Source organism: Crotalus tigris, unplaced genomic scaffold (genome assembly GCF_016545835.1).
Source record: "Crotalus tigris isolate CLP2741 ecotype Arizona unplaced genomic scaffold, ASM1654583v1 scf7180000019068.10715455, whole genome shotgun sequence".
Classification (NCBI taxonomy): domain Eukaryota; kingdom Metazoa; phylum Chordata; class Lepidosauria; order Squamata; family Viperidae; genus Crotalus; species Crotalus tigris.
Genome location: NW_024097358.1, coordinates 1 through 218,832, shown reverse-complemented (window position 1 = coordinate 218,832; position 218,832 = coordinate 1). Strand labels below are relative to the sequence as shown.

At 43.3% G+C, this 218,832-nt stretch overlaps 11 protein-coding genes and 1 long non-coding RNA gene across 25 annotated transcripts; 6 read left to right on the top strand and 6 right to left on the bottom strand.

Moving 5' to 3' along the window:
* The first annotated feature begins 2,315 nt into the window (after positions 1 to 2,315).
* CLPX (caseinolytic mitochondrial matrix peptidase chaperone subunit X) lies at positions 2,316 to 24,648 on the top strand. Of its 4 annotated transcripts, XM_039358844.1 has the most exons (15): positions 2,316 to 2,572; positions 4,528 to 4,554; positions 6,923 to 7,083; positions 8,837 to 8,954; positions 11,692 to 11,846; positions 12,855 to 13,014; positions 14,695 to 14,736; positions 16,721 to 16,897; positions 17,876 to 18,040; positions 18,292 to 18,380; positions 19,008 to 19,172; positions 20,163 to 20,462; positions 21,237 to 21,329; positions 22,318 to 22,424; positions 23,145 to 24,648. In XM_039358844.1, exons 1-15 carry the CDS (start codon positions 2,500 to 2,502, stop codon positions 23,233 to 23,235), a joined length of 1,923 nt encoding a protein of 640 aa, XP_039214778.1. In that variant the 5' UTR covers positions 2,316 to 2,499; the 3' UTR covers positions 23,236 to 24,648. The 4 variants fall into 4 exon arrangements, with proteins under 4 accessions (XP_039214778.1, XP_039214779.1, XP_039214781.1 ...); XM_039358845.1 differs by lacking the exon at positions 4,528 to 4,554; XM_039358846.1 differs by lacking the exon at positions 14,695 to 14,736 and having other exon boundaries at positions 2,317 to 2,572.
* A 1,270-nt stretch (positions 24,649 to 25,918) lies between these two features.
* PDCD7 (programmed cell death 7) lies at positions 25,919 to 31,898 on the top strand. The gene is made up of 5 exons (XM_039358944.1): positions 25,919 to 26,817; positions 27,616 to 27,754; positions 28,106 to 28,342; positions 28,665 to 28,752; positions 29,843 to 31,898. Exons 1-5 carry the CDS (start codon positions 26,035 to 26,037, stop codon positions 29,958 to 29,960), a joined length of 1,365 nt encoding a protein of 454 aa, XP_039214878.1. The 5' UTR covers positions 25,919 to 26,034; the 3' UTR covers positions 29,961 to 31,898.
* UBAP1L (ubiquitin associated protein 1 like) lies at positions 29,844 to 49,102 on the top strand. 3 transcript variants are annotated; one of them, XM_039358942.1, is made up of 6 exons: positions 29,844 to 29,956; positions 34,396 to 34,549; positions 35,643 to 36,431; positions 42,579 to 42,788; positions 45,723 to 45,824; positions 46,733 to 47,179. In XM_039358942.1, exons 2-6 carry the CDS (start codon positions 34,418 to 34,420, stop codon positions 46,865 to 46,867), a joined length of 1,368 nt encoding a protein of 455 aa, XP_039214876.1. In that variant the 5' UTR covers positions 29,844 to 29,956; positions 34,396 to 34,417; the 3' UTR covers positions 46,868 to 47,179. The 3 variants fall into 3 exon arrangements, with proteins under 3 accessions (XP_039214876.1, XP_039214877.1, XP_039214874.1); XM_039358943.1 differs by lacking the exons at positions 29,844 to 29,956; positions 46,733 to 47,179 and adding exons at positions 32,043 to 32,305; positions 48,543 to 49,102; XM_039358940.1 differs by lacking the exon at positions 29,844 to 29,956 and adding an exon at positions 32,043 to 32,305.
* KBTBD13 (kelch repeat and BTB domain containing 13) lies at positions 49,088 to 51,108 on the bottom strand. Its single transcript, XM_039358945.1, has one exon. It carries the CDS (start codon positions 50,485 to 50,487, stop codon positions 49,126 to 49,128), a length of 1,362 nt encoding a protein of 453 aa, XP_039214879.1. The 5' UTR covers positions 50,488 to 51,108; the 3' UTR covers positions 49,088 to 49,125.
* Positions 51,109 to 55,123: 4,015 nt separating this feature from the next.
* Positions 55,124 to 69,959, top strand: RASL12 (RAS like family 12). Its single transcript, XM_039359156.1, has 6 exons — positions 55,124 to 55,533; positions 60,692 to 60,818; positions 61,432 to 61,488; positions 65,566 to 65,639; positions 67,133 to 67,323; positions 68,218 to 69,959. The coding sequence occupies exons 2-6, from the start codon at positions 60,701 to 60,703 to the stop codon at positions 68,579 to 68,581; spliced, it is 804 nt and encodes a 267-aa protein (XP_039215090.1). The 5' UTR covers positions 55,124 to 55,533; positions 60,692 to 60,700; the 3' UTR covers positions 68,582 to 69,959.
* On the bottom strand, positions 69,549 to 78,673 carry SLC51B (solute carrier family 51 subunit beta). The gene is made up of 5 exons (XM_039359157.1): positions 78,474 to 78,673; positions 76,348 to 76,446; positions 73,499 to 73,639; positions 72,354 to 72,444; positions 69,549 to 71,054 (listed from the first exon to the last, which is right to left on the bottom strand). Exons 2-5 carry the CDS (start codon positions 76,385 to 76,387, stop codon positions 70,835 to 70,837), a joined length of 492 nt encoding a protein of 163 aa, XP_039215091.1. The 5' UTR covers positions 76,388 to 76,446; positions 78,474 to 78,673; the 3' UTR covers positions 69,549 to 70,834.
* LOC120315194 lies at positions 71,559 to 74,496 on the top strand. The gene is made up of 2 exons (XR_005558620.1): positions 71,559 to 72,080; positions 73,944 to 74,496. It is a non-coding gene; the product is annotated as an uncharacterized LOC120315194 (long non-coding RNA).
* A 3,140-nt stretch (positions 78,674 to 81,813) lies between the features above and the next one.
* Positions 81,814 to 123,317, top strand: MTFMT (mitochondrial methionyl-tRNA formyltransferase). 7 transcript variants are annotated; one of them, XM_039358873.1, is made up of 9 exons: positions 81,814 to 81,988; positions 82,919 to 83,131; positions 84,288 to 84,410; positions 84,790 to 84,892; positions 85,458 to 85,533; positions 85,877 to 85,968; positions 86,699 to 86,780; positions 87,456 to 87,538; positions 119,380 to 123,317. In XM_039358873.1, the coding sequence occupies exons 1-9, from the start codon at positions 81,816 to 81,818 to the stop codon at positions 119,491 to 119,493; spliced, it is 1,059 nt and encodes a 352-aa protein (XP_039214807.1). In that variant the 5' UTR covers positions 81,814 to 81,815; the 3' UTR covers positions 119,494 to 123,317. The 7 variants fall into 7 exon arrangements, with proteins under 7 accessions (XP_039214807.1, XP_039214805.1, XP_039214803.1 ...); XM_039358871.1 differs by lacking the exon at positions 119,380 to 123,317 and adding an exon at positions 109,976 to 110,157; XM_039358869.1 differs by lacking the exon at positions 119,380 to 123,317 and adding an exon at positions 108,880 to 109,968.
* Positions 89,888 to 101,276, bottom strand: LOC120315104 (cartilage intermediate layer protein). Its single transcript, XM_039358866.1, has 9 exons — positions 101,111 to 101,276; positions 100,195 to 100,374; positions 99,279 to 99,362; positions 97,168 to 97,437; positions 96,562 to 96,747; positions 95,780 to 96,094; positions 94,508 to 94,616; positions 93,117 to 93,274; positions 89,888 to 92,697 (listed from the first exon to the last, which is right to left on the bottom strand). The coding sequence occupies exons 2-9, from the start codon at positions 100,256 to 100,258 to the stop codon at positions 90,380 to 90,382; spliced, it is 3,504 nt and encodes a 1,167-aa protein (XP_039214800.1). The 5' UTR covers positions 100,259 to 100,374; positions 101,111 to 101,276; the 3' UTR covers positions 89,888 to 90,379.
* Positions 110,165 to 115,891, bottom strand: PARP16 (poly(ADP-ribose) polymerase family member 16). 2 transcript variants are annotated; one of them, XM_039358877.1, is made up of 7 exons: positions 115,671 to 115,891; positions 114,528 to 114,737; positions 114,150 to 114,287; positions 113,385 to 113,591; positions 111,770 to 111,941; positions 110,823 to 110,964; positions 110,165 to 110,327 (listed from the first exon to the last, which is right to left on the bottom strand). In XM_039358877.1, exons 2-7 carry the CDS (start codon positions 114,720 to 114,722, stop codon positions 110,186 to 110,188), a joined length of 996 nt encoding a protein of 331 aa, XP_039214811.1. In that variant the 5' UTR covers positions 114,723 to 114,737; positions 115,671 to 115,891; the 3' UTR covers positions 110,165 to 110,185. The 2 variants fall into 2 exon arrangements, with proteins under 2 accessions (XP_039214811.1, XP_039214812.1); XM_039358878.1 differs by having other exon boundaries at positions 114,528 to 114,734; positions 115,671 to 115,890.
* Positions 123,318 to 123,410: 93 nt separating the features above from the next.
* Positions 123,411 to 182,760, bottom strand: IGDCC3 (immunoglobulin superfamily DCC subclass member 3). 2 transcript variants are annotated; one of them, XM_039358867.1, is made up of 14 exons: positions 182,660 to 182,760; positions 172,288 to 172,593; positions 148,491 to 148,635; positions 146,834 to 146,964; positions 146,110 to 146,247; positions 142,890 to 143,048; positions 137,942 to 138,107; positions 131,268 to 131,515; positions 130,291 to 130,455; positions 129,441 to 129,629; positions 128,756 to 128,860; positions 127,565 to 127,703; positions 126,676 to 126,880; positions 123,411 to 125,013 (listed from the first exon to the last, which is right to left on the bottom strand). In XM_039358867.1, exons 1-14 carry the CDS (start codon positions 182,742 to 182,744, stop codon positions 124,822 to 124,824), a joined length of 2,373 nt encoding a protein of 790 aa, XP_039214801.1. In that variant the 5' UTR covers positions 182,745 to 182,760; the 3' UTR covers positions 123,411 to 124,821. The 2 variants fall into 2 exon arrangements, with proteins under 2 accessions (XP_039214801.1, XP_039214802.1); XM_039358868.1 differs by lacking the exon at positions 182,660 to 182,760 and having other exon boundaries at positions 126,676 to 126,883; positions 172,288 to 172,397.
* Positions 182,761 to 187,939: 5,179 nt separating this feature from the next.
* On the bottom strand, positions 187,940 to 214,631 carry IGDCC4 (immunoglobulin superfamily DCC subclass member 4). Its single transcript, XM_039359192.1, has 18 exons — positions 214,292 to 214,631; positions 213,462 to 213,595; positions 210,195 to 210,332; positions 209,323 to 209,478; positions 208,232 to 208,642; positions 205,516 to 205,680; positions 204,568 to 204,705; positions 203,645 to 203,815; positions 203,317 to 203,550; positions 199,941 to 200,048; positions 198,923 to 199,106; positions 197,997 to 198,124; positions 197,431 to 197,601; positions 196,697 to 196,834; positions 196,239 to 196,335; positions 195,778 to 196,018; positions 194,007 to 194,168; positions 187,940 to 192,961 (listed from the first exon to the last, which is right to left on the bottom strand). The coding sequence occupies exons 1-18, from the start codon at positions 214,507 to 214,509 to the stop codon at positions 192,446 to 192,448; spliced, it is 3,510 nt and encodes a 1,169-aa protein (XP_039215126.1). The 5' UTR covers positions 214,510 to 214,631; the 3' UTR covers positions 187,940 to 192,445.
* Between the last annotated feature and the right edge of the window lie 4,201 nt (positions 214,632 to 218,832).

Below are 218,832 nucleotides of genomic sequence, written 5' to 3'. Positions count from 1 at the left end.
GGGATTGTGGGAATTAGCTGCAGTCTTTTGCATCCGAAGATCACTAGATTGGGAATGGCCACTGCTAAGAACCAAGGTCCTCGTCATCAGTAAACAACCCGTTAATTTACCACCAATAAATTCAGAAGGAATACCACTAGAAAAAGTTGAAAGGATCACGCACCTCGGTTCCAATATACAGGAAAGCTGGGACATGACCACTGAAGTAAAGACAAGGATAGAGAAAGCTCGAACAGCGGTCACGACATAAGCCTAAGACTGAAAATCAGGCTTGTCAGATGCTATATTTTTTCTATCCTGCTCTATGGAGTAGAGAGTTGGTCTCTGACAGACAGCCACCTGGGTTGACAAGATCAGAAATGAGGAGGTGATAAGCCGCCTGGGAAAGCCAAAGGAAATCATCAAAACAATTAAAAAACAAAAATTAGAATATTTTGGACATGTGATGTGACATGGCATACTCCATTTAATCCTCCAGGGAAAGATTGAAGGCAAACGAGGTCCAGGCAGAAGAAGAACGTCGTGGCTTCAAAATCTAAGGGACTGGTTTGGACAAAACTCAGCAGCACTTTTTCGGGCGGCTGCTGATAAAAACAGGATCACCAACATGATCGCCAACATCCGATAATGGATATAGCACTAGAAGAAGAAAGAATTTCAGCCCAGTGCTGAAGGGTGTATATTTGCTGACATTAGGACTGAACAAGGAGGCTTTAAGGATTTGCTTAGAGATAAGAGATAAGGAAGAAGGGATCGCTTGTTGTATTTTAAGAGATGGTATTAAGTTACTAAAATTGTTTATACTTCTTGTGATGACAGTGGGATGTCGCTTCTTTATGCATTTCTCTCTTTTTACTTTTTCTTTTCTATTTTTTTATCTACATTCTATTTTTTTTAATCCTTTTTTTAGTTTGCATTAATTTGTACTGTAGTAAATGGTAACCTTTAATAAAATTACTTATAAAAAATACAGGTGTGCTTGTTAAGCTACTTGTTTCAAAACTGCTCTCGTACCAAAGAAACCTGTTGGTTTTACTGCTGGAATTTTACAGAATGTACCATGCTGAAATTCACTGGATTGAAATTTGTTCTTCCAATATATTTCATTGTTTTCCCCCCCTGAAACCTGGACGTTGCCTGCCACCCAGAGGTGAAGGTTAGTATTTATTGACAGAGATATAAACTGCTTTTTATATATGTCAGAAATAAATTAATTCTATCCTATTTGAATTCCACTTAGGAATAAAGGAGAACAATCTCCATTATACTTAAAATAGTGATGCAGATGTCATTCTACAGGACCCTTTCTCCTGTAGGAGAAAAGGCAATAACCTAAGGTAAATTCAGTCATTTTAAGTAGAAATTATCAGATGAGTCAGTTGCTAAAAGAAAGATTCGAGTGTCTGACTGAAATTCTAAAGAGCTTCTAACTGTCAGCACAATCAACAAGAGATCAATAGACCAAGGTTTAGTATATTGGCAATTCCGACTGGAAGCCTCAAACAAACATCAAATAGCTATTATTACAATAATGCAAGAACATACATTCTCTTTACAATTATGAAGGGATTGATATCAAATGTGAACAATATTAATTACAACATGCATTGAAGATCCCATGTTGGAGAAGGAGAATTGTTGCAGAATATAGCCTGGATTACACAATTTAACAAAGCTAAAATAGTTTGGTCACTTGGTGGTTTAACGCTTTGTGGGGAAGAAGCCACAAACTTTGCATATTGTTTGAACCAGACCATCCCCTACTTTTTGAAATACAACCATTGGCCATTCCCAAATCCTGCATCTGGCCTTTAATCATCATTTGGGATCGGAAGCTCAGCTGGCTTGAACCTGGTGACTAAATGGATAAAGTCCCAAAGATGCTTTTTCAGGAAGCCAAATGGACTTTCTTGTTTCTCTTTGAAGACATCTCGCTCCCCATCCAAGAGGCTTCTTCAGCTCTGAATGGATGGTGGGGAATGGAAGGGCCACTAGGGCAGGGCTCTTCAAACTTGGCCCTTTGATGACGTAGACTTCCAGAATTCTTCAGCCAGGTAGGCAGGCTGGCATGCTGGCTGAGGAATTCTGGGAGTTGAAGTCCACATGTCATAAAGGCCAAGTTCGAAGAACCCTGCACTAGCAAATCGCAGCCACCCGCTTCCTATTTCCACTCTGTCTTCCCGTCTTCTCCTCTCGCGAGATTTCCTTTCCCCCCCCCGCGCGCGCGCGAGCCGAAAGGCCGCTCCCAGCAGGCGGCGCGCGCTCCCCTCCGCTCGGTCGCTCGGAAAGGCGCGCGCGGTGCCTGCCGGGAGGCGTAGTTCGCCGCCTTCTTCCGGCGGGTCTGAGGGGCGAAGGCCCGTGACGCCACACAAGCCGTCGAGCGCTGGCGAGGCTGCATCGTCGGCGGGTAGGCCGAGCGGCGGAGCTGTCTCTTGCTCGCTCACTCGCTCTCTCTCTCTCTTCCGGCCGGAGGGAAGCGGAGCGGAGCGGAGCGCGGACATGGCCGGTTGCAGCACCTGCGCCGCCGCCGCCGCGCGACTCGTCAGCTCCTCGCTGCCGTCGGCCTGCCGAGGTAACCTCCCGGCGGACCCTCCCCCTCAGCCGCCGTGCCCCCTCCCTCCCTTCCTTCCTCAGCAGGCCCGGCCGAGGCCGCCCCCCGCCTCGTTTACTCTCTCTGAGGCGGGGGACTACAACACCCATCAGCCACAGCCGCGCCCCTGGAGGGCCCGGGGTGGGAAGGAGGCCCTAAGCTGGGCCCTTTTCTTGCGGGGGGGGGAGTGGCAGGAGGGGGCTCAAACCCCGCAGCCGTCAGATTAGAAGAAGCACCTGGGGGGGGAGGAGGGGGGATAGGTGTGCCTTGCACGCCCACCCACCTTTGCGCGTGCAAATCCCCCTCGCTTCGGAGCGAAGGTCTGGGCCGTCTGCTTCTCTGCCTGGCGAGCATTTGTTTGCTTTCTGGCGGTGGTTTGGCCTTCTTTGCCAGACGTGGGAGGCCAGCCAGGGAAAGGAAAGGAAATGAAAACAAACAGCTTGAAAAGTGGGGTCTGCCTGAGAAAGGTGGGGGTGCCTGCCCTGGGTTGATGAGGCCTCCAGCCGGAGCATCTCGCCCAGACAGGAAGTCCTCCGCTTACGGAACCCAAAACTGATGTCGCTAAGTGAGAAATGCGTTAAGCTGAGCTTGGCCCCGTTGTATGACTTTTCTTGCCACCGTTGTTAAGTGGGTCACTGCGGTTCTTAAACTGGTAGCGCCATTGTTAAGTGAATCCGGTTTCCCCCATTGACTTTGCTGGTCAGAAGGTCGCAAAAGGGAATCGTGTGACCCCAGAACGCCGCAACTATCATAAATGTGAGTCAGTTGTCAAGCAGCTGAATGTAAAGCAGCCTGGGGAGGCTGCAACAGGCATAAATGTGAAAAATGGTTACAAGTTACTTTTGCCAGTACTGTCGTAACTACGAACAGTCACTAAGCGAACTGTTGTAAATTGAGGAGTGCCTGTATACTTGTACCAGGATAATATTGCATTGTCTTAGCCTTTCCCCCCCAGTATCCAGGCAAGTGGAGTTCCATTATGATATATATATAGGTCATTCTCAGTTTGCAACTATTTATTTAGTGACAGTTGGAAGTGACAACAGCACTGCAAACCTTGATTTATGACTGGTCCTTCCACTTAACAACCACTAAAGCATCCCCATAGTAATGCAATCAAAATTGGGGCACTTGCAACTGGGCGTGTATTTTATGATGGATCGTGTGATTGTTGTTTGCAAGTTTCACAGCCAGCCAGGAAACTCAATGGGGGAAAGCTGGATTCGTTTAACAAACACATGATTCACTTTGTTGCAGTGATTCACTTAACAGCCTTGGCAAAAAAAGGCTGAAAAATTAGGCATAACTCACTTAACAACTTCCTTACTTAGCAATGATGTGGAGAGACCTAGTTTGTACAATTGCCAAGGGTCTGACATGACTGAAGGAATAACATCACTTAGCCACAGGAATCCTGGTCCCAGTTGTCATAAGTCAAGGACTGTCTATATTTAGGTTTGAGTTTTCTTGAGCCCCTCTTAAACCCAGTGAGAACTTGCAATTCCATAGACATGCCTAGATTTGCACAGTCTGGTTTCTGAGAAGCCCTTTTTTTCGTGACTTTCTTTTTGTTTACAATATTCTGTTTTGTTAGATTGTTGCTGAGTTTTGTTAAGATCTTGTTTGCTTATGTGCAGCTGTTGTCCTTTTTGTTATCATAAAACTGATAATTGGACCCTGGAAGGCTGTTAAATCTATGATAAGATTCTTTAGTGTTTTTTACACATAAAGCTATATAAATTATCTGATTGGCAATTTCAGATATTTCAAATTTGGATTAATGAGCAAACAATATTAAAAGGAAGGTCACTCATCAGCCAAGCAAAGTTTTACTTGCTTCAGATCCTCGTAGAGTTTTTTTTTTAAAGAACTGATACCATAAATATCATTCTGCTTGTTTATTTGTATATTTTCTCTTCTCAACTTTATTCTGACAGGACAGATCTATGCATATCTTCCCAGAAGTAAGTCCCATTGATGTTTCCATTAGACTTAATCTTGGATAAGTATATACCAATTTACCCTTAACAATGTTTATGTCTTAAATAGTCTTGCCAGAATATCATGTGTGGAGAAGAGAACTTTGTAATGTTGCTTCAGATTGATCAGGGTTCATGCTCACTGCAAAATAAGGCCCAATCAGTATCCTGAGATCATGAACTGTTGTGTAAGCTCTTTGCTCCGTTGTGCTGATGAAAGATTTTTCTAGGATTTAGTGTTGAGGCATTGTTTGACAAGCATTGCTTGAACAGTGCTGTGATCTGGGTGAGATGAACATATTTTGTTTGGCCTGTGATATCTCTCTTTTTTTTAAAAAAAAATGAATAAATATTCTGCTTCTGTATGGTTGAGTTACCATATCTGTAAAGTGTTCTGTGTATTTCTACTTTCATGTTCTTTGCACCGTCAACCAACATATTGACTGGTTCACATATTTTACACGGCCATTGTTTTTTTTCTGTCTGAAAAAGCCACAGTGGCTTACTGTATGTGTGCAAAAAAATAACATGAGTACAGTATTTGTTTTTAAGTGCTTTTGATTAGTTCCTACCAAAACACACCAGCACAATGAACATTCTAACATCCATCATTGGTAATTGCTCTGTTACAGAGAAGCAACTTATTGTCTTGAATTATTGTCCTGAGTATTTAACACCAAAGCTGAAAATAAATATTGTTTTCTATCACTATATCTCAATCTTTTATTTTGCCTTCAAGCATTGTTCTCAGGTTCCCTCTCTGTCTTTTTCTACCACATTCCACTGGGCCTTGAATTAACCTTTCTTAGTTTGAGCATATCATTATCTGATCTTTTAATTATATACCAGTATTAGGCAAATCATAATTATACACTTGAAATATTCAAATATACTTCAGGTATTAGTATAAGAACAGTACAAATGTAAATAAGTAGTTGCAAATTTAGCAGTGATGCTTTCTGCTAAAATGGAAAGGTGAAAGTTTTTTAAAAATAGAAGTTGAAATGTCTTCTTCAGTAATCTCTTTTTGAGAATTGCAGATATTGGACCAGTTCAGTTATACTACTTTGCCTTTATATTCAAAGCATAATTGGATATGTACCAGTACAGTACTCTAAAATTCAGAACTGGTTGTTAAGTATAGAAAACAGGCGCAATCTGTTCTTATACAGATGTCTCTGCAAAGCTTAATTTGTAAGAGCCAAAGCAGCAAATTAAATCTGAACTTGCAAAAGAAGAATGTTGCATAATGACATTCTGTAGTTTGGCAGTAGCCATAATCTGAATTAATAGGTACTTTCACATAGACAGACAGGCTTCTGAAATTAATTTATGCAAAGGAGAACAAGTTCATCAGAGTCAAAAGACATAAACAGAGCAGCATTCATGAAGAAAACAGAAATTTAACTTATTATTCTGCAAAGACAGCCATTGTGTGATTGATGAGTTACGCTGTAACTCAAATAATTTGAATGCTAATGTTATACAGTTCCAGTTAACAAGCAGTAATTTGTGGTAAATAAATTTTGGAATGCTGTCTAAATTCTGCTAGGCAAAAGATTTTCAACATCCTTGATGTTTCACTGTTGTCCTTTTAGAAAGGTCAAGGGTATACTCCCTGGCAATTTCTTTTCTTTTTTTTAAAGTATTTATGTTGTTATTCTTGTTTGCTTTGGGACTGTTGGTCATCTTAAAATTTTCCAAAATAAAAGAAGAAGAAAATATCTTTTACAGGGAAATAATCCTTGGGGCTTAATCTATAACAGATGCTATTCCTCATGTCTATGGAGATTTTCAGCCCTCCTGATCACAGTTGTCCCAAAGGTGTTTTTTCAAAAGGCAACTGGACTTTGTTTTTCCAAAAACAAAAAACAAAGTCCAGTTGCCTTTTGAAAAAGCACCTTCAGGATGCCATTCCTCAGCAGAAATTACCTTGTGAAAGTATCCCCCATTATGTGTTGTATAAACCAGTCTGCATTTGGAGCATATTGCACCCTAGTCCTAAAAAGAGTATTCGTCTAGAGAGGAAACTATTTGCCGTAGAAGAGAAGGACTTGCTTATGGAATTCGATTGTACATCTTAATGCAAGGTTTTCCAACCTTGGCAAATTTAAAAAGGTTGGATTTCAGCTCTTTTACTCATGATCCAAGAGGGGTTGGCTGGGGACTTCTGGGAGTTGAAATCCATGTGTCTAAATTTGCCAAGGTTGAGAAAGTCTCTTAAGGGAATGAGATTCCATGATCTCTTGGGTTCAAGGTTCAACAAGTAGACTCATCAAAGTGGGGGATAAGTTACTGAAAAGGTACACAGAATAATCAAAAATCTTTTGTTTCTTTTTTTTCCCTTTTTCAGGAATTTCATGTGGCCGTTCCTGCTTCCCTGCTTTAGGAATAATTGGGACTTGTGAAACTCCGTCTCTAAGAACTATTCCTTTTAGAACGTTTGCTGAAACACCAGCATACTTCGCTTCTAAAGATGGTGCCAGTAAAGATGGTTCGGGAGATAGCAGTAAGGTACACACCTTTTGTGCTTCAAAAACCATACCTCTATCCCACATACCACAGTGGGTAGTCTTCAACCTATGACCGCAACTGAGTCTGGAATTATTGTCGTATGTCATGCCAGTTGTGAAGTGGGTCATCACATGACTGAGCCAGGTTTACAGCTGTCAGAACTTTGAATCATCAGGAACATAAGTATCTTTCTGGGGGGGTGGGGCCCGTTGTAATTTTGAATGGTTGCTAAATGACCAGTCTTAAGTTGAGGATTACCTTTAAAGGTAAAAAAATGTACAAGTTTTGAGTGACATCTTGAATCATGTCATCAACCATCCAAATTAGTACAGACAGTTAGAGACAGGGACCAGGTCAGAGGTCACAGACTAAGTCACTGATAAAAAAAACAAAAACAAAACCCTGTGACTTGGAATGCAGTTGTCTGAATTTAAGCAACGTGTTCATGCTGTCAGAGGACTTTTGATCTTATAAAGCTAAGTAAATGAAAAACTAAACACAGACAAATTACTTTAAACCCAAGCTTGCTGTCTGGAATTTGTAGAAGTACAGATCATGATTTGGAGCATAAATTATGCTGAAGTATTGGATGTAATGGTTAAGCTGAGCGATACATGTTCGTGTTTAGAAATCGGTGCCTTTTAAAATTCAGCGTAGGTAGTTTTCGGATTAAATGCTTGATATATTCTGCATGGAGATTATCTTTGGCTTGCAAATATGGCTGGCCTGCAGAAGAAGCAACAACATCCAGCATCTGCTGCAGCTGGCACCCTTCACTTGAGCTTTCTGCCAACGATGAGAGTTTCCTGGCCCCGCTTCCCTTTGCTGTGTACTGAAAAGAAAATGGAGAAGTGTTCTCCGCTTGTTCCGTGCCCTCTTTTTGACAGCCTGAGGACTGACTTGAGGAAGTAAATGAGTAGCTTTAACAGTGGGAAAAGGAAACTGAAGGTTTATAAGGAAAGGTTTATTGCTAAAAATATATATATCCTGCAATTTGAAGTTGCTTATGTTTACAGAACATGAATTGTTGAATTTTTTGGCAGGCTTAGCAACTTTTTTTTTTCTTGATCCATTTGAATCCGAAACATCTTCAAGTGAATGAGACAATTAAACGTTCACTAAGGATGCCAATTTCAGTCACATGCAGAGGTATCTTCACTGAAGAACATTTGGTTGTGGTGTTTGGATTTTAAACAACGCAACAACACAGTTTGGGAGAGAAATGGAGGGCAAGGTTACAAGTGGAGACCCCAGTTCTGTGTGGAGGGGAGGGTGGCTGCTGATCTCAAAGGAGCAAAAGATGTACGGGTAGTCCACGACTGATCACTCATTTAGTGACCGAAGTTGCAGCAGCACTGAAAAGGACTTATGACCATTTTTCACACTTAGCATCCCCATGGCCATAGGATCAAAATTTGGATGCTTGGCAACTGGTTCATATTTATGATGCTTATGTGTCCCGGGTTCATGTGATCCCCCCTTTGGCGACCTTCTGACGAGCAAAGTCAAGGGGGGGGGACTCAGATTCTCTTTACATCCGTGTTATTGAACAACTGCACTGATTCACTTAACAACTGTGGCAAGTAAGGTCGTAAAATAGGGCAAAGCTCACTTAACTGTCTCAGCACCAGATATTTTGGGCTCAGTTGAGGTCATCAGTCGAAGGCTACCTGGTAGCTAATTATAAAGCTATTATCTGACTGTCAAGATCCTGTTTCTTTCTTTCTTTCTTTTTTTTTTTCCTTTTAATTAGAAAACTGCTGGGGAAGGTAGTGGTAAAAAGTCAAGTTCCGGAAGCTCTGGCAAAGGTGGAAGCCAGCTGCGATGCCCAAAGTGCGGTGATTTATGCACACACGTGGAGACTTTTGTCTGTAAGTTCTGGAAGACACATATTCTGACTCTCTCCGTTTCTGTAAAAAATCGCATTATTTCTTCAAGTTGCTCCACTTAATTCGTCCCGAAGGCCAGTCATTTTGCAAATGAGTTTAGACATTGATTCTTGAATGCTGTGGAAATAAGTACCACACCTCAACATCCAGAGTTTGGAATAACAAGTACTGACAACACAGCTTCAGATTACCGTTGGCACAGACCATGTCCTTGTGCTGTTTTGGCCCTTCTCTTTTATTTGCTGATTCAGCCAGGTTCTAATCAAAGAGTTTAATGGTGGGTAAATACTAAAGCTTGTTTCTCAGCTCTATAATCACCAGCCATCTGATCTTCTTGGAGTTGTCAATGCAACCTGCATCAGAAGCCCTGATGTTGGGTAATCTTTACAATATGCTTAAATCTTGATCTTTGAAATCATCTTTCTCGTTAACGTCAGAGGGATCTATATGCAGTATATCAGCTTTGTGTGGAGTTGTGTTTATTAGCCCTAATTACTGATGTCTTTGCATTAATTGATAAATGGCAGTTTCCCTCCACCCAAGGGGTGGGGCATGTATTGCATGTCCCAAAATTGTGCTTTATCACCGTAAATGCTTACTCAATAATCAATCTTTCAACATGGCCAGAAAACAATCTTTACGCGATTTTCCAGTATTTCAAGTGGCTTCATAAATCTCAGTTATCTTTTCCAGCATCTCAAGTGACATCATAAATTTAGGTTTATGTCGTCCTGATAGTTAAGATTGCTGGAAATAGATAAGTTCAAGTTTTAGAAACTGTCTGCAAGAATGATTTTTTTTAATAGGGAACTTAATACTATATTTCCGTGAAATACGTTTTAATGTTTTTATATAGTTATATTCCTCACAGGAATTCAGGATGACAAAGTTTATCTCACGGCCACTTTCTAAAACATGCCTTTCAGTGATTAGTGTCTGAATAAGGCAGCACTTTTGTTAAGTCCTCTAAGAGATTAATATGGCATATTATAAATGTTAAGACATACCAGGTTTTCTTCAAAGCGTGTCATAAATATTAATATTCATACAAGCAGCAAAAAAGAAAGAAACTGCTAAATCATAGTTACCTAAATGGCTTGGGTAGAAAGCTATCATAGCCTCTTGTCAGGAAGCAAATAATAAAGAACATTTTTATGACGGGTTTTGTACCTGAATGAGATCTACTGATGCATATCAGCAGTAACCTAAACTCTATATTAGTTGGTCACTACCACTGAAAGGCATGATTTTGGGATTAATGAGCATTGTGGTGTAATACACAGTTTGCAGCAGAGAACTCTGGCCAGTTTTTTGCCAGTCTTTTTTGGAATAAGATTCGATAAATTCATTTGGACATTCAGTGCGTTTGATTGGAAGATAAATCCCATACACATGGTTAAATGAATAAATAAAATTAAATTCACTTAGAAAGTAAAATAGATTTGGTGTTCTCTATTATGATTTGACTTCACAGAGTTGTCTAAATTACCTCAGAACAGTTTACTTATATCCCTCTCATTTACAGGAAGAATCTGGTATGCAAAATTAATTATTTAACCGTACAATGTACTATATCAGTAATCAGTAATCATGTAAGATACTTTATAAACAAGAAACATAAAGGCAAGTGAAGAATTTCAAAAGGAACACCAAGATTCCATTGATGTTTAAAATAAACTGAAATAGTCTTCCAAATGTGTTAAATGTAGGTTTGGCCAGTTTCCAGTAGGAAACTTTTTTTTTCTTTTTTAAATTCAGTCTCCAGATGAGCTGGTAAGAAAAATCCTTGAAACCCTAGGTGGGCTTATATGGGAATAAATTGACCAAGACCCCAAATATTTAAAGCTTTAAAAGTTAGGTTCAGGTCTTGAACTTAAAAGCCTTTAGGAAGCTAGTGGAAATTCTAGGCGGTCAAGAGTTAAATGTTCTGATTTATAAGCACCAGGAAAAAAAAGTCTGGTTGCCTCATTTGGTCCAACTGAAAGTTTTTGTTTAAAGTATTTGGAAATCATACTTCAAGATAACTTTAAACAATGGGAAATGGAATTATTTACTTGCTGTCTCAGCCACCACTCGGAACAATGGCCGTTGATCCTGAAAATTCCTGTACACTAGTTTTTAAGTCTGGGTGACATATGATGTCATCCCTTTGTCTAAGAATGTGCATGGCACAGTAGGAATAAATAACACCGCAGTCAAAAAGTATGTAGTTTTTCAAGTAGATGAAAAGACCATTTTTCTGGGTGGGTTATTTTCAAAACTCTTTTGAAAGTACCAAGATATCAAACCGTAGTTTTCATGTGACTAATCTCTTATGTGCAGAAAGTCAGGCAGTGCTACATGGCCTGGGGCTTTTCAGGAGAAACTGGAATTGGGACTTGCATGGCTGGAACTTAGTCTTTGTGCATGATTAGAAGTTTGTGAAATTGGCTACAGGAAGTTTTTTTTTAAAAAAAAAAAGTTTGAAAAAGGGGAAGGGGCCTCCTACTACCAAAAACCAGTGCTTTGGACATCAAAACTGTCAAATGAGTTTTGAGGGGCCACCTGTAGACTAAAGCCTATCCCTCCCCCCCCCCCGACACACACACACTTCCTACCCTTATTGTAAAGGGACTTGTTGACTCATTTTGTATGTGCTGTATTTCAAACTGACCGTTTAATTTGTCTGATTGGAAAAACAGCTCTTGCCAAGCAGGTTCTGATTCTATTGCTTTTGCAGCTTCCACCCGCTTTGTGAAATGTGAAAAATGCCACCACTTCTTCGTTGTGTTGTCAGAAGCCGACTCCAAGAAAAGCATCCTTAAAGAACCAGAGACAGCAGCAGAAGCTGTAAAATTGGCCTTCCAACAGAAGCCACCCCCTCCGCCCAAGAAGGTACAGCCGATTGACCTTAGCTGAGGGGACATCATATTGTATGCTTTTTAAAAATTTAAATGGAAGAGCTAAATTACCCTAGCCTCATTAGTTGGGCCCTTAATCTACCATCTCTTGTGAAATCACAAGAGATTAGGGGACTGGAGGCTAAAACACGAAGAATGATTGCAGGAATTGGTTATGTCTAGTTTAATGAAGAGAAGGACTAGGGGAGTTACATGAGAGCAGTCTTCCAGTATCTAATATAAAGCAGCTGAAGGCAGGACAAGATGCAACAACAGATGGAAACTAATCAAGGAGAGAAGCAACCTAGAACTAAGGAGAAACTTCCTGACAGTGAGGACAATTAACCAGTGGAACAGCTTGCCACCAGATGTTCTGGGTGCTCCATCACTGGAGGCTTTTAAGAAGAGACTGAACAGCCATTTGTCTGGAATGGTATAGGCAGGGTCTCCTGCTCGAGCAGGGGGTTGGACTAGAAGACCTCCAGGGTCCCTTCAAACTCTTGTTATTCTGTCCTATTCTGTTATGGATTATGTGATGCTTCACGTCCATCCCAAAGTTTGTCCCAATTCCAAGACCTTTTAAAGTACTGGTACCATCTCACTGCTTCTCAGTTGTTCCAAGAGTTACCCTTAAAGAAGAAGAAAAGCCTCTTACTTTCCAAAAATGCCTTCTGGCTTTCATCGTTTTGTAGGCCTTCCCTGAAATATTTGAAGCTCTATAGGTTTGACAAGCTTTAGAAAAGGAGCCTTAGACGCAGTTTCCATCTGAGAGCCTTCCCATCATTTTTTTTTTTTAACTCTGTATTGTCAACTCCTCCAAGCAAACCACCACATGCTGGAGATAAGGAATCTTAAAAGCTCACAGTATAAAAACAGTGGTGGGGAAAGGAGACTGTTGAATCTTAACAGAAGCTGAATGGTAAATACAGCTGGATTTTTTTTATTGTGTATCTCTACCAATGAAGCATTCTGATGTTGAGGATCTGTCGGCTTTTTCTGCTAGATTTACAACTACCTCGACAAATACGTTGTTGGTCAGTGTTTCGCAAAGAAGGTGCTTTCAGTTGCTGTGTACAATCACTACAAGAGAATCTACAACAACATCCCGGCCAATCTGAGGCAACAAGCTGAAGTTGAAAAACAAGCCTCTCTAACTCCAAGAGGTTGGTAGAGCATTTTATGTTGCCTTGAGGGACAGTTTGGCACAATCTTTCCTCCTGTTGTCCTCGTGCAAATGGCCATTGGTATTAATAGCTTACTTACACAGGAAGCAGATAGCCGGTACTCCTTTTCTTTTTTTAATTTCGCAAGTTAGCACTTAAGGCTCGTTTGTTAAAACTGTTGTCCCCCGGATGAGTCTGAAGGCTTCCTTAATAACTTTTTAAAAAAGCAGAAAATAAAACAAAGCAGACAAACATAGAAAACATATATCTAAAAGAGGCAACAGAAAAAATGATTTTTTAAAAAAAAAATCAAATTGAAATACAGATTTTTTGAGGTTAAAAAATAAATCTTTATATGGAGGAATGGAACGAGAGCAGTTCTATGTTTTTATTGCCTTCCTCTTGCAATTTTTCTTTCCCATTACTTTAAAATATTTTAAAAGCTGTTTTAAATATCAGTACTAGTTTCATGTTCTCTGTACTTTCAATACATAGGAACTAACAGCTGGAATTCCTTCAGGTGTTTGTGAATAAACTCACATAAGGAATTTATGGATAATGAACGTGGAATAGGATACTATTTGATCTTTGATTCTGCTATAAGCAGTAATAAAAAGTGTGTGTATGGCCAAAGCCAACACAGCTATTTTTGGTGTGGCACATACACTATTATAAGCAAACTAAAGAGCAGATTAATACAAATCATCTTTCCAGCCACAAGGAGGGATAAAAAAACAACAACAATAGTATTATCATTTTAAAAATGCATAGAATTGTTGCAGCCACCGTGGGAGTGGGTGGTTTTATTTATTCAAGGGTGTAGTTTAATCAAAGCATTTGATTTCCTCTAATGATTTGTTACAATATAGAAGTAGTACTACTAAGTTCTTTAGACTTCAGTATGAAGGCTTCTTTGGGATGGCACTATCTAATGCCACTATAACAGTAATATTTTCCCATTTTTATCCCACCCGGCAGAGTGCAGTCTTGGGAGGAAATCCTATTCAATTCAGCAGAACTTACTTTCCGGGTAGATGTTTATTGAAGGTAGTTCTCAACTTGTGACCACAACTGAACCCAAAATTTCCTATTGCTAAGCAAGACAGTTGTTAAGCGAGTTTTGCCTCATTTTACAACCTTTCTTGCCATGGTGGTTAAGTGAATCTGGCTTCCCTGCTGACTTTGCTTGTCTGAAGGTCACAAAAGGCCACGGGACACTTCAACCATCATGAATAGGAACCATTGGCCAAGCATCCGAATTTTGATCACCTGGCCCTGGAGGTGCCACAACCGTCGTAAGCGTGCAAAACAGTCATAAGTCACTTTTTTTCAGTGACATTGTAACTTTGAATGGTCACCCAATGAAGGTTATAAATTGAGGACTACCTACACAGTAAAGTGCTATAGAATTTGCTTTTTTTTACTCCAATTGCCTCGGCCAAACTGTAGACGCTTGTATTAGCAAGCCTTCTGTGTCGTTATCAGCTGCATTATAAAATTATAAACATTTCACCAGTGAGTGTTTATGTGTGTGGGTGCGTGCATGTTCTCCTTGCTGTCAGTGAAGTCCATTGCTCCATAAACCTGTGTTCGGAAGAGGGCAAGAGGTGAAGAAAATGTAGTGCTTTTTAATATATATCTCTGTCTCCATCATATTACTATTTTCATCCTGTCTCTTAGAATTAGAGATACGAAGACGGGAGGATGAGTACAGATTTACAAGTAAGTGGTCTCTCCTCATGGCCTCCTCTGCAGTATCTCTTCCTCCCTCCCCTCCCCCTTATCTTAATCACGAGTAGCATTTGAACTGTATCTGTTAAGAAAGATTTAGAACAGACATGTCAAACTCGCGGTGTCGGGCGATGTAGCGGAGCTTTTTCTCCATTACCGGCAAGGGGGTCGCTGTGGTTTCCTGGTGACGTGTCTGGCTCGCAGGCCGGCAGTTTGACACCCCCCCCCCCCCGATTTAGAACATCATCATGTGTTCATTTTGCAACCAGACACCTGAGCCTCATTTTCATGGTGAAGGTGAATTTGTGTCTCAGCCTTGCCACTTTTAACCCACAGGTGATGAAAGGGCATTGAGGTGAGGAATGCTTCCTCCGGATTCATACACAGGTAGTCCTCGACTTACGATTGAGCCCCACATTTCTGTTGCTAAGCGGGACAGTTGTTGTTAAATGAATTTTGCACCATTTTACGACCTTTCTTGCCGCAGTTGTTAAGGGAATCGTTACGCTTGTTAAGTTGGTAACAACAGTTGTGAAGTGAGTCGGGCTTCCCCATTGAGTTTGCTCGTCAGAAGGTCGCAAAAGGAGATCACGTGACCCCGGGACACTGCATAACCGTCGTAAATAGGAGTCAGTTGACTGAATTTGGATCACGTGACCCCCGTGGGGGCTGCTGCAACGGTGGTGTAAAAAACGGTCATAAGTCACTTTTTTCAGGGCTGTTGTAACTTTGAATGGTTACTAAGTGAAATGTTGTAAGTCGAGGACTAACTGTATAGAAAGAGACCAGATTATGTATTTACCAGATTGCTTAGTTTCTGTGTACAAAGACACACTTATTGGCTAGAATAGCATTTAATGGGGAACTTTTGTCTGCAGACTGCTGTGGTGCTATTCAGACTTACGTTACCCCCTTCAGGGATGATTAGAGAGCTCTGTGTCTTTTAAATGCTTCTCAGTGTAATCCGCACCTGGCCTCTTCACCCTGCTGTAGTAAACGTTTATTTGGAATAAATAAATACATAGTAAATAACAAGGGGAGATAAAACGAATAGTTCCTCAGGTTTCTACTGATACTAATGATAGCTGAAATCCGTAAGCATTCTATTTTTTTAGTGTTTGAAATCTATTATACTGTTGTTGCTGTTTTCTCATTTTACATTAATGATGCCCAATCAGGAGCGAGAGGACAGTCCAGGGAGCTGTGATGGATGAATGGAAGGGCACAAAGTTCTAAATTAATCTCTTTAAAAAAGAGATGCAATATTACATTTAGATGGTTGCCATGAATAGGTCCTGAAGCATGGCTATATACATATAGACAACAAAAAAAGTCTCTAGAAAAAAAGACTTTGTTCCTTAATTAGCCTAAATAAAAAAGGGGGAATATTGTTGTTGTTATGGTTACTAAACTATTTTGAGATCGTTGGTCTAATTATTTGACTTTTTAAAATGTTCCCCCTAACTTTATTGTGAAAGATTTATACGACTTGAAGAGAAATCGGAGATGTGTTTTCATTACTTGCAGAGTAAATATTTCAGTATACTTCGCCATGCATAATGCAGAGCAGTCATTTTTGTGGAAATTTGAATTATTTATTCCGTTTAAATAGAATATCCTTGTGTTGCTCAATCCGTTTCTCCCTTGTCCCGAACCAAGCGTTTGTTTGTTTGTCTGTCTGTGAGTTAGCGTGTTTTTGCAAGTGCAGCTGTTGTGATTTATAAACCACGGTTAATGATGTGGTGTTGTATGTGAGTTGCACTGTTGCCTCTAATTCGAACAGTCCAAGTTAAAGCAATCCATAATTTTGGGAGGTGTGTCCACCAAGCTCTTGTGCTGCAAGACCGTCTTCTAACGTTCTTCTCTCTGATAACTTTCAGGCAAGTGGAAGAATGCGTGGCATTGCGAATGTGCACACTGTGTGGACTATCAAGTCACTTCATTTCTCAGTTTATGGAATGCTTGTGTATTTCAGAACTTCTCCAGATTGCTGGCATTAGTCCGCACGGCAATGCTTTAGGGGCATCCATGCAGCAGCAGGTGAATCAACAGATGCCTCCGGAAAAACGTGGAGGTGAAGTATTAGATTCTACCCACGATGACATCAAGCTCGAAAAAAGCAATATTTTGCTGCTTGGACCAACCGGCTCAGGTGCGCAAGTCCTGTAAATAAAATTCAGAAAGTATTATACACAATACAGCAGGTGAAAAATATGATAAGTTATATAGAGGCACTAGAAATATATAGGTGTTAGATAAACGGTTGCATTATTTATGCATAATTTTATAGAGAATTGTAAATATTGATTGTTAAATTTTTCCTTTATATATTTTTTTTCATCTTCATTTAAAGTTGTGGGGTTTTTTTTCTTCTGTTGCACAATGTATATGTTTTTCATTTGTTCTGTCTTCTTGGTCACTCTTTTTAAAGCAATAAAAGAACGAATTAAAATAGAAAGTCTAAGGCACATTTAATTGAAAGCACAGAAAGCCAATACAGTTGAATAAACTGGCAGAAAGGATCTATTCCATATCACGAGTGGGTCAACTGGCCCTAATGCTACTCAGCTGGCCTTATTGATATTTGGCAGCAGGTTCTCTGTTTTGTTTTTTTAAAGTTTATTTTTAAGCCTTGGAAAGTTTCATGCATCCCTGTCTCTCTGCTTCCGGGCAACGTCTGTCCCAAACGCAAGAAAGAATCGGAAAATTTCAGCCCACTATACCTACAATGATATTGTTAGCCCACGCAATCATAACATTTTTTTTAATACTTTGCAGGCCCCCTATGATGACGGGGGTCCACAGACCACAGGTTGAGAACCCGTTTTAATACATTGGTTTTTTTTTTTTCATCTAGAACGGGTAGGCCACCTTGGCTCTTTTATGACTCATGGACTTCAACTCCCAGAATTCCTGAGCCAGCCATGCTGAGGGGAAAGGGAGAGATTTCCAAGCTGAGCCGTGCTGGCTCAGGAATTCTGGGAGTTGAAGTCCACCAGTCATAAAAGAGCCAAGGTGGCCTACCCCTGAGCTAGAACAATCGCACCCCCCAACTGGTAATCATTTTCCATGGCAAAATAAAATGCTTTTGAAACGCCTGCGATTTTATTTTATTTTTAATAATGAATAGGTAAAACTCTGCTAGCCCAGACTTTGGCTAAATGCCTGGATGTCTCTTTTGCAATCTGTGATTGTACCACTTTGACTCAAGCTGGTTACGTCGGAGAAGATATTGAGTCTGTCATTGCAAAGCTGCTGCAGGACGCAAATTACAACGTCGAAAAGGCTCAACAAGGTAAAATCCTTTCCCGTGCCCTTCCTTTTTAGAAGCACAGCTGCAGGTGGCTGCTTAGAACTTTGCTTTTTATTGAACCAGAATTTTTTTAACAGGTTTTTCGTTATCTTTGACCACCCCTTTTGATTTCAAGCCTACGTCCCAGGGTGCATTTTCTACCCAATCACTGCCATCCTAGAACAAAACGGGGTTCCCTGTGTGCCAATTGTACTTGTGTAATTCAGCTCACTTCAACTGCCTCTAATCTGCAGGTATTGTTTTCCTGGATGAAGTGGATAAGATTGGCAGCGTTCCCGGCATTCACCAGTTACGGGATGTGGGAGGAGAAGGGGTTCAGCAGGTAAGTACGGAGAGCTTTGCTTCTCCCAGTGAAGTAATTCCAGTTATTATCAAATTCCGGCCCTGACTTGAGAGAAGAACCAGTTTTCTCTCCCTGGGAGGTGCAAGGCTGAGGCAGAAGTTACTTTCTCAGCTACCTATCAGGTTTTTCCTTCTTAACACTTTCGTGGGAGTGAACCCTAAAAGATGGAAAACTTGCATTGATGATGCTTATGGAAGCTCATCACTCCCATTCTTAACAGATTTATGTACCTTTTGGTAGGCGAAAACCACACCCTTGCCAAAATTGGCAGGGCAAGCTTATGTACCTAAACACACACGCACACTGAAGGTACTACCTAGTTTGGTAATAAAATGTCTGCAAACTAGCTCAGAGAGCACAAAAGGCTTCACAGTTCAGCCGTGAGCTACGTACATTTTCTGCCGTTGGAACTCTCTGATTTGTCTCTCAAGACCTGTTGCAGGTAACAGAAGGACGGTTGTGTAACTTACATTCATTCAGTGCCTGCTTGACAGGTTCCTATAGGCCCCATTTAGTCACTGTCACAAACTACCTGGATTTGTAAGGTGTTCGGTGCATGTTTTTAAGAATGAATGCATTGCTTAGGCCTCTCCTGTTTCTTCCTAGGGGTTGTTAAAATTACTGGAAGGTACCATTGTGAATGTTCCAGAGAAGAATTCCCGCAAGTTACGTGGTGAAACAGTGCAGGTTGATACAACCAACATCCTTTTCGTAGCTTCTGGTGCATTTAATGGTCTGGATCGAATCATCAGCCGGAGGAAAAATGAAAAAGTAAGGAAATTGCACGTTTTAGCTGTGTAAAGAATAGAACTCTGCTAAATATCTTCAGTGGTCACCATTAAAAGGGGAAAAAAATATCATTCAGTTCAGCTTACATGGAAAAAATGTGTCCGAAGACTTTGAAGTTCCTGTTTGGCTAGATGTCTAGGCAAGGTAAAGGAGAGGCAAGTGGCTGATGGCTTAAAACAGACAATTTGAATTTAATAACAGAGTAATTTTACATTGGCAGCACTTAACGTAACCACTTTTGTGGACACTTAACTGTTCTGCATTTAATGGTAACTTTGAATGACTTGTAACTTTGTGAACTGTAAAAGGAGAGCCATGTTAATCTATGATAACGAATAATCAGAAAGGTCTGCCGGTGCCTTTTCTAATTAGCAATTTTTATTCAAAAAAAGTTTTCGTGAACTGAACCTCACTTCACCAGCTGCATGGAGACTAGATTTACTTTCCTTTCTCTCCCCTCCTCCTTGCCTTCAGAAATCCTGGGTGCTCCATCACTACTGTGAATTTTCTGGACAAGCTATATCCAATTTAGACTCATTTGTTGATTTTGTTGAAACATCACTCTAAACTTCTCATGAAAAAAGAGAGATGACAATAATTAAGCTCCAGCTTTACAAACCAAATAGGGGAAAACATTGTATATTACATCTGAATTTCTGCGTATCCAAATTTACTGATTCTATAAAATGTACAAACATCCAGTCTAATTTATAAAGCAATGGGTTTTACGGTTCACTAAAGCATATTGACTTCATGTTCTTTTGGTTGCATTCAAAATCTACTGAAGCGAGAAATCATACAGTAGAGGTTTTTCTCTATGCTATCAGTTTTGGAAAAGACCCAGTTTTGGAAAAATGACGATTCCTACCGTGTGCACTTTGTCTCTGTATAATTTCTTGCCGTGCATTTTCACGCGCAAAACAAAAACATTAGCTTGTTTTGCTATTAAAGGCAGAATGTTTTGCCTTGCAGTATCTCGGCTTTGGCGCCTCGTCAAATCTGGGGAAAGGCAGAAGAGCTGCGGCAGCCGCCGACTTGGCGAACCAGGGCAGTGAGTCCAGTTCTGAGCAAGAGATGGAAGAGAAAGACCGCTTGCTTCGGCACGTGGAAGCCCGAGATCTGATCGAATTCGGCATGATCCCTGAATTTGTGGGACGCTTGCCAGTGGTCGTCCCCCTGCACAGCCTGGATGAAAAAACGCTTGTGCGGATCCTTACGGAGCCCCGGAATGCGGTCATTCCCCAGTACCAGGCGTTATTCAGCATGGACAAGGTTCGACTTCCGTTTTGACTCTTTTTACGACGGCATGTTATCTCCTACGGATCAAACGTGTGTATGCTCGAAGAGTGGATTGATTTTGAGTGATGTTGAAGGGTAATCTCTTTTTAAAGATGCAAAGATAAAAAAAATGTAAACACGATTTAGATTATGGCTATTTTCTGTGGTTTTTGACTTATCCACGGCCGATGGACACCCCCTTTTTCAGGACAGCTTGTCAGTATCTGTTTTCTTTTGAGTTCTTAGGAACTTGTTCTTGTGTCATTACAGGTAGTCCTTGACTTACTACATATTGTTTAGTGGCCTTTTCAAAGTTAAAACAGCCCTGAAAAGAGGGGCTTATGACTGTTTTCCACACTTAGGACCGTAGCAGCAGCATCCTGGTCACGTGGTCAAAATTTGAATGCCTGGCAACTGGCATGTACTTGTGACGGTTGCAGTGTCCTTGAGACGTGGTCCCCTTTTGTGGCTTTCTGAGAAGCCAAGTCAATGGGGAAGCCAGATTCACTTAGCATCCATAGAATACAGTGATTCACTTAACAACAGTGGCAGGAAAGATCATAAAATGGGGCAAAATTCATTTAGCTACTCTTGCTTAGCAACAGACCTCAATTGTCATAACTCGAGGACCACCCGTAGTGACAGTATCTGTTTTGCCTTTAAGTCCATTACACTTCTGTAAACAGAACCATAATTCTCATGGGGGGGGGGAAATCAAGTATTCGAAAATGTAGCATTCTGAAATGTCTATAATATTATGTCTTACAGTGTGAATTAACTGTCACAGAGGATGCTTTAAAGGCAATAGCCAGGTTGGCTCTGGACCGCAAGACTGGAGCTAGAGGACTTCGATCTATAATGGTAAGAGTGGGACTTTTTCCCGATTGCTGCAGCCATTAATCCTCCATATAATAATTTTAAGTGTCTGACTGCAGAATGTCTTGCACTCTCTTCCCTGTTCTGTTTGTCTGTGTATAAAATCTCTGGAAGTAATGGGTTGAGTCAGGGAAGGGACCACATTTTTTTAAAAAAAAAAAAACAGCCTTCTTGATAGGAGACAATTCTGTGGTAATGCGGTTTTTCAGTTTCTTCCCTGTGAACTGAAATATATCTGTAATAGGAAGAGAGTCCATATTTGGCGATTTATCGTCTTAGGTAAAACGATGTAAAAATCTGGCTTAGGAAAAAAATATATTGATACTTGCGTGACTTCAGTAAATGGGAGGTGTGTAAGGCAACTGCTACCTTTTGTGTACTCATCCTCTCCATTTGAGGAGGGGTGCCTGCCGTGAATCAGATAAATTTGTCTTTCAGTTGGTGCCCTCCATCCTCATTTCCACAACTTCTAAGAGCTGTCTCACTTGGCCTTGCAGTAACGGCACTGCTTTTGGGATTGCAAGGCAGGATTAGGAGGGAATGGGTTTCATTCATAATCATGAAACTAGGGAGTAGCGTTTTGGTATGTCTCCTTGGAAGTCCCAAAGGTGCTTTTTCAAGAGGCAACTGGAGTTTCTTGTTTTTCTTAGAAGATGTTTCGCTTCTCATCCAAGAAGCTTCTTCGGCTTCTTGGATGAGAAGCGAAATGTTTTCAAAAAAAAACAAGAAACTCCAGTTGCCTCTTGAAAAAGCACCTTTGGGACAACCATGGCCTGGATGACCGAGAAACTCCGTAGACTCCTCGGCAAGTGCATATCTTGTGCAGAATCACAGTTTTTGCACTTTTGTTCAGATCCAGAAATAGGCCAAACAACTGCCTGTTAGATGGTTGTTAAAACAGAAATTGTGCACAATGATTTTTTTTTTTAAACAACAACAACCTTGAACTGTTCTATTCATCTCCCAACTTTAGGAAAAGTTACTGCTGGAACCAATGTTTGAAGTGCCCAACTCTGACATAGTATGTGTGGAGGTGGACAAAGATGTTGTGGAAGGGAAGAAAGAACCAGGATACATCAGGTAAAGTTGAGTTTCAAAGATTGGGTTGGTTGCTGGCTTATCTTCTCAAGAACCTTTCAGACAATTTTCTAGGTAAGTGATCATTCTGTAATTAGGTCTGTAGTTGCTAATGGCAATTTAGATTAACTGTGGAGATTATCGTTAAATGTTCAGAATTCAGCTGTATCAACGTATAAAGAAAAAATGTAGTTTGGTGTGATAGACTTGAATCCTTGCTTCTTGTCTTGCCTTCTGGTGCTTTGGAAAATAGGTTGACCCCTTCGCCTTTGTGGCAGCCCTTCAAATATTAGAACATTGCTATCATGTCGCCCTTGATCCTTCTGCACAAACGTATCTTTATGTCTCGTAGAAGTCCTTCAACATTTGCTGAGGTTTAGTTCCTGGTCATGATTAATGGGGAAGGGCTCCATTAACATCCAATAGCATCATGAGGGGTATTGGCTCCTTTCTCCTAAACTTCCTCCCCTCTTCAGCAATGGTAGCAATATATTACTAAACAAAAAGGCTTTGAAGATCACAGCAAATTATATGCATATCTAATCTATCGAGCACAAAAAGCACTTTGTGTGAGTTTAAACCCCTCTTTTGTTCCAGGCTACATACTTGCAAGTTTGTATTTCGGTATTAATAAGAGCTCAGCTTGCTTTCTTTATGTTTTCTGATAAGAGCTCTGTTTTAATTATTTCAGACATTTGACTTTACTTCTGGTTTCAATTACAGGACTCCAACTAAAGATTCCTCAGAGGAAGAATACGACTCGGGAGTAGAAGAAGAAAGTTGGGCCCGCCAAGCAGACGCCGCAAATCATTAAACAGTCAGAAATGTTCTTCAGCAAAAGCACTCAGTGTGTCTGTCTTTGTTTGAGAGCATGTGTGGCTCTGCAACCTGTTGCTAACATTGGATTCCTCCTGACTGTAGGACACCCGGTTGAAAACTTTGGCTTCTCTAATGGGGGAAATCAGATCATGAGTTTCTGTAACATCATGCTGGTCTGTTCAGTGGAACACTTGGACTAAAAATGATGTAATGTTGAGGAAGTGAATTGTCTATTAAGTTTTGTTCAATTAAAAAAAAACACAAAAATGTGCTTTTTAAAATGGCTGAAGAGGAATGGTAACACAAAGGCATTCCCCCCCCCTTTGCCCCCATTCCCACATCGAAGCCCTGTCGAGTTCAGGACCTTAACATATACATGAAATATCTTAGACAGCCTGCAGTCTTTCCTAAAACGAAGATTAAGTGACATCAGCAATTCCCCTCTGAGGTTAAAGAACACATTCAAAAATAACTAACTGCTACAAACAAATACTGATGTCTGGTTTGTCACTATCGTAGAAAAAGATTTGAATGGTCATTGGGCAAAGTCAAAAGTTTCTAAGATCTGGTTAATTTTGCTCAGAAATTAAAATGCGTATATAGCTAATATTTTTGCAAGGAAACTGAAAAATTGTGTAGGGAAATTATTTTATATATGAATACACAATTTTGATTATCTTGTTTTGAAGCTCATTCAGCTTGGGTTAATAGTTCTCCTGTTTTAAATGCAGTAGGAGCTGGAGTTTCTTGTTACATTTATTTTGGAGACCACCATTAAAAATGGGATATCGAAGCTTAAAAGGCTGTATTTTTACCCCCAAATTTATTGTCAAGCATCCAGATTGCTCTAGAGTAAACAGACTGTACAATGGCCATATTTTAGAGTATTGCAGTCTTGTTTTCCTAAAACCATAATGCAATGCATTAAATAATTATGTGTAATACCAAAGGTTTTTAATATTTAAATATATATGTCACTTAGGAAAAAAAATATAAGAACAGGTAAAGTAGGTCCCAACCCTTCATGAGGAGAATAAAGGTTTACCGAAACAGTCCAATACAACATTGAAAATGTTATGCCAACTTTTTAATATTGTACATTAATTGAACCTACTGAAACCATCAAGCATCAGTTTTTTTGGTGCCAACTATTTTTCCCAGACTACCTTATACCACGAAGAGACACCAGAACATAACAAAATTGTATATTTTTCATGTGATCAGTAGGCACTGTTTGCACAAAATTCTTATTTAAATTATAAGCTCAAATGCTGATACGGCATCCTGTTACTTTTAAATTTTGTTTTTCAGCTAACTCGATCCTTTAGTATTTGTAAAAGCACAGAAAAAGGACAGCTAATGTTCTTGATTCATTTCTGAAAATTAAAGTCTCTGCCTACAAATCTGATGTCTTTCCTCTGTGTCGAGATGTAAATCTGTTACTGAATTATACCTCTGTTTAAGTACATAATTAAACCGGTTATTTCAAGCACTTAGTTTAAACCAGGGGTCTTCAAACTTGGCCCTTTTATGACTTGTGGCTGAGGAATTCTGGAAGTTGAAGTCCAAAAGTCATAAAAGAGCCAAGTTTGAAGACCCCTGGTTTAAACCGATGGGAATCTCCATCATAACCAGTAATGGCTGATGGTGGATGAGGGATAACTCAAATAACTTTTAAGGTTCCTCAACCTGTTTTGGGGTACCTGTCATCAGTGGTGGGAATGAGTCTGAAAGAATTGATTTTCTGTGCTCTGCAGATTCATTTTGCACAGCTCCTCAGTTTTTAGTATGACAGTGTAAAAGACGAAATACTGTTGGTTCACAGGATTGCCAGCTTCCTAAGTCTATTGCTTTCTGTAGATTTCTGACCACATCTTCCTGGTCCAATGTACAATAACGAAATTATGATAGCGAGGCTATTTGTAAAAGATACTACTGTATTTTTTTAGATATTCTGTAGGCTTCCAATAGGGGAATATGGCTTTACATTTCAGATAACACGGTGCATTAATGGCCATCAGTGCAGAATGCTAATTATCCTACAAATACGGTATTTAGAAGATTGGCCACATCTGAATTTGCAGTTAGTGATTACCCAAGCTGGCCGTGCCTGTGTCAAAGAAATGCAGCAGAGGTTTTAAAAAGTGAAATCTCTTCCTGCAAGAAAGCTGCTTACCCTGCCCTGCTAATTCTGCAATTTGGGAAGATGTGCAGGATTCAGCTCTACCAAAAGCTGGACTCCCTAGCTTTAAATCCCTGCCTTGCTGAAGGTGCAAATGGCAGGGAAAGAATTCCTTTCTCTTTACCAATCACCCGTTACTTTTTTCCCGATCTTAAATATTCTGCTTGAGGAACCAATGGGAAACACTTTGGCGATCCATCTTTTCAAAAAATCACCCAAATCCCAACTCACGAGTTTGAACCTGGGCAGGTCACAATTAATCCAAGAGGTTTTATACCTGTTCTAGTGGCCATATGCAAGAATGCAACCTGGAGGCTAACAATGGGGGGGGGTCTTACTTTGCCCTGCTTTCCTTTCGACCCCACCCACCCACTCCACCCTACCCCGCATACTCAAAGGTGCTTCTTTCTCAAAAGGCAGCCTCTTTGCCTTGAAGAGGTTTCGCTTCTTCATCCACGAAGCTTTCTTCAGTTCTGGCGCAAAGCATCTCCAGCACCGAAAAGCTCCTCCTCCTCGTGCTGACGCTCCTCCCAGACTGCAGGGAGCGCTGCTCTTGCCCCAGCCAGGAAAAGACCTTGTCCAGAGGAAGCTCCTGCGCGGCCTGTTCTGATTATGGCTCAGCCGCCACCGCCTCCCTTCGGCTCGCGCTTCGCGGGGCCGCCCCAGCGCGCCGCCTTCCCCCCGCCCGCGCTTCCCCCGCCGGGGCCTTTCCGGGGACCGCCGCCTCAGCCCTTCCCGCGGGCCCTCTACCCGCCGTTCCCAGCCGGGGGCCTCCCGCCTCCCGCAGGCCCGCCTTTCCTGCCGCCGCCGCCGCCGCCGCCGCCTCAGTGGCCACCGGCCCCGCCGCAGCTGCCGGAGCGGCCGCCGTTGCCATGGAGACCGGAGGGCCCGCCGAGGCCGGCGCCCGAGGCCTCAGACGTGCCGGGCGACGAGGCCTGTGACCGCGACGAGGCCTGGCTGAGCCGCTTCGCGGCGCGCCGCCGACCGTCCGCCGCCGCCGCCGCCGCCTCTGGGTCTCCCCGTCAGGAGCGCGGCCTGACGGCGGGCGAGGCGGCGCGGGCGGCGGGCGAGGCGCTGCGGGCGTTGGCGCGCGTGGCGGGGCTGTGCGCGGCGTGGCGGCGGCGGGGCGATGAGGCGGCGCCGGGCGAGGTGGCGGCGGCCGAGGCCGGCCTGGAGGAGCTGCGCGCGCTGGTGCGGCCGTTGCGCGATCCCGGCGCCCTGCAGCTGCTGCGGGCCCGGCTGGAGCGGGGCCGGCGGAAGAGGCTGCGGCGGAGGCGGCAGAGGCAGGAGGCCCGCGCCGCCCGGCAAGAGGAGGCGGCCCGCCGCGCCGAACGGGAGGCTCGCGTCAACCTCTGGAGGGCCCGGCGGGCCCAGGAGGCGGAGGACCGGCACCGGGTGGGTCTGGGGGGCCGACGGGGAAGAAAGGTCACCGGGAGATGGGAAGTGGATGGCAGAGGCCTTCTCGATGCTCTGCTTCTTTTGGTGCGTGGATGCAGAGGAAATACAGGTGGTCCTCGACTTACAACCGTTCGTTTAGTGACTGTTCGAAGTTACAACAGCACTGAAGGAAGTGACTTATGCCCATTTTTCACACATACAACCTTTGCAACATGGTCACGTGATTTTCATTCTGCTGTTTGACAGCTGGCTCACATTTATGACGGTGGCAGTATCCCAGGGGGTAACGGGATCCCCTTCGGACAAGCAAAGTCAGTGGGGAAGCCAGTTTCGCTTAACAACCTTGTTATTAACTTAATAACTGTAGTGATTCACTTAACAACTGTGGTAAGAAAGGTTGTACAATAGGCCAACTCTCGCTTAGCAGTGGAAATTTTGGGCCCGGTTGTGTTGTAAGTCAAGGACTATCTGTATTTACTTATTTTATAAGTTTTCTTGTAAGTATCTCTTATAGGAGACAAAATAAACAACTGAAATGTTTTTTTTATTTCTGTGCTATTGAGTTGTCCTTTTGGGATGAAGGTAGCATGTCTCAGAGAGGGCTCAGCCATCTGTTCATTTCTTTGCTCATATATTATCTTGAACTTCATACGGTGTTGCTGAGCAAGAAGGTTTTCGACAAAGATTCCCCTTTCTTTGCATTTTTGCACCCAACAGGCCCAGTTTTACCTGCTGTTTCCAAGGTTCTTCTGATTCTCCCTGCTCTGTTTTCTAATTTACATTCTTGTCATTTAGGAACAAGAACTTAAAGCTGCTGCCGATAGTGTGTTATCAGAAGTGAGAAAAAAGCAAGCAGACACAAAGCGGATGGCCGAAATTCTGCGTGGCTTAGAAAAGCTTAGGAAACTAAGAAAAGAAGCAGCAGCAAGGAAAGGTAAATTCTCTGGATTTTTATTATTGTTCATAATTGTGACTGGGCACGTTGGCTGAGGAATTCTGGGAGTTGAAGTCCACAAGTCATAAAAGGGCCAAGTTTGAAGGCCCCTGATTTAAATCAAACTCAGAAAGCTAGATGGGAAACAAAGTATGTTATTGAAATAAAATCTATTGCAAATGAGAAAAGACCCCTAAATCATAGAAATGTCCTTAGAAAGAATTGACTCCCCCCCCCCTTTCATGGTGAGGCCTAGCTTGATGGGGATTTTAGCTTGGAAAGATTGAGAACTACTGACCTAGGGATTCTTGTGAAACAAAGAAGAAAATAGCTTGTGTGTGTTTGGTGCAGGGGTTTGCCCGCCACCAGCTGCAGATGAAGCCTTTGAAAGTGAAATTCAGAATTTAAGAGCATCAATTAAAAAACGCACTGAACTCTATGAAGCTGAAGAACGAGCTCTCCGAGTCATGCTGGAAGGCGAACAGGAAGAAGAAAGGAAACGGGAAATGGAGAAAAAGCAGAAGAAAGAAAGAGAAAAGCTCCTGCAGCAGAAGCGTGAAATGGATTCCAAACTGTTTGGGGATCCAGGTAATTTTCAGAATGTTCATGCTTACGCTTTGGGAGAAGGTGATTTACCCTTGAAATCCAGGAATGTTCTGTTTCATTTACGTAGCTACTTTGGGGTGGGAATAGTTACATTAAAAGTGTTTATTTTTATTTCAGTTGCAAACAGTAAAAAAAAAATTACTATTTCCCAAAATGTTTGTTTATGTAGTTCTTCTATGTCAACACAAGAACTGACTTAACTGAATGTAAAATAAAATTTTAAAGGAGATCTATTCTTACAATTAGTGGAGGCTTTTATTTCTCTGACTGTGAAGATAACCTTACTTATTATTTATATTTTTAGAAGAATTTCCACTTGCCCATTTCTTGGAGCCATTCACACAATACTATTTGCAAGCTGAATGTTCCTTGCCAGCTCTCATCCAGATCAGGTAAGAGTCATTTGTTAGTAAATAAAACAAATTAAGTTGTTGGAGTATGTTGTTTTACATAAAAACCTGGGAATTCTCAGCTGTCTTGAATTCAGGCTGCTGTATGAATCCTTCTTTAATCCATTTGTTATAGATGTTAATGTCCAGTTGCAACTGTTAACTCTGCATAACTCAGATTGTATAACTGTCAGTAGTTGTGTAAAGCATGTTTTATTGTCCTATAAAGCTTTGCAACAAAGTTGTCTGTTGGGGATGCTGTAATGAGAAATAGTAAATTGTCAGAATGATTTATAGTCCTGTTTAATAAAGCCTATTGAGGTTTTAACTAGACCCAGAATCTGGAATGAATGGAGGGAAAAGACAATTGTTATGTGACTTCCTTCCCACCCAATTTCCTTGTGTGCTTCCTTTATTTCCCCTTAAATTCAGAGAGGTAATTAATTTTTGTGATATATAAGCATTGCTCTAATGAAAGATATAAACCCTGTCTCTAGCATGATTCAGCCTCTTTGGCTATAGTAGAACTGGTATTGGTATCATCACAGATTATAATCTTGAGATTTTGATTCAGCCCACCACTCAGGCTCAGCAGATTCCCCCCAAAACAGTGTTGCATTTATACCATATACTGAACTAAATTATTTATAAACCTAACAGCTGTAGTTGCACAACAACTAAGTTTGGCTAGTCCTTCATGACTTGTTATACAAATGCCAGCCGTTTAATTTATAGTGCAAATCCATAAAGCAAGTTAATTCAGTAATAGGGTAAAAACCTCCTGTGTGAATCTCTTTTAATTAATCTACCTCCCACAAAATATTTGTGAGGATAAAATTGGAGTGGATCTAATCTATACCATTGCATGCTCTCAAAAGAAAGATGGAACATTAATAGAATAGCTTTTTTTAAGGGTCCCTTGAGTAGCCACAGTTCCTTCAAATCGCCTGTGACCAAGTTCCTACAATATTTTGCACCTGTTTATGAACTCTATATTCAGCTGCAGTTCCCCGCATACATGCTTTGGGTGAAATAATTTAGACAAGGAATAGATAACAGTGCTCAGTGTGTTGTCTGACTTTTTCCATTAAAGGCACGAATGGGATCAGTACTTGGTGCCTGCAGGTCACCCTGAAGGAGATTTCATCCCACCAGGATGGGTCCTTCCAAGTCCTCCCTCCAGTGACACGTGGGCCACTGCTGTCAGGTGAGAACTTTGAAGCACCGTTGAAGACGAACACATAGCATAATTTGCCAGTTTGGGAAGGCTGAAGTAACAATGTATGATTGATAACTCACATTAGAACGAGTTCTTTTGAGAAGACCAGTATTGTCTTTAAAAATGCTGTTAAAAGTATGGCATTGATACTTATTATAGTGCTTGTAAGTCCTCTCTAGCATCTGGTTATACTTTAGTATCCCAGGATTTTGATCACGAAAGAAGTATCAATGAATCACTGCTGTGCATGTATTGGAGTTTGGGATAGGTCTATACTGGGGTAGGCAACCGTGGCTCAGGAATTCTGGGAGTTGAAGTCCACGAGTCATAAAAGAGCCAAGGTTGCCTACCCCTGGTCTATACTTTAAAATGATTTTCGTCAGAAATTTATCCGAGTTTACCTTAAATGGGATGTAAGTGCTATCAAACCAGTAGTGTAATCTCAGAGATAGAGAAATAAATTTGCCATGGATCTGCAGGGCGACATTGGCAGATAGAGGCCAGATATGAAGCTCAGCTTATCTATGGAGCTTATATAGTTCAGAGACCACTGAATTAATGCATCAGCTAAATATTATTGTATGTGTTCTTAATGTAAAGTAAACTGTGGGAACTCAGAATTCACTGCCCCGGGCAACATCGAAGGTGATTCCTTTGGAACAGTATCCAGATGTTCAAATATCCAGCTCTCTTCCCAAACACCTCTGTGGTTATCTTGGCCTTACAAGGCAGGAATTAAATGAATTGACAGATGGGGCCGATAGTGGTTTCCTTTGAAGTTTTGAGTTCTTGGCTTTCAAAAATGGCGGCGCTCAATTGGAGTTGTATGGCGTGAATTAACAGTAGCATTTCCATGTTGCCACAAAAAGTGCCTTTCATTTATACACACATACGTTACACATACTTAGGGAAGCATTTGTTTTGTTTTGTTTTTCTCTTAAAGTAGGATAATTAGAATAGGAATATAAGCTAAAGGGTTTTTGCCTCTTTATATTTTTGTTATACCATCAAAGCACAGTTTGGCGTTCAGGGAAGGAATCTTGAATTACTGTGTAATCCTGCTCTCCTTTCTGTGTTTTAATAAACGATCCCTTGCCAGCCTAGTTTGCAACCCTAATCGAAGGGCACATTTTCAGTTTAAATAAATGGCAAACTGTAGTTTGTACAGAAGCATACATCATTCCTTGAAGTGAAAGAATATAAAGAAGCAGACGGATTTTCTTGCCTGTGAATTACTAGCTTTCAGGAAATCTATATGTGCTTATATAGATTTTCTGTATAAAGTTGTTGAAAACAATACACATTCTGCATATATTCTGTGATTCATAAACTGCAAAAAACGAGAAATTACTATTAATGTGTTCATACCAAATATTTCTCCACTGCTCAGCAAATGTCGGCTGTATTATGCTCTTTCAGATCTGTTTACTTCTGAAACAAAGTCCTAAGCATTTAATACCAGTTGCTTTAGTTCAGCATTATTTTTACTGGAAATACAACGTTCTCCAATCTCATACTTTTTCCTGTATTTCTTTAAGAAAAACTATACTATTATTATTTTAGTTTAAGACATTTTATTTGTATAAGTAAACCAACAAACCCTGCTGATCACCTTCTCTCCGACCTAAGAAAAATTGAAACCTGAGGCATGGCTGTTAATGGCATAAAAGAGCATGCTGTACCCAAATTGCTAATACAAACCATAGCTTTTGTCTGGTACATATATGCAATAGCTAGGCTTGTTCAACTTTTGTTGCAAGATAATTGTCAAATAATCTGCAAAGCATGGTTTATTGTCTTGTAAAGCTTTGCGACAAAGTATTGGGGATGCTGTAATGAGAAACTGTAAATTGTCAGAGTGACTTATAATCCTGTTTAATAAAAGTATGTTGCCTTTTGTTTATACTTAATAAATTATTAGCATTTCATACTTGTATCTGGCTTTTTTTTTTCTTCCTTTGTGGCACGTGGGCATACACAGAACTTTCTTAAGCAAAAGGCCACCAGATGCAGCAGTGGCTGCTGTTGGAAACAGAATTGTTGTGAATTTTTCTTCATAATATTACTGAAAATACAGACCCCAAAAGCATCTTCTCGGTTCCAGAGGTTTTCAGTTGAGACAGTCCTGGTTATATGTTTTACTGGGCAGAGCGACCTATATATGGATTCTAGAGCAGATTAGGCTGCTTACCCCATTGGAAAACCTGACGACAGGCGCTTACTCAAGCGGCTCTAATCACTAGACTTGGCCAGGCCTCTCTTCAACTGTGGAGGTCACAGCCAGCAAGACGCCTCTCCGTCTTCAACTGACAAATGCCTTCCTAATTCCTTGCTAAGGTGAGTTTTTCCTTTACCTAAGAAATAAAACGTGTGTAACATGGAAAGTTGAGCGTTAAGCTGAAGAAATAGATTGGGGTTCGTAGGCAGGTTCTCTTGTGTACAGACAGAGATGATAACATTTCTTTAAAGAATAAGTTTTTTAGCTCAAGGATTCCAATACTTACAAAATAATTTAATGTACTTCTTTATTATCAGTAGTTCCCCAATGATATACTGGCTAGACGATTCTGGTATGTTCATGAAATAAATTGCTAAAATAGATTTTCATCTTATATTTTTTCATCTTAATTCAAAGTGGCAGAATAAAAGGATTCTATTGCCTCTGTAATTTTAATTGGCACTTTTAAATCTATCCATGTTCAGCTGTCAATCTCAAAATTACTTTAGGGTAGCTTTTTCTTAACTTGATGCCTTTCACTCTTCTTAGGTGTTATGGGAACTGTTGTGCTGAGTTTGGAGGAAATAAGACTGACTAATTCTGTTCTATGTTGCTTTACAGATAGGATGTGAAAATACTACTTGTTAAATGTTTTACAAATATTGTAAAGCAATTAACAATATTTAATAGATACCCGGAAACAGATTTTTGGAAATTGACAATTTTGTTTCATTGAATCTTGAATCTTCTATAACTTCCATCTGAAGTCATTAATTATCTTAACTGATTTTAATGTCTAATGGTTCCTTAAGATGACAGTTGATTAACTCAAGATTGATTTTGTGTATGATGTGCATCTGAGTTAGGTTAATATATGGAATTCTTTGGACTTAAGGAGAACAAGTTCTCATGTTTTAGTTTCTTCTTATGTTGCAGAAATAACTGCAGACCGTGGCACATTAGCTTCTCTACTCTGAAATAACTGGAAATTGTATGCCATGTCAGGAGCCTAGAATGTGGGAATATCTAATCCTGGCTTGTTGACAAATACAGAGAAGTTGCAGATCGGAAGGAGCTGTATACAACTTTTCCTTTTGCAACATCTGTTTTTATATACCAAATTGAGTATGTAGAAACATAAGTACAGATGATCTGCAATGCAGACTTAGTTGCAATTTCAGTCTTTATTTGTCATTTCAATCCCATAATTCTGGTGGGAAATAGAGCCCAGTACCATAGGTGAAATACATATTTTTAATTTCACTTCTAAATTGAAATTTACAGTTAAACTCCTGACCAGAGCAAATAGATTGATGGAGGCTGTCATTCCTTAGCTGACTCTTAAGACGGGGCAAAATAAGAACGTGATTCATCACTTCCTGCTTAAGTTTATTCAGTCCCTCACCTTCACATGACACTTGGCTTAATAAGTCTTTTGTGTTAGAGCAACAGATGGCTTATGTTCTGAGCATGCATGCAACAGTGCCACATGTGGAGTGAATTAACAAAAGTATACGTGTAGCACGCTAAAGCTGGCTGTGGTCCCTCTAGCTTCCATGTTAGCACGAAGTGATTCAATCTCCGCATTAAACATCTGGCAGTAAGTCTCTATGGAGATTCTCAGTCATCCAGGTCATGGTTGTCCCAAAGATGCTTTTTCAGAAGGCAACTGGACTTCCTTCTTTTTCTTTGAAGACGTTTCACTTCTCATCCAAGAAGCTTCTTCAGCTCTGACTGGAGGGTGGGGAATGGAAGGATTTATACTCCTTGCAGACAGCTGGTCCTTTGCCTTCTTTGCAACCATTTGCACTTCAATTGGAGATGTAGACGACGCAGACTCATCCCCAACTGCCTGCGCCTGTCTTTGACAGTGAAGAGACACAGGGCAGCTAAGGAGGCTCCGCACACATTTGCACTATTCAGGTGACCCTGAGGACACAGGTAAACCTCCAAATGGCCTCAACGACTCTCTAAGAAGAGGCAAATGACCAGCGGTCTGCAAGGAACATAAATCCTTCCATTCTCCACTCTCCAGTCAGAGCTGAAGAAGCTTCTGGGATGAGAAGCGAAACGTCTTCCAAGAAAAATAAAGTCCAGTTGCCTCCTGAAAAAATCCCGTTTGGGACTGGCAGTAAGTCCTTCAATATAACCACTATCAATTAAATGGGTCTTAAAGTGCTAAGTACGCCTTTTGATTTCTTTTTATTAGAATAACATAGTTCAGGGACGTAATGAGCTGCTTGGAAGATGTACCTTTCAGAGTGACCGTAAGCTTTGTGGATGATCCTGTGGGAGATGCCAGCTTTGCTGACCAGCCCGAGATTGAGCTGCCCACGTGTGCAGAGGTCTTATCATGCACAATGGTAAACAGATTGACTGCTATAATTCCTTTCAATTACTACCCTGAAAACAATGACAAAGAGTATAGAATAAATACTATGTTTACCGGAAAAGAAGATAATCAAAGTATAATAGGAGGAAAAAATGTGTAAGCACATTTGTCATACCAAGTTTCCCTTTCTTGTAAGTTTGGTTGACAACTCTTGCTGAAGCCAATCCTTTTCCCCGATAAATATGTGTATGTATATGTTAATCAGAATCCATGTTTCCCCATGGATCAAAACAATTCATTTAACAAAAGTGTTAACTGAATTAATAATTATTGTTTGCAAGAGAAAATATCTATAGCAAAAGCACTTAGCACTTGTACTTATATGCCGTTTCATAGTCCTTTACAGCCTTCTTGAACCATCTAGTCCCCAACAATCTGGGGTCCTCATTTTACTAACCTCGGAAGGATAGAAGGCTGAGTCAACCTTGAACCGGTTAGGACCAAACTGCTGGCAGTCGGCAGAATTAGCCTGCAATACTGCATTCTCACCACTGCGCCACCACGGCTCCTATAGAGAGAATCTTCAGTAACTTAGAACAGGGTCTTTAAACTTGGCCCTTTTATGATTTGTGGACTTCAACTCCCAGAATTCCTCAGCCAGCGTGTCTGGCTGAGGAATTCTGGGAGTTGAAATCCACAAGTCATAAAAGGGCCAAGTTTGAAGACCCGTGACTTAGAACTTTGGGCTTGAACATTTCAATATGTTTCTTTTTCCTATGGTGTTGTTTAGTCACGGCATTCCCACCAATAGAGGGCACCATTGCATTTTTGGAACAAGACTTCAGAAATCATTTTAACATCCTTTTTGCTATTAAATTGTAATGTAAATTTTCAGAAACAATCTCCCCCCCCCTTTTTTTTAAAAAAAAATCAAAGTCATATTTTCAAGGTGACCTCCAATGGGTTTGATGGACATAGATAGTTTAGGATTTGGCTCAAGGAAAGAGAAGCTCCAGATGTTGTGACATTGGATCTGGAATTACATCATATATTCCGTCTCATTTTCTTTACGTGTTTAGCTTGGCTGGGAAGGTGCTAACATTTAATCTTCTTGCCTTTCACAGCATGATTTTTCACTGGAGAAAAAGGTCCTCTACTGGCTTGACTCTGCCTCACGGCAGGAGATTCCCTGGTTTAATGTAACTGCGAATACGTATCCCACAGCCCCTCCGTGCTGGCTCCTGTTGGTGGACCCTAAAGAAAACGTGGCCGGCAGCCACAAGGCAACAGGTTGCAAATCCAAGGAAATGACACGTGTCCAAAGCTGTATGAATCTGGGCACTGAGTTTGAGATGCTCCACCGCGCTGGGAGCGGAGAGGAGGTGACTGAAAGGGGGAATTTAGATCAGGGTCCTGAGGACCAGAAAAGTTCAGAAGGCACAGAGTCTTCCTCAGCCACCTCTGAAGAACACGACAGTGGAGAACATTTAGCGTCAATGCCCGGTGCTCTACCTCAGCTTTTCGATCTTCCCCAAAGCAGACCGAAGACATCACCAGGGCATCTAAGTGCTGCCTCAGACAGCAGTTGCCCGAGGCCACTTTTGGGCAAACAGAGGCAATCCACGTATTTTTTAAGCAATGTGAAGAATGAGTTGGAAGGCGCCAAGAAGAAGCTGATGGCCATCATGCATCCCTTAAACCAAACTGCCACAGACTCTGCCTTGGTTTCGAAGGCTTTCTCTCTCCACCAGCACTCCAGAAACAGCAGGAGCTTCAGATTCGGACCCGGTTCCCCTCCTCGCTTCACACAGACTTTAAACCCCACCCCACCAGCCACTTCCAGTCGTAAGCCGAGTCGGCTTCATTCAGCAGGGCTTATCCGTCCCATCCAACACCATAAACCTACCGTGGCCGTAAGTATCTTTCCTGTCTTTTGTCTTACCCTCCTTCCTGAGTCCTGGAAGGATCTGGGAGCTGAGCATCTGTCCATCTTCACCTTCCCCTCACTTTATGCTTTTCATAAACCATGCATTTAAAATGGCCTGATTTGCAAAGAGGCTTGCGGGCCCAGCTACGTACAAGTAGCCCTTGACTTACAACCATTTCTTTAAATGACTGGTCAAAGTTACAACGGCAGTGAAAAAAGTGTCTTATGACCGTTTTTCACAATTAACGACCATTGCAGCATCCCCAGGATCACATGATCCAAATTCAGACACTTAGCAACTGACTCATATTTATGACGGTTGCAGGGTGCCAGATCATGGGATCCCCTTTTGCGACCTTCCGATAAACAAAACCAATGGGGAAGCCAGATTCACGTAATAACTGTGGCAAGAAAAGTCGTAAAATGGGGCAAAATGTACTTGACAACCATCTCACTTAGCAGTAGAAATTTTGGGCACAATTGTAGTCGTAAGATGAGGACTTAGCTGTATTCCAGCCTCTGGTGCAATTCAGATGCAGCAGTTTTAGCGGGAAGTCCAGCTACACAAAACAAGCAATGCAGCACACGTTATTGCAGTCGTTAATCAATTAAAAAGAAAAGAAATTCTGAGATGGCAATGTAAGAATCTTAATAAAACTTAATCAGAAAACCAATCTGGGCAAAGTGCAACATGTTTTACAAACAGTGAAGGAAAACGTAACCGTGTTCAGAGAAATAAAATTGCATTGATAGTCAATGGCCACTGAATGAAATGAATCCAGGGGGCCTGCAAGTCTGGCTAGAGGAGGAGTTATTAGCAGCAATCAGTCCTTATAATAAGGACAACATAGCAAAACACGGCTTAACCTTTTAGCAATCCCTCCACCACAGGAGCTCGGTTTTTATTCCAGTATACGTTGTGATTTCTGTGAAGGACAGCGTAAAATAAACAAATCTGTACAAATTCGCAAGAATAAAGCCTAGTTACAAATATGGACATCAATTGTTTGATTTCTCAAGCCTGCTGAATATTAGCCACATGCATTAATGTTACAAAATGCTTTAAAGACAGTGTAAGAGAAACGTATAGGGCATTCTGGATTGCATGCCCTTGTCAAACAGTGTTGATAAACACGTGTGCGTGAACGAGCCAGCTCATAATTCAGATACTAAGTTGAGATTGTGGCTAAATCACAGCCCGATCCAGCATCGCTCCTATTATGCAAATGCATGGTTAACTGGAATCAAAATGTCTGTTTGTACTGAAAGGGGATCTGCTTAAAGCTGAAAGTGGCAATGTGAAACCAGTGATTCCCAGGGTGAAAGGATCATTGTTTAAACATCTCAGCTGCCCAAGGGAGATACCAAATATCCATGAACTTGACAACACAGGAGGGAGAAACTTAAAAGCTGCAGGATAGACATACAAAAATTCTGGTCTCTTTGCACCAATATGGGCAGTCAGCCACTATGTTATGGCTTCGTTCTTCTCTGCAATATAATTTTTTTAAAAGTGATCTATGGAAGCTTTTTGAAAAGTCTAGCCAAGAGCTGACTAAGGATTAAGTGTCTGGAGATCTATAGTTTACTGCCTAGCCTGGATATGGAATCTGAGTATTGTATTAAAAAGGTTGAGTGTTACTGACTTGGACATAACCTAAAGGCAGAGATGGGCAACCTTTGTGGGCAAATAGGGTATTTCAACCATTTAGCAAAAACTTACCGGTGAAGCTGCTCTCTGCAAAATCTTCTAGCTCTTCAAATATATAACATTGCTTTGTTTTTTGAGCTAAGGGTCACTTTTTATGGCATTTGTTTAAATGGGCGAGTGGCTGAATAGCTTAGCGGTTACATTATTGTCCTTGGTCTAGGAGACCAGGGTTCAAATCCCAGCTGTTCTTTTTCTCTGGAGGTTTTTAAAAAGAGACTGGAGAGCCACTTGTCCGGAATGGAGTAGGATCTCCTACCATGGGCAGTGGGTTGGACTAGAAGATCTCCAAAGTCCCTCCCAACCCTGTTCTTCTATGTTCTAAATATAAACGTTGTTTGAAAATGGCTTCTTTCTTTCCCGCATTCCAAGTTCCCGGTTTATTTATTTATTTTACTTAAAACAAATGAAAAGAAATTTAAAGTCAGCTCCCAAATGAGCACCACTGGTGATTGTGGACAGCTGGCCTAGGGAATGACTTCAATGCAAAATTCAGACTGCTTCATTTTGTACGCTGCCTTATTACATAGGCAGATTGTGGATTGATTATCACACGATAGGGAAGGATGAGAATTTGTAATATATCCCATCTAGTCCCGATGAATGCCATTCAAGAAGAAACATTGTCTTTTGGTCTTTTCCTTCCTGTTTTTTTAAGCCATTAATGAGGAGTGGATTCTGCCATGAATGAGCTGCTCTTGAATCACCTTTATCCCTGAGCCTTCATCCTTCTCAGATTCCAAAAATCCACAAACAAGATAAGCTTCAAAAGAGGCTTTGCGTCTGGATGACTTTTTCGGCCTCTTGAAAAAGAAAAAAAAAATGAAGACCTGATTCAGCAACTGCTTCCTTTTCCTTAAGATGGTCTTGATTTTAGTTCTATCCAAATTAACATCCATATAATATTTGAGACTTTCCCTTCACAGTGCTGAAAACTCTCTGTATATGCTAAAAATTCTGTTGGAACATAGAACATCATAGAATAATGACAGGGTTGGAAGACATCTTGGAGGTCTTACCCTATACTAGTGGTCCCCAAACATTATGGTGTGGCGACCCGGGGAGGGGGGGGGGAGAAGTGAACCGGACTGCCACTTGTGCAAGTCAAGTTACACGCATGTGCTCTGGCCCACTGCTCACACATACCAAGCTCCATGCCTGCACCAACCAGCCGCTCACGTGGCCTGGTTCCAAACAAGCCAGGGCACGGTAATGGACCGCAGCCCAGGAGTTGGGGACCCCTGTCCTATACCATTACAGACAAATGGCTGTCCAATCTCTTCTTGGAAACCTCAAGTGACAAAGCACCCACAACGTCCACTGATTAATTGTGGTCACCATCAGGAAATTTCTCCTTAATTCTAGATTGGATCTCTCTTTAATGATCTTCCACTCGTTACTTCTTGTCCTGCCCTCAGATGTTCTCAGAGAATAAGTCACACACACTCTCTCTTCTCTCTGACAGCCCTTCACGTACTGGAAAGAGTACTATCATATCACCCCTAGTCCTTCTCTTCATTAAATTGGACATACCTAGTTTCCTATTATCTTCTCATATTATTATGACATTTAACATCCCCAAGGGAAGCAGCTTAATTCTCTGTAGGTTAGTTAGAGACAGGCAAGAGTTAAACTAGGGTGGCTTAAGGTAATATAAACATCATTTGCATGGTGCCATAAACTATATGATGAAACCCTTTTGGACTCTTATCAGTTTAGCAGGAAGAATGAGTGGAATGGAATATTTTAATTCTATGTAAGTCCCATCTTTCAGAAATTTTTGTTTTCATGTGGTTTTGTTTGATGAATATCTGGCTGCATTGCTTATTGTTAATATGAACAAGGAGCTGTTAAGATTTACAGAAGAGTCCTACATAATTTGGGATGTGACTGCCAAGCTTCAATAAACACAAACAAATTAATGTTTCAGTCCTATAATATAAATAATATATATGAGGTGTATTTGAGAGAGAGGGAGGGAGGGAATCTAAACACGTGTAGAGTTTGCATTTTAAGATTTGATTTGTGTGAAAGTCCCTGGCTTGCTTTCTTGAAAGAACACAGTTTTGCAAATGTCGCTCTCTGTAAAATTCTTCCTCTGTTTCTCCCTAGTGTGTATTAGAAATTGGAAAGATGTTATCAAGATAATCCATTTGTCTATGTGTGTTTCCACCACCCAGAAACAGATCATATAGACAGAAAGGGGGGAAAGCTTAGAAATTTATCTCATCCACAAAACTAATCTTAGATGTTGGTTGAATTGTTTATTCCTCTTTCTTGCCCCTTTTCACACAAAACTCAAAAGTCCTCTAACTCAAATGCACATATCAGCAATCCATTGCTGCAAGCTAGGTATATATTTGTCCTTCCAATGTTGGATAATAATTATTTTGGCTGTCTCCAATGCAGCAAAGAGCCAAAGTTCTTGATGTCTTGATAGATTCCAAATGCTGGGGATATAGCCCAGCAAAACATCACCATTTTTTAACCAACCAAGATCGATCTAAATTCTTGTTAGCAATCCTGTGGATTTCTGCCCAAAATGTAACAACAGTCAGACATATAAGTTAATGTGCCAATGTCTCGATTGCAATTCCAGCAACAACTCTTAAACGTTTTTAGAGGTATCCATAACAAATGAAATAGAAATGTATATTATATTCCCCCCATGTTTCATAACCCTGGCTGTATAAATTCAGCCATGATGGAACCTAAATGTGTACTTTGGGCTCCAGCCAAGTCAATTTGGTAGGTTTAGGAGCATGTGAGAAGTGTCCCTAAACAGAGATTGGATGGGATGAAATTAGATTAATGGGTAGAATTGATTAATGAATAATTAGTGGGTGGAAGCTTGTTAAAGCATTGGTTCTCAACCTGTGGGTCGGGACCCCATTTGGGGTCGAACGACCATTTCACGGGGGTTGTCAAACAACGCAGTCCGCCATTTTTTTCCCCCTTTTCCTTAGCTGTGCTACTCCCTTTTATTCTATTGGCTTTTGAAAGCCAATAGAATAGACTCTCTGAATAGAGTCTAATTCTATTGGCTTTCAAAAGCCAATAGGAATTGTCCAGGCTGTCTCTGCCCTGCTGAGCCCGCCAAAAGTCCCATTCTGCAAACGGTGCTGCACCAGTTGAGTAGTCCTTGACTTACGACCGGTTGGGGGTCGCGGCATTAAAAAGGTTGAGAACCACTGTGTTAAAGGGAGATCCAACCTAGAAGTAAGGAGAAATTATCTGGCAGTGAAAGCAATTACAGGTGGTTCTCAACTTACAACAGTTCATTTAGTGACCAATTTTCACAGTGATGATCTCTGAAGAACCCCCAAGATCACGTGATCAAAATTCAGATGCTTGGCAATTGGCTCATACTTACAACCATTGCTGTGCCCCACGGTCACGTGATCCTCTTTTGCAACCCTTTTGACAAGCAAAGTCAATGGGAAAATCAGGTTCACTTAACAACTGTGGCAAGAAAGGTCGTAAAACAGGGAAAAACTCACTTAACACATGTATCACTCAACAACATAAATTTTGGATTCAGTTATGGTTGTAAGTCAAGGACTACCTGCAACCCACAAAACAGCTTGCGTCCAGAGGTTGTGAGTGCTCCCATCACTGGAGGTTTTCGAAAATAGACTGGACAACCATTGGGCGGGATGGTTTAAGGCTCCTTATCGAGCAGGGGGCTGGACTACAAGACCTCTTGAGTTCCTTTCCATCCCTATCACTCTCTGTTCTGTGTAGATGTCCACCAGATAGTCCACACACAGACCAAGAGCAGAATCGCCCTCCCATTTTTATAAATACATATATATACACGCAGGCCAAGTGCATCAACTGCTGGGAACAATATACCATGACTATCCTAGCCAGAGATTGCCTAAGAGGGTTTGAATGATGATGAGAGAAAAACAGACATGGAAGGACTTGACCACCAGCTGAAAGGGAAAAGTTTCCCAACACCACATCAAGCATATCTTTGAATGATATATAAAGATGTCATTGTTAAGTTCAAAGTGTCCACGTTTTATTTCCCAGGACCCAGCTTTCTTGTCTTCATTATTGTTTTGCCAGCCTTTGTCATCTCCTTGGAAACATAATAATTTTTATTCCAAATCAGGATGGTTCTGAATCAGCTTCAGAAAAACAGAAATGAAAACAGGATGTTAATAGGGGGTGGGGGTGGGGGTGGGGGAAGAGTGTTCTGACGATGGGAATTTTCCTGGCTCGCTTTATGCCTGGCCTAATTTAATTTTAACATGACAAAAGACTTGAAGCGCGCTGCCTTGGCATACCCACAATGCTTGCACATATTCCAGAGGAGAACAAAATCCTTCTGAAAAGCCTCACAAAAGAGCAGATGGCTAATAAAGATTTCTCCAAGTTAACTGACATTAAATGGCTCTATTTTATTTTATTTTTCAGGCTCTCAGCCCGTATTCCTGCCTCCCACCCGCTCCAGGGACCCAGCAACCTCTTAGTCCCCACAGATCTCACCCTGACTCCACCGCCGATCTGCTCTCGGTGCTGAGCCAAGAGGAACGCGAATTGATTGAACCGGTTGTAGCCTTGGGCTATCCGATCCGCCGAGCGATCCTCGCTCTGCAGAAGACGGGGAGACGAAACTTAGGCCAGGTCAGACAGAGCTAGGACCGGTTCTCTTCCCAAACGGGGGACACGTGTCCTCTCCAGGTGGTGCAACACTATTTTCCAGAAGGCTGTCGTGGGGGCACCTGATTGTCAAAAGTGGAAGGAATGAAGCTCTGCAGAGGCTTTGGGGGTTCAGTTTCCCTTCTCCAAATAAGACGGGGCAAAATTGCCCCCCTCAACGCTGGGGAAGGTGCTTTCAAAGTGTCCACGTCTAGGAGAAGACTTTCCTCAGAAAGAATGACTACATTAAGTGCTGGTAGGGTGGGAGCATCCCTTTCACGTAACTCTCTCTCTGGTGCTCCCTTCCTTGCCCACCCAGATTTTGGAGAGGCAGATCCTTCTCTCTTTTTTTGCTGGTGTTTTGTTACAGATATTTGAAATTGGGCTGAGGTTTGCATATGGCTTTAGGGCAGAGTGAAGAATGTTTTTTTCTATGGTGCCATAGCTTGGGGAGAGGGCTCTGAGGTCCCATGGGGGCATGGCCTCTGAGGTGATAACCCTGGAGACACGGGACAGTGTTGCTGGCTCTTTCTTGAAAGATTTGATGGCGCAGTTCTTAGCCACGGAAACCTACTTGGGGTAGTCCGTTTTCTTCAGCCTTGGGGTAAGATACCATCTGAGCTGCTTCAAAATAACAACAACAACAGCAACACTCCAACCATATTAGAGATGTAATGCAACCAGGGGTGGGGAGGGTAGTCAACAAAGATGGCAACTTTGACTACACAAGGGAGCAGCTTTTATTTACAAAAATACTTACAAAACAAATACTTGCATATAAACCTGCATTCAAAGTCAACATCCCCAAATCTTGCCTTTACCAGGATCATTGTTGTGATTACACGATTTACATTTATGCTTATTATTTATATTAACGACTTCTAGAAGTGCAGAAATTTCACCCAGTTTCATTTTTCGTTCTGCTGCCATGCCACAAAAGGAAAATGGTTCAAAGTCAGAAGATTTTGACCCTATTATCATTTGCATGCCCCTCAAAGCGATACCCATCCCTCTTATCAAAAAGAAATATGAAAACAATATTGCAATTAAATGGATGAAAACTAAGCTAACTGAACAACTGTACACTTTGGCTGTATTAAAATTTCTCCTTGGCCTTCGAATAATTATTCCTCTCTAATATCAACATCGTTTATTTTCCATAGTTCATATTTGGAGGCTATTTATTTTTATTAACTTCCATTTGAACTCCAGGTTTATCTCCCTCTGACAGCCACTGAGTTTAAGGCTGATTTTTAATCCCCAATTGCCAAAAGGAGACACTTGTGCGCTTGCTCACAACTTTTTCACCAATTTTGGGAGTGAGTCAGAGGGCCTATGGCTGGGTCCCTTCACTAGCTGTCCCCATTTCAGACCTGGAAAAACGTACTGTTTCCACGAAAATGGGTTTTTAAAAATAGGATGGAGACTCTGGCTCACCAATCACAGATTCCCAAGGGACCAATGGATGCCGTGGTATTTAAAGGAGAATGCTATGCAGTCAGTTCTCTAAGAGTAAAGTCAAAAATAATTCTAGTTTGTCTTTTCCATGACAAGAGTCCCTTTCTCAGAGTCATAAGAAGGGGACTTTCGTCTGGCCCCCGTCTCCTCTCCCAAGGTGCTGAGTTAGGTTTTCCTGGATCTAGAGAGTCATCTAATCAACCAAGCATCCTTAGTATTTTTCTGAGATCTTTGCGCTGAGAAGCTGAACGAAATCTGTAAAGAGTTTGCGTGTGCCTTAACAGGAAGCAGTGATTAGATTTATATAAGTGAATGTGCCGGTCTTCAGATTCCTCACACATCAGCAGACATATTTTAGACCTTAGTCCATGTGGGTGGACCCTGCCAAACGTGGCTTATTCAACAACTGAAGATTAATTTGACAGATGAGTACAGCCTGTAATGTATGAATAGCCAAACTCTTTCAGGTATTGTGGTATTACTGCCCCACTTTAAAAGCTTCTGCAAGCTTCTCCCTAGTGTTGCTTCAGTCTTTTCCCCCACCTGTTAAAATTTTTACATGAAAGTCAAATGTTTACGTGACCCCAGTGGTGAAATCCTGGAGCTTTTCTTCAGAAATTCAAGGCTTAAAAATTGTTTCTCCATTGCCAGCCACGAATTGTGTAACCCTGAGTCTCCTGGTTCTGATATTCTGCGTTCAAGATATATAATATTTCAAAGACATAATGCACTTCATATATTTTTTTCTGCCAAAACAAGATGAAAGAGACTGATAACACCTTGAGGTCTAGAAAGAAATGTATTAGTTGACAGTTGCAATCATATGTGTGAAGTTTTGTTCTACGTCTTGTTTCAAGTTATTCTCTTACTCTTAGCTCAGGGTAACTCACTTTCAAAATTATTGCCAAGGAATTGACCATAGTTAAGTTGCAGTTCAGAAGACAAGGGTCAACAGAAAACAAGAGGGCTGGGAGTTAGACCATTTCTAGGAACGTAACAACTCTGGGCTGTTGACTCATTTAACTTCATTCCCCATCACCCCCAGCTCTTGTCTGCTGTTCTACAGGAAAGCTGCCATTACTAATTTGCTCGCATGGGTCAGTTTGCCCTTTGCAAGTGATGATCCCAGGGTTCTAGATCATCAGCCCCCAATCTTTTGGCCACGGGGACCAGTTCCGTGGAGAGAGGTTTTTCCACAGACTGGAGGGGACGTGGTTTCGTGTGCCGTCTGCATGTCATGGATGGAGCTTCACTTCTTTGCACGGCCCGGTTGCTTTCATGCCATGGACCAATGCCAGCCCACAGACGGGGGTTGGGGACCCTGTTCCAGATCATATTACTGATTCTACAAAGTATGGGAAGGGTTGTGTTCCTAGTTTAGGAAGTGGATTGATGTCTTTTAGCTGAAATAGTGCTCGGTTAATTAACAGCCCTTCAATTTCTTCTGCTTTCCCATAACAGTTTCTCAGTTATCTGAGTGCCTGTGACAGACTTCTGAAACAGGGTTATGAAGAGGGCCAGGTTATAGAGGCAATGGAAATGTTCCAGAACTCAGAGAAAAAGGTGAGAGCCCAATTTTTGTTGAAAAGTTGATCAAATTCCTTTGCTTACAATGGGGTATCAGTCGAATGATAAAAATGGCTGTCTCCACCAGCATGGAGTTTTTTTTTCTATGTGTGTGAATGTCATTAGCAGTTGATAGCGCAAAAACTAACACAAAGTAATATGGAGGGGGAAAGGAAGGAAGGAAGGAAGGAAGGAAGGAAGGAAGGAAGGAAGGAAGGAAGGAAGGAAGGAAAAGAAAGAAAAAGAGAAAGAAAAAAGAAAGAAAGGAAAAGAAAGAAAGAAAGGAAAGAAAGAAAGAAAGAAGGGAGGAAGGGAGGATCTGCATAGTTTTGAATTCTGTTCTGACAATGATGTCCAAAATGACTCACAATAAGAGTGATGACAAAACAAAGCTAAAAAAGCAAGGAAAGAAAAACAGAACACAACCAAGTTTGAACATGCAAGAAAATCAGCCTGACTAGAGTTGGGAAGAATTTGAAATCAAAGTTTTTAGAAGAAATGGCCTTTGCCTTAAGGTTAGAAAGCAATGAAGCAGTTTTTCTAGCTCCTTGGCAAAAGAGAGAGGGAAAACCCGGCACAACTTGCTAAAAGCCAGTTGCCAGCATCACTTTCTTTTAGCCATGATGTGGGCTTAACGTTTTTCCATGTTTGCTTATTGATAATTCACTGACATTAACAGATCAGTTCCCTGCTTTAAAAAAATTGATATTTCAATACAGATTGTTATTCTTGCCAAGATATAGCCTCCTAGGTCATAGTGTCTGTTATTCAGAATCCTGAAGGTCTAATCCTCATGGTTTTATAAAACTGGGTTTCTTTCTTATGGGAGTTTCAGAGCACCTGTGGAAATGCACTCTTCATTCCCACCCTGGTTTCATGGCTCCTGTGCTTCCTTCCCACGGCAGGCAGCAGAATTTCTTCGCCTCTTAGCCCAATTCGATGACATGGGCTTCCGACAAGCCGACATCAAAGAGGTCCTCCTACTGTGTGAAAACCACCGAGACAGGGCCCTGGAGGAGCTCATGACACAAAGCCAATGAGAGCGGACCAGCATCCTCCCCTCCCCTCCCTAAATGAGTCTGTAAATATTATAGTCTCGTTCTAATCTTTTCTTTTTTTTAAAAAAAAAAAAGCTTCTTGTTATTGAGCCAACCCTGGATACACATTGGGGATGTACAAGCCAGCCTCAATGACTTAATTCTAGTTGGTTCATAGGGTGCCCGAAAGGCTTTGTTTATTATTATTATTATGGATCATCGCACAGTCAGCCAGATGTTCAGACTGGATTTGGCATTCTGTCTACCTATCGAGTCCTTACCCAGGACCTGGGATAGGCAGATGTGGATGTTTGCTGTTATTACAAATATCGTCACAGGATGGAAGCTGTTCCTTGTAAGGCCGCCTTTTGCAATTGACTAATGGTGAATTTGTCAATGCCGATGATGGTGTTCAAGTGGTGCTCCAGTTGTTTTGGGATTGCACCCAAGTCGCCTATTATTATTACTATCATCATCATCATTATCATCAAACATTTTAAGCTGACACTTTAACATTTTAAAACAACAACAACAACAAAGTGAGGAATAAAACCAGGTGAGTAGTAATCTTTCCTGGCAGGACCAATCAGAATAGAGCTGGAAGGGACCTTGGAACCGCATGCTCGAGCAAGTGACTCTACATACAATTTTACACAAATGGCTGTGCAGTGTCCTTCAGAACCTCCAGGAATGAAGCACCAGATGTGGTTCTTACAAGCGCAACCTTCTCCCTGGGATATTAATTTTTCCACTAATGTAGATGAAATGAGATGCTTTGATTTATTTTATTTATTTATTAAATGTATGCCACCTATCTCGCCGAGAAGGAGACTACGGATCTTGATCATTTCACAACGCTGCAATATTTCCCAGTTTCTTGGGCAGTGCTCACCCTGGGCACTTAATTCTGGTGTTTAGAATCATAGGGCTAGAAGGTTCTTCTGGTCCAACCCCCTGCTCAAGCTAAGAGACCTTAGACCAGGGGTCTTCAAACTTGGCCCTTTTATGACTTGTGGACTTCAACTCCCAGAATTCCTCAGCCTGGCTGAGGAATTCTGGGAGTTGAAGTCCACAAGTCATAAAAGGGCCAAGTTTGAAGACCCCTGCCTTGTCCAGTCTGTTCTTGAAAACTTCCAGTGATGGAGCACACACAGCTCTGGTAGGCAAGCTGTTTTCTCACTGTCAGGAAATCTCTCCTTACTTCTAGACGGATTTCTCTTGAACAAGCTTCCACCCATTTACTTCTTGTCCTGCTCTCTGGCGTTTTGGAGGATAACTCAATCCCCTCTTCTTTGTGACAGCTGCTCAAGTGCTGGAAGACAGCTCTCATGTCCCCCCTAATCCTTCTCTTTAATAGGCTAAGACATACGTATTTCTATTGCAAGTCCCATGGAAGGGTTTCATGCTGTGATTTTAGATCCCTCTTACCTCTGGCCTACGATTCCAGTTTTACCCTTGCATTAGAAGTTGGCAGAATTAACTCTGCTCTTTTAACAAGACCGTCTTTAGTGCAAAAAGATAAACCCAGCTCAAATTCATCTCCAAGCTGGCTCAATCTGTACACATTTTGAAATCATTAGTCCCCTACCCAGAGTCTATTTATAGCCAGTCTCAGCTTTAATTGCTGAGAATATCAATTCTATAAACACATACACAGAACTTGTTTATATCTCCACAGGAAACGGGTTGCTAGCTGAAGGAACAATCTTGGCAGGCGTCCCCCAGCTCCATGCAAGGGCAAGTCTTTTTCTTCGGAAGCCCTGAGACTTAAAATACTTCACATTGAACTGAAGTCCAACACACTGGCCGAAATTCCAGGAGACCATATCCCAAATGTACTAGATCCCTGTTTCTCTTTTTTCCATATTTCCCCTCTGGGCATCCCTGGCCTTCTGATGGATTAGAGGCTTTTTCTGCTTGTAGGTCTGTCCCATCTACTACCCCTACCAAGGCCTGTCCTGCCCGAATAATCTTGTTGCCACTAAGGAGTAGGCGAAAACTTCATTGCTTACCAGTCATACAGCCTCAAGCCCAGCTAAGTACCAAGAAGACAAGACCACGGTTTCTGGTGCAATTGCTGAAGTTTGCCCTAAGTATCTTCTTGGGGCTTTCTTCCCTTTGCATGAACCATCATGATCCTATGACGGTTAGATCTGGCTCCACCACAGGAAGTCTGGAAAAATTAAAAAGCGGGCTATCCAGAAAAGTCCAGATGTGATGTAAGATGGCCACCGCTCAATAATCCACGGAGCTGCCCACGTTTATGTTGCAATACTGTGATCTGTTCTCGGAAACCTGAGAAGGAAGGTTTGCAGAGACCCACTTCTTGGGAAACCAGCTTTCTCCTTTTTGAACTTCCACTTGCTGTCCTCGATGGTGTACAGCAAGGTCAACATCTTGTTGACCGTATAAACCGTGTCCCCCTTGATGATGGCAGTGAAGAGTGCCCCTTTGCTGTTCATGTACTGGCCAGGTAAAGATGTCCATTGCATCGTAGTGAGATTGAAGCGGTCTAGCATACATCTCAGGAAGTCATCAAAAGGCCCATTGCGCATGACGTAGAGATTGTCCCTATGAGACACCATACAGTGGCCGTAACTCTGAGGCTGAGTCAGGGTCGAGATGGGAAGCCATTCATCCTTCTGGGGCAGATACTCATAGATGATTGTGGTGTCAAGAGGTTTCCATAAACAAACAAAGATCCGTCCCATGGCTTGGGCACAGGGTACAGCCGCTGCCGGTTGGGGCAAATCCGACAGAAAGTCCCACTTGTTGGTGGATAGATTGAATTTTTCTACGGATTTCAGCGGCGTCTTCTCAAATTCACCACCGATAGCATAAAGAGTATCTTCCAAGGCTGTCAAGGTGATGTCGTACCGAAGTTGCTGAGGGCTAGAAAATTGACTCCAGAGGTTGCTTACCGGATCGTAGCAAAAGCTTTGGTCCACCACCTGCTTGTTGTACCCGTAGACCCCACCCACAATGTAAATTTTGTTATCCAGGGTCGTCATGCCAGCTAGAAAGGTGCTGGCAGTGAGTGGCAAATAAGAAAGGGTCCTCCAGGTGTTGGTTTCCTCCTCCAGGTAGCAAATGGATCGTGAGACGTCCTCCAGGAACTCATAGGTGGGTGTGTGAGCTCCCACAGCCACAAAGCTACTGGGGAGAAGAGATTCAACATAATCCAACAAATCCGGAGAAAGGCAGTCCAGATATTCCTCCAGCTCGGAATAACTATCTCTTATGTAGAGGGCAGCTTTATGGAAAAGGTCCAGAAGGCCAAACATTGCAGCAGCTTGGTACAGGATGATGCAGTTGTCCGAATTGATGGACACAATCAAGTACTTGGCCAGGGCTTTTACCTGCAAGAAGGAGGCACATTCTACCGCTTTGAGGTTCTCCTCACAGCTCAGCAGTGGACATTCCCCTTCCAGAACTTTTAGCAGGATACAAAATCCAGCGGAACTCAGATTCCTGATCTGGATCTCCTTTTGCGTGCTCTCCCTCATGCCAGACTGGAAGAGAGCACGGAAATATTCACTGTGTTCCACCAGAAGATCTTTGTCCACTGAGAAAAAGGTGTCTTCCACCTGGATCTGGACATGATCCACAACTTGTGACTGCATGGCTCCGTTTTCTTTGCCAGAGTTGCTTCCTCCCTAGTCCCATCCACCCAGCGTCTTTCCAGGGATAAAGCAGTGGTCCCTGTTAACTTCTACCCTCCTGTGCTGGCTTGAGCGGCTAAGGTATGCTTGCGTGCTCTCTATATATAAATACGTCCTGCTAAAGATAACTGGTCTTCATGTGACCAGAGCAGCCAGCAACATGAGCAGGATGAGATCCTTCCAATGCACTTTGCAAACTGATATAAGCAGCATTTCTTCGGTTCCATGCAAAGGAGAGAGAGGTTGTAACAAAAGAAAACAAAGACCACAAAACAAAACTCTCTTTTGATTAGACAGATCTTCAAAGGTCACTGTGATTGTGACGCTGAGCACAATGGCCCTCACTGCCTCTAGAATGGGGGTGCCCCCTTTTCTCTGGGGTACAAGGGCACTTGGCTTGTGGGTGGAATGCCAGAGGCCACACTCTGAAAGTGGTGGGACAGTGGATGATGAGGCGGGTGGGGCAGGACAAACCCTACATTTGATTTCAGTTGATTTATGCTCTAGCTGAGGTTAAACTTAAAATTTCTTTCCATATCCATATCCATAGAATAGAATAGAATCAGAGTTGGAAGGGACCTTGGAGGTCATCTAGTCCAACCCCCTGCTCAGGCAGGAAACCTTATACCATTTCAGACAATGGTTTTCCAGTCTCTTCTTAACAACTTCCAGGGTTGGAGCATTCGGCAACTTCTGGAGGCAGGTTGTCCCACAGGTTTATTGTCCTAACTGTCAGGAAGTTTCTCCTTAGCTCTAGGTTGCTTCTCTCCTTGATCAGTTTCCATCCGTTGCTTCTTGTCCTGCCTTCAGGTGCTTTGGAGAATAGCTTGACTCCCTCTTCTTTGTGGCAACCGCTGAGAAATTGGAACACTGCTATCATGTCCCTCCTAGTCCTTCTGCTCATTAAACTAGACATCCACTGTAAACTTTAGACTTTTAAATTGAAAGCCTCTCCTGACAAGGGGGGACATGATAGCAGTATTCCAATATCTCAGGGGCTGCCATAAAGAAGAGGGAATTAAGCTATTTTCCAAAGCACCTGAAGGCAGGACAAGAAGCAACGGGTGGAAACTAATCACGGAGAGAAGCAACCTAGAACTAAGGAGAAACTTCCTGACAGTGAGAACAATTAATCAGTGGAACAGCCTGCCTCCAGAAGCAATAAATGCTCCAACACTGGAAGTTTTTAAGAAGAGACTGGACAGCCATTTGTCCGAAATGGTGTAGGGTTTCCTGCCTGAGCAGGGGGTTGGACTAGATGACCTCCAAGGTCCCTTCCAACTTTACTACTATTACTATTACTGCACCTTTGTTCCTTGACCCTTAGGAAGTGCACGATAGCCCAAAACAAGCACCTAAAAGTAGAGGTGACCTGGGTGAAGCAGCTACCCTTCAGCATCTGCCATGATCAATTTTGTTAATGAAGCATTTTGGCGTAAGGAAGAAAAAAAACCAAGGGACCACAATTTGAAATCTCCTGCCCTATCGCTCTGTCCATATTGTGTTGAGGGTGCAAATGAATCAACTGTGCTTCATTTCCCCCCCACCACCACTGTTTCCCCTGCATTTCCCCAAACTCTCGTTGCATGGAAAAGATAAAGTATTTCTGCTTCATCCCTTCCATACAAAAAAGTTTTACGGTTGCAACATGATCACACACTCATGGAAATCTTCCAGTGTTGAGCCTCCAGTTTAGAGGGATGGACGTTTGCCAGAACCCAAGTTTACAAAAAGTAAAGTGCAGTAATGGCGAAGACCTGTTATTTTCTCATTTCCCATCTGGATCTGCTTCCACGTAACTTGTTTACTCCAAAACCCATCGAATTTCATCACTCCTTTATTACAGTTGTATATGTGTTTGTGTGTGTGTGTTTGTCTCTCTGTGTTTGTGCACACAGGAGCTAATGTGTATGGAGCTGTAGTCAGATTATCTGAAGAAGCCACTACCCAGGTCAAAAACTGTCCCTTAAAAAAGATAAGTGAATAATGCTCAGGATCCTGCTGAACACATGAAGTTGTTCAGAGATGAAAGAATTCTAGCAAGTATTCTTTTGGCATTGGATTTGCAGTTTTTGCCCCAAGGAATTTGTGGCAGGCAGAATGAACACATAAAGTCCAAATAGGATCTTCCTTCCTTCTTTCCTTCCTTCCTTCCTTCCTTCCTTCCTTCCTTCCTTCCTTCCTTCCTTCCTTCCTTCCTTCCTTCCTTCCTTTGTCTCCTTTCTAACTTTTACAATGTCTACCCTATAAATTTGGCTGCAATATTTCTTTTTTGGCCCCTGTTCCCTCCTGGAGCAATTGTGAGCTGAATTTTTGATGGCCCTGGCCTCTTTAACATAGATGTATGTAGGGGGGGGGAGCACAACACAGAAACTAGCATTATAATGAACAGAAAAAGCTTCCTGCCAACCTGAGTTGAACTTCTAAAGTTTCATATCTGTGTGAATCTCGGTATGTGTGCAGAAAGCAACTGCCAGGCTGCAAAGCAATGCAAGAGCCTTCAACCTATTTTTCATTTAGAAGAAAGTTTGGAGTTTCACACAAACCGCCCTTTTCTGTAACAATATTTCTCCTTTCCCTGCACATCGTGAATATGACGAAGACAGTTAGAGAACCAACATCATTACTGCATGCCATAAACCCTACTGTACTAAATGGGAATTATAGCTAAGTCAATGTACTCAAAGCCTTGTCATAAGTCCACTATCCTTAGCCTGAGAATTGTGGCAGTTAACACATCTTGAAAGTAGCAGGTTAGGTATTATGGTTCTAATCATTCTCAACAGAAGGATTTCTCAGTCTAGTTCAGTGATGGCGAACCTTTTAGAGACCGAGTGCCCAAACTGCAACCCAAAACCCACTTATGCATCGTCGGGTACCAGGTGGGCGTGGTCCATTGGGTGGGCATGGCTGTGGTGGTAACGACAGACTGGGTGGGACTAAAAAGTTCAATCAATCAATTCCAACTTTGCAAGATCTTTTTTTTTCCCGCGAGAAGTTGAAATTGACTGATTGATTGAATCTTTTTTTTTTTTTGTACACAGCAGCGGAGGCTTAAAGCGAAAAGGTTTTATAAAACCCAGCTGAAGGCCTAGAACTGGGGCGATGGTGTGCGTGCCCACAGAGAGGACTCTGAGTGCCGCCTCTGACACCCATGCCATAGGTTCGCCACCACTAGTCTAGTTGATCAACAGGACTGCCTGTCATATTTAAACAGCCCAGAGGCAGAAAGGAAAAAAATATATGCAAGTTGGTCTGAAGCACCCTGCACTGGATTCACCTTGGAACATCTGCGCTTTCCGTGGAAAAGCTCCATGTCCTTCCATGCCTTCTACCCAGGGATTATCTCAAAGGATCATCTGACTAGATTCATACAAACAGCCAAGCGAAGAACAAGGAAACAGTAGAGTGGATGTCCCATGGGTGCTCTTTTCAAGAGGCAACTGGAGTTTGTTTTTGCCTTGAAGACGTTTCACTTCTCATCCAAGAAGCTTCTTCCGTTCTGACTGAACTGAAGCCAGAACTGAAGAAGCTTCTTGGATGAGAAGTGAAACGTCTTCCAGGGGGAAAAAAAACAAGCAAAATCCAGTTGCCTCTTGAAAAAAAGCACCCATGGATCAACCAGGGCCTGAATGACTGGAAATCTCCATAGATATAGTAAGAGGGATTCGTGCAATTTCCGAGCAATCATGTCATTTGCTAGGGTGTGGATTAACAGGTTAATTAACCCACTATAATGGTGTCTCCACCATGATTATGTTTCAGTGTCTAAGTGAATCCCATCTGTTATGGTTCATTCAATACAACACAGTTAAAGAAACAACAGCTTGATGTGTTGGCTGAATCCTACCTCTTACCCAGAATGGTGAGAAATTAATCTTGGTTCTCTCAGAGACGATGGTCAAATGTTTTAGGCAAGACCTTCCACTGGTGCAGGACTGAGGTCATTTTAGCACCTTTAAGGGAACCTCTTAAATGCCAAGTTCTTTCCTTTGTTTGTCAATGTTTGGAGGGTTTCTGGGTTACACGCAAGACTTCAGGATCCTGCATCCATCCCTACTCTCGCAAATTTCAAGATCCAGGCTGGGGTGGGCAGTGAAATTAGAGAGGTGCCAAGTCAGATGTCAGTCCAGGTCACTAGCGATTGTCTGAAGATGCCAAATAAGGTGCCAGCAATGCCTCTTGAAAGAGCTGTTTCTTGATGCCTACATTTATCCCAAGAGCAGGATTAGGCTGGTCTTCGCCCAAAGACGCCTTCCCAGAGAGAAACCCACATCCCTGGCCCAGAGTGGGGCAGCCCCTGGATCAGTTTTTAAACTGGTAGCTTTAGATCCCCAGATAAGCTAAAGGAGATCCAGGGCAGATCTGGAACTCATTTTTTTTTTCTCCACTAGAAGAATGAAGCTAAGAAGCAGCGTTTTATGTTTGCTTTTTCTTCTCTCTCTCTCTCCCTCCCTCTCTCCCTCTCTCTCTCTCTCTCTCTCTCTCTCTCTCTCTCTCTCTCTCTCTCTCACACACACACACACACACACACACACACACACACACACAGAGAGAGAGAGAGAGAGAGAGACCCCTCTAGCCGCTGGGCATCCTTGACGTCCCCCTCGCCCCCTCCAGCAAGAACGGCCTTTGCTTCTGCCCTGCCCTCTTGTTGATGGGAAAACGTGTCCGTCCCAGGCCAAAAACACGGCAACAGCTTTCCTTACAAGGAATTTGGCTGGAGCTCAGCTGGCAAAGATTGGCAGGGAAGGGACTTCTCACTTCTCTGCCTCATTCATTCAAGTCAGATCCAGGCGACCAGCAGCTGTCCAGAGCGAGCGGTTGCCTCTCCGTTCCCAGCCGCAGAGACCTGGCTTCAGGCTGGCTTCTTCCCCCACCTCGGTCACCAGAGCTTTAAAAGGAATGGTCTGGCAGCATGACACAAACTAGCCTGGATGGAGGGACGTCTAACCTGGCTTGAATTTCTCCAGCGGTCTTCGATGGGGCTCCTATTATAACCTGAAGGTGAGCTGGTTCGTGGCAGTTCAGACTCAGGAGAAAATATTTCCCTTTTGAAGGTAGCAATGGGCATGTTTCCACTGACTTTGAAATGGGGTAAGCCAACCCTGGTTGGGAATCTTCTGATGCATTCTGCCCACTAGAGCCAGGGGCATCAGCCCCAACCTTTTAGCGGTGCAACATCCCAACTACAGGGACAGGTGGGAGAATTCTGCTTGGCTGTGTCTTGAATGATACATGGTTAACTAAGTTTACTGATTAACATTGCCTCCTAGGTCTGCACAATAAACCTGGATTCTTCTAATCTACAAGACTAGAAGCATAGGATGGCTGTGAGGTTGGCCCAGAAAATATAGGGGCATAATCCTAGTAATGTTTACAGGCTGGGTTTTTGCCCAACAGGCTTGCCCGTGTTTACATTGGCTCAATAAATCCTATTTTATGGATGTGCATGACATCCTAAATCATAAACAGACCAGCTCTGCACAAGATGAGATTGGCTAGTTTGTGAGTCACCGTGTTGTGAGAATTCAGCCAATCTATATTTGACGGGAAGGCATAAGACACTATTGAGCCAAGAAGCAAAGAAAAATGTGATATAATATTGAGATGTATTAGGGACACAACTGCTCTTTTGTTATATCTATACCACATTTCTGGTCTCAGTGTTATCTCTGTTTAATTCCAATGCACAGGTCTGTGTGAAATCCATGCTGGATTCACACGTTATCCTAAAGTCCTTATCTTACTTTGTGTACTGTGGAAACTCAGCTGTGATAGTTGGTAAATTTGTATGAGCCTGACCAGCTTTTTAAAAGAGGGGGGGAAAAACCCTGGCCCCTTGCAGAAGATCCATATTCAATATTTGAGAGACTCACATGGATCAATTTAATCAAGGCAAGAACAATTCTAGGAATGTTAATCCCAGAGTCATTCTGGGTTTCGTCCACGGCCATCTTCTCTTCATTAGACTACTGACTGCAATAGACACAAAATAAATAGATATACAATTACATGTTCCTTTTATGTTGATTCTAATCTAAAAAGAAGCTTTGTTTTATTGATGGGGAAATAGGCTCCTAACCTACCTTTGAGTTTCCTGGATGTGGTTCTTGGAGGTATAAAATGAGAGAATGTGGCAGAGATGGTTTAGAGAGAAAGATGCTTGACTAGGATTGGGGAGATCCAGCTATTAGTCCTTTCTCGGCCCTGGAAGACTCGTGAGTGACCTTGGGTCAGTCAATCCCTCTCAGTCCCTAAGCCTATGCAATCCAGTGGAGAAGGTGCTGGACTAAGAGCAAGTAGATTCAGATTCTAGCTCTTTACCCACAGAACCTCCTTCGGGAAGTTGAAAGCAGATGTTCTTTTAACTCAACTTACCTGGATAGATGTTGTTTGTGGAGAACATGCTCTATTGTGCTTAGTTCGAAGTACTAAATAAAAAATATGATGCTATGAAGTTGATAAATCTTTGGGGGCCATGTTTGCAAAGACCCCCTAAATCTTGGCTTCCCCAACTACTGTCAAATTAACCCAACTGGTAAGGATAACACAACAGACTATCAACTCACTCAGATTTGCATTATACACTAAGCAAAGGGTGTCCAACCTTGCCAGCTTTAAGATTTGTGGACTTCAACTCCAAGAATTCTGGGAGTTGAAGTCCATAGGTCTTAAAGTTGCCAGAGTTGGACACCCCTGCATTAAGCCATGGTTAGCTGTCCAGATTTTAGACTAGCATGCTGTACAAACATGTTGTTTAACCCTGAAGGACTCTTACCTTTGATCTTCAGTAGGACATTACTTGAGTTATATGAAGCCCAGCTCTCTCTTCCTGCTTGGTGTGACCTTTCCCCTCTTCTCCCCTCTGCTGGCCTATCTTGCATACAGTTCAAAAGCAATTCTGACTTCTGTCTTGTCAACAAAATGTGTTTATCCCAACTCAGGGCTCTCTGAATCAAAAGCAGATGTGCTAAAAGGCTTAAAGCAGAAAAGATGCACATCAGTAGCTCAGCTCCAAACAGAGCCTCTTCCAGGCCTGGATTAACAGGCCCTGGAATTTAGTTCGACCCCAAATATTCCTACACTGTCTTTAAAAGAAGCAGCTCACCCTTTGTCCTAGTTGTTTACAGCAATAGCATTCCATACAATCAAACCATAAAATTATAAAACAGCAAACAATGATACAGGTTACAAACTCTAGAAATTAAAAAAAAAGCAGCCTCAATGTTCTAAAATCAAAAACTGATTGCTGCTGAATTCCATCAAGAGATGATAAAGCAAACCAAGCATCTGGGCAAGAGCAGAGTCCTGATCACCATCCATTTTGTGAAAAGCCTCTGATTCAAAAGAATGATGAGTTCTTTTGCTGTTCTCTGCTGCCCAGAAATATCCCCCCTTTTGTCAATCAGACGGACTTGATTAGGAGAAGCACCATTTTTCTCAGAATAAGAGTTGAAGAGATCGTGGAGTAGCCCAACCACCTGCAGGAAACCCTGTACCATTTCAGACAAATGGCTGTCCTGTATTCTTAAAAGCCCTCAGTGATGGAGCACCCACAACTTCTGGAGACAAGTTGTTCCACTGATTAATTCTTCTGATTGTCAGGAAATTTCTCCTTAGTTCTAGATTGGTTCTCTTCTTGATTAGTTTCCATCCATTGCCTCTTGTTTTTCCTTCTGGTACTTTGACAATAGGTTAAACCCCCTCCCCTCCCTCTTCTTTGTGGCAGCCCCTTAGATATTGGGACACTGCTATCATGTCACCCCTAGTTCTTCTCTTCATTAGACTAGACATGCCCAATTCCTGCAACCGTTCTTCACATGTTTTAGTCTCCAGTCCCCTAAACATCTTCTCAATGGTTATTCTTGGAACTTGACCAAGGATGGGAACTGGATTTGGCCTTGATGTCTCACTGGGCAGAATGATGTCAGGAGCGGTCCCTTTCCATTAAGCTGCAGCTCTGACATTGTGAAATAAAGATGGAGACCCTGTTTTTTTCCCCTCTAGGATTGAGATGAGTCAGTTTATAAGTGATAGTGATGGTACTGCTTTATATTGCATTAGTGAGGCATGCTTGGAATACAGTGTCCAGTTCTGGTCATCATGATACAAAAAGATGCTAAGGCCTCAGAAAGAATGCAGAACAGAATAAGAAAGATGATCAGGGATCTGGAGACTAAACCATACAATGAATAACCAAGGGAACTAGGTTTAGGGCAGGGGGTCTTCAAACTGGGCCCTTTTATGGTTCATGGACTTCAGTCCCAGAATTCCTCAGCCAGGGTGGGTGAGGAATTCTGGGAGTTGAAGTCCACAAGTCTTAAAGTTGCCAAGCTGGAAGAACCCTGCTCTATGGGCTTGTCTCATCAACCTGGTGGGACCAAGAGTATACCTCCATCTGTACTACCCCATCACTGATATTCAACAGATTTTGCTTGGAGTGCCAGCAATGGGAGAAGACACGCCTCTTACTCTCCGAGGACCAGAACCCAACCAATTCACCATTTCCCAACAACAATATTTATTTACAGAAAGGGCGCAAGACTAACTTCTCAGGAATGGGGGGGGAAAACTTTAACAAAATTTACTTTTTGCTCTTTGAGTCCCAGATATCTCTCGATCTCAGTTTTCATGCAGAGAGCGGCTTCTTCAGCTTCCAGAGGACAAAGTGAAAGTCAGCCGAGAGATGCCGGTTTTTTTAAAGCCAGACAGCTGCTTCCTTTCGGCTGAGCTGGCCACAAGCTTGTGTCATCCTGTCATCTGCAGAGTTTGGCTTATGGTATTGGGTGGTCTGTAAACTAAGATATATAGTTCAGTTATTTTAAGGCACGAGCGGAGACGTTTTCTTAGGCGTTGTGTGACTACCTTTGTCTTTCTACTGCTGTGTTCAGGCTGGGGGAAAAAAAACCCTATAATTTTGTCTTAAGTCACCGGTTACGTTCAGAAATTCGGACTCATTTCTGGCTAGGGAGGGGAAAACCTTTACCCAAATTGCTGACATTTCAGTTAACACTAAATTCCATCAATTATTTATTCCGTGACTGAGTTCCTGCATCATGTTAAGCCAATTTGCTGGAATTGGGTATGTCTAGTTTAACAAAGAGAAGGACGAGGGGGGACATGATAGCAGTGTTCCAGTATCTCAGGGGCTGCCCCAAAGAAGAGGGAGTCAAGCTGTTCTCCAAAGCGCCTGAAGGCAGGACAAGAAGCAACAGATGGAAACTGATCAAAGAGAGAAGCAACCTAGAACTAATGAGGAATTTCCTGATGCTGAGAACAATTAACCAGTGGAACAACCTGCCTCCAGAAGCAGTGAATGCTCCAACACTGGAAGTTTTTAAGAAGAAACTAGACAGCCATTTGACTGAGATGGTATAGGGTTTCCTGCCTGAGCAGGGGGTTGGACTAGATGACCTCCAAAGTCCCTTCCAAGTGAGTCCAGGAGAAAGGCCAGATTGCCCACTTGGTCTGTCTGGGGCAGTGCCACCCCATCCAAAACCAGACATAATAGAATGTTGCCAAAATCAGAACCCTGAGTTGGAGAGAAGGGCTAATGTGCCATTTTAATCTGTGCAGTGGAACTGACAGCAAAAGAAAAGAATAATGGAATAACAACTTTGGAAAGGACCTTGGAAGTCTTCTAGTCCAAGGCCCTACTCAAGCAGGAGACTCTATATACCATTCCAGACAAATGGCTGGTCAACCTCTTCTTAAAAACCTCTGTTCCACCAGTTGATTGTTCTCACTGTCAGGAAGTTTCTCCTTAGTTCTAGGTTGCTTCTCTCCTTGATTAGTTTCCATCCATTGTTTCTTGTCCTGCCTTCAGGGGCTTTGGAGAATAGATAGACCGCTTTTCTCTGTAGCAGCCTCAAATATTGGAAGACTGCTGTCATGTCCCCCCTCGTCTTTCTCTTTGTTAGACTAGACATAGACAGCTCCTGCAACTATATATTTTATCCTCCAGTCCCCTAATCACCTTTGTTGCTCTTCTCTGCGCTCTTTCCTATAGTCTCAACATCTTATTTGTGTCATAGTGATGAAAACTGAACACGGCTCTCCTAGTGTGGTCTTACTAAAGCAATATAAAGCGGTACGCTACACATGATCTTGATCTTATTCCCCTGTCAATGTAGAATTATTCATTGTTGGGTTTTATTCACAGAGTTGAAAGATGTCTTCCATGTTTGGCAAACCTCGGGCTGTCCCCTGGGCGAATGAACGCCATATCCCAAGCCTTCTGCAGGAATGCAATGTGGCCATTCTGGGCTGCCAAGGATCTGGGAAATCAGGTTAGGAGACAAGACTGTTTCTTCTGGAGGGGGGCAGCATCTCAATCTTCATGCACTATTCTGAAGATGGTTCATTGTAGCTTTGCCTAATCCACCATTTTGCAATTTGGACATATGGAAGGAAATGCAACACATCTTGAGAAAAACAAGTTGAGGCGGGCTGGATGGGTCCAGGAGAGGACATTGCCTCTTCCTCTTCTCTTAAGTAGACCTGGTATCTGCTGATCAATAATTTAATTAATCATGGTTTGCTCAATTAACTGGGCTGACAAAACCCACTGGTGAAGGTTAAAAACCAGCTTCCTGAATTAAACCCAGAAGGAAACTGGCAGCCAATGCAGCTTGCGGAGCAGAGGTGGAACTTGTGCAGTTCTAGGAATAACAGAATAATGGAGTTGGGAGGCACCTTGGAGGTCTTCTAGTCCAACCCCCTGCTCATAACTGTCCACAGCATCACATTTTGCATCAGGTGAAGCTTCTGGATATTCTTCAAGGGCAGAGGCTTTGCCAGGGAAGAATCTCAAATTAGTTAAAGGAGAAACTGATTTTGCAAAAAGTCTTACAGGTGGGGAGAACCTACACATAGGAAGTAACCCTCTGTCTTTTCTCGTAGCACTAACGGTGAAGTTTCTTACCAAGAGGTTTATAAGCGAATACGACCCTAATCTGGGTAAGTCTGAATCTGCCTCCTTTGTCCCTCCATGTTGCCCTTTGCAATCGCAACTCGCTCAGGATTTCCTGGTCGTTTCCCCTGCCAACTAAACCCAAAGATGCTTTTTCAGGAGGCAATTGGACTTTGTTTTTTCTTTGAAAACATCTTCAAAGAAAAACAAAGGAAGTCCAGCGGCCTCTTGAAAAAGCACCTTTGGGACAACCGTGACCTGGGTGACTGAGAAGCTCCACAGACATGCCAACTAAACAGCTTTGGACCAGCTTAGCTTCTGATCCCAGACTGAGTCAACCAGGGCCTGCCATCTGTTGGGGGAACCACCTACAATCCAAGTTTAATCCAGATGACTCAGACTTGAAAGGTTCGTTCATTCCTGTGAACAGAAACTGGAAGTTGGGATACCAAAGAGAGATTTTCAGGTTGATTATCGGTAGGCTAGGAAAATCCCACTTTGGGTGGAAGCAAATGGCTCCAATCCAGAGGCCTTCGGCAATCACCCAGCAGACCCGAAGCAAAATGCAGGGGGCTGGGAAGGAAAAGTGATCCTGCTAGCAAGCAGAAAAACGGGCCCACTTCTTGGGTCCCTGGAAGACGTCAGCCCCCTTCAGGAGTTGTGGTTCCTCCCCCCCCAAAAAAAACACACTGCAGGGTATTTTAAGTTCTTCCAAGTTCTGCTTGCAAATATGTTTCGTGGCTGTTTCAAAACAACTTGCCAAATTTAGAGCACATACCAAGGAAAGTAGAGATGGAAAACACTGATTGCCTAGTAGGGCAAGGAGAGGCTTCTGGACTTAAAAGACTTCCAGAAAGTTGATGAGCTGTGATGCAGATCTCTTGTCCATCCACAAATCCCCCTTGAAACGGCAGGGAGCCCAGACAAAATGAAAGCCTAAGAGCCAATAGTTAAAGGGACCTTAAAAGTGTTCTTTGCTGTCCTTCTCTTCAGCTGGTGTTTGCTTCCTGGATTTCTGGGCGATGAAAAACCATAACAGAATAACAGTGTTGGAAAGGACTTTGGAGGTCTTCTAGTCCAACCCCCTACTCAAGCAGGAGACCAATGGTTGTCCAGTCTCTTCTTAAAAGCCTCCAGTATTGGAGCACCCACAACTTCTGGTGGCAAGCCGTTCCACTGGTTGATTGTTCTCACTGTTAGGGAATTTCTCCTTAGTTCTATGGTGCTTCTCTCCTTGATTAGTTTCCATCCGTTGCATCTTGTCCTGCCTTCAGGTGCTTTGGAGAATAGCTTGACCCTCTCTTCTTTGTGACAGCCCCTCAAATATTTGAGCACTGCTATCACGTCACCCCTAGTTCTTTTCACTAGATTAGACATGCCCGATTCTTGCAACTGTTCTTCATATGTTTTAGCCTCCAGCATCTTTGTTGCTCTTCTTTGCACTCTTTCCAGAATCTCAATATCTTTTTTATATTGAGGTGACCAAAATTGAATGCAGTATTCCAAGTGTAGGCTTACCAAAGTATTATAAAGCAGTAGTATCACTTCTTGTGATCTTGATTCTATCCCTCTGTTAATACAGCCTTGGACTGTATTGGCTTTTTTGGCAGCTGCAGCACATGGCTGGCTCATATTTAAGTCCATTAGAACTCCAAGATCCCTGTTGCAGTTACTGCTGTTCAGTCAAGTTTCATCTAGTCTGTACCTGTACGTTTGGTTTATCTTGCCTAAGTGTAATAGTTTACTATTGCAATTAAATGGGGGCATTTTTATTCTCTGCAAACCAGAATTGGACCCACACTGCTTTGCCTTGAATTCTAAAACACAGTAAAAAACTGTCTGTATTGGGCATGGATTTTATCTCTGCTAAACATTCTGAAATGAAGGTTTGCTTTAAAGGAGACACTAAGCAAGAGATGTCAGTATTTGCTTTTTGGAGGAGGACTAGATGTGAACTCAGCCTGAGTGTTGTCTTAAAATCCAGTCCTGCTTAATGGAATCTTAGATTTATGGTCTAATTTTACTGGACCATTGTGAAATGGTGGCTGAAGGATTGAGTCACTCAGAAAGTAGTGTTTAAGTTTAGAAACAAATTAGTAACTGAGAACATACATGTTGCACTAAACTATCATGTGATTTCTTTGCTCTTTGTGCCAACTGAGTCAATGGTGTTTTATTTAACAAGCAAACCTATTGTAGCATATCACAGTGTCTAAACCAGGATTCCCCAAAGTGGCCAATATTAACCCCCAAGGCTCTATGAGACTATTCAAGGTCAAGATTATTACAGTTGGTCGCCCAATCAGCCAGGTATAGGGTATAGGGTTTCCTGCCTAAGCAGGGGGTTGGACTAGAAGACCTCCAAGGTCCCTTCCAACTCCCTTCTCTACTCTACTCTACTCTACTCTACTCTACTCTACTCTACTCTACTCTACTCTACTCTACTCTGTTCCGAAATAATGCACTCCGGGACCCCATGTAATTGGTAGATGTGTTGCACAAACATCTTGACTAGGGCCTGGGCTGAAGGAACAGGGGTTCAGTGGACAGTTGACACTGGACAGTTCCAGGTGACAGAGTGAATCGGTCGTGACAATCAGTAGCAACAATCATACTACATGCAGTCTTTTCATTCCCAGAAAACCCCAGGGCTCTGCCAGTGAGCTAAAGTAGACCAAGATTATGATTTGATCTACGGCATCTATTTCCGTTTGTTTTCTGTTTATTGGTGCATCCAGGGAGAGCTATGAGCAAGAGGTCAGACTGCTAGGAGCTTCATCAATCAGCAACAAAGAAACGGGGGTATAATTGTGTTGGAAATTCTTGGCAGGTAGATGTTTTGAGTCATATCCAGTAATTGAAGAATAACAGAGGAGGCTTTCAGGAGAATAAATTTTGGATCCTTTTTTTTTTTTTCAAGGATGTTTTCCATTTATTCAGCAGACTGAGATTTCTTTTCCAAAGCTGTGGCTCTCATTCAGAATATTCCAGTGACTGAACTAATTTGCTATACAGGCAGTCCTCGGATTATGACCACAATTGAGCTCAAAATGTCTGTTACTAAGCATTTGCTAAGTGAGTTTTGCCCCAGTTTATGTCCTTCCTTTCACAGTTGTTAAGTGAATCACTTCAGTTGTTGAATTAGTTACACGGTTGTTAAGTGGATCTGGCTTCTCCATTGACTTTGCTTGTCAGAAGGTTGCAGATGTGATCACGTGATCCTGGGATCCTGCAACCGTCATCAATACTAGTCAGTTGTCAAGTGTCTGAATTTGGATCATCTGACCAGGGGATGCTGCAACAGTCATACGTGTGAAAAAGAGTCGTAAGTCACTTTTTTTCAGTGAAGTAACTTTGAACAGTCGCAAAACAGACAGTTGTAAGTCAAGGACTTGTTGTTAGTTGCAAAGTCGTGTCCGACCCATCGTGACCCCATGGACAACGTTCCTCCAGGTCTTCCTGTCCTCTACCATCTTCTGGAGTCCATTTAAGCTCACGCCTCCTGCTTCAGTGACTCCATCCAGCCACCTCCTTCTCTGTCGTCCCCTTCTTCTCTTGCCCTCCATCTTTCCCAGCATTAGGCTCTTCTCCAGTGAGTCCTTTCTTCTCATTAGGGGGCCAAAGTAAAGTCAAGGACTATCTGTGTACAAAATAAATTATGCAGGCAATATTTAAGCAGGAAGCATTCAATAAGAAGGAGCAGTCTAATTTCCACATTCCTTTTTTTTTTTTTCCTTTGAACAATCAGTACAAAAGCGCCCGGATGATGGACAAGCGTTGATAGTTTAGCTTTGCCTTTTTATTATTTTAATGTTTAAAAATAGGCTGCAGGATAAGGCCTGTTGCTGTCTGCCTCCTGTGCTCAGACATGAGCTGAGCAATAATTTCCAGGGAATTTGCTTGGATAGTTGGAGAGCTTTTTCAAGGGCTCCTTGATTCAACAAAACATGCATGCGTTTTGTTCATGTCAATCCAGCGGCACCCTAGAAGGACTGTTGCTGTACAGGGGAAAGATGAATCGCGATCTGCCCCCTCCTGTGAGGGTCACGGCTTAGTTTAGGTGGTACAAAAATACTGACTTCTCCCAAAATGATCTCCCGACTTTGAAAGCATTTTCTTTGCAGAAGACACTTACGCTTCGGAAGAGATAGTAGACCAGCAACATGTCTTGCTCAAGGTGATGGATACAGCCGATCAGGTATGTCAACGAAAGCTCATTCATCCGGGCCAAAAGTATCTTAAAAAGGTTAAAATCATGGCAACTGGACCAAAGTTTGTTAATCTGAGATGTTTTGTTACTCGTCCAAGTAACCTCAGCAGTCAAAATTTAAAAAAAAATTTAGGGGTCCTGGGTGCTCTCTGAGCTTGCTTGTTTTCTTGCAGACGTTTCATTACCCTAACTAGGTAACATCATCAGTGCTAGAAGGGAGTGAGATTGAGGGAAAGGGAGGGGAGGGAGGGAGGGAGGGAGGAAGGAAGGACTATGGGGTCCTGAGTGCTCTTTGAACTTGCTTGTTTTCTTGCAGACATTTCATTACCCTAACTAGGTAACATCATCAGTGCTAGAAGGAGTGCGGTTTGCTATCAGTTTATATTGGTGTCTTGCCTGTCTGGGTGGGTGGAGGGCAGTCTTAGGGATTCTTTGGGTGGATTGTTTACTAATGGCTCTGTGGAAGTTTCTTGAGGCTGAATATTTGTATCTCAGGGTTGAAATGAGGGGTCCTTGGTGCTCTATGAGCTTGGTTGCAACCGAGCTTCGAGAATGCCAAGGATCTCCTCACCATAAACTAACCCAGTCCTGGGTTAACTAGAATACAGCTAGTTGTGATTCAGTGATCTGTATCTATCTTACCCTCTTTGCAAATCACCTGAGTGATTGTGTGATGTATATAAGATAAAAAATGTTCAGTTTTGTAGAAAGTGGCCAGGGTCCATGAGGTTTTGCCCCAAATGCATTGTGTCCCAAAGTTACAAGTAATGATGGGACCTAATAGTCCATCTCTGAGTCGTGGCATTTTTTTCTCATTTGACTTTGTTGATACAAAGAGCAAGACTAAGATATTTTATTTTCATATTATTTGCTTCTCTCTCTCTCTCTCCCTCCCTCCCTCCCTCCCCCCCCTCTCTCTCCAGATCAGCTTACCTAAGAATAAGCCCTGCATTCTTTGGAGTTTGGTAGTTTCATGTGTCTTCTGCTATATTCTAGATAGAATATTTCTCAGGATATTGTTAAAAAAACATTATGAGGCCAGAGTCAAATACAGGGAATAGTGTTTCGTTTAAAATGGAAAACAAGGTTTCTTTTAATTAAAATTAAAGCAGAATTGCAGTTTAAAAGGGTAAAGAGCGGAGAAGGCATGCAACTCCCCTCTCTTATTGGAAGATCAAAATACACTGATTTGAGATAAGATCAAAAGTTACGTGTGGCCCAAGGCAACACGCTTCACTCCTTTCATCAAAATTCAAAATGGGTGTTTAATGCAGTGCCAAGGGCAGCGTCCAACTGTTTTGGGTCCAACAGAGCTTTGAAACAATAGATGTCTGGAAAAGGAACTGGGCCTCCTTTGGCCTTGCTACATGTCTCCCCCGGTTCCATTTTACCTTCACTCCTGCCAAGATGAACGTGTTGTTTGCTGTTAGATGAGGGGGATGCTGGACCTTCTAACCCATTCCCACATGCTTCTCTGTCAGGACATACCAGTGGGCTGTGAGAGGTATCTGAACTGGGCCCATGCCTTTCTAGTAGTCTACAGCATAGACAACCGGAAGAGTTTTGAAGGATGTCAGCAGTACCTGGATCTCATTGCTCTCCACCTGAAGAACATATTCCATGAATCTCCAGTTCTCCTGGTAGGGAACAAGCTGGATATGGAACAGTACAGGTAAGGAGGTTAAGGGCTCGGCCAAAGGAGGGGGATGGATTGATTCATATCACTGGGGAAATGGGGCATCCTGTAGGAGAAGAGCAGGCAAAGCTGCAGAGGGATGGAGTTAAGCACATCATCAGCTTGGAATCATTACATTGCCACAAACGGTCCAAGTCCAATCCCTCTTGAATTCCATGGACCCTTACCTGGCACCAATTTAGTACTGAACTTAAGGACTACATTAATGACTAGATGATGTGCAAAGGATCAGAACCATAAGTTAAGCTGCAGTTGCAGATATTGATCGCACAAGCCTGTCTACAAGAATCTAGTTAACTCAAGTTCCGTACTAAATTGGCACCAGATAATAATAATAATAACGTTGGAAGGGACCTTGGAGTGGAATGGAATGGAATGGAATAGAATAGAATAGAATAGAATAGAATAGAATAGAATAGAATAGAATAGAATGGGACCTTGGAGGTCTTCTAGTCCAGCCCCTTGCTCAAGCAGGAGAACCTATACCATTTCAGACAGGTGGCTGTCCAGTCTCTTCTTAAAAGCCTCCAATGATGGAGCGCCCACAATTTCTGGAGGCAAGCTGTCCCACTGATTAATTGTCCTCCCTGTTAAGAAGTTTCTCCTTAGATTTAGGTTGCTTCTCTTCTTGATAGGTTTCCATCTATTACTTCTTGCCTCGCCCTCAGGAACTTTGGAGATAGATTGACCCCCTCTTTTTTGTGACAGCACTCAAATATTGGAAGACTGCTATCACATCACACACACACCCCAGTCCTTGATAGGGGTGACATGAATCAGGAGACCACGTGAAGCCATAACACAGCATGTTGGGGCATTGCAAGTGAAGTGAATATTGCAGTTATGTTCTATCCTGGCTTCTCCTTCCAGACAGGTCACTAAAGTCGAGGGGATGTCTCTTGCCACCAAGTATGGCTCCTCCTTCCACGAAGTCTCGGCATGCCTGGATTTCGAATCTGTGCAGCACATTTTCCACGAGGCAGTCCGGGAAGCGAGACGGGAGGTGGAGAGACCTCTGGCAGTCCGGCCCTTGTTCATCATTGAGGAGAAGCCCTCAGCTCACCTGGTCCCAACCGCCACCATTGCCTCCACCTACAACTCGCTCTCCACAGTCAACTTCAAAGAGGTCCCTTCAGTTGCCCGGGCCAAGCTGGTCACGGTCAAATCCTCACGAGCTCAAAGCAAGAGGAAGGCTCCAGCGTTGACTTTGCTGAAGGGGTTTAAGATATTCTAAGCAGGGATTCTGCAGAACAGGGAACAGAGTTATTGTTGGGATGGGTTGGATCCCCAAGCAATGATGGGGCCAGATTTGCATATCCATCTCCTGGCCTTTCCTGCAGTCCAAGTGGCTGGGTAAGAATGCAGCAAAGCATTTTGGGAAAAGACCATGACTTGACAGTGGACAAACTATGGATGGAACCACCAGGTGGAGAAGGTGGTTCTAAACCTTTTTCTTGGTCATAAACATCTGACGGACCCTGCCACACGCTGCTTGAGCAATCGATGGAAGAATCCCATGGAAAGAGTTTGCTCTTGAAGTCTTTTCTTGGGACTGAATAGAGATTTGGGAAGACAGAGAGGCTACAACCAGCCAAAGAAAGGATTCTACCATGAGAAGACATAGAACATAGAATATCAGAATTGGAAGGGATCTTGGAGGTCTTCTAGTCCAACCCCCTGCTCAAGCAGGAGACCATACACCATTCCAGACAAGTGGCTGTCCAGTCTCTTCTTAAAAGCCTCCAGTGATGGAGGACCCACAACTTCTGTTCCACTGGTTGATTGTTCTCACTGTCAGGAAATTTCTCCTGAGTTCTATGTTGCTTGTCTCTTTGATTAGCTTCTATTTGTTCTTTCTTTGGAATTCTGGACATTTGGAAATGTGGACATTCATACCCAACCCATGTTTTCCACGTCCCTAAGTGGTTAAGAAAACCACACTCCACGTCATGCTTTCACCAACATTCCTTTCTTAATTTCTAGTTTAAGTTCTCTTCCAAAAGTAACAGAAAGATAGTTGGAAAAACAAAACCACAGAGTTTTGTTCAACCCGCGGATGAAATAATATATGGCCCTTATCTTTCCCCCTCCGCTTTGATGAGCATTTTGTAGAAATAAAACAAAGGCAGGACAATAGGGGAAAGAACAAAATCGACAAATGGACATGGAAGCATCAGCAAGACACAGCCAGAGAATGTGACTGGGAGCACCAATAAGGGGTTTTATGACGATCCCCTTGCATTGACAAAATGTAGATTGTGTAGATGCACAGTGCTCTCTAGCGTTCCTGGAGAGCTAATGAAACTTTTTTCAGTCCTTTGTCCTTTAGGCTAATTTCTCCTAATCAACTCAAATTGATTAGTCCTAATCATTTGTCCTAATCAACACGAGAAGAAAGTTCCTGCACTGAATCAAGATCCATGGTCAGGCATGGGGTTCACCATTATGGTGCCCACCATGTCTTGGGCACAGCAAGCTCAGTTCCCCCTGCCAATCTTAAGACAATGCCTCTGAACCCCAAATCTCACCCCTGCATACCAACTGCCAAGCATCCTTATTTTTGTGTTAAATGCTAACCAGGCCCCAGCTAATTAAACAAACCCTATCTAAAATGATTGCTCGTGTAGAAATTCCACCAGTGTCAGAAATATAAAAGGACACAGTATCAAAATATGCAAGCTGGGGAAGCAAGACAGCTGTCCTAAACTGGGAAGATCACAGGTGTGGCATTGCAATAAAGCCCACCTTTATTGGGGATGGGCGGATTGGCAGGGCGAAAGGAGCACTATCATGGGGCTGTGCGTGGCACTGTGCAAATGTTGATATACTGTATCCCTACAGAGATGTTTGTTATTTCCTAATGAATGTGTTGCTGGGCGTCAGAGAAAAGACAAAGGCATCTCTCTGCTTTTCATTGGGAAGAATGGCATCTGTACAGATAGATCTAGAGATCCAGCAGCCTTTAAAAAGCCTTTTTTATGGACTTTTGCTTGGACTGGCAGCAAAAATATTTACCTAGTTTCCTTGGAACAGCCTGACTGCTCCTTAGAGAAGAAGAAAAAAAAACTAAAACTTGTTTGTCTGATCTACTTCAGTGCTAAAATTAGGAGTAGGGGTGATTACAATCAACCAATATAAATTCAGTCATGGGGCAGATATAATTTCAGAGGATTGGGACATAGAATAGAGCTGGAAGGGACCTTGGAGGTCTTCTAGTCCAGCCCCCCGCTCAAGCAGGAGGACCTATACCATCTCAGACAAGTGACTGTCTAGCGGCTAGGCCAACCTAGTTCAATATGTCGTGTGAAGACAGCTGGTAGATGAATGGATTGGTGGATTGTTTTTCTTGGACAACTCAACGGCAGCCAGTATGGCGTCTGCTTTTTGCTGGCTTTTTGATTCCGCTGAACGAATTTGGCGTCCAAAAATGTCGATAGTCCAGAAATCCTCACGGGTTTCACAAAAGCCAGAAGGTGGATATTAGATGCTATGCCTCTGCTTCATTGTCTTCGGGATACAGGGATGAGATTTTCCCATCCTTCCACTGTACCATCACCTCTCCCATGTTTGGTGCTTTGGGAAGCAAACTGTCTCCAGCTTGATCCGAATTCTCTTTGTTGAGCAGCACAAATGCTTGCTTCGTTTCTATCTCATCAGGCGAGGTGGCTTCATAGCCATCTTTGCGTAGGAGAAGGACCTTCTGGTTTCTGTGGAGTGGAGAAAAAAAGGATGTTTTTTCAGCCCTCTGTTTCCGAGTGAAGCCCTCCAGATAGGATAGCAGGCAGTCAGGGGGACCAACGAATCGCTCAAAATAAGGATGCAGAGACATCAACCCTGCTTGGGGAAAGTTTGGAAGCCAAGATGGAATTAACCAGGCTCACCTAAGCCTAACCACATGACAAATCTAATATTGACTTGCTCTTGGTGTCTATGGAGATTCTCGGTCATCCAGGTCATGGTTGTCCCAAAAGTGCTTTTTCAGAAGGCAACCAGACTTCGTTCTTGTTATTGTGTTCTCCTTGAAGATGTTTCACTTCTCATCCAAGAAGCTTCACAGCCGAAGAAGCTTTTTGGATGAGAAGCAAAACATCCTCGGGGGGGGGGGGGAGTCGCCTTTTGAAAAAAACACTTTTGGGGTTTGCCCTTTGTGTATGTGTGCTTTTGCTTTAATTTTTGACTCCTGACAACTGCCTGGGCTAGTCCCTGCAAGATTTCAGAAGTGGCTTGCCATTGCTTTCTTCCTAGGGCTGAGAGAAAGTGACTGGCCCAAGGTCACCCAGCTGACTTTGTGTCCAAGGCAGGACTAGAACTCACAGTCTCCCAGTTTCCAGCCTAGTAGTTTTAGGCACTACACTAAACGGACTCAGAAGAAGTTGAACATGCTGACTATTCTCATCCTCGCCTGGATTCCTCTTAAACTATAACTTTTCATGCTTTCTGGGGAAAGAAGTGGTTTGAAGAGTAAGTCTACAGGGAAATCTCAAAGGTCTTTTTTTTTTCAAAAGGAACAGGAGTGTTTTTCCCTTGAGGAAGATGTTCCAATCCTTCCACTGCCCCCACCATCCTGCCAGACCCGATGAAACTTCTTGGATGAGAAGCCAAATGTCTTCTTCTACCTCGAGGAAAAAGCAGTCCAGCTTGCCTTTTGAAAAAACACGTTTGGGAAAACTAGGATCTGGGTGACTGAAAATCTCCACAGACGTCTGCAGTGAAAATAAACAAGAGCTGGCCAGGTTAGTGCAACTAAATTATTAAGAGAACTCGCAACTTTATTTGCACAATGTACAAAGTTTTGCTTGATTTAGCCATGGTGGGTTTTGTGCCTTGGGTTTTTTGTTTTTTTTTTTCCTGCCATCCTGATGTGTTCGATTAAGTTGCAGTTGAATACACCGGGCAAACTCAGAAAGTGGATTCGTTTGGCGACTAAGGAATCCTGTATTCAGAGGTAGAGAGACATGCTGGGTGCCAACCAAGGGTGACCACTCCCAAATATGACTTCTTCTTACCTGTTGGCCCTAATATTTGCTCCCAAGAGGACCACACCAATGAGTAGAACGAGAACCGAAAGGCCCAGGATAGAGTAATTCCATGCAGATGCTGAAAGAGAAAATAATAAAATTCATGTTGATGGGTTAATGACCTTGCTTATTGTCCAAGTGCTCCAGAGATGCTTCTCATCTCCAGTTTTGTCCCATCACCACTAGGGAGCTACCTCGATAGGGCATCTGTGGAAGACGAGTAAAAAAAAAAAAAAAAAGATGGAAACTGCAATTACAACATTCTGGGTTAATTACACATCTGTAGCCATCACGTTGACTTTTTTGACTTGCTCCTTATAGAGGAACTCAATAAAGTTGGTAAAGGAATAACAGAATAACAGAGCTGGAAGGGACCTTGGAGGTCTTCTAGTCCAACCCCCAGCTCAAGCAGGAGACTCTATACCATTCCAGACAAATGGCTGTCCAATCTCTTCTCAGCTTCTGGAGACAAGTTCATTCCACTGGTTACTTGTTCTTCACTCACTGGTTAATTGGTAATTGTTAGCAGATAAGAAACACCCAATGACATTTCAGCCCTGGGAAAGGAAGGAGTACATGAAGGAGATTCAAAAGAACACCACCCTGATTCCACTTAGTATAAGAGGGGGCAGAGGGAAACTCTATTAGGCTTTCAAGATTATGTTTTATACCCTAGAACAATAAAATAAAATTCTTATACCATTCCTTCTGGTGTCTGTTTCCTGATCTGTCCTGGTGGAGGTCTGGATTTCTCCTTGGTAGTTCCTTGATTAAGGAAGTACCAAGGAGAATCAAGGAACTACTCCCAGGAAACCACAGCACTGGCAGGGCAAGCTCCTATATATAAATTAGGAGCAATCCCCATACTCGGCAGTAGTGGCGATGCTACCTAGATGGTGAATGAAAAGTCTGCAAGAAAAGAACCAAGCTCAGAGGGCACCAAGGACCCCCAACACACACTTCAACCCTGAGCTACAGAGATTCTTTTCTAGGAGAGTTCCTTCATTTTCATGCCTTTCTAAAGGCACCCACCATGCTCCCCACAACTCTCCTACTCAAGATCCAAAGCCTGAACTAACAGGACTCAGCCTAGTCCAAGCAAATTCTGCAGTCAAAGCCTTGAAAGGACTTACGGTCTTCTCTTCGGAAAAGCCACAACATCTCCTGCAGCATCTCTGGAGATAAGGTGTCTTCTGAAAGATTGTCAAGGCCTTCTGAGTCCTTCTGGGGCTGTGAGCTCATCATAGCCAGGACACCCAGGTCCATGTTCAATGCTAGGGTTAGGTTAGAAATCAGGAGACAGTGAGTATTGATGGCGCTACTATGGACACACATAACATGCCAGCCTAGGCTAAAATGGGATGGGGTAGGACGGGGTAGGACTGGCAACCCAGCGGTTACTTTTGCAGATTGTTCCAAGTGAGCTCTCTCTTTAACACCTCATATGTTTTATTTAATTGAACGTTGCCCATTGTATCCACATTCAGACTTAGCATCTTGTTGAAGCCTGGCAGACTAAGGTAAGAGTGATCTGCTTTTGAGCTCTGAATTATCGTCTTAATACAACTCTCTCCTTAGATAAAGAGCCTCGTGAATCTATCTGTGATTTGTGAGATTCCTGAACTTTTAACAGCTCTGTGAAAATGGAGCAAGCTTGGCAACAATACAGCTGGAGGCCCTTCCCGAAAAGCTCTCGCTGTGGGTGAAAGAAGAGAACCGCGGCTTCAGAGACAATCCAGAGCTGGAAAAGAAAAGGAACGCCCTTGTACATGATCTGAAGGCCTTGGGCAGTGGCTCAGATTGAGCCAAGGTGTCAGAAATGTCCCACCTCTGTCATGCTGATCTGTAGACTGCTGAATAGACAAGCGACTGGAATTAGAACATAAGAAGCTTGGGGGAAGAGCCTGTGGGCCACAGGGAGCGAAGAGAATGGTGGATGATCTAGAAGGAATGGCAGAACCTGGAGGGGGAGTCAAAAGAGCCATCAACCCGGAGTCACTGCATTGCCACAAGTGGACTAAATCCAACCCCTCTTGAATTCTGTGTACCCTTCTCTCCTAGCAGATGCTAACCATTCGTTGAGAAGATTCCTGTGTATTGTCACGAGTAGCAGTAAATCAATTTAACTGCACCTTCATATGTGTGGATGTGATTGTTTGCACCTGATATTTGTACAGGAATATGGAGATAGCCTTGAAGAAGGTATGCAGCAGCTATTACCATATCTGTCTCTATCTCTATATCTCCATATGAGGGCTCCTTGGTGCTCTCTGAGCTTGCTTTTTTTTTTTCTTGTAGACATTTCATTACCCAAACTAGGTAACATCATCAGTGCTAATGATGTTACCTAGTTTGGGTAATGAAATGTCAGCAAGAAAATCAAGCAAGCTCCTCATTTCATCTACAAATATTCTCTTTTATTGGCTTATAACTCTATCTCTATCTATCTATCTATCTACCTATCTACACACACACATACACATGCATACATACATATATACATACATGCATACATCAGCTTGGCCCAGGAAAGGAAGAGAAAGTGAGAAAGAAACTCAAGAATTGCTCCACCTTGACTGTCCTTGATATAAAAGAGAGGGAGAGAGAAACTCTGTCACTCTTTCAAGATTCTGCTAATATACCTGCAAGAATAAAATAGAATTCTGTCTGTTTCCCGGCCTGGCCTACCTCAAAGAGACAACGGTGGATTTAGTTTTGTCTTTTTTTAAAAATGCTATTAATGTTTATTGTAGACTATCTTTGGAAGGACTCCAAGGATTGCAAAGTACAGGCCTGGGGGACCACAGGATGTCCTCCCCTGCCCTTCCCAGAACAAACTGCAAACACACCAATTGTGGTTGTCATCTTGCTCTATTAAGATGTAAATATCACTTAGTTCAACGAGAGTGAAAGAGTCTGCAATAGCAGAAGCAAAATGACATTTGCAATGAAGAAGAGACTGTGCAAGGATTAGCATTATTTCATCTTTTTTCCTCTTCCTCTTTTTTCTCCCTACACACCCTAGAAAGCATAAAGGCTGGGTGATTCTCTTAATGGGAAGGTGGGATCTCTTTGCTCTTGAAAAATATTCCTATGTAATTATCATATGAAATGTGCATTCCATGCTAAATGATAAAGCCACAGCTAGAGGATGAGAGGGCAAGTTGACCTCTTCAAAGAAAAGTGGAAAACATGAGTTTTAAAGAGAAAAGACGGGGGGGGGGGAACTTGGCAGAGAAATATACATGGCACAAAAAGGACAGAAGCATTGCTTAAGTCCTAGAAAGGGAGACAGTATTGAGAAAAGACTTAGCTCAGTTGTCTTCTTTTAGATGTTTCCTTATCTGACTAGCTAATATCATCAGTGCTGGAAGAGACTGGGGTTTGCTCTCTGTTTATAGGCAAGTGGGTTGGTGTCAGTCTTGGTGGGAGTATTCTTAGACAATCCCAACAACGCTAAGAGAGCAAGCCACCTGTGCATAAACAGAAAGCAAGCCCCACTCCCTTCTAGCACTGATGATGGTATCTAGTTGGGTAATGAAACATCTGCAAGAAAACCACTCCACAGGACCCCATAGTCCTTCCTTCCTTCCTTCCTTCCTTCCTTCCTTCCTTCCTTCCTTCCTTCCTTCCTTCCTTCCTTCCCTCCCTCCCTCCCTCCCTCCCTCAATTCCACTCCCTTCTAGCACTAGTTGGGTACCTAGTTGGGTAATGAAACATCTGCAAGAAAACCACCAAGCTCAGAGAGCACCAAGGGCCCCCACAGTTCATCCCTGAGCTACAGATATTCTCTTCTGTTGAGAAGAGACTTGTATCAGCTTTTCCCTAGGTCCCTGGGGCGGAAGAGGAAAAGCAAAACCAGATGTGCACAATATGGTTACTGTAGTAGCCTATATTAGTAAAGATGAGTCTTCCTGTGGGGTTGGTTTCCTGATCTGGTCTACTTCGTAGGGCTGATACTAATACAAAACAGGGAGCTCACCATATACCAGGAAGCATAAGGCTGTCCAAAATATCCCCATGACGATTTGAAGCAGCCTTTGAGGGGAAACTCTTCTTTCAAAGGATCCTTCAGTGGAAGCTAGGGAAAGAGAAAGCAAGATACTTACTCCTGAGATTGGTATGCCTGGCCAGAGGTCAGTGGTTCTTGACTTAATCATTCATTTTCCAGGTATCAGATAATGCTATTACCCTAACAACACACACACACACACACACACACACAGGGAGAGATGGAGGGAGGGAGGGAGGGAGAGAGAGAGAGAGAAAGAGAGAGAGTTTTACATGAGCATCTCAGCAGTGGCCAATCCATTTTGGGTGTTCAAATTAAGCAATTAAAACTGTTTCTTGGAGGAGGAGGAGGAGGAGGAGGAGGAGGAGGAGGAGGAGGAGAAGAAGAAGAAGAAGAAGAAGAAGAAGAAGAAGAAGAAGAAGAAGAAGAAGAAGAAGAAGAAGAAGAAGAAGAAGAAGAAGAGAGGAGGAGGAGGAGGAGGAGGAGGAGGAGGAGGAGGAGGAGGAGGAGGGGAGGAGGAGGAGAAGAAGAAGAAGAAAAAGAGGAGGAGGAGGAGGAGAAGAAGAAGAAGAAGAAGAAGAGGAGGAGGAGGAGGAGGGGAGGAGGAGGAGGAGGAGAAGAAGAAGAAGAAGAAGAAGAGGAGGAGGAGGAGGTGGTGGTAAAGGAAGAGGAAGAGGAGGAGAATGAGGGTATTTGAAGTTGTTTTCTGGCGATTGCTTTCAGAGCAATTCTTTCCGCAGCTGGCAGTTTTCCCGCTCTGAGTGAGAATTCTGCCTGGGATGCCTTTCAAGGACACTCCTCCCCATCTCAGTTTTTCTGTTTGGGCATGAAGCCACAGGCCCTCTCTGTTAATGACCTCTGTAATCTCTTTCTTGCTATATTCCTCTCCTTTACCTTCTTTACAACTCAAAGTTCAGATTGCATGACTAAAAGAATGATCCTTGGACAAAAACCAGAATCGAAAGAGGTACATGATGTTCTATTTTTTTTCTCTTTTTCTGTAAGTATAGCTCTAATTCATGCATTACTTCATTGCATTTTTATAGCAAGGATGAAGTTCAGAGTACATTTTACCCTGAATATCAGCCCCACTGGTCTCCCTCTGCAGCCCATAAGTTCATATCCGGTGTAACACAACACAGTCAGGTAAAGAGCTGAAGAGACAGTATACATTATGCTGAGAGGCAGTATACAATACGATTTCTCTTAATTTTGGCGGTTTTTCCCTGGCTGAGCATGTAAGGCAGACCCCACCCTTGGCTTACTTCTGATTCAATATATTGCACAAAACTGAAAAATCAAATATCAAGCAAGGTTGGGTGTATGAATGCACCCAAATGTTATTAATCTTGATTTATGCTGTCTCCCTGTGTTTCCCTGAGGGGCACACTTCATTTCTATACACTATCTGACTCTGCTCTGCAGGTTCTTCCTGACAGAACTTATATTCTCAATGTCTTTCCTTCCTTAATGGACTTTTTGAATGGAGCAGAAACACGAAAGAAAGAGAGAGAGAGAGAGAGGGAGGGAGGGAGGGAGGGAGGGAGGGAGGGAGGGAAGGAAGGAAGGAAAGAAAGAAAGAAAGAAAGAAAGAAAGAAGAAAGAAAAAACTCAAAAGAAGCAGGAGATCAACCACATATAAGTGGAAGGCAGTGATTTATACATTTTCCCCTTGAACAATCTGAAGATGGTGAACTGTGCTTAACCAGGTGCTTACCTGGTCTTTCAGTCACTTAGATGATGCTTATTAGTATGCCTTGTAGCTGTTTCTTCTCTAAGGAGCATGTACTGAAGCACACCAATACATATGCAAGCAAATACAGACATATGCCCTAGGGATTAATCTGAATTGGAATGGAGACAGATTCCACCAAAGTTACAAAGTCGCTGACCCAATGAAAGGACAGGAAATCAAAAGTATTTCCAAGCATGAGTAGTGAACTCCAAAGCTCTTCTCAGCACTTTTCACACATTTGGCTCAAATGTTACACTTCCTTCTCCCCTCTCTTCTAAAATCCAGTCATTGTCTTCTTGGACCCATAAACTTTCTTACCTTCCTTTTGCTCTACTTGCCCAACCTTGAAGAAGAAACTTACCCAAAGATGCGTAGCTTGGCCCAGATGAATGGAAGATAGCAAGATGTGATCCTCAGCGTTGGAAGACTGTGTCCCTGTGCAGCATTCAGAATATCTGGCAGGTTGGGAGAACCATCGCATTCAATCTTCAGAGGCTGTAACTAATAGGATGCAGTCATTCGTTTCCCTCCCTTGCAGCTAAAAGAACTTGTAAACCAGGAATAAAGGCATTTTCAAAGTCTTTACACCCGTCACACCCACGCAACCTCTCGCCAAAGGTGAGTGAACTTTTTCCCCAGTCAGAGCTTCTTGGCTGCTTGTCAGAAGGGAGACTCGTGATTCTGTCTTGGTCCAGAAAATGCCACACCACAGAAAAAGCCATTCCTCTTCTGAAAGTTTTTCTTTAATTAACACAAATGCCATTATTTCCAATGACATTGTCCCATGGTCACAAAATGAAAGCATGCCACCAGTCCATAGCTAGACACATAATCTCCCCAATGGGACTTATTTCCACTTCTCTTTTAAGATGCTCCAGAACAAGACACTAGATTTTATGTGACAAAAATCATCTCCATTTCTTTAGAGCAGTGGTTCTCAACCTGTGGGTCAGGACCCCATTTGGGGTCGAACGACCATTTCACGGGGGTCGTCAAACAGCTCAGTCCGCCATTTTTTCCCCCTTTTCCTTAGCTGTGCTGCTCCCTTTTATTCTATTGGCTTTTGAAAGCCAATAGAATAGACTCTCTTGAATAGAGTCTAATTCTATTGGCTTTCAAAAGCCAATAGGAATTGTCCAGGCTGTCTCTGCCCTGCTGAGCCCGCCAAAAGTCCCATTCTGCAAACGGTGCTGCACCAGTTGAGTAGTCCTCGACTTACGACTGGTTGAGTAGTCCGCGACTTACAACCGGTTGGGGGTTGCGGCATTCAAAAGCTTGAGAACCACTGCTTTAGACACATGCTCTCTCTTTCTATCATCTTTCTATCTCTACCTATCTGTTTATTGATCCATCCAATATTTTCCATGGATGTATGGTTATGTTTCTGTGTCAAACTAATCTGTTTGTTGAAAGCAGCACTGTTGCCGTCCTGACAGAATCCCGACTCTTTTTGTACATGTCACCGTGTCCTAGCATGTCCAAAGAATGGAATTGCTTTCATCGTTTTATTTAAAGATGAATCACCTTGGTGAGATGGGCAAGATAGAAATTTAATAATAAATAAAATATGAAATAAAGCAATAATCATGTATCTATTTATTGTAGGTCTCTATTGCTAACCAAAATGATGCCAAAATCCTGAAACGTGCATTGTGAAATCACAGTGCAAGCTTCATTAGATTGTACTTGCATCATAAGTGCATAAGGGATAGTTTGCATCATGATGAAGGGATGATATTTCAACATTTGTCTGTTTCCCAATGAAGTTTTCAGGGTGTGTCCCTCACTCCCGTGCCACTCAAAAGACAAAAAATGGATTTTAGTTTTCAAAAAACTATAATTTTGCATTGCAGCTGCCATCTTAACTTTTTAGACCATTGGCTGCTGGAACTTTGGGTAAGGAGTATGAGTAATTTCATGCCAGCTTCAAGTGGGAAAGATCTGAAGAGAAGCAGAAGGGGATCAAGAGTTGACCACAAGGCTTTCCTTAAAAAAAAAAAAAAGGGGGAAGGAAGCTGGTCAAAAGAATTTCCCTGCTATGCTTTTCATGACTTGATAGGACGAGGCCACTGTGCAAAACAACCCTCAAAGATTATATTTTGCCGAATATTATATATTCTTATTTCTGACTCAAACTGCCAATGGGGTAATCGTGACATCAGCACAGAAATACATATATTCAACAGGCACAATTCCCCCCCCCCCAATGAGCTTCATTCTCAGCTCATTTTATCTCCTTCGAGAATACAGGCAGAAGGTTATATGCATTTAGATGCATTTCTCCTATTTTTCTCAGATCAGCAATCAGAACCTGCTACGAATTCTGCACTGCATTTCATTATTGCTTGACTAAGCAGCAGGAATCATGCCAAGAATATCTTTGGAGATTTTATTTCTGTCCACTTTTGCCCTTGATATGCCTCAGAAGAAAGTGCAATCTGTATTTAGTATATTTACTTTGGTTTATCAGTCCTTGAAACTGTTCTCTTTGCAGGGTCTTTAACCTAGGTCTTGGTTACAGAGTAACCAGGCTTGTAATCATATATGCATTACACTCAGTAGCCTTTATGTCTGAGGATGCATGTCTAGGGTCACATCTTTTGACATTAAAAGTTATCTTTTTAAAAAAGAAAAACGTACATTAATTCATTTGTTTCTCTTATTAGTTTATAACCTAAGAGACATTGAATTTCTATAATGGAGATAAGCAACAGTTTTGAACTATAGTTTTATAATGCACTCATGGGTTGCAAGGTAATTTAAAAGGATGTCAAAAAGCAGGACCGTTTTTTTAATGCTTTAAATTACGTAAAGTTCCCAAAGATCTGCAGCCTGATCATTTTGTTTTAGAAAATAATGTAAAAAAGCAAAGATAATAGAATCATAAAAGTTTGCAGTTATTACTCTGATTCTCAATTCCTTATCTGCATGAAACTTAAAAGCAGGAGTCAGTTTAAAACAGACCTTCAATTTAAATGCAGGCACACCAAAATTAAACACAGGATAGATTAAACCCTTATAATAGCTACCCCTCTTCAAGATTCACCATAATCACCACTGCTATCTATATCAAAGTAATTTCTTGATGAAGAAACCCTTGCTTGATGAAGAAAATCTAAATGCTGAAAACTATTCCTACAGATTGTTAAGCTTTTAGGAAGAAATAGCAGGTATCATCCCTCTCTCAGCAAACATTCCCTGTTGAATTTCTGCCTGAAATGCAATGCAACAGTTGGATACAGCTTTCTCCCTGTTGCAAAGAGGCATTAACACTCAAGCTGGGTTCCCACCATCCTGCTAAACAATGGCAAGTCTTCCGTTTGCAGGCTAAACCCGTTTCCTGCTAACCCTGGTTAGTTTATTTGTGGCTCATTGTATTTATTGGGTGAACAATAGCAACTGGTGCATAAACTTTGTGGGAATCGAGAAAAGAGTCACTAAATCAAGCGACTTGTCTGAACGTGGCTGCTTTGACGCGCAACTGGATAGCCTTCCCTAGCAAGGCTCCAGAGGTCGCCATGCGTACGGCGAGCCTCCGGTTGCTATGGCTACCCGACAAGCTCAGGGCTAGAACAATCCCAGAAGCCCTCGCGGCGAGCTCGCGTTGGAGTACGCTCAGGGATGGAACGTCGGCCGCTCAAGCTCCTCTACGTCATCAGGGCGCGACGTCGAACCGATCGCGGAAGCGGCTGCCGGGGCGGCCATGAGCGCGCGGTTCTTGCGAGCCTGGCGGGGCGGGTGGGGCGGGGGCCGCGGGAGGGGCCACGCGACCCCCGCGGGGGAGGCCCCGAGGCGCGAGAAGCCCCCCTGGCGAGTCCTCTTCTTCGGCACCGACCACTTCTCCACAGAGATCCTCCGAGCGCTCCAGGCCGCCCGGTGGGTCTTCCGGGTGGAGGAGCCCAAGGGGCGGGGGGCGAGGGAATGAGAAAGGGGGGGGAGTTGAGGGTCACTCCAATGTCGGTGACCCCCCCTACCTTTGCATTTGTCAGGTGTGAACTTCAACTCCCAGAATTCCCCAACCAGACATGCTGGCTGGGGAATTCTGGGAATTGAAGTCCACGCAGCCCAAAGGTGCTTTTCCAAAAGGCAACTGGACTTTCTTGTTCTGTTTCCCCCCCCCCCTTGAAAACGGCCAGGAAGACTTGAAGTAGCTTCTTGGATGAGAAGCGAAACGTTTTCGAAGAAAAAAAGAAAAGCAAGAAAGTCCAGCTGCCTTTTGGAAAAGCACCTTTGGGACAACCGTCACCTGGATGCTTGAGATTCTCCATAGACAAGAAATCCACACAACATCTGACAGTTGCTGAGGATGGGAAACAGTGCTGCAAGCAGTTGAGTTGATTCAACGGCATAGGAGTGTCATAACCGTGCTTGGCTTAATACACCAAAAATCTCCCACTCCCCCCTTTATTCTTAAATGAGTTTATGAATGGAGAGCAAATGAGATGAATCAATGGGAAGGTCCAGGGATGGGGTGCCACATCTGCAACAGGCAGCAGTCCCTGACCAACCCGTTCCTATCAGCCCAGCAGGGTTGAAGTCAGCCAACACATGACTTTAGGCTGAGATGTGAGGAATACTTGCTTTAAATATAGAAATGCCATTAAAACCTAGGTCTGGGTAATGGACAATTTAAGGTTCCCCAAATTTCCAAGTGAATACATAAAGGTTCCTAAAATAAGCACTTTATTGTGATAAAATGCAGTTTCCTGTCTTTCTTTGGGAAGCCAAGTATTAAAATAGTACATTTAATATTTAAGTCTTTTTAAAGGATGTCCATGTCTTGTTTTTGATCCCCTGCAAGGGCAGAATGCCAAGGCCAGATCACCTTGTGGATCACCTGGAGGTGGTGACCCTGCCACCCAGTCACTCAAAGGTACTTCCTGTGAAGAAGTATGCAGAGCAGTTTCATCTTCCTGTCCACATCTGGCCAGATGTAGGTGCCTGTGAGAATTTTGACGTTGGCGTGGTGGCATCATTTGGACGTTTGCTTAGTGAGGACCTCATCCTAAAGTTCCCCTAGTAAGAATTATCACAAACACCCCCTCCCTACTCATTTTCTTAGTGTATTCCTCACACAACTATTTCTTACTTTTACATTAAAGGAAATACTGCCTTCTATAATGTTTGAGGGGTAGACAGGCCAAGTTCCTTATAACAATTCCTGCATAGGTATCTAATTTGTTGTAATGTTTGCAACTTATGTCATCTAGTGGGCAATAAATTTGCCCATAAATTTACGGATGCTTCTAAAAATAAATTTCCAGTGCAAAGTGTAGGGGGATTGAGGAACCTGTAGCACTGCAAATGTTTCTGAACCGCAGCTGTCATCAACTATGGCAGAAGAAGCTCAAAATTGCTGTTCAGTAATACAGGTTGATACCGTTTTCATGGCCATAGAGTTTTATGGGAGTTATTCAAATCAGGCACCGACCTGACTACTTCTGATCAAGAGTGGTAACGATTTGAAGTTCCTACAGTTTTTGCCTGAAATTCAGCTAATATATCATTCTCATTTTTCCCTGGCAAGGTTTTCTTTTTCACTGTGCTAAAATACTTTGCTTAGTGTTTTTAATAATCTCTAAGGTTACATTCTTTACTGATTTAGTCATGAACAAGTGCTGATATGCTTTGGGGTAAAATATGCACAATAATCAATGCAGCTGTAAAAACAATGTACAGGTACTCCTCATTTAGCAACCACAGTTGGGACCAGCAACTCGATCTTTAAGACAAAGCATTCACTAAGTGAAACCACAACTGTGCTTACAATGTTACTTCAGCTTTCCTTTGCATTGTACACCTGCAAAGGTTGTGATTGCTAGGATTGCTTGCAAAGTTATTTTTTCATCACCCTTCATAACTGTGAATATTGTCTAAATAAAGCATTGGCTAAATTAGGACTATCAGTAATTTATTGCAGTTTACCACAAGGTCAAGAAAAACATGCAATAAGTCAGAATTGCAGAGATATCAGTAAAAAAAACACTATCAAAAATTACTCTTCACTTCTACACTGTGTTATATATTGTGCTTATTACATTGCTGAATTTTTAAGTAATTTTTTTATCATAAAAATGTCTGGAAGTCACTTTGAAATCCAGCAGCATAAAAATACAATAAATGAAAATGTTACCTATTGCAAGTATTGTTCTAATTTCCCAATATTTTGACACAGCGGCATGCTGAATATCCACCCCAGCTATCTTCCGCGGTGGCGTGGCCCTGCACCAATTGTCCACACCGTGCTTCATGGAGATACAGTAACCGGGGTCACAGTTATGCAGATCAGACCTAAGAGGTACGTTGGCTGTTTCATTCAGCATCCAGTCTGCAAAACACCTGGCTGTGAGAATTATTAAGCAGTGAAACAGCCTGCACTTCTGAAGTTGCGTGTGCTCCATTACTGGAGGTTTTCAAGAAAAGACGGGACAACATTTTGCCCAAAATGGTTTGAAGACTTCTGCACAAGGCATGAGATTGAACTAGAAGATCTCCAAGGTCTCTTCCAATCCTATAATTCTAAGATCCAAAGCTCATTACTAAAATCCTTTTTTAAATAATTGTATCAATGCAGCAGTTGGGTTCTCTGTTCAGTCTCTCCACTACCTCTTTCTAGGTTTTTTACATCCCATGCAGAACCTGACAAAAAGCATATCTGCAATATGTTTTATTTCCAGGTTTGATGTCGGTCCAATTATAAAACAAGAAGAATTTGCGATTCCACCCCGTTGCTCAGCAAAAGAACTGGAGCCATTGTTATCCAAGGAAGGTGCAAACATGGTAAATGAATACCTTTGTTTAATCTTACTTAGCCCGGCGAAAACACTTACGGGAGATACAAATAAATGCCAAAAATGTATTATCAGCTGGAAAGCACTTCTTCTGGGCCCAGTGTAATTTTGAACAGTCATTAAGCAACCGGTCTTAAGTCAAGGATTATCTGTAATAAAATCTCAATCTCTCCCTGAGAACTTAAAAGAAGGTAGAATGCAAAGACTGGTGTTTTTCAAACTTGGCAACTTTAGTGTGTATGGATTGCAGCTCCTAGAATTGCCTAGCCAGGATTGGTGTAAACCATTCTGATAGATTTATAAATGCCTTGCTATAATACAACTGTAATACAATCTGGATAGTTCCTGAAGCTATTTCACTGGTTATAGCCACCTAAAGCTCAACAGTCAATTTCTAGTAGAGGGTTTGAACCTCGTAGAATAAGATCTGGCTATCTATATCTGACAAATCCTAATAAAGATGAAATTGGTCATGTACTGCCTCTTGGCAATCCCTGTCGATTAGAAGGAGAATCTGTTCTTCATTATACAAATTCTGGATTTTTTTTTCTCAGCTGATTGCCGTTTTGCAAAACTTACCTGAAAGTTTAACCAAGAAGAAAGAACAACCCAAAGAAGGAGTAACAAATGGTATTTATCGCAAGTTTCATGTGTAGTGTAGATATTAATTAGCTATGATATGAGCCATTGCTAAGTAAACCGTCGTAATACTTTTTCCATGATTCCCCTGCCTTCCTTCCTCCCTATTAAACTCGAATACTTTGTAATTAAGTTGAAAACTTGGCAGTCAAAGGTCAGTGTCAGGGAAGCCGAATGTCCCTTAATTTGAAGAGGGAAGAAGAGGGAACACCTATTACTTTGTCAAGAGAAAGGAATTGCTTCTAAATGTTACTGGGACATTGGAAAAGAACATTTAAAATGTGTAAAGCTGCAGGGCCAAAAGAGGTTGCTTTTCTTTTATTTTCCTCTAAAGCTCCTAAAGTCACTGTTGCAATGAGCTGCATTCAATGGGAAGAACAAACTGCTGAGCAGATACTAAGGATGCATCGTGCCTTAGGAGCCATGGTAAGGTCAGCCTCTGAGAGAAGTGGTTGCTTATCAGCGATATATTTAAATTCAGAAGCAGCTTTTTACAAAAATAATCTTATTTTCCGCCCTTGGATGAAATTGAGTTGGTGGTGGGAACAGAATTATATATTCTGGAATTAACAGTGTAATTTTTTAAAATAGGCAAATATTGCAGGATTTTTTTTATTTGATGAATAAAGTAAAGTTTACATCAAAATAGGCTCTATACGAATGAGTAAGAAGAACTTGAGATCCTTTTACTGAATTCTGAGTTCCTTCTCAGAATTTAACTTGGCAAAGACAAAATGCAAATTCTTTTGGTTCTGCTGGGGCTCCTTCCCAATTAAAATGCAGTTGAAATAGAGTATCTGGTAGAGTAGCTTCCTACTTAAACCAAATTCATTTCAGTGGGTAAAATGTTCACCTTTGTCTTTCCTCAGGATCCGGAGGAAAAACTGGCCTGGTTCTTCTAGTCCAGGGGTCTTCAAACTTGGCCCTTTTATGACTTGTGGACTTCAACTCCCAGAATTCCTCAGCCAGGCGTGGGAGCTGAAGTCCACAAGTCATAAAAGGGCCAAGTTTGAAGACCCCTATTCTAGTCGGTTAACTTTGACATAAGTGGGAATTAGATTCTATTCTTGCCTGTGTTCTAAGTGAACAAGAATAATTTAACTGAAATGTCTGTGACCTGGAACTATATAATTTATACCGTGCTGTATGTTTTTAGATGCCTCTAAAGACGCTGTGGATGGGTTCCAGTGTAAAACTATTGGACTTTGAAGAAGAGGAAATTCTACCAGATTTTACTGGTACTTATGAGAAACTCTTAGCACTCTGATCAAGAGTATCTTAATAGTGGCAGTGTCCAAATAACAATAGATGGTCTGTGAAACTGAACACATTTTGACTTCCTCTGTTGCAAATCCTCTTTTTTTCTTGTTGGAATCAGACTGCTTAAGTGTATTCTTCTTTCTAGGAACATTAAAGTCCTTGTCTTTGATCTGTAGAAAAATGTGGCATGAAAAGAATTGCTCTGTGTTTGATACCTACAAAGAAAAGTGAGGAATATTCTCTTTCAGTTGCCCTCTGTGACGATGTATAGGAAATTGCGAATAGAATAGAATAGAATAGAATAGAATTTAAAATAGAATAGAATTTGGAATAGAGTAGAGTAGAATGGAATGGAATGGAATAGAGGAAGAAGAATAGAATAGAAAAAAGAAAATATAGAAAAAATATAGAATAGAATAGAATTCTTTATTGGCTAAGTGTGGTTGGACACACAGGGAATTTGTTTTCGTTGCATAACCTCTCAATTTATATACAAGTAATAGTGGTAATCATATGTTCGATCGTTTGTTTTATTTAAGCTAATCAGCCTTCCCCCATAAGAGTTAACCCAAATATGATTTTCGTGACACTTTAGAACTTGGATTTTACTGTTGCAGAGGCAAGAATGGCCTAACTGTTTATATGTCCTACAGATAAAGTTGTAGCTGAGAAAGAGGCAATTCCAGGGTTGGTGTTGTACCACAAACAATTAAAGATCCTGGTGATCCGGTGCAAGGTAAGCTTTTGTGTGTACACGTGATATTCTTACTCCTTTTAAAGGCAGATGGGCTCTCAAAATGTGCCGTTTCCATTTCATTGGAGAGATGAGGAAAGAGAATGCCAGTCAAATACAGCCTGTGTTGCATTTATTTAGTTGTACTGTCCCTCCTCACAACTGAGAGTAACAAATTGTTAGTATTGAAATCTTATCAACTCAGTCCCCTGGTCTCCTCTGAAGAGTGTCCATAGGTTTTCTAAGTTGCCCTTTACAAATCAAAAATGTGTTTTTTAAATTGGAATCTAACAATGCCAGGAAGCTGGATCCCATATTAGACTCCACCTAAGCTTCTTGCAATGGAATCACTCCTGATGGGTTTGCAGATTTTGTTCAGCTTTTTGTGTGTGTGGGTGCCTTCTCTCCCCTCTTTTCCCTTTCTAGGAAGGTTGGGTTGGAGTCAAAACTATTATACATAAAAAGAAATTGACAGCAACTGACTTCTACAATGGCTACTTACATTCTTGGCCACAGAACAATTCTCAAACAGCTGTCAAGAATTGCCGGTTTCAAACACTCAAGCTGACCCCAGTGAAAAAGAAGTTAAAAGGTTCACTGAGTATGCAGAATAATTCTGATACAATTTTCAGTAATATGTGAAAGTACCAACTCTGGTACATTGCCTCATAGAAGAGGCAAGTTGGAAACATCTCATCCTTGGGTGAAATTTGCCCTAGAATTGACTGACAGAAAACAGCAATGGAAGAAAATAAATAATGGCAAAGACAATGCTATGCAGGTGATATTGTGGAGTGGATAACACAAAGGACTAGTAACCTGAACAGTGTGTTTATTCTTTCTATTTAAAGCTTCAAAACACTCTCAGCCTTGCAAGTCTGATTTTTTTCAGGAACTGTATTTTCCGCTTCTGGATCCATCTTTTTCCAACTTAAAATACAGCTGAGCAGGATTCACTAAGTTAAGGACACTTGTTGTATTCTTGAACAATAAATGGTTTTTGTACATGTTTGCATAGGTGTGTCACGCAAATCGTTGCAATGGCTGATATTTTAGAATGCCGACTTGTGTAATATAATGTAGAAATCTGTTCCTAATGCCCTTCAGAATCCAGAATTTCCAAGATGAGAATTCAAGAACTCTTGGTAAGTAAACTTCATTGAAGAAAAGCTAAGAATTGTAGCCAGTGGGGATAGAGAAGAGTAGGCACACACAGCTGTACACAGAAGTCCTCACAACATCTCCTTTTGCAGCTTTTTCCTGCCCTATCTAATGGGCTGCCCTTAGTGGCAACGGTTTTTGCAAGAGACAGAGTGGCTACTATGTTGTTTTTCACTTACACCCACAGTCTCTGTTGCAATGAAACACACACACACACACACACACACACCCCATCCAGTGAGAAAGGCAAACTCCTGAATGAGTGGTACCGTGCCTTCAATAACGGTCCTATAATTAGATCTCATTTTCCACCCTCCAGTAATGGCAGTGATGAGATTCAGCCGGTTCGCACCAGCAATATTTTTAAGTATCATATTCTAAAACTGGTGCTGTTTCAGATCAGCAAATTTTAACTCAAAAGGCATTTACTGGTGGCCTGGGCTGTAGTAGAGGGAGCCATTCCTATTGGCAGATATGTAGCCATTTGCAAAACATTTAAAAAAATAAAGCACGTAAATTTATCATGTTTAATTTTATTGCTGAATTCAATAATTTCTTTCAGGCAGTAAGTCATCAATGCTGCCCCTTTCAACTTGTTAAGCCAAAGCCAAAGCAATAGCATTGTGGTTTAATATACTGTGCAAACCCAACCAATGGTGGTTTATTCAATATAAAACAAGTTTAGCATCCCATTGAGGAGAATCCAGCCCTAGAGGTGCTGTGATTCCCCAGAAATCATGGCTTTTAATACCCCAAATGTAAATGACTCAATTTTATATAGGTATTATTAGCTACCAGCTGCCTATTTTTTTAAAGAAACGTATAATTTGAATGCCTCCAGTCTGGCACAGTTAATCCTCGACACAGCTGCGGCCAGAATTTCTACTGCTAAGTAAAGCAGTTGTTAAGTGTACACATCTGATTTTATGACTTTTTTGCTATGCTTATTCAATTCACTGCAATTGCTTAGTGAATCACATGATCAATAAGTGCGTCCAGCTTCCCTCCCCCCCTTGATTTTGTTGTTGGAAGCCAGCTGGCAGGGTCGCAAATGGTGATCATGTGATTCCCGGGTGCTACAACCATTGTAAATACATGTCGGTTGCCAAGCGCTTGAATTTTGCTCCCACAACTGTGAGGATGCTGCTACAGTCGTAAGTGCAAGGACTTGTCAGGGCTGTTGTAACTTTGGGCGCTAATTGAAGTTAAAGACTCTCCGTCTCTTCCTGGTATGAGGAACAACTTCCATGCTACTTGGGAATTAATATGATGGAAGTCAACACGCCTGGATGGTGCCAGAAGGGAAAACCTAGTCTGATTCATCATTGGCTCTTTGAAGATGCTTCTTGCATGTCTTTGAGGACCCCTGAAGGCCAATGAAATACCGTGAAGGACACGCAAAGCATTGCATGAGCAGAACTTTCCCATACCCATCAATATTGGCAAGAATTATCTGCTTTTTTTCTTTCTTTTACTTGCTTGTCTTTTTTCATATTTACTGTTTTTTTTTCTTTTCTTGGTATATATTTCTTATGGCATGTGCAAAACCGTTTAGTAAAAACTCTTCTTAAAAAGTATTGGGAAGGATGTGTGTTGTCATACGGGCTCGTCTCTAGTTCGTGAATTAACAGGAGGGCCTGGGGTTCTCACATGCTGCCCTTCAGGAGCAAGGGGGACCAAAGCTTACTGGACTTTTTGTGTGACTCTAACCAGAGGAATTTCACTTCGTCTTCTTACTCCAGTTCTCTCTCTAGAAGGGCTTGCTGGAAACCTGCTGGGCACGTTCCGTAGAGACTGGAATACGTTTTCTCGAGTGTCTTTTTCATGACAATTGAATGTTAATGCTATGCCCACGTTGCTCTTCATAATTCTTGAAGAGCTATCAGATGTCCCATCAAAACATCGTCCCAGAGCTATTTCTTTGGCTGTCCGAGGATCTTGATCAGTCACGGTATAGATCCCATAGTTGTGACCAAGCGGATCGAGAGGAGCCAACATGGTATATTGGCTGGAGTCATTATTCACTGCAACTGGGAGATGGTTTACCAGATATTCATGCAACATGTTGTTCACGTTCTCCCTGTAACAGCTGCCCTGGGGGATGATCTTCACCAGCGTCCGATCAACGCGTTCTTGGTCATACAGCATGCCACTGCACTTGAATTCTAGACACGCTGTTGAAAGGTTAGAATGATCCAGAGCACGGATGCTCCTCACATCTCTGATGCCATACAACTGGCCGACAGTCCATGGATGGGTGCCCCCTGTGTTGCGAGATCTCACAATCACTTCAAGGGGCCCGTTGATCCTCACTTTAATATAACACGCCCTGAATTCCATTGGCTTGGGCCACCAAGCCAAGTAATCTTCCGTCCAGTTCATCGGGTCATCTTCATTAAAAGGAATGGTGTTGTAGTCATATTTGTCTCCTTCCACTCTGTAAAACCTGAAGTGAGCTGCAGTGGGGAGAGCAACTTCACATTCATATAGCTTTTCATATGGATATATGGGACCGTTGCCCTCTTCAGCGATGTTGGGAGTAGGCTTGGCCACACTGATCCTGAACGCTGTTTTCTTCACGTTGGGATCCAGATGATCTGTTCTCCTGTACTTGAGCTTGTTGAGGTACGGTTGTCGCACTCCCACAGCGAAAGGGTTAAGTTGGGGAGAGGAGGCAACTGCTTCAAGTTCTTCTGCCCCAAGACTAGCCATGACGTAGGCACTGTAGGCCTCTGGATTTTGGTCATCACAGAAAGCTGGGACACAAACACCACTAGAGCCAGTGACGGCACTGTCAAAGCGTCCCCAAGCTCTAGGGTTGGTAGAATATCCTGGGGTTGGTTCTAAGTTGATAACAGAAACAACCACACCGGCAACCTGTTCACTGGGCAAGTATCTCTCGCTTCGGTAAGCACGCACCTTGATGTAGCACCGTCTGTTTTCAGGAACATCCAAGTTGAAAAGCCTTCTTTCTCGTATCTCCATGTTGCCCACCAGAAACGTCCTCTCCTCTCTCTTTCCACGCCTGCTGTGGTCCAGTTCAAAATCCCCTTCTTCCTCCCACAAACCTGTTTGCGGATTCAGAGACCAAAGTTTCATCCCTTGCAGATGTTCAGGCATCTGGATCTGAGCAGAGTCCAGGTGGATCTTCACTTGGCCCGCATTGAGTGATTCTGTGGCTGTTTCATCCGTGAAGTCCATAGAAAACATGCCGTACGTCCGCAGAGGAAGCATATCTCCTTCAGCATCTACAAAATTCAAGTCAGACTGTGCCGTGGCTGCACTGGAGACATTTCTGGGGTCCAGGAAAGTCACGCTGGCTTTCACTTTCCCGGCGTAGAGTTCTCCGTTCAGTCTGTAAAACGTATTGGGAGGGATTTCAAGTTCAGCTACTGGATCTTCTCCCTCCATTTCTCCCAAGGAAATCATATTGGTCTCCGTGGATTCTAGTGTGACCGGTGGCTTTTTCCTTAACATCCTGATCTCGTGGAAAACCGTCCCGCCATTTTTGTTGAACGGCAACACTTTGGTTGTGTTTACAAACTTCTGCAGGCGGTCCACAAAGGTGAGGACCAGTCTCTCGGTGTCTGGGGGCACTTGCACAGAAAAGGTGCCTTTATAGCCCGTCATGCTGATCCTGTTGTTCCCCATATAGATATGACCAAACCGCATGGGCTCTCCCGTATCAGAAGCCACAGCTCTTCCTCGCACAGTGACCTTGACCTTGGTGCACTTCTGGCAGCCACACTCCACAGTCACCTTGACAGGAAGTGTATAGCCGGCACAGGTGATTTCTCGCGTTTCCATCTTGGAGACCCCACAACAATAAGCAATAGTGTCCTTGCACCAGAAAGCCTCGCGTAACATTCCGGAGCATGTAGTGGGTGAACATCTTCCAACGTCGTAATAGAAAGAAGGATTGGTTGAGTTCTGAACGCAATCGTTGGGCAGTCGGATAAGATAACTCTCAGGCCTGGAGTCGCAGGGTGCTTCGTTCTTTGCTGTTAAAACCAATTCCATATGTTACTATCAAGTTGTGGCCATTCCATTGGTAGAGTTGTCTTAAAGCAGGGACAGGCCACCTTTTGATTGGTGGTATGTAACTTTTTAGAAAGATCACAATACGGAACAGGAGGAACCTGCAAGTGGGCAACTTCATGCATTGAGGTGAGACCAGGACTTTCTGATTTTTCTAGAGGGAGAAATGGGCATCTTGAATTTTTTTACCCCACTCAAAAAAGATGCTGTTTTCCCCCTCACTTTATGCACGTGCATGTGTGCATGCCAACCTACCTTCACAGCCCTATTAGTCCAGCCCTCCACAACAGTGCCGATTTCCCATGCGGCCCCTTGGAAGAATTAATTGCCCGTCCCTGACCTATTTCTTGGTCCATCTGAGGTCATCCCCCAAACAGCTCACCTATGAGAGAAAGCCTTGCGCTTTGAGACTTGACCGAACCGGCTTCATTGCTGGTCTTACAAAAATACCGTCCGGCTTGGTTCATCTTCAAATTCTTCAAAATCAAGTTGCTTTTATATTTATAGAGGGCAGGGTCCAGCAGTGTATCGTTGTGGAACCTATAAGAAACATCAGAGGGACAACTCAGAAACAAAACTCTGTTGTGTCTAAGTGTCTACAGCAGAGGAGTTATAGAATTATTTTCCATTATTCCAAACATGGACAAAACGGTTGCAAAAAAAACCAGTTCCATTACCAAGTGGATCTACAAAGTTCAGTTAAGGCAGTTTTTCCAATCAGGTCAACCTCAGAAGGCTGGGCTTAACTGCAGCCGCTCAGGAAGTGGGGGTGACAGATTGGGGGTGTATCCATCCCCTGCTCTCTACAACAAGGCATTGAAACAGTGTTGTAAATGCACATCTCTTCCAGACTTTGCCATCTAATGAGGTTATCCAAGAAGGACTTCCACAAAGAAGACGGAGTCAACTTATTTTCCAAAGCACCAGGAGGCAAAACAAGAAAGAATGGATGGAAACTAATCAGGGAGAAAAGCAACCTGGAATTAAGGAGAAATTTCTTGACAGAACAATCAATCAGTGGAACCAGAATAGAATAGAATAGAATAGAATAGAATAGAATAGAATAGAATAGAACAGAACAGAACAGAACAGAACAGAATAGAATAGAATAGAATAGAGGACTGGAATAGAGTAGAGTAGAGTAGAACAGAATAGAGTTTAGAATAGAATAGAACAGAAAATAGAATAAAATAGAATATAGGAACTTGGAGGTGTTCTAGTCTTTCCTACCGCCTTCAACATGAATGGGCTTCTGTTCCCAGCATTCCCCTACCAGCCCATGAGAATGCTGGGAAAGTACCCAAGTTGATGTTCCTCACATGAAGATGTTGCTAGCTTTGTACCATTTGGACCTACAGATAGTCCTCAATTTACCACCATCCATTTAGCAACCATTCAAAGTTACAAGAACACTGAAAAACAGTGACATACAATCTGTCCTTGCACTTAACCACCATGGCAGCACTCCCTGCGGTCATGCAATCAATTTGCAACCTTCTCAGTTGTCTTCTGACAAGCAAAGTCAATAGGGGAAGCCGGATTCACTTAACGACCTTGTATTTTTTTTTTACTTAAAAACTGCAGTGATTTGCTTAACAGCCCTGCCCCCCCCCCCAAAAAAAGATTGCAAAATAGGACGTGGCTCACTCACCCACCACCTTGCTTGACAATGGAAATTCTAGTTCCAATTGTGGCCGTCGATCAAAGGATTATCTTTAATTTAGGAAGCAATCGGCATACATTTCCTCCTGCAACCCCATTTTATTTTCTTACCACAAATATCTGCCAGGGGGTGGATTTCCAGTGGCATGACAACAGAACGACACACTCTGACCTTCTCTTCTCGCCTTGCTTTCTGGGTGCGTCGTCACGTATGGTTTTTCTGAAAGAGAAAAGCATTTGAACCCTCCCCAGTTGGGATGGCCAAGTTTGGCTGACCTCTCTATTTCCTTCTTATCCGGAAGAGCCTCGGAGATGGACATATGGCACTATTGCCAATCTCAACCCCTTACAGAATTACGGATTTCAGTGCCTAGAACTGCCCACCAGCGTGATCATTGCTGAGAATTTGGGAGCTGAAGTCCACACATCGACATGGGATCCAGGTTGGGGAAGACTGACGTGATTCAGTTGGCAGATGAATCTTACTTCATATAAAGGCAGCAAACGTATCTAAAAGTCCTTCCTCCTCTTATTTTTTTTTCTCAACAAAGTCGACAACCCTGTGAGATGGGTTGGGTTGAGACAAAGAGATTTTGACAGATCTGCTCTCTGCTGTTAGAGCATAGAACATAGATTAATTAAGAATAACAGAATAATGAAGTTGGAAGGAACCTTGGAGATCTTCTAATTCAATCATCTGCTCAAGCAGGTGACCCTATATTATTCTGGACAATTGGCCACTCAGTCTCTTCTTGAAAATCTCCAATGATGGGGCATCCGTAACCTTTGGAGGTGGGCTGTTCCAGTGATTAATTGATCTCACTGTCAAGAAAGTTCTAGGTCAAAGCTCTCTTTAATGAACTTCCACCCGTTACTTCTTGTCCTGACCTCTTGCGCTTTGGAAAATAAAATAAAATCTCCTTTGTGACTGCCACTCAAGTATTGGAAGACTGCTATCACATCACCCCTAGTCCCTCTCTTCTGCATAATCATGGCACATGCGCATACACTGTGGGGGCAATCTTGATTACACATGTTCTGTAGAAGATGTGGTCATGCACGATGGTTAGAGCTAAGGTGGAGCAGTGGTTAGAATGCAGTACTGCAGCCTACTTCTGCTGACTGCCAGCTGCCATCAGTTTGGCAGTTCGAATCTCACCGGCTCAAGGTTGACCCAGCCTTCCATCCTTCTGAGGCCGGTAAAATGAGGATCCAGATTGTTGGGGGGGGGGCATATGCTGACTCTGTAAACCGCTTAGAGAGGGCTGTTGAGCACTGTGAAGTGGTATATAAGTCTAAGTGCTATTGCTATTACAATCCTGTGGAACCCCAGGACTCATGAAATCTCTTCTGCCACTGAATTGGGACCCAGCGATTCCTTACCTGCTCTTTTCAAGTAGATATGAACGGTCGAGTAATTTTCAGTGCTCTCTGACAAAGTGATCACATCTGTCGTGTACTTGGATTTTTTAATTTGTAGCGTGGTTTTTCCATCGGGGCACAGGCCAGGAACTTCAAATGCCCCATTGTGGTCTGACTCTGTTAAGAACTTTGATGGTTTCGCTTGCAGATAGAGGCGGGTTCCAGCTGCTGGGGCACCATCTTGAAGAGAAACGGTGCCACGGAGTAAATGTTCTTGGCAGAAACATGCACTGCAGTCGGCATTCTCCCAACCCCTGGAGCAAGTCATGTTGCAAACTGAAATGTGGAAGAAAAGCATAAGTTACTCCAGATTATTATATACATATTTGCCTCTTTCTCTCTAAAACCAACCAGACGAGGAGGAAGAGCAAACAAACCAGTCATTTTTCACCAGTGAATCTTCTAGCAGGGTTTTTTTTTTTCTAAACCTCACAAAAATTTGCAAAAGTCTCAGCAACTCTGCAAGTATAATCAGTGCTGAGCTAGAAGGGAGATGACATTCAGAAATATCTGGAGAGCCACATTCTTTGGATGAATTGTTTAGCTTAGTGCAGGGGTCTCCAACCTTGGCTCCTGGCTGAGGAATTCTGGAAGTTGAAATCCACATGTGGTAAAGGGGCCAAGGTTGGAGACCCCTGGCTTAGTGTTTCTCAGCCACTTTAAGATATGCGGACCTTTAGATGCTCTGGCTTCACACATCTTGCTAAATGCAATTTCACAGTCATCAAGTTCTTAGAAAATACCTGTGCAAGGGGGTCCCAGACAACCCCTCTCTTCCTCGCTGATGTCCTTGCAGCGTGGATCCATGAAAGTATCTGCAAGGCATGTCCTTCTCCGACTCTGCACCCCAGCTTGGTCACATTTTCCAGAACAGGGGCTCCATGTTGACCACGAAGACCAAACTGATTTGGAATTGCCAGCCAAAGAACCTGGGAAGGAGACACAAGCCAGCAGCTGTCTTGAGGTTGAGCAAAATAAGTCGGAGACGACTTGAAAAGGAAGGCTAGAACTAAATGACCTTCTTGTGGAGTGAAGAATCTGGTGATTAAGCAAATGTTTCATTACCCAGCTAGGTAACGTCATCAGTGCTAGAAGGCAAACCCCACTGTCTTCTAGCACTGATGTTACCTAGTTGGATAATGAAACATCTGCAAGAAAACAACCAAGCTCAAGAAGAGCACCAAGGCCTCCACTAGGATCTTCCTCCTAAAATGCTGCTCCCCCATTGTCCTCCCATAGATCCCTTGCATCAACATCCCATAGTATTGCCTTCTTACTTACCCCCTCCTGAAAAATATTCTATTCTATTCTATTCTATTCTATTCTATTCTATTCTATTCTATTCTTACCTGGAGGACAGAGAAAACGCACGGCATAATTGAAGCATGTTTGCCCCAGGGACTGCTCCTTATTCAGGCACCAGAACCCTTCATGGACACTGGAGTGGACCACCTGGCCTGAACTGGCCGCAGGGACCCAGTCGGTGGTCCGGGCTTCAAGCCGGATGGGTCGTGGACACACCCTGTTTCGGTAATAGAAGTGAATGGCATCCAGGCGCTCGTAATCACCGTTCCCTCCAGGATGATCAATGTTGAACCAGCTGGTCCACATTTCTTGGTCTGAAGAAGGGAGAAAGATGAGCTGCAAATTGTACAGCCACAGAAAGTGGAGTGGTCACCTTTATCAAGTAGACCAGACAGGAAACACAAGCAGTCCTTGACTTACAATCGTTTGTTCAGTAACTGTTCGAAATTAGAGTGGCACTGGAAAAAGGTTCCCCTCTTCCATTAAAACATACAAAGAACGGCTGTGGGACTTGGGTTTGGCTAGTCTAAAGAAAAGAAGAAATAGCCATGTTCCAGTATTTGAGAGGCTGCCACAAAGAAGAGGGGGGTCCCGTTATTGACCTTGATTGTGGTTGTAAGTCAAGGATTACCTTTAGCTAACTTTACTTTATTGTAATGTTACATTACAAGCATGCAGTTCTCCCACTGTCTCCTTTACAGTTGAAGAAACTAGGAAAGGTCCCTTATGAGCTTCTTGTCCCATCTACTATCCAATTTTCTGGAATTTCTGTTTTTGCCACATTGATTTCAAGCACTAAAGGTAGCGGAGAAAGAATCATAAGATAAGATAACCTTTATTGTCATTTTTTACTATTGAGCACACTGGCCCATGTTAAAAATGAAATTCTGTATATATACATCACATACATACATACATACATATATGTAGGTCTTTGGTTATTCGGGTTTTCTCCCACGTAAAATTGGAAGTGTCTTGGCGACGTTTTGACGAAGTCCCATTCGTCATCTTCAGGCTGGTGTTTTCAGCTTCGTGCTTCGAAGATGACGAATGGGACTTCGTCAAAACGTCGCCAAGACACTTCCAATTTTACGCGGGAGAAAACCCAAATAACCAAAGACCTACATACAAACACCCGCGAAAACCTCAGAAATATATATATACACACACACGTATAAATATTAATCGTTTTGAATACATAACGGAAAGAGGAAACGAGAGTTCACAAGGTTCATGTTATATGGAACAAAACTGACTGAATCTGGATGTTCTGCTTCGGATACCACGAAGCCCCCTCCTCCCAGAAGGTAACAAGGAAAACAGGTTGTGAAGAGGATGTGTAGCATCCCAGACAATCTTGCGGACCTTGCTCAAGCATCGCTTATACGCCATGTCCTGGAGAGAAGGCAGTGAACTGCTAATAATCTTTTCTGCTGTCCTTACCACTCTCTGCACCACCTTCCTGTCGGAAGCAGTGATGCTTCCAAACCAGACTGAGATGCTGTATGACAGGATGCCCTCTGTAGAAAGTGGTCAGGACAGGGAAAGGAAAATGTGCTTTTCTCTGCGACACAGAAAATGCAGGCGCTGCTGTGTCTGCTTCACCAGTGTCTCACTGTTGAGTATCTACATATTGATGTAGGATGGAGTCAGGAGGAACCCTCTTCTGTCCACAGCATTTGTGGTTAGGAGACCCTGTGTATTTCACTCAAGCTGGGGATAACGGCTGCACATAGCTTTGAAAGATATCTTTTATTTCAAACATTTTGCATTTGTGGCAATTTATCTAACATTAATCTTCAGAGTAAGCTGCTTGGTAAACACTTAGCAAAGGTGAGAGAGTCCCCTTTGGGATTCACGATGTCAGGCAATGTCTGCCTTATAAACTTGGCAAAGATATTGACAACCAGTGTACACTTAAAAGTTTTAACTTTTAGCAGAAGGAGACAATCTGCTACTCGGGGTGCTACCCAGAATAAATTAGGCTGTAGCTAGGATTAATCTGTTTTCCATTATCGAGGAGTATAGAGGCAGACTGACAGGAGCTTTCATCAATTAAGCCATTTTAATTTGTTTTTTAAGAGACATAATAACAAGCATATGGCATCTTAATTCTTTCTTAAAACAGAACTGCCTGGAGTGGAAAATGACTTACTGTCTGAATTGTGTTTGGTCAAAAGGCTGTAGGGTTTTCGTCCAGCAGAGATCCAGCTAACTGATTGTTTTAAAATCTGTTCACCTTAGGAAGGGGAAAGACAGAAACCAAATAAATAAATAAATAAATGCTGAAAAACTGAAAAAAAGAGAGAGAATAGGCTGTGTTTAAAATCTGCTTTCCCTCAAAATGCTGGGACCAAGAAATTAGGGTGAACCCAACACATAGGCTAAATGCGATACGTCATTTGTTGTCCATCTTGGCACACTGAATATTGTTTAATCAGTGTTGTTTTTAGAGTTGGTTTAATTTTGGTTTTATTTTGGCTTTCTGTGTTACTTTTTTTAAAATTAACTCAATACTATTCTGAGTTGTGAAAATGAGATGGGGGGGGAATATAAATTGTTTAAATAAACAAACTAGCCTTGTTAACAAAAATACATCAGATCCACTGCAGTTGTTCCTAAAAACAGTCAGAAACGACTCTTGTGCCAGAGTACCATCGAAATACTAAATAAGGTTTTAAACAAGAGAGGAACAATAAACATGGATTTTAAAAAATGGGATTATTCAAATTAATCTGAAGCAAGGGATTTCTAGATTTATGAGGGAGCAAAGGGAAGAGGAAAGGGTGGGCAGGGTGGGGGCAGGTGGGGTGGTTTTTGGGCACTCGGTCTCTAAAAGATTCGCCATCACTGCCCTATACCATTTCAGACAAATGGCTGTCCAGTCTCTTCTTAAAAGTCTCCAGTGTTGGAGCATTCACAACTTCTGAAGGAAGGTTGTTTCACTGATTGATTGTTCTGCCTGTCAGGAAGTTTCTCCTTAGTTCTAGATTGGCTGGTTCCGTGACACGTGATCACGTGTGTAGCAACCCTGCCATTTTGAGCGTCTGAGGAAGGTCAGCCGTGCTCACCAGAAATGCAGGCAACTGCAAGAAGAAGGAAGGAAGGCAGAAGCTGCCTCTGTAGTTCAGTCATCCTTTAAACTCCAGAACAGGATTCTCAGACGCTCATTTCCAAACCGATCAGATGTATCTTGATCATCAGGCACTCTGGTTGCAAAGTCTCCTTGGGCTTCCAACGGGAAGGACAATCTGGGAAGAAGGAAACAAGACACATTTACATCAGCATGGACTTGGTCTGGAAGGATTTTGCTCCCATTTTCCTCTAACTACTCTCTTGGGAGTAGGCTAATTGAACAATGAGCTCATGACCGGGCAGTCTTCTCCCTGAGCATCTCAGCTGGAGATGGTACCAACTCTAACGTTAGAAAGTGAGTGGTCCAGCTCTGGTCTAACTTATGAGAACGAGGGGAAATGTTTTCCCAAACTCCTGACATTAACTGCGCAAGGATAAGAACAGAATAGAATTAAATTGCGTTCATGAGAGGAACAAATTAGAAACAATTCTTTCATCCCGGTTAGCTTCCTCATAAATTTCCCATTCAAGATACAGTAAAATAAAAAAATCCATGTGTTTGAATCTGCTCTGAGGTGCCTTCAAACTGCTTCCCATCTAAAAAAAATATTCTGCAGTCCTAACCTTCTCCCCAGGCTGCTAAAGCATCATGCAAAGGGTCATATCTTGCTCTGTGTTACATGTAGAAATACATCTGCACCTCCTCAAATACTTTCCTTAAATAGACACTCAGTTAACAGTAATGTTATACTCTGCCTTTGTTTGCAAAATAATATAAAAAAATAATGTTACACTACAGCATTATCTACTCCAGGTAGCACTGAAAATCATTAGCCTGCATGGCTGCAAATTGTGTCGTTCCGTTCAGTTGAAATCTAGGAATTCTAAATTGTAGAAAGTGTTTAAGCTTACCCGCTTTTCCAGTCTTTTCTGAAGTCCTGTTCAAGGCATCTGTTTTCAGCATTTCCTAAAGGCGGAGGGTCCCTTTTATAGCTCTGCTTGGATTTCAGGGGGTGGCACTGAGCCATCCAGATGGAAAACCTGCTCCGAACACGAAGAAACCAGAGCCTGTATAAATGCCTGCAAGGGAGAGAATGGGGAGTCAGGGATATATATATGTGTGTATATATATTGCACAATTAAAACAACTGCACCCGTTGGTTCTCACGGTGGGAAGCCCATCTTTAGGAAGAATGCTGACCACCACATTGGAAAGATTGCAAAATATTTATTTGATGTCAAGTTCTGGAAAAAGAAACCAATCTCCATGTTGGAGAAATTGCTTGGAAGGGAGGGGTCCATGGTGCTCTCTGAGCTGGGTGGTTTTCTTGCAGACGTTTCATTACCCAAACTAGATAACATCATCAGTGCTAGTAGGGACTGGGCTTTGCTCAGAGCAAACATTAATGATGATGCAAGAAAACCACCCAGCTCAGAGAGCACCAAGGACCCCACAGTCCTCCCCCTCCCATTCTTCTCCTCTTTGCAAAGCCTACTCCCTACTAACACTGATGATGTTACCTTGTTTGGTAATGAAACGTCTGCAAGAAAACCACCAAGCTCAGAGAGCGCCAAGTGCACCACAGTTCAACCCTGAGCTACAAATATTCTCCTTTATCACTTGGAAATGATCCAAAATTGGGGGCAGCAACTATGATGATTAAAGGCCTGGAGACTAAAACATATGAAGAATGGTTGCAGGATTTGGGAATGGCCAGTCTGGAGAAAAGAAGGACTAGGAGGGACATGATAGCAGTATTCCAATATTTGAGGGGCTGCCACAAAGAAGAGGGGGTCAACCTATTTTCCAAAGCACCAGAAGTCAGGACAAGAAACAGTGGATGGAAAGTACTCAAGGAGAGAAGCAGCCTAAAACATAGATGTTTCCTAACAGGGAGAACAATTAATCAGTGGAACAGCTTGTCTTCAGAAATTTTGGGTGCTCCAACACTGGAGGTTTTTAAGAAAAGACTGGACAGCTACCTGTTTGAAATCATATAAGGTCTCCTGCTTGAGTAGGAATCCCTATACCATCTCAAACAGGTGATTGTCCAGTCTCTTCTTAAAAACCTCCAGTGATGGAGCACCCACGATTTCTGGAGTCAAGCTGTTCCACTGGTTGATTGTCCTCACTGTCAGGAAGTTTCTCCTCAATTCCAGGTTGCTTCTCTCTTTGGTCAGTTTCCAACCATTGTTTCTCGTCCTTCCCTCTGGTGCTCTGGTGAACAACCTGCCCCCCTCTGCCTTGTGGCAGCCCCTCAGATACTGGAACACCGCTATTCCTAAGAACATCTCCCGATCTGTATTCAAAGAACCCTTTCTCTTCTTCCACTCTTTCTCAGTGTCCAGATTTCACAGCTGTAAAAAAAACATTGCGTTAACTTTTCCAGGCTTCGCTTTCATTGTGATGTCCTCCCTGATCTTGTCTACATTCGTTATGGCATTCCTCTGCAGGATGAAGACCTGATTCTATGAAAGCAAAAACAGCCAGTAGTTCTTTTTGGTAGTGTTTTCAGCATGAGTTGGAGGCAAGAATACAGTTTGGGAAATATATCAAGTTCAGAGCTACTCCTGTTTTTTAAGCGTTCCAAGTCGGCAGCCAGATGAGCCAAGACAAAGGGAAAATTGTTTGCTAAGTCGATACAGACATATAATAGCTAGCCTCTAATTGCATATATTTGCACAGTAGAAGAACAAAAACAGATGAGATCATTGGATTTTGCTGAAATAACAAAAATAACAAAAAGAAAAGCGTTGGCTTCTTTGGCGTTAAAACAGTCTCCCTAGGGCCCCGAAAGGCAGACAGGCTCCCGTTCAGGGAAACAATTGTGTCTTAAGCAACTGTTCTTATGCTCTAACTTCTCTAAGGGGCGGTAAAGGTGAATGTGAAAAGCCGTGACACGATAGCACTGTTCTAATATTTGAGGTGCAGCCCAGCACTGTGTTGGCTTTTTTGGCAGCTGCAGCACACGGCTGGCTCATATTTAAGTGATTGTCTACTAGGACTCTGAGAACCCTCTCACAGTTACTACTATTGAGCAAGGTACCCCCTATACTATACCTGTACATTTGGTTTTTCTTGCCTAAATGTAGAACCTTGCTTTTTTCACCATTCATTTTGTTAGATAGCGCCCAGTGTTCAAGTCTGTCCAGGTCCTCCTGTATCTTAAGCCTGTCTTCTGGAGTGTTGGCTGTTCCTGCCAGCTTGGTGTCATCCGCAAATTTGATGAGTTCCCCATCTATCCCCTCAGGGATAGAATCAAGATCACATGAAGGATTAATACCACTTTACAAAGCCACACTTGGAATACTGCGTCCAGTTTTGGTCACCATGATGTAAAAAAGATGCTGAGGCTCTAGAAAGAGTACAGAGAAGAGCAGCAAAGATGATTAGGGGACTGGAGGCTAAAATATATAAGAAACGGTTGCTGGAATTGGGTATGTCTAGTTTAACGAACAGAAGGACGAGGGGGGACATGATAGCAGTGTTCCACTATCTCAGGGGCTACCACAAAGAAGAGAGAGTCAAGCTATTCACCAAAGCGCCTGAAGGCAGGACAAGAAGCAACGGATGGAAACTGATCAAGGAGAGAAGCAACTTAGAACTAAGGAGAAACTTCCTGACAGTTAGAACAATTAGTGAGGGAAAAGAAGGCAGAGCAAGTAAAATCCAAAATATTGCCCCAAAGAAGAGGGAGTCAACTTATTCTCCAAAGCAGCTGAGGGCAGGACAAGAAGCAATGGATGGAAATTTATGAAGGAGAGAACCAACCTAGAAATAAGGAGAATTTTCCTGACAGTAACAACAATTAAGGGGTTGAAGACTTCCAAGGTGCTTTATAACTCTTATTGTTCTGTTATTTCTCAGACATTTTCAGACACTGTCCAGCTTCACAGTCTTCTGTAGGGAGGTTTTTTTACTCCTTGCACATGACTTGAAGAGAGAAAGTCCATGTGGGTGATTTTGAGTAGGAGTATAACTTGGGAGAAACGAATGAGGTAGTTTAATCAGAGAAACTATGACTTTATAGCTAAGAACATGCATATTCTGCTCATCCTTGGAAAGGTCTGGACCAGGTGTGTCCAATCTGCAGTCCATGAGCCACATACAATCTCTGGGCAGCTAATTATGCAGCCCCACAATATCATAAAATTTTAACATTATTATGTGCATTGATATACGTTAACTATATTAATATATTTTATATGTGACTCAAGACAATTCCTCTTTACTCAATGAATTCCCACGTCAAGAGGATACTCAGTTTTGGGAAGGCTGCATAGCACTTCTTTTGATTGACTATGTAAAATATCTCTTCTCCCTCTATATCAGGGGTCCCCAACCCCCGGTCCATGGACTGGTCCCAGTCCATGGCATGCCAGCAACTGTTCTGTAAAAACAAGCAATTCCCATCCGTGGGATGCAGGCAGCACACAAAACCACGCGCCTTCCAATCCGCGGGAAAACTTCCCACCACGTAACCGGTCCCTGGTGCCCAAAAGGTTGAGGACCTCTGCTCTATATCATAGTCAGCTCCTTGTTCTTCTCTTCAGAAGAACCCATTGTCCATTGCACAACTGGCCAAGTTCTTCATGCAACTGAGCACCTACAGGTCAGTCTCGGGCACCATCCCAACCAAGAGTGAGTTATTTCTTCCTCCTTTACATAAGAGGACATTTGATTCAGGTTGGTTTGTGCAACCATGACCTGTAACCTCTTCATGCATGACATCATCAGGTTTCTCTAATAATCTCTCCCCTCCCTGTGCTGAACAATGTTGGTAGTCTGTGGTTTCTTCCTAAATAGAGCAAAGCAACTTTAATTCAATTTTGCTCAGGAAGAGATGTTATTTTCTCAGGCCAAGATCCCATCTGGCACATTTCTACGTTCACATTACAACAGGATGAATGGAACCTACATACCATGTCCTGCAGAAGGCTCTCCAGGAAGCAGATGGGAGCTGTTCTTTCTTCCTTCACAGTTAACTAAGCTTCAGCATAGCCTTCCAAAGCTAGGAGTCCTCCCAAGGCATTGGACCATAACTCCCATCATCCTGTCAGCAGGAACCTCCGGTGTTAACCGAATAACATAATAGAGTAATAATAAAGTTGGAAGGGACCTTGGAAGCCTTCTAGTCCATTCTCCTGGTCATGCAGGAAACCCTATATCATTACAGATGAATGGCTGTCCAATCTCTTCTTTAAAAAATCTCCAGTCATAGAGCACCCACAACTTCTGAAGACAAGTTGTTCTAGACAGTAATTGGTATTACTGTCTAGAAATTTCTCCTTGGTTCCAGATTGGTTCTCTCCTTGATTAGTTTTCATCCATTACTTCTTGTTCTGCTTCAGGTGCTTTGGAGAATAGGTTATTAGGAATAATGAATAGTATAGTCCCGTTTAGCTAGAAGATACTTACACTACTTACCTACTCGGTATTTTAGGTATTCCTTATGTAGAGTGTTCTGACGCCTTTCAGATATTTGGACTATAAACCCTAGTTTTGTGGGTCTTGTGTTCCAAGATATCTGAAGGACAAACAGTTGCCCCAAACGAATGGAAATCTTGATTTTCCCAATTCAACTTTTACAAAAGGGGAACACCAAAAAGAATTTGCTTTATGCATTCAACTATAGTCAAGCACTCTTAAGATTAACTCCCTTCCAGCCCTATGATTCTATATTCTACAGAATATATCCTGTCTTCATAACAGTCATCTGGGGACAGGATTTGTGTTAGAGGTTTTAGAAACCGCACAACATTAGTTCTGAACTCATGCGAGATTTCATGCAAAATACCAAAAACACCCATTGAAAACGGGGGTTGATGTACTGTTTCTGTCCAAGTGTAATGAATTTCAGGCAGTCTGGGTGCCACATTTCTGCTCCTTAGTTCAGCATAGAAAGTAGAAGTCAGAAAAGACCTTTAAGAAGGTGCCTTAGAAAGAGACTTTTGGACGATTACAAAACTTTATTGGCAAGGGTTCAAGCACAGCCATCTGGGCAGCTTGCAAAGAGACTGCGATGCTTCTCAGATGCTTCACCTTGTTCATTTTTGGCCCGTCCCAGCTACTCCCCCAGTAGCTATGTCATTTCAGTCTGGTCCTGTGCTTTGCATTGCTCTCCTAACTAGTTTCCTGTGCAAGTGAATTTTTGAATCATGGAAGGCAGCAGCTACGGGGGCTAAGTTGTTGATCGATGTGGGAGTTCGCATCTGCCAACTCTGTTTAGCGCAGCTGGGAAGCGCTTTGGCAGATGTGAGCTGTGGTGGGGGTGGAAACTGGAACCTTGTGTTCCCTTTTGTACAAAGTGATTTCACCTTCTCCTGTGTTGCTAAACTAACATCATGCCAGCCAAAGCAACCATTATTGGGGAATAAACATGTTTAAGATGTATACTCTTTCCTCTCCACCGAGGCATACGGCTGGAATGCTTTTCACTCATTTTGGCAAAAATGGTCAAGATGTCTTAGCAGGGTGTAATGCAACTTTCACCAGATTATGCCCTCCAGATGTTTTATGTTACAGCCCCCGTCATCCTTGGGGGGGACTAACCTCAATAGAGATAATCCTCGACTTACAACAGTTTAGTGACCATTTGAAATGACAACGGCAGTGAAAAAAAGGAAGTATTTTCAGTGCCGTATTTCACACATGCTCTCCATGGTCACGCGATCAAAATTCAGACCCTTGGTCACTGGCTCGTATTTATGACTGCTGCAGTATTCTGGGGTCACGTGATCCTTTTTTGTGACCTTCTCACAAGCAAAGTCACTGGGGAAGCCAGATTCACCTAACAACCATGTTTCAGACTTAACGACTTCAGCGATTCACTGGACAAGAAAGGCCGTAAAATGGGGCAAAACTCACTTAACTGTCTCGCTTAACAGCAGAAATGTTGGACTCAATGGTGGGCGTAATTTGAAGATGTCATTTGCTTTGTGATATTAGGCACCAGGTGCATAACAGCAGCTTAACACAAGGGACATCAGTTGGCCCAGACTGCAGAAATCACAATAATACTTTCACGGGTTTGGGGTGTCAGTACGGTGGCAGACGACGTGTCACAATGCAAGCCATTCAGTTCTGTGTTGAAGTGCTGAGCTAGCTGTATTTTAATATTCACCATTGGAATCTATTCTATGAATCCTCTTCCTTTTTCCAGATTGGTTTATTGTTTTCATTTTTTGTTTTCAATTTTATTTTTTTTATAATGGGAGAAGTTCAACATTTTGCACAACTCCAGAAAATGGATTACTTCAGGGACCAGAATGAGCATTTTATGCAAATGCCGCAGACTGAGCAATAGACTGCAGTAGCTCTAAATGCATCTGTTTCATCCTTTTGCATCCTCATGAATGAAAAAGAAACGTGTCTTGGCCTTTAACAGCACTGTTTTGTCCCCCACCAAACTCCTTGCAGCTTTTAGAGGCAAACATTTTTTGAATGATCTTCCACCCCTTTAAGTGAAGAATTTTGTCATGAAAGTTACTTGAAAGACAGATTATGGTCATCCTTTATTGAAACTTTATGTAAAAATTTATATACATATATACAGGGTTGAGAAGCCCTTAGGTCTATCCTTTTGCTCGTTCTGCTTTTTCTTTTTCTGTTGTTTTTTTTACCTTCGGTTCAGATAAACAAAGGGAAGCATTTAAAAATGAAGAACTGAAGGAAAGCTTTTTTTAAAAAAATGAAATATATGGTTCAGTCCATGTAACACACTAGTCTGGTGACACAGATTTTCATACTGGCTTGGTTCAGACATTATGCTAAGACAAGGGTTGGGTTCCTGATACCGTAGAACATTAAATCCTAAACTCTCCCCCTCTCCTGTTGCTTTACAAACTGGTTTGAGTTTTTTCAGAACTTTTGACAGCTCACGAAAGTCGCTAACTTGACTTGATCAGTGGAAAATTGGAAGAGGTCAACCACGTCTCGTGGCTGTCAACTTGCACAAATCCAGGGATGTTGGAGAGAGGATGAAAAAAAAAAAAACTCAAAATGGTCATTGCAATCATGTGACTGAAACCTGCATTCCATTATACCTAGCCTTATTTATTCAATGAATCCATTTTCTAGTATGGCACAATTTCCCGCAGGAATGATAAACTAACCAGATGGGATTTGCATAACTCCTCACCCCTCTCAAAACTAACACTAAAACCCAGAGCCTTAGACGGGTTACTACAGAGAGGGTCTCAAAATCCAATGCCATCAAAGTCCTATTTTGGGGCTTCAATCGTGGGGTTGAAGTTACTATCTTGACTTTTGGATTCCCCCTAATAAATGCCCTGGAAATAATTCAGACTTTTGTGCTAATGGAGGCAATCAGCAAGCAGAAAACAATCCAGAGAGCCTTTTAGCACATATTCAGAAGCCTTTCTGTGGACAAAAAGGACTGAAACATTCCTTAAGTCCTGGGAAGGGAGACGGTATGAAGAAGAGACCCAGCCTGGCTCTCCCCCCCCCCCCCCGCCCGGGCTCAGTGGAGGTTTAAAGGGAAGGGGAAATAAAACACAATCCAAGATAGGCCTCTCTCCATAAAAGCAAAGGTCTGGTCTTCTGGTAGTGTTTCCTGATCTCGTTTATCCCAGACAGATCACATCAATCACACAAAGGGTGAATCAGACTTCCAATCTTCCTAGAGATTGTTTCCTAGCTTTTTTTTTTTTTAACCTAGACGCTAAGAAACACAGGCCAGAGAAGAAAGCAGAGGAGGAAGATAAAACAAGAGGAACTTCATCAGGCAGTTCACGGCCTCTTCCATTTCTGGCAAATGAAAAACAGCTTCCTTCCTGCAGATGGTTTTCATGGACAAAGTGCTCGGCGGCCTTTAAACGTACACAGGGGTCTCCACAGGGTGCGGTCAAAAGCATCAAGTAACAGCCGTCGGGGGTGCAAACATCTGTCGCTGTAGAAGACTTGCTCAGGGTGCTTCACCCACAGTGGCCCAACTCAACTTTGCTAACCTGAGAGTATCTCCCGAAGTCAGTTTTGTGCTTCTAAGTGTGAGTTCCTCTGCAAGCCGCACCAGGAGTAAGTACCCGGTGGCTGCGTTCACACAACCCCGAAGCAGCTCAGGTAAAGACTGAGCAACCGACGTAACTAAGCGAGCTTAGTGTTTACCGCAGTTAGGTTTTCAAAGCTTAGCAATTTGGATAGACGCAGCCTTTGGGCCGAGTTAATATGTCAACCTCGAAAAAGGCTGATTCCTTAACCAGCTAAAATGTGTCGTCTGAATCCAGGTAGCTTGATTATCATTATTGCTCTCAAATGGCATAAATGTTTCCAGCCTGATCATTTCATTACACACATATACACTTTAAATGAGAGCAAGTGGGTTTTTTTTTTTTTCCTTCTCTCCCTTTCGTCACATGCATGAAACACAATGTGGTTTTCCAAGGATGGCCTGCGACCCAGTGGCAGATCCAGGAAATCGTGGATGGATCGCATCAAGGAGGTCATGGAATGCCTTGGCGTCACCTCTGAAGGCGCCCTGGATCAAGCCAACTTTGCCAACGAGCAGACCCTGCGCAGGAATAACGCTAGGAGGAAGAGGCGGCCTTGCAAAATTAAAAACAGGGTTAAGAACAAGCCTAAGTGTAGCAGACACTTCAGAAATATATGAAGTTTCTTCTTTAAAGGCTAACAGTCTCTGTTCTGCCACCCTTTTGTCTCTGAAGATCTTTTGGAGGTCTTTTTTGGTGAGGTCTTTAGCAGGCCAAGGAAGGGGCAGTTCTCCTCATCTGAGTCTTTTTTTTTTTTTTTTTTTGCAGAAACTACCAATTCAAATGTCTAAGGAATCAGGAAAGATTAAGGCAACTGAAACGTTCCTGTCACGCATGCCCATCACCACCATGCCCATCACCACCACGTTCTGCTCTTCAGGATGGTGGGATTCACAAACACTGAACGTCTCTCCCTGTTAAGGCACCTGGTGAAGATCATCAGCCCTACCCCCCTGCATCTCCCCCCCCCCCAGAGTGTCATTGCTTGAAATCAAAAATCCGGTTCCAGTAGTAGAGGAAAGCTGGAGAGTTGCTAGTCCCTATGATAACCAGCAGCAGCAGGTAGAGACTCATCATCACCGCAAAACGATGTTTGGAGAGCCACGACTGGCTGGAAAGTCTATGGGGGAAAAGAATGCAGAGCGTCACTGCAGCCTTCCAGCAAATATAGCCCTAGATTGGGCTGATACAGGCAAAAGATTTCTTCTTCCCATATTTGGGCTGACAGGGTGCATAAAAAAAAAACCCCTCTCAAGACATAAATATGCATACTGTACATATACATGCATACATTAGCTTCCATGAAGAAGGTTACAGCTGCCCTGGGGGCATACTTTCATTTTAGCAGTCATAAGGACTAGGAGCTTGTCTTAAAGCAGGGAGAGGAAACCCGATGCCTTGAAAGCTCAGTTCTGCAGCCAGGTTTCTTCAGCTGCCTGACAACTCTACCACCATTATGGTTTCCCCTGCCTCTTTTGCTGTGGCTCTTACTTTGGCTCCTTCCTGCTGTTTTGAATTTTTGAACCACGGGGAGAGGAAAACCTTCAGACATGCCCTGAAGCACCTTCACTCCTGGGAGAGTGAGCTGCGCAAGGCGGGAGAAAGGGACACTCACCTTCGGTGCTGCCTCTGTGAATATATTAGCAAATATTTCACCCGTATCAGCTGATTGTTTGTAACGACAAAATATTTCTGAGGAACGTCACCCCCTTCGCTGTTCTTCACCCTGGCCCTTTTCCTGTCAATTTCTTTGGAGTCTGCCCCAAAAAAAAAAGGGGGGGGAGTAAGGTTCTCTTTGAAACTGAGATTCTGAGAAAAGCAACCAAGATACTCACGTGCAAGGAACGGTTTGATTCAGGGCCGCGGTGCAAGTTGGACAGAAAGTCCAAAACAGTTGTGGTTCTTTAGCCACACTGAACACAAGGTCCTGGCTGAGCAGAGCATTGCAAAAGGAAGGGGCAGGATGGATCCCTGGCACGTGTATTCCCAGCACACAAACGCCTAAATCCAGATCAGCAGATCACTATGGCTGTATTCAGTTGCCACCATTAGGCAAATCCCAGAGGGCCATTAAGCATCCTGTTACCAAGCTCCAGAAATCAGGAGCCCAGCGAGTTCAAATAAATATATAGGTTTATTGCAGGCTTTAAGCCGTCTACAAGAATCTGAACTACTAACAGTCAAGGCAAATTGGTGGTAGATAAAGAATTCAAGAAGGGCCGGACTTAAGATCTCTTGTGGACACGAAGAGACTCGAGACTAGTGACACACCTGACCCCTCCCTTGGGTTCAGCCTGATCATCTCCTACAGATGTTACGTGTGTCAATTTCCTGCCAGCTTCTCCATTGACTTTGCATGTAGGAAGCCAGAAATGAAGGCCACGCTCAAAGGACCACTGGGACTGCTGGGACCATTTTAAGTAGAAGGACCATCCATAGGTCCCTGGTTCAGCATCACTATAGCTTACAATGGAGGCTGAAGAACTAGTTACTGAAAAAGGACTATCTATACAACCGAGAGGGCTCTAAGTTGTGGGGGGGAACCTCCTTACTGAGACTCACCTTTTTTCTTCACTTGGCACTTGACATCCGGGTGATCAATGACCTCGCAAACCGCGACACAGCTGAGAATCGGGCCCATTGCGCTTCGCTGCCAGCCCAGGCTATGCGGGCTGTAGAGAAGGGCCAGACTTAAGTCGCTGGTCAGGTAGGTGCCTTCCCCAAACAAGGAGGTCTGAAAAACAACGGAAAGGTCTCCATCTCCTTGACCAAAGAGCAATTCTAGGGCTCTTTATTTTATTCCTGGAAATTTTTAATTTTTTTTTTTTTTTGTATATTCCAGTGACCACATGCCCTTTACTACACAGGACGATGTAATAAATTTATTATCTTGGTTTTGCTCTTTCAAATTTTCCTCGGTTGTTCAGTGAACCACTGCAGTGGATCAGTTAGTAACCCGGATTGACTTTGGACAAAAAGGGATCACGTGACCTTGGAACACAGCAACGGTCCTAAGTACATGCCAGTTGCCAATTCTCTGAATTTTGATCACCTGACCCTGGGGAGTGCTGCTAAGGCCGTAACTGTGAAAAATGGCCATTTTTTTCCCCCAGCGCCGTTGTAACTTCGAAGAGTCGTTATGTGAACCGACGTAAGTTGAGGACCACCTGTGTAAGGGAAGATAGGACCTTTGCACAGAGGCCAGCTGCCCACCTTTCTTAAAGTAAGATTCGCCCCTTTTTCAGGACATTTGGGAATCCCAGGGATTCCAGATGGCTGGCCAGTTGCTCGCCTCACTTAAAGTGAATTTGACAATCCACTCCCTCACCTGGACTTCCCAGAGGTCTCAACCGCAGACCATGGGTCTCGGGCTGTGGGAGGCTCTGTCAGCTTTGCAAGGTAGTCCAGGCAGGAAGCACGCCAAGGTGTACTCATTCTACTTTATTGTAAGGTTACATTCACAGAATCTTGCAAGTCTGAAAGTCCATCTGCCCCCTTTACTGTCCAAGAAATTAGAGTGGGTGTCTTCTCAAGAGGTTTGCCCCACACACACACACACACACACACACACACCATTCCTTCTGCAGGCTAAACTGCTTCTTATCCACTGTTCTCCAACTATGGGCCTTCCCCATTTCCCAAGATCATGTCCACTTACTATTACAGTAGTCCTTGACTTAACAACAAGTCCATTTATTGACCGTACCAAAGTTACAACAGCACTGGAAAAAAAACATGGCTTATGGCCGGTTTTCACACTTACCGACTGTTGTGGCCTCTCCACGGCCACCTGATCAAAATGCAGATGTTTGGCAACTGACTCATATCTGTGACGGCTGCAGTGTCCTGGAGTGACCTTTTTTTTGTGACCGCCTGTCAAGCAAAAATCAAGGGGGAAGCCAGATTCGCTTAACGATGGTGTTACTAACTTAACAATTGCAGTGATTCACTTAACGGCTGTGGCAAAAAAAGGTCGTAAAATGGGGCGAAACTCACTTAACAACTTAGCAACGTAAATTTCGGAGTCCATTGTCAAGGACTACCTGTATGTCTTCCCAAAGAGCTGTCTGGTTTGCTAACCTAACAGAGGGGATGCTGGCCCAGAGATGCTTCTGGAGTGACCACCATCAGCCTCCCTGTCTCTCTTCCTTGGGTGGGAACCAAGCTCACTTCTTACCCTGTTCAGGTGGCACTGCAGGCCGTTGTGCATGATGGAATGGAAGTTCTCCAAGCGGCTCCCATGGAAGGCGTAGATGAGGTCTCTCCCCGCCTGAGTGTCCTCAAATTTGGCATTCATTTCTTCGCAGTAGGTGATTTCAAAGAGGAAGTCTGGCACCGGGACAGGCATGCTGGGAGCTCCCGCCAGTTCCTGGATCTTCTCGTACTGGAAGAACATCAAAATAGAGGGGAGTTATTTACACGGAACATCTATTTCACGTGTGCTTTTAAGCCCTTTTGAGCTTCAAGGTCTTCAGATTGCACCCAAAGGAAGGAGACACAGATCTGTATCCCCTCCCAAAAACTGGAGGGGGGAGGAATGGTTATTGGGGCCGTGAGAAGAGCATGTCAAGGACTGATGGTCAAGATAGACAGTGACATCCTTCTTGGTGTCCTTGACACCTTGCTTGCACCTCATTGTCCCAAAGTTGGACAGGACATCCAATCTCTGCTCTTCTTAAAAGCAATGCTATGCAAATCCTTTTGCTATTGTTTCTGCAACTGGTGCTGATGGCTACAGCCCACGCCCAGGGCTTAATTTTTCACTAAAATCCTAAAGGCAGAATAATTTTTTGGGCGGCTATTTCTTTGCAAAATAAAAAAAGTGTGTGTGGGGGGAAATAAACAATTCAACTTTTCCCAGATGAATTTCGGCTCTCAAAATAAACCCTTCATCTGAATTCTCTGAGTTGGATCTCTCATCTTCCATCCAGGAAATTCTCACCTTGGTTTTGCTGATGGCATGGATGCACCAGGCCTTAGAGGCCAGGATCCAGTGGAGCAGCTCCAAGTTTCTTTGGTCAGGATTTTGGGGAGAATCCAAGAGTTCTTGCAGGCTCCCTAATGCACTTGTATCTGCAAGCTGAGAGAGGAACACGGGAAAGGGATGGGTTGAGCTTTTCTACATGATCTCACGCTTCAAGAGCCCTCCAGTGGCTCAAATAAGTAATATTGGACTGGACCAGAAGGAGCACAACCTGCATCTGCTCATGCTCAGAAGACCATCAGCTTGTGAGGTTTGATCCGCAAGTTCTGACTCTCCAGGGACCCTCCCGGCCTGTGCCCACCGCTATCTCTGACCGACAGGGTGGGGGAAACTCACCAGAGCCTCAAAATCCTTGCTGTCCTCCGAGGCGTAGTGTCCTGGGAAAGGCCGGAGAACCGAGTCCCGCTTGTAGCTCTGCAGGGCAGAGGCAAAAAGGCTGCATTTCAGGTCTGCGGCCAAGAGGTCCTTCCGGATGATCTCTCGCACCCCTTCTGCGGTGGGGACAGCCTCGTCGGTGCTTGGGGCCGGCATCCCCAGGAGGCCCTGCTGAGGAGGAGGAGGAGGAGGAGGAGAAGGGGGTCAGCACAGAAGGCAGGCTGCATTCAGTACCCCTCCCCACCCCAGCAATGGGGATGGGGGGGGCAGCCCAGCCCTTTCCAAACAATTCCTGGACCCATTAAAGGTCCCTCATTACTACTACTACTACTACTATTATTATTATTTTGGTCATGTTTATGCAGTGTATATTGGAGGTGGTTATCCTTTGAGGGCTGTATGCAACGAAATCTCATTTTAAGTTATTAATGTGCATTTAAAGAGACAATAAAGTTATTATTCTATTCTATTCCTGGTCATCACATCCATGACAGAGAGAGAGTTTTTATTTCCCCCACCCGCCAATAGCCCCCGCCGTTTATTTATATATGTGTGTGTATGTGTGTGTGTGTGTGTGTGTGTGTGTGTGGGTCTTTGGTTATTCGGGTTTTTCTCCCATGTAAAATTGGAAGTGTCTTGGCGACGTTTTGACGAAGTCTCATTCGTCATCTTCAGGTTGGTGCTTTCGGCTTCGTGCTTCTTTACGTGGGAGAAAACCCGAATAACCAAAGACCTACATACAAACACCCGCGAAAAACCTCAGAAATATATATATATATATATAAAGACCTACATACAAATACCCGCGAAAACCTCAGAAAACAAATATATATATATATATATATATCTATATATATATATATATATATATATATATATATATATATATATATATATATATATATATATATACACATACATATACATATACATATATATATATACATATACATATATATATAAAGCCAACTGACAGGTCGGCATTCAACAGGTAAGGCTGTGCCCCCCCCCTCCCTGCTGCATCTAATCCCCACCCATCATTGCTCGGGGCTATCAGCATCTGAAGGTTTCCTGCCTCCCTCCCCGCAGCTCTGCAAGACTTACACCCTCGAGACCAGAAAGAAATCCAACCGGTCGAGTCTCTATTGGCACGTCTTCCCCTGCCGAACTTCTGCCAGTCGGTGGCTGGGTTCACAGGCTGCCTGCCGGACTCCTTGTCCCCGTGTGGAGGACCGGGGTCTCCCCTCTCCCACCGCCCACACTCCGGTCTCCCCCAGCCCGTCCGGGGCAGCAACTCGCTTTGACTTGGAAGAGGCAGAGCGCTTCCCTTCCAGGATCATCCCAGGTGCCTACTGAGCATGCGCGGTAAATCTCAGCCACGCTCACTAACAGCTGTTGAAGAAACACGCCCCTTTAGGAGCCTGCGCAGTCGTGCCAACTGAAGCCTCCCGAGCGCCCTTCCCGGCCTTCCCTCCCTCCGCATTCCGAGCATGCTCGCTACAGGATTATCCCGACGGAGGGCAGCCTCAGGCATGCGCAGTAGCAGCAGCTGAAGCGCCAAGGTGGGGAAGGCCCCTTGACTCTGCGCATGCTCAGGAGCAGCGAGTAAAACCGCTTTTGACCCGTTTTGCTTTGCTTTCACGTGGACGGGGTCGCCTCCCGCTTGTAGGTTGCAGCCGATGGACTGCATTAACTCATGGTTGATTTTAACCATGGTTTGTTGAGTGCACCCCAGCTGCCAGGGTCACACATAACGCAAAGGCAGCACCATGACTTAACCTGACTTGGTAAATATTGGGCAACTTGAGAGTTGCACTCCGGGCGCATTTGGAGGGGTTTAATTTCAGAGAGCCACAAACGGGAGAACAAAATGGAGGCCTTTAGCAACCTTCTCTAACGGTTGTTGCTCTCCCTGTTTAAATTCCACAGATTTATCAAGGCTTACAAGAAGTTTGGTGTTCCTTTGGAGCGGTGAGTGCCAGATTAGAGAGAAGGTGCAGTCTACTAAATTACAAGTGTAGAGATATAAGGAAAGGCTGCTGGAATTGGGTATGTCTAGTTTGATGAAGAGAAGGACATGATAGCACTGTTCCAATATCTGAGGGGCTGCCCCAAAAAAGAGGGAGTCAGGCTATTCTCCAAAGCACCTGAAGGCAGGACAAGAAGCAACGGATGGAAACTAATCAAGGAGAGAAGCAACCTAGAAATAAGGAGAAATTTCTTGACAGTGAGAACAATTAACCCATGGAACAACCTGCCTCCAGAAGCGGTGAATGCTCCAACACTGGAAGTTTTTAAGAAGAGACTGGACAGCCATTTGTCTGAAATGGTGTAGGGTTTCCTGCCTGAGCAGGAAGTTGGACTAGATGACCTCCACGGACCCTTCCAACTTTACTATTATTATTATTATATCAGGGAATTGGTTGGATGACGCTGCTGGGACGGAGCTGGGATTCATTTGATGATTTGCTGCCCGTTATCTAAAAATAAGAATAGGGTTTAAATATGGCATCTGTTTTCCACTGGTGTCATTAATGCCAAACACAGAGACCTGCTGAATGCACACCACAGAAAGAAAGACACGCACAAAGAAGATTTATTCTAAGGTTTTATTTTTTTGGTTCTTGGTATGAATAACCATGAGCTAAAACACTAAACAGAACATTCTATCAAAGATAAAAGAAATCTAGAATCTCCTCTCTTCTGTTTGTTGGCAAGCACAGAACTAACAAGGTCACTGAGATTTCAAAGGGCAAGAAAGGGAAGATAGAAAATAAACGGGGTAAAAATAAACGGGAGTCAGCATTATTCCAAAGAAGACCCAAATAGTTATCTTTCGTGTTAACGTGTATGGAAAGGTTAACAGCCAAAGTTTTAGGAAAGGGAGGTTCATCAATAAGCTTGGTTTAATTAATGCAACTACTACTTTGTCCAATCTTCTTAGATAAAGGGATTTCGGAGGCCCTCAGCAGGACGCCATGCAACCCAAGAAGTTCTTGGTGGTCTCCCATCCGAGTACTAACCAGGTTACTATTTTTGAAATCAGCTGACATTTCCTAGGTGCTGCTATCTGGTGGACTCAATAGGTTTTAACCCATTACATTTGTCCAAAGTCCCATCTTCTTTCTGCAAATAGTCCCCCTCCATTTTAATCCTCTCTAACTCCACAGTGTTTCTCAACCTTGGCAGTTTTAAGATATGTAGTTGGCTGGGCAATTCTGGGAATTGAAGTCCACACATCTTAACAAGTCCAATCAGCTCTGAGAATAGAGCAGAAATGGATTCTTCCAGCACAAATCAAAAGCAGAAGTGGCTGACGACAGCATGCAGATAGTCCTTGACTTTTGTTTATTGGAAATGGATCACATTTCGGGTTGCAAATGGCGATCACATCTACCCAGGATCCTATAACCGTCATAAATATATGCCGGTTGTCAAGGGCTGAATTTTGATCATGTAACTACGGGGATGTTGTGATGGTTGTAAGTGCGGGGACTGTTCATAAAACATTTTTTTTCAGTGCTATTGTAACTCGTCACTAAAAACATGGTTGTAAATCGAGGAGTAGTATGTACTTGCACTGGTGGGAAACTTCTAGTTGTGTTTTTAATTGTTGTTTCAATCAGGAAGGTGTGGCAGAGGAAGATTCAACTCAGACCAGTACCGATAATCCTCAAAATTATGACCATGTTTGAGCCCAACATTTCTGTTGCTAAGTGAGACATTCATTGAGTTTTGCCCCATTTTATGACGTTTCTTGACACAGTTGTTAAGTGACTCACTGCAGCTGTTAAGTTAGTAACCCAGTGGTAAAATGAATCCAGCTTCCCCATTGACTTCGCTTGTCAGACGGTCACAAAAGGGGATCACGTGACCCTGGGACACTGCATAACCGTCATAAGTATGAGTCAGTTGCCAAATGTCTGAATTTTGATCACGTGACCCTGGGGATTCTGCAAAGTCATAACTGAAAAATGGGCATAAGTCACTTTTTTTCAGTAACTTTGAATGGTCCCTAAATGAATCATTGTAAGTCGAGGACAATCTGCAATCTCTTGTCTAGCATGAGCCTTGTAGCCTGCTTGGTTTTTTGTTCCTTCAAGCTTTTGTGTTTTACACTTAAAATTCAGGCAGTCCTCGACTTACAACGGTTCATTTAGCGACCGTTCCAAAGTTACCGCAACACTGAGAAAAAAAAGACTTATGGCTATTTTTCACCCTTATGACTGTTGCAGCATCCCCAGGGTCACGTGATTTACATTCGGAGGCTTCATATTTATGATGGCCGCAGTGTCCCGGGGTCACGTGATCCCTTTTTACGACCGTCGGGACAAGCGAAATCAATGGGGAAGCCCGATTCGCTTAACACCGAGTTACTAATTTAACTTCAGTGTTTCACTTCACCAACATGGCCAGAAAAGCCGTAAAATGGGACAACGCTTGCTTAGCCAATTTCTCACTTAGCAACAGAAAATTTGGGCTCAATTGTGGTCATAAGTTGAGGATTCTTTGTACTCAGCCTTGGACATTTTTTTCCCTTTTCTTGGACATTTGCACCCTACTTCGTGGGAACCGCCGCTTAAACATGACTTAACTTGTGCCTTTTTATTTATTTATTTTTTTACAAAGTGGGATTTGGTGTCTGGGTGCTGAGCTGGATCAGAGCTGGCAACCCTCACGCTCTGAGGGAAACCTCAGAGGAACCAGACCTTGCTTAAAACAGAGAGTTGTGTGGGTGGCGGGAGAATCCTTTCCAAAACCTAGGTGGAAAAATTAAGGCCAAAGTCAGCTTTTCGTTTTCTTTTCCTTGGAGGTAGCGGCCATCTCTGCTGAAACAAACAGGTCAAGACTGACTCACGAGCAAAGAGAACACCCTTGGATGAAAAAGGGAAAGCACATTAGGAATTGCAGGACGTCTTCAACTTAAGAGCCCCAAATTTCTGCTGCTCAGCAAGACAGCGCTAAGCGAGTGAGTTTTGCCCCATTTTACGACTTTTCTTGCCGCGTATTTTAAGTGAATCACTGCACTTGGTCACATGGTTGCTGTTGCTTCCCTGATCTTGCATTATCAGTGAAATTGGCTGCAGAATTTACAACTGACTGAAAAAAAAAATACTCCCTTGGATCAAGATCAAGGATACATTCAGAAAAAAAGCTCACTTTGAGAGTTGGTCTATTAGGAATCTGTATGGCTATAGAATTTTTCAAAACATAAAGAGACACCCCCCCTCCCCCAAAAAAGAAACAACCAAGGAAAAACTAATCATCTAAAACACTGAATAAAAATATAACACTTGTAATAATACTTATAATAATTTTAAAGGTTCATGTCACTTGTCTCATATCAACAGAAATCTATAAAGAGGAAAGGGAAGGGAAGAAGGAAGGAAGGAAGGAAGGAAGGACACATGATGGGCTATTATAATCTCATAAATCAAATGGCAAAATCTTTTTCCTTTTAATTAAAAGGAAACAGTGACAAATATTTGTTTACAGTAACAGGACATGAAATTAAATTAAAAGCAGGCTCATACAGCCCTGTGGACTTGGAACTGAAGCTAGTCTAAAGAAGATGTGATTTTGCTTTGGCCACAGTTCTTTATTGATATTCAAGTTTTCACATTGTTTTATGATATGTTAAAACATGCTGTGGCAGAACGAACTCGCCATTCCAAAGAAGCATCTTAACATTCCGAAGAGAAATACAATCAGGCTAAACGCCCATTTTGTTTCTTTCATTTTTGTTTCTCAGATATACAATGTAAACTAAGCTATTTTAAGTTAGTGACGGTGTGAGTTAAATCTCAAAGGTTAGGTTTCTGCTTTAAGAGGGAGAACTAAATTTTCTTTTGAAAACTCCTACTAGAGATGCCACTGATGGCCGACTTAGGTTACCAAACAGGAGGAGAGGAGTGGGAATGGTGATACTGGAATTGTAGTCGACCCCAAGCAGAATGTGACTCAGCAGCTTGTGAAGCCACAAAGATGAATGCGTTTGTGGGTTGCATCCATAGAAATGCTGTTCTCAAATAACAGAGAGTTGTTCCATTGGAATCTGTGCTGCTGAGACCCTTCCTCCAGTTTTGAATCAGAAACTGGAGCAACCAGTGCAATCACTAGAAATCTTTTGAAGAGGGTCTGAAAACATTCAGACTACTTAATCCAGTGTTTCTCAACCTTAGCATGCTGGAGATGTGGGGACTGGCTTCCAGAATTCCCCAGCTGTGGAATTCTGGGAGCTGAAGTCCACACCCCTTCAGCTTGTTGATGCTGAGAAACACCTATTTAATGCTGAAGAGTTGTGGCAGCCTATAACGTCATGAAATTCCTGAAAGGGCTGAACATTCAACTTTTTGATTGCTCCTTTTTGGGGGGATTTAAGGAGAAAATTGGGTGTCTGAAATCTTCAAAGCTGTTAGGCCTCCATTTTCTCTCTTCAACATCCCCATGGGAAAAAGAATCAGCCCAATTTCAGGATCATACATCTTAAGGCTTGCAGGGTTTAAGGCATCTGTTCTCCCTCTTAAAGCGAAACCTTCATGAGGTCCCCAGATTTTAGATTTGCCCGACTAACTCTGAGAAGTGAGGGCCTTTTGTGACTTCTTGCCTCAAGTCAGTGAAGGCTTTTCAGAATGCCAAACAAGCCCACCCTTTTCAAAAACCTGGGACTTTCTGATTTTTACCACTATATGTAAGTTTGAAATAAATCGCTTTTTTCCAAAAGGCAGCTGGACCTTCCTGTTTTTTTCTTTGAAAATGTTTCGCTTCTCATTCAAAAAGGTTCTTCGGTTCCAACTTCAGAACTTCTTAGACGAGAAGCGAAATGTTTTCAAAGAAAAACAGCCTTTGGAAAAAGCACCTTTGAGACAACCACAACCTTTATGATGGGAGAATCTCCATAGACATTTGAAATAAATCCACTTTTCTTCCGTCTTTACTCCTCCTGTTGTCACCTTGTCACCTGTCTTCCCGTGATGCCAGAAAGATTTGAACGGCCATCTTGAAACTAGGGAGATCATTCCAGATACATTTTATTTCTTCCTCCTGTTTTAATGGATGCACGCACCATAAAATAGACAAAATAGTCGATAATGAGGAAACCAAGAGTAACAGGAAAGCCAACAGATCTCTTCAGGCAGAAAAATTAAGTCTTTCTTTTTTTTTTTGATCCACTTTTTTTTCTTTTAAAGGAAGGCTTAATACTGTAGCTGGTTGTGTCTTTAGACATTGCTTCTTTCCTCCATCCCAGTCACTTCTTTTTGTTTCTCTTTTCACCCAGAGTTTTAAAACATTTTCCTTTCAATTACCGCGTATAAAAATAGCTATAGGAATTCAACATTAAACAAAGAAAGAACATGATCATGAAGTGGCTATTCTAGAGGTGAAGAACGTCATCCATACAGTGTCAGGAAATTCATTAGGAAAGGAAAAGGGAACTGAATTAAGAGTCTCATTTCAGTTTTCACTGAAATGCTATTAAATGCTTTTTCCTAGGTCAACAGGGTGGGTGGGTGGATGGGTAGGTAGGTAGGTAGGTAGGTAGATGTTGAAAGTCTCCCACCAATAATCCTATTGGAGAAGTTCTTCTGATGAACAGCATTGCCTACTTGGACTGCTTCAACTGAGGTAGGTCACTCTATAAAGAAAATATGCTACATTCTAAGGTGACTTCCCCAAGCTAGCCTTCTCTAAACGGGTTGGGACTTCAACCCTCAGAATTACCAATCGACCTACCTAGGAATTCTGGGAATTGAAGTCCTGACACATCTGGAGGTGGCCAGGTTAGGAAAGGCCATGCTAAGGCTTTAAACATGTGGTCTATGACCATCTGTGCTGCCACCAGCGACCTAGAGGGCAACTAACAGAAGAAACAGGAAGAAATCCATCGTGGACATCACATCAAGGGCTTCAAGGGTTGTGAGGATCAGCTGGAGGCATCTTGTTAAACAGGCTGGTCTTGTGTCTGGTTTGCACACAGGCACACTACAGAAGTTAGGTTAGTGAGACCTTTGAACCAAAACACGATGTGCACATTTCACAGCTTTCTATATTTTGTGTGAGAAAAATGAACGGCAGCATTGAACATAAGCCCCATGTTCCAAAATTGTTCCCTTTCTTCTCCAATGAAAAGAGTTCAGACTGGAGATTGAAGGAAGATCTGGAGAGATTGCCTGCCACATAACACAAGTCAAATCAGGGTCTGATCAACCTGGGAGGAAGGTTCTGTGAACAGAAAGCATTGGCTTCATAGAGGGCCCTGGCATGACACAATGGTGTCTTGAATAAACTGTGATTGGAGATGTTCATAACAATGTGCCAAAGCCATATACTATGGTTGGTCAACCATAATAGCTAATAGTAAGCTATTAAGAGGTAAAAATAAAGGTTTCCCTTGACCACTTGTGTCCAACTCTAGGGGGTGGTGGTTCTTATCTCCACTCCTAGACAAGGGAGCCAACATTGTCCAAAGACACTTCCACGGTCATGTGGCTAGCATGACTATATGCCGAGGTGCATGGAATGTTGTTACCTTCCCACTGAAGTGGTACCTATTTATCTACTTGCATTTGCATGCTTTTCAAGTACTAGGAGAACAGGAGCTGAGGCAAGAACGGGAACTCAAACTGTCATGTGGTACTCGGGTCTCAAACTGCCAACCTTCCGTACGACAAGCCCAGCATCTTAACCACTAGGCCATTAGCTGGGTACTAATCCAAAGCCAAGTTAAGCATTTTGTTTCAACCCAGCCTAACGGGGGTCTTTTCAAACTTGACCCTTTTATGACTTGTGGACTTCAACTCCCAGAATTCCTCAGCCAGCGTGCTGGGAGTTGAAGTCCACAAGTCATAAAAGGGCCATGTTTGTAGACCCCTGGTTTAAGACGATCCTAACTCAGCTCTAAAGCAAAAATGAAAGTTATTTTGGTTCAGCTCCTCCATTATATAAAACAAAGAGTCCTTAATGTAGCGAGCATTCCATGAATGTGCATGTGGCAAACCAGCTTTGAACAATGTACCTTGAATATTGAACAATTCTTCAGTAGTAACCCGTTTATAGTGGAAGTTATTTTTAGGTGATTGGCAGCCTGCCTTTTGCTACAATCCTAACAATCATGAGAGTTTCCTTTGTTTAGAAAAAAAAAGTCATGGTATAAAACAATTCTTGACACAGTAAAACTCTGCACAAGTTAACTAGCAACTTGCCTAAAAGTAAAGCTTATCACACTAAGGGGGACTCTCCTCAGTGATCACAACGCTCTTCTATCTCTTGGGATGCTGGAAGTGAGCAGGAAGAGGGAGAGAGAGAGAGAGAGAGAGATGAGGCGTTTGGCTGGAAGGACACCCAGCGCTTCTATTAAAAAAAATGTCTTGAGGTAGAACATTGCTTTCAAGGTTTTGGAAGTGCTTTACATTGGAACAAGGATGATAATAAAAGGTTATTTTAAAGAGGGGGAGGGAGAGGAAACATTAGCCAATGACTAACATGGTGGACACGGAGTGTGACTTCTGAGGTAGTACCAAAACACGTACTGACCAAGTGCTACACTACTTGCGTTGAAGACAAAAGGAAGACACAAGATACGTTTGCCTCTTCCCAAAAGACATTCAATTCCGGTTGAGGTAGTTCTGAATTTACTTCAGGGGTTCATCCAAGTCTTTTCTTTCTTTCAAGAGCCCTTCTCCAGGCCTGGTTTTTTTTCTGTTTTTTTTTTTTTTGTCACGTTCACTTTGTCTTTGAAGCAGTTCATCCACAAAAAAATTATCCTGAGAATTATGAATGGACACGACCAAAATAAAAAAGAAAAAAAATTGTGGCTCTGTTGAACCCTCCATGTTGGGGATACAAATCGGGAGGTCCTTCATCGTGGATTAATTCAACAAGATTGCCAAGATGGATCCAGAAATGATCATTCTAAAGCTGCAAGCGAAGGGACACATTGGTGAACCCCAAGATGGTACTGATCTCACGTGGTGTCAAAGGTTACGGAGGGGTGCTCCAGTTCCTCTTGAGAGAAGTCACTAGCTTGGCAGCTGTAGAACGAAAACGGAGATCCAGATGGGTAGATATGGGCTACAAGCCTGAAGCAGGTCAGAAAGATCAACTTCATAAGAGATTCCACAAAGCTGCGTACAGATGATGCGGAAATCAGAACTTTTACATTGACCTGAGATTTAGTGTCATCTTAGAGACATCACCAAGCCCAAAAAATTAGTGGCTGGTATGTCCTATAGGAAGTCTGAGCTATCTTGGCAACTTATCCTTCATTGGTCGGAGCTTGCTTCAAAGCTGGTTCTTCTTGGTTGATGTTGAGCAGAGGCTGGCCGTTTGGGCCAGAAGGTACATTTGGAAACAAGGTGTTGTCCTCTTCCTCAAGGATGCTAAATTCCTCTGGTGGAAGTGTGGATACCTGGATTTCAATAGGTGAAGTATTTGGAATGTGATCCAGCTGAGAAGGCAATGGAAAAAAATTGCTGTTGGAACTCACAAAGCCTGCTCAATGACATTTGTTACAAAATGCAAGAAAAACATGAAGACGAATGAATATGAATATACATGTCCCAGGATAGGATTCGATCTGGGTTGGTCACCGGGCTCAGAGTTTTTGTCTTCCAATCTTTCAGATTTGTACTGGAGCCCATCTTCAGCACTTCTCTCTAGCAGAATGTCTGCTGTTCTGTGTGTCGCCCCATAGATCACACACAGGCCACACATAGAACGGCACACACACTGCTGGAGAGAAGACCCTTGTGGATAGGGCTCCAGTACAAGTCTGAAAGTTCAGAAGACAAACATTCTGGTCCTGGTGACTAATCCAGATTGGATCCTAGAACATGAAGAATTCATTCAAATTACATCCAGTGTTATTTTCTATTGATTGTGCCACACCACCCACGTTGCTACTTCCCACCCATGTGAACACCTTTGGGATTTGCCATCTTATCAAATCAAAGGCTGTCTGTCCTTGAAGCAAGCGACCCTTAATCCCAGCCAGAACTCCAGTGCCAGCTGTGGCCAAGAAAGCCTTTGTCTGTTGTGGCAGATGTGTCATTTCCTAGATTTGGAAGGGGGCCTTCAGTCATTCATGCCCTGGTCACCTAAGGTTTGATGACTGCAATGCATTCTATATTGGACTGCTCTTGAAGACCATCCAGAAGCTTCAGCTGGTCTAGAAAGCAGTGGGGTGGGCAATGATGGACTTGCCTTGGTATGCCCAAGTTGGGCAGCCTATACATGTGACAGATAAATAAATAAACCCCTCACACCAATTAAATCCCATGGTTCCCTCTATTCTCTCCCATAAAGAAAGTCAAATCTGCAAAATAATCAAATACATCTGCACATTTCCTCTGCTCTGTTTTCCATCCTCATCTCTTTTCTGCTTATGGTTCTGCCCTGTTACTGTTTAGATCAATGGTTCTCAACCTTTTCTTCACCATAGACCCCCCCCCCTTTAAATACCTCTTGTGCCATGGACCATGGCTATGGGCCACCAAGACTTAAGTCAAGATTTAAAGCACTAAACTGCATCAAGACTTTGTGGACTCCCTGTGATGACATCACAGACCCCCCCCCCAGGAGTCCAGAGACCACAGGTTGAGAACCAGTGACCTAGATCATTCATTGTTTGGCCTTCTTAATAATTTCTCCCTTTGACTTTGCCTGCGTTGAAAAGGTGTAGCAATCACCCGATTGCAATCACTATATCCTCACAGCCCTTATTTGACCCATTGAGAGGTTAGGGAACAGGGGAGATCAGGGCCAAGCAAAGAAGCTTTGGACTCTGCAAATGAACTAGCTGAGGATTGATGATCACAGACAACAATTGCTACATGAAAAAAACTAGCCACCTATATGGTGCTTTGGGGCAGGGATTTCAAACTTTTATTAGTTAATAGAGAAAATTCTGGAAGACCCTGATCAAGAGGCAAAACTAAAGTGATGGAAAACTGGCTACATTCAAGTGTGCATTCAACAACAGGAGGAAAAAAGAGACTCAAGGTAGGCAGAAATGCATGCCTCTCTCTCTGATATATACAACACCAGTGTTTACACTGTACAACAAAAAAAAAGCTGAACAGCATTCCAGTTCCACAATGCTTTTTCTTACCGCTATTCCCTTTGTGTGCAGACTGGGTGGGGAATGCAAAGCTGGGAACAATCTTTCCAGTTCATTCATATCCAGCTGTTTCCCATTGACATCTGGATCGTCCCTCTTAGTAGACCCGTTTACAGCCTGGCCAGTGACATTTCTCGTCCCTCTCGAAATCTGCGGGGTTGACAGCTGCTCCTGCGCGTTTTTACACATCAGCAATCTGCTAAAAATGAGAGGGAGAAAACAAATACATCAAGGTTGCCTTTGGATCTCTTGAAGCCCTGTGCCCACACACTGGCACCCCAGTGTAGAGACAACATTGAGCTAGCTCTGTGTTTTTCAAACTTGGCCACTTCAGCTCCCAGAATGCCCCAGTCAGCATGGGGAACTAAAGCCTACACATATTAAAAGTGGTCAAGTTTAAAAAAACCACTGAGCTAGATGGATCAAGAACCTGGCTTGGAAAAAGACAGACTCCGATGTTTGTTCAGATAACCATTGCTCCGCGATAGAGGACCCACAGGGTGGAAGATTCCCCTACTTCAGTTTTGCAGACTGTATGGCCAGGCTGCTTTGCAGAAGTGCTACTGGCCACTGCAGGAGCATGAAGTTACGAAAACCTACAGCAGGGGTAGTCAACCTTGGCTCTTTTATGACTCGTGGACTTCAACTCCCAGAATTCCTGAGCCAGCATGGCTCAGCATGGAAACCTCTCCCTTTCCCCTCAGCATGGCTGGCTCAGGAATTCTGGGAGTTGAAGTCCACGAGTGATAAAAGAGCCAAGGTTGACTACCCCTGACCTACAGGCTGACTTGATGCACCCAATTCACGAAACTCTTATGTCTTATCTAAATTGCCCGGCGACAGAGCTAAAAACAAACGTTGGGCAGAAAGGGAAACGTACCGTCCTCTGTAGCCAAACATGAGGAAAAGGACACAGAAGATGATGCAGGTGACCCCAATGTGGATTCCAATGATGATCCCAGTAGCTGATGTTTTGTTGGCCGACTCATCCTTCATGCAGTTGCACGGTGGGTTGAGGTCTAAGGTTGGTGAGAAAGAGGAAGGGAAAATCCCTTACACTTCGGACACAAATTGTAGGAGAGGAAAGCACATCCCCGGCGTTTTCCGTCACATCACTCGTAGAGGCAAGACGAGCAAGACAAAGAACTGTGTTCAAGTCAGAGATGTGATGCCATTCCTGACGTATCGTATTTCTTGCCCATACCTTGCCATTCCTGCAGATGCGAGGGCCCTGCCTCTTTTGGGGGAGATGACCATCCAAGTCTTTTGAGTAGAAGATGGTGCCCTTACAATTTAAAGCAATTAAGGGAAGCTTAATATCAGAAAAGAAGCAAGGCTTTTTAGGAGATGCTTTGAACTGTGGCGTCCTTGATGCTTCTGAGCTTGGCTGTTTGCAGATGTTTCATCACCCAACTAGGTCATGTCTTCAGTGTGAGAAAGTGTGGGGTTCGCTGCCTGTTTACAAACCCCGCAAACGTTCACACTGAAGAGCGTTAGGTTTCATTAGTTGGGTAAGGAAACATCGGCAAACAACCAAGCTCAAGAGAGATTCCACTAAAGACTCCACAATTTAACCCTGAGCTACAGACATTCTCTTCTATTGGATAACTTGAATATAGAAGATACACACGGAAACAACAATTACTGGAAACATTTTCTGGATTGGTTTATTTATTTTTTGTGCTGAAAACGGACTAACACGAATGAATCAATGATCTTGGGATTTGCTGATTAAAAAAGCTCATTTATAAGAGGGGAACCAAGAGATGACATTTGGGAGGTAGGAATGCCGGTAGCTGCTACTAAGAGGAACACAAGTCATTTTTTTAGATCCTTTTTTCTCCTTTTCTTTTTCTCTTACCTTTTAAGATCTTTTTCTTTTCTCTACTCTTTAAGTTTCTGTAGTTTTTTTTGTTTTAAATTCCACATGCATTTCCCCCCCCAATAAATATTATATGCAAGATGCAACACAATTTTCTCAGTTGTCTTTTGGTCCTTTCTCCCCTTCCCACCTCTCATTCTGCAACCTCCAAACATCTCAAGGCTCCTTAAGGTGAGTTGAGCCTCTCACCTGTTTTTTCCACAGTTTCTCGAAGGGACACAAAACGGACGGTAGCGTTCCCATCGCCGTGTTGGTTGAAAGCAAGCAGTTTGACTTCATACACCACTGCTGGATCTGAGAGAACATGGAGACGGGGGAAGATACAGTTAGGTCAATCAAGGGCAGGGATGTGTTCAGTGTGCTAGGCAAAGCCATTGCTGCTTTCTGTGGCATCTGTGTCAGACGTGGGAAGCTATCAGCCTTGAATAACCCCTTTGGGGGGTCTTGGGAACTCCCCTACACAAGTCTCAAAGATGCTTTTTCAAAAGGTAACTGGACTTCCTTGTTTTTCCTTGAGGACGTTTTGCCTCTCATCCAAGAAGCTTATTTTTTTTATAGATATTTTATTGGTTTTTAACTATAACAAATTTCCAGTGCCTGGTGTACAGCGTGTTGTCTTGGTTTACATTTTAACACGAAAAAAAGGGTCAGTAATAATTAACGGTCGATAATGATTAAATTAGATAATGCCTTAATGAATATATTAATTAATAATACATTTCTTTGATCTTCCCTTCTCCCATTTGTATTTTCCTTCTTCAACCTTAGCCAAAATATAATACTTAATATTTTCAACATGTAAAGGATTAAGTATAGGCATTTTTATATTTATACAAATAATAATCATCTCTATACATTCCTCTTCTCTACTCACCAAGATGAGTAATGTTGCAAGAGGTGACGTTGCTGGACAAAAGCATGGGTCCTGTGAAGTGAGGAAGGTGGACTTTGCGATAGTAGAGTTTGAACCCTTCGTGCTGGCCCAGTTTGATGGAAGGTTCCCACATGGCTTGAACGGTGGTGCTGTTGAGAACTTTAATGAAGAGAGATGGCACTGCTGGTACTGAAAGAAAGCAGAAAGCAAAGAAGAATGAGGCAAAGTCTTCTTTCTCCTAAGCTCAAAGATACTCTGGACCAACCCCCCCCCATGAAATAATACATTTATTTATTTATTTTAGAACATTTATATAGCTGCCTAGCGACTCTAGGCGGCTTACAAACAGTAAAAATACAAAATAGGAAAAAAATAAATAAAAAGAATGCACCCACCCACTCCCCCAACGACAGCACACGCTTAAATAAACCACTTGATGGGCTCCATTGCATTCTGCGTTCCCACAATTTCAGGGCCTTCCAAAAGACTGCCAAAGTGGGGAGGGGCAGTCTAATTTCTGCAGGGATGACGATGTTCCAAAGGGAGGGAGCCACCACAGAGAAAGCCCTTCTGCTAGATCCTAGCAGATGTACCTCCTTAAGGGACAAAACCCAGAACATTCCTTGCCTCCCTGCTCTAGTGGGTCAGGTGGATGTGACTGGCAGGATATGATCCCTCAGATTTTATCAAATATATTTCGCTGCGACCCCTTGCCTTAAACCAGTGTTCCACATAAGCAACCCTCAAGCTTCAGGAAGAGCCCCCAGATGTTACTTTGGATGTACTCTTGATCTGAAGGAAGCACAGCGGTGGCTCGTAAACATCTGAACCTGAAGCTGATTCTCCCTACCTTCTCCCAGGGTGCTGACCACCACGACATCAGAGGCCTTGCTGGCACCGCGAGAGGTGTAGGCTTTTATATAAAAGCTGTAACTGGTGGAAGGCTCTAGCTCGGTCACAAGCTGCTGGAAAGTGTTTTTACTGACAGCCTCTTGATATTCCATTTCCACTGGGTCTGAAATACAAGAGGAATGAGTCAGGGAGGGAAGGGAAGGGAAGGGAAGGAAGGAAGGGGTCCAGGGAGCCACCAATTGGAAGAAATTTGTACCAGGGAGCCCCTATAGATCTGCCTCCAATTTCTTACGTTCTCTGCCACCAGGAAAGGCATTTTGAGAATTTGGGCCAGAGCATGGCTTAGAATCAAGGGCCAATTGTTAATTTCTCTGATGAATTTATTGGGAGATGGAATCTCTCCAATTGATCTCCAGACTCTCTGCCAGCTTCCTTCTTAGGAAGGCCTGATGTTAAAAAAAAAAAAATGGCATGTTGCATTTTGCCACTAGATGTCAGGCATGCCAAAACCTTGTTCTTATTCCTCACTAGCTGTACCCAGCCACGCGTTGCTGTAGTTCAAGAAAGAAAAAAGAAAGCGCACGTTTGTAATATGTTTAATTTCACAATGCTTGTGGGTATACAATATTTTTTTGTTGTTCCATTTTGTGTGCAGATATAGAGATTACGTCCAACAGATGGCGCTGTTTTTCAAAACATGTTTTTACCTGTTTTTTTTTTTTTTAAAAAAACATGTTTTTACCTGTCACAGGTGTGACATCTATATAATGTAGGTATATAAAAACACCATTCCATTCCACACCTCATCATTCCATCAGTGACCATCCTTGAGCAGGTCTCCCATAAAAACCTCTCCTTGGAAAAATAATTAACTGCTATCCCTCTGCTTGGGAACGGCCAGTCAGAAGTGCAAGAAAAGGCATTCTCTGTACAGCATGAATATGAGCAGTCCTGGCCCTTCTCCGCCATCCCTACCTGCTGCTTTTCTAATGTGCAGGACGTAGCCGATGATCTCCTTGGTGTTTTGCAATGGCTCGCTCCACAGCAGTTGGACGGTGGTCGCCGAGACGGAAGCTGCTTTCACTTCTTGAGGAGGACTAGGAAGTCGGTCGGCCCACAGCACGGTCAAGCGGGCACTGGCTTGGGTGGAGCCCGCACTGTTTTCGGCGATACACTGGTAGATGGCCTCATCCGCCTGACCAATGTTGGAGATGGTGAGCGTGCTAGATGGGAAACAATCAGACCAGGCAAGATTAGCATTTTCTACCAAGCCCCCCTAGGACTCAGCCTTTCTCTTGACCCCATTCACATGGCCCCATGCAGACTAGGTTCAGAGTTGAAAAGGGAGTAACGGAAGTCTAGAAATTTGGCTGCTGAGATGATTTTAGCAAAGCACCTCTGCGAAGTCCCAGACTGAGTGCAACTCAGTGGTTAAATTCCTTCTCTCCCCAAAGTGAGAAGCTGAGAGAGATTAGGGATGAGGGCAGTTTCCTAATCCAGGGGAGTGCAACCCTGGGGACCACCATAACAGATGATGCAAAGGTGACTTAGGCTATTTTCTGTTCTTTTGGTGCTGTGGGACTTATGAGAAGACTAGAGCTAAAACATATGAAGAACAGTTGCAGGAACTGGGTATGCATAGTCTAATGAAAAGATGGACTAGGGGTGACATGATAGCAGTCTTCCAATATCTGAGGGACTGCCACAAAGAAGAGGGGGCGGGGATCAACCTATTCTCCAAAGCACCTGAAAGCAGAACAAGATGCAATGGATGGAAACTAATCAAGGAGAGAAGCAACCTGGAATTAAGGAGAAATTTCTTAACAGTGAGAACAATTGATCAGTGGAACGACTTGCCTTCAGAAGTTGTGACTGCTCCATCACTAGAGAATTTCAAGAACAGATTGGACAGCCGTTTATCTGATAGGGTAGAGGGGCTGCTGCTTGAGCAGCAGGTTGGCCTAGAAGAACTCCAAGGTCTCTTCCAACTCTATTATTCTGTTAAGATGTTAGTAGCAACTTCGGAAGAAGAACCTCCACTTGAGCGGGCAAGACCCAAGTCATCATAGCATCAGGTTTTCTGAACATGACTAAAGCATGCCAGGAAGCCAAGGAGACAGCAATCTTGACCTACTGCTGCTCAGGGGTTTTTTAGAGTTGGAAGTCAAGCATACCAGGAAGGCAATAGGTTTAGGGAAGGTGGTTAAGCCACTGACCTGGAAGTAGACGTCACAGAACACAGTAAGCCTTTGTGCTCAATGCCGAACACCCTGCCTGATTCACTAATCCCGGGAATATTCCCTACTCTAAGATTGAGCATCCCAAAACTCCATTTTCATCCCTGACTTTATACAAACTTTTGCAAAATGGGAGAATCTCCCACAATCCCAGAGGGAGGCTAAGCCAGGATCTTCGCCAAAATGCAGCACGGAGGTGAGGCTTGCAAGCCATAGGCCCCCTCCCAAACCGTGTAACACAATGTTCAGAATCAGATTTTCAAAACGTTCCCAACCTCTTTTCATGAGACGCAAAAAGGGAAACTGTCAAGAACACTTACCCTGTCGATAGAGAATGCTAATTATTTTAGTATACTGTAAATGAAATAAAACAGATTATGCTTTTCATCCTCATCCTTCCCAAAGAGCAAAGGGAGCCTTTAGCATGGAAATACACACGCAAGCACACACGCACACCCTGAAAAGGGGGTGTGCTCTTCCCCCTTGCAACAGCAAACATTAATTCCCTCTCGTGGGTCGCAGCAGCAAAACACCCCAGGGAAGGCAGAGAATTGCAGACCTGATGTCAAGCTTTTTGCAATCAGCCAGGATCTAATTTATGTGCAGGCTCCATCTGGCACATGTGTGAAACAGTTTCTATGTAAAGAGGCTCAGCCCCATAGAGCAGAGAGGCGTGGGGGTTGGGTGAAGAGGGGGGGAAGGGATGATAAAACATGACAGAGCCATGAAGCTGACCCATGTGGCTGTGAAAGGAAGGGGAATGTCAGCTGTCACCTCCCGCCTCCTCCCTCCCAAGTAAATCTGCCTGGTACACAAACCTGGCAAGCAGAGAAAAGAGAAATGTTACACCTTTCCCTACAAATCCCAAAGGTTTGAGGAAGGTCCTGGAAAATGCTGCAAGCAGTTCTGGATAAGTCCAGCAAATCACCCTGTAGGACAGGCTTGTGAGTGGCTTCTTACGGGGAGGTGAGTGAGCAAATGGTACACTAGATAGGGAGACAGACACCAGCTTGCTCCAAAAAGCACATCCTGCACTGAGGGGTCATTGGTGCTCTCTGAGCTTGGTGGTTTTCTTGCAGACGTTTCATTACCCAACTAGGTAACATCATCAGTGGTAATAGGGAGTGGGCTTTACAAAGAAGAGGAGAATGGGAGGAGGAGGAGGATTGTGGGGTCCTTGGTGCTCTCTAAGCTTGGTTGTTTTCTTGCAGACATTTCACTAGGTAACCTAGTTAAAATGTCCGCAAGAAAACCAGCAAGCTCAGAGAGCACCAAGGACCCTTCATTTCAATCCTGAGCTACAAATATCCTCCTTCATTGTATCTTCAGTGGTACCACTCCCTGCTAGCACTAGTGCTTTTCCCTTTCTTTTCCCCTTTATCCTACAGTCTTTTCCTTCCCTTGTTTTCCAATTCCTTTTATATTTTTCTTTCTATTTCTGTATTCTATGTTTTAATAAACTGATAAAAATTTGAAATAAACACTATCAGCTCTGGGCCCAATGACCTTCGGTTCCCACTGCTGAGTTATTATTGCTATGGCTAGCTGGACTCTCATCCACATTCCCCCTCCCAGCAGCAACTAATTCTAAAAGCGATGGAGAAAATGGCTGCATTTCCATCTGTTCTCAAAGCAAGAACATCTGATGTTAGCAGCGTTGAGTTTTGCCCCATTTTACGACCTTTCTTGCTACAGTGGTTAAGTGAATTGTCACAACCGTTAAGTCAGTAATACGGCTGTTAAGTGAATCTGGCTTCCCCCATGGGCTTTGCTTCTCAGATCGCAAAAGGGGATCACGTGACCCCAGGACACTGCAACCGTCATAAGTATGAGTCAGTTGCCAAGCCTCTGAATGTTGATCACGTGACCATGGGGGTGATGCAACAGTTATGAAGTGTGAAAAATGGTTTCAGGGCTGTTGTAACTTCAAATGGTCACTATACAAATGGTTGTAAGTCAAGGACTGCCTGTGCCTGCATTAAGGAAGAAAAGAGCAGAGGAGCTAAATGTTGGGTTTTGATGAGAAGGCTAGCAACTATCCCTCTGGAAGATTCCCAGTGTCAGGAAACATTCCTTCCCTTCCACTTCCGCGATGCCTTGCAGATGCTTCATGCTTCTGCAAAAAGATGGAAAGAAAGAAAAAGAGAGAGAGAGGTGAAGAAGAGCCAGATGTTCCAGCTTGTACAAGACTTGCTTCACAAGAGGAAGATCAATGCTCCTTCTGCAGCAGCTGTCCGAGATGAATGAAAGGCTCTCTCGCCAAACTCCAAACTTCACTAGCAAGGCCAGACTGGTTAAGGCGCTCACAGACAGCAAAGACCAGGCATGCTGGACTGTTTAATTTTCATGCTCCAGTTGCTAAAGGTGCAACCAGCAAGCTGGAGAAATCTTGCATTTAGCTGGTGTGCAATAATACTGGCAAACATAGAAGGCCGTCCTTTGGCGGGTCACACCCAGTTGTGCAAAGCATGTAAGCCAAGGGTAGGGGTGGGGAACAGGGCAGAGAGAGAAGGAGAGACAGAGGACAGCCCCTTCCCCCCCCCCCACTGAAAAGAAGCCTGCTCACACATGGATGCTTCAACCAGGAGTTGACAAAGTTTTGATGAATTAAATGCTGCCTGTAACCTTTGGAAGGAACTGAAAACCATCACAAGTATGGACAGGACTTAGTTTTGGGAGTGTGTGTCTTTATTTTTTATCTGGACAGCAAGTCTAGTCATCATGTAGGCAGATTTTGAAAAGCTATAAGCAGTAATTAGGGATGGGACACCACCAGGACAACCCAGCGCAGCCAACTACACTAAGCCACCCACTCATTGAGAGCGATTGGGTGGCTGTCCAAATTTTCTTAAATACTACAGCTAGCTAGACTATTTTCCAAAGTTGTTCCTGAAGGGTTTCTGGAAGTTTTAACTGGTGCAAAAGGAGGATGTGGGTTTATTACTAAGTGCATGACATCAGAAGTCCATTAGGCCTAGGCTGAAAGGCATATGTGAGTTGTCCATGGCTTAGGAGCAAAATAATCTTAACAATACCTCCGAAACTGGAATATTGTTTCTGGTGCAATATATTCTTAACCCAATCCATTCGAGAAGGAACCAGTCCCCCCACCCCAACTTAGAAAAGAGGATTTAGGATTTGTGGGTCTCTGGGGAGCGAAGGGGGAGGGGCTCATAAGATGCAAATTTATGGAGCAGAGCAAATGACACCTGAGTCCTCGGGCAAAGGCTCTGAATTGCTTTTTGGCAGGATTAATGAATGAAATCCACTTAATTACCATTTTGTAAATACAATCTCCCAGCAAGGAATGAAAAATCGATATTAGGAGCTTGCTTTTGCTACCTGCTGTTGCGATAAATGCATTCCAGTAACACAGACCCTTTAATGCAATTTATATTCTGAGTTTGCACATTACGTCCCCTAGCATATGCACATGTACACACACACACACACACACACTCCTGATACACACAACTGAGCCTGGAGGCAGAGAAACAAAGAGCTTTCATTGGTGACTGGCTTCCCCCCCCCTCTTTTCCCTCCTGCTCTGAGTGTGTTACACGAGCAGCTTACTCCCCCCCCCCCCCGCAGGACACTGCAAGATCACAAGCAACCTTCCCACCCCTAGACCTCCTCCCCCCACACATCCCCACCACAACACAAATGTGCTGTTGGATTGTGATTTTTGAATGTGACCGAAGAGGAGGAAAAAAGGGTTCAAATATTTAGGAGCAATCGCACCAATTCTCTTTCATTAAATGACTTCCATTCTGATTATGCACATTAATTGCAAATGTAATTTAAATCAAAATTAGCTTTCCCCCTGGTTCAATCTCTTCTTTTGTTCTCTTCTCTTCCCTCCCCAGCCTCCGTTTGTTGGCACGATGCTCCTGACAGGCCAGTCAAAAGCAAAAACCGAGAACAGGCTGGCAGAAGAGAGAAAAAAGCAGAGAGGGTGAAAAGGATGCAGCCGTTGATCTGCCAGCATTTGCAAGCTTGGGGAGGTGCGATGATGGCAGCCTTTCATGTAGAACCTCTCCTTGCAAGGAAGGCATTACACAAGTTACAACCAGCTTTACAACTTTCTCCAAAAACTTTGAGTGTGATCCCTGAGCCCCTCCAGAAGCTGATGCCAGATTGACTGCCACTTTTAAGGAAGCCAAAGTGGGATTTTTAAAATTATATTTCAATAACAGCCTCAAAGGTGCTTTTTAAAAAGACAACCATGACCCGGATGACTGAGAATCTCCACAGACATTCCAATAATAGATTGTTGTCCCAACTAACTTTTTCTTGGCCACTCCTACTCTGGACACTTTTCATGGGTTTGTTCCTATCCCACTGCTTGAAAGTTGAATTTCAAGGACCCACACTTAATAAGGGTGTGCATTCCTGCCATAAATTGTACCAAGATGACTCATCTCATAGAACGTAGAATAATAGGATGGGAAGGGACCTTGGATGTCTCCTAGTCCAACCTCCTGCTCAAGCAGGAGATCTTATACCATGTTGGGACACAAAACAAGATGGACACGAGGCGTTCTCCAACCAGATGTTTTCCAGACAGGACTGCAGTTGCCAACTTCTCCTTCCACTCTGGCACCTGACTAACAATCAACATGGTGGGGAAATGTTGGTGGTTGCAACTGAAGCTTTACAACGTCAACAACACAACAACAATGGAGTGGTTTCAGTAACACCCCCTTTGGCCACCCCCTTGACTTTTTGGACCACCCCCTTTGGGACACCCGAGTCTGCCTCTGAGAAATTTCTCTTTTTACTTTTTGCTGGTGTTCACAGACTTCCAGTCATATACTTAACCCTGTTATCTTTCATTAAGGGATTCTATAACCTAGAGATTTATAGCTTGGCCTCTGTTATTTCCCCGGCATTGTTCTGTATTATTTCCATAGAAACCGAGCCCCCTGAGTGGCAATTTTCGCACTAGGCTCAATCTACCCCGCTATTTCCAGGATACAAACATTGCGTTCTTCTAGCACAGGAAAACTAGGGTCGCGTAAGCTTTGCTGAGAAACAAGATTGTGCTGATGAGAAAAGGGCCACGTTCAGAGAGAAGCAGCTACAAGATTATGATGATCTCCAGGAACATGGAGTGCAGATTCAGTTGGACAACCTTGGTCAGAAAAACAGGTGCAAGCCAAAGGATGAACCTATCCTGGAAGACCACCTAAAATCAAAGGACCTTTTTCCATTACCTGGAGGTCAGACTCGGTAGTCAAAGGTTCCCTCTGGAAGAAGACAATAGCAAGCCACCTCCATATTGCTGTCAAGGAACTGGCTAGTTTGTAGGAATTGACCCTGACTTAATCCTGATATCTGGTAGATCCAGATCCAACCACCAAGCTCACTTCTCCCTCTACTGGATTCGCTGCTGTCTGCAGAGAATCTTACCTATTGTGGTTCTTCAGTTTAATGTGCTCACTTGGCTCCAAAATCTGCCCGTTCTTCAACCATGTGATCTGCGGGGAAGGTTCTCCTTGGGCCAAGCAGGTAAAGATGGCAGTGGTGCCCACAGGTCTGGCAATTGACTGAGGATGCTGGACAAATTCTGCAGGAGCTGGAAAAGAAAAGTGAAAGACACCTTCTTTGCTTGACTTTGGGCAGAGGAATTGGAAGAAATGCACTCCTGGTTTTCCTACACAGGGAAATGATTAAGAGCTTCCAAATAAATATTCTCTTCTGGTCACCATGGAATAGAGGAATCACTGACAGGAACAAGACAAGAGTCTTCTCCAGGCTTTGTTTAAACTGGAGAACTTCCTACCACAAGAAGATCACCATTGGTAAAGTCTCTGGAGATATTTTGCTAACTATTATAAAAAAGATGTTGAGACTCTAGAAAGAACGCAGAGAAGAGCAACAAAGGTGATCAGGGGACTGGAGGCTAAAACATATGAAGAACGGTTGCTGGAATTGGGTGTATCTAGTCTAGTGAAAGAAGGACTAGGGATAACACAATGACAGTGTTCTAATATCTGAGGGACTGCCACAAAGACGAGGAGCTCTACCTATTTTCCAAAGCACCAGAAACCAGACAAGAAACAATGGATGGAAATTAATCAAGGACAGAAGCAACCTAGAATTAAGGAGACACTTCCTAACAGTGAGAATGATTAATCAGTGGAACCGCTTGCCTTGAGAAGCTGTGGGTGCTACATCACTGGAAGTTTTTAAGAAGGGACTAGACAGCCATTTGTCTGAAATGTTATAGCATTTCCTGCTTGGGAGGGGGGCAGACTAGAAGACCTCCAAGGTCCCTTCCAACTCTGTTATTCCTACTTAGGAAGTTATATCCTTCAAAAGCTGGGTAAATAACATACTTAGTGAATTTGTGCACAATAAATTCAGCCATAAATAACCCAAGTATCTCAGATTCACATCAAAGGCTAAGCCAGAGTTTCTCAACACCCGAGCCATGGCCCATTACCAAGCTGTGGATGGTTCAGAAGTGGGCCATGTGAATAGCTGGCCAGCGCATGTGCGCACGTGTGTGCTGCTCGACTTGCACAAATGGCAGCCTGGCACCCAAGTGCACTGGCCGACCACTTGCACGGGGCCCCTCTCCCCCCCCCCCCGCTGGACCGCCAAGACATAAAGGATGGGAACTGCTGTGCTAAGCCACAAACCCAAGCAAGGCGAATCCCAACCAGGCTTAGCATGTCTGCCAGCAGCCACTGGATTTGCAAAACATCTCTGGTGTGAACACGGTGACTGAGTTCTTTCCTTCCCTGCCGATCATATTCCATCTTCAAAAGAGGATCTTTTTCTAAATGAAATTAACCATCACAATATGCTTACGCTGCTTAGTCAGCCTGCTAAAAATCTTGGGATCTGCATAATAAGCTGAACCACAAACTAACCAAAGAGACTCTGTTTGTATAACGGCCAAACCCACAAAAATCTAGCCACGATTAACCCTTAGCAAGGTCAAGCAAATTGGGCCCTTTCAGAGGCTTGGTTTTTTCCCAGATCTAGCTACCTTTGTTGTGTGAAGGAGGCCACTGTAATGCATTCCACAGATATCTCCCCACCACAGTGCGCGTGCTGAAACTCTGAAACCAGGGCATGGAGCTCCATATGGAAAAGCAAAGATGGGCGACCAATGGAAGGAAGGTAAACAGAAGGCCTTTCAGAGTCCAGCAGCTCCTTAGCAACTCTGGGACAGCCAAGGGAGCTGCTAATACTCGCTGGGGCACTGAGGTCTTTTATTCTGAAGGAGACGGAGGAGAGATGGAATGCAAAGAGCAGCCTATTCAACACTGAAGGGCATGAGTGTCTCTTCAGAGGCGTTTGAAATCAGTGCATCAATCATGGTTCTGAGACACCAAAAAGCAGCCTGGCAGCCAGTGGGGAAGAGAGAAGGAAGCAAATGGATGCTTTGCACTCAACTATTGGAACTGGTCTTCTTTGCTGCTCTCTGCAAAGAAGTCCTCAACTTACAAATGGCTGCTTAGTGATCATTCAGCACGAGAGACTTTATGAGACAAGTTGAAGTTCTGATGGGTAAATAACATACTTAGTGAATTTGTGCACAATACATTCAGCCATAAATAACCCAAGTAGCACACACCAAAGGCTAAGCCAGGGGTACCCTTCCCCTTTGAGTACTCAATAACACATTTTTTGCAACATCTCACAGGCACGTGGCCACATTTTATGACTGGTTTGCTGAAAACCAGCATTTATGTCCAGTTTTGGGTAAGATTGGCCCATAACAAACCACTGGTTCATTTAATGACCACTTAATGCCTGGTTCTGAAATAATGTAGTAGGCAGTGCTTCACCCAACACCTTTCCTAGATGCCATCTGCAGCCACCTGACAGCTTGTGAACTGAGAAGGACCATTTCTCATCGCTATGCTGATGGCTCAACATCAGCCCATGTCTAGAAGGATAAATTATTTTGAGAGTTTGGGAAAGAAGAATGGAGTAGGACTTTGAACATTGGATCCAATCACAAGGTTATGGTAAGAATGTAGGAAGAGATGTATTGGTGAGTCTCATCCAGATTTCAGCAGCTGATCCGTAGGGCATAAGGACAATAGTAGCCTTCCTCAGTTCCTCAGTGTACTGCCTCCAATAAGCCGTGGTGGTGCAGTAGTTAGCATGCTGTATTGCAGACTGACTCTGCCCACTGCCAGCAGTTCGATCCTGATGAGGCTCAAGCTTGGCTCAACCTTCCATCCTTCCGAGGTGGGTAAAATGAGGACCCAGATTCTTGGGACATACATAGAATAGCCCAAAGCACACCTTCCGGTAGAGAGATGTTCCCAAGGATGGGCTTCAGCATGAGTCCGAAAGCTCAGAAGACTAAACCTCTGGTCCCGGGAACCGACCCAGATTGGATCCTGCAAAAATCTTGCTGTCTCTGAGAAGGGAAACCATTTTGTGCCCACCTGACAAAAAGAAGCCACTTCAGCCCGAGGGCGACGTTGGGTCTTTGCATTTTTCCACTCTTGTGAAAATGTCCAATTAGGGAGCTTGGGTGGGAATATATATATATATATATATATATATATAATTTTAGATTCTGAAGCTCATCAAGCCCAAATGGTTCACAAGAAAAGCTGATGAGAAAGGGGAAGCGGGCGACTTCAAAGGCAAAATGAGGGCTCGTAATCAGGAAAGGATTAAGGCACCATTCAACACTGGGCTGCCAGCTGGGTTGTTTTATCTACCTCTTATTTTTTTTTCCTTTCTCTTTTTTTCTTTTTTTTCCCCTTTGGTAAAAAGGCCTTCTCTGCAAAAACTTCACCATGGAGACTGAAGACTCAGCAAACATTCAAGAAACCCCTTTCTGGCCACGGTCATTAAAAGTGGCTTTTCGGAATCGTCATTAGGAGCTGGCAGTACAGGGGAGGGGGGGGGCAGGATTTTCTTGTGCACAACAACATGCACATAATTTCAATGGACTTCCACCGACTCCCAGATCAGGGGTAGAGTCCCATTACTGCGGTGAAAAAGGGTGGGGGAGAGGCAGTGTTGGAATCCATTTGAGCCCCTTCCTTATTAAGAGGTTGTTGTTGTTGTTGTTGTTGTTCCTCTTCTTCTTCTTCTTCTTCTTCTTCTTCTTCTTCTTCTTCTTCTTCTTCGCCTTCTTCTTCTTCTTCTTCTGTTCAGAACAGAACCAGAAAATAAACAAACCAAGCAACTTTTATTTAGTCCATTTACTAATGGTTAAGAACTACACCTGCATAGGCAGTACTTTGCCTGACTGCTCTCAGCAAAACTCAAAAAACTTTATGAAAAGGGCATTAGCTTTGATGAGTGAAGCTCACTTCATCGGATGCGTTGAAGAGCTGACTCTTATGTCATGTGCTTGATCCAGAAAGCTTATGCATTGAATCAAACATGTCAGTTGAAAAAAATATTACCAGACATGCCTGATATTTGCTACCAGAGATGAATATGACTCTTCTCCTACAGTGTCTTATTCCATGGAATAAGTTATGACGATGCTGAAAAAAGTGACTTATAACCAGCCTCATACTTACAACTGTCCCAGTCTCCCCATGATCATGTGATCAAAATTTGGACACTTGGCAATCAGCTGGTTATCAAAGGTGATTCCAGCATTTTGCGACCTTCCCAGGAGGCTTGTGACAAGGCCAGATTCGCTTAACAATGGCAGCAAAAAAGTCGTAAAATTGGTTGCAACCTAATGACAATGAATCTTTACTTAGCGTTGCAGGTTCTGCTCCCAACTTGTCATAAGTTCAAGGATTATCTCTTGTGTGTCACTTGTGCAATTGTATCATAAGGGACATGATGTTCTTTGCCTCCTTGACAACATTATCAATGTTCTCCTAGGTGAGGGAGGGGAAACTGCAGGCAGACTTCTGGATCTCTTTATAAATAATCCTCCTGAGATCAATGAATAGCCTTCTTTAAACCTTTGGAGAGGATTAAGTGCAGCTAAAATAACACAAAGAAAGAAGAGAGAAAGAAACAACATTGTTGTAATAAACTGAAGAGAGGAACGAAGGAGGAAGGAGAAGGAAAAGAAGAAGGAGAAAGAGGAGTAAAAGGAGACGGAGAAGCAGAAGAAGGAAACGGAAATGGAGAAACAACCAAGAGGAAACAATTTGTCTTGTCCACTTGCAACTCAGTGAACTCCAACTAAAGGACAGCATTTTCTCATGGACTGTCAGAAACGCTTGCAATTGAAACCTGATGCTTGTTCTTAAGTAGAAAGGGAAATTCTACGGAATTTTGTCCCATTCTACGGATGGGACAAAGTCACTCATTGTTTCAACTCACTTGATGAATAAAATTCAAGGAGATCCATTGGAAGGTCCCCTATGGTGCGAAGAAGCATTTCCGTAGTTAGGAGTCTTACCTTGCACCACGAGTCTTCCTTGGGCTGTCCTTCTCACCCTTGTGCCAGGCTTATTGGCCGCACACACGTATATCCCAGAATGCTGCACGGTGAGGTCTGAAATCATGAGATTTCCGGTTCCAAGGACCTGAATTCCTTCCACACCAATTGGGCGCCCGTCTGGAATAGGAAAGAAAGAAGTAAGATGGTCGCCCCTGTCCTGCTTGCAGACTGACCAAGCCAGTTGGGATTACCCTCCTTTAAAGTAGAATTGCAACATGTGCGTCTCGCACGCAACCCTGTCAAACGAGTCAAAATCAGGTTGATCATGTGACTTGATTTACGACCCTCGTAAGTTATCACCATGATGAACAGGCTTCATTATGATCCTAACTTGAGGACTACCCATAAATGGAACATCTTCTTCCAATGGGAGTGGAAATAAGCTGGAATGACTCTGCCATGTCCCCCCAAAGAGTAAACAAACTTAAAACCATTGAGTTAGTTCGTATTTCAGGGTTTGGGGCAATCTAGAAAACATTTATTAATTCAGGAATTAAACATTTGTCAGCTTGGTGTAATGGTGGGGCAGACCCATCTCAAACTATTTTCATTTCAAAGGTATTTTGGGGAGTGGGTGGGTGGGTGGGTTCAGCAAAACTGGGGAAGGCCCTTTTAAGTTTTCTAGCTTCTGGGGAAGGAGGCCCAGGCATTGTCCAAGAATTTCTGCCATGAAACAGCTGGCTGGCTGCACTTAGTACGTAGTAAAAAGAAAACTTAAAAGCCAAATCTGCCTAGCATTTAAGAAGTGGAATTGGTTTGCCGGAGTGTCTGACCTAAAGGTCTGTGCTAAAATTCAGATTCAGCTCAATTGCACCTTCCAACGGAAAATCCTGAACAAATTATTTACACTCCACACCCCAACTCCCATCTCTCTGCCCTTGGAGGGAAAAAGATGACTGAAAAGGTGGAAATAATGGATGGCAGCAGAGCTGAAATGGATGTTATTGTTTCTAAAATATTCAGGGGAACTGAGAGAGTTGTCAGCCAGAAGGGGGGGGGGGGGGAAACGGCAGAGTCCTGTGCCAATACATTATCCAATTAATTGGGCTCTACTGCTGTCATATGGAGGGGGTTGGGGAGAGAAGGGTAGTGCTTAGTTATTTATTTCTCACTACACTCCCCCCCCCCCAAGTCTGACAGTATTCCAATATTCTGGGTCTTTTTCCTTTTTGCTCGCATTTCCAATTCTCTAAAGAACAGACGTGTTAAGTCTGTGATCCTTTTATCGATGTCAGACCACAAGAAACTTGTAAGAGAAGCGTTTATCTGCCAGTCTTTCAAAGAAAAGAAGCACCAATAATTGCCGTGTATTCTGAAAGAGGCACCTGAGTGTGTGTACAGCTGTTGAAGGGAAGAGGGTGTTAGAAAGATGAATATGCAATTCCAACAGGAGTAGCAAAAAGTCTTCCTCTTTTTCGGGGGAAAAATGAACTCACTATTCCTCTCTTGGGGGGGGGGGTTCTCCCCTTTGTATTTGTAAGTTTGCTTGTTTTTTCTCCTGAGTAAGCTGTTAATTGAGACTTTGCTCAGTTCAGAAGTATTAAATCGCCTTTTCTAACCAATCAATTTTATTAAAAGACACAAGCTTTCATGAGCAGCTAGATCTTTTAGCAAGATTTGTTTGTTGGGAAAGATTTACTTAATCCTTCTGCTTTTTTACCATGAAAAATTAATTTGGCTTCCCTCCTACAGTGACTTTAAAAGTATTAACTTTTAACCCTCAAGTGGATTTGTATTTTGCTGAATCTCTTATATAAACTGAATCCATTTTCCTCTGAAAATCACCTAAGGACAGGATTGTTCAACTTTTGGGAACCAGAGATCCTATTTAGCATTTTGACAACATTTTACGGGCACTTTCATAAAATGGCTGCCATGGTATCTGTGTTACTTGCAAGATACTCGCATACCAACTGGCAAAACAAGCTCCTCTTCCATTTCATTTTCTAAGGATATTTGGGGGGGGGTCTCTGTGGGCCTTGACGGTTTTGCACAATGCTAGGCTCTTCTTTGTGTTTTGAATTAAATCTAGATTAGTATTTGCTATCCTTGGTATTGTCCAGGTAAGTGCATAGACTTCAAGTCCCAGAATTCTCATCTATAGCCATGTTGGTTGCGGAATTCTGGGATTTGAAGTCCACACACCTGAAAATTCTTATGCTTTGGAAACTAATCTAAACAAATAACATGAGTTGTAGCAAGGGGGTCTTAGCTTTGAAATGAAAGTAGTTTGAAGTGGGAGATAGGTTGGCGTCTGCCCCACCATTACACCGAGCTGACAAATGAAGTAATAAATGTTTTCTGAAATTGCCTCAAACCCTGAAATCCGAACTAACTCAATGGTTTTAACTTTGTGTAATCTTTGGGGGGACATGGGGGGAGTAATTTCAGCTTATTTCCACTCCCGTTGAAAGAAGACGTTCCATTCATTGGTAGTCCTCAAGTTATGATCATAATAAAGCTTTTTCATCATGGTGATAACTTACGAGGGTTGTAAATCAAGTCACATGATCAACCTGATCTTACAACCTTTTTTTCGTAAGGGCTGGTTTTGCCAAAAACTGGAAGTCAATGCAAATTTTTGGCAAAACCATTGTAAAACTCAGTTATATGACCACAGGATGTTACAATCGGCTGTGAATGCTTGAGCACCTGGAGTGTAGTTATGTGGCTAGTGGGGCAATGATTGGAACTTCAAATTTGGGTCATAAGTACCCCATGTCATAACTTCGAATAGTCACATAAGTCAAGGACTATCTGTATAATGCTCATTATGTACCTATTTTCTATCAATGATTGTTTCCTAACCGTACCCACCAGGAACTCATATTTGCTAGAGCAAAAGAGAGTGGGTTCATGAACCATAAAAATATAGAGCCAGCTTAATCTCGAGGTTGAGGCACCAGGCTAGAAAGTGGGAGACGGTGACTTCTAGTCCTGCCACGAAAGCCAGCTGGGTGACCTTAGGCCAGGGGTAGGCAACCTTGGCTCTTTTCCTACCCCTGCCTTAGGCCAGTCCCTCCCTCTCAGTTGTGGGTAAAATAGAAGGAGAAAGGAGAATTCGCCATTTGCCATCTTGGGTTATTTAGAAAAAAACAAAGGTGGGATAACAATATTTATAAAAATATTTTGTGGTCAAAAAAAATTAAGAGGACAGCTATAGATTTGGAGTACCCACCAAGTCGACTCCAGGAGACAATAGGCCTGGGATTCCCAGTTGCAATACATTCCAAGATGGCAGTCTGGTGCACCGTCAGGGTCAGGTTCTCAGGTCCCACAAGGATCATAGGGTCTTTGTAAACAGCAGAAGGAGAGCCTGTGCAGTAAACAGCAGACAAGCAAAACCTTTCATCGTTCCTTTTTGCAAATATTTTACATTAGAGGTGGACAGAAGCCAAGGTTCTGAGGAAAGGAATTTCAAGGTGTAGAGCAGGGGTAGTCAACCTTGGCTCTTTTATGACTCGTGGACTTCAACTCCCAGAATTCCTGAGCCAGAGCAGAGCTGGCTCAGGAATTCTGGGAGTTGAAGTCCACGAGTCATAAAAGAGCCAAGGTTGGCTACCCCTGGTGTAGAGGGACCTCCTGGGGGAAACATGGCGAACTACCTTTTTTTCCAAAAGGCAACTAGACTTTGTTTTTTTAAAAAAGATGTTTCACTTCTCATCCAAGAAGCTTCTTCAGTTCTAAATGAATGGTGGAGATTCTCCACCATTCTGTCAGAAGTGAAGAAGCTTCTTGGATGAGAAGCAAAATGTCTTCAAGGAAAAAAAAGTCCATTTGCACTTTTAGCAACCGAAATTTTGGGCTCAGTTGTGGTCGTAAGTTGAGGACTACCTGTAATCTCTGTCCCCATCCCATCCCACCTCACCCCACCCCACATCCCACACCCCTCTCCAACCAACCTGAGACGGTCAGCCTGGCTCCTCTGCTAAATTTCACATTCGCAATGTTGCTGGCGACACAGTGGAAGATCCCAGCATCTTCGGCTCGGAGTCCAGTTATTTGCAAAACTCCCTTGGGAAGCAGCGTGTACCTGAGGGATTCAGAAAACACACTTTTTGGGGATAGATGCTCGGGATTACGGTCTCTGAAGGAATATCTGTTCTCATGTATTTCAATGAGCTTACTTTATTATTCCTGCAATACCAAAAGTTATTTCCATTTTCACAGAGTGTTTATTATCTTAATCCTGAAATCTGCAGGCTGTGATGGAATTTTTCAAAGCAATTAACGTTTTTATAGTTAACTGTACTGTGCCTTTTAAATTATCTGTTCACTTTCACAATTACAATTTGAGAACATTCTATATACCAACCTTGGGAAAGCTGTTTTGAACAGGAGATCAGGTTTGAAAAATAATGTATTAGGAAAATAATAAATACAAGGCTTGACATTGCCTTCGGAACAAGAACAAAAAAGTAATTCTAAAAGAAATCAGCAGAATGTACTGGATCATCCAACAATTCTATCATCTAGTCTGTATTTTGCCATTTTGTTCATAAAGATATCATGAGACACCTTACATGAACCTTTGATGAAGTCAAGATTCATGGTGTCCGTGGCATTCTCCTCATCTATTATATCTATCCTATTACTTTTTGGGGACAAGCCCATTCTGACTATTGTTAAGTGTTACATTCCAATCCAAGTGCGAATAGAATAGGATAGGATAGGATAGGACAGGATGGAATGCAGAATAGAATAGGAATAGGATAGGATAAAATAGAATAGAAATGGAAGGGAAGGGAAGAGAAGAGGATACTTTATTGTCACTTTAAATGTACACTAATCAGCAGACATTAAAATGAAATTTTGTTGCATTCAACTCTCAAAGAGTAAGTACCTCCAATATACATTACATAAACATGACAAAAGAGTATTTATATACTCCCCCCCACACACACATATATGACACAGAATTTCGAAGTTACAACGGCACCAAAAACAGCGACCTATGACTTTTTTTCACGCTACCATTGCAGCAAATTCAGATGCTTGGCAAATGCCTCGTACTTATGACGGTCGCAATGTCCTGGGGTTATGTGATTCTCTTTTGGAACATTCTGACAAGCAGAGTCAATGGGGAAGCCAGATTTACTTCACAACCTGTGTTACTAACTGAACAGCTGCAGCGATTCACCCAACCACCGATTCACCCAACCACCCTGGTGAGACAGATCCGTAAAATGGGGCAAAAACTCCCTTAACAAATGTTTCACTTAGCAAGAGAAATGTTGCACCCCGTGGCTGTCGTAAATCAAGGACTATCCGTACAGAGATCAAGCGGACAGATCTATGGGTTGTCCTTTCTCCCTTTTGGGATGACAAGAAACAACATTTGCAGATGTTGGCTGCCCTACTTCAATCAGCCTGGGACGTGGCTCGTGAAACAGCCCGCCTGTCCCTCTGGACGCCAAGGGTGACTTTCTGTGATTTTAAGGGACAAAATGACTGGCATGTATTTAGTGCCCTCTACCTTGTAAACCTGGATCAACAGACTTCTGAGAAGGGAAGACACCTTCCTCTCCTAGCCAGTTTGGGCTATTCGGACATGTTTACCTGTTGTTATCTGTGCTGATAGGGAGATGATTCTTCTGCCACATGATCATGGGCTCTGGCAAGCCGTGGATCTGGCACTGGAAGCGGGCAACACCTCCTTCTTCCACCACGGCACTCTGGGGGTGTACGTGGAAGTCAGACATAGCTAAAAGAGAAGACACAAGACACGTCGCTCAGAATTAAGGATCTTTTTGAAAAGGGGGTCACCTGATATGGCATAGCTGCTGTTGCTTTTCATCGTTGTTAATGGCCCAGAGTCATATATTTGACCTGGATGTTTGTACTGATTGAATGAATGAATAAATGAATAAATAAATAAATAAAAACAATCTCTGCTTCCTGGAAATCCCAGGTAGGTTCACGCAACATACTAGAGTGTGATAAAATGGGCTGTTTGTGCTTCAGCATCTTCTCAGACAGAACCCGGCCATTGTCTTAGGAGGCAGGGAAGCAGGTTACTGCTTTCTTGAAAGTAAAATAACCCACATAGGATGCTGGAATTAAAAGCATAAAAAGCACAGAAAAATTATAATACATTTTTAAAACCAGCTCTATATTTTTACTTCCAAGAGACTGGGCTGTGAGGTGAGAGGAGAGAGTTTTTTTTTATATACAAAGAAGATAGAAAAGTTTATTATAGGCTTATCAAATAAATGAACTATATCATGAAGTTGCTCACACCCAGCACTGAATTCCCCACTCAACAGCTTTGAGATGTTTCTTTAGCCTCCAAGCATGTCCCCAGAAGCTCAGAAAACCTACTGATGGTTTGAAACAGCCCTAAACATCAGCAGCTGTGACTGCCCAAAGCCTTGGACAACTGTCTGCCGGCTCTCCACCCCCCCCCCGTGGCAAAAGGGTGTCTTTTGGTTCTGCTTCCCCTGTGTTGTCCTCTGCAAGATGCCTTCAGGCGACAACAGAGTTAAAGAGTTAACCCACGTGTGCACGTGGGCGCCTCCCTCTTCTCTGCAACTTACATCAAAGAAAACACTAGTGCCTCTCTTTAAAGGGAGAGGACCAAGATGTCAGACAAGATTCATCACTCACCTTCAGCGTCCCATTGGGCTCCAACAGATGGGAGGCTTCTCCTGTCGGTTCATACATTAAAGATGGGCTGTCCCACCCCCCTCTTCCCCCTCCCCACCTCCACGGCTCTAAGTGCCAGATTACTGCGTTTCAGGGGAAGTCCTTGCATGCTGATTCAGCCTTAGCCCTTCCTTCTCTTGCCTCCTTCTCACCCCCCCAAAGGGAGACCTAACCCAAACCTGGTTTTAATGCAATTTGGGAACAGTTTATTAAATTAGAGAAGGCCCTTCAACACTAATGGCGTTTGACTGCATTAAGAAAAGAGCTCTGAGCATCAACCAACCAGGGTAGAAGCACAACGGAAGTAGCGTTGTGTGGTTTTTATTTTCCCTGTACCTTGCTGTGCTCTAGTGAGGCTGAACATCAACATGCTTAGATTTTAAGGACAGTTGACTGTAGCCATTAACATGTTGGATTGGGGGAACCACAGCCAACATGACTACAGGTAGTCCTCGATGTATGACGGCAATTGAGCCCAACATTTTTGTTGCTAAGCGAGACATTTGTTAAGTGAATTTTGACCCATTTTGCGATTTTTCTTGCCACAGTTGTTAAGTGAATCATTGCAGTTGTTAAGTCAGTAACTAGGTTGTTAAGCAAATCTGGCTTCCACCACTGACTTTGCTCATCAGATGGTCGCAAAAGGGGATCACGTGACCCCGGGGACACTGCGACCGTCATAAATGTGAACCAGTTGCCAAGTATCCAAATTTTGATCATGTGACCCTGGAGATGCTGCAAGGCAAGTGTGAAAAAGGGTCCTGAGTCACTTTTTTCAGTGCCATTGTAACTATGAATGGTCACTAAAGGAACTGTTGTAAAGTCAAGGACTACCAACATAGTGCTAACCTGGTCCATTATTTATTTAGAAAATTTATATCATTGCCAACTCGCTCACAGAGACTCAAGGCGGCTTACGGGAAACCAACACACAACATAAAAGGAATAAAAATAGTAAAAAAAATAAAATAATAAAATAATAACACACACACCCCAGACAACACACACTCTCATACCAGCCACTTAATGAGCTCCATTCTGCTCTGGGTTCCCCAGGCCCGCTGGCAGAACCACTTCTTCATGGCCTTACAAAAGAGTGTCAAAGTGGAGTCCAATCTAATTTCCAGAGGGGTGATGTTCCAGAGGAAGGGAGCCACCACGGAGAAGGCTTAACTCACCACAGACTGAGATACACAGCTGAGCGTCATCAGCATCTTGATGACATCTCAGTCCCTGGTGACAGATGATCTCACCCAACGGGCGGAGAGAGTGCCAAAGCCCTGCTATGAAAAAGAGTTGAGATCCCCATATGCACCACTCTGAATTCTATGGGAAAGGAGGGAACAACAACAACAACCATCAAAGCTATCAGGGTTGTTATGAAATCTGTTATTCAGTCAAGTCTGTAAATCTAGTTCTATAATGGCTCATATCTGAACTGCCCGTCTTCATTCCCCCCCCTGCTTTTATGATTATAGAAGCTTCTTGGCATTACTTTCTATCGTGATTGTTATTTGAAGTTATTATACCGTAGACATTTCACGGTATTGTTTATATATATTGCAGCCTGCCGAGAGTTCCTTTGGCTGCAGCAGGCATAAATCCCAGTATACAGAGATGGAGGCTTTCTTTCGGGAATCTAATATTATTTCATCGTTTAATTTCCTGGTGACACCTCTGAGCATAAGTTCAGCGCTGCCCTTGAAATGATTCCGACGCCTTCCAGTCCCTGTTCCTCTTCACGGTGCAGTTTTAAGAACAGATGCAGCACCATGTCTTCTCCTAAACCCAAGATCTTATTTCTCTGGGGGTTTCTTATGCTGAAATCATGAAGCAAGTAGCTCGCCAACTCAGGTGCGCCCTTCTCAGTACAGGTAGTCCTCATCTTATAACAGTTCTCTCAAAGTCCCAGATGATCCCTGGGCAAGCTTCTGAATTTGCTGAATAGGAAGCTAACCAACAAAGCAGACGTGAAAAGAAATTGTCCCCAGCTTTCTAGCCAGCTTGCTAGATTCTAGCAAGCTGGCTAGAAAAGATTGTGGAGAGGACATAATGCCATTCCCTGGGAACTGCAGGAGTGGAGCGTTTATTTGACCGAGGACAGCCCAAGGGACAAAACAACACGCCCGTCGCTTCATTGCAATATTCTCATTCTTCCAGGTAAAGACGCTGCAAGACTCACACCTCTTAAAGACGCCGGTATTAATATTTATCATGAATAAAACAAGGCAGACCATAAATAATTCAGCGATGAGGATGTCAAGTAAAATATGCCGGTCTGCACCCTTCTGATGCGTCTTTCATGAACAGCGCCTGGGAAAAAATCACCACCTTTGGCAAAGCAGCTTGCATTAAACATTCATGGCTTGTGTTATAAAATACTGCTTTAAAAAAAAAAAAAAGACACCGATGCAGCCTACATTTTATTTACTGTTGCAATGACAGCTGTTTCAAGTGATTTTGGGTGCAAACAGCCTCATGGTCAAGCTGCAAATGTTCATCTGGGGAGACCCGAGCCTCAAAAAACACACACAGACACACACACAGACAAGACCCAAACTCTATTTACTCCGTGGAAAACTAAGTGGAAAACTAAATAGAAATTATTAGCGGGCAATCTATTTTCATTTAGAAAACCATTAGTGAGCAGGAAGAAGCCCACCCCAGATTTTGGACCTGAATGGAGGGGTGGGACTCCGAGGAGGCTGCAGACATGGTTCATTCACTGCCCATCTCTCTATCATTCTATAACCACCTTAGCTATCAAGGGACGTACAACGTTCCGGTTCTTGCTCATCTGGAGACCTCAACCATTGTTCTTTGATGCTGCTGTAGTGTGTCATTGAGGTTGTCTCTCCATCTTCTTCTGGGTCTGCCTCATAGACTTTGTCCTTCTCCTCTTTTTGTATATCCCTTTTACGGTATGGAATCCCAAGACATCCTCTCCACAAATAAACCTCCGGGTGGCTAGCCTCAACGACTAAAAGAATGCAAATGACCAGCTGTCTGCAAGGAGTATAAATCCTTCCATTCCGCACCATCCAGAAGGAACTTCTTGGATAAGAAGCTAAACGTCTTCAAAGGAAAACAAGAAAGTCCAGTTGCCTCATGAAAAAAACTGCTGCCAATCCAGTCATCTGCAGAGATTTCTCCCTGGAGGAAGGAAGAGAGCAGGAGCTGGGCACCCTTTGGGGCCTAAAGGTATGAAAGGAAGTGAAATTAAAGGACAGAAAGCAAGTTCAAGGGATGGACGTGAAGGTCTTCAAATTCCCCTAGGCGTTCTTCCTTCCTTTCCCATCCTGTCCAACCTTCTTTGCTTTAGACCAGTGTTTCCCAAACTTGACAATTTTAAGGCATGGGAAACACTGCTTTAGACCTTCTAAGAGTTTTGAGATGTTCAGAGAAAAGACACTGTAACAAGTCCTTTCCCCCCTCTCCCAGCAAAGACCACTCAGAAGAAGAAGACCACTAGTTATTCAGGCCACCTTGCCATAAACTGGAGTTTCGGCCTCCGTGTCTAATGTTGCTATTGTCCAAAGCTGCCACTGACAGGCCCTGGAGGTCTTGCTATGAATGGAGGGTTCTTTGCGAGTAGCCAAGTGTGAACAACATCCCTGCCCTCTGATTCTCCAGCAGCATTGGGAATAGGACGGGGGAGGAAGGGAAGGCACAGACCTCATAGATTTTCTGGGGATGAAGAGGAGATAATAGACTAAAAATAACGTAAGTGTAGGAAAATATGAAAAGGACTAAAAGACCCTTTTCTCTGTCTACCAGCCATGCAGGAAACCTCTGTCTTGTCCAAGCGATGTGTTGGGAAGCCCACTTTTCTTTCTCCAAGCCCCAGATCTGAACAAAATACCTCAAGGTCTCTCAAACTATCTATGTCTCCGTCAACGCCACTATCTCTTGGTTTTGGCTGTTGAAATAATAATAATAATAAAAAATGACACTGGCCATCTCACCATCCAACCTCGTGAAGGCTTGTGGACGGTGGTCAATCTAGAGTAGACCGAAAGAAAGATCTAGACTTCTTTCAAAACTGAATAGGGACTTTGGAAACAATAAACAAACCATATGATCTTCATCTTTGCTGCCATCAGCAAAGGATGCAGAGGAAGGGTGAGAAAGAAAAAGGTCTCAATCATCCCTTTGGCAAAGGGATGGAGAAACAAAGAAAGAAGGAAAGCTAAATTCTTCTCACTTGTTTTCGAGATGTTCTGAGGCACCGCTACGGCTATCAAATGTAGTCATTAAGAGGCATCTGTGGGTTGCAGGTAAATTTGCATGTAATGGCAGGTAGGGTGTTGTGTTCAAAGGTCCACCATTTTTGTTCAGAACAAAACAGAGTTGGAAGGGACCTTGGAGGTCTTCTAGTCTAACCCCTTGCTCAAGCAGGAGACCCTATCCCATTCCAGACAAGTGGCTGTCCAATCTCCTCTTAAAAGCCTCCAGTGATGAAACACCCACAATCTATTCACAGCATATATACATTTCATAAAACTTTATTTCCAATGGATGCAACAAAACTTTGGAATGCATGTTGGCCGGCACCTTCTCAACTAAAATGGCTGAATGCCTTGTCAGTTGTTTTTCTAGTTTTTGCTTCACACTTAGAAACACACACACACACACAGCCAGCTCTCAGTTGCAGGAAATTCATCCTTCTTTGGAGCAGGTATCCACCTAAGCAGAAGATGACATAGAGATGAATGACAGGGCAGTCTATCAATGCACAGTCTGCATTTAATGTCTTTATAGTGGTTCATTAATTACTGCGGAAAGCCCCTTTCCAGAAAGAAGGCTGTGATTTATAGAACGCCCGGCCAAGGTGTCGTTTTCATTAGAGAGGCAGCCAATGGCTCCGCTAGAGATAATTACCTCCTTCTTTCCTGACAATCAAAAAATGCCATCTTTGCTCTGTTCAGCCTCCGGTAAGGCCAAAGCTTAGCTTGGCTATCTATCCCAGGAGATACATGCTCTCAATTATGGGATGGGCCTCATGACTGACCCTTCTTCTCCAGGGTCAGGGGCCTCTGAGAGAGAGAGAGAGAGAGAGAGAGAGAGAGAGAGAGAGAGAGAGAGAGAGAGAGAGAGAGAGAGAGAAGATCTCTAGGGTTGGGCCTTTTGTGCAGAGCTGATCAGACCAAAATGGGGGAAAGATGATTTCAGATAAGTCTATGCCCCCAAATAAGGCTTTCTTGAATTTTTTTTCCTTCTACTTGTAGGCAGTGCTTTTTTGGTTAAAAAAAAAAAAAGGTGCCGGAACTCACACACGTCATACAACCCGCCTTGCCTACCCTACAAGGTTCCATCCAAAAAAGGTGCCGGAACTCCATTCTGGGTGTTCTATGACAAAAAAAAAGCCCTGCTTGTAGGAGGAGAGCAGGCCAAGTTGGGGAAGGAGTTAAGTGCGTCATTAGCTGAGAGTCATTACGTTCCTACAAATGGTTGCAGTTCAACCCTCCTGAATTCTGCTGACCCTTACCTAGTAGCAATGTGGACTTTAGGTGACCACATTCTTGTGTATAGGCTTGATTAAATTTTCCGTGCTGCAAGTTAAGGGCCGGTCCTGTTACCCTTCCCATGAATTCTAGGAAACAAAACTTGGTTTCAAAACTTATTACAAAAGAGAGAGAACTGTATATAAAGAAACAGGACATTTGCAAAAGTGCAAGCACCCACTTTGACTCACAAACATCTTTGGCCACCTTGTCACTAAAATAATGCAAGGACACCAGAGCAGGTTTTTTTCTCTAAATTCTCTTCTCTTTTGAAATAAAATTGAAAAGGAATTCTCTCCCATCAGTCAGAATGACCCTGTTTTCTGCCACAAATGACTCTAAGCATTCCACAGGGGGAAGAAGATCCAGAAAAACACTGCCAACAAATTTCGGTGGTCAACCTTTGGGGAACGGGGTGGGGTGGAGGGTGGGGATTGACTCCCCCTCTTTCTGCAGGAAAAAAAAGCAAGAACCTGTTCAATCCTTGTTTCAGGCTTACGCGCACACATACCCTGTAAGAACAAATCTCCAACTGCTCTGAAAATCTGACTTTTTCTCAAGAAAAATTTCCCGCCTGTCTTCCGACAAACAAAGAATGGGGGAAGAAGCCACATTCGCTTAATGACCACACAATTCACTTAACAACTGCAGTGCTCCGCTTAGTAATGGTGGCAAAAACTCATAAAGTGGGGAAAAACTCACTTAGCAACTGCCTGGCTTAGCGGCAGTCATATGCTGAAGACTACCTGTACACGGAAGGGCAATTCTTCCTAACAGCACCTAAAACAAGTTTCTGAATTTTTTCCTGGCAAAGCTTCAGAGAGAAGAGGGAGAGAATGTGGAGTCAGCTGCCTCTTGGAATATATGGCCAGTCTCTGGCAAGGCATCACGTGGGGGTCTCCCCCCCATTCTATTTATGTGCCGGGAAAGCCCTGTTGACTGAAAATAGCTTCACCACAGCCTTATGCTTCTCTTGGCGGCTGGCCAAGCTGGGGCTGCCAAGATGAGGGAATTCACCGCTCAGCCATGCTCGGATGCTCCCGTTTGGAGGTTCCTGCTACGCTCCTGGCTCCTGTAAAAGGAGCCTTTTGAACTGAAGCAGGCTGATCTTATCTGCCAGAGCTGCGAAGCCCTTGGTGAAAAACGGCAGCCTACTGTATAAAGATAGTCCGTGGCTTGCAACGGTTCATTTAGTGACCGTTCAGATTGACTCGTATTGAGGACTGTTGCTGTGTCCCGGAGTGATGTGATCCCCTTTTGCGACCTGGGGAATCCAGATTGACTTAACAGCTGTGTTACTAAGTCAAAAATTGCAGGGATTCACTTAACAACTGTGGCAAGGTCATAAAATGGAACAAAATTCACTTAACGACTGTCTCGCATATTAGCAACAGAAATTTTGATGTTGGCCAACAGAGGTGCAGGCTGGTAACCCACTCCTGTTACAGTTGACTTTCTAAGCTGGCAGGCCACCGTAACAGAACAACTAAGTTGGAAGGGATCTCAGAGGTCTTCTAGTCCAACCCCTCATTCAAGTAGGGGACTCTCTACTGTTTCAGACAAATGGATGTCCAATCTCTTCTTAAAAACCTCCAGGGACGGAGTAAGCACAACTTCTGAAGGCAAGCCGTTCCACTGGTGAATTATTCTCACTCAAGAACTTTCTCCTTAAGTTCTTGTGGTGAGCCCAATTTATCCAACTTGGCAGAGACTCCTAGCTTTTCTGCATCTGCTCCAACGATGGCTTCATAGATGACTCCTCTCTTTTCGCCTGACTCTGGAATTCACACTTCTGTTTGTGTCTGGCTCTCTGATTCCATCTGCCTGGCCTCCAGCCTGCCTGTGACCACAGCTATTGCCCTTTTGACACTCATCTACCTACCCCTCCGCTGGCCCCTGGCAACATCCTCCAGAGAAGCCAGACTAAGGTCAATAAAGCTGCAGCCATCCCACTCCCAGGCTTTGAGAGGCACTGGGAGTCATTCCTTACGCGTTAGGAACGGTAAATCTGTCCTAAATCAACATAGTTCTCTAGCTGTAAGGGAGCTGGGATTAGAAAACACATTTCCTCCCTCTTCCACGAGAAAACAAAACCGAGACATTCAAAGCATTGTCCATAGTGAACCTTGGATGCATTCAGACAATATAGTGACCTGTGGGGTAATGGGTTCACACAACAAACTGATAACAATTGGTTTATTTGATTTATTTTTATTTTTATTATTATTATTATTATTATGGATCATCGCACAGTCAGCCAGATGTTCAGACTGGATTTGACATTTTGTCTACCTATCGAGTCCTTAACCAGGACCTGGGATAGGCAGATGTGGATGTATTATTATTATTATTATTATTATTATTATTATTGTTATTATTATTGTTGTTGTTGTTGTTGTTGTTACTACTACTACTACTACTACTACTACTACAACAACAACAACAACATCCTAAGCAAATGAAAAGACCCAGCAACCCCAGAAGGAAGAAACATTTATTTCGGTTCAGATGTTAGAACAGTGAAAACAGACACTGTCAAATTCAGGGAATGGAGGGCCACAGTGCCATTAGCTGAATCTTCCAACTGCCCACTCAAGAAATATCACTCAAACACGTGTGGAAAGCAATTCTTGACTTCACTCACATCTAGAACAATTAACTCCCTAATTAGCCCACAAATGACTGTTTCATCAAGACAGAGATTCTGTTGTTTGGGAAAACGATTTAGCGGTTCCAGGGCAATTTCACGCTTTGCTGATGATGGCTAAAAGAAGACGAAATGGAGCCTTCTTCACATCTCCATTGCTGACATCTTCAGCCAACAGAACCAAAGCTGAGATCTGAACAACAAGCTACTCCAAGAATCCAGTAAATCTCAGCCAGCTAATCCATGGATGATAGACAGCATGTTGCCAAGCTATGTCAGTTGCAATTCCCTGACACGTAGCAACCTAATTTAATTTAAAACCATGAGAGCTATTTTGATCTAGTGCAGGGGTCTCCAAACTTGGCAACTTTAAAGACTTGTGGACTTCAACTCCCAGAATTCCCCAGCTAACAATAGCAACAGTGATGATTAGGGGACTGGAGGCTAAAACATATGAACAACGGTTGCAAGAATTGCGTATGTCTAGTTTAATGAAAAGAGGGACTAGGGGTGACATGATAGCAGTGTTCCAATATCTAAAGGGTTACCACCAAGAAGAGGGGGTCAACCTATTCTTCAAAGGACCTGAGGGCAGGACAAGAAGCAATGGATGGAGACTTACCAAAGAGAGACCCAATCTAGAACTAAGGAGGAATTTCCTGACAGTTAGAACAATTAATCAGTGGAAAGGCTTGTGGATGCTCCATCACTGGAGGTTTTTAAGAAGAGATTGGACAACCATTTGTCTGGAATGGTATAGGGTGTTCTATTTGAGCAGGGGGCTGGACTAGAAGACCTCCAAGGTCCCTTACAGCTCTGTTATTCTGTGATTTAAGGCATCAGGCTAGAAACTGGGACACTGTTGAGTTCCAGTCCTACCTTAGCTATGAAATCAGCTAGGTGATAATGACAGCAATAGCACTTAGACTTCACAGTGCTTTACAACCCTCTCTAAGCAGTTTGCAGAGTCAGCCTCTTGCCCCCAACAATCTGGGTCTTCATTTTACCGACCTTAGAAGGATGGAAGGCTGAGTCAACCTTGAGCCGCTCAGAACTGAATTCCTGGAGAATTGAACTCCTGGAGTGAGTAGTGAGTTCGCCTGCAATACTGCATTCTAACCTCTGCATCACAATTCCTGGCCCAAATGATCTTGGGCCAGTCATTTTCTCTCAGCCCTGGGAAGGAGGCCGTTTGATCAGCCAAGCCCGCTCCTTCGAAAATCTCCTATAAATATGCTCAGTGCAAGAAGAATTTGACTAGCAAAGTTTCCTTTGTCCCATAAAATCCCTAAAGGGCTTGTAAACTCCTTGTGAATTAGCCCAGATTTATTATGTGTATTTGAAGCAATACTCAGAGGGATTGTTAAGCTCCTGCTGGCAAAGATATGGTTCTCCATCCACCCTCTTTGCCTTTTAAAATGCATTTTATTTTCATAGCAAAAGTGGTAGCAGCTTTGGAAAGCCAGAAGTATACGAGGCTTGCAGCTTTTCACCAAAAAGGAAAAGGTATTGGTCAGTGATTACTGACCAGCTGACTTTCCAGATGTATTGGGACCACCATCTCCATCATTCTTAGCTGGGAACACTGGGAATTGTACTACCAATATATCTGGAGAAAGCCAGGCTGGCTTCCTAAAACCTTCCATACCAGGGAGAAAATAATAATCTCCTTGTTTTCCCCCTATCCTATCACAGTGCTCTCTCCCCATTAAATTCCTTTTATCACAAACCAGCCATCTTTCTCATGCTAATGGCCACACAATGCATGAAAAATCCCCTCCCCCCCCCAGTCTCCATGGGCTGTGAAGATGTCACTAATGAGGATTTTTGTGAGAACTGGGGGGGGGGTGCACGGAGAGGGAGGCTGAAAAGGGTAGAATTACAATATCCATTCTCCTGAAGATTTAATTCACTTTAATGCTACCTATTTTGGTAAGAGTAAAAAACCAGGGAAAATTATAAGGTCAAAAATAGATCAGATGTATACAACACTTTGGGGTGTTTGAGGAATTGCAAAAAAATGGAGAAGACGTCCACACCCACCTCCATTTTACAGGTAGTCCCTGATTTTCAACCATTTGCTTAGTGACAATTCAAAGTTACGACAGCACTGAGAAAAGTCACCTGTGATCATTTTTCACACTTACCACAACCACTGCAGCATCCCCATGATCACGGGATCAAAATTCAGACGCTTGGCAACTGGAGAAAAATCAGTCTTGAGTTCACCTTTGATCGTGCCGATACTATTTGGCCAAATAAATATGTTCTTTAAGGAAACTTTTTTTTGCCTTGGAGTTCTTTTTATTGGTCTCATCTATTGGAACCATGACAGGTACCTTGAGACTCAACTGCTCTGAAACTCATAGAATTTGATTATTCAAGACACTTTGATGCAATTTTTTTGTCCCAGTACATTTGTTCAGTACCCAGTGCAGAAGCTAGAACTTTCATGAAGGACGAGGGGAGACATGATAGCTTTGTTCCAATATCTCAGGGCTGCCACAAAGAAGAGGGAGTCAAGCTATTTTCCAAAGCACCTGAAGACAGAAGAAGAAGCAACGGATGGAAACTAACCAAAGAGAGAAGCAACCTAGAACAATTAATCAGTGGAACAACCTGCCTCCAGAAACTGTGAATGCTCCAACACTGGAAGTCTTTAAGAAGAGACTGGACAGCCATTTGTCTGAAATGGTATAGCGTTTCCTGCCTGAGCAGGGGGTTAGACTAAATGGCCTCCAAGGTCCCTTCCAACTTTTTATTATCATTATCACTTGTCCACGTTGGCTGCCTTGTGACTCGCCGCATTATTCCTTATGGGGACAATCTGTTGGGTGCTCATTGTGTTTGGTACTCATCACAGCTCCCAGAACCAATGAACGATGAGTACCTAGGTCCCACTCTACATGAATCTTCCACCCAATGACCAGCAGCCTCTCCCCCAGTTTTCAGAGATCAGGTCTTTTCAAAGGAGATGCATTTCCCTCCTCAGTGGGTTCATCTTTGATACGGCAATAGGAACCCATTCTTCCTGTTGGAAATCTAAGGTGCTGCTGACCAGGACCAAGGGCTGCTTTAATCACATCAGGGACAACCCCAGGAATGTCGTGTCTGGATATCTGGATTCCCTCAACCAAAAGGGCTTTGGAGAGAAAAATGCGTATTTCCCTTTTTTGTGCCCCCTTTTCATTGTAGCTTCCTCTCAACCTCCCCTGCCCCCAGCAGCTGTGTACCAGGTGAAAGAAATCAGAGGGTCTCTACCCCCGGGGACCAGCTCTAATTACTTCCCAGCCCTCCATCCTGTCCTCCCCTTCAGCCTAGTGGCTGCCCCCTTTGAAGCTGAGCTAACGACAAAATGACATCGTGTCCTCCCCGTCCCTCCTTCCGCCTGCTAAAAATGGCACCCCTTTTCACCTTAGGGAGCTGCTGCTTAACTCCGTGTTCAGATCTCTCAACCAGAGACTGCATGCAGGGAATAAATCTTCCATTTGGCCTGGCTCTCGCGGCGTTCTCAGCCAAAGGAGAGGGTTATCTTTCCCCCTATTAAACTAATACCATACGATGACAGGCTTTTAAAAAAGCAAATGCACCCTGTGTAGAGAATGCACAGGCTGAAGACAAGGAATTTACGGGGAAAAACAATCCCGTTGGCTTAAGGTGCATGCCAAATTTGATGGCTTGGTTGCCTCTGTATGTAAAATGAAAAGCAAGTTTCTCTGGCTATTACACATAGTCCTCGCCTTAGGACTGCAATGGAGACCCACATTAAGTGAGACATTTGTTACGTGAATTTGCCCCATTTTACATTTCTGGCCTCAGTGGTTAAGTGAATCTGCCTTCCCCATTAACTTTGCTTGTCGGAAGATCGCAAAAGGGGATCCCATGATCTGCAACAGTCATAAATACGAATCAGTTGCCAAGCACCAGAATTTTGATCGCATGACCATGGAGATGCTGCAATGGTCGTAAGTGTGAAAAATAGTCATAAGTCACTTTTTCCCAGTGTCGCCATAACTTTGAACGGTCACAAAAATAACTCTTGTAAGTTGAGGACTAAGTTGCAGTATAGAGCCCACTAAACATTTTTCCCTTTAAAATAAAGTTTCTGATCCTCAGAACGAAGGAAGAAGCATATGGTGAATTCTGAAAGGAGAAACAATTCGAATTATGATTTGTTGCTTCAATGGTTTTGCAGGGGCTATGCTTTAAAAAAACAACACATTTAACAAATAAAGGTCAGGCAAATACATTTGCCCGACTCGGTAACCCTGGTTTGAAACTTGACCAGCAGAAGCATATATGCAGGACCTCACAGTATCATTAATATCATTTGCACAATGGTTTAATGATGCATGTGACATCACAAGGAGGTTGTAATAACCTGGTTGATTTCTGATTTGTGTATTGTGCAAATCCAGACAAATTCCATAACCAAGTTAAGGCTGCAGTGTGGAAAAAAAAAAGCTTCTATCACTGAGAATTGCAGAAGGATTCATTAAGGATATGCAGTTGCCACCAGTGCCTATCATGACCACATTTTGGTCTTTTTTTTTTGGTCTACTTTCTGGTCTCAGAAATGACTGGGAGGTACCAGAAATGCTGAATTCAGAATGTTGCAACCTTCGTTTTTTTTCTTTAATTGTCTTTACACCCCCGCCTAACACAGAGATCCTGCAGTGTCACAAAACAGAGGTATCTGTATGCTGTGTGGAACTTCACCCCTCCTCTGATCTCCAATTTAACTGATTTACCCCAAGAGGCCCACCATGCATTTTATAGGGCATAACACCGATAAACAGATGTGATAAGGAGGCCTTATTAACCAACTGATGGGCCACTTCATTTATAAATTCTTCCTTTCTCAAATGTGGAAGGAAACGGAGAGTTGCACAATGAAAGGCATCAAAGTATGTATTTATGTCGGGGCCTTTCTCAACTTGCAGGGAAAAGCTGAGGTATGGCAAAGGAAGCTCCAGGATGGCTGTAAAGATAACAAAACACAGAATAAGAGAGTTGGAAGGAACCTTGGAAGTCTTCCAGTCCAACTCTCTACTCAAGCAGGAGACTTTATACTATTCTGGACAAACAGCTGTCCAGTCTCATCTTGAAAACCTGCAGTGATGGAGCACATTCAACTTCTGGAGGCAAATCTTTCCACTGATTAATTGTTGTCACTGTCATGAAATTGCTCCTTAGTTCTAGGTTGGTTCTCTCCTTGATTAGTTTCCATCCATTTCTGGTGCTTTGGAAAATAAGTTGACCCCCTCTTCTTTGTGGTAGCCCCTCAAATATTGGAAGACTGCTATCATGTCCCCCCCCCCCGTCCTTCTTTTATCTAGACTAGCCATACCCAGTTCCTGCAATCATTATGTTTTAGTCTCCAGGCCTTTAATAATCTTAGTTGCTCTTTTTTTTTTACACTTTTTCCAAAATCTCTTTTTTTGGATATTCAACAAAAATGTTGTATACTCAACATCTTTTTTGTACATTTTTCCATAGATACCTATTCATTGCAAAGTGTCATCCATGTGTTTTCCGATCTACTTTCTGTTAAATCTATTTTAGCAGTTATAAATATGGAACTGTGAATTATTTCACGTTTAATTTCACTTATTTTTTTTCCCTCTCTTAAGTTTGACTGATCCCTTTGTTACATCTTTGTCCATTTGTTGAAACTGTCTGTAATAGAATTTGCATACATTTTAGCATGCCTTTCTAAAATAGGCAGATTTGGGATTTCCACCAACATACTTCTGTATGCGTTTTTTTCCTCCCCAGAGTTGTGAACTACACATTGCAAAGTACAATTGCATTCCACTCACTTTTAAGTTCAGGAAGTACAAGCTGAGTACATTTCGCACCTTAATAGGAACCAGATGACTATTCCTATACATACCAACTGGCTGAGGCAAGCTCTTCTTAACCAAGTATTTCTAAGCACAACCTATTTCGCAACCTGTGCTAATAACAAAGGTATACATGCACTTTCTTACAAAAAGGCTTATACATCTAAGGATCTTGAGGTTTCAAACTGTTTCAAATTTTGGTTGAGCCCCATCTTCGGATGAGCAAACGTGAACCCTTTCTGCCTGTCTCTGAGTAGTCTTTCTGCAAGATGCTTAGCAAAAACAAACCAACAAACAACACCTGGCTTGCAAATCCCACAAACCATAAAAAAAAATGCAGAGCTTTTTATGGTTTGCAGATCATGGGAACCCCACTGATTTAGCTCAATGTAGCTTTTGAACCCAGAAAATTAGTAGAAAAGTATATTGTGATCCACTGGGGTGGTGTTAGGAATGGTTAAAACGGTTGCAGGAATTGGGTTGTTGTTGTTGTTGTTAATTGCGAAGTCGTGTCGACCCATCGCGACCCCATGGACAATGTTCCTCCAGGTTTTCCTGTCCTCTACCATCTTCTGGAGTCCATTTAAGTTCACACCTACTGCTTCAGTGAAGGAATTGGGTATGCCTAATCTAATGAAAAGAAGGACTAGAGGTGACATGATCGCAGTCTTCCAATATTTGAGAGACTGCCGTAAAGAAGAAGAGGTCAAATTTATTCTCCAAAGCACCTAAAGGCAGGACAAGCAGCAATGGATGGAAATTAATCAAGGAGAGAAGCAACTTCCAATTATGGAGAAATTTCCTGGCAGTTAGAATGAGTAATCAATGGAACGGCTTTCCTCCAGAGGTTTAGGGTGCTTCATCGTTGGAGGTTTTTAAGAAGAGTTTGGGCCTGCAATGGATAGGGACTCCTGCTTGAGCAGGGGGTTGGACTAGAAAACCTCCAAGATCCCTTCCAACTCTGTTATTTTGTTACTCTTAGGCTGCTCTTGATGGAGGGAAATCTACGGAAATCACTGAACGCTTTTTCCAACAAGTAAGCCAACATCTGGCATACCGCCATGCTCATGGACCCGGCCTGGACCTACTGAATTCCTAAGGGTACAAGAGCCAGAAGGGTTTTTCAAGTTCCTGGTGCCCCCCCCCCGAAGATTCACCGTGACAAATTCCCACCCCCTCAGCTTGAAAGAGGCCAGCACTGGCAGGGGCTTTCATGAAACAGAGAGGGTCTGGCCGGTTCCTGTGCATAGCCGAGTGGCTTTCTGCAAAGGCAGAGGTCAGGGGCTGGTGCCCCCAGGGGCTCTGGGGGAAGGAGGAGTGGCCATCTGCTCGACTACTTACTCAGAGGTCACTGCTCCCGTCACACAGCCCATCAGCCTTTAGCTTCCAGGGCCTCTAAAGAGAGGGGGGCGCAGGAGGGGGAGGGACGGGACAGTTGCATGATGAAAGCCGAGCCCTGATGTGGAGAGACAGGCCAGCCAGAGAGGGCTAAATGAAAACAGTCATGTGTGGCGCACCCTGAAAAGCACAGAGTTGCCTTCTCTTTGGGTTGCAATTGTGTTTGCTTCATAGAATTCCACTCCGGCGATTAGCTAGCCTCGCCTGTCTCCAAAAAGGCAGCCCAGTGCATATTTTCCCAGTCCACAACTCTCTCCTACCACAATAAGTCTGTTCCCCATCAGACAAAAAAACACACACAGAGACACACACTTTGGGATGATGGAATTGTCACCCAATGCCTTTGCAGGGGGCACCTATCCTTTCTTCTCCACAACTCCAATCAATTTCAATCAGAATAGAGCTGATAGCGACTTTGAAAGTCATCTAATCCAATCCTCTGCGCTTAAGCAGGAGACCCTGTACCATTCCAGCAAGTAGGTGCTGAATCTCTTCTTAAAAGCTTCCAGTGATGGAGCACCCAGAACTTCTGAAGGCAAGCTGTTCCACTGGTTGAACATACCCATTGGGGTACCTGGGAGAGAACTGGGAGTTTTCTATCTATCCGATCAATGGGCCCATATCAAGTGAGGCCATGGTTAATTAATGCTGCACTGACTAATTCAGGGTGGGATAACTATCTTTCTGATTGAGGGCTGCATTCCTTTAGTGGCCATCTGCTATGAGTTACATGAAGCCCTGGGCTAAAGCAACTGTGGAGTGGAGTGGAGCCTCAGCTTGGTGGAAATAGAATAGAATAGAATAATAGAGTTGGAAGGGACCTTGGAGGTCTTCTAGTCCAACCCCCTGTTCATGCAAGGAGACTCTATACCATTCTGGACAAATGGCTGTCCAGTATCTTCTTCGAAAGCTCCAGTGATGTTGCGCCAAGAGCTGTTTGACTGATCAAACATTCTCACTGTCAGGATATTTCTCCTTAATTCTAGGTTGGATCTCTCTTTGATAAGCTTTGACCCATTACTTCTTGTCCTGTCCTCAAGTGTTTTGGAGAATAAATCTTTTTTTGTTTTTTGCACTAATCAACTGAGTTTCTCTTGCTCTGCAAAGGACAACACACCGATTGCAACTTTTCCATCAGAACAATTACAAGCTGAGCCCTCCAAAACTCTTTGGACTTTTGGATGTCCAATGGGCCTGGCAACTTATTAAATACATGCCCGGATCATAATCTTAATAACTATATTTATCTTTAGTGAAGCTTGAAGTGAAATGAAAAGGAGTTTTCATATGCTTTTTTAAAGATGCCACTGAAATATGAAAGTGGACAGATATTGTTAATTTAAACTATGGTTTATCCAATTTATCCACTTCCCTGGCTTCACAGGAAAGTTGTGCTGCCCTTGGATCCCAACTTGCAGATTTCCCTACTTCTCTTTACCTTTAACCCCCGCCTAACTTGGTTTGGCTAGTTTCAGTCTTACAAGGTGCCTGTTGGCTTCTCCAGCCCCTTCCCGGATTGATCTTTACTTCATGTACACATAGTCCTCAACTTTCAACAGTTCGTTTAGTGACTGTTCGAAGTTACAACAGTGCTGAAAAAAGTGACTTATAACTATTTTTCACATGACCAATGTAGCCTCCCCCATGGTCAACATTCACACACTCAGCAACTGACTCGTTTTTAGGACGGTTGCAGGGTCCCGGGGTCATGTGATTCCCCCTTTGCTACCTTCTGACAAGCTAAGTCAGTGGGGAAGCATTAACAACCTGGTTACCAACGCAACAACTGCAGCAATCCACGAAGAAAAGTCATAAAACGGGGCCAGGTTCCCTGATCAAATGTCTCACTTAGCAACGGAAAAGTTTGAGCTCGGTTGTGGTCGTTAAGTCGAGGACACCCCCCCTGTGCCACTTTCTTTCTCCTCATCCTCAGACCATGATTTTGCAAGCTGCTTGGCTGATCTCTGGCTATTTATTCTCTCGGACTTGCAGGTCAGGGGGTGGGGTGGTGGTGAAGGTGCCGTTCCCAAGCTGCCCTTCTACAAATAAACCTTTTATGCCGAGCTCTAAAAGGGGAGGGGGAGACTTAGTGCTTTCAGATTTATTCTCTGCTGCTCTCTGCTGACCCCGCATGACCCCATTACTCAGAAACTCTCTAGAGGAATCCTTAAAAGGCAGCCTTGTAATTATGGACCATTTATGGACCAGCTCATTTATTTGCACAGGGCAGGGTGGTCTGAAACATCCGGACCCCCCCTTTGCCGCCCCCCCCAAAAGCAGCTTATTTGGGAGGAAAGGAGCCTCTCCCCCCTCCCCCCCCTTCCCTCATTCCTAAAATTATGGTGATCATCTTGAGCCTTCCTTCTTGGTTTAAAATTGCAAATCCCTCTCTTGTCCAAAGCTCTCCAAAGCTTTGTGAATTTGCTGCTTTCCTTTCCCAGCCCTGGATTTTAAGGGGGGGGGGGAAATGGGGCTCATCTACATTATAAAACTGAAGTGGTCCTCCTCTTCTGAAGGTTTCCAGGGGTACCCAGCTTCTGGGAGGAGAAAGGGATTTGGGACACTCTTTTTAGACAGCGTTGACTGGAGTTGATGAGATCCTTGCAGAAGCAAGAGAAGGTGAAGGAAGAAAAGGTGATGTATGAAGCCATATGTGAAGGTGGTTGAAACAAGGATAATAAGTTCACACAGCCCACATCTCAGCTAGTGAATCACCTCATTTTTCCAGGGACATCTATCTATCCACTATCAACCATAAACTGAGAGCTACGTTCACACAAGCCTGAGCACCTAAAAAGAGGAACTAATCAAAGCTGGGAGCTTTGAGAATACCGTTGTTGGGTTAAATCATGGCAACTGGACCAAAATTTGTTAATCTGAGACTTCATCAGTCAAAATAAAACAAAAAAAATACTTAGGCAGAGTCCTTGGAATGTACTAACCCTTGCCACACCAACTGCAGGGGATTTCCACCCAAAATTGCAATATGTCAATGAAGACTCAAGCATCAGATATCTATCCCTCGGATTGAAAACTTCAGTAAATAACTCTGAGAGTCAGATGGGGCAGTACAGGTTGCTCTTGACTTACAACAGTTCATTTAGTGACCGTTCAAAATTACATCAGCACTGAAAAAAGTGACTTGTGACTATTTTTCACACAACCATTGCAACATCCCCAGGATCACGTGATCAAAATTTGGACGCTTGGCAACTGACTCCTATTTATGACGGTCGCAGTGTCCCGGGGTCATATGATCCCCTTTTGCGACCTTAGGACAAGCAAAGTCAATGGGGGGAGACAGATTTATTTACCAACCATCAACTGCAGTGATTCACTTAACAACTGTGGCAAGAAAGGTCGTAAAATGGGACAAAATTCACTTAACAACTGTCTTGCTTAGCAATAGAAATTCTGGGTTCCGTTGTGGTCATAACTCGAGGATACCTGTATCTAAATTTGATAAATAAATAACTGGACAAACATTTGAGTAAAAGAAGACGGAGAGATCATTTTCTGAAGGATTCGAAATACAAATAAGCCCAACTTTTGCAAAATGCAAACGATAACAATGACCCCAGCTGCGTTGAGTAACAAACGATCACTGCATTCTTTCTCACGTCTTATTTTGAAAGGCAGTGTCAATGAAGGAGGCACTCCAGATGACTTTTCCCCCCCTTTTTTAAAAAAAATTAAGCTTTAGGGATTAATAAGGGATTTCATCAACTGCCTTTTAGGCCAACATTAAGAAAACTGCAGCTTTTCAATGGAGCATTCAGGGTTCCAGTGAGGAGGGAGAGTCCTGGGAATTGGGAAGCAAAGAATTATCCTCCTGCTGAATAGCTGTGAAGTTTGGGGTAAGTCCTGTTTTAAAAGTCACCATTAAAAATGCTCCTCTCTTTAGGGCCCATTGAAAAGTCTGCCGGTTTTGTCTAAATGGGATTCAAATGAAGGATTTTACATTTTCAGGAAAGTACCTGCCATCGGCTGTCAAAACATCACTCATGTTTTTCTGTTAAGAAACGCAGGCAACTTATCTGCCCCCCCTCACAATTATTATGTTGGGGTGTGGGGGGGGGGAGAAATTGACTTTAGCAAGTGGGGGTTGCATTTGCAAGAGAAAAGGGCTGGCATAAAAGAGTAATTATGCCAGGGAGCATCAGAAAGTGTGCTTTGTCTGTTATTCCAACGCCAAGGGATTTATTGTCGCTGGCGGAAGGCCAGATTTCGTGGAAATTAGGTGCCGTTGAAGGTTGAGGTTGCCCTGTCAAATTTGCCCTGTACCGTTAGTGTCTAAAAGCACAGCAGAAGAAAAGACTTCTTCCACCCCAACATATTTCTGTGACCAGAGGAACAGATAAGGAAGCTTCAAATTCAAGTTGCAGAACTATGAAAAGTTTTCTCAGTGGCTTTTGCGGTCAAGTCTCCCAAAATGCTGTCCTCCAGACATTTTAAACAATTATGATCATGCCCTGATCAGACATATTATTAGAATTGTTTTGTCTTAGATATCCTGGAATATGAAGCTCTATACATAGAGAAGATCAAATTTTGGATGTAGTATAAATCCATGAGTTAAGGTTTAAATTAGGAATGGATTTCAAGTTGAATTCTGGATTAGATGTTCTATCTATCTATCTATCTATCTATCTATCTATCTATCTATCTATCTATCTATCTATCTATCTATCTATCTATCTATCTTGCCACCAATCTCCTTAATGAGGTGACTCTGAGAGACAGAAAAGTAAAAAAAAACTAGAACCTTTAAGAACTTCTTCCTGGTCTCACCAGAAAACTCAAGATATGGTTCTGCTCCCTAATCCCAAAAATGTGGCTGCAAAATGCCGTCATGTGTTTAACCATGGTTCACCAGAAACATCAGACTTTATGGTATGTTTCATGGGTTCTTCCTGTTGGTAATTATTGAATGGGCTATGCTAGCATTAGTACTCTAGCTACCACAGGGGTGTCTTTGGAGTATGGTCGTATAAATCAAGAGGGCAATCACAAAAGTCTAATGAAGTTCTGCCTGCTTTTATGTGTGTCATCACCATCTTGACTTGGTTGACCATGCCCTGGTCTGTGTAGACCCAGAAAGTTTACTGGATAATCCATGCCTGCTACTGTAGAAGCTGGTGCTTTGCTGAGACAGCATCTAATTTCATTGTTTTAATTCAGAACATCTTCAGAACAGAACACCATGGAATGGGACCGAACAATGCAGGGGACGGACTTTGGACCAGGAAATTGATGGGCATATTTCTGCTTCCCGGCAGCACAAAATTTGGATCTAACTTTTTTCTCTGAAGACTCCCTAGAAAACTGTTCCAGCACAACATTCAGTGGAAGAAACTCTTCAGAAAACTCTGTTGCCTGAGGTTGATTTGAAGCCTCCAAGCAAACACTTTTTCTCTGCATTTGCTTCCAAATTATGAAAGACTTGTGGCATTGACCCCTTTCTCTTTCTACAATCACCAGAGTGAGATCTTCCTTTTCAGCAAATCTTCTGAACTAAATTTCTATGGATGTTCTCCCATCATCCAGGTCACGGTTGTCCCCAAGGTACTTTCTTCTGATTTTTTTTTCTTTTTTCTTTGAAAACATTTTGCTTTTCATCCTTCTCAGTTCTGAAGAAGCTTCTTGGATGAGAAGCAAAATGTTCTCAAAGAAAAATACCCCAGCTGCCTTTTGGGTAGGGAAAAAAAAAAAAGCACCTTTGAGTTCTGAGCTAAATCGACAACATTCCTAGATGCACGTCTATCCTGATTTTTATCGTTAGGCTCAGGTCCCTTAAGGGCAGTCTGATGGGGGCATCGCTTGAAATAATAAACAAACAAACCTACAGTTTGCGCCTTCCCGTGATGGGAGAAGCAGAGAAGCGGGAGAGAAAACGACTTACATCTGGTTTACATTGCAACCTTCCTGCCCCCCCAGCTACAGACCCAATCAGTGCCATGGGAAAGAGCAAGCGGAGAGACCATCCCCATCCTGTACACCTTTTTCTAAGCAAGAAAATAAAAAGGAAGGGCAGGGAGGTGGGGGTGGGGGTGGAGAGACAACTGAATGAAAGGACATGCTAGTTGCGCGTGTGTGTGTGTGTGTGTGTGTGTGTGTGTGTGTGTGTGTGTGTGTGTTCTGGAGAATTTTCCCTCTCCTCTTAAGGATGGAAGACCTGTGGAGCCAGGAGGCCTCTTTCTCAACCCTCTCCAGCCTCTGCATCCTTTGGTGCTTCCTCTCCCAGGCGGGGCTCAGCCAGCAGAATCTGCTTTTACTCTGGCAGGGCTCTATTCAGCCCCGAAGAATGGGAGAACAAAGGAACAGGGGAAACTGCACGGTCTCCGAGCTCCATTCAAGAGGCCATCTGCTCCTGCCAAGACAGGGGAGAGGGGGGGAGCCGAGGAGAAGATCCCAGGTTCAGGCTTAATGGGGCTATTTAGCAAGGGACACTGACCCCTCCCATCCCCCCACCCCCCAGGCAACACAGCAACCCAATTGTTAAAAAAAAAATTAAGTTTCAAGCACTTGCCTCTCTTTGAAAAAACAGGCCATGGAGAGGAAGATAACCTGTCCCCACCCAGCCTGCTATGGGCATCCAAGTGCCCTTGCGGGAAAAAAAAAAAAATGTTATCTGGCATTTTTCCCAACCTGTTTTTTTTTTTCCCCCTTCATTCGGCTGGGTGAAAGAGAACTTGCCTTAGAAATTGATTTCCAGAAAGAAATCATTTTGATCAAGTTCTCCAGTGAGTGAGATGCAGGGATGGTGCAGTTACTGGCTGTAGGAGAGGAGCAGGCAGAGGTGGTGGGGATGGAGGGGTGGAGTTAAGAGAGTCATCAGCCTAGAGTCCTTACATTCCCACAAGTAGTCTAAGTTCAACCTCTCCTGAATTCCGTTGAACCTTATCTGGTACCAATTTAGTACTGAATCTTAGTTGTCTAGATTCTTGTCTATAGGCTTGAGCAATAAATCTTCTTAACTGCAACTTAATCTGTGCCCTTGATTCTTTGTTCTTGAACCAATTGCCAAGGGCCTGAATTTTGATGACGTGACTGTGGGCATGCTTCAATGATCATTAAGTGTGGAAATCACTTTGTCATAATTCACTTTTTTCCAGTACCATTGTACCTTTGAACGGTCACTAAATGAATGGTTGTAAGTCGAGGACTAGCTGTACAACATCTCAAGAAATTGGAGGGACATTCTCAAGCCCGCTGGAAACCAGCCAAACCAGAATTGGTTTTGACAGGGGCAGAAACCTTGTCAGTCCAAAGTGGACATATGAATACACATGGTTTGGGAAGGAAAGACCACTTACTGGCTGCCTGAATCCGAGCTTTCCGGCTCACCAACAAACCGAAGTGGTTCCGTGCCACACAGCCATATTCCCCTTCGTCGGAAGTGCCGTCCTCCTTCTGCTTCCAGAAGTGGGAGAAGTAGAGGGAGCCGTTGGCCAGCGTCAAGGGCTCTTCGCCCTCGGCCACCAGCATCCCGTTCTTCCGCCACGTGATGCTAATGGGTTGAATCCCTTCCACTTGGCAATCCAAGACCAGGGGTTGCTCCTGCACCGCAATTTGGTCACTGGGCTCTACGGTGAATGCCAGTTCAGTGGAGAAGCCGAAATCTGGAATGAAAAAGAGAAGAGAAGAGGTTGTCCTTGAAAGCCCACAGGAGGAAAGAGAAACAATGCAGGGAGCTGCAGTGTTTACGCTGGGGAAAACGTGCTAAGGAGCTCCTGCTTAGAAAAGGGGAGCTCAAACAAACAATCCAGTGGCTCCCTAAGGATCTTAAGTCTTAAACTGTCGGATTCTAAAAAGAAAACATGTTTCTAACCCTCGGCATCGCCAAGAAAAATAAAATCACTTTGCAAAATGTCCTCAGCTTATGACTGGTTGCTTAGCAACCGTTCAATATTCTGATAGACCTACCTGGGGGTACTTATGACCCCAACTTGACGTTTTGATGTTCATTTCCCCCCCCCCAGTGTCCTGGGGTCATGTGATCCCTTTTTGCGACTTTCTGGCCAGCAAAGTCAACGGGGGAGACAGATTCACTTAACAACCAGGTTACTAACTTAACAACTGCAGCAATTCACTTAACAACTATGGTAAGAAAAGTTGTAAAGTGGGCCAAAACTCACGTAAAAAATGTCTCCCTTAGCAACAGAAATATTGGGCTCAGTTGTGGTCTTAACTTGAGGATTGGGACGCACTGGACACGACTCGCTCTTGAGCTTCAGGAGTAACATAATGGAAGGATGGGTTTGAGGAACCCCAATGTGGCACCATCTGGTCTGGTTTGTTATCTGCCCTTGGGGGCACTAGAATTGGCATTTGGGGGATCCTTGCTCCACCTTCTCCTTGCTCTTCTCCAAGGAGGGGACAAGGCTGGGGATTTCTGGGAGGTGATATCCACACATCTTCAAGTGGCCAAGGTTGAGAAGCACTACTCTAGAACCTACATGTGCAACTTAGATTGGTCATAGGTAGATGGTAGAACGATGATGATGATGTTGGAGGAAGACTGATCCAGGTTCAAGTCCACCAGAACTACAATTCAACTGGTGACTGGAGTCAGCGACTGTCTCTCAGTCCAACCCAGGGGTAGGCAACCTTGGCTCTTTTATGACTCGTGGACTTCAACTCCCAGAATTCCTGGAGAAAGCCATGCTAAGAAGACTCCTCTGAACTCTTGATGGGAGGGCAGGCCAGAAATTCAACCAGTCAGTCTCACAAACAATTAAGCAGCCAGTCAAAAAGTAGGGTTCTATCAACCCATCAAGAGAATGCTCTGGGCTCAATTATTTTTTTTGTCTTATCGGATTCCAGATCTTAACAATTCAGATTGTTTGACATTCAAAATTGTAGGAAGAGGAATGTTAGAGACAGCATTCCCGGGCAGGCAACCCTGCAGCCCTTTGGCCTTTGACCTCGCCCTCGGTGGGGTGAGAAAGTCACTTTTGAAAGGCAGAAGAATGGCTATGTTAGAGGCCAACTCAGACCCGGTAGAATATGCTTGAAACACCAAAAAGAGGCAAGCTGGAATGAGAAACGTGGATTCTTTTTCTGTTTTTTTTTTTTTTTTAAAGCTGAAATTCTCCTCAAAGAACCAAAAGGCAGCTGCAGGTCAAGGAAAACCACCAGAACCACAAAAAAGAAATGAAACTGAACTGGATCCACTTCCTCTTTTAACAAATGGAAACAGGTAAATGAAATGATTAATTGAGAATTGCCACTCGTTTCCTAATAAGTCACTTATTGGCTGGATATTACTTAAACTGCTGCCTGAAGGGAAAACATCTCAGATTGGCAAAGATGATACCCTTTCAGATCAAAATGGGCCCCTGCATACATTGCAATGTTGAAAGGATGACATGTCATGCCTACACGCATTTACCTAGTAACAAGTTCAATGTTCAGCCAGGCGTAATACCCAGGCTTGCGGCCCTTGGCATTTCTTAAATATTTGGGCGTTTCTTCACCAATCAGTTAGGTGCATATTTTCTCATCACCAACTGGTCTTTGTTAAGCGAATTGTTGTACAGGTAGTCCTCGAATTACAACCACAATTGAACCCAAAATTTCCGTTGCAAAGCAAGACAGTTGTTAAATGGGTTTTTGCCTCATTTTATTACCTTCCTTACAACAGTTGGTGGTTTACAACATCATGTCAAAAATAAAAAAATTGACAGCTATGTGCCTCTTCATTTCAACTTGCCATTAGGGTAAGGGGGGCAGGGGAGGTAATGCTTTAGAATGGGTTAGATCAGCGGTTCTCAACGTTTGTGTGACGGCGATCCCCGTCACACAAACGTTATGCGCATGCGCGGCACGCCGTGCATGGGGGTGGGGCCCCCGCACGCGGCGCGCATGCGTGGTGCCCCCCCGCGTGGCGCGCATGGGGGCGGGCCCCCGCACGCGGCGCACACGCGCGGCGGTGCCCGCACGCATGGCGCGCATGCGCGGTGCCGCCCCCGAGGCGCGCCGCCGCCCCACACGCGGCGCGCATGCATGGCGCCGCCCCCCACGCGCGGCGCGCATGCGCAGCACCGCCCCCCGGAGGCGCGCCGCGCCCCCGGAGGCGACAAAATGGCGGATCGCCACGTTTGGCGACCCCACAAAAGAGGTCGATCGACCCCAAATGGGGTCGCGACCCATAGGTTGAGAACTGCTGGGTTAGATGGAAAAACAAAACCTCTATAATTCCGCTGATGACCATGAGAGCCTGAAATGCTTCCAAGGACACTGCAGCAGGTGTGGAGAGGAAGCAGACAGTTCCCATAACAAAGTGAAATTGTTTCAATGGACTATGCGAGAGGTTGGAAGTTTGGCTGGAAAAACTATTGTTTAATCTTATGAACTGGTGTCTGGAAATCTCAGACTTAGTTTTGCTTCAACTTTACCATGCTGTGTATTCAATAAGAGTTTGCCTGCAATACTGCATTTTAACCACACAGAGAGACTTAATATTTAAGATACTTAGGAGGAGGGCCTGCAGACTGGAAAGCACTACAGCTCCAGTCATAGCCACGAATAAAATGTTAAATTAAATGCTAAACTGGAACATCTGTCAGCCCTTTAAAGTAGGTTAAGTCATGAAACAGGAGTACCATGGATTCTTTAGAGAGTGTTAACAGAATTTTGAAAGTCTGACAAGAGTTTCTCTTACTCCATCTTTATTCCAAATGAAATCAAAATGAGGTGGGAGGAAGACACATAAACCAACCCACCAACCCGGAGGATGGCGGAAAATTTGTTTCAGGATGTAACAAGTAAAGACAAAGCCGCAACTGGATTTTCACAAAAAAACATCCCTCTTAATAGTTCTCAGATGCTTCAGAGCTAAACCCAAAGCCTTTTCATGTGTCAGCCCTCCAGATAAAATAGCTGCAAGGAAGAAAGGTGGAAATGGGCCTCTCTTTTTTGGGATAAATAAATAAATACATACATATATGCATACATCCATTGTCTTAAGATTTTCCCCCTCAGCTCTGACAATAAATAAATAAATAAACAATGTCTACGATTTTTTTCCCCTCAGCTCTGACAATAAATAAACAAACAAATAAAAGAATGCCTAAGATTTTTCCCCTCAGCTCTGACACTAAATAAATAAACAATGTCTAAGATTTTTCCCCTCAGCTGACAATAAATAAATAAAAAAATGCCTAAGATTTTTTTCCCCTCAGCTCTGACAATAAATAAATAAATAAATAAACAATGTCTAAGATTTTTTCCTCAGCTCTGACAACAAACAAACAAACAAACAAACAAACAAATGCCTAAGATTTCCCCCCCTCAGCTCTGACTTTTCCATTTGCAAAGTCACAGAGGGCTTGACAGAAATGGCACAAAGGGAGGTTTTATCGTAGGAAAACTATTCCCTGCTACCGTAAAAAGACCCTCACCCTCGGATTCCCCTTATCTGACCCATCTACAGCACGATTTGGAATCTCAAGAGAGGTGAATTTGTATTTTTAGGCTTCGGGCTCAGCCCCTCTTATCTTGGCACCATCTGGATGAGACACAACTCAGCTCCCCATCCCTGCCAACCCAGCTCAGCGTAAATAGCTAAACTTGATGGCTTCTTAAGAGAATTAGCTGACAGGATGGAGTCGCTCAGGGTCAACATCCGGACTTGGAGACATTGCACTTTTCTACGAAGGCTGGTGGCAGATGTGCAAGTCGTAGATAAATCTTAGCTTGCTTTCTGACTTTCAAGAGTTTAACAAGGGAAGAGTGGAGAAAGATAGTTCTTCTCCAAATTATTCTGCTAACTGAAGAAACCTTCACAAGGGAGTGCAGGTGGTCCTCAACTTATGACCACAACTAAGCCCAAAACTTCTGTTGCTAAGCGAGATAATTTTCAGTGAGTTTCGCCCCAGTTTATTGTTGTTAAGTGAATCACTGCAGTTCTTAAGTTAGTAACCCGGTCATTAAGTGAATCTGGCTTCCCCATTGACTTTGCTCGTCAGAAGCTTGCAAAAGGAGAGTGCATGATCTTGGGACACTGCAACCGTCATAAATATGAGTCAGTCGCCAAGTGTCTGAATTTTGATCACGTGACCCTTCTGCCTGGCGAAGTCAATGGGGGAAGCCAGATTCACTTAACAACTGTGTTACTAACTTAACAATTGCAATGATTCACTTAACAACTGTGGCAATAGGGCAAAACTCACTTAAGAAATGTCTCATTTAGCACTCAATTGTGCTGGTAAGTCGCGGAATACCTGTGATAGATGGATGGATAGATAGATAGATAGATAGATAGATAGATAGATAGATAGATAGATGAGAGAGAGAGAGATCTGAAGGACAATAGGTTGGAGAAGCTCATTGCAGAGACAATGGGTCCTGGGTGGGCTGGAGAAATCTGCAAAGGCTGCATGAATGTGTAAATAACTGGTCAAAATTCCCGGAGAACTGGCTGAACTCTTGACCCATTCTCATCGGCATTCATTCAAGAGCTGGTTGCACCCTAGTAAACCAATCTCCTCTTTGCTCCACTGTTTAGATTAGAAATGAGAGCGGATCCAATCTTGGCCCTTTTAAACTCTGCCCAGAAGGCCAGCTTGAATTTCATACATCATGTCAACATATTTTTTTTTTTAAATCGGTGAAACGATACCCAGCCTGTACTTTAAGCAAGAGAAAGAAGAACAGAGCAGGATAAAATGGCTTATTACAGCAGTTTAAGGGAAAGCAGTCCCTTTCAACGTCAACAACAAAACTCAGCCTACATAGACAGAGGAATTAATGAAAGCTAAAACCTTTGAATAATTTAAAAAGGGAGGCCCTACTTAAATATAAATGACACCATTTAATTCTGGAGCTGGAAGTACGTTGGGGGGGGAAGTAGTGGTGGTGGGGGGGGAAGCTCTTGCCTGAAACCCCATGCTGGAAGAACAGATAAAATCCTAAACAAAAATAAGTACTTTTAAAGTCTTGTCCTTAGAAAAATGTATACAGGTACCACTCAACATACAACCATTCATTTAATGATGGTTCAAAGCTACAATGGCACTGAAAAAAGTGGCTTATGACTGCTTTTCACACTTACGGCCGTGCAGAATCCCTATGGTCATATGATCAGAATTCAGATGCTTGGCAACTGACTCGTATTGATGACGGTTGCAGTATCCCGGGGTCATGTGATCCCCTTTTGCAACCTCATGACAAGCACAATTGATGAGCAAGCCAGATTCACTTAACAACTATGGCAAAATCAGTCGTAAAAGGGGACCAAACTCACTTAATAACTGTCACTCTTAGTAACATAAATTTTGGGCTCAATTGTGGTCATCAGTCAAGAACTCCCTATGTGTAAGGTTTGCAGAGAAAACCTATCAGAGATTGAGACAGAAATTTGCAATATGAGTACTTTTGGGGCAGAAATGGGTGACGAGAGACCCTATGAAACTCTTCCTTGGAGCACTGCATCCTCCCAGTTGCCCCTCTTAATTTCAGTGGCCTGGCTGGAACGCCCTCCTCAATTTATGACATAAAATTACACTAGCAACCTATAACCGGTGTGGCCCATTCAAAATTTGCAAATTTGTCCTGACAAAAGCTTTTGCAAATCTCAGGCCAAAGTTTAGGATTTTTATTTTCCTATGGTGATTTTTTGCCCCTTTGAGACGTTGGCTGCTAAATGAGTACAGCTGGTATCCCTCAAAAACATTAGTCTAAGTCCCCAAATCCTAAAATAGCTTCCGCACAATTTGAAAAACTATTCCCCAGCACTTTATAAACAGCACCCTCCTAACACGAGAATCTTCAAGAATTCTAACCACATCAATATTCATCATGCTGCTGCACTCATTTTTGGTCAGTGCTCCAGCCTATGGACCTTTCTGCACCCCAAGCGTTAAATGGCTATCCTTGGCCATCAAACATTTGCTTCCTAAACCCAAAGATGCTTTTTTTCCCCCAAAAGGCAACTGGATTTCGTTTTTCCTTGATGTTTCGCTTCTCATTCAAGAAGCTTCTTCCGTTCTGACTGAATGGTGGAGAATGGAAGGATTTATATTTCTTGCAGTCATCTGGGTTAGTACTCTTTCTGAGAGTTGTTGAGGCCACTTGGAAATTTATCTGTGCCTTCATGGTCACCTGAATAGTGCACATGGGTGTGGAACCTTCCTGGAACTGCTGAAAGGATTGTGTTGTAAACAGGAGTTAGATGAGAAGTGAAATGTCTTCAAGGAAAAAAAACGAGAAAGTCCAGTTGCTTTTTGAAAAAAGCATTTTTGGGGCAACCACGACCTGGATGACTGAGAATCTCCATAGACATTTGCTTCCCTAATTCAGTATCTTCAATAATCATCCAATCCAAAGGAAATAATGCAGCCAGGGAATTTTTCTCGTCAGCACTTGGAAAACCAGTCTCCCATCTGAGGGAGATGAGCTGTTAAGTATGAAATACAAACATACAAATAAATAAAAGCAGATGTATCAGTGCCAAAGAATTCTTTATGTAACTCTGAACTAGCCCATCAAAATGTAAGCAGAGTTACCCAAACAAATGCTCCAAACTTGCAAAGTAAATAAGGACTCTCTCCAGGGCTTGGTGCCAAAATGAGGTCACAAATTGCCAACTTAGAAAGGGAAGTATATTAAAGGGCCAAAAATGAGCGCCTTAAAACTTGCTCAGCTGTAAAGAACCCCCAATTCACTCCTTAAAAGTCCCCAGATCTGCAAAAGAAATTGTTTCCCCAGGTCTGCTGGAAGAGGGGGTTAAGGCACAATGTGACTAGAAAGCTTCAAAGATGTAAATTGATGGGTCAACTTATGTGCCACTCATACAGAATAACAGAGTTGGAAGGGACCTTGGAGATCTTCTAGTCCAACCCCTTGCTCAAGCAGGAGACTATATACAATTTCCGACAAATGACTATCCAATCTTTTCTTGAAAACCTACAATGTTGGAGCACCCACAACTTCTGGGGGCAAGTCGTTCCACTGATTAATTGTTCTGTCAGGAAATTTCTCCTTAGTTCTAGGTTGGATTTCCCTTGGATAAATTTTGTTACTTCTCGTCCTGGCCTCAGGTGCTTTGGAGAAATGATGCTCCCCTCTTCCTTGTAAAGTCCATTTGATTAGATTTCTTTTTCCTCATAAGATGTAGTCTCTCTGCCAATATTGCTCCCAAATTCTGTATCAGTCAACCATAAACGTCTCTTACAAGACCAAGACACACAGTCTGTGCACTCCACCATCCTGTTTTGAACAGAAGTCACCCAGAGGCCTCCCCCCAAAAATCTGCCTAGCGGGATGGGAGGAGGAGCATGTCCCTCCCTCCTTTGGCTGTTACAACCAATAGCCAGCTCCTTATACGCATGTGTGCCTACACCTCCGGTCCTTTTATTCTGGATTAATTAATTCACCATTACCCATGGGATAGCCAGGGTGCCATTAATCACTCTTTTTCTTATCCAAAGCATGAATTGGAAAATCTAATTCATCAGCCTTTGGGGGGAGAGCTGATTCCACCCTTTTCCAAAAGAAATTCGTTCTATTGCCGACCCATTTGAGATTTGCCCCATTGGATCAGTTTCCTTGATTTGTTTTAAAAGGCAAGAGCGTGACTCAGGTCTCCTGGATTTATAGGAATGTCCAGATTTTTTTTTTATTGTACTCCAGGAGAAACTTCAAGTGAAGAGAGGGGGAAGAGAGAGAAGGGAGAGAGGAGAGGAGAGGAGAAGAGAAGAGAAGAGAAGAGGAGAGGAGAGGAGAAGAGAGAAGAAGAGAAGAGAAGAGAAGAGAAGAGGAGAGGAGAGGAGAGGAGAGGAGAGGAGAAGAGAGGAGAAGAGAAGAGAAGAGAAGAGAAGAGAAGAGAAGAGAAGAGAAGAGAAGAGAAGAGAAGAGAAGAGGAAGAGAAGATACACCCAGCCTGTTCACGGAGCTCAGAAGAAATCCCACAATTTTGCTGAATTCAGAATCCATAGAGCCTGTCACAAACAAGAAAATAGGGGACTCACTCATGCTGTTGGGGGCCCCCATCTTGACTTTTTCGACCACACCCTGCAGACCTCCCTGGCTGAAATTTAAAAAATGAGGACTCATAAAGGCGTTCCCAGTTACAATTGCAAAGTTGTGGCTTGGTTTCAATACATTGAAGCAGTAGGAGGAACTCTTATCATGCTCAGGGCTACTGGAGGTCCCAAGAAGGGAAGGGGATGGGAGGATGTCTCTGGAGATTCTCAATCATCCAGGTCAGGGTTGTTCCAAAGGTGCTTTTTCAAAAGGCAACTGGATTTTCCTAGTTTTTGTTCTCTTTCAAAATGTTTTGCTTCTCATCCAAGAATCTTCTTCAGTTCATTCAACAAGCTTCTTGGATGAGAAGCGAAACCTTTTCAAAGAAAAAAAAAACACCAGGAAAGTCCAGTTGCCTTTCGGAAAAAGCAGCTTTGGGACAAGAGAATGGGAGGGATTAGCCAAATCAAAGGTAATGCCACTATTACAGGCTGGTTTATAATCTGGTTTATAATCCAGCAGCAGCCCAGAGCCACTGAGAAGCTCAACACATCTTCCTTGTCCAAAGACAGGATATCTTTGCCAGGGCCAAGCTACTCCTGGGGCCTCTGCTTGTCAACTGCCTCGCCGGATTAAGCTGGGCACTGCCCAGTTCCGACATGCCCGACAAGGCACCCCAGGACTCCTCACCGTATTTCACTGCAACCCGGGCAGCTGCGTTCACACGACAGGTGAATTTTCCTTCAAGTTAAGCGTGGCTGGTTTTGCAGTTTAGCCTAAGCTGCAGAGCCATGCCATCCCGTCAGGTTAATTTCACGCTTTTCCGCCTTATGCCAAGCGAGGCGATGGGCTATTTGGGTAACTGGGTTAAGCGGATTGCGTGAACTCGTCCGGGAGAAAGAAGCAGAAGCGGCAGCAGGCGAGGAAAGCGCAGAGCCGAAAAAGCGGCCGCCTCCAACGCGCTCCCGGCAGCGCCCAGGCGGAGCGCGGACGCGGTTTTTATTTACTGCTCCTTGGCACTTTTCCCTCTTTGGAAGAGGCCTTGTTGACAGAACCATGTGCTTTCCAGAGAGGGGAGGGGAGGGGATCCCAAACCCAGCAGCCACCCGCGACGAGCGGGAAAGACGCGGGGGAAGGCAGGACACCGGTCGGGTAGGGTGCGGAGCGGGTGCCCCAATCTGGTGGGAAGGGAAGGGAGGAAGGCGAGAGGGATATGGGAAGGAAGGAAGGAAGGAAGGAAGGAAGGAAGGAAGGAAGGAAGGAAGGAAGGAAGGAAGGAAGGAAGGAAGGAAGGAAGGAAGGAAGGAAGGAGAGATCAAGAGAGAGGAAGGAAGGATATGGAAGGAGAGCAAGATGAAGGAAAGAAGGCGAAAGAGGTGTGGAAGGAGAGGCAAGAGAAAGGAAGGAAGGAGAGAGAAAAAGAGAAAGAAAGAAAGAGAAAGAGAGAAAGAAAGAAAGAAAAAGAAGGAAGGAAGGAACGAGAAAAAGAAAGAGAAAGAAAGAAAGAAAGAAAGAAAGAAAGAAAGAAAGAAAGAAAGAAAGAAAGAAAGAAAGAAAGAAAGAAAGAAAGAAACGCCTTCCCTGATCCAAGCCCCCAAGTTGAAAGCAAGGCCGACGGAAGGGCGTCTGCCTCCCCGGTCTTCTCCGACCCCCGATCCCCCTCCGCTCCGCCGCGCGCCTCGCCCTCCCCACCCGCCGCCCCGGGCCGATCGCGCTTACCTGCTCCCAGCGCCAACAGCAGCAGCAGCAGCAGCAGCAGCAGCGGGGAGGCGAGCGAGCGAGGCGGCGCCGGCGGAGAAGCCATGGGCTCCGGGCGGGGATCGGCGGTGGGCTCAGCCCCAGCACCGCCCGGAGCCGCCCCCGGCGAGCCGAGGCCGAAGAAGCGGCGGCGCTGGGTGGGGCGCCTCGCTCCGGCGAGGCGAGGGCGGCGGACAAAGCGCGCCCGTCCGAGGCTGCGAGCGCAGGGACGGGGTGGGAGGGGGTGGGGGCGGAGAAGCCGGCTGGGGCGGGGGGTCCGAAGGCCGAGCTAGAGCCCCCTCCTCGGGCAGGGGCCGGGGTCGCCTTGCGCCATCTTGCCGGGCGGCAGCATCCTCGCGTGGTGCGCTCCGGGCTGCCACTGGCGTTGCTGCTGCTGCTGCGCTTGCTGCGCCCAGCCTGGCCTCTCGCTCCCGCCCGCCCGCCTGCGCTGCCCCCCGGCTCAGGCCCCTCCCTCGGGAGGCCCGCGAAGGGGCAGAACAAAGGCGAGCAACGGCCGGCGGGGCAAGTGGACGGCCCGGGCGGGAGACCCCCCCCCACCCCCGCCTTTCCCCACCGCGCTCGAGGGGCTCCTGGACCAGCCGAACGGCGCGCACGGTCCTGGGCAGCGAGGGAGGGAGGGGGGGGGCGAAAGGCGGCGCAAAAAAAAGCCGACCCCCCACACCCACCCACCCCCCCTCCGCGCGCACGTGCAGCCGGGCATGGGGTGCGCCTGGTTCTTTTTACTCCCTAGACCACCACCCCACCTCTCCTCGGCCAGGGGGGTCTTGCTTGGGGCTGGGGGAAATGAAGGACCTCGAGGGAGCAGATTTGGGGAGGTGGGCAATGCCAGGCGGGCGGTGGAGGTGAAGAGGCCGAACCCGGAGGAGGGTGCAGACCCATCTCCCCTGCTCCGAGCAGGCTGGAAACCCAGCTAGTACCAGAGAAAAACTGGAACAGTGGCTGTTTGGTCAGGCCTCCAGTGCCCATGTGCCTGGGCTGGAGAGGGATAATGGGAACTGCAAGCCTGCACATCTGGTGGTTGGGCCAGGTTGGTGCCCAGGTGACACACACACACACACACATACACCAGACTTGGAGGGAGGCAAAGTATCTTCAAAGCAGAGACACCACCCTGCCAACAAAAGTGTGTATAGTTCAGGCCGTGGTTTTCCCAGTTGCAATGTACGGCTGTGAAAGTTGGACCATAAGAAAGGCTGAGCGCCAAGGAATGGAGGCCTTCGGACTCTGGTGCTGGAGAAGACTCCTGCGAGTCCCCTGGACTGCAAGGCGATCAAACCAGTCAGTCCTAGAGGAGATCAACCCTGACTGCTCTTTAGAAGGCCAGATCCTGAAGTTGAAACTCAAGTACTTTGGCCATCTAAAGAGAAGGAAGGACTCACTGGAGAAGGGCCTAATGCTGGGAAAGATGGAGGGCAAGAGAAGAAGAGCACGACAGAGAATGAGGTGGCTGGATGGAGTCCCTGAAGCAGCAGGCGTGAGCTTAAATGGACTCCAGAAGATGGCAGAGGACAGGAAAGCCTGGAGGAACATTGTCCATGGGGTCATGATGGGTCGGACACGACTTTGCAACTAACAACAACAACAACAAAGTATCCTTCCCAGGAAGGTCTGTGGAGACTGCAAGGAAGACAAAGCCTCCCATCCTCTGCCATTCAGTCAGAACTGAAGAAGCTTCTGGGATGATAAGCGAAACATCTTCAAGGAAAAACAAAGTCCGGTTACCTTGTGAAAAAGCACCTTTGGGCTTCCCAGGGTGCAGGGGTTCCCAGATGGGGGCACCCCTCTTTGCAGATGTTTCGCTGGGGATCCCACAATAAAACCAAAACTTTTCTGAGTTTCTTTACCTGGTTGGTTTCAAACAAAAAGTGACTGGAAAGAAAAACCAAGAGGGGAAACAATCAGCAGAAAAGAAGGCCACTTGGGAAGGTCCCTGTCCAGTGGGAACTTAAAGAGGCATGCAGAAGGATCCACAGCATATTATAAGTAAAAAAAACCCTTCAAGCAGCATTATTTCATTATGTGCACCAATAGTGTTCAGCAAAAATCATTGGAGGTTTTCAAGAAGAGACTGGGTAGCCATTTATCCAAAATGGTATACAGTCTCCTGCTTGATCAGAGGGTTGGACTAGAAGACCTCCAAGGTCCCCTCCGATCCTGTTATTTTATGTTCTACAAAGGATTTTCCCTTGCACAAGCTTACCCTTAATGCCATTTGGTGGTTCAGCCTATTTGCCTGATCTATATAAGAGAGTTTCCAGATACTGTACAGGCGCATTTCTTTCAGTCGGAATATTTGTAAGTATTCATACTTAAAAACGATGCATTTATGGGTTATTCTCTTTGGTCATCTAGTTTCAGTCTCAGTTCTGATTATAAAGGAGCCAAAGTCTTCAGGAGAGGACATACAATACCGTTTCGGACAAGGGATTACCAGACATTGAAACCAGATTCCTTCCCTTGATGGAGATAGCCAAGCAAAACAGTTCGCTCCACAGAACGGCTACTGAATTCCACTCCCTTGTCACTAACAGATTACACCCAAGCTGGTAATAACCATTCCAACTGCATTAGAGGCACTTTGATGGGTAATTAGTCGGAAAACCAGAGGAAAGGGAATGAAATGCAGAAAATGCAACAATTGCTACTTTTAGAGGGGGGAAATGTTACTCGGTGCAGGAGGCTACAATTACATTCCACCCAAATAAGATAGGCCACTCTTGAGTACTTTGTCAATATTAGCAATGGGCTTAATGGGGCTGATGTAGAAGAGCAGGCAGAACTGGGAAGTGTTGTTAAAGGAGTCATCAGTCTAGAACAGGCACGTCAAACTCGCGACATCACTTGATGTCATGCTACATATCGGGACTTTTCCCCCATTGCCGGCAATGGGGTGGGCGCAGTTTTGGTGTGACGCATCTGGCCCATGGGCTGGCAGTTTCATATGCCCGGTCTAGAATCATTATGTTCCCACAAATGGTCTAATCAATCCCTCTTGAATTCCATTGATACTTATCTGGTGACAATTTAGTGTTGAAATTTAGTTGAATAGATAGATTCTTGGGTATAGATTTGAGCAATAAATGCTCTGAACTGCAACTTAACCTATGGTCCTGATGGTTTGAGCCTGACAGATGAACAGGAACACCCAGTTGTGAGTTCTGGCATCACACAAGCCGTTGTTTTGCTAATAGTGGATAATTAAATAAATCACAACTAGCTAAATTGTAAGCCAGAACCATGATTTCCAACTCACAATAGACAGGTCTGTATCACATGCTAACCCAAATCAAATAAACCACCATTATGGTTCACCATAATGTAAGAAGCTACTCACTAGCTGTACTCACCACTCCATAAAACAGCTAGGGTCTCCCAGACCAAGATGGCACATTTTTGCAATTTATAAAAAGATTACCTGGGAGCTATGTTATCTGTACAGGTAAATGCTAGCCAAGCCTGAATGGATTCTATCTGGTTTCCTTTTAAAAAATAATAATCCAAAGTTGATTTGGGGGGAAAAGCTTGATGGAATTTAGTCGATTTTTAATGGTCCTTGTTCCTACAAGGATGCTTTGACAGGACAACTTGGTCTGACATGACAGAAGACCTTGAAATAAAATGGATTCTGAGAGCTTATCTGAAGAGATCAGGGTTTTTTCTGTGTGGGATGAGAAGGTGAAGGAGGGACCTTAAGCATGTGGTTTTGCGGATCTCAAAAAAGGGCTTTTTACCTCTATCAACCAGAATACCAGAAATATTAGCGGTCCACAAAGCATGATCTAAAGCAGGACTTCCCAAACGTGACAACTTTATGACATGTGGACCTCAATTCCCAGAATTCCGCAGCCAGCAATTTTGGAAGTTGAGGTCCACATGTCTTAAATTTGCCAAGTTTGGGAACTCCTAATCTAAAGACTTAACAACTATGTAAACACAGCACATCTATCCAGAACAAGTCACCCCTACTGGCTTATTGACTTGGGTGAACTATACATGGAGGTAATTCATGTTTTGTGCAAGCAGTCATTATGCTAAGCTGGGAAGCATGGCTTAGAGACAATAGGCAGTTGTTTAGCATGAGTTATACATTTCATCATTTTTTTAAAGGAGTAACTTAATAACAGAGGCATTAGCTGGGTTAAATTTGTTTGTGGTTTATGATCATTTGTGGCATGGTATAATTCCAGGCACTGCAGTATGAATTAGAAATTAAACTGTGGCTGAAAAGATCATAACAATGCAAACCCAACCAATTATCTCAGTGAAATGATTTTTGACTCTGTTTTTTCTTTTCTCCTGTTTTTTAAGATCATCTTTTAACAGGTGGGTATTTATATATTTAATAGGAAGAATGGGAAGATAATGGACGTTACACAATTAAGGAGCTTGATTATTGATAGCAATAGGTCACAGCTGAATTAATGTTGCAAAATGATTAGTACATTTTTCTTTCCTTGCAGAATGATCTATAACTGTTTTTACTTGCTTTCAAACCATTTGTTAAATAATTGCTAGTATGTTAACTAGATCTTGTCCATTTTGATTAGAACAATGTTTGAAGGCTAATACTGTAGATATTACCTTTAATTAAATTTAAGAGAATCCCTTGTAATATTATGATGTCTGTCTGTCTTCTATCTATCTATCTATCTATCTATCTATCTATCTATCTATCTATATCTTTTTCCATCTATCAATTATCTATCATCTGTATTTCTATCATGTTTATCATCTCTTATCTATCATCTCTTTTGATATTATGGTGAAGCCCTATAAAACTTTCAGAGAATGAACTGAGATTTGAACTCAAGGGATCTCATTGGAACGGATTATAGCACAACACACTTTTAAAATCTGTTCCAGCAGTTTCATGAACTGGCATTAAAGATCACATGGGGGCATCAAACTATGAAATACCCTGTATAAATTGGAGCTTTTCTAAATGTTGTTGTCAGAGTTGTAAGCCAACACTCGTGTGTGTCAAAACGTAACTCATTCTTTTCAGTTCAAAGGATTTCAAGAAATTGTATTTCACAGTTAATTCTGCTATTGGTTTATTTGTTCACATTTTCTAACGCATTTTTGTTCATGCAAACATGAGAAACTGATTTGTTTGTGATGCTGCCTGAAAACTTTGTAATTATAGAATACTGGAAATTGAAGAAGTGCATTTAATTGGATTGGTCAAATTTAGTAACATTGAAAACCCCAGCAACTAAGGATACAGGACATAGTCAAGTATAATATCTTTAAACATCCATGATTTATTCAAATGCAGTCAGCATTTTTCCCCCAAGAGATTTTTGTTGTGCAAAAGCTATCCTGAGTAGAAATGTTGAATATGGATATTAAAGAAGTTGTATTTCTTTTTAACATAACAGATGTATCCATATTTACATTTGTGGAAATCTCCATACATTTTAAACATTATTTTTACCATTTGTTTTTATTCAGGGTATATGATTTCTTGTTCTCTACTTTTTAAACATTTGTCCAATGTTAAATTTTCTCAATCAAAAAGCAAAACAAAACAAAACAATCTATAACAGAAATGAGTGAAAAGTGGCAGTCTCTTCAGATGACTTTAATTTTTTGAAAGGCGGAGGAAAAGCAGAAATAAAATATTAATGATTAAAATGGGGCTTTTGCTGACACCTTTTCATATGCTCTGAATTTATTAAAAGGCATTAGCTTCTGTTAGCTCCATTCAAAATAAAATGTGTCGGTCTGACAAAGTGATAGTAGACTTCTGAGTTTTATGATGAAATGCACTTCGCTTCCTACAATAAACTTGTCCTTAAGCCCACCGAAATAACAAGAGCCCTTATGTCTATTAATGCATTCAGATCATTATGGCACATTTTAAAAACTATGATCTTATGCACATACACACACACACACCTTGATGGAATTTAATGGCCAACTCTTGAGCAAGGCCTCTGGCACTTAGCTTTGGATCTAAAGGTGATTTGGCTGAAATTTGGAGTAATGGTCTTGGGGCAGGGATATCACCTCCAATTGGATTTATCTTGGTGTATTGAATTGGATTTATCTTATTGTATCAACCAGGGTAGGCAATCTTGGCTCTTTTATGACTCATGCACTTCATCTCCCAGAATTCCTGAGCCAGCTACGCTCAGGGATAAAAGAGTCAAGGTTGCCTACCCCTGAACCAACCTAATGCCCAATTCTCTTTTTTCCTAAGATGAAGGCAACCTTGGATGAACCGTTAAGGAACATATTTAGGGCCTCAAGGGATGGGTGCACCACAGAGTTTCTAGCTATCACGCCCTCAACTATTTCTTTATTCTCAGCCTTTATTGAGCTTTAATGTCTGGTCCTTAATAAATGGAAAGATCAAGGGACACTATTCTTGGGCTGTGCTTAGGGCATTTTGGCCTCAACCTGGCTCTGCTGGAGAAAGTGTTGCTGGACCCTCCAAAGTCACAAAACATCTCCCTGCAATCTAAATGTGTTGCTATTAACTATGTTTCGATCATTATGTGTTCTTTTTTAAAAAACAACAACAACAACAAAAACCAGGCCATTTCTGATATTGTTTAGCGACATTTATCATCACCTGTGTCAGTGAATTCTACAGACGTTTAAAGCAGGAGACAAAAAGAAAGAAGAAAGTGTGACCAAAGAGCAAAATCTACTGCTTTATTTTCATTTAAAAAACAAACAAACAAAAAAACACCAGCATGAGGTAGTTGTGTTAAGGGGAAGGGGGAAGACACAGTAGAGAAGAGGTGTAAAGAGGCTACGCTAGAACACACACACACTATTATTTTTTTCCTCTCTTTTATACAAAATTAAATAATATAAAGGTGCTCTGAAGAAATTAAAAAATACACTGTCATACGTTAAAAAAGGAGGGAAGAGACAGATCCAATACCTAAAATATTAGGTACAAGAATTCAGAGGCCTAAGTTGGCAGAAACGTCTCCTGCGAATTGAATGCAAAGAATGGGAATCCTGCGTAGATCCCAGCCACTTCAATGGGGCTGGTGTGGGGGAAAGTCCCCAATAGCCTCTTAACCTAAATGCACAGATTGGTGAGGCAACCCTGGAGGCTGAAGAAACTTCTCAAGTTTTCAGTAACAAGCTGTTAGAAGCACTTGCAGAGTGTGTAATAAGAAACTGCAGCGCCTACTTTACAAAAGAGTCATGTTACGCCACGGAAGGAAGATCTGTGACAAAAAACCCCAAAGACATGAGGGGAAAAGCCAACACCACTTTTTTTTAAAAAAACAAATGCTGCATTTCAAGAAAGGAACCACCGGGGTTGAGAAAATGGGTTGCATCAGAATGGAAAACCATGGTTGAATCCCTCCATAGCCCCCACCACCCTGCCAGAACCGATGAAGCTTCTTGGAGGAAAGCAAAATGTTTTCTTCTTCTTCCTCAAGGAAAAAACAGTTGAGTTGCCTTTTAGAAAAGCACCTTTGAGACAACTATGACCTGGATGACTGAGAATCTCCACAAACATGGCTGAGTCTAGTTCTTCAAAAGATTCCACAGAAAGAGGGCTAATCTTCAACAGCCCTCAGTCTGAGAGGGTCCAATCCATTTCGGACCACAATGATAAGGCTAGGTTTGCAAGATCCACCAAAGCTTGCTTCACCATGGTGTAAGGAAGAATCCACAAGTGGTTGGCTTTGGAAAAAGAGGCTGGTTATAAAGCATGATTTACAAACCAAGTGGCTGGCTGAACATACGTGGCTAATTCAGATAGTTTGATTTTGGCTTAGTGTATGGTGTGCTCCAGGCCTATCTCAAAGCCTAAGCAGGTTAATTGTTTCAGTGTCTTGCAGACTGAAGCCACAACAACAAGGAACTTCCATGAAGGTCAAATCTTCTTAACCAGATGATGGAGGAAAACCTGTGGTTCTTGCATCATCCTCAGCCATGTTTCTTTAACCATGGATAATAAAATCAACCAAATGAGTAGGTTCATACTACTCATAAAGATTACAACGTCCACATTTTCCGGCAGCCACTGCAAGATTGCTCTAAGACCTTGGTGATCTCCCCAGCTGAGGACTCTCTGCTAATCTCTGGGGAATGGATTTACACAATGGGTTATACATTACAAGAAAAGTATCAGTAGTGGGGTCTTCAAGTCTAGGACAAATAGAGACAGTCCACTGCATTGTTCCTGAATCTAAACCATGTATCATTTTTAAAAACCTCATCACTGAAAGTTGGTTCATACAAAATGGTCCACCTTCAGAATTGGGGGGAATGTAAATTATGTTCCACATCATGCTTACTTCAAGAGAATGCCATTGGGCTGAAGGTTTTTCAATGCAGCACTAATGCTACTTTTCATAACTTAGCAGTTCTGATTAGAGGGGAACACTGGCCAAAAAATGAGACCAAATCATAAAGAAAGCCTTCAGTTCTTTTCTTGTTGGAGCTAAGGTACAAACACAGTGGTTGCATGACACATTTCCTAGTCACAGTCCATCTCTCAGGCATCTCTGGGAGACTAACGCACATCTGATGCAAAATACATCTGCAGGTTGTCCTGATGTGATTTACACTAGCCAACACTTTGCATCAAACCCACAGTGCCAGAACATGCTAGTAGGAAGCTGACAAGATTGATGTATTTACTGAGTGTTCAGCTAAACCTCTAACCATCTCGAAGCTAATAGGAAAGAAAATCACAGCCAGGCAATTGAGAATATCCCTCTGATTCAGTGTCTGAGTTCACACAACATGCTCAGCCAAGTTATTCTTTATCAGAGTTTGCTAACTAAACTAGCTAGGTTGGCAAGCCACATTCAGCAATAACCTATGGATTATACACCATAAGGGTGGGGTGGGGGGTCACTCAACATGCTTAAGCTACAAATGAACAAACCCTACTTTGCCTTGGTGCATTGTGTGGAAACAGTCTTCGCCTAGAGACTGGCAGTGATTTTGAAGGGAGTTAAAAATGACTTGATGGTTTTAGTCAAACAAAACTGATAGGTTTTTGAGACCTGGGAAAGAAAATATTTTCACAATTATCCTAATCAAAAGATCCTTGCAAAAATACAAATGTATATTAGCCTAATGCAAATTTATTTTTTTCACAGTTCATGATGGACTGTGTTGTGTTTGGAAACTGATGTCTCTTTTTAGTAAAACAGTGCTGGCAAAAAAATGCCTTTGGCTTTAGTCCTACATCAGCACCTACAAAAGCAGAACAAGGGATTCTATGGAATCTTCTGAGGCCATCTGATTTATTGCTCTCCATCTCTGCTTCATTTCACCCTTTGGAGATGTAGAAGAATGGTGCCTAAGATCTGATACACCATTCAGAAGAGCAGATCAGCTCCAGGACCAACCTCATGATGTCTCATGAAACAATCTTCCTCTCAAAGCAACTGGTTATGTGACAGCTGCAGCCTGGTAGTAAAATGGTGTATGTAGTGGGTGGGCTGGAAAGAGGCCTATGGGCCTTATGGTGCCTACTTCTGAATCTTGTGAAACACAACATTAACTCATGATTGGTATGAAGTTCACCGATTCTCAGTAGCTGATGCAAAGTGGCTTGGGAAGAAAGGAGAGAGAGAGAGCGGAACACAATACTCAGTGGGAGGAAGGTCCTCCTTATAAAATCACAGGGAGCTAATACTCTTCCCTTCCAAACCGCGAGTTATGAGGCAATTTAGTGCCATGAAGGCCTAAGTCTTAATAGCTATTACATTTCTCCTAGCTCTGCCATGGCTGAGAATTTAATCAAAGCTCTCATCAAAGGTGGTGGACACATGCTGCATTTTCAAACCCCAAAGGCGAGTCAGTTATACTAGCGAGGCCACCATACAGAAGGCCTTGTGGTTGGGCCATGGGAAGAGCATCACACAAGATGGGCTGTGTGTCCACTTCCCCTTTGTGAGATGATTCAGAGTCCCCACTCCCTCCAGATTGGGGGAGCCCTCCATCTGTTCCATGTGATTTGGAAGCTCTTTGGCGAGCCTCTTTCTTGATCTTTAGCAACGTATCAGCTGCTTCAGGCTCACTCTGGTCATCTTGGTCCCGGGATATAACACTGAGATCCTGCTGAGAGGAGGTATAAGAAACCTGTTCAGGTAGATCTTCTATAGGGAATGATTCTGGCTCACCATCCTCACAGGGAGTCCGTTCCAGGTCCAGCATGTGGAGTTGGGAACCACAATCTCGGTTGGAGGCTAAGAAATCCGAATGGACAATGACCTCAGCTTCCAGTTGATTGAGGCTACTGGGTGGGTGCTCCTTTTTTGCTTCATTCTTAGGAGTAAAAAAAATCAACAAGGATTCTTAGAAGTGTACAGATAGATATGGCCACCGAGACCAACAAACCCAACTCCCTGTTAGAGCAAAAATCCCAATTTAATGATAATAACCTTTATTGTCATTTTTTCCCCTGTGGGCACAATGGCACATATTGAAAATGAAATTTAATTGCTTGCTCTCAAGTGTACACAAACATAACACTTGTTTAAAAACATACTATATACGACATATGTATAGACCTACACCCTTACATATAAGTAACATATAAATATTAATCGCTATCCATCTTGAATGCATAATGAAAGAAAGAAGCTTTACAATTCACAAGGTTAATACTGTATGGAACAAAGCTGTGACTGAATCTGGATGTTCTGCTTCGGATACCATGGAGCCCCCTCCACCCAGAAGGTAACAAGAGAAATAGGTCGTGAAGAGGATGTGTACTGTCCCAGACAATGTTGAGGACTCTGCTCAAGCAACGCCTGGATGGAAGGGAGTGAACTGCTAATAATCTGTTCTGCTGTCCTCACCACTCTCTGCACCACCTTCCTATCTGAAGCATCACTGCTTCAGACAGGAGTGAGCAAGAACATGTTTCAAAGTGGGCCTACCCAGGAAGCATAAAGTAGACACAGGAGAAAGATGCTAGTGCACCTTAACCTGACATTTTTTATAGTTGCTTGGACTAGAACATCCATAATTCTTAGCCAGGTGAGCTGTGACTTGTCTACTTTCAGAATCCCACTATTTAGCATACCAGGAAACCATCAGGAGGCTGGGAGTTTATTTTGCTATTTTATTTTGATGGGCCATACACAAAATCCAGAGCAGAAACAACCAAATGATGCACAGCTCCTGCAAAGAGTGCAATGCTCTGCTCAAAGCACGATAAATCAGACAACCAGTATTATAAGTGAAGCTGAGCGCCTTAAGACAACTTCACCCTCTCCACGGGTAATGTTAGTCTTTTAACTAAGTGGTGGGTCTCCTTCCCCTTATGGACAAAAAAACCCCCTGTCTTCATGCTGGGAATACACACCGTGATAACCTCGTAAACCAGAGCTTGCAACAAGAGCTTCTGTCCTCCATTGGAGACCATCTTCAGTGATCCATTCAAAGCCATGGTGGGCTCTTTTGGAATTGAGACTCCATAGCCAGCGATGCCGCTTGTCCAGCTGTTCAGAGATTTCCCCCGCGGAGGCTGCAGAAGCAAAAGAAAAGGCACATTATCTCTAATCCCATACTTGTAGTTATCTGCTTAAGGCTATTTTATTTGCTCTTCCTTCTTTAATTTTACAGTGCTTTACAAGAGTTCTCAGCATAATATATAACAACACAATCACAACTTCATTCTAAAGATCCCAAGACAACAGATCTGGATGAAGAAAAAGGCTTTGGCTAGAAAAAAACTCAACATGGCATCTGGAAAACCCACTCAAAACAACATTGTATTTTTTTCACTTCCTTTAGTTGACAACTATTGTATTTCTGGAAGATACTAAAAGAACAACTTCAGCAGGAGACATAAACACAAACAGACACCAGCACATGAACATGTCTTAGTGGGTCAACTTTCAGTTTTCAGCAGTCTATTTGCTTCCCTCTGGTGGCTACACAGATGCAGGCAGGACCTACTGCTTTTAGAGTCGGTGTGTGCATTTGTGCTTTTAGTACATTTGTAAATGCTGGACTTGGAAGTTATCAGTGAACCTTTTAAATGGGAAAAGGAGTGGGGAGGAGGGTAAGAAAGTGGGGGGCAGGGCCAGTTGAAGGCAATACAGGTAGGGCTTGACTTACAACCATTCATTTGAGCAACCATCTGAAGTTATAATAGGTAAAAGTACTGTAAAGCAGGGGTCCCCTGGTCCATGGACCAGTACCGGGCCACGGCATGCAAAAAAGCGAAGCCCCATCTGTGGAATGCAGGCAGTGCATAAAACCACGCCCCCTCTGGTCCGCAGAAAAATATTTCTCCATGGAACCGGTCCCTGGTGCCCAAAAAGTTGGGGGCCACTCCTGTAAAGGTTTCGCTGGCCGGTCATGTCTGTCTCTAGGGAGCAGTGCTCATCTCCTTTTCTTAGCACAGGGACCCAGTGTTATTTGAGGACATTTCCCTGGTGGAAGGTCATTAAAGAGATTCAACGTGAAACGAAGGAGAAGCTTCCTGACAGTGAGAACAGTTACTCAACAGAAAAAGCTTACCTCTTGGAGTTGTGAGTGCTCCATTACTGGAGGTCTTCAAGAAAAGATTAGACAATCATTTGTCTGGGATGGTATAAGGTGTCCTGCCTTAAGCAGGGGGTTGGATTAGAAAACCTCCAAGGTCCCTCCCAGTCCTATGATTCTGTGTTCCATGTTAAGCATCCACCAATTAGTTTCCCTAGCTTCCAATCTGACTGCTTCTTCTCCTGAGGTGATGACTTTGGTGTCGGCTGAGGATCTAGGGGTGGGTAAGGGATGCAAATGGGAAATCCCACCGGCTCCTCTCACATTTGTTTTAGTCAATCCCATAATTACCTTATGCATTCTCCATAGGGTACAAAGGTAAACAGAAACAGATGAGGTAAATTAGGCCAATTAAACATTCCCTCATGAAATGAAATGCTCCCGACAAACTCTAGGAAGAACTAAGCTGGGAGGAAAGGAAGCTTCCTGGAAAATAAACAGCTTGGCCAGAGAAAGTCAAAGAAGAATCAGAGAACTCACCAGAGCTGGGGTGGCGATGAGGGGGATAAAAAAATCTACAGGATCTACCTCTCCAGAAGAAGAATGGGTTCCCATAGAACACGATGAAAGGATCCCGACCATACCTTTATTGGAATGTGGCCCACATTGTCCTCCAGAGGACTAGCACGGATGAGACCATGGGCTTCAGTCAGCTCTGCAGAATCACTCGGAGGTGAGGGGGCACCATCTGAGAGGGGAGCCATGAGGGACTCCATTTCATGAGAAGTTGATGGGATCACCGATAGGGGCTCTGCTGCCTGTCGGTTCCGGTGGTGATACATATGGCTTCCTGGAACTTGGGAATCCAAACCAGGCACAGATTTCCTGCAGAAAGGAAGGAGACAGTTATTGTTCTGCTTGGTGGCCTTGTTTTCACATGGGGGCATTTAAAGATAAAATGATCCCTCCCCATCTTGATAGGGTGTCATCAATTCCACACTTCCCAATTCTTTAACAACGTTCACCCTGGCACACAAGTAGCGGGCAGAAGAGAAGGCAGACAACTGGGCTCATGTGTTGGAGGCATCGCTGAAACACAATTTACCTCAGGTTATTGTTGCGAAAGCTGGCGCAGGCACAGAAGACAATACAAAGCAGGCAAATTGCTACCGTGACCCCGGTGACAGAATGAACTAAGATATCTGCAGGTAAAGGACAAAGGAGAACATAAAGAGGAGGAAGAAGAGAGGAAGACTTTTTCTTCCCCCTAACAACCCTCCTAGAAGAGAGAGAGGGAGGGAGGGACTGATTAAAACCCTCCCCATGAACTTTTTGTTGCTGAGAAGGGACCTGATCCTGGGTCCCCATGGTGTCAATTCCATGTCAAGACATACCACAGTGTTTCTATTCTATTCTGTTCTGTTCTGTTCTGTTCTGTTCTGTTCTGTTCTGTTCTATTCTATTCTATTCTATTCTATTCTATTCTATTCTATTCTATTCTATTCTATTCTATTCTATTCTATTCCATTCCATTCCACTTTAAGAGAAGCCAGCAGCCGTTACCTGTGAGTCCCTCCCGCAAGGTCTGCACATCTTTCACACTAGAGTAGGGTCCCAATCCTACGACTGTCTTGGCTCCCATCTTGAAGAAATATCTGGTGTCACTCTCCAGTCCGTTAACTTCAGCGCTGAAAGTACTGCCTGAAGAAAGAGGAATTCTGGATGTGGTATCGGATCCCAATATTCCAGCCCCAAGGTTGCTGCAAGTTGAAGCTGCTTTCTTCCTGCCCAGAAGACCGATGCTCCCCAGGGATGTCCGCAGGGAGGAGCTCAGAAAAGTGATGCCCATAAAAAAAAAAAGACAGACTAACACAGTTGGAAGGAACCTTGGAAGTCTTCTAGCCCAACCCTCTGCTCAGGCAGAAAATCCTATGTCATTCCAGACAAAGGGCTGTCCAATCTCTTCGTAAAAGCCTCCAGTGATTAATTGTTCTAACTGTCAGGACATTTCTCCTAAGTTCTAGATTGCTTCTCTCCTTGATCAGTTTCCATCCGTTGCTTCTTGTCCTGCCTTCAGGCGCTTTGGAGAATAGCTTGACTCCCTCTTCTCTGTGGCAGCCTCTGAGACATTGGAACACTGCTAGTGTGTCAATCCTAGTCGTTCTTTTCATCAAACTTAACAAAAGAAAGAGTGGGAGCTCAATTGCAGGATTGTGGTCAACTTCTTGAATTTTGGACACCCCCTCCTCTTGCAGACAACCTTGGATGTCTCTGTGCATTAGTGGACACAATCTTACCCTCTTTGGTCAACAGAGTCCACATCTCATCCGGCTGGGTGCAGTTGGCATTGTAGAGGATGACATATTCCACAATGATGCCATTCGGTTCCAAGGGGGGACACCAGTGAAGCTGGACCGCGTATGGATTGATAGGGTGTAGTCGCAGGTCAGAGGGGGGAGTCGAGGGCCCTACAGGAGAGCAGCAGAAGCAACAGGAGACAGAAAGCAAGCAAGCAGAAGGGGAGCTGGGTGAATCTCTGACACTCTTTCCCCCGTCCCCAGATTCCTTCCTAAATCCAATCCAATCCAATCCAGCCCTAGGGCCATATATGAACAAAATATCTAGTAAGACTACTACATGTCTGTCTGTCTGTCTATCTAAAATTAAAAGTAGAGTAGAGTAGAGTAGAGTAAAGTACAGTAAAGTACAGTAAAGTAAAGTAATAAAACAAAACAAAACAAAGACTAGAATCTTGTGGGCTTTTTTTTGAGGACACCTTTTCTACTAATACTAAAATTAATATTCTCTTTTGCATCCACCTCCCCTCCCATCCTCAGGTAACATTTCAGGCTGCTAGACTTACTGTCTGGGAGGGTGAAGCACTCCACCACATTTCCAAACGGACTGTCCATCCCAACACCATTGGACTGCACTGCAAACTCATATCTTGTGAAGGGTTTCAGTCCGCTAATAAGAACATCTTCTTTAGAGCTGCGGAGAGGAAGAAAAAAATTCCCATAAGAGGATGAAACTGTGATCACAGGAGCGGGTGTCCTTCAAAGACTGGCAAGATTTTTGGCAGCCTTTGAATGGCAGAGTCATAGAAAGATAGGGCTGGAAGGGAAGGAAATGTCTCGGTTGCCAGTGTGGGGCCTTTACCAACTTCTGATTTAGTTGTTATTTTATCGACGGGATGTAAAAACAGATTAAAATCTGGTGGGCCAGAAAATCCGACAACTACCCAAAGAGATTTCTCTGGGTTGATCTTGGATATCTAGAAAGTCTAGTCAGGGTTATATAAAAGAAAAGGAAAGATTAAAGTATCTTAAAGTATCCCAAAACAACTTAGAAAGCTAAATACTGTAATATAAAGGCAACTGGACTTTGTTTTTCCTTGCAGACGTTTCGTTTCTCACCCCAGAAGCTTTTTTCAGAACTGAAGATGCTTCTTGGATGAGAAGCAAAAAGTCTTCAAAGAAAAACAAAGGAAGTCCCGTTGCTTCTTGAAAAAGGACCTTTGGGACAATCAAGACCTGGATGACTAAGAATCTCCATAAACAGTGTAATATAAAAGAGAAAGCATGAATGCTCCTCAAAAAATGGTCTGAATGGTTCCAATAAGAAAAAAAGTCAATTTTTAATTCTTTGCTAAGAAAAGCCCCCACATTGGTTCTGCTTGCAACTGTCCACGACCCAACTATGACGACATGACATGACCCAAATGACTTCATTTGTGCAATGTATCGCGATCCTTGTGATGATCACTTACACTGCTGAGGATGCTCCTACCTTGTGTAATACATCACAAGCGAGGCATTCTTTAACCCCCAGGGGCTGAAACGGACTGTGTAGTTGACAATCTTCATGGTGGTGAAGTCGGGTTTCTTCCACCGCAACCAAATTGTTGTGGAACTATTGGAATCAACATGGAGATGGCCAGGAGGTGGTGGGGGACCTTTCTGAACTGGAAGATCTGAGAAGATAATCAGGGAGGAGAAGGAGGAGGAGGAGGAGGAGGAGGAGGAGGAGGAGGGGGAGGAGAAGGAGATGGAAATAATACACCTGGAGCTACGGATACATATGTGGAAGGACCAGCATCAGTTACAGCCATTGTTTATAAGGCTAGGTTTCTTGTCATGAGGTTCTATACACCAAATGCTGTTCTCCTTTGGCGTTCAGAGAACAGACATTGTGGGAACTCTCACAAAACAGAATGCTGTCAAGAGAATGGGCTTCCCCACTTACAAAATGGTGGCCATGTTAGACACAGTCAACCATAAAATACTGTACAGGTAATCCTTGACTTGTGACTACAATTGAGCCCAAAATCTCCTTCGATCTCCGGGAGAGGTATAAACCAGTTGTTTATTGCTAAAAAGATTTTAAAAAAAACAATGAAAACAACTATTTACAATATTAAAAAACAACTTAGCTTTCGCTGGTCCACTGCCAGTGTCCTCAGAGTGAAGCTATATATATGCATTTATATTGTTCTGCCTATCTCAAGATTTAGCCAAATCTATTTCCTCCATGGCTCTCTTGAGCTTCAGGATCATTAGTTAGCTGGATTCCTCATTAAAGGAAATTATTTTATCACTGACTTTAGAAGAACCAACTATTGTATGCTTTAAACATTCTAAACTCAAGCAAATAGCTGCCAACCAAATAATGTTCTTTAAGCTCACTTTTTGAATAGGTTATGCCAGGATCATAAAAGAGCCAAGGTTGCCTACCCCAGGCTTAAGCTTATGTTTGAAGCAGTTGTAAATATTCTTTTTAATTCAACAGTTGACAAGAAGATACCTACCAGCTGCGGTTACTGGTGCTCGCTCGGTCCTGCCTTTCCACACTGCTGCATAGCCATCTTCCTGTTTGTTGAAAGCTACCAGCTTGATTTCATAAAGCTGCCCAGGGACTGGACAGAGTAAAACAGAGACGCAATTAGTGAACAAAAGAAGCAAAACCCAGCGGAAAAAAAATGAGTTTAGCTGAACTCTGGCATCATGCTAGTTGGAAATTATGAAAATGCAACAGATCTGCAACCCATGGAAAGGTGACTTGATCTGGTTTCCCCAAAACTACCTCCCTTGGTTCAGAGTGACCTAAATTTTGGTGGTGGTAGATTCCCTACTCAGCCCAGTCATAAAACCAGAAATATGGAGTTGGAAGGGACCTTCGCCATCCGCAGGAAAACCAAGCACAGGTAGTTCTCGACTAACAACCACAATTGAGTCCAAAAGTTATGTTGCTAAGTGAGACAATTGTAAAGTGAGTTTTGTCTCATTTTGCGACCTTTCTTGTCACATTTATTAAGTGAATCAGTGTGGAATCTTCTTGGAACTGCCGGAAAGGACCGTTGTGGTTGTAGACAGGAGATAGATGGTGTTGTATCCCATCACCTTGGTTGAGAGAGGGCTGCTCAGTTTGAACATAGGTGGCCTCTTTTACCCCTCTTTCAAAACAGTAGTCCTCTCTATCCAGAATGTGGACTTTTATTCTCAAGAGCTGGCTGTTCAGTCACTTCTTAATGAATGAATGGGGAATTGCAACTTCAAAATTAAAAAGATCAGTCATGAAGTATTAAAAACAGGGCCATACAGCAATGCTTCTCAACCTTGTAAACTCCAGATGTGTAACATGGAGGCACCCAGTGCTAGACTGCATTAACAGAGGGATAGAATCAAGATCACATGAAGAGTTAATACCATTTTACAATGCCTTGGTAAGGCCACACTTGGAATACTGCATCCAGTTTTGGTTACCATGATGTAAAAAAGATGTTGAGACTTTAGAAAGAGTGCAGAGAAGAGCAACAAAGATGATCAGGGGACTGGAGGCTAAAACATATAAGGAACGGTTGCTGGAATTGGGTATGTCTAGTTTAATGAAGAGAAGAACGAGGGGGGACATGATAGCAGGTTCCAATATCTCCAGGGTTGCCAAAGCACCTGAAGGCAGGACAAGAAGGAACAGATGGAAACAAATCAAAGAGAGAAGCAACCTAGAACTAAGGAGAAACTTCCTGACAGTTAGAACAATTAACCAGTGGAACAACCTGCCTCCAGAAGCGGTGAATGCTCCAACACTGGAAGTCTTTAAGAAGAGACTGGACAGTCATTTGCCTGAGATGGTATAGGGTTTCCTGCCTGAGTAGGGGGTTGGACTCGATGACCTCCAAGGTCCCTTCCAACTTTATTATTGTTATTATCATTAAGATGAGTGGAGTTCAATTCCCAGAATTCTCCAGCCAGCCATGCTGCATTGGTGCAGCATTTCAAAGCATGCTGGCTGGGGAATTCTGGGAATTGAAGCCCACCCAGCTGAAAGTTCACAAGGCTGGGAACTTCAATTCAAGCAATGGCCCGCACTGAACGGGTGCCTCAAATTTTGCCTAACCAGCAAAATGCAGATGCTGGTGGAATCTTTCTTGCTCTTCTTCAACCTCAATGGGAAGCAATTTGGTGTCCCCTAATTGTGGGTCAATGGTGCAAAAGGCCACTCCACAATCTCTTCCAGAAGTGGGTCATTGAAAGAGCTTGATTGCCTGTTGCCAATATAGAAATGGGACAAGCTTTCTTCCCCCCCCCTTTCTTAATCCAATTAAATAATTCCACGAGGCTGCAACACCACCACAGGCTGCCCAAGGCAAACCCCCAGGCCAGTTAAAAAGGAGTTTGGCAAGGGGTGGGGGGGAAATCAGCAAGTGCCAACTCTGGCCAATTGTGCATAGACAGCCAAAAGGGCTGTTTCTTCCTTCGGCTGCCTCTTTTCTTCTCCCTTTTTTCGCTGCCTTGTTGAAAGATATTCTTTAAACACTGTTCCATAACCCGATTCCCTTTCTTTTCTCTCACTCTCTCTTTTTTTTAAGGATCTGCTTATTCAGAACTGCTGGAATGGCCCAGAGTTTACAAATAGAAAGAAAATGGGGCAATTCTCTCTTGGAGCATGTTCCCAAACGGTCTTCCCTCTACCTCTCCTCATTAGCTTCCTTGATGAAGCTCTGCTAATTAAGGATGTGTCTATTCAGTGCCTGTGGTGCAAGGCAGCCAGCTCTTTTCAGCTCCACAAAGCAGCCTTTAAACGCTCTTTTTGAGCCCTGCCAATGCTATCACTCTTGCTTTGACTACATTGTGGGCAGGACTTGGGAGGGGTGGGGGGAGAAGGAAGGGAGGGCTGCCTTCCAAAACTGGCCTTCCCCACCAGAAAACAGCACAAGATGGAGTGGGAGGATCAAAAGGTCCGGCCACATTTGCATCTGGAAGAGAAATCACATTTAAACAACCTTCTCTTGCTCACGGATCAAGAGAGGGATTTTTAATCTGGGCTAAAATAAGGTCGGCAGCTGCGGGAACAGAAGGACAAAGAGAGAAATGGGCCGGTGCCTATTGGGGTGGGGGAGGAAGATCCAGAATTGTCCAGAGGGTTCGTTAAAAGGGTAAATTCTAAATTTTTCCCTTATGTCCCTAAGGCGCTTAAAAAAAAAAAAGTGCAGAGAAGAGCAACTAGGATGATTAAAGGCCTGGAGGCTAAAACACATGAAGACCGGTTGCAAGAATTGGGTAGGGCCAATCTAGAGAAAAGAAGGACTCCAGTGTTGGAGAGGTTGCCACGAAGAGGAGGGGTTCAACTTATTTTCCAAGCACCAAAAGGCAAAACAAGAAACAATGGATGGAAACTAACCAAGGAGAAGAGCAACCTAGAACTAATCAATCAAGGAGAGATACAACCTGGAATTAAGGAGAAACTTCCCAACAGTGAGAACAATTAACTAGTGGAATGGCTTGCCTCCAGATGTTGTGGGTGCTCCATCACTGGAGTTTTTTAAGAGACTGCACAGCCACTTGCCTGAAATGGTATAGGGTCTCCTGCTTGAGCAGGAGGTTGTTCCAAAAGGCAAGTGGATTTTCCTGGAGGGGCGTTTTTTGAAAACATTTTGCTTCTCTCCAAGAAGCTGGTGGGGAACGGAAGGATTTATATTCAGTTAAAACTGAAGAAGCTTCTCGAATGAGGAGCAAAATGTTTTCAAAGGAAAAAAAACCACTTCCCTCAATTACATATCATAGATCTCCCCATAAACAGACCTAAAGAGATCAATCCGAGAATCACCAGTTCGTTTTGACCCATTTTCAGTGAAAGGTCCATCCAACCAAGTCCCTGATAATGGACTCTTCCAGAAAGCTTACCTAATTGTGTCAGTTCATGTTGCTTCACTTTCTTCTTCAGTTTTATGGGTCCGACATTCCAAAGACGGTTCCCTGGGCCTTCTGAAGGGATCTCCATGGGGGGCTCCTCAGTGGGTATTTCTCGGTAATACAGCTTGTAGCCCGAAATTTGGCCTTGGTTGGGTGGAGGCTGCCAAGTTATCAACAGCGAGTCCATTTTGGCTTGGACCATTAACTCAGTCGGGGCAAAGGGAACTAGGAAAAAGGAGAGCAAAGCTATGAAACACTGACTCGCTGATCAGCGGGATCAAAATTGGAAGGGTCTGAGGTTGAAGAAGAGGTCACCCACCATGGGTTTGGTTGTCCCGATTTGGAGTGCGATGCGGCGTCCATTCTGATGGAGCCCCATAGCCCACACTGGTGCTTGCTGCAATCCGAACTTTGTAGACTTTATTTGGCTGTAATCCATGAAGCACTAGCTGTGTTTCATTCCCACTGAGCTCAGTTGAAGAAATCAAATCTGTTAACAGGAAAAAAAAAGAGCCCAGGCGTTATTTATGTAACTTCATCTGTCTAATCCTCCCTGCATCTTAAGGCAACGGACAGATTCATCCCTAAAATACAACCCCAGATATAAAGAAGCTTCAAGTGAAGCACACCTAAATTTTTGACATCCCAGCACTATGGAATCCCCTCAGTTTTAAACCACCAATCACCCTAACATACTCTTTGTGGGTTAAGGTGAAGATGGGCAGCTATAATGGTGAGACATATGAAATTGTCAGACTTTGCTCACACCGTTGCGATTGCCCCACTGACTTTTTTTTTTGGACCATATTGACTTTTTGTTTTTGGACACCAGGAAGAAGGAATTGTTCCAGAGCAGCATTTCTTAAAACTTTTTTCTTTTCCACTTTTAAAAATTAGGTGGGATTCCATAATTTTGTTTGTATGGGTTACACTGATCAATATTTATCGTATTAAAAACATTGAATTGTACTGTGACATAGGATAGCAAATAATTTCGATTTCACAGGCCTCTGAGGGGGGGTCTTGGGGCATTTAGAGGAATACCAGGGGTTCCTGGACCACACTTGGAGAAACAATCTTCTACTTTAAGACTTGTGGGCTTCAACGCCCAGAATTCCCCAGACAGCATAGCTGGCTGAGGAATTCTGGGAGGTGAACTCCACAAGTCTTAAATTTGCCAAGTTTGGAGACTCCTGTTCTAAAGGGTTAATAACCAACCATTCCACATTATAGGGCCTTCACCTTCTTTGAGAGGAGCATACTCAATTTTGTACTTAATGATCTTTCCGTTGGTCAGTTCTGAAGGGAGAGGCAGCCATGTCACCTTGATGTCAGTTGGAGTTGTACTGGAAAGGGAAAGCTGAGGGGCTCCACCAGGAACTGGAAGTAAGCAACAAAAGAGATCATGCCATCTCAAAAGGACTATCAGAGTTACAGCGGTTCTGCTCAAGAAGACACAGTGCTTTTTTTGCCACGGAACACACCGGAACAGAGTGAAGGTGCTTCTTGGATGAGAAGCGAAATGTTTAAAAAACAAAACAAAACAAGGAAGTCCAGTTGTCTTTTGGAAAAAGAAACTTTAGGACAGTGGTTCTCAACCTGTGGGTCAGGACCCCATTTGGGGTCGAACAACCATTTCACAGGGATCGCCAAACAACGCAGTCCGCCATTTTTTCCCCCTTTTTCTTAGCTGTGCTACTCCCTTTTATTCTATTGGCTTTTGAAAGCCAATAGAATAGACTCTCTTGAATAGAGTCTAATTCTATTGGCTTTCAAAAGCCAATAGGAATTGTCCAGCTGTCTCTGCCCTGCTGAGCCCGCCAAAAGTCCCATTCTGCAAACGGTGCTGCACCAGTTGAGTAGTCCTCGACTTACAACCGGTTGAGTAGTCCTCGACTTAGGGTTGGGGGTCGCAGCATTAAAAAGGTTGAGAACCACTGCTTTAGGACATTGGTTTTTAATGTTTCTGAGGTGTCCAGAGTCACCTCTGGCTGAGATGGGTGAGAAATAAGTCTAATAAATAAATAATTCACTCAATATGCTAAACCACAAATCACCCAGTCCCATTTCGTCATAGTTGGGCATCTTGTGGAATCCCACCACATTGTGACCAGCCAAACCCTGGATTATTTACACCTCCAGTTTCAGTTGGACCCCAAAGTAGATCTTCTTAGTTCCTACTCTACGAACCTTCTTCCAAGGTCTGCACGTTTATGGATGGGGAGGTCCGGCTCGCTCCAAGCTGGGAATAGGCCACCACGTAGAAGATATAGTTGGTGTTGGGCTCCAGGTCTTTCACCGAAAACTCCGTGGTGTCATTATTCACCGCAAACTGGTATTCCACGTTGTCAGCACCTGGAGAAGGTACACAACGCTGTCAGACAGAAAAAAGAAGAAGAAGAAAGTTTTGTTCTTTCTTTAAACTAGCTGCTTTGTGAGATGCTTACAAAAGACCCTGCACAATTTTCATCCTGGTGGGTTTTTTGGGGGGGGGGGAGAGGAGTTAAAAATGTCAAGATGGTAGCCACCGCTCTGCAACTGAAGCCCCCTCCTTTTGCGAAGGTGTATCATGTATGAAAAAAAAAAAAAGCTGTTGGGCTTTAATCTTGACTATCTTAACACTCTCCTTTGACCTTTTAAAATTCCTTCTGCAAAGGTCTCCGTGAATATGTTGATTAAAAACCTTTTAAAGCTCTCCAGCTTAGAGAGGTCTCCATGCCAGGAATGGAGCAGGATTTCAGTCTGTGTTTCTGAGGAAGAGGAGAGAAGCAACAGCCAAGAAATACGATAGCACTAATTCATCTCCGCAGTTGAAGATATTAAAAGGGCAGGGTGCTAATTGGAAAATTAAGAGAACACTTTCATTACTGCCCATTCTGATGACTCCAATGGTGATAGACCATTTTCATTTATCCAGGAGATGGAAAAAAAATCATACCTTACTCACTCAAGGAAATAGATTTAGCCAGGAAGATCAGCCTTCTGCAGTTGAAGTAAACTTCTAAGTTCCCATAGCAATTTTAATAATAGCGCATATATCTTAGTATTTTCACTGAGTGCTTAATTCAACTAATTCAGCCTACATCTCACTCTCATTTTACCGTGTTATAATAATCAACCAGTGTATGAATTAGAAGATTGATTAAAAGCTGCTTGGAGTCAAATAATTTGCATCAACGGTGCCAGAAGCCTTCAACAGATCTGCTACTGAGCAGTTAATTAATATGTACAGCTCTTTTGTGAGTCCATATTTTGTGTTGCAAATTAATCAGGCATTGCAAGCCATTCGTCAATAAATAAATTGTGTTTCTCTGTTCCCTTTTGAGACTTTCAGACAAGCAAAATCAATGGGGAAACCAGATTCACTTTACAACCATGTTACTAATTCAACAACTGCAGTGATTCACTTAACAAATGAAGCAAGAAAAGTTGTAAAGTGGAGCAAAACTCACTTAACAAATTTCTTACTTAGCACATAAATGTTGGGCTTAATTTTAGTTGTAAGTCGAGGACCCCCTGTATTATGCCTAAAAAGGGTGTCATTTGCATCTTAGCAAGAAACTATGAATGATAGAGAACATCCAGTGGTTGCTAGTATCCACTCCCCGAACACCAAAATCACTTCACCAAGATGTTGACATCACTAGCAATTCTTCCTCACTGCCACCCCCCCCCTATGAAAATGGGTACAAGGGGCTTTTGCGAAGCAAACTGCTTTCCTTTCCATGTTTTATCACCCTCCCACAAATCCTTCAAAAGGTCCATAACTTCTCAGCTCTGTCCCTTACAAGCTGCTTCTTCTTTGATTAAAGTTACTCTCTGCTTTTGATGAATAAGCGCATTAAAAGCTGTTCACGCCTACACACCCAATCAATCAATTCAATTAACAATCAACTAAGTGCTCAAAACCCTGGATGCTATGTGTTTAAAAATTTATGGTTTCCAACCCACAGTAATGACTTTAAGACTGCATTTCTAAAGCATCCTCCTTAATGAAGAAGCTTAGCAAATATTGTGGACCTCATAAAATACTTATAGAACCTCATCAATCAGAACAGAGAAGGTAATGGGAACTTGAGAATAACCCTGAAGGTGGATCAACATAAGTCAAAATCTGGTTCAATGTTTGCTTTGCCCAGTTGCCAACCAGGTGCAGAAAGTCCCCAAGGAAGTCAACTGATCTGAGAAGTTCATTCTGCTAACATAACGAAAGAATAATAGAGTTGGAAGGGACCTTGGAGATCTTCTATCCAACTCTCTGCTCAAGCAGTTTGTTCATATTGAGTTTTTAACTGTAAACCTCCACTCTCCAATTCTCTCTCCAATTTAGTGGCCTTATAACTCCTTTACATCATAGTTATCATCATGCAGAATACAGAATAACAGAATTGGAAGGGGCTTTGGAGGTCTTCTAGTCTAACCCGCTGCTCAAGCAGGAAACTCTACGCTATTCCTGACAAATGGCTGTCCAATCTCTTCTTGAAAACCTCCAGTGATGGAACACACATAGCTTCTGGAAGCAAGCCAGTGAAGGAACCACTAGTTAATTGTCCTCACGGTCAGGAAATTTCTCCTTAGTTCTAGGTTGGCTCTCTCCTTGATTAGCTTCCATCTGTTGCTTCTTGTCCTACAAGGTTATTATATTCTCTGAGCTTGCTTGTTTTCTTGCCGAGGTTTCATGACCCTAACTAGGTAACATCATCAGTGCTGGAAACCGATGAGGTTACCTAGTCAGGCTCATGAAATGTCTGTAAGAAAACAAGCCAGCTCAGAGAGCACCAAGGACCCCCCCCCCATTTCAACCCTGAGCTACGAATATTCTCTTCCAAAGGTTATTATACAAATCTAATTCCCTTGCATTACGATTGGCTCAAAGACCATGATCTTCAGGATACCAGAAACGCACCCAAGGCTTTTTGGTAATGAAGAGAGAATCCAATGATCTGCTCACTGTTGGACTCGGGCCGTTCCCAGGATACCAAGACGGCGGTGCTGGAGAGAGAACTCGCCAATACTCTCTTCGGAGGGCTAGGCAGACCTTCCCGTACAATCACCTCCAACTTGGCTGTAGCACAGGCCATGCCCAGGGGATTTTCAGCCACGCACTGGTAGTAGCCTGCATCATCCAAGCCAATCTGATTGATGACTAGGGTACCGCTGCCCTGGATTTTAACCCGTCCTTTAGGCAGAAGTCGCTTTCCATTCCTCGTCCAGTGGACGGTGGGCAGCGGCTCTCCTTCCGCTTTGCAGACAAACCTGGCAGTGCTGGCCCGGGTGCGAGAAATGGTGTCAGGTGCCTGGGAGATGGTAGGAGGAGCTAAGAGATTGAAACAAAACCCAGTGAGCATGGTGATTGAATGGAGACCCTTCTCTTTGTCAAAGCTGAGAGATCATTGGCAGTTCCCTCCCTCCCTCCCATCCAGGACATAGCACAGAAGCATTGCTTGTGCAGGGTCCGTAAAATTATCTGGGACACCACACATCCTCTCCACAACCTCGGTTCTCAATCCCAGGCTGTCAGCTCTCCAACTCACGAACTCAGGGTCTTTAACTGCTGGATGTCTATGGAGATTTCTCAGTCATCCAGGTCTTGGTTGTCCCAAAGGTGTTTTTTCACAAGGCAACTGAACTTTCTTTTTTCTCTTTGAAGATGTTTTGCTTCTTGTCCAGGAAGCGTCTTCAGCCCCACCATCCAGTTAGAGCTGAAGAAGCTTCTTGGATGAGAAATGAAATGTCCTCAAAGAGAAAAAAGAAAGTCCAGTTGGCTCGTAAAAATACATCTTTGGGACTTTAACTGCTGAACCATCACGCATAAGAAGGAAGCGACAATCTAAATCCACTTCTCTTCCATCCTTCCTAAAAGATCTAGTTGTTGGGAGCTAGAGTCAACAAAAGAATAATCTGCTCTGCTGGACTCTTTGTGACGATCCCATACTCCTTCTGAAGGCTCACAAAAACAACAAAGGCAACAAGAAATGCTGTGTTCTGTGTTCTCACCAAGGACTCGGAGTTCAGCTGCAGCTGTTACAAACTGTCTGGTTTGGGGTTTGTTGGCCCGGCATACATAGACTCCTGCGTGATGAAGCTGAACAGAAATGATCACGAGGTTGGTCCGTCCTAACACGATCACATCCGTAGAAATGGGATTCCCATCTTTAAAGGAAAAGCAGACCATCAGAACTTTACTTGGGGTACCAAGTATAGGTGAAAAACAAGCAGAGCTGGGAGGGTGGAATTAAGCACGTCGTAAGTTTAGAGTTGTTGCATTCCCAAAAGCACATCAAAGTCCAACTCCTCCTGAATTTCATTGACCCTTATCTGGTGCCAATTTAGTCTTGAATTTTAGGTGACAAGATTCTTGAATAAGTCTGCTGCAACCTTACACGTGGTCCTGATTCTTTGCGTCTGGCACAAAGACCCCTAAACCTGAACATACTCAGCTTTGCCACAGATAACGCTGCCTGAACCATGTCTGTGTTTCTAATACATCGACACTACATATATCTTCTCCACCCATTTTAATTTCTATAAAGGTGCCCAGCCAACTTTGTGTAGGCATGCATTATTTGTTCTACTGGTAGGTAGGACATCTAATGTAGGATTCTGCAAATATCTCCCCTGATTTTCTAAGGCAGAGAACCCCAACCTTTTGGGCACCATGAACCAGTTCCGTGGAGAGAAGTTTTTCCACAGACTGGACAGTACATGGTTTTGTGTGCTGCCTGCCTCCCACGGATGGGGCTTTGCTTGTTTGTGTGGACTGGTTGCTGGCATGCTGTGGCTCAGTACCAGTCCATGGACTGGGGGTTTAAGACAAAAAGGTCTTGGAAAGGCCTCTTAGCATCAGAAGAGGAATTAACTTCATTTACCTTCCCGTATCCAAGAGATGAAAGGGGTGGGATTTGCCGATGCGACACACTCCATTACAACAGTCTCACCAACCACCACTGTAGCATTCTCTGGCGCAGTGACAATGACCACATCACCCATCGTTGGTTGTTGGGGACCTAGGGCAACAAAATTCAGATTTTCTTTTTTTCCTTCATTCCCCCATACACATATTTCCATCAGAACCATTTCACTAAAGCATCATAGAAAAAGAAAAGTTTTCTTTTTTGAATATATAAATATTTTATTAATTTTCTATTTTTACAATCAAGTGCCTAGTTAAACAACGTGATGACTGAGTCCATTAGTAATTCCATGGTACATGTAAGCTTCTTCAAACTTAATCCAATATTACACCCTTCAGTACATCCTCTGTTCTTCTGGTCATAGACATTTTTCCACACTAAGCAAATGCAGTTCTTATTGTTGTAAGTAAATATACAATTGCCTATCAACATTTGTTATATTTTTCTAAAGGTATCAGTAATATCAGTTTACAATATCTTCTATCCAAAGCATATCTTAATTGCGTTTGCTGAGTCCAGTGCTCAAGGTTTGCATGAGAATGAAGGTCTTAGATAGAGATTAACACTCTTATAAAATCTGCGTCATGTACAAATGCAAGAACTTCTGTCCACTGTGACAGTTTTCTGGTTTTGAACTTTAGTCCCAGGATGCTTATGAAATTCTCCAAGTGGTATCTCAAAGGTGCTTTTCTCTCCCCCCCCCCCAAAAAAACCCCAACTGGATTATAGAAGGAGGAGGAGGAGGAAGAGGGAGTAAACAAATACAGATTTAATTCTCAGTTCTCTCCCAATAATTAAATCTTCCCCCTACCAACCAATTTTCCTAATTAAATCGATTCGTGCTTGCAAAATCCTTTCGAGATAAAATAAGATGGTTCATATAGAAATCTGTGTTTAATTTCTCTCACCATGTTAGTCTGTCCTTGGGCTTGTCATCCTTTCTGGGGTGTTCACAGGGGGTCAAAAAAGTCAAAATGGCACCTACAAGCATAAGATCAAAGCCCGCCTGTACTGCCTCTCTTGAAAGGCTGTCAAAACCAGCAGCATTTGCAAAACATTTGCGTATCACCGTCAACTGCTGCCTTCTCGCTTTCTGAGCAACCAGGAAAGAAAGAAAAAAATCACAGATGGATCTTTTTCTCTCTCTCCTCTCTGAAACAGCTGCTCAAAGCCTGAACCCATCCATCCCCAGGGAGGTTATGGGGGGGTTGGGGTGAGGGCAATTTCAACACAATTTCAAGCTTCTGTTCAGGAAAATGATGAGGAAGTTCACAGCTAAGCACCAGGCCTACTTAGTTGTTTTGTCTTTTTTTTTCCTCTGCCTTGTGAGCTGCTAAAAGTAGGAACTTAAGAGAGATCCATCTCTTTTTCAGCAACGTTGAGCAATCCAAGATTGCTGAGAGCCAATCTGAATATGATGTGCCGTACACAGGGCTGTGGTGCACTGCAGGGCATGGAATCCCAAACTAGGGCTGGAGAATCGGATGTGGTCCTTCCATGGAAGGCTGGGTTAAAGAGAAAATACCTTCTTCTGTATCAGAAGGAGTCTGGAAGCCTCTTTTCTGACTCACAATTTTTATTTCTGAATTAAATTTATAGCACTACCGCTACCATTTAGACTTACATGTATGGTGCTTTACCACACTTCTGAGTAGTTTATGTCAGCATCTTACCCTCAACAATTCTACTTCGGAATGCAGCTTCCCCCAAAATGTCCGGAACTTAATATGGAGAAGTCTGCCCAGCCTTTGTACATCTGCCCTGTGAGTAACAACTGCTGAAGTCCTTGCTACCAGGAAGGCAGAAAACATCACAACATGACCTTTTCAACCTCAGCTTTAAAATAGCATTTAATCCAAGAAAAAAAAAAGCATCCATAGAAGCAAAACAAAGTTTTTTTAAACATATGAAGAACAGTTGCAGGAATTGTGTGTGCCTAATCTAGAGAAAAGAAGGACTAGGGGTGACATGACAGCACTGTTCCAATATTTGAGGGGCTGCCACAAAGAAAAGGGTTAGACTATTCTCCAAGGCATCTGAAGGCAGAACAAGAAGCAATGGATGGAAACTAATCACGGAGAGAATGAACCTAGAACTAAGGAGAATTCCATCAGCTGCCCTTGGCCACCCCTGATGGCTTTGGAAAGTAGACAGCCAGCAAGCAGCTTAGCCACCTGCTGGAGATGTCAAGATGTCAACCATTTTCGAGGTCCCAAACTTTAAAAAGACAGCCAGACAAGAAAAGCAGCCAAATCAAGCATTCATCATGCACAGATGTGTCTTCTCATCCATATTCTGTCTGCTTTGGCACTGAAGGACTGAGGCTGGAGGAGCAAAATGTGAGAAACACATTTTCCTCCTAGGGCTTGGTGACAGTTTAAAACTGCAGTTGTCAATTAATGCTTTAGGAAACAGAGAAACATGGGTTCGCTGTCATTTTCTTGGCACGTATTTTTACCAATGGATTTTTTAATAAAATCTCTATTTTCAGTTTTCAGCCCAAGCATTCTTCCCCAGACCTAAGTTTTCCAATTGGGAAAATGTGTAAAAAAATTTTTTTTTTCCAGTGTGGGTGTCTCTGAGGAGGCAGAAGGAGGCAGACAACCTCATGAATGCCATGATATCATTGTGAACATGATTAAAACAAAATAATGGAATAATTGTCCTCATTTTCAAGATTATGTCATAATATACATCTTCCCAGGCAGGTTTCTCATATAATGTGACCTAATTTGAATTTACTCCAGCGTGTTGTGAGAACCTTGCTCTTGTGGTTTGTAAATCATGGTTTATGATGGCTTAGTACAGTGTTTCTCAACTTTGACCATTTTAAGGCATGTGGACTTCAACTCCCAGAATTCCACAGCCAGCCAAGTTGAGAAACACTGGTTTAGTATAACATACGAACACAATCAACAGGGGCTTATTCAAAAAACTATGGTTAAACAAATTATGACTTAGTTGAACGTGTGAACACAATTGAGCAAATGCAGCTAAGGGAAAACACTGTGTGTCTCAGTAAATGTACTCCATCCCCTTCCTATCATTCTATTCTATTCTATTCTATTCTATTCTATTCTATTCTATTCTATTCTATTCTATTCTATTCTATTCTATTCTATTCTATTCATGCAACAGATGGAAGCAACTGAGGCTGAAAGAGAAAAGTGTTAGAGGTAGCCTCTCATAATTCAGCCCCTCACCCAAATTTCTAAAATGTACCTTTCAAGAGAGTGAGGGGGGCATTAAGGCTGTAGCGTCTTCCTGCTGCATGGGTCACCACACAACGATAGGCTCCAGCATCCCCCTCTTGAACATCTGTGATCTGAAGGACACCACTTGGAAGGACAATGAACCTACGAACAGGAGGATGAAGAGGAAAGATTAATGTCCACACCGGATCAACTCAAAATGCAAGAAGACCTTAGAAAGTGTGCAAAGAAGAGCAGCAAAGATGATAAAGGATCTGGAGGCTAATTTCTATGATTTGAATGGTTGAGGGAGCCAGGTCTGTCTAACCCAGTGGTTCTCAACCATTTTAATGCCGCAACCCCCAACCGGTCGTAAGTCGAGGACTAAACCGGTCGTAAGTCGAGGACTAAACTGGTCGTAAGTCAAGGACTACCCAACCGATCGTAAGTCGAGAACTTTCCCTGCCTGGGAGTGCTGCGCATGCGTGGTGCCGCCCCCTGCGCCGGCCGAGGCGTAGCTGGCAAGCGGCAGAGACGGAGCAGGCCGACCATCGGCTTGAGCCCCATCAGGATCGAACTGCTGGCAGTGGGCAGAGTTTGCCTGCAATGCTGCATTCTAACTACTGTATCATCCAGTTCTGTGTTTTGTATCCCTTTAAGACTCTCTTAGAACTGGTCATAGATAGACACCATGGACTGTTCTGACAATCCAGAGATAAACTTGTCAGTTGACACAACTACATTCAAGCAGCAAGCTAAGGCACATACCACAGCTTGAAAACCATAACCCATGAAGCTTCACATTCCAACTTAGCTAACTCTGTTGTGTGTGATGCAATGGGTGAACCCTGCACAATTCACCTTGGTTCCGAAGGCACCGCCTCCTTGTCCTTCTGCCAAGTTATGACTGGAGCAGGCAAACCCTTGATCCGACACTCAAAACGAGCCATGCCATTTTCTTGCACAGACTGGGGTTCTGGATGTTGGAAAAATGGAGATAAAGCTGTGGTAGGAGGTGGGGGATAACCGTGGACAGGAGATCGGAGAAAGAGGAAAAAGAGAGAGAAAAAGGGAAGCATGAATTCCAAGCAGATGAACAACCTGGCTTTAGATAGGGTTGACCTACTATTGATAACTGCTTTGGGTCTTTTTTTTAATTTGTTTTTTTTTATTTTTTGTAGAGTATTTAGATTATTCAAGGAAAATTAAAATGCAAAGCACCAATATATATATATATATATATATATATATATATATATATATATATATATATATATATATATATATATATGTAGGTCTTTGGTTGTTCGGGTTTTCTCCCACGTACAATTGGAAGTGTCTTGGCGACGTTTCGACGAAGTCCCATTCGTCATCTTCAGGCTGGTGCTTTCAGCTTCGTGCCTCGAGCAGCTGCTTTTTACGTGGGAGAAAACCCGAACAACCAAAGACCTAAATACAAATACCCGCGAAAACCTCAGAAAACATATATATATATATATATATATATATTGTTTTTTTCTGAGGTTTTCGCGGGTATTTGTATATAGGTCTTTGGTTGTTCGGGTTTTCTCCCGCGTAAAATTGGAAGTGTCTTGGCACGTTTCGACGAAGTCACATTCGTCATCTTCAGGCTGGTGTTTTTAGCTTCTTGCTTTGAGCAGCAATGTGTGGTTTTAGCTGTTTCTTCCTTTTAACTGCCAGTGAGGGTATGAAATGATTGGGTGGGAGCTTGGCTGTGTTCTGATTGGGTGGAGGTGTGTTCTGAATGGTTAGGGGCTTGGCTGTGCTCTGATTGGCTGGGGGAGTGTTCTGTTTGGTTGTGCTCAGGTTAGTCTGAGTTGCAGAGGGGTTTAAGATTTTGGGGTTAGGGAGTCGTTTGTCAATAAGGTCAGGTTGCCAAATGGCTGGTAGGCGGGAGGTATCATCTCGCTTGTTCATGCTGTGTGGGCGTTTTTCTATCTCGATGGCTTCTCTGATTATTCTGTTATTAAAATGTTCACTTTTGGCAATGGTTCTGGTATTTTTAAAGTCAATTTCATGTCCTGTGGCTTTAAGGTGTTGGACCAGGGAAGATGTTGGTTCCTCTTTTTTGACTGAGTTCTTATGTTCTTCAATGCGTGCACTTATTCTTCTGTTGGTTTGTCCGATGTATGTGGTGGGACAAGTGGTGCATGGGATTTCGTATACTCCTTGATTTTCTAATTCAATTTTATCTTTGGGGTTTCTAAGGATGGTGGATATTTTTCTGTTTGTGCAGAATGCTGTTTTGATGTTGTGTTTATGAAGGATCTTACTGATTCTGTCTGTGGTGCCTTTTATGTATGGGAGGAGGGCTTTGCCGTTTTCTTGTTCTTTGTCTTGGATTTTGGTGGGGTTTCTTTTTGGATTAGGTTTGTAATCTTATTTCTATGGAATCCATTGGATGTTAGTACATTGGTGAGAGTGTGTAGTTCGGGTTTTAGGTGTTGTTCGTCAGCTAAGCGTTTTGTTCTGGAGATGAGTGTCTTGGCTACAGAGTTGATCTGTGCTGGTTGGTGGTGTGAGAGAGCGTGCAGATAGCGGTTTGTGTGTGTTTTCTTCTGGTAGATGGTGTGTCCTAGGGAGCCATTGGATTTCTTGTAGACTAAGACATCCAGGAAGGGAAGTTGGTTGTTAGCTTCTGTTTCCATGGTGAACTGTATTTTGGGGTGTAGGCTGTTGAGGTGTGTGAGGAAGTTGTCCAGTTTTTCTTTCCCATGTGGCCAGATTATGAAGGTGTCGTCTACATATCTGAGCCAGAGTTTGGGTTTGTGATCCGATTTTTCTAGAGCTTGGGTTTCAAAGTGTTCCATGTAGAGGTTGGCAATGACAGGTGAGAGGGGTGATCCCATGGGTGCTCCTTCTGTTTGTTTGTATTTTTGTCCATTATAGATGAAGTATGTGTTGGATAGGCAGTGGTTGGTCAGATCTAAGATGTGTTTGGGGGGGTTATATTTGTTTTGAATAGCTGTCAAGGCTTCTTTGATAGGCACTTGGGTGAAGAGGGATATGACATCGAAGCTCACTAGTAGGTCGCTGGGCTGTAAGCTTTGTTTCTTTATGATCTCTATAAACTGGAATGAGTTTTTTACGTGTGAGGTGATGGATTCTGCATAGGGCTGTAGTTGTTTGGCGAGAAATTTGGCTAGGTTTTGTAGAGGTGAGCCTATGGAGCTGACTATAGGTCTGAGTGGGGTTCCTTCTTTGTGTATCTTGGGGAGACCATAGAGTTTGGGGCATCTGGATGATTTCTCTCTGGGAATGATTCTTTGCTGGATCTCTTCGCTAATGGGGGAGGCTTTTATTTTGGATCTGGTGGTTTTTTCCAGGTAGGTGGTGGGATCTGTATTTAGGGGTTTGTATGTGGAGTCTTGGAGTAGGTTGGTTAATTTGGTTGGTAGTCAGATGTGTTCATAACCACCGTGGCGTTGCCCTTGTCTGCTGGTAGGATTATTATGCTGGTGTCTTCTTTCAGGTTACGTAGTGCTGTCTGTTCCTCTTTGGGTAAGTTGCTTTTGGGTGGCCTTGCGGTGCGAGGAGTGTTGTGATTTTGAAGTCTGTTTGTTGCGTCATCGGGTTGATTTTGGTCATGCTGGTTTCAACTCCACCTATATGGTTTCAGTGGGGATTTGTTTTGGGAGCGACTGTCAACAGTTGATATCCTTTTGAAGGACATTGTTCGGCTTTGGTGAGGACCTATCTGAGATGTTTATCACTGTTTGTTTCATGTGTGGCTGTGAGGGAGGAGGGGTTTGTTTCTGGCATTCTTGTAGTCTTCGGAGTTTTTTGGTATGTGTGTCTGTCTTGAGGGTGGTCTGTGTTTTGGCTCTCCAGACGGCGAGTTGTTTGGATTTGTCCCAAAGTGCAGGGTGGATCTTGTTGCTGAGTTTGAGGTGAAGTGTGAGGAGATCTTTGTTAATTCGGTCTAGGGGGAATCTTTTTGTGTGAAGTTCATTTCTGATTAGGGCCAATTCTGTTCTTTTCAGGATACGTTTGGTGGCTGCAGAGTTGGAGTGGAATTTCAGTTGGAAACATGTGGGGATTAGATTTTGATCTCGGCAGTTACGTAGGAATGCGATGTCACATAAAATGGAAGCTCTTTGGACTTCAAGTTTTTCATAGGTCCTGGTCAGATGGTGGATTTCCTCCCCGTAGAGGTTCGATATTTGTTTTCTGAGGTTTTCGCGGGTATTTGTATATAGGTCTTGGGTTGTTCGGGTTTTCTCCCGCGTAAAATTGGAAGTGTCTTGGCAACGTTTCGACGAAGTCACATTCGTCATCTTCAGGCTGGTGTTTTTAGCTTCTTTGCTTTGAGCTCAATGTGTGGTTTTAGCTGTTTCTTCCTTTTAACTGCCAGTGTGGTATGAACATGATTGATGGGAGCTTGGGCTGTGTTCTGATTGGGTGGAGGTGTGTTCTGAATGGTTAGGGGCTTGGCTGTACTCTGATTGGCTGGGGGAGTGTTCTGTTTGGTTGTGCTCAGGTTAGTCTGAGTTGCAGAGGGGTTTAAGATTTTGGGGTTAGGGAGTCGTTTTTCAATAAGGGCAGGTTTCCAAATGGCTGGTAGGCGGGAGGTATCATATCGCTTGTTCATGCTGTGTGGGCGTTTTTCTATCTCGATGGCTTCTCTGATTATTCTGTTATTAAAATGTTCACTTTTTGCAATGGTTCTGGTATTTTTAAAGTCAATTTCATGTCCTGTGGCTTTAAGGTGTTGGACCAGGGAAGATGTTGGTTCCTCTTTTTTGACTGAGTTCTTATGTTCTCATGCGTGCACTTATTCTTTCTGTTGGTTTTCCCGATTATGTAGGTGGACAAGTGGTGTCTGCATGGGATTTCGTATACTCCCTTGATTTTCTAATTCAATTTTTATCTTTGTTGTTCTTTGGGGTTTCTAAAAAGGATAGGGTGGTGGGAAATATTTTTTCTGTTTGTGCAGAATGATGTTTTGATGTTGTTTTTATGGAGGATCTTACTGATTCTGTCTGTGGTGCCTTTTATGTATGGGAGGAGGGCTTTGCCGTTTTCTTGTTCTTTGTCTTGGATTTTAGTGGGGGTTTCTTTTTGGATTAGGTTTGTAATCTTATTTCTATGGAATCCATTGGATGTTATTACATTGGTGAGAGTGTTTAGTTCGGGTTTTAGGTGTTGTTCGTCAGCTAAGCGTTTTGTTCTGGAGATGAGTGTCTTGGCTACAGAGTTGATCTGTGCTGGGTGGTGGTTTGAGAGAGCGTGCAGATAGCGGTTTGTGTGTGTTTTCTTCTGGTAGATGGTGTGTCCTAGGGAGCCATTGGATTTCTTGTAGACTAAGACATCCAGGAAGGGAAGTTGGTTGTTAGTTTCTGTTTCCATGGTGAACTGTATTTTTGGGTGTAGGCTGTTGA

What these genes read in the sequence shown, in the direction of transcription:
- CLPX (XM_039358844.1), top strand. Translation starts at nt 2,500, where the DNA reads ATGGCCGGTTGCAGCACCTGCGCCGCCGCCGCCGCGCGACTCGTCAGC. An exon ending in AGCCTCTCTAACTCCAAGAG is followed by an intron (nt 13,015 to 14,694) that starts GTTGGTAGAGCA and finishes CCTGTCTCTTAG; the next exon opens with AATTAGAGATACGAAGACGG. An exon ending in GGATGAGTACAGATTTACAA is followed by an intron (nt 14,737 to 16,720) that starts GTAAGTGGTCTC and finishes TGTGTATTTCAG; the next exon opens with AACTTCTCCAGATTGCTGGC.
- PDCD7 (XM_039358944.1), top strand. Translation starts at nt 26,035, where the DNA reads ATGGCTCAGCCGCCACCGCCTCCCTTCGGCTCGCGCTTCGCGGGGCCG. An exon ending in AGAAGCAGCAGCAAGGAAAG is followed by an intron (nt 27,755 to 28,105) that starts GTAAATTCTCTG and finishes TGTTTGGTGCAG; the next exon opens with GGGTTTGCCCGCCACCAGCT. An exon ending in CAAACTGTTTGGGGATCCAG is followed by an intron (nt 28,343 to 28,664) that starts GTAATTTTCAGA and finishes TTATATTTTTAG; the next exon opens with AAGAATTTCCACTTGCCCAT.
- UBAP1L (XM_039358942.1), top strand. Translation starts at nt 34,418, where the DNA reads ATGAGCTGCTTGGAAGATGTACCTTTCAGAGTGACCGTAAGCTTTGTG. An exon ending in AGGTCTTATCATGCACAATG is followed by an intron (nt 34,550 to 35,642) that starts GTAAACAGATTG and finishes TGCCTTTCACAG; the next exon opens with CATGATTTTTCACTGGAGAA. An exon ending in GGAGACGAAACTTAGGCCAG is followed by an intron (nt 42,789 to 45,722) that starts GTCAGACAGAGC and finishes TTCCCATAACAG; the next exon opens with TTTCTCAGTTATCTGAGTGC.
- KBTBD13 (XM_039358945.1), bottom strand. Translation starts at nt 50,487, where the DNA reads ATGCAGTCACAAGTTGTGGATCATGTCCAGATCCAGGTGGAAGACACC.
- RASL12 (XM_039359156.1), top strand. Translation starts at nt 60,701, where the DNA reads ATGTCTTCCATGTTTGGCAAACCTCGGGCTGTCCCCTGGGCGAATGAA. An exon ending in CCAAGGATCTGGGAAATCAG is followed by an intron (nt 60,819 to 61,431) that starts GTTAGGAGACAA and finishes CTTTTCTCGTAG; the next exon opens with CACTAACGGTGAAGTTTCTT. An exon ending in CTGGATATGGAACAGTACAG is followed by an intron (nt 67,324 to 68,217) that starts GTAAGGAGGTTA and finishes TTCTCCTTCCAG; the next exon opens with ACAGGTCACTAAAGTCGAGG.
- SLC51B (XM_039359157.1), bottom strand. Translation starts at nt 76,387, where the DNA reads ATGGGGATATTTTGGACAGCCTTATGCTTCCTGGTATATG. An exon ending in GCTTTTCCGAAGAGAAGACC is followed by an intron (nt 72,445 to 73,498) that starts GTAAGTCCTTTC and finishes TTTCTCTTTCAG; the next exon opens with CATCTGCATGGAATTACTCT. An exon ending in GCAAATATTAGGGCCAACAG is followed by an intron (nt 71,055 to 72,353) that starts GTAAGAAGAAGT and finishes TCCACTCCACAG; the next exon opens with AAACCAGAAGGTCCTTCTCC.
- MTFMT (XM_039358869.1), top strand. Translation starts at nt 81,816, where the DNA reads ATGAGCGCGCGGTTCTTGCGAGCCTGGCGGGGCGGGTGGGGCGGGGGC. An exon ending in ATCGTGCCTTAGGAGCCATG is followed by an intron (nt 85,969 to 86,698) that starts GTAAGGTCAGCC and finishes GTATGTTTTTAG; the next exon opens with ATGCCTCTAAAGACGCTGTG. An exon ending in TCCTGGTGATCCGGTGCAAG is followed by an intron (nt 87,539 to 108,879) that starts GTAAGCTTTTGT and finishes TTTTTAACCTAG; the next exon opens with ACGCTAAGAAACACAGGCCA.
- LOC120315104 (XM_039358866.1), bottom strand. Translation starts at nt 100,258, where the DNA reads ATGACTGAACTACAGAGGCAGCTTCTGCCTTCCTTCCTTCTTCTTGCA. An exon ending in TGCAGTTGCCTGCATTTCTG is followed by an intron (nt 99,363 to 100,194) that starts GTGAGCACGGCT and finishes CCCCTTCCTAAG; the next exon opens with GTGAACAGATTTTAAAACAA. An exon ending in CCCCCTGGCAGATATTTGTG is followed by an intron (nt 93,275 to 94,507) that starts GTAAGAAAATAA and finishes TGTTTCTTATAG; the next exon opens with GTTCCACAACGATACACTGC.
- PARP16 (XM_039358877.1), bottom strand. Translation starts at nt 114,722, where the DNA reads ATGCCGGCCCCAAGCACCGACGAGGCTGTCCCCACCGCAGAAGGGGTG. An exon ending in GCAAGGATTTTGAGGCTCTG is followed by an intron (nt 114,288 to 114,527) that starts GTGAGTTTCCCC and finishes TTCCTCTCTCAG; the next exon opens with CTTGCAGATACAAGTGCATT. An exon ending in ATGCCATCAGCAAAACCAAG is followed by an intron (nt 113,592 to 114,149) that starts GTGAGAATTTCC and finishes ATGTTCTTCCAG; the next exon opens with TACGAGAAGATCCAGGAACT.
- IGDCC3 (XM_039358867.1), bottom strand. Translation starts at nt 182,744, where the DNA reads ATGGCTTCTCCGCCGGCGCCGCCTCGCTCGCTCGCCTCCCCGCTGCTG. An exon ending in GGTCAGCACCCTGGGAGAAG is followed by an intron (nt 129,630 to 130,290) that starts GTAGGGAGAATC and finishes GCTTTCTTTCAG; the next exon opens with TACCAGCAGTGCCATCTCTC. An exon ending in ATGTTTGGCTACAGAGGACG is followed by an intron (nt 126,881 to 127,564) that starts GTACGTTTCCCT and finishes CATTTTTAGCAG; the next exon opens with ATTGCTGATGTGTAAAAACG.
- IGDCC4 (XM_039359192.1), bottom strand. Translation starts at nt 214,509, where the DNA reads ATGCTTCCCTTTTTCTCTCTCTTTTTCCTCTTTCTCCGATCTCCTGTC. An exon ending in TTTCGCAACAATAACCTGAG is followed by an intron (nt 196,019 to 196,238) that starts GTAAATTGTGTT and finishes TCCTTTCTGCAG; the next exon opens with GAAATCTGTGCCTGGTTTGG. An exon ending in TGGGCCACATTCCAATAAAG is followed by an intron (nt 194,169 to 195,777) that starts GTATGGTCGGGA and finishes TTGCTTCTGCAG; the next exon opens with CCTCCGCGGGGGAAATCTCT.